This window comes from Bacillus rossius, chromosome 18 (genome assembly GCF_032445375.1).
Source record: "Bacillus rossius redtenbacheri isolate Brsri chromosome 18, Brsri_v3, whole genome shotgun sequence".
Classification (NCBI taxonomy): Eukaryota; Metazoa; Arthropoda; class Insecta; order Phasmatodea; family Bacillidae; genus Bacillus; species Bacillus rossius.
This window is the reverse complement of record NC_086345.1, coordinates 6,850,042-7,081,711: the sequence shown is the minus strand read 5'-3', so window position 1 is coordinate 7,081,711 and position 231,670 is coordinate 6,850,042. Positions and strand designations below refer to the sequence as shown.

Below are 231,670 nucleotides of genomic sequence, written 5' to 3'. Positions count from 1 at the left end.
CCATTTTTAGGATTGTACATGAATGAAGGAGTAGCTTTGAGGTTATGTTTGTAACTTTTTTTTATTTAGTAACATTGCTAACAGTTTAGGTTAGTAAGCTTGAGGGCTAGAGTTTTGAGGTTATGTTTGCAACTTTTTTTATTTAGTAACATTGCTATCAAGTTAGGTTATTAAGCTTGATGGCTAGAGTTTTGAGGTTATGTTTGTAACTTTTTTATTTATTACATTGCTATCAAGTTAGGTTAGAAAGCTTGAGGGCTAGAGTTTTGAGGTTATGTTTGCAACTTTTTTATTTGGTAACATTGCTAGTAGTTTAGGTTAGAAAGCTTGAGGCTAGAGTTTTGAGGATATGTTTGTTTTCATGTAACATCTAGCTACATTGTTTTCTTTATTCTTATGTTATAGTTCTCCGTACGTCGAGCTTCCTTCGCGTGTTCCGTACGTTGAGACCAGTCTACCGATTGTCGAGATGGCATTTACCGCGCAGAAATGCCGTTTCTGCTCTGCTACCTTCACGGCAGCTAAGAACCGCTACCGGCACGAGCGACAGTGTGCCGAGAACCAGCATCGTGACTACCAGCAGTGCCACCTATGTGGCAAGATGGTCGCACGCAGCGACAAGATGCAGCAGCACCTGTCAACATGTACTGGTGCTGTCGCCACGACATCAGGCACCCGGTGTAGCTTCTGCTATAAGGCCTTCGCCCGTGCTGATGTCGCCAGACTACATGAGAAGTCGGCTTGCGGACTAAACCCTAACCGCATAGCACATTCCTGCACGAACTGTGCTAAAGAGTTCGTCAGGGCTGACACTCTTCGCAACCACATTAAGGTGTGCAAGGGGCCTGCTCCGCCTCCAACAAAGAAGCAGAGAATGGCAGCAGTTAAGCCAGCAGTACTGCCTAAACCATCGACCAGCCGAACAAAGGTGGTGACCGGCGCGGGTTTGGCCAATACCCATGGCTTCATCACCGCCGAAGTGGGATTCAAGGGCAACTTGAAGACTTATGTTGCTGTAAATACGTCAAGTTCTGCCAAGGACATTTGTACGTACCTGGACTCCATCAAGGCAAAAATAATAAGCCAACTTGAGGAGGAGATTGAAGAGAATGGACCGCTGAAGTTTAATGTCGTTCTTGAGTGCGACTACGAAAAACCAGTAGATGCCTGTGAAGACAAGAGGGCCTTCAAAACCATGAATGTTCCCCTCTACGCAGTTCATGAGGTGGAGGAGGCAGTTACCGAGTCCATCTCCAAGATCTGCAAGGAGGAGGAAGATTACATGGGTAAGGGGTCCGGATGGACTTTGTCGGCCGTTAAGCGACTTCAACTCCGAATAAACAAGCTTGATCCACTCCGTGCCAGCTCCTACATTGAATTGCCTACTTCCATCAAAGACAAATACGCTGTGATCAATCCGCAAAACCTCGAAGACCACATGTGTTTCAAGTGGTCAATTCTTGTTAAGTACGTGGAAGGTGAGCATCCTGAACGTGTCAACCAGCGCTACCATGACTTGGAGGGGAAGTTCAACTTCAACAACATTGACTCCCCTACTCCAATCAAGCAAATACCGCTGTTTGAAAAACAGAACCCCGGAGTCTCCATCAACATTTACAGTATCGACGAGAATCTGAATGTTGTTCCTGCACGAGTCGCTCCTGAAGAAAAAGAACATCATTTCGATCTTCTGCTCTTGGTCAATGACAATTCGTCCCATTTCGCCTACATCAATAATTTTTCTGCTCTGGTTCGGTCCCAAATCACTACACACACTGAGGCTATTCATGTTTGCAAAAGATGCTTCAAGCATTATGATGATCAGGATAGGGTTAGCGGGCTTACTGGTCTTCAGTGTTTGGAAAAACACAGTGAGCTCTGTAAACAGCATGCTGCTGTTAGGATGGAAATGCCCCAGGTTGATGAAAATGGTTTGCCTCCTGTTTTGAAGTTCAAAAACTTCCATCACAGTGATAAAATGCCCATCGTGGTATATTGCGACTTTGAAGCTATTCTGGAGAAAATCCATACATGTCACCCGAATCCTGATGAAGCATACACACTGCAGTATCAAAAGCATAAAGCGTACAGCTACTGCATTTACGTGAAAGCAGATAACTCCGTGATTCCAGTACACCTCACTTCTTCACTTCCTTCACAGCCTGAAGTGTATCGCGGTTGTGACGCAGACGATAAATTCATATCCCGCATTGTGGAGATTGGACATGACGTGCAGAAAATATTTTCTATGTCTGTTCCTATGACTCCGCTCACACATGCACAAAACACTGCTTTTCTGCAAGCAAGGTGTTGTTGCTACTGTGGAGGAAAGTTTGGAGGGGTCGTAAAGAAAGTTCGTGATCATAATCACTTCACCGGCGAATTTATTGGACCTGCATGTAATGACTGCAACCTTCTCAGGCGCAGACCGAAAAAGATGATTGTGTTCTTCCACAACCTGGCGTACGACCCCTCCAAACTTTCCTCCACAGTAGCAACAACACTAAAGACATCTTCATCATTCCTAATTCGGAAGAGAAGTTGATAACTTTTTCCAAGAAGTTGCATGATAAGTTCAGCATTCAGTTTGTCGATACGTTCCGTTTCATGAGTCGGGGTCTTGCTTCGCTCGCAGAGTTCTTGCCTGCAGACAAGTTTGTCAGTACTGCTGAGTTTTTCGCTCCTGATGAGTTGGAGTTGGTTACTCGCAAGGGAGTCTTCCCCTACGACTTCGTTGATTCTTTTGCTCGACTAGACGATACTAGTCTTCCATCTATCGATGAGTTCTTTAATATTCTGACTGATTCTGGTATTTCCGAGGCGGATTACGCTCACGCACAAAATGTCTGGGACAAGTTTCAGTGTGCTACTTTGGGGGAGTACGCTGACTTGTACCTAAAGACGGATGTCCTGATTTTGGCGGACGTATTCGAGAATTTTCGCAGTCTTTCTTGGAGACGTACAGTCTAGACCCGTCACACTACATTTCCTGTCCTGGGTTCGCTTTCGATGCGATGCTTCGCACCACAGGAGTACAACTCGAGCTTCTGACAGATTACGATATGTATATGTTTGTGGAAGCAGGTATTCGTGGGGGTGTAGCGCAAAGCATCAAACGTCATTGTGTGGGTAACAACAAATACGTTCCTGAGACACATGATGTGTCCAAGCCATCCACATATCTACAGTACATTGATGCAAATAATTTGTACGGGTGGGCGATGTCGCTGTCGCTTCCGATTCGACATTTCAAATGGTCAGACACATCTATTGATGTCATGACTATTCCAGAAAATTCTCCTATCGGGTACATTATCGAATGTGACGTGGAGTACCCTACTGAACTCCACGAAAGTCACAAAGACCTTCCGTTTCTCCCCATCAATCAATGTCCGCCCGGCTCCAAACAATCAAAGCTCATGACAACACTAGAAATTAAGGAACATTACATTGTACACTACAGAAACCTCCAGCAAGCAGTATCACATGGGTTGATAGTTACTAAGGTACACAGAGTCCTCCAGTTTGAGCAGTCGGCGTGGTTGGAGCCATACATTAAGCTCAACACCAATAAGCGCAAGGCTGCAGCCAACGAATTCGAGAAGGAGTTCTTTAAGCTCGCTGTAAACAGTACTTTCGGGAAACTGATGGAGAACAAGAGGCGGAGGCTCAAAATGGAGTTGGTATGTTCCGAGAAGCGGTTCAAGAAACTGGTGTGTCGTCCATCCTTCAAGGACCGCACAATGTATGAACCGAACTTGACTCTAGTCCACCTGAACCATGAGACCATAATTTTCGATAAGCCAATCTATGCCGGACTCGCAGTACTTGATCTCTCAAAAACACTCATGTACGACTTCCATTACAGCACAATGAAACCCAGATATGCAGAAAACATTCATCTGGCATACATGGACACCGATAGTTTCGTATACGAGATACAAACCGATGATTTCTACCATGACCTCAAAGCCGATCCTACACTCATGGAGAAGTTCGACACCAGCTGCTACCCTTCCGACCACCCTTGCTTCTCCCCCATCAACAAAAAGGTTGTCGGAAAGTTTAAGGATGAGTGTGGGGGGAAAGTGATGAGTGAGTTTGTCGGTCTGCGGGCCAAACTGTATGCATACAAGTGTGGTGACAAAGTTGAGAAGAAGGCCAAGGGTATCCAGCGGTGTGTGGTCAAAAACCGCATAACATTCAGTGACTACCTGGATGCCCTGCACGATCACCACACACGACGAGTAGCAGTTAGGGCCATACGCTCGAGGCAGCAGGTGCTCTATAGCGAGAGCACAAATAAGCTGGCCATAACATGGGAGGATGATAAGCGCCAAATATGTGAGGATGGCATCCATACGGTTCCCCACGGCTATGTTGGAGATGAATTATCTGTTGTATAGTTCCAGTCTTTTTGTTGTAAACAGTTTTCATTTTTGTATATAGTTTCTGTTTTTTTTATAGCTTCGTTTGACAAGTATATTTTTCTCTCCTTGAGGGTTTTGTTTTGTACAATATATTTCTTTGATTCAGTAAATATAATTTTACCTACATATCGCTTATTATTTTTTTTAATTAATGCCCTATATTCCTCAAGGTACTTATACTTAATTTGATATCGTAAAATGATCATGTAATTAGACACAAACACCTAAAATATCTGCTTCCATGCAGCTTTTAAACACAGGAACGCAAACACGAACACTAAGAAATGATATTATACACAAACACCTAAATATCTGCTTCCATGCAGTTTTAAACACGAATACACAAACATTAATTTATTTAGTATGTTTACATGTATGATAGGACTATGAAAAATTTCTGGTCAGCTAAGATGGAGTAATAAATGTTTTTTAAATTATCATTACTTTAACTAACGCATCCACAACGACAGTATTGATAACATATATTTTAGTTAAAACCTATAAGTGATAAGACTTTAAGAAAAAATGTCGGTTACAACAACAAAGTGACTGTGGATTTTGTGGATCTTGTGGATTCTGTGGATTTTGGTCTATAAGGTTCATAACAATGTTGGTAGAGAATTGTAACTCGACCTTACATACACTAACATACTTTAGAAACCTACAACCGATGACGACACCCACCAGATGAAATCAAGATGGTAGTCTCCACTAAATAAGATGGCTGCCTCCAGCAGACAACGATGGTATATTTTTTTTCCTGATTTTCTAAGTTAATAATTATGATTTTCCAAGATGGTGGATGTAACGAAAAATTGTAACAGGAATGAGTGGGGTGTTCGAAGACGATGTCATTGTAACAGAGGGGTGGGGGTGCTAGATGATGTATTTGTAATTTAGAGGAGTGGGGTGTTCGATGCGTAGGTTTTTAATTAAAATTTTATTAAATAATATTTTTAATTTTATTTTAAAATTTTGATTATTTAATTTTTTTAAATTTTAAATTTTTTTCATTAAAATCGGATAATAAATAAAGATTTTCAAGATGGCGGACGAAACTCAAAATGGCGGAATGATCTAGAAAACCAAATGGAGGAAAGTTCTAGAAAAACAAAATGGCCTCCGGGTTCAAAGGTCAAGGTCAAATCCAAGATGGCTGCAGGAAGTGATGTAATCCAAGATGGCCGCCGGAAATGACGTATACCAAGATGGCCGCCGGAAATGACGTAATCCAAGATGGTCGCCGGAAGTGACGTAAACCAAGATGGCCGCCGTGGCTCCCCGGCTCCCCCACCACCCACCGGTGTCCCCATACATACTATAATTACCTACTTAAACTGTTATAACATTGAAATTGAGACATTCTTTTACGAACACTCTGGATTATTATAGTGAATAATAATCATTCTTTGGCATTCCCATTAAAAGTATATTACGTTCGATAATTCAGCGTAACTGCTTACCTGTCATGTATCTGGTCTGCCCTGCCGCTGTGAGGATGTAGCAGTCGTCCGGGCGCCACATGCTGTCGCGGGGTGAACCACACCCTGTCCCGAGCCCCTGATGCCTGAACAACCACTGTCGCTACATCCTCTCGGCCAGGCAGAGTGACTCGCCAACTTATACTACTTACCAGCTAAACATATGGAAAATAGCGTTATTGCAAGGGTTGTACGGCCATGTCTGTTATTTTACTGGCTATCCGACTTTTTTACATTGTTTTAATAAATTTGGAAGAGTTTGGTTTTCATATCGACAGAATATCAAGATCAAAAAAAAAAAAATAATCTGTGTCATTTGTTTCTCCGTTGACTGCTACAAGTGACAATCATCTAACAATTTCATGTTCTTGTTTAATTTTTGGGCTCTGACGTTTGGGCATCTGTGTTTGTCTGAAGCCTTTCAGAGAATAAGTGTGCAAAATGTCAGTGTTTTGGTTTGGATAACAATTTTTAAGTTACATAATTCATTGTTTTATTTAGATTGCATAAAAAATTAATGCTTAGTGTTACATGAATAATTATTTAGAGATGCGTGTATGTAGTATTGTAATTACATTTGTTGCAACAGTATGACTATATTAATGTTTACTACATGAGTGGGAAACATGTAGTACTTTCAGGCATGCAGAGCTGTGTATGTGCAAGAGTTTCTCCGAATATTATCAAGTACGATAAAGGTAATACGTATGCTTTCTGCACGGATTGCCATTGTGATAAAAACATTGAACACAGAAAAAAATACATTAAAAATCAAAGTCAAACCACAGAAAACAATAGTAATATGAAAAGTGGTGAAGAAAACAATAAAATGTAGGATAATTTTGTGAAAACTAAAAATGGGGATAGTGCATTTCATTGTAAAACATAACCTGCTAAGAAAGCAATTGAAACATCACCCAAGCATTTCTCTTAAGAAAAAATTACTAGTATAAAAATGTTGTGTGTATATATACGTAGTACACACCTAGATATGAACAGATGAACTGAGTGAAGCTGACGATGGGTGCAATATTGCGTAAAGTACTTTTAGAAGACGTGTGTGAACTAATTTTTCTACTGGATTAGACATTTTGAAAGTTGGCAAGTATGCATATCATAGGGTTACTGCTCAGTGGAGAATATGGAAAACAAGGTTCTAGACTAGATTTCAGTTACCCAAGTGTATCAGTATCTCTTGATTACTTAAAAAAATTTACATTTTAACCACAAATTCATGCACAGTTTACAAACATAATGAAACCTAAGAGATATACAACCATTAAAAACTTTGAACATTGTTGGAAATGAAGACCTCATATTCATTCATCGGTCACAATAACGTATTGTTTCAAAAGTTTTATCCAATACAGTCATTTTATTTTTCATACTTGCAGCATTTGTTGCGTGTTGGAAATGATACAAAAAAGGAGCCACGAGACAGGCAAAACTCAGGGAAATTGGCTGGAATACGAGTGTGAAAAAATGAGTATGTTACGGAAATTGCAGTTAGCTATTCCTGCCACATCTGTAAAATATTTCTTGTAAAAACTCAACTAAGTTTTAACATCACAGTTAAAAAAATATATATATGTGTTTTGATATCATCAAATTTATGTTGGAAGTGTTTGTGGTCAATTTATCACCTTTCTCTGCACTGAAAAGACTCCTTCAAAGAGGATGAATGATAATCGACCTGTGTGCCGCACATTTCCCTCCATGTGCGCGCCGAGGGGTGGGAATGACAGCGCCACTCTTCAAGGCCTGGTCGGGCTTCGTTGCCGAGGACTGCCGAGGACGTCCGCACATCACTAGTCGCCCCGGCAACAGGTCTCCTGACCCAGTGGCAGCCTGGCAGTTTGGAGAGTACACACACACTTCCTCTCCCCCTCCTCATGCCTGCCTGGCAGACAGACGTAGCACACCGCTTCACTCTCACTGTGCTTCGCTCGCACTGGCCAGATACTTTAATTAAACAATCTAGACTTCTGATGTTACTCTGATTAGAAACCAACATGGGGCTATTTATTTCAGCACATAGTCAACCACACAGCGCAATGTTAAATTTTTTTTTTTTTTACCCAAAGTTTAATTGCATAAGGCTCACATTACTAAAAAAAAAAAAACTCATAAGCGGTTGAACTCGGTACTAGTTGGAACATGAATAAAGCTAAAATCACGGTGGTGGAGTGGTCAGATTACATGTACAGTACCTGTAGTTCCGATTCCATTATCAACGGTGTCGAACTCAAATTTATAGCAAGAGGGGAATGTGAAAAACATTTAAGTGTGTCCACACAAACCTGCAATAAAATTAAACTGAAACAAACTGTCAAATTTCCTGTACTATTTTTTAAAAAAATTTAATTCTAAGCCAGCTAAGGGAATGGCAGAGACTGTATTTTTGTTATTTCTTTCAGAAATCACAATCTAGGTAACTTATTTATAAATTTAAAAAAAAAAAAAAAAAAAAAAAAAAATTGCATGCACCTTTTTAACAGTGCATACGACCATGTACTAAAACAGTGTGTAAAAACTAATTCTTTCACAGTCTATGATGACAAAACTGGAGCATGACACTTTCCCCTGGAGGAATTTCCAAGATTTAAAGTAAATCCCCTGACCCATTCCAATGTTCCTGACTTTTCCTTGACTTTCTGAAATATGGACACCCGGGTAGTTTTTCTCCAGGTCCTGCCGTTCCCCCTTCCCTCAGTTCGTGTCATCAATGCTCATTAATCCTCGTCATCTTTATGACTATTCATTCATTTATGGATTAAGTTGCTCTCTCCTTTTCTGCAAAAAAAAACAAAAAAAACATTCAAATGATGCACCATTATTAAAAAAATCGTGTTACTTTATTATTCACAATATGATCAGTTCCACTTTTACAAATTTGCTTGTGTCACAACTGGTAAAACATTTGGCCAGCACTTCAAGTAAAATTTGAATAACCCTGGAATTCGAGGTGAATGCACACAACTCAACAGTACACTATTTGTCTCCTTCGAAAGTGAATGCATCATTGAGTTATGAGTTTATAAATAAAACAACAGTAACACTAAGCAATGTGAATTATCAAGCTTTGCTCACTTTCCTAGCTGCATGAAGCTATCTGTAAAACCAGAAAAGCATTCTTGAGTTACATGCTTACAAGTGATATGACTTAATCAACAAACAAATCAAGAGACAAAAAACTTTATAACAGGTAGTAATAAAAACTGCCACTTTCTTAGCATTAAGTAGGTATTAAAACCACTATGCATTAAAAAATTAATTGTATGCATATGGTTGGTATGTCAAAGAAAATTATACCAATTAATTTGTCAACATCTATATGTGCCTTTAACATTAACAGTATTATTTGTAAAATGGTAAGTTTTTGTTATCTAGAACATTTTCAACTAAGTTAATTGCCATTTAACTAAAGAAAGTTTTGCCTTAGTTTTCAGAAGTTATTAAATGGCTATTGCACATCATACCATCAGGTCATCAGAAATAACTTCTCTTCCACATGCCACGTAAGGAACTCAACAGTTACGTATTACAAAATGAGAACATAATGTAGTGGAGCAACTGAGCAGATCATATAAACGTTTGTAAACATAACTATTTACATCATGCATATCAATATATATATGTATGTATGTACACAAAAATATGCATTAATACATATCAAACAATCTGTAGATTTTTTTTTAACTAAATAAAATATCTATCCATTCAAACAACACTTACAATCAAATGAAAAATTAGATATGAAACATATCAGTGTATAAATATTTTTTGAATACATAAAATTATGTTTCAGATTGACAGTATTTGATAAAACAACTTTCCGCAAAATGTAAAATTGTAATTATTTTTATTTGAGACACAGCAGATAAACATTTCGAAGCCTAACTGAATGTAGATGCTAAAATGTGCCAGTTTCATTATACGCATGGTGATGGCAAATATCTAACCTGAGCACTAGAATATGTAACACTGTTTCTTTAAAATACTGGGAAATATAAGGCATAAGGCTGCTCCGATATCAAGCAATAATGAAAACAAACTCATCAATACGAAAAAATGTAAACTAATAAGTTACATTTTCATTACGAACGTACATGTTTTCCTGTGCAGCAAGAGACTTCTTTGGTATTCCGATGAAAATGTTAAAACGCACGCGCGCACCGAATGTAGATACGGCACACTCATAACCAGGAGTGTCGGTCGAAGGGCTGGCGGATGCTGAGCGCAGGGTGGTAGCCGGCGGGGTAGCCGGCCGCCGGGGGCAGCAGCCCCTGGGGCAGCATCAGGGGGTTGCGGAGCAGCTCCTCCTGCCGACGCTGCAAGTACTGCTGGTAGCCGGCCGAGTCCACCAGCCCCTGCGGGTGGCTCATGAAGGGGTAGGCCGGCGGCTGCGCCTGCGGGTGCCCCAGGAACAGGTACTGCGAGCCGGCCCCCGCCGCCTTGTCCCGGGGAGCCTTGGAGCCCAGGTAGTAGCTGGGCGAGGGCGTGCGGTACTCCTCCAGGTACGCCGGGAAGCCCTCCTTCTCCGCGTACAGCCCCAGCGCGGACGCCGCCGGGCCGAAGTTGAAGGCACTCCCGGGCACGATGCTGCTGGACTTGAGCGCGATGGGCGACGCCTCCGCGCTCGCCTTGCCGCCCACGTACTGCTGGAAGGCCGTCTGGCCCGTCCCCACCGCCGCTTCGCTCGACGCCGCTTGCTTGCTCTTCCTCTTGCGAGCCACCTTGGGATGCGAGGTCACGTCCGATGGGACCGTCTTCGTGGGCACCACAGACAGGTTGGTGGGCGGTTTGCTGTAGCCCTGAGCCACGCTTCCCTTGCTGGCCAGCAGGTCCGCGCTCGGGTGATTGTACGTCTTTTGCATTTCTGTGCTCGGCATATCTTTGACCGGTAGTGCGGAAGTTATTTCCGGCCCGGCGCGGCCGAACGACGTCGGGACGCTCAGCGACGGTGCCTTGTTGGGGATGGACAAGTCCGTGACGTTCCCGCCGTACACGGAAGGTAGGTTCGACGCCGCGGTCGTCTTGGTGGTCAGCATCGGAGCGATGTCTTGCACGGCTCTGGTGAAGGTCGCCTGCATGTCCGACACCTTCCCGGAGAGCAGAGGGTAAGGAGACGAGGAGGCAGGCTGAGAGAACATCCCGAGCGACGTCGAGACGGGGGCCTGCTGCTGAGACTGAGTGAACATGTGGGAAAACTGGGCGCCGGGCAAGATGTGCTCGTCGGCTGCAAACCTATCTGAAATACGTGGAATGTTGGACAAGTTTCCTCTAAGGCCAAGCGAAGAATTCAGTGTCAAGGATGCTGGAAGTTGTGGGGAGAAGGGACTTCTGTGGAAACCAGCGGGATCGTGGCCCGTGGAGTGTCTCTCTGACGAGACACCGGGAGACGTCCCCAAGCCCGCCTGCGGGGAGGTGGCTCTCGCCTGAGGTACCAGCTTGCCAGACGAATGCGTGTCGGGCAGGGTGGACGAGCCCATCTTGCTCGCGCTGCCGTGCTGGGGTGGGTCCAGGGCCTGATGAGCCCTGTCCGAGGTCACGGGCGGGCTGTACACAGCTGATGGAGACGGGTGTATCCTGCTCGATACGGTGATGCTCGGCAAGTTACCGAGGTGCAGCCTCTCTGGCTTCTGAGAGGCATCGAATGGCACGGGAGTGTTTTCGGTCGAATCAACGATCCTCCCACCGGACATGATCGAGCACGAGGTGTAGTGCAGTGGGGGGGAAGAGTGATCTGCTGGACCTGACTGAATGTGTGACACGTGAGCGAGTGGCGAGCCCATGCGTGTTTTACCAACCATGGGAGGGTCTGCCATGTTTATTACGGATGTCTGATTCAATCTTTCCTGCGAATCTTGTTGATGTTTAGGAGATATTCTAAGTGAAGGAGATAGTTTCCCTGCATCATTTCCGGGCTCGATTTCAGTGCACGGTCGTTTCTTCACAGGGAACATCGAGGCTTGCGACTTCTGCACGAGCGTCACGCGAGGAGATGAAACATCAGAAGCCGGCTGGTTTGCGAGACCCGAACTAACAGGAGGGAAATATTCATCAACTGTTTGAGATCTAGCTGCCCTGTACTGCTCCGTCAAAGACTTGGTAGTGTCGTAGTACTGCATGGCGGGGCTCACCCCGTATGGTGACACGCTGTCGTAGCCGGGACTGGGTGCCTGGCTGCGGTACGGCTGGAAGCCTCCGGGGTCGTGGGACGGAGGGTAGGCCCGTGGCGTGTAGCTGGGGAACGGCGACGCAGGGGCACGATCATTCGGAGAGTTGCTATTGCTCTTCTCCGGGCTGTTCTTCTGCAGGTTGGACGAGGTATCCTTGTAGAAGCCTGCGCGGATCGTGCCGTTGACGGGAGGGTACGGCAGGGGTTTGGGCACGTCCTCTCCGCGCGGGGAGGGCAGCGGCGAGGGGTACGGCGGGGCCGGATACCCTCCCAGTCTCTCGTCCAGCGACAGTCGTGGGGACGAACCGTCCAGGGGGTCCATCATGTCCTGGCTGAAGGACGAGCGCTCCGACATGCTGCTGCCCGTGCTGAGCCGCCTCTGGCGCGGCGTGGTCTGGTGCGTGAGGGGCTGCCCCACTGGGCTGCACGGCTCCTCCGTGCCCTGGCGAGACCCTGGGGAGCACGACACTTTCCCCTCCTCCGTCGCTGCCTTGCCAGCCTCGCACGCCTGCCCACCTCTCTCCGGCACATCCCGGGCCTGCCCAGGACACGCCATCTTCTCACACTTCTTGTCCTCCATCTTGGGAGGTTCCGGCTCCGGAGCCACTACTTCCGTCTTCTTCTTGGCGACTGGCGTCGTCTTGGGTATGCCAAATGCTTTGAACCAGACGCTCAAATCAGGCGCAGGTTTGGCTTGCTTTGTTTCCTTGCTCGCCACCTTTTCTGACTTTGAATCTTCTTTCTTTCCTTTCGCAATGAGCAAGTCGAAAGGTTGTGGCTTCGGAGAGACTGCCTTGGGTACAACACCGATAACACCAAACACTTTGTCACTCGATACTTCAGGTTTTATCTTCTCATCCTTTGGCTCATCGTCGAAGTTGTGTCGTTCCACTCCAAACGCCAGTACATCACTGGTTAGGACTGTGCCGAGGCTAAGTTTTGGTGTGGCTTCGTCAGTTTTTGTGATCAGTGAGTTACCCTTATCTTTGCCTTTACCTAAAAGTCCATTTTCATCGGATGCTTTGTTTGCACTTTGAATACTACCAATAAGATTTCCCTTACTTTTGCCAGGTTGGAGTCGCTCGATAGTGCGCTGGATCTCTCGTCTTCGTTGGTGCTTGGCTGGGTCTTTCATCACCCGTCTCTTGTTGACGTCCTTTAGAAACATAAATAATTGTTAGTATGTTTATTTTACCTTTTCAAATTACTTTCTACATAATAACCTAAGTAACCATTTCACTAGAAAAACCCACTCAATTTTTCCATGAATACAAACTAGAAAATTCATCAATTTTATAATTACATGTTAAAGATCTAGGCATTTCACTTTATCAAAAGCTATACCTATTTACATTTTAATACTGAATCTCTTCTGTCTCATTCAAACAAAATACTTGGTTTCATCAAGTTCATTACCTTAAACATTACAAATCTTGATTCCATCCTTTCTCTCTATACAGTTTCAGTTAGATCTAAACTAGAATATGGTTTGATGATTTGGAGTAGCATCAACAAAATTGATATTGAAAACAGAGTACAGTTAAAATTACCTAAATTCATAACCCAAAAAATAAACAATGGCAATATTATTGATCTAAATTCCCATTTACGTTCTCTTTATACTAAAATGAATATTCTATATGAAAATTTTGTTTATAATAATTATAATTAAAACTTTATTGTTCTTCTATATTTGAAGTCACTGCCATTAAAATTCCTTCATTTAATACAGTAGTCACAACCCACCTTTCTTATGTACCTTAAAAAATACTAATGATATTACATAAAGACTTATTGTGCATTTCAATTAATAAGAGAACTTCTAGAACTAATATGAGAACTAGTGATAAGAAACCTGTTGAAAATGTTTTATCCTCTGCACATCCATAATGTTAACTTTATATATATATATATATATATATATATATATATATATATATATATATATATATATATATATATATATAAAGTTAATGTAATCTATTCATAATTTGTTCTATTGTTATGTGTTTATGAGATTTTTTTTCTGTATCGAAGTTGTTACCTTGTGTTGTAGTGTTGCATTGTCTCAGCAGGTGGTGCCTGCATGTTGGTGGTGCCCATAATGTGTGTAGCGACTACATGTAGTGCCCACCTGGCTGTGGTGTAAACCCTGACTGCAGTGCCTAACCCTGACTGCAGTGCCTAACCCTGACTGCAGTGCCTAACACTGACTGCAGTGCCTAACACTGACTGCAGTGCCTAACTCTGACTGCAGTGCCTAACCCTCACTGCAGTGCCTAACCCTCACTGCAGTGCCTAACACTGACTGCAGTGCCTAACCCTGACTGCAGTGCCTAACCCTGACTGCAGTGCCTAACCCTGACTGCAGTGCCTAACACTGACTGCAGTGCCTAACTCTGACTGCAGTGCCTAACCCTGACTGCAGTGCCTAACCCTGACTGCAGTGCCTAACACTGACTGCAGTGCCTAACCCTGACTGCAGTGCCTAACCCTGACTGCAGTGCCTAACCCTGACTGCAGTGCCTAACACTGACTGCAGTGCCTAACTCTGACTGCAGTGCCTAACCCTCACTGCAGTGCCTAACCCTCACTGCAGTGCCTAACCCTCACTGCAGTGCCTAACCCTCACTGCAGTGCCTAACCCTGACTGCAGTGCCTAACCCTGACTGCAGTGCCTAACCCTGACTGCAGTGCCTAACCCTCACTGCAGTGCCTAACACTGACTGCAGTGCCTAACCCTGACTGCAGTGCCTAACCCTGACTGCAGTGCCTAACACTGACTGCAGTGCCTAACCCTGACTGCAGTGCCTAACCCTCACTGCAGTGCCTAACACTGACTGCAGTGCCTAACCCTGACTGCAGTGCCTAACCCTGACTGCAGTGCCTAACCCTGACTGCAGTGCCTAACCCTGACTGCAGTGCCTAACCCTGACTGCAGTGCCTAACCCTGACTGCAGTGCCTAACACTGACTGCAGTGCCTAACACTGACTGCAGTGCCTAACACTGACTGCAGTGCCTAAACCTGACTGCTGTGCCTAACCCTGACTGCAGTGCCTAACACTGAATGCAGTGCCTAACACTGACTGCAGTGCCTAACACTGACTGCAGTGCCTAACCCTGACTGCAGTGCCTAACCCTGACTGCAGTGCCTAACCCTGACTGCAGTGCCTAACCCTGACTGCAGTGCCTAACCCTGACTGCAGTGCCTAACCCTGACTGCAGTGCCTAACCCTGACTGCAGTGCCTAACCCTGACTGCAGTGCCTAACCCTGACTGCAGTGCCTAACCCTGACTGCAGTGCCTAACCCTGACTGCAGTGCCTAACCCTGACTGCAGTGCCTAACCCTGACTGCAGTGCCTAACCCTGACTGCAGTGCCTAACCCTGACTGCAGTGCCTAAACCTGACTGCAGTGCCTAACCCTGACTGCAGTGCCTAACACTGACTGCAGTGCCTAACACTGACTGCAGTGCCTAACACTGACTGCAGTGCCTAAACCTGACTGCAGTGCCTAAACCTGACTGCAGTGCCTAACCCTGACTGCAGTGCCTAACACTGACTGCAGTGCCTAACACTGACTGCAGTGCCTAACCCTGACTGCAGTGCCTAACCCTCACTGCAGTGCCTAACACTGACTGCAGTGCCTAACACTGACTGCAGTGCCTAACACTGACTGCAGTGCCTAACACTGACTGCAGTGCCTAACACTGACTGCAGTGCCTAACCCTGACTGCAGTGCCTAACACTGACTGCAGTGCCTAACACTGACTGCAGTGCCTAACACTGACTGCAGTGCCTAACACTGACTGCAGTGCCTAACCCTGACTGCAGTGCCTAACCCTGACTGCAGTGCCTAACCCTCACTGCAGTGCCTAACACTGACTGCAGTGCCTAACACTGACTGCAGTGCCTAACACTGACTGCAGTGCCTAACACTGACTGCAGTGCCTAACACTGACTGCAGTGCCTAACACTGACTGCAGTGCCTAACCCTCACTGCAGTGCCTAACACTGACTGCAGTGCCTAAACCTGACTGCAAGGCCCACCTCCTGTTTGTTGTCCCGTCCAAACTGTTCATCCATTTTGTATTTGTGCCTGTCCCTAAAGTATATACACTGTTGGAAAAATGTAACAAATTTATAAATATAATAAACAAATATAAATTTTAAAAATTTTTTTCTAAATATTAATACTTAATCAACTAAATAATTTTATCATGACAAACCACAAAACATAATTTTAGTAAAATAAAAATGAATATTTTTTTTTGCATTCAAAAAAGCAATATAACTTGAAGTTACAAGCCTGAAGTAGCTTCTAAGTTCCGAGGAAAAAAATACTACCTACAGTGTGCACAATTTCCCCACAACTTGTTCAACTACAGTAGAATCTCGTTATAGCGAGCACGGTAATAGCGAGAACACAGCTATAACGAGGTATTTTTGAGGAATTTACGGCGTGATCGCTTGAAGCGCGCTTTTGTTATTTGTCTGCTTTATCTCCACCCCTCCCGCTCGCCGCTAGACGTCTTGCCGTAAACGCTGTCACATTATTCAGCCTTGCAGTCGCCACGTAAGTGCGTGGCTTTAAAAATAGAATCCCGTCCTTTCTTTCTTTTATCAAACTTCCGTGAGTTATCTGTGCCGTGTGTTGACAACGTTTGAGATTGGAACAGAAACAACGTAAGAAAGTATTTTTTACAAATTAGAAATATGTATGTTTTTGTTTTTATAATCGCGTATTTTCACGTTTTCTTGGTTATCTTAATAGATAATATTAAAAAGCCACTCTAATGAGATTTAATTGTTTCTTGGTTAACAAAAACTGTTAAATATCAAATACTGTTAATTGTTTATATTCTATTTATTATTATTTAGGCGCAGTCATACCGTACGCGTACGCTATACGACTCGATTCGTTGCTGCATCATAACAAAGCATGTTATGCGGTATCAGAAGTAACGAGTAACGTAACAATACGATAGTAACGAGTACTAATTGTTATAGTAACGAATACATACGGGTACGCATTTTTTCGTTACTTTTACACCTCTAGTAGGCACTACCGTATTTATTTCCGAATCGCTAGGGCAGTTTTCTTGTAACTTTTGTTTTGGTTAGTTGTTGTGGTATCTGTCCGGGAAAGGGGTGGTGATGGTTTGAGTTTAATCCCAAATTTATTTTCTAAAAAAGTTGACAGGTTTCTTTAAATGAAAAAAAGTATAGTTTTCCAGCGACTATTACGTTTGAGGCGTACGTGCGTTGCCGCAACCGCACTACTGCTTTTTTGTAATGAATTGTCGCGCTACACTAGCACCACCTGTTAGCAACATCCCGAACCAACATGGCCGCTAGCAGACAGCCCGCGTCAATAGATAGCAGGACAATGCTGCGTCGGCCGCGGGCTGAGATGCTATACTTACGTGGCGTGGTAGGGTATTCTGGTTATTTTGACGCAATCGGTGATCGCACCCGTACTTATGGGGTATCGTTTTAAAGAGAATTCACACATCTGCTTACAGAAATTAAGATTTCGTTAATATAACCTGTTATTTTCCAATTATACAGGTTTAAACACAATTTTTATGCTATTTTCGGTTAATTTTTATTTTATGGGGGCCAAAATTTGTCCAATTCGGTTATAGCGAGGACACGTTTATAGCGAGGATCAAACCCGGAACCGTGACACCTCGCTATAACGGGACTCTAGTGTATATGTATTAACATAAGAAAGCTACTTTCAAACCCAGTAAATGCCACAATGTAGAGTTACTTGTAATATTTTCAAAGAAATAATGGTCTTGAACCGAAATAGTGAAACACAATAATTTTTATGTAATTTAGCAATTAACTTGTTATATAAAGTTTTGAACCAAATTTTTAGTTAATAGTGTAATTTGTGTTATAGTAGATTCAATTCAAAGCAAATTAAATTCATAATTAATATGCTACTAATAATTCACTTACATTACTATTACATATTTGTAGGCAATAGTTTTTGCTGTTATTAGTATTAGATGCTGCATGGATTTCTGTAGCACATCTGAAACTAACTGTTATTACTAGGGTACAAGATGAGAATTTTAAGCAAGTTTTAAAATCTTAAAGGTTTAACTCATCTTACGTGGCATTACTTATGTAACAGCTGTCAAGTCCTATCTTATCCGAGCATGAGCAAGACAAACAAGCATTCTTTATTCCAGGGCCGGTGCATGATGCCCCCACTCCCCCCCCCCCCCCCCGGCCGGACACCCCAAAAAAAAATTTCCTTGCCTTAAAATACATCACGTAAGCCTAAGATTTTGTCAACAATCAAATGTAACCAGGCTTGTGTTTTTTTTTTTTACTTTTTTACTTATTACAAATCATAAACAGGTCACCGTGGACTTAAAATAATTACTTAGATTCAATATACACATTCCAAACTGTTAACACAAATCCATTTTCATCTAGTTTCAATAATCGTTACACATGTTATATGAGCTGTTATGTGTCGTGCTGCGCCGCCCTAGGCGGTTGCCTGGTTCGCCTGTGTGGACGCGCCGGCCCTGTTTATCGTGAAATGCCACGCGACACGAGTGCCAGCACGCCTGAGACCAGGCAGACCTGGCCTCGTGCCAGTGGCCGGACGAGGGAACACAAGTGCGACGGCGCGTGGTTACCTTCTGCTCCCTGTGGGGCCGGGCCAGCCGCTCCAGCTTCTGGGCGCGCCGGCACTCGCTCTCCACGCGGCCGCCCGCCGCCTCGTACTCCTCGGAGGCGATGAAGTGGGACGGAGAGTTGCTGGCCGACGAGAACTCGGAGAAGCGCGGCGTATCGTCCAGCCACTTGTTGATGTCCTGCCGCACCAGGAACAAACACACGTTACGACCAGACGCCACATTTCAATCAAAAAGTGCAAGGTCAATGGTGATTTTGTAATCAGGGAATTCAGAATCCAATGGTTTTGGAATCAAAGCTGGTTGATTCTTCTCCTATCACAAAATTACAAAAATGTGAGTTTTTTTTTTTTTTTTAAACCTTGAACTATGATTTTTACAAGGTGAGTTTGGATATTTTGAGTAGGTAATTTAAATTTGCTTAAATAATCTTTGTTTTCGTTTAATAGGGTATTTGGCTATTACAGGTACTTATATGTCAACTGCAATTACACTGGTTACAGTGGTAGACATTGTTGACTGGTAAATCCACCCATTCCTAAGAAAGAATGCCCCAATCCACTGTGGAGGGTAAGATAAAAAAAAAACATAAAAACCACTGCTGGCTCTAGTATGATAGGCCAGTCAAACCCTCTTAACCCTAAAATATCATAAAATTTTAATTAATTTTGAAAAGATCTGATATTCAATTTGATGAAAAATATCTAAGGAAGAAGGAACTCAGTAATTCACACACTAATACCTCGACTTGGCAGAAATTATAAAATAATTTTTTCTCTGCCCGCAGCCACAACTCTCAGAATATTAGTTTATCAAATGTGGTAAACTATATATATATTTAAAATCTTTTGAGTTATTAAAAATAATAAATGAGAGAGACATTTTTTTTGCTTTTAAAACTGAAGTTTTTTTTTTTTTGCTTTAATATTGTTAAATATAATATTCCATTTTCAGAGATCTAGGAACTGTTTTTGGAGTGGATTTGAGGCGATCCTTGTGAATAGAATTTGAAATTAAAATGTGAGAGAAATGAAACTTCTTCGAACTGGAAAACCTATCACTGCTTGATCACACATTTGAATGCTGAAACAAGTTGCAACTCATATTGCACCGGGCATGAAATGCCGAAGAATGAAGATGTGTCCTGGGAGGCGTTTTGCCATCCTCCCTGCCCCACCATCATTCAGCACTGGCTTTCCCCCTCCCCTTTTCTGGCTTGGCACATGCCGTGTTCGGCATTCTTCGACCTTCATTTGGATTCAGATTAATGCTAGTTGGTTTCTTGTCTTGTGTGGGTGCCGGCGTCGTGCTGAGGTAAGTCACAGCAGTGTCTCGAGCAGGACTTAGTTTCCAGTTGGGCACGTGGTGGACATGCCTGTAACGTAAGTATTAATGTCTTTTCTAAATTTCTTTTTTTTTTTTTTTTTTACAGCTGTTTGTGCCAGCGTGGCAATTAATGCAACTACTTTCTGTTTTTTTCCGATCAAGGTGATCCTCAGTGTGCCTGTCGAGATGGCTCTCACGTGTTTGAATTGCGGCCTAGTGCTGCCTGGTTCGTTTGAACAGTTACCGAGTTACTATCTGGGTTAACTACTGATCAATGTTTATTCATCCCCACTGTGACAGTCTTTTTTATAGAGTAGCCTTTTTCAAAGAGTATCTTTTCCCTAAATAATGCATGCACGCACATCGTATAATCTTTGCTGTTCACAAATTTTAAGTGCATATTCAATTGTGGTTACGTAATTTGTTAACGCTTCAAGTAGGTAAACCACTCCAAAAATTTTTTGGTGTTTGATGAGCATGTATCCAAATTTTATTTAATCTTTAGGTTATACGCGAGATTCATAACTATCACTGTCATTGTTCTGCTACGCTCATAACATAACGCACATAACTGAAATTGTGGCACATTATTACGTAAAACCTGTGCTTTGAAATGTAGGATATTGTAATTTTTAAGTATTTACACATTAAAATAAAACATATTCTCTTTGTGTCCACCAGAACGTGGTTCCATACCTGCACCTATTACTCTTCTAGTGAATCCGACTCAAGCAGAATTGGTAACCTACTGGGTCCGGAGTAGACCTAGTACGTTGCAACAGCTTACAGCTTAAAAGATGCCTTAAAAATTACACCCACTTATATCAGCAATGTAAAGATTTAATCAGCACAGACTCATTGGATGTAAACAGACTTCTCTTCTGCGCAAAAGAGAACTTTGTCTTAAGATCGGCCAACATAACTGTCAAACTTAGCTGATGTAAACAAAAACAAGTAGATTTGTTTAAGGCCCCTGCCTACCTGGGTACACACGGTGTGCACAGCTTCAGAAAAACCACACAACTTGAAAACTGCTGTGTCAGAGTAGGGTATGTTAACTAAAATCATTTAAGAATATGCTGATGGCTAATGAGTAGTTCTGTTTCTGTATTTTGTTTTAAAACTGTATTTTTACAAAGGTGTAAATGGCAAAAATGCATGTTTTCGAAATATTTGTACATTAAATGCCTGGTAGAGACTATTGAAAGCAGTCAAGGGCTTGCAGTACACCATACAACGTTCTGGTTAATGCTCAAATATCATAGTTGTACATGCATGACAATAAGACTGCGTACCAGTCCAGAGGAGACACCGCACTAGAAGCACTAGCGAGCGTCGAACTTATCCTCCCGCTACACTAAGCCAGACTCCTGACTAGGCAGGCCTCTTAATAACGGTACGCAACACACACAACACACATTGTTAAAATTTCTATGAAAAGTATTTACTTGACACAGATGCACTAGTAACGGAATAGCACACACCTACGGCATGAAACTCAAACACACAACGAGAGACACAAGATTTTATAACCTCAAAGCTACACCAACTGCCTTTCTCAGAATATTTCTAGACAGTTTGCACTGGCAAACAGCAGTTCAACATTCAACTTAGGAAAGTTCTGCAGCGCATACGTCAAGCACAGCGACGGGTCTGCAATCAGACACTCCATGGTTCGGCACATGAAGCCTCCCGGAGCACAGAGTTTCTCGGGAGGAAACCGGCTGTTGTCCTCACCCACAGGGTCGCATCACTGCGCTGCCTGCAGTGGCGTAGCCAGGATTTGTGTATGGGGGGTGGGGGGTGTTAAGAAGCATGTGCCCCCCCCCCCCCGTATTAAATCGGGGGGTCCGGAGGTCCTCCCCGGGGAAAATTTGGGTTTTAAGGTGTTTTAGCAGTTTCCGGTACTTATATTTAAATATTGAAACGATAAAAATTTTATTAATTTTAATATGAAATTTGTTTGAGTGATGAATTAGAAATTAATTAAAGATTTGGTGCTAGGGGGGGGGGGGGGGGGGGGTTGGAACCCCTGACCCCCCCCCCCCCCCCCCCCGGTTCCGCCCCTGGCTGCCTGCATTTTTGTTTACTTGGGAATTTATCTTTGCTGTAGTTGTTAGTTTCAGTGTAATGGTAACTTGTGGTGACGGGGCGGGAAGAACAGGGCGGGCACCTTGAGGGTCTGCTCCGTGGCCAGCTCCAGCGCCTCGATGGCTGCCGCGTTCTCGATGATGCCGTGGCCCATCCGGCGCCGCTTGGCGCCCGCCTCCTCCCCCCCCGCGCCGGGCCGTGCCTCGGGCGTGGGCGTGGGCGCGGGCGCCGGCGCCGGCTCGCTGGGCGCGGAGCGAGGGCTGCCCGGCCGCGACGAGCTCCTGCGACACCCACACTCGCACTTCACGTCTCATAGTTTCATTTGGACGATATTCAGCTTTGCTAAACCCTTTAAACCATTGTACATAGTTTGATATCAGCTTTCAGTATTGATTTCATTTTTGAGAATGACTACCTGCAACTTAAATATAACTGTCAATAGGCACTTTTCTCAAGTGTCAAAAAAATATCCTAATGTGTTATCTCAGCCTTAATGAATAATGATAAACTTTTGTTACGGCCTGTAAACCGTTGATATCATGATGGTGTCCGTCTGTTCCTATCTGCTCTTTAATGAATGAAAGAATGAGGTTTAATGTGCTGAGAGATGACGAGAGGTGAAGCAACATGCGCGGTGCAGTGATTGCACGTGTAGTGGGGAACAGGAGCGCCTCGCAAGCCCACCCGCTGACTGCGACGTCCGCCATGTCTCATGCTCGCTAACAATCCCATCCCGGTTCGACCCCGCTGGGAACGCACACTGATCAGAGGCGAGAGATCTGACCACTCAACTAGGGAGTCGGGTTGGGTCAAGAAGAATCAGGGAAGTCAGAGAGCCAACGAGGAGGGCAAGAGAGTCCGAGCTAGTCGGGAGCGGGGACGACCCACAAGCGTCTCTTTGGTGGCGAGTATGAGGCGATCTGTAGGTTTTGCCTTGGCAGAGAGTGTCAGGAGGAAAACTGATAGATTAGTTGAACTTGGGGCTTATGAACCAGTGGTTTAATCACAGTGAGCAACACCCTTAGTACCAGTTCGCATGGCTGACAGATCAGTACAAATTTGTGGGAGCTATAAATATACTATCGATGTGGTATGTAAGAAAAATACCTACCCACAACCTACCATAACTAAGGCATTTTCCAACTTCGAAGGGAGAAAAGTGTTTACCAAATTGGACTTAGCAGAAGCATACTTACAGGTGGCTGTGGATGAGACTTACAGCAGAAATCTTAAAAGTAAATACCATGAAAGGGTTATTTAAGGTAAAATGATTAGCTTTTGGCATTTGCAATGCACCAAATATTTTTCAATGTTTAATGTCAACCTTGCTGTCAGGAATTCCTGGGATGGTGGTCTTGCTGGATGACATACTAGTTACAGGACCAAATGAAGAACAGCACTGGCTACAGGTGAAACAGGTGCTACAGAGAATTGAGGAAGCAGGGCTGCGGCTTAAGGAACCGTCAAAATTGGAATAAAAAAACATCTCGCGTAAACGTCACATGTTTTTGGTCCCGCTATTAGATGCCGAGCGCTTTGTGTAGGTATCTTTTCCAAAGTTGTCTGACGTGTAAATTTTCTTTTGAAGACGTTTTTAAACGTTATTTCCTTAATCTGATTATCTGCGTCGCTGCTGTGTACCGCTTATAAACATGTAGCCAGCGCTAATTGGCATCATTCATGTTTGGTTATGTTGCTTCCCGTATGGTATAGAGCGCGCGCACGTAGTCGAATATCAATATCTCGCCGATTGAATGCAACGCGCGCTCTCTGTCAAAGAGCCGAGTTAACTACATTAGACGGCCCTCATTCTTTTGTGGCGAGTATGTACTACGACAATTGTTACGCATTAATTCACGTCACAGATTCAAGTGGCTTGCGTTCGCATCACAGTTTTGGTTTTTCTATTTTAAGTTGAAGAAAGGTTTTTGTTGCATGAATTATTAATTTTAATTGTTTGGTGTGCTCTTTTAAACTTCACTTTTTAAATAAACGTACTTTCTACGAAAGGGATTTGTTTCCATGAATAACTTTATCTAACAAAATTTTTTTTTCTTACATAATCGTCGCACCCCTACTTTTCAAACTTAATTTTAAAATAAAATGTGCGACGATTATACGGGAAAACACGGTACACCTGACATATGATTGAAGGCAATCCACATTGTCCCAGCACCTACCACTGAGAAAGAACTACAGGCATTCTTGGGCTTGTTGAACTTCTATGAGAGATTCCTACCTGGCAAAACAAGCATATTGGAACCCTTACATTGAATGCTGGACCACGGAAAAGTGTGGCAAAGGACAGAAGGGCATGATAAGGCTTTCAGGGCAGCTAAAGAACTTCTGCAGTCAGACGCGGTGCTCATGCATTATGATGGTTCAGAACATGTGCTGGGTGCTGTACTGGCACGATGTCACAGAAGATGGATGTGAAGCATCCATTGATTTCGGGTCAAGGATCCTACAGAAAGCTGAAAAGAATTACTCCCAGACCGATAAGAAGCTACATATGGTGGCATAGAATGGATTGAACAGGTTGTGGGGCAGTGTTGTGAATGCCAAAGCTTAAGAGCAAATCCACCTAAGGTAAAGGACTTTACTTGGCCCCTGAAGAAAAGCCATGGACTAGGCTGCACATAGATTTCTTCGGACCCTTTCCAGGAAAGGTGTTTTTGATACTTATAGATTCATGCTCAAAATGGCCTGAGGTGAAGTTAGTATCATCAGTGTCATTGGCTGCAATGATTATGGAGTTAAAAGGAATATTTAGAGTTCATGGCATTCAGCAGAGTATAGTGTCCGACAATAGTACAGGTTTTCAATCACTATAAATGAGGATTTTTTGCAAAACGAAAAGGCATCAGACTTGTTCAATCAACATCATTCCACCCATCAAGTAACAGGCAAGTTAAGCACATGGTGCAGACAGTTAAAGGGAAGTTGAGGAAGCTGTGTAACGGAGATTGGCAGTCAAGGCCAGCCAGGACACTTTGTGCACTTCGCACGAGTGCTGGAACATAGGTGAACCACAGTGCGATCAGTGCTGGATCAGATCCGTCCTTAGACAGGCGAGGCTTCCAGGAGACCAGATCTGCGGCGGTTGCACGGCTCACCTCGGAGAGTCGGGGGCGAGCGAGGGGCTCTTGGTGCGGCGCCGGGCCTGGTGCTTGTGGGGCGGGGTGAGCGTCTCGGAGACCGCGGAGGGGAACTCCACGGCCACCTCCTCGTCCGACGAGGGGTCTGACTCCAGGTAGCGGTCCACGGCGTACTGGAAGGCCTCTTGCAGCTTGCCGACCATCTCCGTGTACTCTGCAGGGCACAAGCATCTCCGTGTACTCTGCAGGGCACAAGCATCTCCGTGCACTCTGCAGGGCACAAGCATCTCCGCGCACTCTGCAGGGCACAAGCATCTCCGCGCACTCTGCAGGGCACAAGCATCTCCGCGCACTCTGCAGGGCACAAGCATCTCCGTGCACTCTGCAGGGCACAAGCATCTCCGCGCACTCTGCAGGGCACAAGCATCTCCGTGTACTCTGCAGGGCACAAGCATCTCCGTGTACTCTGCAGGGCACAAGCATCTCCGCGCACTCTGCAGGGCACAAACATCTCCGTGCACTCTGCAGGGCACAAGCATCTCCACGCACTCTGCAGGGCACAAGCATCTCCGTGCACTCTGCAGGGCACAAGCATCTCCGTGTACTCTGCAGGGCACAAGCATCTCCGCGCACTCTGCAGGGCACAAGCATCTCCACGCACTCTGCAGGGCACAAGCATCTCCGTGCACTCTGCAGGGCACAAGCATCTCCGTGCACTCTGCAGGGCACAAGCATCTCCGTGCACTCTGCAGGGCACAAGCATCTCCGTGCACTCTGCAGGGCACAAGCATCTCCGTGCACTCTGCAGGGCACAAGCATCTCCGTGCACTCTGCAGGGCACAAGCATCTCCGCGCACTCTGCAGGGCACAAGCATCTCTGCGCACTCTGCAGGGCACAAGCATCTCCGTGCACTCTGCAGGGCACAAGCATCTCCGTGCACTCTGCAGGGCACAAGCATCTCCGTGCACTCTGCAGGGCACAAGCATATCCGCACACTCTGCAGGGCACAAGCATCTCCGTGCACTCTGCAGGGCACAAGCATCTCCGTGCACTCTGCAGGGCACAAGCATCTCCGCGCACTCTGCAGGGCACAAGCATCTCCGTGCACTCTGCAGGGCACAAGCATCTGCGTGCACTCTGCAGGGCACAAGCATATCCGCACACTCTGCAGGGCACAAGCATCTCCGTGCACTCTGCAGGGCACAAGCATCTCCGTGCACTCTGCAGGGCACAAGCATCTCCGTGCACTCTGCAGGGCACAAGCATCTCCGTGCACTCTGCAGGGCACAAGCATCTCCGTGCACTCTGCAGGGCACAAGCATCTCCGCGCACTCTGCAGGGCACAAGCATCTCCGCGCACTCTGCAGGGCACAAACATCTCCGTGCACTCTGCAGGGCACAAGCATCTCTACGTACTCTGCAGGGCACAAGCATCTCCGTGCACTCTGCAGGGCACAAGCATCTCCGTGCACTCTGCAGGGCACAAGCATCTCCGCGCACTCTGCCGGGCACAAGCATCTCCGTGCACTCTGCAGGGCACAAGCATCTCCGCGCACTCTGCAGGGCACAAGCATCTCCGCGCACTCTGCAGGGCACAAGCATCTCCGTGCACTCTGCAGGGCACAAGCATCTCCGCGCACTCTGCAGGGCACAAGCATCTCCGTGCACTCTGCAGGGCACAAGCATCTCCGCGCACTCTGCAGGGCACAAGCATCTCCGTGCACTCTGCAGGGCACAAGCATCTCCGTGCACTCTGCAGGGCACAAGCATCTCCGTGCACTCTGCAGGGCACAAGCATCTCCGTGCACTCTGCAGGGCACAAGCATCTCCGTGCACTCTGCAGGGCACAAGCATCTCCGTGCACTCTGCAGGGCACACGCCACGACACATCACTACGGACAAGCTCTTTTTTGTCCTCAAAATAAAGGATTTGCCATGTTATTTGTTTATTTTGTTAATATGTTTTATTTACTTCATTTATGATGATCCCATATATGTAGGGCCTGGAAAATTTCGGTGTTTTCAATATGCAAAAAGCGGTACTTTCAAATTAGAAAAGCGGTGGTTTAAAGTCGGTATTTTCGTTATGCAATGGAAATTTTACCGGTATTTTAAATGTTGACTAAATTGTGCAGTTATTGAATATAATAGTTTACATATTTAATAAACAATCAATGTATACTAGGAATAGGCTAATATGCATAATAACAGCCAATTAAATCCAAAACAGTTACACAAAACAGACACGTTGCTATAGATGTTTGCAACTACAATTTTTTTTTTTTTTTTTTTTTTTTTTTTGCTGCCAATGCCACATGCTTAGCCGACTTTAGGTGTTTGTCAATGAAATCTTTTCTATCCCATGAAACTTTACATTTGCAAAATTTGCACATCACTGTGCTATTGTCAGTACAATAAAACCCATGTTTCTGATACTGATATGCTCGTATTTAATGGAGTGGAGGAACACGGGGTTGCCACTTGAACAAACCCCAGCGCACAAATGAGAAGAAACTTAGTGTGAACTATACCCCAGATCAATTTTGAGCATCAAAACCATACACGAACACGGCTTATGTAAAAATAAGGTAATTATGCTGAAACACAAGACTTGGGTTAAAGGATACTTTAACCTTGTGTGGATCAAGTAGAAAACATTCGGCTATAAACGAAAGAAATAAGAACAATGCTATCCTGAAATGCTGTGACATGTTTTTGGATTAGATAATCACAGCGACAGACCGACAAGATGCGCTCCCGCCCTTGCCGTCAGCGATGTTTATTTTGACAGCTCAAGCAATTATCTTTTCCACGTCCCTTAGCAGCGTAAAAAAAAGAGAAAAAAAAAACACGCTGACAGTTTCTCACGCAGAAGGTTGAAATAAGGGAGGGAATGTGTTGAAATGTTAGTGGATAAGGGGGGGGGGGGGGTTTACATGGTTTGTGGCTCTGCGAGGGATGAGCCTTGAAGAATTAGCAGGGGATGGGAGAGGTAAGCGTCGCGTCACGTCACGTATGACGTCAAGCCGCCGGGCGGGTAAGATAACATGACAGCTGAGACGGCTTTTCGTGCGATAGTGGAGGCGCCGAGCTCGGCTAGACACTGCCGCGTGGCCAGTCTAGAGGGGTGGTATCTATTTTTAGACGTCTTTTGTATGCCTGGCTGCTTACAGTACAGCTCTCGCCAAGATAAACGTGAACGCATAGAGCCCAACAAAGTATAACAGACTTGTTTTTCAGCCGATTTTACTCAAATTTTCGACTTTCTCTGCTTAAATTGTTCATGTTTTCTCAAAAAACGGTCATATAAACGGAATGGACGCATCAGAGGAGGCTCGCATCGGCGGGATTCTACTGTAATGGTACTTTTCGGGGATATATTCGCAGTGTAATATAGAAATGTTGTGGTTTTCGCGAATGTACTTACTTTTCGCGTTTTCATGCAAAATTCGCGCGAATTTTCGCAAAATTCGCGATCGCGAAAAATTCCAGGCCCTACATATATGTATCATGTAACGCAGTAAAATATTTACAAATGTAATTTTCAAGATAACTGTGTCACTATGAGTGTGATACCAGTGCATTTTTAAAATAATAACTTGTCGTATGGATGTCTAACAACCTAAATATTCAGATAAACAAACAGAATGTCTAGCACTTGTTTATTTCAAGTACACATTTAGAATCTATAATGTAAAAATAATGTAATCTTAAGAAGTAGTTATTAATAGGGGAACGAAATTGTCAAAATTCGTACAGTAAACTTAATACTGAACAAAAGAATTAATTAAATTTTATATACAAGTTAATAAAATTTTGTTGATTTGAGTATGTTTTTGTTTAAAAATTATTCACTTCAGGGCTTAACTCTCATTGCGACATTAAAATGGTGTAAAAGAGTGCATTTTGATGTTTATACAGAGTACTGACGCAAATTTTGGAATTAGTTTTTAATTTTTCTTGAAATTCACCGTGAAATCTTGTCCGTATACAGATCCAGTCAATAACTGTATTTTATAGACGTCGTTAAAGATGCCATATGGTTGCAATTCCATTCATAATATTTATAAGAAAATGAATTAAATTAATGTGACCTGTTAATTATGTTTATTTAACAATGAACATGCTGTGGCGGGCCCCATCTGGGCTCAAACACCCACTGCAAGCACTAACTCTTAATGACAAGGTAAACACATGCTTGCCTAGATGGGGCCTAACCTGCATATTAAATGAAAATAAGAGGAAATAACATAAATGCTGAAAACTTTAGAAAATGGCAGAACATTAATAAGACAAAACAAGTAAATTTTATTAAATTTAGTCCAGTGTAAATAACAAACAAATATAGGGAAAAAACAAACTTTCCATAACTATACAAAAATAATCAATCTAATCTCATTAATTTTTCAGGTACAATAAAGTTATTACTTTATTATTAATCACACAAATTTATCTCAATAATATTCTCAACTGTTAAATACATATCTCAAGTTACTTTATAACAGATGTTTTTGAGTGATAAGTTCATAAATCTCTGGAGAAAAAAAAAACAATGTAAAATTACAAATAATTTCAAGGCTTTGGAGAGTTAAGTTTTTTTCACTACTCTAAAACAAATATGGTAGCAAAGTAAACAGATGGTGCAGAAAGTGCAAACAAGTGGAGAGTATTATGAGCAGAAAAATAAAACAAACTAATATTTACTTTACTTTACCAGATGCATCACACACAAAAGACCAAGGGAAAAGGTGACATTAGTGAAATTTACAATTAACCTTGTATATAAGCAAAAGCCAAACATATAAAACTTAAATATTACTGGCCATCAAAGAAAATCATGAACACAAAAATTATATATTCAGCTCTCCAATAATCTCTATATTCTCTATAGTCTGATGTCATTGATTCATGGCGGCGTCATCTTGATAGTCCTTGCTGCTCCATACTGAACTGCCTAGAACCTGAGTATTTATACTTTCTCCATCATATGGTCTCTCAAACTTTCTATGATGACATAGACTGGGACGGTTTCAGAAAGTTGTAGAAGGTTCTTCACTGTAGTGCAAACAATCGATACGCAGGCGAGTCTTCCAGTTGTATTCTTCTTGCTAAGATCTCAGTTGGTACCCCTGAGTTTGAAGCTGTTTTAGAAGGAACCCTAATGATTTTATTTGAAGTGTACTGTCTTACACAGCACACAGTAGTAGCCTAATCTATGACTTGTGATGTCACAAGATGACGATTCAACATGGTAAACAGGTAAATTTATGTTTGTCATGTGTTCTTAAATGTTTTTAATGGAGATAATTAACACGAAACGTCTCGTGACCAATACACATGGTCACAACGCAACCCAAATTTTACAAGTGGTATGGATAGTTCATAATAGAAGCCAGCACTTGTACAGACCACATACAACATAGAAAATTTGTACTTTTATCCTAGTTCATTAAATAACAGAAAATTTATTTTAAGGGTATAATTGTGTGTATTAATAGGTCCAGTGTTAATTTTTTTTAAAGTTATTATGCAGAAAAAAAATTGGTTGTTTGTAAAGTCGGTTTACGGACGATACTTTAACGTGAGGTCATAACATTGATGAAATGATTACATACTTTTATGAATAAAATTGAATCATTTTTATTTTAATAATAAAATAATAATACTTGAAATTATACTAGTAATCAGATTTTTAAAATGCAAGAATAATTAACCTTTATTGCCGAAATTGTTGTTGTAATAAGCAATGAAAACCATGTTAACTTTTCACTTCACATTATAAATAGTCGATGAAACAGTTCACGTGTAGATGTAAGTTGTGTGCTGCCGCTGTCTTTCTTCTCCTCGGACGCATAGGCCAATCGAGTGGAAAAGAGATAGATGCGGCGCAAGCACACAATGAGTGTAACGGGACACAGCGTAAGGGAACAATGTGCATAATGGGACACAGCGCAACGGAACAATGTGCGTAACAGGACACTTTTTGAGCATGCAGCCGACGTTCATCTATTTATTAGACGTTGTCACGTCAAAAAATTCTTCTTAAGGATTTTTTTATGAGGAACAAACTTAAATTATGTGAATTTATGATGGAATTGGAAAAAAGAAAGGAAATTTTCCCAAAGCCCAGTGTTTGTATTTTTTTCTTAGAAAATATTCCAAAATCCATTGCTAACATTCCAATATCACCCCACTTCAATTGCTAGCACTTTAATATTAACTAATAGTGAAAAAAAATTAAGCAAGTGTTTATAATCATGATTACTTGTGTGAGCTGCAACAATTTTAAAATAAATGAGTTCCTGCGAGCAGGCGGTCTCACCGTTGTCGGTGCCGTTGTACTGGCGGCAGTTGTCCACGATGAGCTGGAAGTCTGCGCGGAAGTCGGCGAAGGTGCGGTAGCGGCCGCGGTCCAGCCGGGCCTCCATGCTGCGCAGGTCCATGGGCCGCGAGATGATGGAGTAGTAGCGCGGGGCGTACTCCTCCTCCACGGGCTCCGCGAAGGGCCACGCGTACTTGCGGCTCTTCAGGTGGCCCAGGACCTTGTACAGCCCCGTCTGCAGGTCCTCCACCGTCTGCTGGAACCTGCGGGCCACTCCGGGTTCGACACACGCTTTCCCTCTAGTTTCTCAGCTTTGTCATTTTGCATTATTGTTTCGATAACACCATTATTTTTAGAATCACAAATTACTTAAGCATATTTTCTTAACAAGTGTGACATGTGTTGTGTGTCTTAGTTGTGTCTTTGTCTTGTCCCTTTAGTAGGTGGTGCTTACACGTATGTAGCGCCTGCCTTGTGTGTAGTGTCCACCTGCTGGTAGTGGCTACCTGTATGTGGTGCCTACCCTATATGCAGTGCCCGCCTTTCGCTTAGTTTGTTTATTTTTGGTAGTCTTATTTTTTTTTTAGTGTTCTGTCTGACTTAAGTATGTCTCTTCTGTAAAAGTTATGTAACTGTTTGTTTATGTGTTGCCAATAAAAATTAAATTGATAAAATAAAAGCCCTCACCTCTTAATTTTTACAAAATCAGGGTGTCTAGAAAATGTTTAGTATAATTCTCCCAACCTTACCCTAACCAAAATCTGAAACTACCCTCATTTATAAAAATAATTTACTTGCTTCACAATTATATAAATGAAAGAAAAAAAATATTCCACCTCCACCATCTTTGAACCTGGTCTAGTTCAAACAGATCAGACAGCATGCAATGACGAGTGTGTATTTTTGCAAACACGAATAGTGACGGCCAATTTCTCGTGAGAAGCCTTTTTTGCATAAAAAAAAGGGCACGTGTTTTAAGTCTACAAGCCTACAGCATCAATACTCCTCAGTAACCGAGCTGTGGAGGCATAACTGAGAAGGAGAAGTGATGGATATTTTACATGTCCTACTTCGGAGAACCTAATATGACATGGGTTCTGAAATTCGGGAAATAGATGCGCCATTTCCAATTGCGGCATGGTTACGACAACCGAACAGCTACGGCGAGAGGTTGAGTAGACCCATCCCAACTTCGGAGCCACCGAACAGCCGCCATCCCACCGTATACCCCGAGTCACCAACAGTGCTAGCCCCCCACCGACACGGGCCCATACCTATCACATCCCTGGGACCCCTCGTGATCCAACCGAGGACACCCACCTCTACTAGCTCAGCAGGCTAGTACCCGAACACTTCCACTCGTCAACGGAGCGGGGACTCCTCTGAGTGTGCTCCAAGCTACGGAGCTACCACTGCACCACGAGTCCATGTCCAATTCTGATCCAGGGCCATTAAAGGAAACCTCACAGCAAGGGATCAATCCCGTAGCAGCCTTCATCTTCAGGTAGAGCGCTGTCCCAGGTGGGTAGGGACGAGGCCACCCCGACAGGACCAGGGAAGTCCTAGGTTTGATATCTCGGACCATCTCCCACCCGAAGGTCACAGCTTTGCCAGAGCCCGGGCTGGCCTAGACCAAGGACGTCCTTACAAAAGTCGGATTATCCACCGCCATAGGATAACAACTTTGCCAGAGCCCGGTTAGGCCCTGCCGGAACAACCGCACCCCAAGAAAGCGCGTCTACACTGAGAACCAGATGCCTTGAGACACCACCTAGGGTTTGGGGGTCCAAAACCGCCCAGTAGGTTTTCAAATCGTCCAAGGGCGTAGCCACCCATCCACATCCTACTAGCCTACCAGAATACTCGTTCCGACACACCGAGGATGTCAGAGGAGTGAGCATCCCCGGCATTGCCCATATCTGTCAACAATGCCCAGAAAGGTCTATACACCACATGTTGATTGACTTCATGGAAGAAACCCACCATCAAGTCTGCAAACACGCGAGAGCTGTGCACTGGGGACAAATGGCAGATCCGACTGAAGCAACCTGCCACATATCCCGACAACCCAAAAGGAGCCTAAGTTTGAACTGCGGCACCTTGGGTGTTGCACCAGTGCATTTACGTCTCACTGACAGGCACATGTTCGAGCACTCTTCAGCCAGACAGTGCAGCGGTTCTACAAGTCACGAGGCCACAACCCTGCAGACTTGGAACTGTGGTGTGCGACAATTGTGTTCCAGCTTCAGCCTCATATGTGCAATTGGTTATTTTATCTTCTGTCATTAACATCCAAGGGATATTACTTGTAAGTTTATTCCAACAACTATAATCCCTTTGTTGTCAGGGCACAACTTAATCTTCAGATATTTTACCAAACGTTATTTTTGAGCTGTAAAATGTCATGCTAGTGATAATAATTATGAACAGTTGCATGACTTTTTATTCATCCATATAAATAAAAATGTAAATGTTCATTCGTTCAAAATCTCAATCTCTGAAAGCACTTAGTAAATTACTTTGAAATTTTCACACAACATTGCATTCGAATCAGCATGTGTATTTTTATACCCATGTCACACCTGTGACAGTAAAAATTTAAAAATATGCTTGTGTGTTCATCTTCTGTTTGGCAAAGATAAATATATCAATAGGACGATAAAGATATAGATAGGGAGATAGATCGAGATATTGAGAGAAGCATAGATGTGTGATATGGAGAGAAATGGATAGATATATAGAAATGGAGATATAGAGAGACAGTGTGATTATATAGAAACTACAAATGAAAACACCACTATATTTTCAAGTTGTAGCGATGAATAATAACGGTGTTAAGAAATTAACTATATTTTTATGTGACTATTTGGACATAATAATAAATGTGTAAGTTGGGTGCCATGTTCAACTGTTATCATAAATTAAAACAATTTAATTTACAAATGATTTTATTGAGAATAATGATATTAAAAGAACATAATCACACCGCAACTATGAAAACACCCATGTTAAACTAAACCATTATTTAACCTTTTACACATTAAACGAACAAAATATATACACTTACATTTTAAATTATTCTGATCATGTATATAAGCAACTCTGGCATGAAATAATCCTGATATCATTGCCAATAGGTAGGGCCCATAAAACAACTGTTCAAAATACAAAACAATATATTGATAGATCACAAATGAGTACTAAATAAATATGTTAGTTCTGAATAGTGAAAATGTATTTTAATTTTATGCCACACTAGCCTTGCCGGTAGAACCACCTCTGGGTTGATAACGTATTCATTGATTGGGCTTTACGTAGTAATTTGTCAACAAATCATGCTTACTCTCACGGAGAATCAAATATAGTGGCACAAAATAATGTTTAAAACATAAATACTTACAATTCAGAGTATTCTAGGCATATAAATTGTGTTAAAACTCGCTGTATTCAACATGGACACAAAAACTTTCCATGAATGGCTATTAACATCGTAGCACATGAAATAAATCTATTCTCAACTATTTAAACACGATTTTATTTATAACCATGCTACAGGATGATGTGGGTTCCATATAGGAGTGAATGAACTTATCTTTAACACATACGAAAACTTACTTAAGCAAAATGGCTGTCCATTTTCAGACTCATCAAATCACAAAACTTTTTTTAGTTGCAACAGTGAGGTAGCGGCCAAATCCATCATGGCAACCCAAGATGTTTTGAAAAGATTATACAAACCCAAAACAAATATAGGTACATAATAAATGTATTTTAGCAGTGTTAAACAAACTAACATTTAAATGCTAAAAACAGTAATTAAAAGATTGAAAAGCTAATAATAATAGTCTTATCTCTCTGCAAAGAATGTTTCATTGCAACAGAGAGAGAGATGCTTTGTAAATGTAAAACTACATCAAACAAATTACAAAAAAAAAAAAAAAAAAAAATTGAAAGAAGCGTAGAAATGCATGCTAGGCAGGCATTAGCTAGTATTAGTATATAAAAACTAATAAGTTAATACTTTTAAGTATTTAGTTTAGTTTTCGTCAATGTTACTTCCTTAATAAAATCCAAGAATATGTCTAATAACTAAATAAGAGTGGCTATATAAATACCTCATGAACCAACTTCAGGACTTTAACAAGGATTTTTAAAAAATTTTTAGTCTTTTTTTATAAATATAATAAAGCTAACACCTTTGAAAAGATAATATCCACATGATTTAAGAGAGCAGTCTTTAAATATTTATATTTAACATGTGCTAGAAACTGAAGTGAGGCTTAAGAAACAACAGAAATAAGTTAGCAAATGGGTGCTCATAATAAAACATAGGTGACTTTCAGATCAGTGACTGATCATTTCAGGACTTTTTCATGACCTCCAATACTGGTCCTTCAATTACATGACTTTCCCCACCTGCAGATACCCTGAAAAGTAATAGATGTTTCTAATATATGTGAACTACAATATGTCTATACAAGAATGAACCAGTTATAAAATTTAATAGTATCAATTGTAAGTGTTGTAGTGTGTTGGTTCAAGGTCACAATTAAAGAGTTACTCAAACAGTTTTAGATAAGCGCATGTGTGAATACAGCTTTTTTTTCTCACAGCGCAAAAGGGCCTTTTCCCCAATTACTAAAGGGTGAACTAAACTTTATTTGGCAACATTGGAATCTCTTTGTATCAGAGTGGCTGAATGGCAGTGTTTCTGACCGTTCAAATGGTCGTAATGGTCGAGACGACAGAGCTCTATTTCGCTGGCCTCCACGTTCACCTGACATAACGCCATGCAATTTTTTCCTTCGGGGCTTTATAAAAGATCGTGTCCACGTTCTGCTGTTACCTAATGATTTGCCAGAGTTGAGACACAGAATTAAAGAGGATATTGCTTCCCTTACTCCGGACTTGTTAACCAAAGTGTGGGAAGAATTGGACTTTAGGTTGGATGTGTGCAGTATAACTAAAGGTGCACATATTTTACATCTGTTAACAAAACAAGGTTAGTTTACCTTCAATTTGATGTATAATTTGTTGTAACTAGTCTAAATTAAATTAAATGTACTATTTTCCTTGCAACTAAACACTTATTTACTTACTTATCTTCGGAAAAAAAATTTACATTAAACAAATATATTTTAATTTTTTTAATTATTGAAAAGTAAAGTTTTTAGCTATTGTATAAAATACAGTAATAATAGGTACAAACACTGTTGCCTCATTTACATACAAAATTATAGCTAGTACATTAAACACATGTGCTGAAAACTAAAAAGAGCAACACAATTCTTATATATATATATATATTTTTTTTTTTTCATTTTATATCTTGTTTTTTCTTGATGCAAGCAAATGCTAACTGCATGTTATTGTTTGCACAAAGGTATTACATTGCAGTTCGTGAAGAACGTGAACAAATATTGCACAAAACATAAACAAGCTAACAAATATGAGCTCTAATGTATGGTTTGGTATGACAGTGGTGATAATCAACAAAAATACAATAAAACTCTTGTGAACAATTTAATTATATTTTAAAAAAATTCATAGAACACATTATTAAAAAAAAAAAAAAACTTTATCTCACAATAAATTATAAAGAAACCTTCCATTATAATAAAATGTAGTGAGGCGATTTCGTAATTCATCATGACAACATATTCCACAAAATGAATGCTAATATTATTTTGTTATCAGGTCTAAAATTGGTGTTTTATTAACACTGATAGATCGAAACAGTTAAATACTATTTTGTATAAACCAATATCACCAGTTAGCTGATTGATATTTAAGTCAACTTTAATTCTTAAAGAACAATTAAATCTTCAACTCAAAGAAAAACTAATTGTGTTGAGCACCATAAACCTACACTAATAAAAAAAAAAGTACTTCGAAACTGAATTTGAAAGACTATAAGTGCATATTTTCTATGACAGTAATATTTGGTGTACATTGTACATAGGTATAATTATTTGTTATTAGCTTCAATTGTATAGCAGTTACACCTTTATGACAATGAACCACAAGATATTTACAAGAATTAGCATGAAGTCAGCAATCATGGAATATTAAATACAGTATCTTACTGTATATTCAGCTCAGTAGTAACGAGATTACTTCATTACAAGAAAACAGTTGTAAATATTTCAATAATTAAATGCTATAATAATAATATATTTTTTATTTTGCCAAGCTTAACTAACTTAGAAGGAGTAGCTAGACCTCTGGGATAGAAAAAAAATGTACTACAAGTTGTCGACAAAAAGGAACTTTAGACAACTTTAATACCTTTAAATCAGTTAACATTTAACTTTGGTGAATAGCTGACTTAATACGTAAGTTTCTTATCAATAACATCAGAAGAAAATATAAATTTAGATAAGAAAATATTCACATAAAATAAATCTGAACTAGTAGTGGACTAGGACCATAACGTGAACAGTCAATTTAAATCGTCAGTTTCACTCTAGCTGAATTATTATTCTGATCTCACGAAAGAAAAAGACAAAAAAAAATTGTTACAGGACGAACCAACCTTGAATTAGTTCTCAATACTAAGAACTGTTGCAAGCGAACATCCAGAGACACCTTACGAAAAGTATTATGACATGAGCCGTGGACAGGATCGAGCATATAATTCTCGTACTGGAACTGGGTCGGCGCCTTTCACCGTTGTCGTGTTTGCAGGTCAACGCCGTCAGTAGTATGGACTCCGGTAGATCTGCGGTAACTCTTGTTTTGGAACTCCTCAATCTCCTTAGTCGGTATTTTAGAATAATTACCTAACTTCTTAGTGCTTGAGGTAGGTTGTAGACTTACATATTAGTATACATTCCACCTGAACGGAATGTTATAAATTTGTCGAAGCTAAAGTTCAAAAGTTGCACTTTCAATTTCAACACCAACCATCAATTAGTTTTATAAGAATAAGTCTCCGAAGTATTTAAGAAACTGATCGAACTCAAATCTACACAGTACATACAATTCATTATTCTAACGTTTCCAAAATAAGTTCAGGATGTAGTTAGTTCTCCTTAGTCAAAGTAAAACTTTAAACGAAGAAATCTCCAATTTATATCCTTTTCTGTTATAAATTTCTGGTTTCATAGGAATATTCACGAATCTTCATAAGTCGTAGAACCACTCGTAGAATTGTTGTCGATTAGTTAAACTCGTCGACTGTGGTCAAAATATATTCCAATTTATGGAGTCAGAAATATATGACTGCTTCCTGCAACGTTCAGGAACTAACTAAAAGCATCAAATTTGAACCTACATTTTGATCCGTCCGGCAACGATTATCATATATTTTAAATAAAAACAAAATAATTTTAAGCTGCCCGAAACTAATAAAACATCAGCGACCAATCCTAGCCCACGTAACAAGTAAATATTTGCACAACTGCGTTACTGGAAACAAATTAACTTATACGACATTATTGGTAGATATATAAACACTCATTAGATAAATACTAAAGAAATGTGTTAATTGTCATACTGCTAGAAAGTCATAGAGAATAAATACATATTACAATTCCAAAACAAATTTCATGAATAAAAACATTATTGTTCATTACTCTTAAAATATTAAAGTTGAGAATTTCTACCTTTATATTGTGGAGTTAAAATACGGAGAAAACGTTTACCATCATAGAAGTGTTAGTATGGGCATTAGTTCCTGTATCCAACAAAGACATGATAATATAATTTATAATTGCTAGCTGGTGAGGACGGGGAGGGAGTGGAATGGGCTGGGGGAGGAAATGGTGGAGGTCAGGGATGGGAGGGAGCTGAGGAGAAAGCTGATGGAGGGGGGGGGGGGAGAGGGGAGTGAGTGGGAGTTCTTGCCACCGGGTGAAAGCCCAATTGCAGGTTAATAAGTAATAATAATATGAAAATCTGTTTCAGATTATTCAAAACCATTCTGATGTTTTGAACTCAAGGTGGCGCATTTTTCCATTACAATTTATTAATTTTTTACTTGTGAGAGCCACAAGCTAGTCTGCCCAGCGACCCAACTTGCAGTTTCTGCTACTTGTGCTTTACATTCATGTCACCATTTTACTTGTTGGCTTATAGTAAACTTAGACAATAAATGCACTCGCTATTCCTAGGTTGTTATAAAATGTCTGCATCAAATGAAACTACAGCATTTGCGGCCATTAAGTTGCAAAACCCAATAGAGACACACACAAAACAGTTACCTGAAAGAAGACTTGACAACTGGGTGTTGCAAGTCAAGCACACAGTCAACAGTCCACACACGCAGCTACTGACGTGTTCCACTGCCTGTGGTGTGGTGTGGTGTGGTGCGGTGCGGTGCGGTGCGGTGCGGTGCGGTGCGAAGCTGTGTGGTGTGGTGTGGTGTGGTGTGGTGTGGTGCGGTGCGGTGCGGTACGGTGCGGTGCGGTGCGGTGCTGTGTGGTGTGGTGTGGTGTGGTGTGGTGTGGTGTGGTGTGGTGTGGTGTGGTGTGGTGCGGTGTGGTGTGGTGTGGGAAACGAATCACGCGGAGTATGGGATGTTACGAGAGGTCCGAAGTTACAGGTGTTTTTAAATGTACTAGCGGCTCGACTGTAGAAACCACAGTATGTTAATAAAGTATTTACTAGAGCTTTTCTGATGCCACCTTCCATCAGTATTGCTGAATTTACAAGGCATCTTTTAAAGCAGCAAGTAGCATTTAGTAAAAATTGCAATTTTTCGTCATGGCACAAGCAGTTGTGTATGATGCGGCGACAGGCGAGGGGGAGAGAGAGAGAGAGAAGTGGGAGTGGTTGTGGACTCTCTCTCTCCCTACAATCCCTTTGTGTTATCTGTCTCATATAGTCACGTGTCATGCCCATGCAGGCAATAAACAACGGTCGGAAGTGGCATGAGTGATGCAGTATTGCTGAGACAATGTATGAATACGGGTCTAAACAGCTGGGAGGAGTTGGGGTGGAAAAACACAGCACACCACACTTCAGGCCGTGTGCACATTTGCCAATAAAATTTAAATGATAGGAGATACAAACAATATAGTTGCGCCTTTTTTTTCCACAAATAAATTTACAACAAAATTTGTCCTCTGGATTTTTCCTTATGATGCATCGTTTTTGAGATATGACGTGAAATTTACAACACTTTTGGAAGGAGTGGGAATATAACTTTGGACTAGAACTGCATGATTATTCTGCTGTCACTAAACACTTTGTTAATAGAAAATCTTCTGCTATTGTCAATTCTCGTATCTGAGAGGTTCCTCTACAACTGGCACTAAATTGTGGCTATTTTCAGTAGCTAATTAATCTGTTCCTGATGAAAAGTTATTGCTTTTTACGCAACTCACTGCCCACAAATGCAGAAATTTCATTCCTTTAGATAAAGAGTTGAGAAATAGTCTGTATAATAATTTCAGACATGCAGTGTATTAAAATGAATATTTTGACTAAGCAACAACTCGAGGATTTTTGTTTCACAAAGTTAGACAATTACTACTGTCAAAGCAAATTGCAAATTGCAAATTGCAAAAAAAAAAAAAAAAAACTTTGCAATATTGGACCATAAATTTGACAGCACATCTATCACACAAACTTCAGTTCAACTCTGTAAACAAAAAGCAATAAAAAAATATACACTAAAATTTAAGTCAACAAGCTAAAAAAAAATTAATTTATGTTAAATCACACAGCAAAACCTCTGCAAATATGTAGTTTTTAGGTATAACAAAATTACAAAACCATTTAATCACTAATATTACTGTTAAATAAAACTTCTATTCCAGATAAATTGAGGAGACATGCCCTTTCATAAAACACTGTGATGTTATTGTCAGGAAATTTGCCAGTTAGACATAAACAATTAATAATATCATTTAACTATCATTATGAGTAACAGTTTAATTTTTAACATTATTAATGGAAATATTTCAAATAATTTATCATAACAAATATTGCTTTCTCTATCTTTAGAGCTAAAAATCACAAAGACAATGTAATCCCAAGATACATGGCACAAAAAATTATTGACTTTGTACTACTCATGTTAGAAGCTTCATAAGAAAGTCTGACCACTGCAGTAAGTTACCAAACTTAGCAAAATAACTAAAATAACTACAGGTTTAAAAAAAAAAACTATGTGTCACATTTTTACATGCATTATGTCCTCTTGGGAATAACATATTATTATTATTATTATTATTATTATTATAATACAAAACAAAAAACTATATCTTAAGTAATGCTATCCTGCACTTTATGACACAAGCAACAGCGGTCCTTTCAAAACTAACGAACAAGACGTTTCGCTGTGGCTGCATACAATATTTATAAAACATGACGACCAACATAGGAACATGAAATTCAGCAATGATCGAGTCCAGTGAAGACCATGGTTATGAAACTTCAAGGATCAATCTAACATAAGTAACTACAGTTTTCAGTTTAGCATTTGCCTAGAGCAAAAAAATAGTATGTTAGGAAGAAATACATCTGCTCACATAACATTATACAACCCTATACACAATCATCAGAGTAATTATTTAACCTTTACACAATTGCCTAAAACAGTTTCGATGTAGATCTCTAGACATTTACAGTGTTTTCCATGACTATCACACACTACAAGCATAACACAGAAGTAAATGTAATGGTTAGCAAAAGGTAAGATTTAACTGAATATCATTATTTAAAATACAACAAACATTTTTCTTTTAATTCTTACCTTTACCATTCAACAGGTTTTGTATTTACCTTAAGTTTTCAAAAGCCGGCCAAACAGTTGTTCGCAGCCAAAACAGGCCGACTCTGAACAAACGTACATGCAAAAAAAAAAAAAATGAAAAACATAAATAACAAAATTATTAAAATTAAAATTCAGCAGAACTTTGCTAAAACTGACTGGGTCCAGAGTCGATTTTGGATGACAAAAATCCGGGTTAACAAGAAAATTATGGAAAAATCAATACAACACAACATACTTATAGAACATATATTGGAGGTAAACAACTTTTAAATGGGCACTTTTTCTTCTGTCTGGCAATAAGACAGGACTTACCGTGTCATCATGTACAGTCACACCAAACACACACTTGCTACACATGTAACTGTGTGAACTAAAAAACAGTAAGTCTGCTCATAATACCAACTCTAGCCCAAAATATATTTTTTATATTCTGAAATGTTTATATGTATGATTTAGTTCACTATCTATCACTGAATTCTGTAGAAGTCTTTGTTTTCACATTTAAATATATTTTTTCTTTTGGAGATATTTGTACCTTTACATCTATCTGGGTTGTCTGGAGGTTCTAATGTACCTAACTGGAGCTGATAAACACAAATGTCTGACAACTGACAAGCTGGAAGTAGCAGATGTGTGACTGTTACTGTTTCTCGCAAACACACACCACTCTGTCAAACTCCAATACACAACTACGTAAAACTAACAAGATCTAATTATGTCCACAATAAATTAACTTTTCGTGGTGAAAAGCAGCAGAAAATATGAAAACTGTGTTCATTGAGCTTCAGTGTAATATTGGGCTTACATGTGTACAAGTTGTCAAATATTGAACATCTGCAGTTTTGATTCAAGTACATAGCAGGGAAAAAATTCCTAGTGATTACGAAACATACACTTTATTAAGTTCTTTGCCGTCTTTTTCTGATAATTTCAACAACAAAAAAATTAGGTATTTTTAGTGTCACATTTATTTCACGGAATCATTGGGTAGCAAAGTAGACTCGAAGTACATATTATATACAACTGCCTCACGTTGATTGGACTACAGTGCTCTGATAAGCCTGAGCCAGGTATAAACAAGAAGTGGTAACCCAACCACGGGTTACCCTCCAAGAATGTGACCTAGTTATCAACCAATGAGTACTCTAAAATGACTTTATTACATTTAGGCAAGTCGAGTCAGCAAGGTGTTTAATGAATCCACAAAATAACGGAGGTTCTACAAAAGAGTAAATCCACTACACCAAGTTGTACGTAATCCCACATCACACTGATCCAGTCTACATTTCCTTGAAGTATGCAACATCATTTCCTCATGTCTTGGAAAGTGAAAAATAGGGAGTTTCACTGCTGCATCATGAGGATTACACCTAACTACATTCCAGTAACTTACAATACAGTGCAACAGAGCTACCTTAAGTTGACCGCCTGTAGCTCGGATCCCCAGATAACCCAAACCGATTAAGAGGAACAAATATACAAAAATATATATAAATAAATAAACTACCATGGAACCATAACAGAAAGAGCTAAAAATTACCAATAAGCATTTTACAAAAAATTAAAAAATTTGTGCCAGAAATACATTTCAATTTTATTGCTTTATTTCATGCACCAAAAAGTAACTATACTGGAAATAGAGATTTTAAGACTAAATTGTTTATGAAACTTATCTTGATCAACACAAATGACCTTTTCTGTATGTTCCACTAAGTGTATGAATTTTTCTTAATTTACCATCTTCACCGTGATTTATGTTATCGTGAACCTGACTTCCCTGTCAACTGATCAGAATGACTGATGTTTTACAGCTAAACCATTTAAATAATTTCCAGCAAAGTTATTTAGTTTTCACTGTTAATATATAAGTATACAGTCTGAAGTGTCTTCAACAGCTTCGTAACAAAGTTGCACTCAACTATGAATAAACACATGAATAGTATTTGCATCTTGACAACTGAGATATAAACAGCAAATAGAAAAAGCTTGATTTAACCACAGAATCCACCACATATCGAACAAACAGACATTAAAAAAAAATGCAATTTTTGTCAGCATGATTGTACATGTAAGTGCACATGTTCCATAGTTGTGTTTCAAAATAATCTAATGTCCTTAGTAAAAATGCTTTTATACCCTCACCAATTCATTGTATTGATAAAAAAAGATTACGTACACTGAAATGTTGGACTGACATGATTTTGAACAACTATAATCAATCATCATTGTTTTTGAATGAGATTTCCCACGCTTTCAACTGAACATACCGTGACAAAACTGCAGCCATCGCTGGTGTTTATAAGAGCACCTTTTATACTCCTCTAGCCTAACAGTTTGTGCTAGAAACTGGAGCGGAAGTGGTTCCAGCAACTAGAAGCCTGGATGACGGCGGACGGCAACTAGGCTACGAAGCTGCTCGCTTCGAGGCAAGGGCCTCGCGAGCATTCGGCTGACAGCGAGGGCACACGGGTGACTGCAGAGGTCAGCGACTGCACGGACCGCCCCTCCACGGTAACGCTGATCGCACGTGCTGCTTGGCTTTGTGGCAGAAGGCCATGCCGCTAGCCATCGTGCACGGATGACGGGGAGGACCCTCATCATCACAGTGACAACACCCAGGGCCGGTGCAAGGTACATTGGCGCCCTAGGCGAAAAACCTTAATGCCCCCCCCCCCCCCCCCCCCCCGTCACAACCACCGGACACCCCAAAAAAAATATCCTTGCCTCAAAATACATCACGTAGGCCTAATATTTTGTCAACAATCAAATGTAAGCAGGCTTGTGTTTTTTTTTTACTTTTTTTTTATTAAAAATCATAAACAGGTCACCGTGGACTTTAAATAATTACTCATATCAATATAAACATTCCAAACTGTTAACACAAATCCATTTTCATCTAGTTTCAATAATCGTTAAACATGTTACATCAGCTGTTATGTGTCGTGCTGCGCCGCCCTGGGCGGTTGCCTGGTTCGCCTGTGTGGACGCGCCGGCCCTGACAACACAGTCCGTGCCAGATGTGCTGATCCAGGGTACGCACCAATACGACCAGTCTGTGTACAACCCAGCTTCTTCAAATTAGCGACTGTACGATGAACAGCGACTAGCCACTAAGTGGTTGCCTCTGTCAGTATAAGTTACCACAGACAAGATCACAAGATTTTGAATTTTATTTTCAGGCCTTTTTTGTTTCTTAAACCAGAGATTTTTTTTTGTATTTGTTTTAACATTGTACTAGTCCTGTTTATTCATTAAGATAGCATATTATAAAAAAACATGTAACACTTAAATGTTTAATGATGCTTATTTCACGACAAAATTACATTTGAATGATCCATGATGCACTTTTACAATAATTACAGCAAAATAATTTTTAATTAACATATCTAAAACACAGTACAATGAAAAAAGGTTAATATTTGTGTCTAAAAAAATGTACCAAACCTTATAATGAAAAATTAGTTAGAAATAACACTAGTAAAATAAACAAATTATTAAAATTAATTTTTTCCAATCTATTTGCAGTGAAACCTCATTATAAAGTACCTTGCTACACAGGATTTCTCACTTCAAAGTACCGTATTTACCCGCATATGGGTCAGATATTTTATGCTGATTTTTAATGTAACAAATGTACTGCTCCCATATGTGAATTTTGGATTTATTTTTTATACATATATAATATGCGTGAATGAATAACTTATGTTGGATTTTAATAAATATAACTCCACAAGTAAGTATAAATTGTTTGATCAAAACATCTGAGCAGTTGCGTGAAGCTCTGTGAACAGTGCAGTGTATACCGTCCGACCGGTCGCAAGGCAGCAAGTTACGCATCTGCTGTGCTGTGTGGAAGAGGAAAAGAGAGGAAATTCTAAAAACAAACCAGCCAGAGAGGGAGCAAGAGTGTGTGTGCAAGTGTGTGTGTGTGTGGCCATGTGGCAGTGTTGATGGTTTTCCCTCCAACTATTGTTGAACTGGCACCCACACAATTAACGTGTGTGTCTTGACAGGTGTTTATGTTACAACTGTGATCAATCATCATTCTTTTTGAATGAGATTTCCCACGCCTTTAACTGAACATACCGTGACAAAACTGCAGCCATCGCTGGTGTTTATAAGAGCACCTTTTATACTCCTCTAGCCTCACAGTTTGCGCTAGTTTTTCTAGTCCGAACTGACAAAGAGAAAAGGGCAAAGGAATAGAAAAAAAATGGAGGAAAGATAAAAAGGGTATAAAAAAATAGCAGTTTCTCCTTTGTCATGTAAGTGTGGGAACTGGATTGGTCGTAAATATGGAAAGGGGGGGAGGGAGAAGCTAGGACACCGCACACTGACCAATAAGAGCTGAGGGTCATCACCAGTGTCCCAATGTTGTATTTCTTACGTGCCAATAAGCTGAGAAAAGAAACACTTCACTTGTATCCACAGAACTCTAGCGAAGACAGATATAAAGAGGCCATCCACAAGAAGAATGTGTTAGTTTTTTTTTGCCAAAAATAAAGACTGTGACCTATAGGAAGGGGCAACCCTTCTTGCGGGTAAACACTGTACCTTTTTTTTTTAGGTCCCACCAAGATGTCTTACATATAGTAACAATTCAGTAAAAAGTACTTTCATTATCAAGTACCAAAAAAATTGGGTTTTTTTTTATTTATGTTGTGATGAGATTTCACTGTAGTACATATATTTTGGTACAAATATTCACACTAAATAATTTATATGTATTGAATTTTGTATATTAAAAGATTAGGTTATACAGATTTGAGTTAAGTTTTGATATTAATTTCTAATTAATACTATTTGGTTGCATTTTGGTGCTTTAGAGTGTATTAACTTAACTTTATGTGTTATACAGAGGAGTATGAACATACTTTTCAGTTACGTATGTTTTAGTTTTATTGCAATCCACCCTATAATCTTGTACCTGCCATTTATTGATTAGTTTCATTGAAGTCAACTGATTATTTATACAATTTATTAATTTGAAACTAAAACTATGTAGAACTTGAAGAAAAAATATTCACAAAATCAATGTACACCACGATTATAGAATTACAAATTGTAACTGTTGTAGGGTAGGGCACACTCATGACTTAGAACTTCAGATCTTATCTTATCAGCATGGAATGATAAATTAATACTAATAAATGTAGAGTCGAGGCTAACTTAATACTACAAACTACAACTACTACATTACAAAGATTACAAAAGTATGTGATGTTTTTAACTTACACTAATAGGTAGGAACAAGATTTAATGGTTTTATTTGTAGTACAATATCATTTTTAAAACAGGAGATTTTGGTGCTATTGTTTTTATTTTTTATACTGTCTTTATTCATTAAAAGAAGTGTATTATATACAAATATGTAACTAAAATGTTTTTTTTTTACATATTTCACTGAAATATTCTCATTTCGACTGACACCTCATGCACTAATACAGTTAAAACACAAGTAAAAAATAAGTAAGTCTAGAACTGAACTACTCAGGAAAAAAAGAATGAATTGGCAAATTTTTGCATGTTTGAAACATGTACTATCTTTAATGTAAAAATGTGTTACTAATGTAAGTGAAGCAAGATTTAAAATATAAATATAATTTTTTTTTTACTCTATTTAGGTCTTACATTCAGGTACAATATGCATGCCAAATAAAGTACATTCAATGAATTTACCATGATAAAAAATTAAATTTTTGTAATTTGAATTGAGTTGGTCAAATTGCTGATTGATTTCAAGTTTTTAGTTATTTAACTTGCATTTTGGTTTTACACGTTGTTTTGACTTGCTTTGCGGTGTTATTTTGGTTTTATCGCAATTCACAGTATAATCTCGTCCCTACTAATAGGTAAGCCCTGCACAAAACGCTATTTCGGATCAGTTAAATTCCTTACTTGCTCAGCGACAAGGCGTGCGATTTGCTGGCTCCCCAGACGCGCTACATACAAGTTGCACCATACCTTCTCGCAGCGAATCCTGGTTCCACACTTCACATGCAAGTGACACAGCCCCGCACAGTTACCAACTTAAACACTACTTACCTTAGAACACCAATGACAGGGCAGGAGATTTCATTAGTGTTCGTACTCAAGGAATGAACGCTCAAAACAGCTACAAGAACATACATGTACAGCTCATAACTGACTCACAGCAGTCCGTAGTTTTGGTTACAAACTGAAGAGGCCACAGCTATTAATGTTCCGAATAACTTTGGAAACAAATTATTTTTCTTTTTTTTTCTTTTTGAATCTGCAAGCAATATGTTTCTTTAAGAATAGTAACTTTTGCATAGTTTTTAAACTTACAGGAATTATTTTTTGTGTAATGAACCTAATATTATATTTTGTGTTTTAGTTGAAACATGCTGATCGTATTCAAGTTTTAAGTAACCACTTGTTACATCTATTACGAGGCATTATGATTTTGAAGATTACTACAATTTAGATTCAGCAATTAAATTGGTAATATCACTTTTTACGTTCTTTAAAATATTCATGCAATAGGGAATTTTGATCCAATGAAGTTTTTTTTTGGACATTACCCATTGCAGTTTTGCATTGTTTGTCATGGAAAAATTCTGGAGGAAAAAAAAAACAGTGACCAAAACATGACAAACAGTGCAAAACTGCAATGGCATATGTACAAAAAACTGCATTAAATAATTATTTTCTTTGAAACAGTATGAACTTTAATAACCTTAAAATTTTCAAAATTAAAAAAATATTTTATTTTACTTTGAATACAAATCAAATCAAAATTTTAATTGTATATTCGCACACCCTACCTAAAACATTTCTGGCTGGGCCTTAAAGGCAAGCTAACAGAAGATGTTGCAGGAATCTATTTGAAATGGGGAAAGAAAATAGTTAAAGACAAAATGAACTTAACCATTAAGTTATGTTTAAGCATGACAGTGAAAGAATAACAATTACTTGTGACGTAGTCTATTGGTAATCATGTACACATCACATCACGCATATGGCAAGTGCTCCACCAAAGCTGTAACAGCTGAAGCGATTCTGGGTGAAAATAACCACAATACCGACATTTAATATGCATAAAACATTCATTGTCGAAGTATTCAACCACCTATTCAATTTTTTTAGGAAAATAGATGTTAGATTCTGTTGCTGTAGCTGCTTCTGTTTTATTTGTTTATTTATTTATTTATTTATTTAATATTGTAACATGCCCACCAACAGCCGAGGGCTTTAGCGGTGGGCAGGACACATGTATACAAGGACAACATATAAACAATACAAACAAAATACAAACAAACAAGTAAAGTTAAAATAAGTATAACTATTAAAAATAAACATCAAAATATAAAATGCATAAAAAGAAATACAAAACATAGACATTACAGTATAATGAAATTACTAATTGCAGGCTTATGTAAAAATTAATTAAAAAAAAAAGAAAAGAAAAATACATTATATACCTAGCTACACTTTCACAGATTAAGATGATCAATTTTATTGAAATTACAAATGAGTGGAAAAATTATATCATCCTTTTTATGGTATGTACATAAGGTAGATGTTAAACACAAAAGTAAGTTAACATTCATAGATTCATGCACAAACCAATAGAGTAAAAATGTAGGAACATTGAATCAAATTACAGTAACGGACATGCAATCAAACTGCCTAAAAAAAAGGGACAGTGATTCAAGTTCCTCGGAACGCACGATGCACGACAGGGAAGTGAAAAGGAGCGGGCGGCACTCACACTTGCGAGCTGCGCAGCTTCCGGCGCTGGCCCTGGATCACGATCTGGCCCGTGGCAGAGGACAGGGAGTTGTTGGTCTGGCGGCCGATGAAGGCGCTGCGGTTGGACCGGTCATCCCCCAGCGAGTCCCCCGGGCTGCCCACGCTGCCGCACTCCGAGTCGGTGCGCGAGCGCCTCTCCCGCTCCTCCGCCGGCTGCAGCCTGCCGCTGCACAGCACCGCGCAACACTCGCTCGATGCACCATCGCTTTTAGTTTGACATCTCCGACACTATCATTGATTTAGCACATCATTTAAGATTTCGAAAATGCCTATTTGCAAACAGTATTAGCCGCGCTTTTTTAAGCACGGTAAAAAAAAAAAGAGTAGAATAACAAGGATAACTTTTCTGTGGCTTTAAAACCAATTTTAAAAAAAAAGTTATACATACAATAACTTCATGCTTGAATGCAGACACACATATTTTAACTAAACAAACTCTTTTAATATCTAACATTTATTTCAAAATAACTGTACCATCTTTACACATTTTTATACTAGTCTATATTACTATATAATTATTGTACAGCGGAACTGTAAGTTTTTTTTTGCAAAAAATCAAGTAAAAAATTGCCAGACAAGTTATAAAAATTATATTTCACTTTTATGAAATTACATAATTCATGCTGAACGAACAACGTAAGAACACTAAAAACGCATAAATTTGTTCGTTACCGAGATTAGATGTTACTGCACGTACTGCACGTAGCTGGCGATCGCCCAGCTTGTTCAAGTGGGCAAAGTTACCATTTAAAACATTACTTTGAACATACGCCATCTCATACCCGAAGAACGGACAAAGAACTACCTCATCGTTACTTCTTCAAATGGACAAAGTTATCATTTAAAACATTATTTGAACATACGCCATCTCGTAGAGAAAACCCAATGAACAGGCAAAGAACTGCCTCATTGTTGTTAGCCCACAGTGTTTGCCTGATTATGATACGGCTTCAACTAATTCCTTCACCGGAATTCTCTGCACCATTTTACATTTAGAGTTCGACACTGGCTGATTTCGGCTTGTTTCCTGTGTGTTGAATAATGATTTAAATCAATTTTCCCCATTGCATAGCACAAAGTTAGTTGAGCTGAAAGCAAGGTAACACTCGCCACAGACAAGGGATACTAGGGTCGGGCTATAGAGTCCCCTGAGATTATAAACTGCTGCAGCGACCCTCTGAAGTGTGGGGCGGGAAGTGGACCAGTCTACAGAAGGCGCAGTTTGTGATGTGGTGCCGCGGAAACTGGTTGCAACGTTGCAATGGAAGTAGCAAAGTTTGCATCCACGTTGACAAAGTTTTAAATTCTTCTACGTGCCACCTCACACTAAAGCAAAGTGGACAGGATAGCCTCACAGCTAGGCCTGTGCGAATATTTGAATTTTCGAGTAGTTTTGAATAGTTTATTATTCCTATTCGATTTGATTTTGAAAACTAACACTTTGATAAAACGAATATTCAGTCATTTACAAATAGGGCTGTGCAGAATCCCGAAAATTGGAAAAATATTTCAGAATCAAGGCAGATTTTCTCCTTTTAAATTATTTTTAGATCTACATCCATCATATTACTATAGGTTAAAACTGCTCACTGTACATTCTTTTTAAACCCAGCCTCCAAAACTTTCTTCACACATACTACACTTTCCTTATATTTTCACTTTGCACTGTTTATTAAAATAATTTTTTTTTTTTTGGGAGATCCTGTTTTGATTACCATGAGAAATAATTATATACCTTTTTTCTTTCAAAATTTAAATATTTCAACAAAATTTTTCCTGTAATTATTGTAGCTGACTTAACCTAACGAACCTTTCACTATAGTATTATTTGTCTAATTTCCCGGACAACACTACATTACACATTTAATTTTTCTTTCAATATGTATTTGCTATGTAAAAAAAAATTGTGGTATACTAATTCTCATTTTTACTGTTTGATATTTGTATTCTAGAATAATTTGATATTTCTATTCATAATTGCTCTAAACTAAAAAACTGATATTCGCACCGGCCTACTTGCAGCCTCACTCCTGCTTCTTGCACATGCTAAAAAGTTAAGTCTCGCAGTCACCCAAGGTCATACGGAAACTTTGCTATTTTCTGTGGGGATACGTCAAAAACATTTCGTGCGCTGAGAAGACAAACGAACATTCATCACCTTAAAGAGAGGTTCGCTGCAGCAATCACAAGGGACACAATTCAAAAGAAGTCGCAGGACGATGAGTACCGCCCAGACTTTACAACAGCTAGAAGTACTAAGCAAAGTCTAAAACTTTTATAACTTTTCTGAACTTTTTAAGACAGCACTCTAGTACGTGCATTAAATAAACAAACATTCTCGATGGCCCTGCGACACGGAACCACCACCTAGCCTGGGTGATGACTACGGAACACCTGGAGGACAGATATGCATCTCGATTGGTGACCTGGGTTTGAACAAGGGTTGGGAAAAAAACCTGTTTTTTAGGTTTAAACCAAATTATTTTTGGTTTAAACCAGATTTTTTTTATTACTTTAGTTATTTTGGTTCTCACCATGTTCGAATAAAATCCATACATCATCCCACTTTATGCCACTCATGTTGAATCAGGAAAGTTAAAACATCAAAGAACTGAAGCCGAGCAAATCTGCACATCTGACCGGGACTTAACCACAGGAAGGTTATTTCCCCTGCAATGAAGAAGATTCTCCATAGAATGGGTGTTATCTCAGAGAATAGGGACCTACTGTACAGTCTGGGATTTCCCAAATAATAGGAATTAACTAATAAATATTTTTTTTAATTTTAGAGAAGTATTTAGCTGGGTTGGATTTACAACTTATTCAGATAATTTAAATGATATCATCTTGGTTAGTATATAAATACTGATCATGTCAATTACAAACAATATTAATGACCAAACTTTTGTTGTTATTAAAGTGGAATGCGAACTTTCATATTGTATTTATATAGAATATTTAAAAAACAATTTTTTTTTATGAAAACCACTTGGTTTAAACCATAGTTTAAAAAGTATTTTGAACCACTGTGGTTTAACCAGCCAACCCTGGTTTGAATCTGCGGCCTACTGTTTCACCATTGCACCAACTGCTCCACACACAATGCTCTAAACCAGCGGTTCCCAAACGGTGGGTTGCGACCCACTAGCGGGTCGCAACTCGATCCTAAAACTATCAGAAACCATCGAATAACCCATCAGAAAAGATAAGAAAAATCTAAACAAATTGAATTGTGTGCAAACACATATCTATTGTTAAATAAATAAACATTTTGCTAAAAAGTGTTTATATTTTGTCAACCATTTTCAAATCAGAACACAAATTGTTTATCAATAATAATTTGTATCTTAAAAAAAAGTGTGCGCGCGCGCACGCACGCGCATATTTACAACCCATCGAATTCCCACACTTCCTAACCAGACAAAGGAGAAGACTGCTATTTTTAATACCCTTATTTGTCTTTTATCCATTGTATTTTATTTTTTTTTACCCCTCCCATTGCCACAGAGAGAAGAGGGGACAGGCTACTATAAAAACTAGCACGAAGTTTACTCAGTTTACAGTGAGGCTGGAGGAGTATAAAAGGTGCTCTTATATAAACACCAGCCATGGCTGCAGTTTTGTCACATAATAATTGGGCGCAGTTGTGTCACAAACACATGTCAAGACACACACGTTAATTGTGTGGGTGGCAGTTCATGGAACATGCAGGAAGAAGAGTTGGAGGGAGAACCATCAACACTGCCACATGGCTTCCTCCCTGGCTGGTCCCTCCCCTCCTCTCCCTCACATCCTAGCAGACACGGCATCACTCGCCGGAGCCAGGACAGGTTGGGTGCACACACTTCACAAGTACAATAACTGAGCTGTTCACAAAACTTCATGCCACTGCTGAGATATTTTGATCAAACAATCTATGCTTACTCGTCGAGTTATATTTATTAAAAAACCAACATAGGTTAGTTAATTATGAACATATTCAACCACACAGTATAATATTTGTTTTCAACCCAAAATTTGCATATGGGTCGTAGTACATTTTATTCAACTAAAAACCGCCATGAAATATGCAACCCATACTCAGGTAAAAACAAAATGAGGCATTTAAAAAAACGTAATGTTAAAATAAATTCAAACAAAAATAATCACGACACAGAATCCAAACGATACATTAGCATGAACACTTTCCACTAATTTAACATAGTTTTTTCTCAACTTCAGTGTTTCGATATATTGAATACTATGTGTTGTACATGTTGCATACTGTCTACAATAATCTATGGTCAAGCGCACAAATGTTTTGTTTTCAGGGTTTTTTTTTTTTTTTAGAGTTTAGAAGTTACATTGCAGTGGTATAAATGGTTACTATTTGTTTGTTCAACAATATTTATGATTTAGCTGGATATATAGGTATTTAACAGTTTAAGTAAATTCTGAAGTAACAATACCACGCTACCAGTGAAATTCATACATTATAGTGACAATTACGATACTAGTTCACTGAAACAATTTTGCTTAGTAAATACTATATGATTTTCAGCTGCGACTAAAAAAAAAAGTTAAAGTGAAAAATACGTTATAATGATGTACGTTGTACCGGTATTATACCGTACAAGTTCCTAACAAAACTCTTTTCTTTTGGATAATATTAATGAGTATAATTTGGGAATTTTGATCGTGATTAAAATATCTACTGCTACAAGGGTGCTGTTCATCAAAGAAACGAGACTTTATGTTATGTGTTTGTTAAGCTATTTAAAATAAGAAAACCCAGAAGATAACGAATTACTTATTTGTGATACCAGCATTTCTAATACAACCCTGAGCCGCTAAAATCAGCCTTGGTACTAAAAAGTGTGATTAAGAAGATCAAAGCATCACGCCTGAGAAGAATTTAACTCTAAAAGCAGTTAAAATATCTAACCTCTTGTCCTGTCGAACATTATCTTCTCGCTCCTTAGGCAGTTGTATCTTTCCTTCCTTCTCTCCTTCCCCTCTCTGCTGCTTCAGTTTCTCCAAGCGACTGGACTGCCGTCGCGGCTGGCACTCGAGCAGACGCTTCCTGAAGCAAACACCACAGCAGTGGTTCCCAGCCCGGGCAACTCGCATTCTTGTGCACTCTCGCATACGTGTGCACTTGCACACTTTCACACTCCCATACATACTTGTACTCTTACATACTTTTACACTTACACACAGGGTCGCAACAACTAAATTTCCAAAGGGGGGGCAATATACCTTTTTATAAAGAATCATCGATCCCCCCCATTGAAGCGTGGGTCCGGGGGTCCTCCTCCGGGAAAATTTGTATTTCAAGGTGAAAAATGGTCTATTTAAGCAGTTTTATTATCTAAAAATTTATTACACAGCACTTTCTTTGCCACCGTTTGCCCCCACTTCAAGGTTTCAGAGGGGGGGCAAAATACCCTTGCCCCCCCCCCCCTGTTGTTGTGCCCCTGCCTTACACACACATATACTTTTGCACTAACATACTTGCACACTTACATACTCACATACTTACATACTCACATACTTATGCACTCGCATTCTTGCACACATACATACCTACTCGTATACTTGTGCACTCACAAATTTGCACACTTACAATCCTGCATACTTGTGCTTTCGCATACTTGCACACTCACATACTTACACATTCACATACTTGACATAATCAATCATGCAATCCACATGCTTGCTTACTTGTGCACTGCAAATTTTTCACACTTACATACTCACATATTTTAATTCTCACATTCTTGCATTCTAGTGCACTAGCATACTTGTACATTTGCGCACTTCTATACCGGACCACTTACGGTCAGTTTTATAGAGCAATTTATTTTGATAAATTTTAGTGATCTATCGTGAATTAATTTAACGGAATTAAAAATTTTTTTGTGGCAATACAAATGAATTTTCTCCAGGCCATTCTTGTGCTGCCTCTCGGCACGGCCACCACAAGCAGGCACCTGCTACTGCTGAGTGCTATCATCCCCTGGCTTGCACGGCAGGCGGGGTTATCGTCGTTACCGTCGTTATCGTGGTTCACTGGTCTGACTGTGCCATGCAGCTGGCATCAAGGTCTGCCTGCAGGTGTGTCAGTGTTCCCAACCACTCTGGCATTCTCTTCCCCTCCTCTTCAGCCAGGGATGCCTATCCACCTGCTGCACTGTTAGTCCCAGCCGTGCTGCCTCCTCCTTCCTCTCCGACCCTGATGCTCCGAAGTAGCGCCCTGAGCACCCTCACCCTACCCAGCTCGCTACCGAGTCCCAACTGCACACCGTCCTCTTCTGCCGAAAGCAATCCGTCTCTAGACGGCCATTCATGAACATCATCAGTGAAACTTCGGCAAGACAGACTGTGAACATTTTGTAATGCATTTTGTTCCTTGAGCTTCTTTTCGCAAAAAAAAAAAAATAGGTTCATTGCTGCGAGCAACTTCTTCATCATGCTCCGACGCAACATGAACTCTTTAACCAATGTATTTTTTTTTTTTTTTTTTCTGCGGGGTAAAATTCTGTGTGTTGTTGCTAACCTGAACTTAATCTTTTGCACAGTTAGGTACAACTCCTGGGTCCACATGCATGCATCCGGTCCAGCCTCTTGTGTCTACTGAAGCTTCATCACGTGGTTTCACACTGATCTGCGACTCTGCTGTCCGGCGAACTGCACAGTTCAGCCATCACAGCTAACCATAAGTTCATTTGATTTAAAATATTTACTAATATCTAAGGTATTTATACAAAAGGAAATTTATATATTTTTAAAGCCTACATGTCAAGACCGGTCTACTTTCCTTCAATAGTAATTAAACATCAAAAGTAACCACTTGTCTTGTCAACTTGTCTTTGTTACTAGGCTTTTGAATTTTTTCTTCTTTTTTTTTGGGTAAAAAAAGTCATATGCATACAGAATTTTTCATTTCCGTAAATCCTGTCAATTTAACAGCTCCACGCTAGTAAACATTTAAGTTTTTTTTAAACTTCAAAATGAGAGTATCACAGTCAGCACCTCCCCCTCTTCAGTATAGACAGAAAACCATGCGTGGATGATGAAAACGTATTAAATGTTAATAAATAAAAGAGGTGGTAACATAGAATAATTCCTGCCCCCCTGCTACTTATAACAATTAACTGACGATGTATGTTGCTGATGTTTTTTTATTGTTTCATAATTAATTCACGTTCATGTTTCTTCTATTATGCATAGGCATTTGATGTATTTTTTTTTTGTGATTGAATATTAATTATTATTAATTTGGATTAGGTTTTACATAAAGCTGATTATAGTGTGTTTTATTTTTATTTTTTCACTCTAATTTGTTTGGTCATATAAAATTAATATGTCTATTAATTACATTTTTACCATAACAAAGCATATTGTGGTTAGTGAGGCAATAAAGTTAGAGAAGGTTTAAAAAGAAAGACACGGGCGAGACACTTTGTCGCCAGTAAGTTATTTTTCATGCCTCAAGTTAGTGCGTTGTTGGGAAAACCCAGTGCGTAAGCACATGGTTGCTCAGTAATGGACTAGAACTTTCGCTGGGTGCTGTCTCGCCAGCCAATCAGGGCGAGCCATGCGGTGGTGTGATGCATCTTTCCAGACTTTCAAAAAAAAAAAAAAATTTTCCAGGATTATTCCTTATTTGGTCATGTAACTGGTTCTGAATTGTGATTGGTCAGTTGACAAGGGGTTTCCACCCCTTTGTTTTCATCTTTGTAAGGAATACATCTTCATCGTTCAACTAGTTGTTGCTCGATTGTCGCCGTATTTGGTCGTGTTGTCGACAGCTCACATAAAAAAGGAGCTGAGATTATGTAAATAGAGAATTTCACGTCTGCTAGTTGGGGCCAGGCCGAAACTTAAACATTTTTTTATTAGTTTTTGGACTTTAAACTATAAATTACAACCCCAGGCGTCGGCATCGGCCCAGGGTGACTGTTGTCACTTTTACGGGTTTATTGGTCCCTTTTGTTCAAAATAACACAAAGGGACATAATGTTTTCTTTTTTATCGAGCAACATATTAAGTCTACAGTGAATGTGTGGAAAATCATCTCGACAAGTAAGAAGTGATTTTTTTAGTATTAAAAAAAGTCTACCTTAAAAAACTCTTATTGTTAATACAACTAAATGAAACTTAGAATTCATCCTCAATGTTGCTTAGCCAGGCCAACCTGGAATGTAAAAAAAAGTACCTCTCAATACTCACATATTTGTGATCTAGCATACTTATGCACTTAAATACTAACACGGATGCGCAACTGCATGCTTGTACTCTCCCATACTCGCTCACTCTAAACGTAGTTTTATTTCTAGCACGCATGCCAACCACACAGTTTTGCCACCTGTTTCAATAAGCGTGTGGAGACAAATGCAATGACGAGAGAACTGAGTTGACAGTAAAAGAGACTTATGTAACGCCCCGAGCTTCTGACACCGACTGTAATGGCCTGATTCTTATGGGGGCTACTTCATTATCTGACACCAGGGTTTCCACTGGCAGGAAACGGATAGGGTGGGAGTTGGGAGTTGGTAGCGGAGGGTTCGAAGTTGGAATGGGCTGATTCTCACACTTGCCGTTTGAGTAATGCAGTGTTTATTGGGGCTGCTTGACTTCTGGGTTGTGGCAGGCCAGAAGCCAAGCAAGCCCGGGCCGTGAAAGCGTGCGATCTTTACCAATGCGTTTATTCTCTGAACACATTTCTGCCCTGTACATGGATAGGTCGCTGGGTGCGCCTCCTCTAGCAGAGACTTGAACATAGGCCCTCTTGTCTTGACGTTTTACTTATTTGGCATAGTAAAAAACTAACCTTAATTTGGTATGCATATAAATAATAAAAATAAAATAATAATAGGACTTTGGTGATGATATAAACACGGTTGATAAAGTATAAAATATAATCAAATTAAAAAAAAAATTAATGATTTCTCAGTATTCATATAAACAATGTATAAAATTATTATTTTATTTAGTAAAATAATGGAGATAAATTTTAATGAGTAATGAAAATTATTAAATATACTGACTGTTAATTCTAATTTGAAAATTTAATTATTTATTAAATAATAATTAAATAATTTATATTGCAAATAAATTATACATATGAAAACATAACCTCACAAACACTCCAATGTAAACTGCCAGGAGACTACCAGATATTCCACAGTCACTCCCTGTCATCAGTTCAGCAATGGAATCTTACAAGCAACCTTACATTAGAAAAAGATTTTCTTTACATGCCTCTTTTTGACAGCTCTTTACTTAGGGGCCGGCCACAAACCAGTCAAAAAAAATTATAACATACATCCACGCATGTATGGTATTCATTTAAACTGCAATATGCAGGTGGTGTAAAAAGCACGCATAGTTAATGCTAACATTGATATGCCTTTAGCAACGAAAGAGATGCGAGCCTTGCATTGTTGTTGTAACTCCGGATACAAGAATGATTTTGCTGTTCAGAAAAATGAAATACATACTAACGTTCAAACCACAGTATGTTACTTATTCGAGTCAGTAGACGTGGGAGCAAATTGCAATCTTGCTGTATGCGTCTTACACGCCTCAGCGCAGCGCTGCCTTTCCCCCCTGCGGACTAGCTGCCTCTCCCTCCCTCCTGCCGCGTCGCTGCCTCCCCCACCCTCCCTCATTAGAACAAAGACGCACGACCTGCTAGTCATTCCGCCAGCTGTTTCATTTAATCAAAATTTAATTGGCGTTTAAATAAGATGTGGCAGTATTTCATTTTGCTTTTATTAAATGTTAGTTTTTTAAACCTGAAAAAAAAAATCTATTTTTTCCTCCAAATTCGCGTATAGGCCCCCTCCCCTTTTTTGGAGTCGAAAATTTGGAGAAAAAAGGGGGGGGGGGGGCTTTACGCGAGGAAATACGGTACAAACATCATTTTAAAACTACTTGAATAAAGCTGTTGGACCTGTTTCATTGTAGCACGAGAGACGAGCTGAAGAACTCCAAGCAGTGAGCCATTCGAAGGAAATGCATTAATTTTATAAGCCAGGCTACTGAGAGAAGATTTTGGTGAAATATCTTAACAGTAGTCTCGTTTAAAGTATCTCAACAATGTCTTCTTTATTGTACACATGGATAAATAGGCCTCTTGGGGAAACTCACCATGTATTAAAAAAAGAGTTAACTGACTGAACTCTCTACCTCCAAAGGACATCCTCCAAGACAATTTGGAAACCAGCGTAATATACAAGATACTAGGATTATGGAGGATGGTCCAATACCAATGTGACGAGGTACGTATTTAAGGGTAAAATACACCACAAATTTAGGACGTGGCGCTAAATGTTAATTTTAAAACTGAACATACTTTCTTAACTTGAAATACATATTGCATTACAGGCGATGAAAACTGATGTAAAGACTAAAACGAGCGACATGTGGGTCTTATCTGGTGTCTTATTTGTGAGGGCTGATGTTCATTGGTGTTCAGTTCAAATATGGCAGCCACAAACGTTCAGCTTGAGGCGGCCTTTAGACAGCTCGGACGGCTAGCGCTACGTTGAGTGGCTCATAATTCCCTGTGCTTTATGCACTCCGTTACCTCATTTTTATTACTGTTTGAATAATAACTTAAAGTATATTTTCTCTAGTACAAACTTTGGTTCTCTTTTAAAATTTCACAAAAACAGTTTTATCACTTAAGATATTGCCTTCACACATTGTCTTGTAATGACAAAACAACATTAAGTATTACTGAGTACCGTTAAAGTTTCAAGTATATTAACGAGCACTTTTTACAGCACACATGTCACTATTATGAGACGTGTGGTTTTCTTTCATTAAAATAAATGTAATTAAAATTGCTTTTTTTTAACTGAAAGATATCAGCATAGACAATGTAAATGCAATCACACACCAATTAGAATTAAATTTCTTTTTTAATAGTGAACATGACATGTAGATATATCTGTACGGTAATTATTTTAATAGCGCTGTGATGAAAATGGAAAATTGAACAATTTTTCTGTTTTCAACTATAAAAATTTTTCTAATCACCGTTATTACATTTTTGTCGAAATTTCCAGTTCATTTAAGTGGACAGCTTCCAGCCAATTTTCATCCGACGTGCAGACACAAACTGAAGCAAGGCAAAAAAAAAAAATTTTAAATTAGCGAAAAGCTGCTTGAAAATAAATATTTGTGAGTTCCAGCACGTGACGTCATAAAAAAACATTGATGAAATGATTGCATACTTTTATGAATAAAATTGAATCATTTTTTATTGAATAATCACTATTTTGTATGGATACAAAGAAGGAGTGAAATGAAATCTACAATGTAATTGACGAATTTACTTATATTTGCACTTATTAACTGTTGATTTCGTAATTTTTGGGATCTGAAGAAACCCGCCCCGCTAATCATGTCGCCGCTCAATGACGGTTGGACGCAAGGTCTTGTTTCCGAGCCGCAGACGTACCTCTGCAGGCGCTCCTTCTCGGCGAAGAGGCGCGGTATCTCGGGCAGGAAGTCCTCGGCCAGCGTGTGGTACAGCGAGCGCTCGCACTTGGCCGCCGAGTCCTTGAAGCCGCCGGTGACCTGGTCCCAGTCGTCCTGGGTGAAGCAGACCACCTGCCAGGCGCCGCCCGCCCCGGGGCCCGCCCCATCCTCCGCCTCCGAGTCGTGCCTGCGGCGCCGCCTCTCATCGCGCCCCTTCCTGCGCTTGTCCTTGTCCTTGTCCTTGTCCTTGGCCCTCTTCTGCTGCGGCAAGACACACCCCGCTCTTCTCCCGCTCCCACACTCTCCCGACATTTACACACTGATTACACCCCGCTCCCACACTCTCCCGACATTTACACACTGATTACACCCCGCTCCCACACTCTCCCGGCATTTACACACTGATTATACCCCGCTCCCACACTCTCCCGACATTTACACACTGATTACACCCCGCTCACACACTCTCCCGACATTTACACACTGATTACACCCCGCTCCCACACTCTCCCGACATTTACACACTGATTACACCCCGCTCCCACACTCTCCCGACATTTACACACTGATTACACCCCGCTCCCACACTCTCCCGACATTTACACACTGATTACACCCCGCTCACACACTCTCCCGACATTTACACACTGATTACACCCCGCTCCCACACTCTCCCGACATTTACACACTGATTACACCCCGCTCCCACACTCTCCCGACATTTACACACTGATTACACCCCGCTCCCACACTCTCCCGACATTTACACACTGATTACACCCCGCTCCCACACTCTCCCGACATTTACACACTGATTACACCCCGCTCCCACACTCTCCCGACATTTACACACTGATTACACCCCGCTCCCACACTCTCCCGACATTTACACACTGATTACACCCCGCTCCCACACTCTCCCGACATTTACACACTGATTATACCCCGCTCCCTCAATCTCCCGACATTTACACACTGATTACACCCCGCTCCCACACTCTCCCGACATTTACACACTGATTACACCCCGCTCCCACACTCTCCCGACATTTACACACTGATTACACCCCGCTCACTCACTCTCCCGACATTTACACACTCATTACACCCCACTCTCACACTCTCCCGACATTTACACACTAATTATACATTCCCGAAAAAATAATTATTTTTCTCTGGTTTTCCTAATATCAAAGACACTGTTTAAAGAATAAAATACATTATGCAGTGGCGTAGCCAGGATTTGTGTATGGGGGGGTGTTAAGAAGCATGCCCACCCCCCTCCCCCCCCTTCCTGTATTAAAGGGGGGGGTCCGGGGGTCCTCCCCCGGGAAAATTTGGATTTTAAGGTGTAAAATAGTGCTATTTTAGCAGTTTTCGGTACTTAAATTTAAATATTGTAATGGTAAAAATTTTATTAATTTTAATATGAAATTTGTTTGAGTTATGAATAAGAAATTAATAAAAGATTTGGTTCTGGGGGGAGGGGGAGGTTGAACCCCTAAACCCCCCCCCCCCTGGCTACGCCCCTGACATTATGTCTATAACATACAAAATACACATAACCTAAATCATAAAATAATAACAAATAACATAAATAATACAAATATATATTACGTACATAACATATATTAGGAGACTGCTCCAGATAGTGACTCTCATTTGGAATTTTTTTACACCAAAAAATTTAAAACTAAAATTGGAAAAAAAAATTAATACATAAAGTTTGGTACAAATCCAGTAAAAGCATCATCCTGATGAAAACATAACACAGCATTTAAAATTTGTACTTACGTTTTTGGGTAAGTCTTCCCTGTACAGTCGAGTGCCGTAGAAGTACCAATAGGCAGAGTCATTCTCGTCGTGTCCTAAGGGTTCGACCCGTAAGCTATCCGACTCCAGATTCTACAGAAACACAACAATCAGTTCAGAGGTATTAACTATGCTGTCCTTAATAAATTTTGTAAGAAGTAAAGCCTAAAAATACTGGACTGTGTTAAAGCTACATTATTTTAGATGGACATAGGCTAAGTTAAATTTTTAAAAAATGATGTTTCTTGTAATATTAAGTACTATTTGTAACTAAAATCAGGAAAAAAAAAATTAAATTAATTGCTTTTTTGTCTTATGTTAAGTAGACTGTTACAAAAATAACAATTATGTTTTAATGTCTTTCAGTGTACACGGGCTGTGATGGCAATTGGGTTAGCCTACTGCCCTATTTTTAAAGATTCAATAATTATATATATATATATATATATATATATATATATATATATATATATATATATACACACACACACACACATATATATATACGAGGGTTATTTTTTTTTCAACCTCCGATCGGCTGTAATAAAAAAACGGGAATGAATTGGGAAATTATTTTAATGTCAAAAGAAACGTACATCTTTACTCTATTTTTCCACATAATCACCGTGCAGATTGAGGCATTTGTCGTACCGATGCACCAGCTTTCCAATACCCTCTGCATAAAATGATGCCTCCTGCCTATTTAGCCACGTTTTAACAGTGCTCTGCAGTTCATCATTGGTGTTGAAGCGTCGTCCTCCAAGCCACTTTTTCAACGTGAGGAAAAGGTGATAGTCACTCAGTGCCAAATCCGGACTGTAAGGAGGGTGATCAAACACTTCCCATCAAAATCTTGCAAGGAGTTGTTGTGTTACGGCGGCACTATGCGGTCGGGCGTTGTCATGAAGCAAGACAACACCAGATGTCAGCATTCCTCTCCGCGTGTTGCGTATCGACTGTCTTAGCCGTCGTAGTGTCGCGCAGTATGCAGCAGCATTGATTGTTGTCCCTGGCTCCATGAAATCAACCAGTAGCACACCTTGGTGATCCCAGAACACTGTAGCCATCTGTTTCTTGGTGCTGAATGTCCGTTTGAACTTTTTTGGCTTGTTTGGAAAATAGGTGTGCATCCACTGTTGTGATTGAAGTTTTGTTTCTTCATTATCGAAATGAATCCATGTTTCATCACCTGTCACAATTTGAGTCAAAAAGTGTTCACCATCGTCTGCGTAACGCAGCAAAAACGACAAGGCTGATGCCATTCGCCGCTCCTTGTTGATGTCAGTCAACATCTTGGGTACCCATCGGGCACAGATTTTCCTGTATCCGAGATTGTCTGTAACAATGGCGTATAGGGCTGACCTTGAAATGAGCGGAAATTGTTCAGACAGTTCTGAAATCGTGAAATGACGTCTCTCACAAACAACTGCATCAACTCTCTGAACTGTTTCATCTGTTGCTACCGACTTCCTTCCTTGGCCACCTTCATCATGAACATCAATACGGCCTTCGCGGAATTCCCGACACCACTCTCGCACAATGCCATTGCTCATAAAGTTTTCACCGTACATAACACTCATTCGGCGATGGATTTCTGCTGCAGTGTGCCCTTCTGCCTGTAAGGAACGGATGACTCCACGCAGCTCGCATTTCGCCGTACAGTTTATCGTTGCAGCCATGTTGACATTCCCATAACCAAGCTTCAACTGAGGTGTGAGTTGGCCGCTCCACATGGTTGGTGGAAGGGGGTAAACACTACGAGACGTGTCGAATCGTGTACGAGCAATTAGGGTATTGATTAATGGGCATGCCATAGAGAAATGAAACTGTAATCACACTGCAGGGCACTGTTAAAACGTGGCTGAATAGGCAGGAGGCATCATTTTATGCAGAGGGTATTGGAAAGCTGGTGCATCGGTACGACAAATGCCTCAATCTGCACGGTGATTATGTGGAAAAATAGAGTAAAGATGTACGTTTCTTTTGACGTTAAAATAATTTCCCAATTCATTCCCGTTTTTTTATTACAGACGATCGGAGGTTGAAAAAAAAAAAACCCTCGTGTGTGTATGTGTGTGTGTGTGTGTGTGTGTGTGTGTGTGTGTGTGTGTGTGTGTGTGTGTATATATATATATATATATATATATATATATATATATATATATATATATGAGATACATTTTCAAAAAGATGTAGATGAATCTGAGTACCTCAGAGCGCTTTGTGACGAAGGGAAAATCCCTGCAGACCATGGGTATCGATAGTATTAGATAAAAACAGTGAAAATTAACCTGGTAACTGTTTGCTGCTGAAATACTGAAAAGAGTGACTCAGTTGCAATACAACTGTTTGTTGACTGCCACATCTTTCTCCTGTGACTTCCAGTGCTAGGTCAGAGTTCTCACGCTTTTTCTCATTTGCAAGATAATATAAACATATTAAACTAAAAATTTGCATCCGAACACATTTAATTTACACCTAACATGTCAAACTAACCATAAAATCTTTTCCCACACAAGACACAGTTTGCAATGTTATCATTTCCATCAATGTTATGCAACCAATAAACACTAACAGTATGTAGCATAAAACCACTAAATGGGATCAAACTTTGAAAGAAAGAAAAAAACACATTATTATCGGTAAGCATTAGAATGACTATTGACTTACCATAGTTAAAATCATTAAATTAATACACAGTTACGTATTTCATTAGCTGTTTCCCTTACATCTAATTAATGAAGAATGCAAATGCATATGAATTTGTAATCAAAACACCAGCTAATTTTAAGAGACTAGAGGAACACACTAGTGTTAAAATTACTAATCCAGTTTGGTGACAGATATTTGGAAATTTCCCTGTGTTTCCAGGTTTTGAAGATACAGTTTCAATTCCCTGAGTCTTCTGTGTCTGTGGGAACCACGTGGGTGATGTCTGCCAATGTCTAATAAAACAATAATATCTGCTGCAAATGCCCAAGAGTTTCACCTGGCCAGGATGACCGCTAACGTCTCGTCAGCGGTGGAACATGGCTGGGAGTGTTGTTCCTGCAGCCTACCTCCACCTTCATTCTCTAAACACTTCAGCATTCACGAGTTCATTACGTACAGCCAGCAAGAACTGAGGTTTGCTGATCCGCTGACTCTAAAGCACTTCCATCTTCTGTTTCGTTGCCTTCTGCACCTCAGTGAACCAATACCGGTTGAATAAGATATTCCTTTCTTTAATGAGTAAGAGCTGTAGCAATGCGTTGCTATCGCACTGGGTTGCTGAATTATAAAGATGTTATGTTGTGGGCGCCACCACGTGGTTCGTGGGCACGTGGACCCGGCGAGACTCTTTCTCCTGGTCGTGACGTCGCCCGTGTGGGGCGAGACACGCAACCCTATTCACCTACGGTGGCCCTAACACCCGCTCTCAGCGTCGTGTACGCTATCACCATGAAACAATTATCCCAAGTGGGCTCTAGGCGTCCCACACGCCATACACTCCTTAAGGACACACGTGGTTAGAATGAAAAGATGGAGACTTCAAGGCGCCCGAGTTTTATTCACTCCTTCCTCTTACATATTTACTTATTAAGCGGTTAAAAAGCCAACGGCATGAATCAGCTTAGAGGAGGGCCAGGTCACCTTGTGGCCTGACCTACGATTCGCAACGCAGTCGATTTCAAAAGTCCGTCTGAGCGGAAAAAATATTTATGTTAAAGAGTCTTCCACCCGGAGTAGGCCTCGAAGCGGTTAAAAGCGATTCAGAAAAATTATTACACGGCCGGATGCTAAATGATCAGTTCTTACCAAGTATTGAAGGCGACGAGGTACAGCACGCGTCCTACTCCGGGCGGTTCCAAGATTAGACTACCTGGCTAGGGGATGTCATGGCGCCTCCTTCCGCTCCCGTTACCGTTAGCTGTTCAATTTACGTTTTTACTTACAATGAAATATGAATAAACATTTAGTAAACCAGTATTAATTAAGTTACTGCCTCTGCTCCTTCCACCTAATTAACAAAGCTAAATAAAAGAATTACAATAATGAAAAGTTAATTTGGTAGTTCTCTTAGCGGTCGCTTGTGGCGCTGTAACGTCTGTTTAGAAAAATGGACCTGCAAACATACGACCCTTGGGAATTAAAAGATAAAATAAAGGTTGACAATTCTTATTTAATAATTAGGATTTACGGGGAAGCCGCACCGACTCTAATTACTGGCCTCTTGTATGGCCGCAACACACACACTCACCTACACACGCTCGCCGTCGGCGGGATGTTTGAAATAGAGGGTGCTGGTGGGGGGAGAGGGGTGCTGCCGTGGACGGGTCACATCGGGCTTAGGAGGGGCGTAGCCCTGGACGACGTCAGCGTAACTGGTAGTGCTGGGATGGGTTTTTCGTGAGACTTCAAAGCTGGCTGTCATACACGATAATGTGCAAATGTCCCTTCTTTTATCCTTGAGAAAACAGACAAGAGCCACGTTGACGGGAGGAGTTCATTGACTCTGCTGGAGGCGGCGTTGACCATTCGCAGTGTCTCGGCGTGCAGACATAGGTAGGAAGAACTCCTTCAGTTTCGAGAAGAGGTCAAGATGATGTCTAGTAGTAATGTGTCAAATAGCAAGAAAACTGGTTATGGAGTAAATGCTAGTGTACTTTTGGCCAAGATGGCAACGTTGGCTTTGAAAGATTAAGGTATCTTCAAATTAAATGGTATGGAGAGAGTGTCGCTAGGACATTAGTGGTAAATTAACTTTTTCAAATGCAGGCACAGGGTTTTGATGCCAAACACCATCTCCAATGCTGCAATAGGGCTAACCACAGCTGCTGATTGGATGAACTACAGTTCCCTGATGTGACAACGATCATACCACCGGACCTTGGTACAGCAAGTCTGTTTAGATCTGACAAACAATAAGTATAATTTCCTCAGCATGGAACATTGGACTCTTCATTCCCGCATTCATCACTTTTAGAAGTTTCCCAACCTACTCCACCACATATTTGATAAGATCCTTCAAACAAAAATTCTTGTTCTACAATTGCTGTTCAGAGAGGATCCCTGGCAGCCCGCGGGTTGAACATTGTTTCCTTCACCCCGCATCAGTAATACTAAACCAGGAAATATTAGTTTTACAGTTGTGTATTAGCATGATCATTTCAAATGAAAATAAGATTCAGCAGACACCGCTATGAAGCCATAATATTAACACCAAAAATGGAAATTTAAAATATTATTATTGTTTAATAAAAACCAGAATGAGTACAAATTATCAGTAAGACAATGACACTGGTGAAAACAATATTGTTACCCTTCTGATTAGTAAAATAGGCATGGCTTAATGCTGTAAAAATAACATTCGAAACAAGGTTGCAGTGTTATCTAAAAAGTTTGCAAATGCACACCCAGTGACAGGCTTCTATCCTCTGCCCACCCAAGGTTCTCGCGCCAAGTCGCACCAATTTTCCCTTCTCTTCCCTGCAGTACACCCCAGTTCAATATGCACCTGCCATGCACAATACTAGTCCCATCCTGAGGCTATTTCATATCACTCCGCTGGCCAGCTCAAGTTCTTTCCCTTCTGCAGATAGCACGCCTGTGCCATCTACAGACCAGACCCTGGTACTTTTGTTTCCCCCTCACACTGCCCTCACGCAGTGCCGGCAATTCTTCGAAACATCATCAGTGCAACATCCTGATGACATGGTGAAGTGTAAATGTGCATTATTCTTTGTGATGATTATTTACAATTATAGAATGGTAAAATCACACACTCTAACTTTTTTTTACTGCCTCATCATCAGTCTATCTGGCAAGATAACATATTTTACAACAATAATTATTATTATTAAAACTCATTCCAACAAACATACATAGCATGCACAAATCTACAATAAAATGTTATCCAACACCACATACAGTTTGCACTGTAAAGTAACAAAAAACTGCCAGTACTAAAAACTAAACAAATAAATTTGTTCACTCAAACTTTGAAATGATAAATTATTGATTGGGATCGTGCAATTGAGTATACACTTTTGATTATTCTTCAAACTGACACACCTTGTTTGTATTCTTTATGTTTAGGTAACAGTAAAAACCAGATACAGATTATTAAGAGCATACAATTTTATGATTAAAATTAATTCTAGTTTAAGATATTATTATTTTACATATAAATAAAAAATTTCTGGTACAGTTTTGGATACTGAACATTTCCCTGTGTTTTCCAGGGTTTGAAAGACACCTTTCCAATTCCCTGAGTTTTCCCTGTTTCCTTATTTTCCCTGTGTGTGGTCTCCGCAGCAGACAACACATTCAGAGAGTATTCACACAAACCTTCAAGAGATCTTGAACGTCGTCTCCGTCAAGCCTGAAGTCGCACAGCGCATGCAGGATTTCTACTTTCGTTCTCAGCGGGAGGAACTGGAAGTCCATGTCTGTGTTGAACGGGTTATCGCGTTTGTACTCCTGCAACAGCCGCAGCACAAGCACAAACGTAAACAATCGAGCATACTTTCTGCAACATGAGGACCACGGGGTGGTGTCACAGTGAGGGTCACCTCTAGCCGCTTGCATTCAAACTGTTTCAAGTGGACTATGGCTGTCATATTGCTGTGCTGCCTGCCTTTTAAGTTTGCTCACAGTTTATCTCCACTGTCAGGTTAATTTCATGTTTTAACACTTAGTACTCCCGATGAAACTATACCGACATTTGGTAATCTTGCAAAACTGCTAACACAACACAGCTGTCACGAACTTGTCAGGTAAAGACATTTCACTGGACTAACATTTGTAGTTACTAATTACAACATCCTTTAAATTTCTATACTTGCAACACTAAAGAAAAAAAAAATTTGAGAGTCTAATTTCTGTAAGTGTTTGCGAGGTACATTTCTTACACACAAAACTGAAACCTCCCCATCTAAAATTTGCCATCGACTGCCAAAATAAATTAGTTTTTGAGTTCACATTTAAATAGAACATATTTTTTACTTTGCATCATTATTGTTCCAGTTTAGCAAGAGCTCACACAATTCTTACTCATAGATCACAATACCTTACGAATTGCAAATTTTAATGGTGACTACACATAAATTATGAGAATACAATATTTCGCAGATGAAAACGATGTTCACCAACTGAAACTAAGTAGCATGTGGCTGAGAGGAGCTCAGTGGATCTGAACAGCATCCAGTGTCTGCACCAAGCAGCTATGCACAGCGCTGGCACGGACTGCGCTCCTGTAGGCACGCAGCCGGCGAGTGTCTCTCCCTCCCAGCACAGAAAAAAAAAGTAAGGACAATATAACAAAATTACAGTAACTTAGCTTCATCAGGTTACAAAGAAATTGTTTTGGTACGGATAGTAATTGTAATCCTTAGCAATGATGTCTTCCTCCCCATCACAGCCGAACATGCCTCTTGCACACAAGCGGCAGGACCTGTGTGTTTTTCAAATAGTCTGTATTTAGTTTTCACACACGTGTTTCATTCATTTCATTGCTATCGTACTGGATTTGAAAGAGTCGCGCGGTGTGTGAGCGTTGACCCGACTATCCTCTCTCAGGGTCATCACGTCGCCCAAGTGCGACGAGGCTCACAACCCCCTAACTACTCAAATCTAGCCTAACCGCCCGCTCCTTGGCTCACGAGAAGAAACCAGAGTGGTCTCCAGGTGTCCCCACATGCCAGAGGACAGGAAGCAATCATAAGTGGTCGCCACGCCCTGCTCCGGGTGGCGATCCAGATAGACTCGCAGTCGTCTAGGTGTCAAGGCGGCAGGAAGCAGTTTAATTACCGTTAGGCCGTTCTTATTTACGTGACGAAACAGAAAACACAACAGAACCTCTCGAGCACTGAATAATAAATTACAACCACTTATTACAAAATAATAACATTTACTCGTATTGGCAGTTATTAATTAAGTTCAAAACATAAACTGCCCGCGTCTGGGTACGTTCTGAAAGGGTTTGCACATTGAGCTGCTTAGTCCCTACTTAAGCTGAAAGAAAACAAAACACTCAGGGAATAACACATGAGTAAAACTACAAAAAATATTTCAGTTAAAGTATTATTTTAGGAGTGCGTGGCACAGACTCCAGTCGCCTCTTGCATGGCGGACATGGCGGGCGGTCTGAAACAGGGAGATGGTGGGAGGAGAGGGGTCGGGCGAGACGTGAGGCACATCAGGCTAAGGAGGGAGCAGCCCCGGTCGACGTCTACATAGTGACATTAATGTATATGTATTTAAGTATGACTTGTTTTAATGAAATTACACAACTGACAAGAACACAGTGTTATAAACAATGAAATAAAAACCAAAATTTAAATATTTAGTTTTATGTTTCCAAGTAAAATTACTACTTAAATTTCTACGTGTAAATGTTGGAGTTCTAAAAGGCTACTTTTACCTGAGGTGTTAGTGTGACAAATCAATTTTCTTTTAAAATTCAAATATTGTGGCCCCTCGGCCACTTGTTAACTTTAACTGAATTTTTATGCAATCTTAATAACTATTATAACTTGTTTTTATTTGAATATTTACAGTTAATAATTTGTTGTTTCATGGGGCGGCCACTAGATGCGCAATGAGAGTGACGTCACGCACAGCACAGCACTGCCGAGCAACGAATTCGCGATGTACGCTTGAATGGTATCAGACGTGTTTGGTAGCCGGGCTGTGGATGTCTTGGAGAAGGACTGCAAAACATTCTACGGCCCGTTTTCACACTGGGCTTGCAATGTTGGCTCGTGGCACTGAGTTGATGGTGCACGTCACTCCCGCATCGAACAAGGTGACGAGTCGTCCTGATGACTTATTTGGTCCCCTGGCGAAACATCATTTACTGCAAGTCAGTGTGAAACTTTTGTCAGTTTGAAAACTGAATTTTTTTTCTGAATGCAAATTTTTTACCCACGGTCAGAACAACATTTAAACTTATGCAGCAAACGCCCCTAGAAGTACGGTTTACATGGACCCAAATTTTTTTGCTGCCGTATTTATCTATTGTGCTCAGTTAAGGTCTATAAACTGGTGTTCTTTGGTGTATAAACATCACTATTAATTTTACGTTTTTTCTAGTAATACGTTGCAGAGAACTGCAGTGTTATACACCTACGTAGTGCTACGTCATGCCCAACTCAACTGATCGCACACCAGCACAATGTTAACTGATGATATTGCTGAAGAAACTGTGGTGATATAAAACTGTGTGAACCAGATTTTAAAAACCCTGTGGACGTTGAGTCGCCCCCAGCCAGACTCTAGTGAAAGGAACTTAAACACATTGTTACTAGGCTGTGGTGGCTTCGTGTCCCACAACAAGGGAAGAGACTTGCACCTGAAGTGACTGTGACCAGTACTTGTATGGCGGGTGTTCCAACTCACAGGCGCACCACTTAAAGAAGTGCGTGCGGGACCCACCCAGAGCCGCGCAGTGGAGGGGGTAACCACGTGACTGGGAAGTGCAACATCGGCGAAGACGGTGAGAGACGCCCCCTCAAAAGTGGCGTGACGCGGAGCGATGGGATCGAGAGAGTGCGACAGAGTGGCACGAGACTGTGTGTAAACAGACACGAGGTAAGGGGCGAGCCACTGCTGAGCCTAGCTCCAGTGAGGAGTGCGAACTGTAGAACTTGACATTGAGTGACTTGCGAATAAACATTTTTAAGTGTTAGTGATTGGTGATCAGACATTTTTAAGTACAATCATTTATGTAAAAATTAGTAACTAATAAAACTGTGATAAAACTTAATTGGGCTATCTCCCCATATAAGTCGTAACATTTTGGTGTCAGAAGTGAGATAGCCCTAATTAAATAAATTACTAATAGTTAATAAACAATTAAAAATAATTAAGATTTAGATTTTTGTTATTAATATTAGTGTTAGTAACTGTAATTAGTTTTAAATGTAGTAATAGTAAAGTTTTAATTTTCAGTAGAAGTTTAGGTTAGGTTGTAGGTCAAATTACACTATAGATCATAGGACAGTTGTGATAATGGTAGTGTATGTGGACAAGAAAGATGGCTGCTGGCGAACTTAAAACCACAATGGGTTTCTTGGCTGAAATAAATAATAAAATCGAGAGGGGCCAGGAAGAAATGAAAATGGAACAGGAGGAAATGAAGAATGGCCAAGAAGAGATGAAAAATGAAATGAACTAACAAGAAAAGATGAAGAATGAAATGAATAACTGCCAAGAGGGGATGACGAATGCTATGCAGACAGATTGAATACATGAAGAAGAACCAAAGAGAAATGAAGAAGAGAATGGATGAAAAAGAAATTCAGTTCGAGGGTAAAGTCAAGTGTTTGGAGCTGCATCTTGCACAACAGGAACAACAGATGATTCAGCTCCAACAGGACACTGAACAGCATGCAGAAGCTGTAACCGAGGAGTGCCGACAGATGATCAAAGAAGCCTCTGCTGCTACAAACCATAAGATTTTCTCCAAGAATGTTTGATGGAAGGCACTTCCAACAGCCACTCAAATTTCAAGCCACCCACCTTTGATGGTCAAACTTCATAGACAATTCGAGGCAGCTGCAGAAGTAAATGGTTAGTAAATGGTTCGGGTAAGGAAGAAAAGGCTACGGAACTTGTCTTGGCCCTGAGAGGATCTCCACTAGAGCTGCTTTAGACCATACCAGTTCCAGACCAGAAAGACTATGCCAGCAGCTAGCCGCCAGTGTGTGTTTTTTAGACGGACTCAGAGATGTGGAGGTTCAGCAAACTCTTCGTCTGGCCCGGCACAAGAAGAGTTGCGAGGCCTTGGTCCATGCCCTGGAAATCGAGGCAGCATGCAGTGCCTCAAGCAACACAAGCATAAGGACAAGGAGAGCTGGACTGGAGACCTACAATGGAGAAAACGCTAGAAACACCACTAATGAAGTAGATATTCTCAGGACATTGAAGAAGCTGCTGAATGATACTCCAGGTAAACAGATCAGGAGAGCAGGCAAACTCCCGCGGTGCTTCGTCTGCAATGAACCAGGACACTTCTAGTGGGACTGTACGACATGCAGACAGACATAGTAACAGGAAGAGAAACAGGAATATCAACAGGGAAACAAGCAGTAGCTGGTGTGAGGGGGTGCATGCCAGCTCTACAGGAGATGGTAGCCCCAGGGGTTCTTCCTGTATCCGTACTTAGTAGAGGCTATGACAGTTTGTTGCTCAATGGATGGATCAATAGCAGTCAGGGTTTACTTATTGTTGACACAGGGGCATCAGCATCTATAGTTCGCAGACACATTGTAAGTAGAAAAAAGCTGAAGAGAACACCCATCCCATACAGACTCAATACAGACACCAGAGACACTTCACCTGTGCATGGACAGCTGGATTTGGAGGTAAGGATTGGAACTTGGACATTAACAAAGACCTTTTCTTGTTGCTGATATCACCGATAAGGTAATTCTAGGGGTGGACATCATGAATCGATACAGATTTTTTATTGACATAAAAGGGCCAGCACTGCGTATTAAAAATGAAGAGGTGGCCTTGTTTACCCCGACCAATTAGAAATTCCTGTAATGCAAGTGTTAGTTAGTGAATCGGTTTCAATTCCAGCAAACCATGAGCAGATAATAGCAGCTAGGATTATGGGAGACCCTAGGGGCAACATGAGCTACCTGATATATTCCAAATATGACAGGATTGAAGACACTCCTAGCTGCTCGAAGCATTGCAAGCTTTGGCGAGGTTGTGTAGCTAGCTGCGAACCAGTCTCTTAAGTAGGCCAGTGTGAGTCTTTCTCACCTATTAGACATGCCATGCAAACACTGAACCCAAATCTAGATCATTTACAAGGGTGATGCCGAAATAATCTAACAGATGAAGAAATAGAAGTCACAGCTTTTCTGGTAAGCAACCAGGATGTATTATCCTTAGGGGATACCGACATTGGGAGAACAAGCCTGGTCTAACATCGCATCAACGTACGTTTTACGGAGCCAATCCTACAAGCACCCCGGTGGCTGCCTCTAGCAAAACAGGAAGAAGCTGAGAAGTTGATTGTGGGTATGCTGGAGGGTGGTGTAATAGAACCATCAACGAGCCATTGGGGCTCCCCAATGTGGCAAAGAAGGATGGCCACCTGAGGTTCTGTGTGGACTACCGGAAGGTGAATGACGTCACCAAATAGAACAGCAAGCCCCACCCATGTATCGATGACACACTGGATACACTCTCTGGCACCGGATGGTTCTCTACACTGGACCTGAAGAGTGGTTACTGGCAAGTGGAGCTGCACCCCGAGGATAAGGAGAAGACTGCTTTCATGACAGGTAGTGGGTTGTTCCAGTTCACTGTGTTACCATTCGGGTTATGTAATGCTCCTGCAACTTTTGAGAGATTGATAGAACTTGTCCTACATGGCTTGACTTGGAAAACATGCCTAGTATACCTGGACGACATTATTGTGGTGGGAATTACAATGAAGGAACATTTTCGAAATTTCCAGGTTGTATTCGACAGGCTTCGCCATGCCCAACTTAAGTTAAGCTTCTTGTTCCAGCATGAGGTAACATTACTGGGGCATATTGAATCACAGGATGGGGTGCGAAGAGATCCTGAGAAGATCCATTCTTTTAAGGAGTGGCCTCAAATTAAGGATAATCATGAAGTAAGGAATTTCTTGGGATTCTGTACCTACTACAGGAGGTTTATGCCTGTGTTCTCGACAATCGCAAACCATTTGTTTAGCTGACAGAGGACAAGAGACAATTTTTATGGACTTCAGCTGCCTTTCAAAACCTCACTGAATCCCTGTGCACTAGCCCCATACTTGCCTACCCCCCGTCAACATGGATAATTTATCCTCGACACAAATGCAAGCGGAGATGGTTTAGGTGCTGTACTTTCCCAGGTTCAAGATGGAAATGAACAAGTAATAGCATACAACAGCAAAGTGTTTTTAAGCCCGAATGCAACTATTGCATCACAAGACGAGAACTCTTGGCTGTAGTGAAGTGTCTGCAACATTTCCACAAATATTTATATGGGAGAAAATTCCTTTTACGCACTGACCATGCAGCACTTAAGTAGCCAATACAAATTAAGAATCCAGATGGACTAAATGCTAGGTGGATTGAACAGATACAGCAATATAATAGTTGGATTGAACACAGGAAAGGCTGAATTCACAGCACTGCAGATGCCCTCTACCAAAGTCCTTGCAAGGTAAACAGCAAACCATTGCAATAGGGCAGAGAAAAATGAAGGAATCATAGATGTTCGGCAAACAACAATAACAAACCGCGAAGATAAATGGGATAATACTTGCTTGAAAGCAGTGCAGTGACAAGATCCTGAGCTGGCACCCATTATAAGCTGGCTAGAGAATGGTACTAGACGTCCAATATGGCATGAGATCTCCAGTGACTGAGGGCTGTGAAAGCTTACTGGGCACATTGGGATTCCTTGAAGATAGTGAATTGGCTGCTATTGAGGGCATGGGGAATTCCAAATGGAAAAGTAGTTACAATGCAACTACTGCTTCCAAAGCGTCTAGTGTAGTGACAAAGGGGTTTAAAGAAATCCATGATCTAGCAAAGATCCGTCAATGCTACTATTGGTTGAGGTGTCTCCAGCATGTGGAAATTTGGTGTAAACAATGCGAAGCATACTCTGCTAAAACAGGGCCACAACACCGGAGTCATGGGAAAATGAGGACCTGCAATTTAGTTGCCCCCTTTGAGAGGATAGCCATCAACATAACTGGACTATTTCCCAAGACTAAAAATGGTAACTTGTATAGTCTGGCAGCAATGGATTACTTCAGTAAGTGGCCAGAGGCTTATGCACTTCCTAACCAAGAAGACACTACCTTTGCAGATGCAATAGTCAACAACTTCATTTGCAGATTTGGGTTACCAATGAAGCACCACTCAGACCAAGGCCGTAATTTTGAGACGACAGTATCTCAGGAGGTGTGTCGGTTGCTGGGAATAAATGAAACCAGGACTACTGCCCTACTTCCTCAGTCTGATGGCATAGTGGAGAGGTTCAACAGAACTCTCGAGGAACATCCATCCATGACTCCATTGGGCAGACCCCTGCGAGTATTGTGTTTGGACAGGACTTGAGGCTGCTATGAGGTCAAGTTCGGTTGTCCTCTCAGAGAGCCGCCCAGCATCACTGATTATGTAAATAGTCTAGTGAAGCGAATGGCATGTAATCATGAAGAAGCCTGCAAAAATCTTTGATTAGCGACGAATCAAATGAAGACACGGTGCGATCTGAAGGCTAACTCAACTGGATTCCAGGAGGGTGAATTGGTGTGGCTGTACAACCCGCAACGAAGGAAGGGAAGCTTCAAGCAGTGTGGGAAGGCCTGTATGAAGTCTTGAAGCGCTTAAATGATGTGGTCTACCACATTCAGAGAGAAAAGAGGGGATGGATTAAGGTGGTACATTTGGACCGGTGAGGAAATATGCCGGAAAGGATCTGTTCAGGAAGAACAGATTTAAGGAGGAGCCAATTTAACGAATGCAGATAGAACCGCGACATGCGCCAGGTTCGGAGCTGGCTGGCGACCCTGCACGACCACTGACGTCACGCGCCTATTCACATGCCGTACATTGATGTACTAGCCGGATTACAAGGGTCGTCGCTACCCCACTCCGCTCCCCGCGCATCGTCCTTCTTCAGCGGTGTTATCTATATCTGAGCGGCCTTGGTAATTCCACGGGGCTTCGCACAGAGTGGTATGAATTGGCATGAATGAGGACCACCTTTCTGGACTTTTCGGGCATCGGGTCTGCCCGGGATGACGCAACTCGTCACAGACGCTCTCGTCTTTTTGGAAAGACAACTCACTAGTATAAAAGGGCGACGCCGGCCTTTACAGGAGTGAGTTCCGGGCGAGTTTGGGGAGTTCCATGAGTGAAGGGAAGTGCGACATCTGGGAATAGGGCGAGAGACCTCCTCGAGAGTGGCGCAACACGGAGCAACGGGATCTAGAGAGTGCGACTGAGTGGCGCGAGACTGTGTGTGGACAGACGCGAGGTAAGGTGCGAACCACTGTTGAGCCTAGCTGCAGTGAAGAGTGTAAACTGTGGTAACTTGACCGACATGCAAATAAACATTTTTAAGTGCTAGTGATTAGTGATCGGACATTTTTAAGTACAATTACGCATTCCAACAATAGTTTTAGTGCTGGGGTATTTGGGGCTGATTTCATATGAATTTGGTACCCTGAATTCAAATATGGCATTAGTTTTTGCCTAGTAGGTCAAATTTCTAAGATATAACATTTTAGTGAAACGTACATTTTACTTTGTTTTAGGTTAAATCTATGAATCAAATCTAAAAATTAAACATGAAATTCTTATTATTAAATTACACAAATATTATTATATTATGCAAAGCTTTTACCAAGTCATCGATGGAACCAACTAGTCACTCAACACTTCGGAAACTTCTTTTTTGTGATCTTCTTGAATATATCTTGGAACAGTCCCTTTTTAAACTCCAGCAATAATCTACCATAATAAGCGTATCCCATCTTCCTTGATAGCGGTATTCCATAAATTTCAGGAAAACGGTCCAGGTGGCTGTGTAAATAGTGCACCTTTATAATGCTCCACCCAAGGGATTTTAAATTTGTAAGCATATCATTTACCAGTTCAACATGGTTTTCTGTTTTCATTGGCAAAGAAAATTTCCGATAATTGCAACAAATAAAGTCCAGGATTTTTGTCCAGCCTCTTATATGGAATTTACGAAGGCTTTGTCCTTAATGAATTTTCTTATTTCTGAGCCGTAGTAAATATTCTTATTTTAATTGTTTCCTTACTCAAGTAAGGCATTTTTTCCACTATAAATGCAAAGCATGATCTGTCCTTATCAAGAGCCTTTACAAACTGCTTCATATAGCCCAGCTTGATATGAAGTGGAGGAAAGATGATTTTCTTTCGTTCAACTAAGGGTCGTTAATAAGATTTTTTTCTCCAACGACCATGTCTTTTCTCTTAACCCAGTGGTGTTTTTTGTCTCTGCTATCCCAGAGGCACAAGAAAAAAGAATAATTGGTGTGGCTACTCTGCTGTCTCAGGAGAATTTTTTTTTCCATTTTTAAGTCCACACAAATCACCCATTAATGTTCATGATACCTTATCTTCTCCAAGACCAAAGCTATGGTGTTATATTTTTCTATAAATGTCAATGAGTGAGCAATTGGTATTGAACCATATTTGTTTTTATTGTGTAGAAAAATACTTTTCAAGCTTTGCTCTGAGCTATCAACAAATAGGCGCCAATCATCTGGAAAATATTCAGGGAGACTCATTTTTTTTTCCAGGAGTCCTCTAATAACGTGAACAAATACAAGATTTTCATCTTGAAAGAAGAATGGTAGCAGACCCTTTTCTCTTGTACGGTAAAAAGTAATTTTAAATCCTTGTTCCAGTAAATTATTTTCCTTCAACCTGGAAGCCTGTAATTCAGTAGCTTCTTTTGACAGGTTAAGATCTCTGATGAGATCATTTAACTCATCCTAGTTGAAACAATGACGAATCTTTGACATCCCCTCATAATCACTGTCACCTTCATTATTCGTTAGTATCAGAAGGTTGGTTAAAGGGACAACACTCGTCCTCAGAAAGCTCTGGGAGCTGGTGAAATGCTGGGATCAGTAGTTCCTTTGAGTGAGGGACTGGGCATCTTGCTGAGAATAAATCAGGATAATTTATGGTTGCTTCGATTGATTCCAGTAATATTTACTAGACAGAAATAACAGTAATTGATGTGGTTTTTGGGTGCTCTCCAAACCACTGGTACACCGAATCTCAAACTTTTTGTTTTTCCCGTGCCAAGGATTTATCCTGATCACCAAACTTAACACCAAAGTATCCATGATACGCTCTTCTTTACAAGGTCACTAACAGTCTTTATGTTATCTTTTAATGTGTATTCTCCACATATGTAGCAAACACATCAGGATGATTTACACAACTTATTCTACTGGAACTCATTTTTTATTAACTTCCATCTATCCTGCACATCTAAAACTCACAAACTGACCAGAAATTTAGTTGAAGCGTAGAAATGAAGGATGTGATTCCCAGCCTGGGGAATCCCTGTGAGGAAGTGGCTTGAGTCAAGCAGGCAGTTTTACTTTTTTTTTCTTACTTACCTAAAAAAGTAGCCTCAACTGATCCAAAAGCTTAGAGCACAACTAAGAGCATTGCCATATTGTTAGTAGATAATTTGCTTCCATAAGTTTTGTTGAATCACAAGGGTTTAAAGATTTGATATTGAAATGACATGTTGCTCCTCTATCAGCTTCCCAGTCGAACAACTTTTTCCATGCATTACATTCCTCAACTTTATGATGAGTGCAGTTCTAAAATGTAGTCCATTATAGCTGATGATCTGCCATCACTTCAATCCTTCAGTGTAACTACTGATGGGTGGACATTTAGAACTACGGATAGTTATGTCAGTGTAACCTGCCACTATCTCACTAGTGACTTTCATACAAATCTCTGACACTGGAACTTATTCGTATGAATGAATTTCATACATCTCAGAATCTCAGTGATGCCCTATTAAAAATAGTTGAAAATTGGGGTATTCCTGTTGTGGACTGCTTACTGTGTTACTGATAATAGGCCAAATTTCACTGCATGTGTTTCCAAACATTTTATTGGAAGTGGCTGTTTTGCACATACACTGCAGCTAGCTGTAAATGAAGTGAAAAAAGATGTTGAGGCGTAACTTCATTGCTGAGCAAATTCCAAAGTATTATGGGGCCTTACATAAGGGGCAGCTCTGCACGAAAATTGCTGCACACACTCCAACAGCAACTGAACTTGACTTGCAGGAACTTCAAGTCATTCAGTATGCATACACTAGATGGTCTTGCAAATACTCAATGTTAGTGCTCTTGATGGAAATAGATGCTGTCAATGCTGAGCTTGCTAGCTCACTAAATAACAGTGAAATCAGCTTGCTCAAAGCAAATGAGTGGAGGCACGTTCATGGACTAGTTGAAATTCTTCAACCGCTCAAAGAAGCGCCTGAAGAGTTGAGTGGTGTCAAGTATCCAACCTGTTCAACAATAATTCCAGTACTGAACTGCATTCACAATTGCATTTGCAACAAATTACTGGAAAGGAAAAACAAAACATTAATGCAAACTATTATGGAAAAGTTCCCTAGGCACTCTGAATATCGTGTTTATCAGGTAGCAACAATAATAGATCCTAGTTTTCACAATGTTCTGTCAATTAAAGTGTTGGCTTTGACCACACTGTCTGCTGAAACTAAGAAATTGCAAACCGAATGTATGCCTCAGTCTGAACCTGAACCACAGTGCACAAGTACCAACACATCAAGTTTCTGGAATGCACTAGATAGTGTACCAAATTAAACAACAGCTACTGAGGATTCACAAATACAACTGTATTTAAATGAACCAAGACTTAAACTGAAAAGAAAATCCATACGACTGGTGGATAGTGATAGAACACAGTAGATATCCAAAACATTCTCTACTAGTTCGAAAATATTTGCCCATTCCTGCAATGCAAGTCAACAGTGAACGTATATATTTCTGCTGCTGGAAACATCGTCACAGAAAAACGTCGGCGGCTTCCGCCGGAGCTTTCACAAGAAATGGTTTTCCTACATTCAAATACAAACATTTTCTTCTCCGGTCAGGATAAACTGTAAATAATCAAAAAATAGTAATATCAAACTCTTGTGTTTGATTTTTCGTAAATACCGTTAACATTTGAATAAAAATAAACCAGTTCCATAAATTTTTACTACACCATTGTGTTACTAATAAAGAGATGTTTGTATAAAAACATTCTTGTTTGAAATAAAAGTACAAATATCAGACTTAAAAAAATGCAATTATTTTGTTGAAAAGTTAAACTACGACTTCGAACTTCGGAAGATTGTAGATTCAGAATTTGACTTCGACCCTAAATAAGTGAACTTTGAACACCCCTACTTCTTTTCAAATTGTGAATACCATATAATAATTTTTGCTGGTTGCTTTAATTTCCTACTTACTCCATGTAAAAAAATTGAATATATTAATTAAAATATTTTTGGATGATTCAAACAAAATACTTTAAATAAACCATGCTGAATTTTTACGAAGGTAACATGTTCTATTTAAAATGGACGATAATGTTTTATTCTTGTTATATGACAAAGTATTGAACTCTCTAGCCTTCAAAGTGTTTAAACAGTTCATCCCTTTGCCTACGCTACCCTGCCAACAACTAGTAGCGAGCGGTGATAATCCCCTTATTCAATGTTTCTCTAATATCAGGCTACACATAGCTATTCCTGAATACATGCAGTAAGGCCTGTTTGCGCAGAATTTTACCTTGTCTGTCTGCTAACGTTCTCGAATCAGGCCTTATGTGCTTTCTCTCCAGTAAATCATCTTTGTGATTCTTTTTCCATTGTGTTCTGGCTTATATCTTATGTTCCATAATCACTATAGAAGAGGAATGCTGTGTCGCTGTATAAACCTGTGTCGGCAATACTGTCGTTGAAGGGGAAAATAAATATAAAATCACTGAGAATTTTGGACTTTTACCATGCTGGTCTTCTTACCTGGAAACAAAGCTAAACACGTAAATTTAAAAGGAAAGGATATTAACAAAACAAGACAACCAGAATATACGGGTAATCATAGTGTGAACAAGATGACAAGAACAAGTGGCAATCATAACAAAATTATATTGTGACAGTAAACAAGGAACGGAGTTGTAAACATAATTTCCTTTTCTTTAGGGTTGACTATGTGATGTGTGGTCATATAACCATGTCACACAGCTGTTAACCGAATGCAGCCATCTGATTGGCCTGACAGGAAGCACATGTGAGCTGGACAGCAAGAAGTTAAATATTTGTGATTTCTTCCCCAAGCATCTTCCATTGGCCCACCATTAACTGTGCAGTGGTGTGGCAGTCAGCCTGGTTTTACGTTTTAAGGCATGTGGTGCTGTTCCCGGGGTGTTCGTAACGTGGACGTAGGAGTACTTTTTTAAGTGTACACCAGACCAAATGCTAACTTTCAAATACAAGCACTGCAGTGTCAGAAAGTTTATCAGGATTAAGTATCACTTTCGGCACAAGTAAATATGGAATTGGTGTAGTTGACAAGATTCCCGAGCCTCTTCATGTTGGAACCAAACGAGTTTGAATGTCTACGAGCTGCTGGGATTATAAAGTGGAGAATGGTTGACGCTACCTGACATTTCTTCCTGAACAGCCGTCGCAGGTACATCTGGTAGTTGAAAGTGGAGATGTCATTGTTCCCCAGACAGCCGCATAGCAGTCGGACTATCAGCTCCTGAAGGAGCGAGCTGCCGCAATCCTCTGTGCCATCAGTCAGCAACGCTTCCTCGAGTTCCTGCCGACAACGACCACCTCCGCTCAGTTCCCCCGAGTTTGCCCACTCTTCCCTTCACCGCCTACACTGTCTTCCGCGTCTTCTCAACCGATCTGGCAAGCTAACAGATTCACACAAACTTACATAAACATACATAACGAGCAGAATATTCCCACACAATACAGTAGGCTGTATGTGCCACAATCGTTTTCATCAACGTTCAATAGCCAACTATGCCAGAGTGAAAAAAAAAAAAAAATTGTGTATTTGTTTGAAAAAACTTTAAACCAATACATTATTGATTGAAATCAGGTGAAAGAATATAGATATTTGACTTTACTTCATATTAATACACAGTTGTGTATGCCTTCATAGTTAGTTAATTAATGTTATTATAAATCAGATAAGGAATATTAATGCCATACAAATTTATTTTAAAAAATACAACTGGTTTTAAGACATAAGGACACTACATAGTGTGATAAATAACTGATATTGTTTTGTAAAACATAGATCATAGATATGGTAACTTTCCTTGTATTTTCCAGTTTTTTAAGACACTGTGGGGGAACTTTTGAAGCTAAGTTTTGTAATAAATAGGCCCCACTTGGAGTGCCAAATAAATATGTGGGGGAACTTTCTAGTAGTTTAGGCCCCACACACACACTAAAACGTTGGGCTGAATAAAACTGTGTAATAAATTAGATTTCTTAAATTGTGTGGCTCTTCACTGGTAATGTTGACATAAAGTAAGTCACAGTTAGGTGTTATTTGATTGATTTGGAACATACATAAATATACACTGGAGTAGGTGGAATTACAAATAACACAACACAACACTTTGAAAGATAAATATAGAATTATTTTATTACCAAAGTAAAACTATTTCAAAATTTCAATCTTATTAATATATTTAATTATTATTCATATCCAAAACAACAACCTAACTTAACGGTGACATCATAGTAATTCAATAAAAGTTCAATTACCAGGAGTTATGTTGCGCACATTTAAATATTTTCAAAAGTCTTAATTCGGGTTCGTTGACACTACACAGTTTTTAATTAATGTTTTTTTTTTAGGGAACTTAAATCAATTTACCTCGGCTAGATAGGTTCAAAATCATCGGCAGAGCTCAGAGCCTCTCATCTATAGGACCACTGAGTCTGTTAATTAATGTGTAAATTCGTAAAATTTATGTCCAAGTATTATTTAAATCCTCTATAAAGTCAATTTAATTCATGAAATCAATGTTTATAATAAGTTTCGGCGACGATGTGACGTAAAAACGGGAGTTTCGTGATTCGTGCATAAGATTAGGGCACAAAAAATCTGGGCACTTTTATTACTCACGTTAATCACTCCTATGATATTTATCTTTTTAGATAAATCCTATTTAAATGTTCTGAACTCCCTAATGGTTCATAATTATCATCCACTATCCGGGATGCCTGATGCTAGATAGCTAATTTTCAGGATTTAAATTCGCCGACGTCACGAAGTTGCCGCTCATTCAGCTGGCCATTGTAGAACTCCCTTTCTTACTAGTTTCCTCAAAATAACCAGTAAGACTCACTTTTAAATGGTGGCCCGTGATTGGCCAAAAGGACCGTTTCAGTTACCTAATTTCTTACCGAAAACGTAAACTCCGAACGCAACAATTGCGCGGATAACAAAACTTCACTTAAAATTCAAATACATAAATATTAAAATTAATAATTTACATAATAAAATTACGGCGTTAATTTTACCGTTTACAGTTTTCAAGTCCATTAGTCCTTAGAGGGGTATCAACAATACCTCGTTCAAATAGTCCGGTAAAAATCCAAAGAATCACTTTTCCATAGACATACATAACCAAATATTGCCGTTTCTGAAAATAAATGATATTATACATAGAGCAAACAAAAATAAAATAAATCGTAAATAATAATAAATAATTAAACTGTCAAAACAAACATGTTGCAGTACAGATTTTGCCGCCCTTGTCAATTACATTGAACAGTGCTCTTTGACCTGTTCAAAACGGTGCAATGTGATTGGCACTTCTCTTTCTCCGTCGCACAATACACAACACTCTTCGTTGCCTAGCAACGCGCGCACCAAACGACAAACAAAAAAAACAACTTGAGAGATACTACCTCTCCTCCTTGATTCGTTTTTTACCGTTGCGCGCCTGAAAATCGCGCCTTTTTAAACACTTTTTATCGGGTCGTCGCTGCTAACAGACCTGCGCGAAGAAGTTCACGGATTTTGCAGTGCAAAATCTTCGAAGGCTGGAACTGCTGCTGCTCTCCGACAGCTTCTGCCTTGAGCCGCTCCTGTTGAGAAGGACTCGGGAGGACTTACTTACTGTGAGTATGATTCACTAAAAGGATTCGAAGGGGTGCAATGTACACGTGAGTCAACAATAGGACGTTCTCCAGGTCACGTCACGGCAATGGGTCAACGTCCATCTGCGGTGATGACTGCATCCTTGCTGCGACTCCTTCTTCCTGCAGCGGACAGCGGCGTCGAGACGGCGCCTGTCCTCAAAACGACCAACAAACCTGGCCTGGTTCACCACGCGTCGACGGGGTCTGGCGTGGGGCGATGATGCTGTACCAGACAGCACGGCATCTGGCACTGCAGCTGACGTCATCAACTGCTGATGTGGCGGCGTCCAGCCGCCCTGCCTCACGACTACGCGCGAGACGGCGTCGTGGCGTCTGCGGTGCTGATTGCGTGGGGCGAGGTCACCACTTCCCACAAGGAAGCACTCGTCTATTCCCATCACTGTTAGGTACACAATCGTTGCGAACCGCACTACGTCTAGCTCACTCTGGTGTAACCTTCGCACCTGACTTAAGTATAGGTGTCCGGGTCTTAATCGATACCTTAATCACTATGTGCGTACTTGTACTCTTGCAAATACAAGTGTCTGCAGGCAATACAACTTGTGTACTTGTCGCGGAACACTATGACGTCACCGTTAAAACAAAAATATCTTAAATTAACCTTAAAATTCCTAGCTTAACATATAACATTCACATTATTAACATCATTGTTAGAAAAAAAAAAAAAAAAATACAATTAATTATTAAATCTCAATTCTTGCATAACAATGCCTGGTTATCAATATCCATTAAATTCAATATTAGTACTTTGCTTGCTACTAACATATCACATTGTTAGTTCGTACTTGATTAGTATGCATCACAGTGCATTTGCTTGTTTGTGTTCTCATTTCATGAGATTTCATACATTTCACCACAACATTTCATTATAGCGTATCATTATTGAATATCAAACATCACATGTTTTGCTTTTCATTATAACATATTGATAGCTAACATAATTTATATTCATTACTCAATGTTTGTAACTTACATGTTTACATTTCATTATTAAAAATATTTGCATTTAACTATAGCATATTTAGCTTGCTATTTACATTTGCATTTCATCACACTTGTTAACATTTCATCCAAGAATATATATCAGATCATGTACATACTGACAATTAATAGTTCATTGTTATGTTTGCATAGTACATATTAGCAATTGATCATAAAATATAACATTTATATATAACTATATATATAATAACATTTACATATCATAACATTTACATTTCATTATGTTTACAGGTTGTATAATCAAAATTTCATAGTGTATTTACACATTGTTTCCATTTTCTTCTCCTATACAGAGAAGTCGTTGGTTTACACAATTACCAACTTAGTAACTTTTCAATTTCAGTCTGCTGTGCTCCGATCAACAGCTGTAGAGGCTTTATCTTCCTCTTCTCATCTTTCATTAATGTTGTTTTCATCCCGTAGCGGTCTCGCTGGGTTGAATAATGTTCACATTTCATCTCATCTTGGTTACTATCAGTAACATAAGTCTTGTAATCTACTGAGGCTCCTGGCTTCAGTGTAGCTAAGGTTACTTTTACCAATCAGCTGTTTCACAAACATGCTGTATCAGGATAGCTTTCAACACATGGTATCACATGTTCAGTATTTTTTTTTATTTCCTTTTAAGAAAATTTTCTTGCTTTTTCAAGTTTATAACTTCTGTTAGGCGAAGTTGATTGTGGACACTTGTTTGCCGGATTACCTTCGCTTCTCGCGACAAAGGGCTTAGATCCTGAGTTTTTCAGATCCACATCCTCCGCTATTCTTCACATCATTCGAAGAATACTACTCAAGCAACTATGACAGTGCTGCGAGTGAATACTGTTGAAGTGACGTAATTTCCTTGTATAGGGGCTTCTCCCAATAAATCCTTAAAAATCATCGATTTCAAATTTTCGTGTTTTCATTTCATAAAATGTCAATACCTTGACATCCAAAGTTTAATAAACTAAATGTTTCAACTAAATCTGATTGGATTTGTATGCGAAATGAGTGCATACTTTTCTAATCTGCATTCTGGGTAGAATGCAATCCTAAAGATCATTATTTTCCCTAAATTCATCCCAGAAATGGTAATAAAATAGTGAAGTTTTAAAATCTTAGTGAGTTCTTCTATAAATATTAGAAAATTTAGTGATTTTCTATTTTTCATCATCAACATAACGACGCCTATTGGATTACTCAGCATCATCATTAAATCAAGGTAACCTGCATAATATTACTCTGCTTGTAGTTGCAAAGGGTTATGTGCTTTTAGAGATGCTTTGCATGCCAGTGTTTATATATGTCTACACAGCAGGATGGGGTATCATACCACCTAGTTACATCGACACTAAATAAGCTTAATTTCTTCTCGTTTGTTAGTACACAGTACATACAGCTTCACATAGGTATAGGCTAGTCTAATGTTGTATATATATGTCTTAGTGACATTTGAGTTCATACTCATACGAGGAATTGTGCAAGCCAACTGATACATAAATACAATACACATTGTACACAGGTAGCTTCACAGGCTACAATAACATCTGTATGGGTGGCATTTCACTTCACCTCAAATACAGCAATATAGCGGGAATTACACTTCCGCATAACCACAGGGTAAATATCTGCATAGGTGGCATTTTACTTCACCTTTACACAGAAACAAGCGGGAATTACACCTCCGCTTAACATTACAAATTACAGTGGCTGCACTACGCCTCACATGGCGTACTAGATCACATAATCACAGTGACATACACTTACTCCTCTGTACAGTTCAGATCCTTGGTCTGAAACTTACACTTAGACTGCTCTCAGCTGTTTATGGTACTACACCTTGTACCATCACGAGGCATTCACAGCTTAGGTCGGTACTGCTTACATAGTAGTAGGGCTCTTGTATTCCCTTAACTGCGTTATATTATAACGGCCTACTGGTCGGCCTGTTGCTGGCTCTGCTAGTGCATAGCAATTCTCTTGTACTATGTCTGTGATGACATAAGGACCTTCAAATAACAAAAACAATTTCTTGGTTACATGTTCCCAGGCCTTGCTTACTGGAGTTGTTTTCTTCAGTACCTGGTCTCCAATTTTAAATTTTGCTAATTTTGATGCTGGTTTCCTCTTGCGTCTGATGTCAGCTTCTGCTGTCAACTTCCTCTTCACTAGAGCTTCTACCTCTTCTCCTGTAGGTAGTTTTTCTTCATTAGGGGTTTGTTCACATCGGGGTAAATACTTCGGGTTGATCGCCACCGATCTATTCAGGCTCATGGCTTCTCCAGGGGTAACTCCAATAGAACCATGTACAGTATGGTTAATAATGCACTCTACATATGGCAACTTATCTCGCCATGATTGCTGCGAGTTATGGCATAGCGTACGTAAAAGACTCCCTATTGACTTCATGAGTCTTTCCACAGGGTTACTTTGTGGATGCCGTACACTGATGGTTGTAGGTATTGCACCTAATTTCCTGACTCCTGTTTGCCACAAATCACTGGTAAACTGGGTACCGCTGTCTGACAATACCACTTTAGGTAAACCAATTTCTTCAACGAAAGTTTTTAATTTTTGCATAACTGCTTTTGCAGTTGGGTTCACAATTGCATATAATTTGGTGAATTTTGTGAAAACATCTTGCATCACAAAAACATACTTAACACCTCCCTTTGACTGTGGTAGGGGGCCAAATAAATCAACTGATAATAATTCCAATGGTGCTGTTGGAATGATTGGCTGCAATTCTCCATGCAGGTGTTGTCCAGGTGGTTTCACCTTCTGACATAGGTCACAGGCACTTGTGACCTTACTTACATAGCGTGACATGTTAGGCCAATACACTTGCCTCTTTAATGCTTCAATGAGCTTCTTGCTCCCTACATGTCCCAAGGCTACATGTAGTTCCCAGGTGATTGGTTGCCTCAAATCAGCTGGTATCACTGGTTTCCAGTGATCTTCGAAAATGCCTCTCTTCCTTGACTGGGCAAACAAAACATTTTCTGCTGATAAACAGAAATGCTGGTGAATTTTATTATCAGCTGACTGCTTCTGCAGCTGGTTGATGGTGTTTTTGCAGTACTCATCTGCTTGTTGTTTACATTTTATATCCTTCAGGATATCTCGGAGTTTAGGGTTGGTTTTGAATATCTCTGTGGATGCTGATGCCACTAGATACTGGAGTTTTTTAGTTTTGTACCCCTGAGCCTGAATAGTGGGTTTCTGTTCGGGCGATCCAACTGAAACCCGTTCTAGTTTAACGTGCCCTGGTTGGCACGTCCACCTGGAACACGTTGTTGTTGTTCGTTGTGGTTCCAATTACTGGGTCCTGCGACGCTGGACACTGCAGCCTTGAACTCGGCTGCTACCGGGTTCACTTCCCCTCTCTGGTAGTATGCAGCTTGATGTCCTGGATGCTGCGCCTGGAATGGTGGTGGAAATGTCGCGTTCTGGTAGCGTTGCTTGTTTCCAGAGAACTGGCTATTATGGGCTTGGCCGCCATGATTCTCTGTCGTCTGGGGGGAATAATGGTGGGGTGGCATTCGGGTTTCTTCGTGCCGGCCCTGGTATCGAGGTTCCTCCGTCTTGCGGTACTTCCTCGCGTACTCTCTCTCGTCTTCAGACGAGGATCTTGGGCGTCGGTCACGGGACTCCCTGGGAGGCCGTACTTCAGGCGAGTAGGAGCGGCGGCGGTTGTCGTTGCGGTCGTCCTTCCTCTTGCGCTGGTACATCTCTTCGTCGCTATGATAGTTCCTCGTATTTGACCACCAGGTCTTCCTCTTGTTGTAGGGGCCTTTGCGTTGGCTCATAGCGTACCGGCCATACGAGCTTTGCTCCCTGCCCTTGGGTTGCCACGTCATAGTGTGGACAGCTGCTTGACGGTTGTCCCTTGGCTTGTTGTCCCTGTTTTGCCAGTAATTATTCAGGGGTGGCTGGCGGTTTTGCTGAGGCACCCTCTCGTGGTCCTCCTTAGGTGCTGGCGTCCTGTCCATTTTCTCCAGCTTGTCGTAGTTCAGGAGCCTCTCTCTGAACTCTGTGACGTCTCGGTACGTCAGGCCGGACAACTGCTTTTGGTAGCGCAGCGGCAACTGAGTTAGTATTGCCGCTACGAACTCCTCGTCCGTCATGGGCAAATCGAGATACCTAGTCTTTTCAAACATTGTGGAGAGGTGGGCCTCCAGCGTTGTGCCCTTCCTGGGGTCATACCTCTCAGTATGGAGCTGGGCACGCAGATTGCTCTGAATCCGCAGACTCCAATACTGCTGGCGGAACATGGCCTGGAAGTGGTTGTAGCTACTGGTGGTTGCACTAAGCATTTCCCACCAGTAGAAAGCCTGCCCTTTCAAAGCACTGTTGAGGCACTTTAGTACCTCAGCCTCGCTGAGATTGAATGTGGCCGCATATTCCTCAAAGCGCTTCAGGAACCGTATAGGGTTCTCGGTAACCCTTCCTGAAAACGTGGGCATGGCCTCTGCCCAATGCTTGGCTGGGTGGTGGATCAGAGTAGCAGGGTCCATACTCGACGTGTTTACAAACGTCCTGCTACTTGGCCGATGAGTGTTGGGGGTGACACGTGACGGTTCCTGGGGCAGGTGCTCAGTGTAGCACTCGGTGCCGCCCTGTCGCTTGCCTGCGGTGGGCAGTGTGGGAACAGTAGGTCCGTGGCACTCACTTGCCTGGGCCTGGCCTACACTACCAGCTGATTCAGCAGTAGGACTTGGTTGAACAGACAGATTTTCAAACCTGTCTCTCAGTGTAGCTGTGGCCACCTCGATGTCACCAAGCCTACTCTCTAGGTGCTGGATGTGCTCGCGCACCTCTTCCCTGGCGTTGGCCTGCCCTCGGTGCTCGTTGGCCATCATGTTCCTTAGGGACGTGACATGGGACTCCAACCCATCTACCCTGCAGTTGTACTGGGAGACCTGTTCGGCTATCTGTTGGATCTCCTCGTGTTGTTGTGCGAGTCTGACCTCGATGCTGTGCTCGAGGTTCCTTATACTGGTGCTGGCCTCATCTAATTTTGCAGTGAGCACAGAGTTGTTCAGCTCCATGGCAGCACTGTTCTGTTCTAGTCCAGCCCTCAACTCAGCTGTGAGATTGGTGTTGTTCTGCTCCAATTTAGAGTCGGTCTGCTTCATCTGAGCGTTTGTCTGCAGCAAGATTTGCATCAGTGCTTCAAGTGTCACTGGCGGTGGAGTAGGAGTACTGTCCTGGGGTGCAGCTGTGTGAATGACAGTGTCACTTAAGTTTTCCTGCTCCATGATTAGGGGAGATGTGGGCCGCCCTAACCTTTCCTCACAGGTGACTACAGGCGAATTCCCTGCAGATGATGAAGGATTCGACTCACTGCTTGAGGTTTGTGCAGTAGCATACTCCTCTCCTACACTTCGTGATCTTTCTCTAAGGAAGTATTTGTTTTGCTCATCTGCCATAGTGGTGTGCAATGAAACAATTGACCAGATAATATTTTACACAAATAGTGCACTTGCACACAGTACTTGGCTGGTACAGAATTTACACAAAAAAAATGTTGAGGTGTCCCTTAACCTCAAAATCGGCCCCACCGTATGGGCTCCAATTTAAATATGTGGGGGAACTTTTGAAGCTAAGTTTTGTAATAAATAGGCCCCACTTGGAGTGCCAAATAAATATGTGGGGGAACTTTCTAGTAGTTTAGGCCCCACACACACACTAAAACGTTGGGCTGAATAAAACTGTGTAATAAATTAGATTTCTTAAATTGTGTGGCTCTTCACTGGTAATGTTGACATAAAGTAAGTCACAGTTAGGTGTTATTTGATTGATTTGGAACATACATAAATATACACTGGAGTAGGTGGAATTACAAATAACACAACACAACACTTTGAAAGATAAATATAGAATTATTTTATTACCAAAGTAAAACTATTTCAAAATTTCAATCTTATTAATATATTTAATTATTATTCATATCCAAAACAACAACCTAACTTAACGGTGACATCATAGTAATTCAATAAAAGTTCAATTACCAGGAGTTATGTTGCGCACATTTAAATATTTTCAAAAGTCTTAATTCGGGTTCGTTGACACTACACAGTTTTTAATTAATGTTTTTTTTTTAGGGAACTTAAATCAATTTACCTCGGCTAGATAGGTTCAAAATCATCGGCAGAGCTCAGAGCCTCTCATCTATAGGACCACTGAGTCTGTTAATTAATGTGTAAATTCGTAAAATTTATGTCCAAGTATTATTTAAATCCTCTATAAAGTCAATTTAATTCATGAAATCAATGTTTATAATAAGTTTCGGCGACGATGTGACGTAAAAACGGGAGTTTCGTGATTCGTGCATAAGATTAGGGCACAAAAAATCTGGGCACTTTTATTACTCACGTTAATCACTCCTATGATATTTATCTTTTTAGATAAATCCTATTTAAATGTTCTGAACTCCCTAATGGTTCATAATTATCATCCACTATCCGGGATGCCTGATGCTAGATAGCTAATTTTCAGGATTTAAATTCGCCGACGTCACGAAGTTGCCGCTCATTCAGCTGGCCATTGTAGAACTCCCTTTCTTACTAGTTTCCTCAAAATAACCAGTAAGACTCACTTTTAAATGGTGGCCCGTGATTGGCCAAAAGGACCGTTTCAGTTACCTAATTTCTTACCGAAAACGTAAACTCCGAACGCAACAATTGCGCGGATAACAAAACTTCACTTAAAATTCAAATACATAAATATTAAAATTAATAATTTACATAATAAAATTACGGCGTTAATTTTACCGTTTACAGTTTTCAAGTCCATTAGTCCTTAGAGGGGTATCAACAATACCTCGTTCAAATAGTCCGGTAAAAATCCAAAGAATCACTTTTCCATAGACATACATAACCAAATATTGCCGTTTCTGAAAATAAATGATATTATACATAGAGCAAACAAAAATAAAATAAATCGTAAATAATAATAAATAATTAAACTGTCAAAACAAACATGTTGCAGTACAACACATTTTGAATTTCCATGAGTTTCTCATGTTCTAACGATTTTCTGTTTGCAGGAACCTCTCCAGACGTGAGACACAACGAGAGAAGATTCAGAAATAGTGTTCCATGTTTGCGTGGCACAACTATGAACACATTTACACCATGAATGAATGAATAGCTTTGAAAGCTAACCTTTACATAATTACAGACTAATTCGAGGTTAACAGGAGCACTCGGAGAAAAGCCGCCAACTCGCAGCTACATGTCATGTTTTTTCACTTGGAAAGATCTGGTTTTGATATTGCCAGGATATAAGCTCAGATCATTCACGTGGAAGATGAGTGATAAACTCAACATGATTCCTTATCACCATGGAGAGCATTAGTTTTTGTCAGTTTGTTACGGTCGTAATTCTACGTCGTAACATTCTCGTTTGGGTAGCCGGTAACTTGACTTTGGTGTTGGCCCCTGGTGGCGTACCACACGCTCCATTCCCTGAAAGGTCAGGCACCTCGCCTATCTCCACGTCACAGCCGTGTGGCCGTACGTCGACCACTCCGCCGAGTGCACAGGAGCAGACTACGAGCAACCATCGAGGCATCATCACCACTACCCTGACCGCTGCTGCCCTGCCACCCGTCTGTGTGCTGCCCAGGCACTACGGACCCGATTAGGTCGCAGCTGAGGAGACAAGTAATCCGGAAAAAATTTGAGGAACATTAAAATTACGTAAAATTAAAACTTTGGCCTGAAGGCGTGGTAATTTATATTGAGTATTTATTTTGATAGTTCAAGCTGTATGCCAACATGATAATATTCTTTATTGCGGGCAAGTTTCTACTTGTATATTTTAGTATTGTTTGTTGTCATGGCTATCAGGCTTTGAAGCTATCCCAGTATTTAATGAATTATGATAGCAGTTAAAATTCAATTAAATTGTAATTGTTTTATGTTCAGTAAAAATGTGAAGTTATTGTGGCATAGTATTGTAATGTCCTGTAAATTGGAGAAGTTGCTATTTGAACGAGGCCTTTTAAATTCATATTTGTGTACTGCTTCTGAGAATTAATGTGTGGCCTCAGAGGTGTGATAATTTTCTTGTCGTTAAAAGTTTGAAATTTTTTTTTTGTTCTCACCAGGTTGGAATCAAATGAGTACGCCTGTATTAATTAAAGAGTGAATTATGTTGCCGAGGGAGCATTGCCATTTCAGTGTGGAGATAAAATAAATTCACATTACTCGTTCTGTGAACAAAAACTATTCCCTTGTTGCTCCTCCTGGGACACGACACGTTGAGAGTTACGAAGATACCGAGGCGAGGCCAGGGGAGACCCACCTCCCAGACAGGCAGTGCCCGTCCTTCTGCGGGAATACATCTCTCGAGAGTTCAGCTCGTTCCCAGAGCCCCGTCTGCATGTATGCCACTGTCCTTGGAGCTTCGAGTGTTAAGTCTGGGATTGTGATGGCGCAACACTTCGGAGGGCTACGAGACCTCCCCGGAGCCGGGCCTGCCAGGCATGCAGCACAAGGTCAACCTCCGAGGGGAAACTGGTGAGCGAGTGTGGGACCGGCGGGAGCAGTGAAGCGAAGAGGGCGAGCGGCACGACTGAGTGGTGCGAGGCAGTGTGTTGGGACAGAGGTGCACGGTAAGAGACGAGCAGTAGCGAGCCACCGTCGAACCGAGCTCCGGTGGGGAGAGTGAATAGTGAATTTAGGGAAGTGTGATTACTTTGTGGACACACCATTAAATTGTTATAATCTAATTAATAGTGTAAATATTAGTTATTAAATAAAACTGCAGTTATTAATTAGGCTAACCTTTCGTAACACCATTTCGGTTTTTCAGGTGGTAGATTGTACCAAAGTTACACTCTGCATTGTGGCAGGCATCATCAGAGTTGAAAAGTTAACCGCCATTCATCATCAAAGTGAAATTCCTTAGCGCGGGGGAAGTACAAGCCTTTTCAGGGGCTCTTGTCTTCCTATTTGGTAATTATTGAATATCGAGGGCAAAAGGAGGAAACCCCCCCCCCCCCGGGCCCTCTTGTCCTTAATTGATTAACCTGGGCTCAGTGCAACGCACCGTGAAGTGTAAGTGTGTTGGCACATTTGTCCCTGGTTAACGTTTATTCCCCCCCCCCCCTTCTCATAGTCTACAGAGGGAACGAGTGAAGGCAGGATTACCCACCTGCCCCTGTCCCTGAATGCCGGAATTTGGAACACTGTAGGTCTTTGACGCTGGTAGTAAAAGAAAGGTTTCAGTTGAAAACGTGTTTGTGGTCAAGATAGAGCGACCTGAGCTTTAAAAGGGGGCTTTGATTTTATCAACAAGTGAAATTAGGTTTAGTTTATAATGAGCGGTTGTTTGAAACTTATAATTTTTTCAGATTTGCAGATGGGTCCGCATGTGCGACCAATTAGGTGCTTCGCTCTGATTGGTTGTGGGTGTTGGCTATGGCCAATCACATCTTAGCCCGGGCGGGGGACGTTTGCAGATGTAGTTTTTTATTATTTATTATAAAAATGTAAGAGTTAGTTGTTAAATAGTGTTATACCTGTTTTGTGTTAAGTAAAGATTTATAAAAGTTTTAAATATGGGCTTGGAGCAGCTGTTCAGTGGTGAAGTCAGTGCTTTGCTCTGATTGGCTGGAGGGGGTATTAGCTCCAGCCAATCACGGCTCAGTCCTTGGCAGGAGACATCACTGCATTTTCATTAGGAGTAAGGAATTCTGTGATTTTTTCCATCAAAGTGCATCTATCATCCTGCAATTTCATCATGGTCCGAAAGTTTAAACAAAGAGCTAACAAAAAATGTTTTGCATAAACTTTGGAAATCAACCACAGCAACATTAGGCATGCTTTGGCAAGATAACAGCAATGCTGCAACGAAGCGTGCACAATGTTTCCTGCTCGGTGAAAAGGCTCAGTACTCACGCAGTTGCCCCATTTTACTGCAGACGGGTAGGTTGTCTGGTTAGCCACATTTCAAATAGCCTATGTTGATAGAATTGTTTCGTTACTGAATGTCTCACAAAAGTGTATTTTTAAATCTGATTTTATTCATAAAAACTAGCTAGTTATAAAGGGACTATGAAAGGAAGGAAAAATGCGCAGTTTGATGTATAAAAAATGATTAATCTGAGTACCGATTGCATGATTCTTATAATGATAATAGTAATAATTTAATTTGAACCTGTTGCAGTTGGGCATATCCCTGTTAGCTGAAATTATAAGTCAACAAAATACCATTTATGTAGTAAAAGGAATTTTAAAAAAATTATTTTTACAGAGCAGTACAAAGAATCAATAATCCAAGAAAGGTACACAAAAAATTAAATAAAAATCTGAACAAGAGTTATTTTTAATTCCTGACATTTCCATCAAAATTCTGTTAAATGGCAAAGCTATTATTGCATAATTTCATCACCTGAGACACAATTATTTTCCAGTAGAATGATCATTGAAGGATATTATTTCCATTATGTTAAATATTTCAAACAAGACGTTTGCATCTTGTGAACGTTTGTAAGTCATTGTGAAGGTGAGTTATTAAATGTTTCTCAGTATTTTGTAGTATTGGTAATGGTTCTATTTCATCAATGTATTTCTCCAAGAGAAAAAACTGATTCTTGCAAAAACGAAAGTTTTGTTGGGTTAGGTCAGATACACTAATATAACTTATTTAATATGCAATGAGTACATAATAAGAAATAAGTGCATCTGACTTTACCTAACCAACCATTTACATGTATTTACAGAATTTTTTGTGTAGCTAACCTAACTAACTTTCATACTAATATACAGTATTTTTAATGCACTTAACATAATCCAACCAACCATTAAAACTGTAAATTGCAATTAAACTACCTGAAATATTGCAATGCCATTTTACAAAATTTTAAGAAAAATGTCAGGAAGTTTCCCTCTCCTAGATACCTAAACTATTAAACTATTAACTATTAAAAGCAGTGTTATCATTATATGTTAACTTACTTCCCACGGAACAAGCTTTAAGCAAACCCACCTACCTGCAGCAACTTTAAGACTGCAATTAGCATCCTATCCTTTATTTATGATTTTTTTTTCATTGGAATAATTTATTTGTGTCAGGTATCCATAATAGTAATAATTAGCATTTTTTCACTTATATTATTTCCTTTTAAATGATATCCAGTCCAAGGTCACACATAACCCTCCCCACTATTGAATTTCTTAGAATCCAGTGGAAACTGGAAAATGACCCTTTGTGGGCTAGTAAAAATAACGCAAAATTAAAGCATGTCTCAACCTTAGATTGCAGTGTGAATTTTAATGAACATTTACTCTCTCTTTCCAATGCACAATATCTGCTTTTATGGCTGTTTGTGTTTCAGTGAGCTCTTATGCTTGATATACCCAAAGAGCACAAAAGTTTTAGACATAACTTTAAAATGTAATGAAACTTTTAAAATTTCACAATAAAAAAATGTATTTTTATAACAAACATTTGGAATGAAAAATTTTGTAAAAACATTTTCTTGTATTTCATCAAGGGCATCATTTGATAATATTCAATTCTTACTTTCAAGAAAATGTATATGAAAGACACCATCTTGGTTTCAACAGCTTTTGTCAACAATTTTTTATATCTCTTTTATTTATAAAAATTTTGGCTCTCTCTTGACCACGCTACATAATTAATTAATTGAAAGTTTTGTAATTGTAAGTGACCAAATGCTGCAAATAGTTTCTCCTGTGATATAATAACTGGATTAGCATTTATATTTTTTCTATCAAAATGTATACATCTGAAATAATACTGTTAAAAGGGACTACTTCCTGGTGTTAATAAATACAGTAGTTATTATTACAAATATACAGTTATTATTAGAATAGCAGATTATTATTTGATATAAATAATTGAGTTGAGAAAAAAAAATTGGTTGTCTGTAAAGTCGGTTTACGGACGATAGTTTACCGTGAGAACGTCATAACAAAACATTGATGAAATGATTGCATACTTTATGAATAAAATTGAATCATTTTTATTTTAATAATAAAAGAATAAATACTTGAAATTATACTAGTAATCAGATTTTTAAAATGCAAGAATAATTAACCTTTATTGCCGAAATTGCTGTTGTAATAAGCAATGAAAACCACATTAACTTTTCACTTCACTTTATAAACAGTCGAGTGGAAGAGAGATAGATGCGGCTCAAGTGTACAATGAGCGTAACGGGACACAGAATAACGGGACAATTTGCGTAACGGGACACTTTTTCATGCGTGCAGCCGGCGTTCATCGATTTATTAGACGTTGTCATGTCAAAAATCAATACTTTCTATAATTGATTATACACAAAATAAGAATTTTAATGTAGACCGGTATAGAGCAGCTAAAACCCACAATGAAAGACTCTTGGTTATTTGAAAACAAGAAAGGTGGCAAGCCAAGAACCTGTCAGAGGACACCAAACTCCAGCCAACAGATTTACCTGCTCTCCAAACTACTGCTTGGGATGAAATGAAACACGAGCGTCGCTTGAATCTCCTGAGAGCATTTTTACTTCACCAATCCAAAACAGTTATCATTTTACTGCTTCTGGTAAACTCAACGTGAAGACAAGTAGTGACAAATAAAATAAAGGTGAACTCAAACTAAGCTTTCAGCATTATTGTAGCTGAAAACGTACTGAAGATAGTTTGGTTGATGAAAATGATTCTCAATCATTTATTTTGCAGCTTCTGTATTATTATTATTATTATTTTAGTTTATTACTAATTCTAAACAATGTTGTCACATAAAGTGCTATGAAAAATGTTTTCACGCAATCTTAGCAAATTTCTTACCCTATTTCCACTTCAAAATTTCTGAGCAGATATGATAATAAGTTATAGCCTGGACCCAATCAACATTAGCAATTCATTAACACAATACAGTATTACATATACAACAGTTTAAATTCATGTAATACAATCAGAATAGCCATAAGAATTAACACAAGTTAATTAATAGTACTATTAAGTAAAGTTCACTCTAAGTTTAACTCTTGCTTAATACTACATTTGTGCTAAAACATGATACATTTTCAGCCAATCGTAAGTTCTGAATACTTCCTTCATAGTCATTTCAGCACTTAATTAAATACATAAGAAAATGTGCATGTTGAAAAGATTGTGCCAAATATTTCATTTTATTTATTATATTTGCATGATAAAGTGTTAAGCTACAAAATAACTATGCACTTACCAAAGTAAAGAAACTTTAGTTTGGCATTTAATTTAGAGATTGTTGTGATTTCATTCTTTAAAACTATTTTTTTTTTTTTCACTTATTGTTACATACTACCAGCTAAAGCAGCATTAATTTCCATTGCAGCACGGCATCTGTAATAGTTGTGTGTTGTGCAAACACTTATTGCTTTAACTATTCATGTAATATTATGTTGATAGGGTCCGGGCCCTTACCCACTGATGAACGCTACAGAAAAATTATAACTTTCTCCCTATTTACTTAATAAGTAATATGATTTTATGTAGGCCTAGTTCTTGTTACCCCCCAACTGACCCTTGATAGCTGGTAACTACAGGCTCATTTGTAGCAACCAGTACTGTACTAACCTCAATGTCAAAATCAAGGAGATTAAAAGCTGCTCGAAAGAGGGAACAAAAATGGGCAATGCTTGGAACTTCCCACCACGACTGGATATCTGAAAAACAACAATCATCGGTACAGTTCTGTTACAATATAGTAACTAATTGATTCACGAGTCTTCTGCTCACTAATCTAGCACACAAAACAACGTTCGCAAATACAGTTTAACTTAACAATATTTAAACAAGTAGCGTCCCTTTCATTCATTTTTACGTTTACCAAACATTTATAACGGTACAGACTATTATTTGCTGCTGAAAGTACATTAGAAATAAAGCCTTACAAACTATAACCTAAAATAAACTTAGCAATCCCATACATATCGGTTTACATGATTACTTAAGTATTCATGAAAGTTTAAGCTACAGAAATAAGATATTATTGAACTTTTGATTTTAACCAAGCTTTAATATAACACTTACCGTCCATTTAACGCGGCGTATAAAATAAAGGACAATATTTATCCGACAGTACAAAAACAATAATAATATCCCTCCAGCCAGTGTTTTGCTGTTTTGAATCGCCGGAAGTCAACTTGTCCTAAGAAATTAAAAACTCCCTACTGCGAAATCTGCGAAGAAGTTGAATTTCTTTTGTTGGTATAAGCAGCACATAAATGGAAAATAAGTTTTTTATTTGTTTTAAAAAAATAAACAATTTGTGAATACTAGGGCGCGTGACCGGTGAGTTGTCATGTTTACTTTACGAGATTTGGTTTGGTTCCTGAATCATTTTTCGTCTATTACCGCACGCGTGGAATACAAGTGACCCATAAATTTTTCACGTCATTGTATGATTGTCCGTTTTCGTTCAATATAAATGCCTGAAGCGTAATTAATTTAGGCGTGTGCAGCTGTTGATCTGATATATCAATTTATTGTATTATTATCTGGGCAGTAGGTAGCCACAATTTCATTAAAATATAGTCTGGTTTATAAACCTAAACTATTTTCACCAATTAAAGAATTACAAGTAACATGAAATTTTTACACATTTTATATTTGAGTTGGCCTTTATTATCCATATTTTATTTATTTTATTTATTTATAGTTACGTTCCGTCGACCATGAATGAGCAAATGCTCAATGGTGTAGAACATGTCAGTATATACAATACAATACAAAATAAAAAATAAATCTATAACATAGTAAGATAAAAGTTATAAACAATATCATGATTATATACACATATCACAATTAAAGGGATAGAGCATACATGTATTGTACACATATAATATTAAAATGTCCGTACACAAAGATATTTTATACATAAACACACGAATATACACATAACATAACTATTATATATATATATATATATATATATATATATATATATATATATATATACATATATATATACAATTCAGATGTTAACACACAAGTTATGATTATCAATACAATTTAAAAATTCATCAACAGAATAAAATGTTTTTGAGATAAGATATTCTTTTAATTTATATTTAAAATTTTTACTTTTACTTTTACATAGTTGTTTTAAAGTTAATTATGTTAAACTATGAGATTAAAAGTAGTTTAATTCAAAATACAATAGTAACTAAAATTGTAACATTAGTAGCGATATTAAAAAACTGTCATTAATTAACATGTAATTAAGCGGTATTTTAACAATGAAAATCAAATGTAATTATAATCCAGTTGTTTATTATATTTTAATATGATTATAACTTGGGCATCTTAAAGTAGACGTGGGCTCTACCTATTTTAGTATAGAACACGGTACCAAAGACATAACTATTACTTTCAGTTAGGTACCTAATGTATTTTCCTCAAGTAACATATCTTGTGCTGAAGAACCATTTTAATGTTCCCCATCCAGAATGCTATATGCCCATGCTTGTACCACAGCAATGTACAAGTCTTGATTACTTGAGCACAGCTTTGATGATGACTTATTATCCATACCATATTGCTGTGTAAAATTATAAAAAAAATTTATTTAGCTGACCTATCCCCATCAAACATTTAGCTTTGTTATTATATCAACATGAGTAAAACTAACCTACCAAAGGAAACAAACATTTCTCCTTACTTCGCTACCTAATAATAATCAACACACCTCTCATCTAACACAGGAAACAAAATTTACACAAATAACTACAAATCAATAAAACACCTAAAATCCATAAAAACCCACTTACCTTTCCAGGCTTTATGGAATTATTCATTTTCTGTCAATATTACTCTTGTATATATTGTCGCGGTTCGAAATTTTGCAGGGTTGTTGAAATCAAATTTAGGGACTTAACTGACGGGACTCTGGGCTGGCTGCTCTGTTCACTCGTCAGCGCAAGTGGCGTGACCATGTAATTGGGGCACGGGGCCGGCGCGGCGCGCTGCGGGCTTGCAGATTTTTGTTTGTTTGTTTGTTCGGCCGCGCGCTGGCGCAGCCACGGGCCGCAGTTACTGGGGCGCGCTGTCGTAACAAGCCGCGCGGTGTGGCCTGCACGTCGGGGAAGAGGGGGGTAGCCTTCCCAGATGTTCTAGTTAGTTGTTTAGTAAATTTGGCTTCAATAACGAGGGTTTGTTATTGCTAGGCGCGGCAGGGCGCGCGAATTTAAGCGCAAGTGAGTGGTAGCTCGGGGCTCACTCAGGCGGAGGCTATGGTCGCCGTCTGAGGCAACGAGTAGTTTAGTTCGTAATGTAGTTTAAGTTTAGATCGTCATGTAATCGTCTTCAAGCTGACTGGCGGGAGCTAGGTCTCTCGTCAGAGGTCACGATTAGTTAGAGTCCTAGTTTTTAAAATGTAATTGTCGTTCGGGGTTTTAAGGGCAGGAGAGACCCCTACATTAGTTTTAAGTAATCGATCAAGAAAGGCTTTTTGGAAAATGTGAGTATGGAATTATCTTTGTTTTAATGTTAAGTAGAAATTATGATTTGAGGTATTCGGAAGGATTAGGGAAGAGTTTAGTGAAGTTCTCTCTTTCTCTCTTGTAAAGGCGTTCAGTATCAGTAGTTCAGGAAGTAATGAAGAGATCGGTGTTATAAATTTTAATCCTGCTGTGTCAATGTTCGTCAAGACTGATTTTACTTTATTTGACTTTAAGAATAAAATCATTTTAATTTAGTATTATGTTATTTTGCAAAATCTCCTTAGTTCAGCTCTCACCAGACATCCTGTACGGGATGACGAACCTATGATCCTAGGTACAGTAAAGTATTTTATGAAGTTAAGAGCAGTTGAAGCCAGCAAGCGAGTTGTTTCTATGTAAAGAGCTACGACTTTCTCCCCCCCGTAAGTTTTGATGCTTACGATTTATTTACGACTTATTTACGATTTATTCTTACTTACGATATATTTTTTTTTCCCCTTTGACAATATTAATTCTGTGCCAAAAATATCAGCCATTCCACCATTTAATTCATTCAATATCACAAAAAACAACAGTTTCATTCACTTCCCCTGTCACTACTACAATCGCAGTACCATATTTACCTACTATCTGCACCGTACCATTAAATTAATTCAGTATGAGGTCTGGGCTAGAGTGCTTTAAACAGTTAAAAAGCTCGAAGCACGAACCAGTTTATGTTGCGGTGGGGTCCCCACACGAAGTCCCACAAGAATTACGTAAGGGTGATCAAATACCCGCGGAGAGTAACAAGAATAATTATTTAAACAGCCCGTCGGCCGAGAGTAGCCCCGAGGAGAAACGTGAAAATATTTAAATACTTAAGAACATGAATGGATCACTACTTATGGTTAAATCCTAGCGGTGAGTTTCCCGGGGTGCTGGCGCGTCTGCTCTCGGCCGGTCATGATTGAGGACTGGGGTGAGCGAATGCTCTGCACGGGCCATGTGGCATCTCTCCCACCGAACCAAACTACCATTACGTTTTTATGATGGCATGCCAAGGGTTATTAATAGAGACCTGAAAAATTTGCGGATTCATTTCGTGAAACGCTACAGTTCAAATAATTATACCATAGTGCTGATTCTGACATTGGTTCACTGTTAATCTGGAGTAATGAGGGCCAATTAGAGACCCTCACTCATAGAAGTGTCGAATCACAGGCTTCCCAGTCGAGACGACTCACAAGTCAACAGCCAATGAACAGTTGGCATTTTCCCGAGTGTGTAGAGGATAGTGGAGTCTATCCTGGAGGTCATTGAACCCGCGAATTTTTCCGGTCTCTAGTTATTAAAAACGAAACACAAAACACTTGTACAATTATTGGGCACTTTCTCGCGGCTAGAATGATTAAAACTTATAGTAATTTAAGAATTAATATTCAAACACGGCCAGTTTCGACCGGACTCGGGTCTGCCTCAGGAATGTCCGGCGCCATCTTTATTTCATGCAAAATTAAATATAAGATTTATTAAACAAAACCCTCTCTGCCGATTTGCAGTGCCACGAAATGCTTAGGATAAAAAATAAAGGTTTATAGTTTAATTCATAATTATGTAAGGGGTCGTGGGAGTCTGTGGAGCGCCATTCAAACACACGTCACGCGGCACTCGTACACTTGCGTGTCAGTGTTGCAGGTGCCAGGAGGAGTGGTTAGGGATGCCACGGGACCGCAGTGGGAGCGGAGTCGGCCAGGCTTGAAGGGGCAAAACCCCGGTCGACGTCAAGTGTAAACAAACACAAACTTTAATTTCTCTTGTGACTACTACTCTCATTACCACATTTCCAATAAATTTCTTACTACTTACTAAATACTTGGTGTATCCTAGTTGGAGGTTAAAAGTACTTGTTGTAGGTCTACATATTAGTAGGGACAAGATTATAATTGCAAAAAAACCAAATTTATTTATTTATTTATTTTCTTAGCACCCAATAGACTCATTTGATGAGCAGTGGCTCTCTGAATATAGGGCTTGTCAACATGGTTACAAAATTTATGAAATACATGTAGGTTATGATTACATACACTATTTCTAATATATGTACAATATAAGATCTAGGTGTTTTACATTAGCTAGCATTAAAGTTATATTACAAATTTCTAATAATGGATATTATGTTAAACCATTAAAATAAGTATTAATGAGCAGAGTTTGTTGAACATTAGAACAATTAGATCAATCTGTCTATTTCTAGTCCTATTCACATTAATCACCGTAGTTAACACAATAAAGCCTGTCAACACACACTATATAACACGAAAGTCAAGTTAACACACCATAAAGCACCGAAGTGCTATTAAAATTATGAAACTAATCAGCAGTTCCAATCAAAACTTATCTTCAAAGACAAATACCTAAACTTTTAAATATTAAATTCATTGAAAGTACATTTTTCAACATGATGTTTGTACCACAGTTTAATAAAAAAAAAAATTATTATTCTTAAACTTGCAACTGTTATTGGTTACTCATTTTTACATTATGACTTTAGAACTTTTTCCAAACATAGAAATATTTAACATATTTATTTTAAGTTTAGTAATATACTATCTCTATAATAAACAGATTTCATTAAAAATCTGAAAATAAAACCACAAAATCTTGTCTCCGCTCATAAGTACTTAGCGACAGAAGAGGTCTCAGGCCAGAATATGCGGAAAATTTATCAATGATGGCATTTCAATAAAAACGTCAAAATAGTTGCTTTTGCAGGTGTTTGAATTTGTGATTCTGTAGTGTATATAGTTGTAATTACACTATGACTTTTTAATGGTTATTAAAGTGTTTTCTAAATTTATTTGTCATGCAAAAGTAATTATAAAAATTTTGCAGTGGTTTTTCTTTTTAGTAAAAAAATAAAACCCGATAGTTGATCAAGAATAGGCATACAGGGAGAGATATTTTCTGCATAAACATGTGCATGTCACCAACAGCTTAGAGCTGCCCTCTGTTTCATTACCTGTGAGGTGCCATACAAAACTGCAGCTTTGGACATTACATATTTTTTTTTTTTTTTTTTTTTTTTTTTTTTTATGATTTAAGTATATGCTGTAAAATGTGCCCTATTGGTTGAAAGAGTTTCTCCACTTTAATCAATATGCTGAGTAAATATCCAGCGAGGGGATATGTAAAAATATGAAAAAAAATCCCATAATTAATTATGTTGGAATCAGGGTTGGCTGATTTAAACCACGGTTTAAATCAAGTGGTTAAAAAAAAAATATTTTTAACGTGTTTTTAAAAAGAATATCTTTATGACTCTAATAACAGCAGTAATTTGCTCATTAATGTGTTTCTTGTGATATATGGGAACAAATAATTATATACTAATCAAGATCTTATCGTTGAAATTATCAGAATAAGTTGTAAATTATACCTAGCTAAACAGTCCTTTAAAATTAAATAGATTAGTATATTGTAGTCAGAAGTGTAAAAAGAGGAGGAAATAAATAAACTAATTATTTTTTAAAAATTCCTATTTTGTGGGAAATCCCTAACTACTGTAAATCCCCTTTCTGTGCAGGGTGTCTACTGACCCTGGAAAACCTGGAAAACCTGGAAATATCAGGGAATATTGTAATCAGAGAAAAATCAGGGAATTTTTTTTTAAATTCAGTGAATTTTTGTTTGGTAGGTTGTAGTTGGCAATACGTTTTTTGTTTATTAATCAGCTTGCATTGACGTAGCATCATGTGTATCCCCTCCCATTTTTATTTTTGAATGGCAAATAACGAACAGTTCCCACGTCCATTTTCTTTTATTTACCATCGGATTTGGAAGGGGCAACAAATCACTTGATACAAACTGGTTCAAGCTGGTCTGTTATCCTGCTGACGTGACATGCTGCAGCATGTGCTTTCCACGTTCAGATTATTCCGACAGGTGCATTTAATTTTAAGTATCTATGGATGCCCTCAACGTAAACTGGACATTTTTGTTAGCTTTGAAAATACATATCACAGACACTTTTGGTGAAGATTCGCCATCGTTGCTAGAAATTGGTAGCTGTGGGCTTCATACGGTCCATGGTGCTTTCAAAACTGGAATTTCTGCTACACAATGGGACGTTGTTAGTTTTTTGAGGCACAGTTACTATTTGTTTAAGCATGTACCTGCAAGGAGGGCAGATTACATTAGAATAACTGGATCAGAGCTTTTTCCCAAAAAATTTTGTGCAATCAGATGGAATACTGCAGTTGCTGAGCGTGCCATGAAAACGTTACCCCACCTAAAGAAATTTGTTAGTGAAGTTTCTATTTCATCTCTCTCTTTCAGTGTATTGAAAAGTGCTCTTGAAGATAATCTTCTAGAAGTAAAATTGACATTCTTCCACTTTTTGGCATCAGAGCTGGAATTGTTTCTCACAATGTTCCAAAGTGAAGCACCCATGGCACCTTTTCTCTATAATTCACTGGTAGACATTTTATTAGCTTTGGCAGGAAAATTTTTGAAACCAGAGGTACTGAAGAGCTTTAGGGAGAAACGCAATGTATCTCAATTGGATGTAGATAACCAGGAAAATCTATTGACTGCTAACAATATCAAGTTGGGTTATGCAGTACGCCATGCCATCAACAAAAAGAAAGTACCAGAAAAGTCTGTCCTGTTACAGAAAAATGATAGGACTTGTCTAAAGATTATGGTAAAAAAACTTCAAGACAAAAGTCCCCTGAAGTACAATCTTACCAAGGGAATTTCCTGCTGATGTCCATCTGTGGCTTTAAATTCGGGTGTGAGGAAACAGCGTGTGAAGTACAGTTTAGAATGTTGTCTTCAAAACAGGTGGCTATCAGGACAAGAAGCTGATAACATTGAGCAATCATATGAGTTGGTATGTTCCTCGCAAGATTCTGAAGCACTGTTCTCGTCTTTTTCTTGAGAAGATGGGCGCCTTGATCACTTGTGGATGCTCATTCATAAGGCACATACAGTAGCTGCCAAAACAGGCCTTCTAAAGTTTGTGAGGATGGTGTTGGTACTTTTCCATGGAAATGCATCATTGGAAAGAGGATTTTCAGTGAATTCTAATCTGCTGACTGAAAACTTGCAGGAAGAAATACTGATCGCACAAAGACAGATGTATGACTTTGTTCAACGTTCTGGAGGTGTAGAGCATTTTGATATCACCAAGTCCATGTTACAGTATGTAATAAATGCTAGTTGTAGGCGTAAGGAAGCCCTGCAAACAAAACAAAAAGAAAAGGAAGCTACAGACAAGAAGAAGGCAGAAAAAAGAAGAGTTGAAGAGGAGATCAAGGCATTGCAGTTGAAGAAGGCTCGAATGTTGGATTTGGCTCGTTCTGAAGTAAGTGCAATAGACGCAAAAGTTGAGTCACTGCAAAATTGATGGGAGCTTCCTTTTACTAATGTTTTTTGCAAAAGGAAGTGTGTGAAATATTTGTAGCAGCATGTTTTATTTGCCATCAATTGAGTCACTTTGGCCACGTCTGGAAGAAGGTAATTTTTTTTACTAATTTAAGTAAGTTGAAATACTTTGAAACCTGTCAGTGTAATATGATGCAGTTTTTTCAGTTTCTTGGAATGTCGTAATTGTGTTAAAGAAAACCTGGAAAAATTCCGATTTAGACCTGGAAAACCTGGAAAAATCAGGGAATTTAATTTACTAGATCTAGTAGACACCCTGTCTGTGGTAAAGTCTCAGTCAGATGTGCAGATTTGCTGGACTTCAGTTCTTTGATGTTATAACTTTTTTGGTTCAAATTGAGTGTAAGAAAGTGGAATGTTGTATGGCTTTCATTTGTATGTGCTGAGAACCGTGGTTTGAAGGAGGCTTGATGCCTCGAGAGAGCAGTTTCCTGTATGGCCTGTGCAGCTTGTGCATTTCATTGGCAGAACTGTAGACGACATCAGGGGCGTAGCCGTGGGGAGGGGGTGTTAGGGGTTTAAACACCCCCCCCCCCTAGCACCAAATCTTTAATTAATTGCTTATTCATCACTCAAACAAATTTCATATTAAAATTAATAAAAATTTTACCATTACAATATTTAAATTTAAGTACCAAAAACTGCTAAAATAGCACTATTTTACACCTCAAAATCCATATTTACCCGGGGGAGGACCCCCGGATCCCCCACTTTAATAGGGGGGGGGGGGGGGGGGGGCAATCCTGGCTACGCCACTGGATGACATGACCGCTGGTCCCATCCTAGGTTAGTTTGGTTGAGTCGTGCCTATCTATGTATGTAATGGCTTTGTGACTGTACATGGAGTGTGTTTCTAAAAATAACGGTAGCTTCGCTAGTGAGAAGTGGTACAGATCAAATGATTAATGTTAACTTTATTACTGAAGTGTTTCCAACCTAACAGTTGACTTCACAAAAACTCTGAAAGCTTGTAGAAAGATGAGTTACGTTTACTACAAATGTTAGGTTTTTTGTAATGCAACTGACAGTTCACTTGTTAGATAATGCTTCTGAATCAATTGTTCAATATTTGTTTTGATTTGTAAATTTCGCTTGCAATTTTATGAAACAAAATAAAATGGATATTCATAAGTATTGTCAATGTCTCACTTTCATGTGATTGTGCTTTTGGATGTGTAAAAAAATAAAATAAGCAAATTCACTTATATCTTGCGAACCCCATTAAGGGTCAGGCCACAGATTTGTTTTGTCATAGAAGGACGGTATGTTTACAATTCAATCGTAATAAATTTCCTGAGTATTATAAATATTGAATAGAAAAATGTTTTGAAAAAAAAAATGTGGGTATATAGGAATGGTTGTAACATCAGGTTTGCTTTTTAATTTATGTAGAATTAATTTATAAAAATTATAATGTATAATGTCACAGAAGGACAGGAAAAAGACATACTGTTCTCTATTCAAGGTGATATTTTTACCTCTGAATAAAACATTAATTTAACAATGCTCTGCATGCTTAATATTCCAGGTATGTACATAATTTCACATACAACAAAAAAAAAAAATTATTTATTTTCTTTACTTACATATTTCAGTTATGAAAACACTTCAATTACCATCACAAAAGGAAATTTTGTCCCATTAGTGTTTAAAAATTTAAGGGCGTAATAAATGGTTAATATTACAACGCAAAATGATCAAAATCATTTTAGAAGCAGATTAAGCTTTATTTAGATCAGTAGTATAGTTAAACTTGTGAATAACCTTATCGCTAGGTACCAATTCAACATTCCATTAGTGGATCAGGGAGTAAAAGCAACACATCACTTCTTGAAACTGTAAATATGTCACTTTCATCATATTCCTTTGTTGTCTATTCCAAATATATTCCGTTGTTGTCTATTGCCTTCAATCCCAATACTCGAAAATCACTTTGAGACAAATAATTCTATAATTTTACACTACTAACAAAGCATGGAGTTCTTCTCAAAAAAACTTTGCAAGAGCTCAAATTTTCCTTGGCATAGTTTAGAGCTTTCAACTTCCAAACTAATACTTTCTTGTGACAATTTTTCTGGAGAAGTTTTCAGTGTTTCCTGGTAATATAGTGTTAACATCCTTAATAATTTCGAGACATACGTCATTACTCTCCCGTCCAGAAAACACTGGATTTATTAATAGCAAAGCTGGCACCAGAGTCTGAGCACTAGGTGACAACTTCTCCAACGATGCTGTAGCTTACAATCAAGATCTGGTATTTTAGTTTCAGGAACATACAATGTAATAATAAATTTTACTCATTTGGCAGCAGCATTTGTAAAATCTTGAGCTCCATTTACTACAATTTTTTTTTTTGAAGCTCGGATCTTTACTTCTCCGCCAACGCCATAATGGGGCCCTTTTCCATGGGACGTCTCAAAGTGACTGTGGTCAGCTGGGAAGCCAAAGTCTTTTTACCGCAAAAGAAGATCACATACTTTATATCTGCCTTTGAATTGGCTTGCTGCACCATCAGAAAAGTAGTGGAAAAAAAATCAAAATGAAACAGGAGCCTTGTCTTCAAGTTATTGAAAATGGTTTCATTGAATGCATACAAACTTGTCTTTATTATGGTTCAATGAATCTTTTACGTTTGCATAGCAAATATGTTGTAATTGACCAAATTTCTAGTTTACTACTGCAATGAAAATTGTAACACTTTATGAACGCCAGTGAGTCTGCATGATTTCAGACTGATGCTTCATTAAATAATTTTCTGTGAAGTCTTCCAGTATGTTTGGAGTTGTATCATTTTCATTCCAAAGAAATATACATGAGTGCTGTAATTTTGTGATTCTTGCATTTGTTCCATGGCAAGTTAATAAAAGTGGCGCCCTTAGTTCTTACACGTAATTGAGTTATTTAGATAGTTTGCTTCAAAGTTTTGAAGTCACTTAATTTACTGGTTAGGATAGCCACTATTTTGAGACAGTTCCACATATTATTAAACAATTTCATTTCAGAACAAAATTCTTTTATTTTATGCACATTTAATAAATGGACTTACCCCCAAGTTATTTGTTCAGATACTAATGACAATCAATATCATCTATTTGGGGTATCTTGTACAGTTGGTGCTCTTGTCTTTAATCTGACATCCTGTGGTTCAGTGCAATCGTTAATAGGTCGCCAGTCGAGCCGATTGTGTCCAGGGGCTTTCAACTGGATTGGGGCGTGAGTTGACCTTGACCACTAGGTAATTCATTTTTAAATTCCAGTTTCAGTTTCATTTTTACTATTGACAACAAATCACACATCAAATTGAAGGTTAACTTACCTAGTTTTTCTTACAGTTGTTCAGTATGTGCACCTTTAGTTTTACGGCACACATCCAACATAAAGTCCAATTCTTCCCACACTTTGGTTAACACGTCCGGAGTAATGGAAGCAATAGCCTCTTCAGTTCTGTGTCTCAACTCGGGCATATTACTAGGTAGCGGTAGAACGTAGATACTATCTTTTATAAAGCCCCAAAGGAAAATTGTTGCATGGTGTTATGTCAGGTGAACGTGGAGGCCAGCGAAATAGAGCTCTGTCGTCTCGACCATTACGACCAATACAACGGTCAGGGACTTCGACGTTCAACCACTCTCGTACAAAGAGATTCCAATGTGGAGGGGCTCCATCCTGTTGCCAAATAAAGTTTACAGGTTCACCCTCTACTAATAGGCGAAACAAGCCATTTTTTCATGCTGCAAGCAAGAAAACAACAAAGCAGAATTTGTGCATGTGCTTATCTAAAATGGTTTGAATTATTCTTTGAGACCTTGAACTAACACTACAATACTTACAGTTGATACTATTAAAGTTTATAACTGGTACATTTTTTTATGGACATACTGTATTTGGTTTATGAACTTGAATTACCTATATTGAAACTATTTTAATATACTTTTTAGACGAGATCTTAGTCACTGCTGCAGCGTGTGTGCATTTGCATGTTTATTTGGATGTTTTTGTGTTTGTATGTTTTTGTGTTATCATGTTAGTTTGTATGTGTTTTTTGTGTTTGTGTGTGTCTGTGTGTATATATATATATGCTTGCTACAGAGAAGCTTATTCCAAAACTAGTTTTATATGTGGTTTTATCTTTATTCATTTTTATGTTACTATTGCTGTTAATAAACAGGAACAATCTGGAGAACGTATAAAACTCAGAAATATTGACTTTATCTTATGTATGTATCAGTGATTTTTCATCCTATTTAGTATCTTAATGTCTTAAGTGGAATGTATTTTAGTAATAAATTTTTTGCAGTTTATAATCATTATCTGATCGTTGGTAATATTAAATAAGCGCAAGGGATACAAGAAACTGTGAATCACAATGATAATATCTTTCGCCTGATCACAATCACTAATTTATTGTTGCAAAGTTTGAACCGACAACTATATTTATTATTAAAGATAGCAAAGCTTTCATGGCCATTGTCTGAAGTTGCTTGGCTTCTGTGTTGTAGCTGCGTTCAAGGTGAAGATATCATAGATGTTTCGGTCGACGTTACAGTCGCCATTGCCAGGTATCTAACTGCTCCCTGATGATGGGGACTGCAACGTCGACCGAAACATCAGTGATATCTTTGCCTTCGATGCGTCTACAACCCAGAAGCCAAGAAATCCTACATTTATTTTTTTTAAGACTGGCATTGTAGGTTTCGCAGTGTGTTAGAATGGCAACAGTGCAAACTGTATTTTGTACAGGAAAACATGTTATAGTCATTTGTGCACATATGTATGTTGGTTGCAATGTGTTTTGATCAAGAAGTGTATTTTAGTACATCTTTTACCTTGCCAGATACAGGTGTAACAGGGAGAACAGGGAGAATGGCTTAAATACGAGTGTAAGAACTCTGGCTGTCGCTTCACCCATGGTCGTTCTTCACCAAGTTTAAGTCGTATAATTGTAGCATTTCTTAGGCTGTCAGATTAAAAACAGATTAAATTAAACATTAAATACTATAAACCTATGGTGGACAATTTAATAAATTTTCGCTTCGCCCCTGGCGACATTTATGTGAATTTGTGAAAATCTGAGAAATGTAATTTGTAGTCTCTACGTAGTTATCAGGTCATGTAAAATCTTATTTTAATTTGTATAAAATAAAAAAATAACCGTTTTTTTACTTTCATCACGTCAGTCATTACATTAAAAAAAATTGGTCTCCTTAGGGCTCTTATTAATTTATTTTTTTTTACAGTGAGTATATCAGAGATGTACACACACAGCAAAACAATACAGGATAGTTAGGGAAGGGCTCAGGGGAACCACGAGAACTGAGCTCAGGAACCTGCGGAGCGCCAGTCCAGTGCATCACCACTGCGCCAGTCCAGTGCATCACCACTGCGCCAGTCCAGTGCATCACCACTGCGCCAGTCCAGTGCATCACCACTGCGCCAGTCCAGTGCATCACCACTGCGCCAGTCCAGTGCATCACCACTGCGCCAGTCCAGTGCATCACCACTGTGCCAGTCCAGTGCATCACCACTGCGCCAGTCCAGTGCATCACCACTGCGCCAGTCCAGTGCATCACCACTGCGCCAGTCCAGTGCATCACCACTGCGCCAGTCCAGTGCATCACCACTGCGCCAGTCCAGTGCATCACCACTGCGCCAGTCCAGTGCATCACCACTGCGCCAGTCCAGTGCATCACCACTGCGCCAGTCCAGTGCATCACCACTGCGCCAGTTTGCTCTGTCGTTGCAGAGCATCGTTGACATTTGCCGTCTGCTAACTGTGTGTGAATAATCATCCATTGCACACTAGGCATACAGCTCTGTGCAGTCAACACAAGCAAAGGTGTAGCAAATAACCAGCTGGCATGTAGACACACACTGTACAGTAATTTCTGATTACTTGATAGTAAAATATTGTAGGGTCTCCAGTAATCGAGCGGAGGTTCCGTATCACCAGAGCCAGTCAACAGCGCCATTACTGGCAGACTCTTCAAACCTTTGCTTGAGGACCTAGGAAATGATCTAACTGTTGTCGAAACCCTAAAAAAAAATATAAAAAAAAATAAAATATCTGGAGATGTAATTTACTGACTGGGCGAATAATGGATGACGAGAAAGAAAACACACAGAATAAAAGTTGTGGGAAAACTTAACCTCAAAACATGATACCGCAGGGCCTACTGCAAACACAATTTACTTATTCTTTCTGTGTTATCTCATATTTTGCTTATTTGAGGTTGCAGTGATCCACATTAACTCTTTAATCGAAACTCTACTGAAATTAATTTTTATTTTAAATTTGTGTTACAATAAGAAGAGTTTTTTCTAAGAGAAAATAAATCTTTTTCTTTACTGTCATAATGTTTTCATCAAATTTTAAACACTGCATGTCTTTTCTGTTATCTTTCTGACTGGTAATATCAAGACCAGATTTGTCGCAGAAAAAATCATGAAGGTGCCCTGTAATGATTCTTAGTTTGACTGCACTCTGTTCATGCATAGTTTAGGCCAGTGGTTCCCAAACTTTTTCAGCTGGCGACCCACCTTTCCTTATAGAAATATCTCCACGGTCTATCGGTCCATGGTGGAGTAAAAACCCTTCCTTATGTATATATAATCTACTATCAAATATATATGCTTTTTTTAAAATACCGATTGATTATTGATAAACAATTTGTGCACTGATTGGAAAATGGTTGACAAAATATAAGCACTTTGTAGCAAAACAGTTATTTATTTAACAATAGATATGTATTTCCACACAATTCGATTTATTTCGATTTTTTTTATATTTTCTGATGGTTTATTCGATGGTTTCTGATAGTTTTGGGATCGAGTCGCGACCCACCTGTAACCCTTCCGCGACCCACTGGTGGGTCGCGACCCACCGTTTGGGAACCACTGGTTTAGGCATTTCTTTCAGCCTTTTCCATCACTTCAGCTTTTGGCCCAGTCGTCACTGGCTGCTCTGCAGTCTTATCTCACCAGCGTGTCTGCTGTTGCTGTGTACTGATCCCGCCCTATCACGGGAGATAACAGTCAGGCAATCACAAGTCCCGGGATCACGTGCGTACCACCGCGACTGTGTGTCACTTCGCCAGGGTGATCGATTGGCGCTGGTGATCGCTTCAAAGCCTGCAGAGGATTGCCAAGTTAATCTTTAAAGAGCTGCCATTGACACTATAAAGATTCTGTAATACGTTTGTATGCTTGCAGATAACTTCTTATCATCATGTCTTTGCCAGATGCTCTGAAGAAAGTTTTCAGGTAATTCTTTTCTTGGATGTATTGATTTATTATTTTATGTTTACACTTTATAGTTAATGGGGTTGTAGTTTAAATGTATTTGGTTAAGGAAATTGAATTTTATTGAAAGTTCTCTTTTGTACATTGAAAACACATTCCCCTTTATAATATTTTCCTGTTTAATAGTTCATTGTAATAGTTCGCTAAAACATAATCTCAGTTTTATCCTGGTGTAAAGCTTTCACTCATACAAGGTTGAAATTCCTTGGTCCCTTTATAAAAATGATACAAGGGCTCCACAGTGAAGGCAGAGCTGAGATCGTCAGTGGGACTCTGCTTTCTGATTTGTGCTCTTGGTCCCTTGATCGCTTGTCGCACGGCAGAAGAAGAATGTAAGAACTAAAAGAAAATGTATGAGTTGTGCAAAAGTTAAAATGAAAGAACCCACACGAGCTATAATTAAGGGCCTCACCATCTTAGGTTTCCACATATTGGCTACAGCCTGCGACCTTTGCTGTGAGCTCGTTTTGAAGACAACACTCAAACAGTGTGATTATTATGACAGTTATAGTGTCTGTGTGAAAAAGTCAGTTATTTTCTCCCGTACATATGCAGACACCGTGCTATAACACAAAATGTCCTAAAGAAAATATCATTTATGCATTGACATGCAAGAAATTAGATTAAATAACTAAAAATGTAACTATAGAAATAAAATTATAAATTTCAAGATTTTTGTTATTAATTCCTCTTAGAAGGAGAGGGTGTGAACTTCAGGATGCCTTTTAGACGTCCATTTGTGAGAGTAAAGTAATTCTCAATGGCAATCTACCCTGTAAAGGAAAAAACCCAACTCTAAGTTGTTCTTGAGAAATAGCCAATCAGTAAAGAGGCGCAACTTACGAGGGTTGGGGGGGGAGGGGGGGGACCCCAAAAAAACTGGATTTTTGTCATAAAAAATTTATTTAAAACCTTTTTTACAAAGTTCCTTCAGTCGCCTTCAAATTACTCTCCATTAGATGCGATGCACTTGTCAAGTCTTTTTTCCCACTGTTTGAACACTTCTGGAGCTCTTCAACTTTGTGATTGCCCTTTGTGAAACTGTTTTTACTACCTCCTTGTCATAAAAACACTTCCCTTTTAGATTTTTCTTCATTCTCGGGAACAGGAATCAGTCGCACGGGGCTAGGTCTGGTGAGTACGGAGGGTGGGGAACGACAGACTACCCCTGAGAGGCCAAATAGCGGTTCACTCGTAAGGCCGTGTGTGCGGGGGCGTAGTCGCGATGAAGGACCCAGTCACCTGATCAGCAACGTTCCGGGCCTTTCCTCCGCACATCCTCTTGCAAACTTCTTAAAACTTCCAAATAAAAGTGCTGGTTAACAGTCTGGCCAGGGGGAACAAATCCCGGTACGCAATTCCACGAACATCAAAAGAGACAGTGATCATCATCTTAACATTCGACCCCACTTGTCTTGCTTTTTTTTGTCTGGTGGAGTTGGGAGTCTTCCACTGGTGTGACGCTTGCTTGGTTTCTTGGTCATACCCATAACACCAACTCTCGTCACCTGTAATGACTATGGTCAAAAAGTTTGGATCACTTTCAATTTCTTTTATCAAGTCCTGGCTCAAATTCAGTCGAATGTTTTTGATCCTGTTTGAGAAGGCGAGGAACAAATTTAGTGGCAACGTGTCTCATTTGCAAATCCTCAGTCAAAATCCGCTGGCACAAGCTCCAACTCACTCCTGTCGCTTCTGAAATTTCGCCGATCGTGAAACGATGATTCTTGTTAAATTTTTGGTGGATTTTTTCAACGTTTCCATAATTTCAAGATGTATAAGGACGCCCAGAACAAGCATGGTCTTCAACACTCTTTTCACCACGGTTAAAGCACCCAAACCACTTGGAAACTTATGTGTGGCTTGTAGCATCCTCCTTGAAAGCCTGTTGAACCATTTGGTAAGCTTCCGTTGCAGATTTTTCAAGCAGTAAACAAAATTTCAAACACACTCTTTGTTCTTTTAAATCTGCCATAACGACTTCGCAAGCGGAACACGAGAACAGTAAGAGAAAAACAATATTACGATCAAAGGTTAAGTACACACTGATGCCGTCTGGGCAGCTGTTTAGTGAAAGTATCAACCAACCCCATCTAGCAGGCGTTCTCTCTACTACGTCTACAAATGGCAGCACGTTCCCAGTCTGGTTTTGTTTGTGTCCCCCCCTCATATACATGTAACATTACATTCAGAATCGCTAAGGCAGTGTGGGCCAGTGGTTAGAGCTACCATGCTGGCGACTTGGCTTCAATACTAGGATGGGTACTTTTTTTCCCTTCCTACAATCTGAACGTTCATGTTTGTTTATTTATTTATTTATTTAACAATATAATTTCTTACTACAAACATTGAGTGTTAGGGTGAAGGTAAATTTAAATAAGAAAATGCTGTTATTAAATGCACAGTATTATTTAATTTTTAAACACATCGCTGTCACAGTCATTTTCTACAGATTTGGCGGAAACTTGTGAATGATACTTGTGAAAACACGTTATACATATGTTCTGTTTGCACCACATGCAGAGTATGAAAGCGACAGTGTTGCATGAACGATTGTTTTAATTATTTTTAATAAAGATAGAGGGAAACATATTTCTTCAACATTTTGGAATGTGACTCGTGGTTCTATCGGTTCTGCAGCATACCAAACACATTTCAACATGTACCTAAGTAAACTTTAGCGCACTCAATTGATGAAGAACTAATTAATGTATTTTGACAGCATCTTCGTGCTGTGTTATTTTCCATTCTTGAAATATAGTGAGGGAATTGACGCACAAAAACTTTGAACATTTTAAATACAATTTTAGAAAAATAAATTGCACGGTGTAAAATTTTATAGGATAGTCCATACTGTGGAATTTATTAATTTTTTTTCTTCTCATATTTTCAATAAATAATCATGAATATTTAAGTTATCAACAAATAATCAATGAAAAATTAAGGGAAAAAGTAACCAAAGGGGAATTGAACCTGAATCGCCCGCCCGCACAATAGACGGTCTAACGGCTGGGCCACTCTGCCTTAATGACTGAATTACAACGTTGTGTTTTATTTTTCTATTGCATGTTTCAATAGAACGTTTGAGAGCTGGGTTTTCTCCTCGACAGGTAGATTGCTTTCGGGAAATGCTTTATTCTCGCAAAGGGACGTCATAATTGGCGGCTCGATGTTCATGCCCTCTCCTCGATACCAAAGATTTAACCTTTTGGTAATGTGCAACTTTTAGAATAATGATAAACTAATAGTTATTTCAATTGCTGTTTCTTGTGCTTACTGAATACTTGTACAAGCATGAACATGTTCTTATTTACAATATTAACAAGGAGAGGGCAGTAGCCGGGTCTCGGACCATCTGAATTCTGGGCCAGGAGAAGGTCGCCTCTCGACTGTTAGGTGCACAATGTCATGAGCTAGATAGCGAAGTATACTCGAGAAAGAAGCCTTTTTGAAATTTTAAGCGACATCAGGAGACAGAGCGTTATCCCCTAGCTCACCTACCTATAAGTTATAAGATTTATCTGTATTCTATTGACATTGTGTGTTCACGCACTGTAGAATCTCTCTGTAGCCTGGAACGGCGGTAGACGATTGTTCAAACCCCCAGTTGATCATCAATATGTTTTCGTGGTAGGAGTGATTTTTGATGCATAGCACACACAGTGTACCAGAAGAAGAAAAAATCATCATGTTGTAATATACACCCGTTGATATGACCGACCCTTCAGAAGTACAGGAAAAAGGACAAGAGTAAGAAATGATGGTAGCCCTTGTAATAAAGTTTAACATTTCTGCTTGAAAGATGCCAATGATTACTACCAACATCTCCTGTAAAGAAATAATTTGTTTTCTTTGCAGTTTTTCAGGAAAATCAGTGAATATCTATGCTGTTTGCAGAAGATGTTTATTCTTACCATCAGGTACAAAATTTGAGTAAGCATTTGCAAAATTGTGAATTCTCAGTTGAACTAGAACCGGATATCAATTCAAGGAGAAGATTGTATAAAAATTCAATTATTCAATCTGCAATATGCTTCGTGCACTTCGAAATTGTGTGATAAGTAAGAAATATTTATGAATGTGAATTGAGTTTTGCTTTTTCCATGGAAACTTAAAAAAAACCTTGTAACATCAAGAACTCTGCATTTATAAAACATGCTGTAATTAATATAAATAATTGTTTTCTGTATTTTTATGATGATTCCGGTCCAGGTGCTTGTAATATTCCGATCTCTGATTAATTTTATATTTAGGGTAAACTAAGGTGGATGCCTTTATTTTTTAATATTAAATCATATGTGTATATTTCCTTTTAAATTTATGTATATATAGACACACATACATACAGTATTTTTCCTGCCAAAATATATATTGTTTTCACCCAAATTTTCATTTTTATACACACACACACACACACACACACACACACACACACACATAGGAAGCAAAGAAAAAGAAGAAGAAAAAGCATGCAGCAAGATTTTATCCAGTGACTAGACTAGCTATGGGTTTGCTTGAGTATGGAATAACGTTTAGTATACGTACTTATGTCGCTTAAAGTTTCAAAAATTAAGCTTGTATCTCGGGTATGCTTCACTATCTAGCCCAATGGTATTTGTGTACTTAACAGTCGAGAGGCGACCTTCCCCTGGTCAAGAATGAGACAATACGAGACCTTGCTACCTGCCCTTGTAAGATAAAATTACCCTTAAATCTTTCAAAACAGTGTAGCCTGGGGTGAATTAAAAAATGTGACGTGCAAATAAACACAATTCAGTCAAACAAGTGAAGAAAGAAATGCCTGAAATGACATTTAGTGTTCACAGCTCTCTGGTGGTGGTTTTTGAAACATACAGGTAGGGACAGGTCAACACACTGTGCCCTGGTGACATCGGAGGGGAGGGGAGAGACACACCAGAGACTGAGGGACTCACCATTCGTAGCGTAGCGTCGCTGCACATAAAGAACCTCAGAAGTTATGTCCATTTTTGGTGAATTTTACAACCTTTACATACAAAAATCAGCAAATATTTCCTGTACTAGTTACAGTAATCAAGTATAGTAGAAGCTGAGTTTTGTAGTACTATCAACAAAAAAAATAAATAAAGATTAGTTGATGCAGTTTTTTCAATCTCCTGAAGAACCTGCAAAATTTGTCATATGAGGTTTTTCATCTGCAGTGAAGATAGGCTTAAGGCTTATTCCCTCATGCTACATAAACTTTTAGTTCATTTTATATTATTATTATTTATGGGTTATCCATGTAAATTTACCATAATAGCTCTCTTGTATCTTATGTATCGTTAGAAATGTGTTGATTAGGTTTTTGCCAAGAGTTACTTAATACCGGTAAAACATTATGCAAGTGTTCATAATTGTTATCCAGGACGTCCACATTCCAGAAATTCAGGGAGAAAGTCAGGAAGTTGGAATTGGTCAGGGAATTTACTTGAAATCCTGGGAAAATTATGGAAACTCCCAAGAGTGATTTTCACGGAAAATTTTGCGGTCCAGTTTGCTGTTGTCCAGATTGAATTAATCTTTTTTTTCATACAGTGTTTTAGTGCACATTATAACGTAAAGCATACAAGTTTCTGTTCGAATTTCCATTTTTGCTATGTAATTTTAGGCCAGCTATCGGAATGGTGGGGGGCAGTATTTCGTCGTATCTTTCAGAAAGTGATAAAATAGGTAAATCATTTTTTTTTAAATGTGATCAAGGAAATTTTACTGCATATTTGTGTGGCCAGCCTTGAGCACTTGCGATACATGACAGCTGGCAGATGGAAACAGATGCAGGATGCTTTTTGTTACACTCCAACTGTTTCTGATTCTGTTTACCTATGCCAAATGAAACCTAATAGTAATATTCTAATTAGGGCCGGCCCATACTTTAAATGTTGTAGTTAATTTATTTGTCAACCTATACTTTAAATACTTACAATTTTAATAGCTTTGGCAATACACATTATGTAAATTAAGCTACTTTTTTTTTTTGAACCTGTTTGTTGAAATCATGTTTTGTTGATTTATGTTTACTTAATTAATAGTATAAATAAATATAGAGGAACTTATATATTGACGAAATCTCTTTGGTTTTTCTTTCACATTCGAAACTAAAAGATCCAACAGCCTCCCAAAGCTATGTTAAGGGGACATTTGCGTTACAACAATGAAGAGCCGTGGTTGTGGTTGCCCTGACGTCCAGCCACGTGGACGCCAGCAAGGCCAAGTACGTGGCCGCGCTGAAGGAGGCGGTCGCCATCCAGTCGGTGTCGGCGTGGCCCGCCAAGCGGGACGAGATCGTGAGGATGGTCCAGTGGACGGAGCAGAGGCTGCGGGCCCTGGGCGCCGAGGTGGAGCTGTGCGACGTGGGCACGCAGGTCAGCCCTCGCGCCCCACGTACAGGTGTAACAATACGTCATGTCGAGCGCAGCCGCACGTTACAAAATTGGTAGCAGAGCGTGGATTTGATCTTTGCTTGCAAGTTGGTAGCATAGAGCAATACAAGATATAGATACCGGCCTACGTATGGATATAAGCTTCTGCAAATACCTACTGTTTCGTTTATTTGGATCAAATATAAATCGTTCAAACAATTTTTCTAATCAAATCTTAACATTGTCAAAACATTTTTTTTACCAATCTTCAGAGGAATCAAGGAAAAATTGATCTTATTTACATAAAAATGAAAAACTGTGTGTGTGGGGTTGTGTGTGTGCGTAGTTTTGTGTGTATGTCTTTGTGTTGTTTTTTTTGTGTGTGTGTTGGTGTGAGTTTGAGTGTGTGTGTGGGAGGGTTTGTGCCAGCAACTCCAATCCCTACAGTTGGGCCGGGCTGGGATGTCGGAGCGGCTACCCCTGTGTCACTGGTGCAGGTGTTGAGGAGACAGTGTCGGCAGGCGCGGGTGCCGGGTGCTGTGCGCAGACGCTGGCCGGCGGGGAGGTGCTGCCGCTGCCTCCCGTGCTGCTGGGCTCGCTGGGCCGAGACCCCCGGAAGAAGACGGTGTGCGTGTACGGCCACCTGGACGTCCAGCCGGCGGCGCGGCAGGACGGCTGGCACACGGACCCCTTCACGCTGACGGAGCTGGACGGCAAGCTGTACGGCCGCGGCTCCAGCGACGACAAGGGCCCCGTGCTGGGCTGGCTGCACGCCGTCGAGGCCTTCCAGGCGACACAGCAGGAGCTCCCGGTCAATGTCAAGGTGGGCCCCACCCTCTGACCTTGTCTCACAACGATGACTAGCGACAGGAAACATTCGCGGGTTCAACGACCTGTAGGATGAACTCCACGGTTCTACGTACACTCCGTCAAATGCCACCAACTATTGGCTGCTTGCTGTCTTGTGGGACGTTCCAGCGTAGCAGCCTGTGATTCGATTAAGCTTTGGTCGGGTGTTTCTCATTGGCCCAGAGTCATCCAGGTGGGTTGTGAGCCAATAGCAGAGGCAGCACTCACTAAGGTATAACGATTTGTATTTTAGCCTATCGCGAAATGAATTCGCGAATTTTTTCCCGTCTCTAATAATGACCCACAAACATATGTAATGAATGTACTATGGCGGGATGTGCAGAAATTTCACAGAATAATTTGTTTGCAAGCCTTCATACTCACGCACTGTGTTCACGATAGAACCACAGTTATTTGGACACATAAGCATCCGACGCTCAGCTAGGAGAGAAGCGAATCAGGCAGGGCCAATTTACAACTACAAAAAAAAAGGTTCTCGAGATATCGTCCAGTGGAAAAGTAACCTTGGAAGAGCAGATACGCGGCAGCCTGACGACAGAGGAATTTGCTCTATTTCCGGGTGGCTGATTATGGTATAAGACATCTCGTCAGCTCTGAGAGATGAGAGTTGAGTATTGAGGAAACAAGTGGTGGGGGATCGAGAAGGAACCCCGGGAAACCCCACAATCTCACTGAGCACTGGTCACGGTTCCGCCTTGTAGGAGATCCGAGTGTGACCCTGGCGGTAGTCGAACCCTGTTTGCGTCGATGATTTGACGACTGCACTACCATCATCCTGCTAGTGCGATAGATTATTAATAATTGGATGTTGATGATGATGGATGATCAGCCTGTGGCCATCGTCACAGAGAGATGACCATGGTGTGACTGGGACAGACTGGACAAGGTGATCCGGTGATGGTTGGCTGTTTCCTTCTGCAGTGTGGAGTTGAAAGGACAACACACACTTCTGGATCCAGGAATGGTTTCTCCCGCTAATGGAAAATCCCCAACCTGGCTGGGAATCAAACCTGGGACCTTTGATCCATCCACCAGTAGCCACTGAGTCAACATGTTAGACATCCATATTTATACTGCAATATTTAAAATAATATAAAATGACATTTTTATCATGACTGTGCTCCACATACTGTCCAGACGATGTTTACACTTGTGTCCCACCACTTCTTGCGTCCAGTGAAGGTGTGGTGTGCATCATTAAGGCTAAGATCCTGAGTTTCTCGCTAGCGGGCAAAGACACGCGTAGTTATCTTTGTCCTCAACAGAGCGCACTAGCAGTACGGTTGAACGATGTAGCGACGCGCGGAAAAAAGAGGGGGGTGGGCAAGAGGACGCTGTTCTCAGAATTCTTATCGCCCAGCGGGGTGTCATGTTTACGACCGGTCAGGCAGAGGGGGGTGGGGAAGGGTGTACTCTTCCTCGGCGAGCATTATATTTCCAATCCGTTTGCCTCTCTGTCCCTTTCCCATACACCCATCCAAGACTACTCGATCCTCAACAAAGCGTACATTTCAGTTAGAAACCCGTACGTAACCGAGTGCAACCCAAGGTAATTATAATAAATATTAATTTGGTGCACTATACATATACGATATACAAATTGTATGTTTTACTGCGGTGATTATGTGGCCAAAACTATCAAGATTTGGTCTCTTTTCCAAGAACGCTTGTTCACAGCTAACCGCTACATTCAAATAAGTTGGCCAGTAATGTAGTTTTCCTGCCCCCGTAAAAAAAAATAATAATAATTTTTAACTGTGTACTACAAAGGTTTTGCGCTCCTACAAATTTTATTTCTTTACACATTTTGTCACAGGTGTGTGCGTATGTGTATTACACAAACAGTTGAACGTTGACCATCTAATAGCATGACGTTATGTTGCAAAGCGGTATTATTTGCTATATTTAATATCTCATTAGGACTGTATTTTTCTTTGCAACTATATATACAGGTGAACTTTTTATACTATCGGAGAATATTTTGTAGCTGAATATCTGTCTTCAAAATATTGCAGGTTATTGCATTAATTTTAGTGTTTTAAATGTATTATGTTTTTAAGCATATATACATGAGGCTAGAGCTAGAAAAATGTTTGGTTTCCGTTTTTAGCTGACCTGCAGCTTATGGCTTTTGATTACACTTCCTTTTTTTATATGTGATGTTTAAAAACGATGTTATTTGTAAATGTCCTGGCATTCGTACTTGTAAAAAAACATAATCATATTTTCGAAAAATAAGCTATCATTTAGTAATTTATTATTGCAATATAAATACGTGTGTATGCCAGTCGCGTCTGGCGAAATGAGGAGCTCCTTCACGCTATCCCTACTGGTGACGTCAAGCATCACTGGTAGTTCGTCTTTTATGTATGAACTGGAAGTCAAAGAGGCTCGAAATAAACATAAGTTGTAACTAATAATAATAATTTAATTCTGAAAGGGCCACATACTCGAAGAATCGCCTTCTCTACGCAATCAAACGTGTTGGAAGTAAAATATCTAAGGAGTAGGCTACACGTCATAGGTTGTATAAGAATATTTCGGAGGGAGCTAACCAAAGGATATTTTATCAAGCATACAGATAAAGTGATATTTTAAGAGTAGTAATCCCCCCCCCCCCCCCAACACCGCCCACAAACTGACGGGTTTATTGACACATCCGTACATAAAAAAACACTGCTCCACAATCTGCACCTGAATCGTCTTAGTGGGGAAAAGGTGTACATAAATTACGATCACTGACTGAGGTTATACAGAAGGTAATCAACCAGAGTAAGTGATTAGGAGCAAGGAATACTAATCCAATAAATATGCCATTGATATAATTTTATGATAATTTTTACTCACGTTTTAGAATTTGATATTGCTGAATAGCAAATTTACATTTTAAAATATTGTAACAATGAAAAATTGCGAACCAATAAATATTTTTTGCTGAGTGTATAATTTGATTATGTCTTAAGACAAATAGAAACTAGATAATATGAGTACAAAATATTTGTAAGTAATAAAAATTTATATAATAAAATACTTACATTCATACAAAATACAAATATTTTTTCTTGGACATACAAGTATAACTTCAATTCATTTTCGGCCAACGAACATAAAGTTATGCTTTGGGCCCTGATAATAAATAATACCTACATAATTACATTTTCACTTTTCACCAAAAGTACATGAGGTACAAAAGTCAACAAACCTTAAAACACAATAAAAATATACCCGGTATACATTATATTTTAATACAAACACCAATACAATACTAATTTTAACTGAACATTTTTTGGAGGTATGCATAATTTTATTAAAATTAATCAGAAAGTAATGCAGTTACATGTTTACAACCTTGCATACTTCACTTGCCTTTGACGAATCCGGATATGTTCAATGTTTAGCCAGCCGAAAAGGATGTTTGGATTTTATTTTTAAACACATGTGAAATTAGTCCTTTCTTTTAACACTTCATCGCTGTCACGTGAATTTAAGGCATCTTACATTATTATTGTACTTTTGTTTTGTAGTAACGATCGGTAGGCTAAATATATACATGTGTTTGTTGAAACTTCGTTTTAAACATCCATGAATTAATTTTGTCAATTTATTTATTGATACCAGTAAAATACAAAATAAATGATATTTATTTTATGACCTCTTAAATTATTTAAATGATAAATAAAATATGACCAAATTTTTTTTCAAATGAAGACGTATTTTCAACTGGAAGTACGCGAGAATTACACAGATTCATTTACTTGCGTATTGCATAGCATACTTCACGTCCATTTCTGACAGCCTTGCGAAGTAACTTCCAAAGTATCTACAAGTATATTCTTCAGGCGAATTCGGACACGGCATTATAATCTTCCATTATATCTAGAAGACGTGTTCTTACATTTGCTTGGAGTTTTCAATTATTTTTTTGAAATAATAAAGGCAATTTTAAAGTTTAACTCCATTTCAGAAACACTTACGCAATATATTTGGTGGTTCTCTGCAAGTGTATTTTGTGTTTTATTCTATTTCAATAATGAAGTCAATCTGAATTTATTGCCTTCTTTTTCAGATTTGTTTATACATTAGATGTATTTAAATATAAAAATGTATGTAACAGGATGAATCTTAAATGGTTTGAACAGTTATCTATAATGACTTAGTTGGTTTGTTCATTAAAAGCCTTTCTTTTTTACTGTTCAAGTTGGATTCCTTTATAACTCAAAATAAATTATCACGTAACTAAAAAAATGAATAAAAGAGCAAACTTCTGTTAGTATAAAGGTGTTAATTTTATGAACATAATGTAATACAATTTGTTCTCTAGATAAGTAGATTTAGAAGTAAGACTTCATATATCAGTCGTTACCGTGGTACGACTTCCGGAAAAGTTTTACATATATATATATATATATATTTATTTTACAGAAGGTACCGGAGCTTGCAGGTTGCGCAGTAAGTAATTGTATTGTTTGCGAGAGTTCTCTGTTGGCAGTAACACCTATGATATATGTTTGATGTTCTGTTTCCAACTCATCGTTAAAACTAAATTTTACAGACTGAATATTATCCTTTGATTTAAAATCTAAGTTATTTACAGTGTTTAAAATATGCTTTCTAGCGTTTAAGAATATTTCGTATTGTTTGTATGATGTTTGAGTTACCCGCAAAGATAATGAGATAGTTATTTTATACTGATTCTTTCGCGGTTTTTTTTTTAAATTTTAGTCTTGACAATAGGGAATGAATTATTCAGGCTGTGCTAAATAGATAGCTTATGCTTTATGTCATTAAGATCAAACTCTTCTGTTTTTGTGCATTGTATAGTATTCCTAGTTTAGTTAATTTATCCAACAATATATTTATACAGTCAAGGGCTTAGATGCTTTATAAAAAAAACTCAAGTGATTCATAATCAGTTGCCGTGTATAGATATAATTTGTAGAAAATAAGCAGTATATGTTTTACTGCTTAGAGTTTATATAAAACCATGTCTAAAATTTGAAAGTATTTTGTACTTTTCATACTTAAAATTATCATGCAATGTTCAAATATTTTTCGATATAAGTAAGGACACATGTATAAAGCGAATACATGTCGTGTCAGGCTATTTCACACATAACTGTAGTTTTTTTCTTAGAGGTTTGGCGAATTGCGGGCGTGCAGCAGTACGGTAACTACGTCCTCATTGGCCCCGTCAAGTGCGGGAAAACAGCCTTCACCGACCACAGCCAATAATTACAAGAAAAATCTACAGTGTTTTGTAAAATACCTTGACACGAAATGTATTCGCGAAATACAGGTTTCCCTAGATATAAGACGTAATTGCTCTCTGACGATAATTTTCTTTACTGGTATTTGGCAGGAGAATAGTTTTTGTAGTCTTGTGATATCCATTTTGAAAGAATTCCAATAATGGAATATATGTTCATTATAATTAATGGAGAAGTGTATATACTATTAGCAAATGGATCATTAAAAATGTGAAAATAAATTATAAAAAATTACAATTTAGTCTACTGCACATAAATCACAGATTTTAAAAAACCAAATTTACTATAACATTCAAAATATTACAGAACGTACCATGTAGAAAACACGGACGCATGTTGTTGTCTAAATGAAATAAATAAAATACAAGTCTGCGGCTTTAAATATCAAAGAAATAAAATGTTTCATAAATATTCAACGCTTGTAAGGGTACAACCATACATTACACTGATAGGACTATTTTTTCTAGTACATCATACTGATTCCTAACCAGACACACATATATAAATAATTTGTGTTACACTTCAATTAATTTGGCCATGAATTAAACCTGATAAATAAATAATGCAAACAAGCGAAACTCTACAGAGTATCGTCAAATAAAACCTGGGCCAAAAGTAAATCAATATTTTAGTGCTCAATACAATTCGAAGGAAATGGAAGATTTTTTGTAGTATTATAAATGATCATACAAGGATTGCTGATTTGGTTTTGTACTAATTTTGAGCGTAAAACTAACCCGAAAATATTGAATAAATTTTTCAGTTAAGCTGCATATAAACTGAACTGGTTTGCTAGCTGTCTTGCCATCGTAAACATGACTACGAGTCTGATTGGCCATGTTGGTGATAGACACGATTTTCAAGGCAGTCTCCCGATATCTCCCGATATTATATGAAATGTGTTTTATTTTTATACAAAATGAAGCACGAATATGTTTTATATTTCTTGTGTGAGATACCAGTTGCAAAGACTTTGCAGTTTGATTTTATGGGTAGTGAATCAATGGTATAAAATAACTTCATTTATTTTTTTCCCGATAACATCTTTTTGACATTAGTATAATTGAATCACTCGCCAAGCAGAGAACCTTATTTTTTGTAGTCACGAAAAAAATTGTTTGTATTCAATATCAGCTAATAACTTACTATTGCTTATATCAAATACATTTACAGTACTGTTCAATTTGTACAATCATGAGAAGTAAACAATAATTTCTGCAACAACGTTCTTCCGAAAGAAGGTATAAACCGATTTTAAAGGTGCGTCCCTATTTCTTAATTTTATTTTTTTAGTAATTAGAAAATAAAAATCGGTACTTTTCCGAATTTACTCATTGAGGCTGCGACCCAAGTTTCAAGTTTCCAGCCCTTTTGGTAGTGGGTTGGAATTTTTATAGGCCAGTGTGTGAGCGAGTGAATTACTTTTTGCATATTCAAGCAATTCAAAACTTAGGCAATAAAGTTTAATTATAACAATTTCACGTAAGCTAGAAAGCTCAAAGGCTGGTAAAACAATAGAATTTGATTTCATATAATTCTAGATCAATTTCATCTAAGTATAACACACCCATTTAAACACATTTTATATACATAATAATTTTACTTCAGCAAGGTCTTCGGTTTCTTGTAACACAAATAAAATTACCTAAAAAAATTACTGGACATACTTACAAAAGTTTTTAGATTGTAATATTTGCAAAATAATTTAAATAAATCTAACTGAAAATGTAAGAACACAATATAAAGGTCTTTAAAATTGTATTTTGGAAAATTACCTGAATGTTTATTTGCTAAAACTCCTCATTTCACTTGTTCAAAAGTATTTACATGTATACATATGCGTGCGTGTGTGCGCGCACTTGGAACTTATGTTTCTTTGATAATTTATAGTTGCAAATAATGTAGCGGAAGTTAAATTGAAATATATATAATTCTTTCTGGCCAATATTTGTTTACAAACATAATTTTACATGACCCCAGAAGAAAAAAAAAAAGAATCGCCACTGCTTTGTAATTGTGTTTCTAACGAACTTGTGTAACTAACGAAAATGTTTAACTGCTCAAGGTTAGTGGTACAATAAATGCTTGGGTAGTGAAAAATCTATTGTTAAAAACCAAAGGTAATTTTAAACGACTTTTAGTTAACCATTGTTCGACAGCATCGAGAGATTGGCCCTTATTTTTGTATCGTTATATACATAACTAAATCATTACGGAAGGAAGTTGCCATAGTCGGCTGGTCCTTCAGTTACTATTTTTTTTAAACATTTCTATAGAGTTGCAATAGTAACTATTAATATTTTGATCATAACTCATTTATGTAACATTACACCCAGAGCTATAGCCCATTCTACTAGAGCTAAAGTCGAGGTACAAATATAATTAAAGAAACACAATTAAATAAATATAACTAAAGAAATATAATTAAATAAATTTATAGAAAATCATTGTCATTTTGCAAATAATTTTTTTTACAATAATTGAAATATTCTAATAAAATCTTAAACATTATTTATTTGTCTTGAATGTACGATTCCTGAATAGAAGTATAAATAATAATTTAATAATTTAAATTGATTTTGGAAGTTATATTATTATATGAAACCATTTTGCTATTATTGTAATACACCGTGATTGCAGGATTCATTCATGTGTTAAGGTAAAGAGTCATATCAAAATACATAATGAAGTCACTAAGATAATATGTGAAATAATGTTGTAATAAAATGTAATGTGCGACGTTCACGTAGATGCCCGTAAACGAAACAGGTTAGATATTATAATCATATTTAGCACTTTAGTATTTCCAAAATAAGTTTTTTTTTAAGACGCCCAACTATTATAATAAATCTCTATCTACTAAAACAATTCAGTAATTGTAGTTAGATGATTTTAAATAAAAAATATTCTATGAATAAATTTGTCACGACAAGTGAAGCATATTAATAATAATTTACATCGCTGAAAAGCTGACAAATATATCTATAGAAATTGTCGACAACGTGAGACGGTTTTCAATTCATTGATTACTATTGCTGATACTAGTGTTGTGTTTTGACCGTTTCGAAGCGATAATATTCCCGCCTGAACTCCTGCGATATTAGAGCCATCTAGTGAGTAAACTCGGAACTAATCGGAGCTCTAGCGGCAAACTGTTGAACTCGTTCCTTTCATCAGCAGCAAGTGACAGTTAAATCACAGTATTTAATACTCAGATTATTTAAATTCTGTACGTTGTATTAAAAAAATTACTAGACAGAATTGTTCATTGTACCTCCTTTAAGTTGTGTGCAAAGTAACAGCCGTGTACCGTTAAAAATATACCTAATATTTAGTTTTGAAAATTTCAAAATTAAAATTAAATAAGAAAGCATTTTTTGAAAAAAATTTTATCGTCATATTTACAAAATTCAAAGTTTTATTTACAATTCTGTCTAGTATGTATTTTTTATCTACTACGATATTCATGGGAGAAATAATTTTCTTGGAGGCTGCAAAACTAAGGATCTTAGCCTTAACATAACATTTAACCAATGATTAGAGACCTGAAAAATTGGCGGGTTCATTTCGTGTTTTGCTAAAAATCATATAATTATACCTTAGTGCTGCTTCTGCAATTGGTTTACTGTTAATCTGGAGGACTCAGGGCCAATTAGAGACCCACACTCATAGAAGTGTCGAATCACAGGCCACCCAGTCGAGACGTCTCACAAATCAGCAGCCAATGAACAGTTGGCATTTGCCCGAGTGTCTAGAGGATATTGGAGTCTATCCTGAAGGTCATTGAACCTGCGAATTTTTCCGGTCTCTAGAAATGATTAGATGAGTGAATGTGTGCTGGAAAAAAGTCCATCACCATGGTCCCCGAAGTACTGGTCCATTGATCACTGTTCACCGTTGTTTGTGTCATGAAGACGTCTTAAACACTGTGTTTTTTTTTTTTTTTTTTTTTGTGACTAGTAAATAGTTGTAGATACATAAGTATTTGCTCAATGATGAGAAAATAATTGATTTTCTTAAATATATTATGTGTAAAACTTCCACAAGGAATATGCTCTGCAATTTTCTTCTTTAATGCCTTATGTGTTCAGGTTTAAATACATCTGGTGTACTGCAACATGTTTGTTTTGACAGTTTAATTATTTATTATTATTTACGATATATTTTATTTTTGATTGCTCTATGTATAATATTATTTATTTTCAGAAACGGCAATATTTGGTTATGTATGTCTATGAAAAAGTGATTCTTTGGATTTTTACCGGACTATTTGAACGAGGTATTGTTGATACCCCTCTAAGGACTAATGGACTTGAAAACTGTAAACGGTAAAATTAACGCCGTTTATTTATTATGTAAATTATTATTTTTATATTTATTTATTTAAATTTTAAGTGAAATTTTGTTATCCGCGCAATTGTTGCGTTCGGAGTTTACGTTTTCGGTAAGAAATTAGGTAACTGAAACGGTACTTTTGGCCAATCACGGGCCACCATTTAAAAGTGAGTCTTACTGGTTATTTTGAGGAAACTAGTAAGAAAGGGAGTTCTACAATGGCCAGCTGAATGAGCGGCAACTTCGTGACGTCGGCGATTTAAAATCCTGAAAATTAGCTATCTAGCATCAGGCATCCCGGATAGTGGATGATAATTATGAACCATTAGGGAGTTCAGAACATTTAAATAGGATTTATCTAAAAAGATAAATATTATAGGAGTGATTAACGTGAGTAATAAAAGTGCCCAGATTTTTTGTGCCCTAATCTTATGCACGAATCACGAAACTCCCGTTTTTACGTCACATCGTCGCCGAAACTTATTATAAACATTGATTTCACGAATTAAATTGACTTTATAGCTGATTTAAATTATACTTGGACATAAATTTTACGAATTTACACATTTAATTAACAGACTCAGTGGTCCTATAGATGAGAGGCTCTGAGCTCTGCCGATGATTTTGAACCTATCTAGCCGAGGTAAATTGATTTAAGTTCCCTAAAAACATTAATTAAAAACTGTGTAGTGTCAACGAACCCGAATTAAGACTTTTGAAAATATTTAAATGTGCGCAACATAACTCATGGTAATTGAACTTTTATTGAATTACTATGATGTCACCGTTAGGTTAGGTTGTTGTTTTGGATATGAATAATAATTAAATATATTAATAAGATTGAAATCTTTTAAATCGTTTTTACATTGGAAATAAAATAATTCTATATTTAATATTCAAAGTGTTGTGTTGTGTCATTTGTAATTTCACCTACTCCAGTGTGTATTTATGTATGTTCCAAATCAATCAAGTAACACCTAACTGTGACTTACCATATATCAACATTACCAGTGAAGAGTCACACAATTAAGAAATCTAATTTATTACACAGTTTTATTCAGCCCAACGTTTTAGTGTGTGTGTGGGGCCTAAACTACTAGAAAGTTCCCGCACATATTTATTTGGCTACCCTAGTGGGGCCTATTTATTACAAAATAAAGCTTCAAAAGTTCCCCCACACATACTAATTTGGCGCCCAACGTGGTGGGGCCGATTTTGAGGTTAAGGGACACCTCAACATTTTTTTGTGTGAAAATTCTGTACCATCCAAGTACTGTGTGCAAGTGTGTTATTTGTGTAACACATTATTTTTTTCAATTACTTCCTTGCACACCACTATGGCCGACGAACAAAACAAATACTTTCTTAGAGAAAGATCACGAAGTGTAGGCGAGGAGTATGCTACTGCACAAACCTCAAGCAGTGAGTCGAATCCTTCATCATCTGCAGGGAATTCGCCTGTAGTCACCTGTGAGGAAAGGTTAGGGCGGCCCACATCTCCCCTAATCATGGAGCAGGAAAACTTAAGTGACACTGTCATTCACACAACTGCACCACAGGACAGCACTCCTACTCCACCACCAGTGACACTAGAGTCACTGATGCAGATCTTGCTGCAGACAAATGCTCAGATGAAGCAGACCGACTCTAAATTGGAACGAAACAACACCTTTCTCAGTGAGAAACTGGAGCAGAACAGTACTGCCATGGAGCTGAACAACTCTGTGCTCACTGCAAAGTTAGATGAGGCCAGTAATAGCATAAAGAATCTCGAACACAGCATCGAGGTCAGACTCGCACAACAACACGAGGAGATCCAACAGATAGCCGAACAGGTCTCCCAGTACAACAGCAGGGTAGATGGGTTGGAGTCCCATGTCACTTCCCTAAGAAACATGATGGCCAACGAGCACCGAGGGCAGGCCAATGCCAGGGAAGAGGTGCGTGAGCACATCCAACACCTAGAGAGCAGGCTCAGCGATATTGAGGTGGCCACAGCTACACTGAGGGACAGGTTTGAAAATCTGTCTGTTCAACCAAGTCCTACAGCTGAATCAGCTGTTAGTATAGGCCAGGCCCAGGCAAGCGAGTGCCATGGCCCCACTGTTCCCACACTACCCTCCACAAGCAAGCGACAGGGCGGCACCGAGTGCTACACTGAGCACCAGCCCCAGGAACAGCCACACGTGACCCCCATCACTCACCGACCAGGTAGCAGGACGTTTGTGAACACGTCGAGTATGGACCCTGCTACTCTGATCCACCACCCGGCCAAGCATTGGGCAGAGGCCATGCCCACGTTTTCAGGAAGGGTTACTGAGAACCCTATACGGTTCCTGAAACGTTTTGAGGAATATGCGGCCACGTTCAATCTCAGCGAGGCTGAGGTACTAAAGTGCCTCAACAGTGCTTTGAAAGGGCAGGCTTTCTACTGGTGGGAAATGCTGAGTGCAACCACCAGTAGCTACAATCACTTCCAGGCCATGTTCCGCCAGCAGTATTGGAGTCTGCGGATTCAGAGCAATCTGCGTGCCCAGCTCCATACTGAGAGGTATGACCCCAGGAAGGGCACAACGCTGGAGGCCCACCTCTCAACAATGTTTGAGAAAACTAGATACCTCGACTTGCCCATGACGGACGAGGAGTTCGTAGCGGCTATACTGACTCAGTTGCCGCTGCGCTACCAAAAGCAATTGTCCGGCCTGACGTACCGAGACGTCACAGAGTTCAGAGAGAGGCTCCTGAACTACGACAAGCTGGAGAAAATGGACAGGACGCCAGCACCTAAGGAGGACCACGAGAGGGTGCCTCAGCAGAACCGCCAGCCACCCCTGAATAACTATTGGCAAAACAGGGACAACAAGCCAAGGGACAACCGTCAGGCAGCTGTCCACACTATGACGTGGCAACCCAAGGGCAGGGAGCAAAGCTCATATGGCCGTTACGCTGCGAGCCAACGCAAAGGCCCCTACAACAAGAGGAAGACCTGGTGGTCGAACGCGAGGAACTATCATAGCGACGAAGAGATGTACCAGCGCAAGAGAAAGGACGACCGCAACGACAACCGCCGCCGCTCCTACTCGCCTGAAGTACGGCCTCCCAGGGAGTCCCGTGACCGACGCCCAAGATCCTCGTCTGAAGACGAGAGAGAGTACGCGAGGAAGTACCGCAAGACGGAAGAACCTCGATACCAGGGCCGGCACGAAGAAACCCGAATGCCACCCCACCATTATCCCCCCCAGACGACAGAGAATCATGGCGGCAATGCCCAGAATAGCCAGTTCTCTGGAAACAAACGCTACCAGAACGCAACGTTTCCGCCACCATTCCAGGCGCAGCATTCAGGACATCAGGCTGCATACTACCAGAGAGGGGAAGTGAACCCGGTAGCAGCCGAGTTCAAGGCTGCAGTGTCCAGCGTCGCAGGACCCAGTAATTGGAACCACAATGAACAACAACAACGTGTTCCAGGTGGACGTGCCAACCAGGGCACGTTAAACTAGAACGGGTTTCAGTTGGATCGCCCCGAACAGAAACCCACTATTCAGGCTCAGGGGTACAAAACGACAAATCTCCAATCTACAGCTGCATCAGCTACGATAAATTTATATGCACTGTTATGCTAAGAGAAAGTGAAAGAGACTTTCTCTATAATGAAAATGATGAAAATAGTGTTCATCAAGTTTGTACAGTTTGTCCACATGTGACATTAAAAATTGAAGAATGCAACGTGGATGCATTAATTGACAGTGGCGCTGAAGTCACGTGTATTAGTGAGGAGTTGGTGAACTACCTCGAACACCAGGGCATCATACTACCCAAGATACCAGTACCAGCACTCAAGATAATTGGAGTGACATCAAGGGCAAGCCCTATTGTAAACAGACAGGTACTGATAACAGTACACGGCCTAGGCAGACCAAAAGACATGACTGCACTAGTTGTGAAAGGCCTAGCAAAACCGCTAATAATAGGCACCGACTTTCTATCACAATTTGGTATAGTGATAGATTTTAAACTATGTGAAATTCATTCAAATGACTGTGAAACTCCAGTCACACTCACAGGCAAGTGGCATGTGAGAGAAAATTTTGTAGGAATATTGTACAGTGAACCTATGCACAGGCACATATACAATGCACAAGCAAGTGAGCAACTTCAGGCATCACTTGAAGACATAAGACAGTCACTACAGGAGGTGAAGAGTGTATCACCCAGTCAGCTGCAACAACTGTTTGGTGTACTGGCTAATTTTCAGTCAGTATTTTCTGACAAGCCAGGCAGAAACAGATTCTACCAAGCTAAAATCAAGATAAATGAGGAGGCACCGTACCACCGCAAATGCTATCCCATTCCGGTGAAGTACGTTCAGGAAGCCACAGCCTACCTACAACTTATGATCGATTGGAATGTAATCAGGAGAGAAGCAAGCCCCTATGCCAACCCCATAGTTTGTGTGAGTAAACGAGACGGGACAGTAAGACTGTGTCTCGATGCTAGGGAGCTCAACAAAATTACAGTCAAGGACAGGGAAAGTCCCATACAAACGGCAGAAATTTTAAGATTGTATCAAGGTGTGAAGTATCTCACAACCATGGATCTGTCGTCAGGCTATTGGCAGATACCATTAGAACCTAATTCCTGCCAATATACATCATTTCTGTTCAGGAATCAACAGTACGTATTTACAGTTATGCCATTTGGACTGTGTAACGCAGTGGCTGACTTTACGAGATGTCTAGACGCAACCTTAGGACCCGAGTGTCAGGGATTTGCAAGGGCGTATGTCGATGACATATTGATAACATCATCAAATTTTGAAGAGCACATGCAGCATGTTGCCACTGTACTGCACAAACTGCAAGAGGCAGGCATGACTGTGAAAATTAGAAAATCGGTTTTCTGCAGAGAGGAATTACCCTTTCTAGGTCACATCCTCACACCTGAAGGCATCAAGACAGCTCCAGACAAGCTGCAGAACATTCAGGAATTTCCTACACCGAGGAACGTGAAACAGCTGAGAGCGTTTCTTGGAGTAATTGGGTTTTACAGGATATACTCCAACCAAGTTGCACAGAGTGCAGTTCCGCTGTTCAGCCTATTGAAGAAAGGTCAGGCATGGATGTGGAGTGAAGAGCACGAGCAAGCCTTCCTCAGCCTGAAGAACTTGTTCCTGACTGAACACGTCATCTATCATCCAACCCAAGGGAAGGAATTTCTGTTATACACAGATGCCTCTGACACAGCCCTAGGATGCAAGCTTGCACAGGAGGAAAACGGAGTTGAAAAGACTGTAGCAATGGCTAGTCGTACTCTCAACCAAGCAGAGAGAAATTACACTGTTACAGAGCGAGAGGCTCTGGCCATTATATGGGCACTCCAGAAGTACAGGGATCTGCTACTTGGAGAAACAGTGAAATTGTTAACAGATCACCAGGCGTTAACATGCCTTAAGGCAGGCAAGTTATTTGGTAGCCGCCTTACGAGATGGTTTTTGCTACTGCAGGAATATGATATTCATATACATCATATCAAGGGATCTGCCAACACCACTGCAGATTATCTAAGTCGCCTGCATGAACTACAAGAAAGTTCACCATCTACATCAAAACGACAGAAGGAATTTTTAGTGGCACCAGTATCCACAGAGATATTTAAAATCAATCCTAAACTCCGAGATATCCTGAAGGATATAAAATGTAAACAACAAGCAGATGAGTACTGCAAAAACATCATCAACCAGCTGCAGAAGCAGTCAGCTGAAAATAAAATTCACCAACATTTTTGTTTATCAGCAGAAAATGTTTTGTTTGCCCAGTCAAGAAAGAGAGGCATTTTCGAAGATCACTGGAAACCAGTGATACCAGCTGATTTGAGGCAACCAATCACCTGGGAACTACATGTAGCCTTGGGACATGTAGGTAGCAAGAAGCTCATTGAAGCGTTAAAGAGGCAAGTGTATTGGCCTAACATGTCACGCTATGTAAGTAAGGTCACAAGTGCCTGTGACCTATGTCAGAAGGTGAAACCACCTGGACAACACCTGCATGGAGAATTGCAGCCAATCATTCCAACAGCACCATTGGAATTATTATCAGTTGATTTATTTGGCCCCCTACCCCAGTCAAAGGGAGGTGTTAAGTATGTTTTTGTGATGCAAGATGTTTTCACAAAATTCACAAAATTGTATGCAATTGTGAACCCAACTGCAAAAGCAGTTATGCAAAAATTAAAAACTTTCGTTGAAGAAATTGGTTTACCTAAAGTGATATTGTCAGACAGAGGGACCCAGTTTACCAGTGATTTGTGGCAAACAGGAGTCAGGAAATTAGGTGCAATACCTACAACCATCAGTGTACGACATCCACAAAGTAACCCTGTGGAGAGACTCATGAAGTCAATAGGGAGTCTGTTACGTACGCTATGCCATAACTCGCAGCAATCATGGCGAGATAAGTTGCCATATGTAGAGTGCATTATTAACCATACTGTACATGGTTCTATTGGAGTTACCCCTGGAGAAGCCATGAGCCTGAATAGATCGGTGGCGATCAACCCGAAATATTTACCCCGATGTGAACAAACCCCTAATGGAGAAGAAAAACTACCTACAGGAGAAGAGGTAGAAGCTCTAGTGAAGAGGAAGTTGACAGCAGAAGCTGACATCAGACGCAAGAGGAAACCAGCATCAAAATTAGCAAAATTTAAAATTGGAGACCAGGTACTGAAGAAAACAACTCCAGTAAGCAAGGCCTGGGAACATGTAACCAAGAAATTGTTTTTATTATTTGAAGGTCCTTATGTCATCACAGACATAGTACAAGAGAATTGCTATGCACTAGCAGAGCCAGCAACAGGCCGACCAGTAGGCCGTTATAATATAACGCAGTTAAGGGAATACAAGAGCCCTACTACTATGTAAGCAGTACCGGCCTAAGCTGTGAATGCCTCGTGATGGTACAAGGTGTAGTACCATAAACAGCTGAGAGCAGTCTAAGTGTAAGTTTCAGACCAAGGATCTGAACTGTACAGAGGAGTAAGTGTATGTCACTGTGATTATGTGATCTAGTACGCCATGTGAGGCGTAGTGCAGCCACTGTAATTTGTAATGTTTAGCGGAGGTGTAATTCCCGCTTGTTTCTGTGTAAAGGTGAAGTGAAATGCCACCTATGCAGATATTTACCCTGTGGTTATGCGGAAGTGTAATTCCCGCTATATTGCTGTATTTGAGGTGAAGTGAAATGCCACCCATACAGATGTTATTGTAGCCTGTGAAGCTACCAGTGTACAATGTGTATTGTATTTATGTATCAGTTGGCTTGCACAATTCCTCGTATGAGTATGAACTCAAATGTCATGGAGACATATATTTAACGCTAGACTAGCCTATACCTATGTGAAGCTGTATGTACTGTGTACTAACAAACGAGAAGAAATTAAGCTTATTTAGTGTCAATGTAACTATGTGGTATGATACCCCATCCTGCTGTGTAGACATATGTAAACACTGGCATGCAAAGCATCTCTAAAAGCACATAACACTTCGCAACTACAAGCAGAATAATATTATGCAGGTTACCTTGATTTATTGATGATGCTGAGTAATCCAATAGGCGTCGTTATGTTGATGATGAGAAATAGAAAATCACTGAATTTTCTAATATTTATAGAAGATATCACTAAGATTTTTAAAACTTCACTATTTTTTTTACCATTTCTGGGATGAATTTAGGGAAAAGAATGATCTTTAGGATTGCATTCTACCCAGAATGCAGATTAGAAAAGTATGCACTCATTTCGCATACAAATCCAATCAGATTTAGCTGAAACATTTAGTTTATTAAACTTTGGGTGTCAAGGTATTGATATTTTATGAAACGAAAACACGAAAATTTGAAATCGATGATTTTTAAGGATTTATTGGGAGAAGCCCCTATACAAGGAAATTACGTCGTCTCAACACTATTCACTCGCAGCACTGTCATAGTTGCTTGAGTAGTATTCTTCGAATGATGTGAAGAATAGCGGAGGATGTGGATCTGAAAAACTCAGGATCTAAGCCCTTTGTCGCGAGAAGTGAAGGTACTCCGGCAAACAAGTGTCCACAAGCAACTTCGCCTAACAGAAGTTATAAGATTGAAAAAGCAAGAAAACTTCCTTAAAAAGAAATGAAAAAAATATTGAACGCGTGATACCAGATGTTAAAAGCTATCCTGATACAGCATGTTTGTGAAACAGCTGATTGGTAAAAGGAACCTTAGCTACACTGAAGCCAGGAGCCTCAGTAGATTACAAGACTCATGTTACTGATAGTAACCAAGATGAGATGAAATGTCAACACTTATTCAACCCAGCGAGACCGCTACGGGATGAAAACACAGTAATGAAAGATGAGAAGAGGAAGATAAAGCCTCTACAGCTGTTGATCCGAGCACAGCAGACTGAAGTTGAAAAGTTACTAAGTTGGTAATTGTGTAAACCAACGATTTCTCTGTATGTGAGATGATAATGTAAACAATGAGTAAAGACACTATGAAATTTTGATTGTGCAACCTGTAAACATAATGAAATGTAAATGTTATGATATGTAAATGTTATTATATATATAGTTATATGTAAATGATATGTTTTATGATCAATTGCTAATATGTACTATGTAAACATAACAATGAGCTATTAATTGTCAGTATGTACGTGATCTGATATATATTCTTTGATGAAATGTTAACAGGTGTGATGAAATGCAAATGTAAATAGCAAGCTAAATATGCTATAATTAAATGCAAATATTTGTAATAATGAAATGTAAACATGTAAGTTACAAACATTGAGTAATGAATAGCAATTATGTTAGCTATCAATATGTTATAATGAAAAGCAAAACATGTGATGTTTGATATCCAATAATGATATGCTATAATGAAATGTTTTGTGAAATGTATGAAATCTCATGAAATGAGAACACAAACAAGCAAATGCACTGTAATGCATATTAATCAAGTACGAACTAACAATGTGATATGTTAGTAGCAAGCAAAGTACTAATATTGAATTTATTGGTTATTGATAACCATGCATTGTTATGCAAGAAGTGAGATTTAATAATTAATGGTATTTATTTATTTTTTTTCTAACAATGACGTTAATAATGAGAATGTTATATGTTAAGCTAGGAATTTTAAGGTTAATTTAAGATATTTTTGTTTTAACGGTGACGTCATAGTGTTCCGCGACAAGTACACAAGTTGTATTGCCTGCAGACACTTGTATTTGCAAGAGTACAAGTACGCACATAGTGATTAAGTTATTCGGTTAAGACCCGGACACCTATACTTAAGTCAGGTGCGAAGGTTACACCAGAGTGAGCTAGACGTAGTGCGGTTCGCAACGATTGTGTACCTAACAGTGATGGGAATAGACGAGTGCTTCCTTGTGGGAAGTGGTGACCTCGCTCCACGCAATCAGCACCGCAGACGCCACGACGCCGTCTCGCGCGTAGTCGTGAGGCAGGGCGGCTGGATGCTGCCACATCAGCAGTTGATGACGTCAGCTGCAGTGCCAGATGCCGTGCTGTCTGGTACAGCATCATCGCCCCACGCCAGACCCCGTCGACGCGTGGTGAACCAGGCCAGGTTTGTTGGTCGTTTTGAGGACAGGCGCCGTCTCGACGCCGCTGTCCGCTGCAGGAAGGAGGAGTCGCAGCAAGGATGCAGTCATCACCGCAGGTGGACGTTGACCCACTGCCGTGACGTGACCTGGAGAACGTCCTATTGTTGACCCACGTGTACATTGCACCCCTTCGAATCCCTTTAGTGAATCATACTCACAGTAAGTAAGTCCTCCCGAGTCCTTCTCAACAGGAGCGGCTCAAGGCAGAAGCTGTCGGAGAGCAGCAGCAGTTCCAGCCTTCGAAGATTTTGCACTGCAAAATCCGTGAACTTCTTCGCGCAGGTCTGTTAGCAGCGACGACCCGACAACAAGTGTTTAAAAAGGCGCGATTTTCAGGCGCGCAACGGTAAAAAAAACGAATCGAGGAGGAGAGGTAGTCTCTCTCAAGTTGTTTTTTTTGTTTGTCGTTTCGTGCGCGCGTTGCTAGGCAACGAAGAGTGTTGTGTATTGTGCGACGGAGAAAGGGAAGTGCCAATCACATTGCACCGTTTTGAACAGGTCAAAGAGCACTGTTCAATGTAATTGACAAGGGCGGCAAAATCTGTACTGCAACATGTTTGTTTTGACAGTTTAATTATTTATTATTATTTACGATATATTTTATTTTTGATTGCTCTATGTATAATATTATTTATTTTCAGAAACGGCAATATTTGGTTATGTATGTCTATGAAAAAGTGATTCTTTGGATTTTTACCGGACTATTTGAACGAGGTATTGTTGATACCCCTCTAAGGACTAATGGACTTGAAAACTGTAAACGGTAAAATTAACGCCGTTTATTTATTATGTAAATTATTATTTTTATATTTATTTATTTAAATTTTAAGTGAAATTTTGTTATCCGCGCAATTGTTGCGTTCGGAGTTTACGTTTTCGGTAAGAAATTAGGTAACTGAAACGGTACTTTTGGCCAATCACGGGCCACCATTTAAAAGTGAGTCTTACTGGTTATTTTGAGGAAACTAGTAAGAAAGGGAGTTCTACAATGGCCAGCTGAATGAGCGGCAACTTCGTGACGTCGGCGATTTAAAATCCTGAAAATTAGCTATCTAGCATCAGGCATCCCGGATAGTGGATGATAATTATGAACCATTAGGGAGTTCAGAACATTTAAATAGGATTTATCTAAAAAGATAAATATTATAGGAGTGATTAACGTGAGTAATAAAAGTGCCCAGATTTTTTGTGCCCTAATCTTATGCACGAATCACGAAACTCCCGTTTTTACGTCACATCGTCGCCGAAACTTATTATAAACATTGATTTCACGAATTAAATTGACTTTATAGCTGATTTAAATTATACTTGGACATAAATTTTACGAATTTACACATTTAATTAACAGACTCAGTGGTCCTATAGATGAGAGGCTCTGAGCTCTGCCGATGATTTTGAACCTATCTAGCCGAGGTAAATTGATTTAAGTTCCCTAAAAACATTAATTAAAAACTGTGTAGTGTCAACGAACCCGAATTAAGACTTTTGAAAATATTTAAATGTGCGCAACATAACTCATGGTAATTGAACTTTTATTGAATTACTATGATGTCACCGTTAGGTTAGGTTGTTGTTTTGGATATGAATAATAATTAAATATATTAATAAGATTGAAATCTTTTAAATCGTTTTTACATTGGAAATAAAATAATTCTATATTTAATATTCAAAGTGTTGTGTTGTGTCATTTGTAATTTCACCTACTCCAGTGTGTATTTATGTATGTTCCAAATCAATCAAGTAACACCTAACTGTGACTTACCATATATCAACATTACCAGTGAAGAGTCACACAATTAAGAAATCTAATTTATTACACAGTTTTATTCAGCCCAACGTTTTAGTGTGTGTGTGGGGCCTAAACTACTAGAAAGTTCCCGCACATATTTATTTGGCTACCCTAGTGGGGCCTATTTATTACAAAATAAAGCTTCAAAAGTTCCCCCACACATACTAATTTGGCGCCCAACGTGGTGGGGCCGATTTTGAGGTTAAGGGACACCTCAACATTTTTTTGTGTGAAAATTCTGTACCATCCAAGTACTGTGTGCAAGTGTGTTATTTGTGTAACACATTATTTTTTTCAATTACTTCCTTGCACACCACTATGGCCGACGAACAAAACAAATACTTTCTTAGAGAAAGATCACGAAGTGTAGGCGAGGAGTATGCTACTGCACAAACCTCAAGCAGTGAGTCGAATCCTTCATCATCTGCAGGGAATTCGCCTGTAGTCACCTGTGAGGAAAGGTTAGGGCGGCCCACATCTCCCCTAATCATGGAGCAGGAAAACTTAAGTGACACTGTCATTCACACAACTGCACCACAGGACAGCACTCCTACTCCACCACCAGTTTTTTTTTTTTTTTTTTTTGTGACTAGTAAATAGTTGTAGATACATAAGTATTTGCTCAATGATGAGAAAATAATTGATTTTCTTAAATATATTATGTGTAAAACTTCCACAAGGAATATGCTCTGCAATTTTCTTCTTTAATGCCTTATGTGTTCAGGTTTAAATATATCTGGATTCTTTCAAATATCCTCACAATGTGTATATAGCTTTACTTTAATACATTAACAAAGTATATCGTAGGTTGCCAGGCAAGTATTTCTAAGTGGAAAATGGACGTGAAGGCAAGTACAAGTGTGTGTGTACATGGTGCCAGTGGGTGTCCAGGGCAAAAGCAGAAACGAGCTGAGCTGCGATCAGAAACTTTATGTTGTAAATAATTCTCACGAACTATATTTAAAAATAAAAAAATAATCTTAATAAAGGATGTTTTTCCTTTTGTTATTGTTTATTAATCCATGACAACATGTGAATATATCCTCAAAACTTCACCCCCCCCCCCCTTCTATTTTGTGTTTAATATGCCATCGCTTGGCATCCTGTCTCTTTTATTAATTTTTTTTCACCCAAATAGTTTAGTATTCCTTAACGACTGCAGGGCTAATGCAAGGCATCACACGTGGAGCGAGATGGCGCGCTGGAGAAACCTAGCCTGCGGTCAGAAGCCCCGGGGGAGAATAGCAGTTCTGCCTAGTCACTCCCGGCAAATGCCAGAGTTCTTCCCCAGTTTCCCTGGCTGTCTTGGCGGGCAGGCACTCTGCACTGGGGGACCTCCTGTGCTGGTAGACACTCCGCGCAAGTAGTAGTTGCAACAAACAAGCAGCGACCATGTTACATATACATTAACATCTACGTCACAAACATGTAAAAACATACGATTGTAAGGTCTTTGGTGCACCTAGTGGGTCATCCGTGTAGTTCCACCCGGTAGCTCCCTGCACGCCATTGGCTAGTGGTCGCCGCGCGACTCAAAACTGTGGCGTCGGCGAGGTGCGGGGGGAGTCGGGAGGAGGCAGCCACTGGGAGAGGACGGACTTGCGCTCATGAGGCCTCGCTCGCGCGTGGACCCACAGTCGCGCGACACGCGGTGTTTGTGTGCAGGAGTAATCCTGAAGGGTTCAAAAGCACGTTATGCGCATTATTATTAACTCGCCTTCAGTAATTCCCGATAAACGGCACACCCCCCACTCCTTGTCTGTTGGGGGCGGGCGGTACACCAGGGGCGGTAGCACTGTGCCGAGGCACAGTGACCAGGACCCGTCAACGGCAGCACAGATCAGCTGTTACACAAGACAAATTCTACAAATTTAACATAACTAAGACTAACATAAACTATTAAATAATTATTCAACATTATAGACAATGAGCAATGTTTTAAGCACCGTATTCTCCCTTTTCAAATTAATCCACTTTTCGTAAAAAGTGATTATACTTTTTTAAGGGCATCCATCTCTGCATTGGTTTTTTTCACTTACCGCTTCCTTAGGTTCTGTCTTTTCTAGAGGTGATTTAAAAACGTTGTAGCCATCATATCGCACCCTGAGTACAAGACTATCGTAACTCAAAAATCATTGCAATACTATCACAACTCATTTGCCATAGTCTTGCACATATTCTTATATAATGTTTTCCAGAGTGCAACACTACATTATTTGCCATAAGTCCCGTAAAAGTAAATATAATATTGCGATAGTCTTGCAGTGCCTAGATAATGATATTTTCCTGCTTGTGGTAAAAAAAAATATCTCACAAACTCAATTTTTTGAGTTACGAATAGATAGTCTTGTACTCAGGGTGCGATATGTGAGATCTTGTATAATTTCATTGTTCCGGGGACTTGAAAACTCAAGTATTTGCAATACGATAAAAAAAATAATGGTAAGAGTTTAAGCATAGCGTGATGTGAAGCATGCTTGCTTGCCGCCGCTACTCGGATGTACAGAATGTGGCGGTGTGCAACTGCCGCAGTTCTGCCTGGAGGGGATGGAGGAGTCGGGCAGCGAGGGCCTGGACGAGCTGCTGTACCGCCGCAAGGACTCCTTCTTCCCCGACGTGGACTACGTGTGCATCTCCGACAACTACTGGCTGGGCACGGAGAAGCCGTGCGTCACCTACGGCCTGCGCGGCGTCTGCTACTTCTGCGTGGAGGTGGAGTGCTCGTGCAAGGACCTGCACAGCGGCGTGTTCGGGGGCACGGTGTGAGTGGCCCAGCAAACCAACCCGCTTCATTCACAGCGCGAGTCTCCACGAATTATCCATTTTTTTTAAATTGTACAATTGAACAGCTGAGTGAAAAAAAAGGATAACATTCCACAAATTGGCGAAATGAACCTGAGATAGCCATTTTGTAGTATTTCTTATACGCTATCCATTTAGTGTAAGAATGATAATATTCCAGTGGTAGGCCATTGTTTAAAATGATGCTGAATTTTCCATTGAATAGTTTCCAGGTCCATTTTCTTTTTTCAAATAGTGTTCGTTTCTCTTTATTATGTGTGCCAGTATTTTGTTAAGTGTAATACGTTATAATAAAATAATATGTTGCCTTGAAGAAAGTTTTTCTTGCTGCATCACAGCTGTCAAAATATTATATATGACTATTAATTGCCTCAAATGTGTGCAAAAATAAATTTATTATGTTTAGTGCAATAATATCTTGTCTTTAATGCATTATTTCTTATGCTTTTGGGTTGCAAACATTATTATTACTTTTTTTTTTTGTTTTTTGTTGATTAGTGGGAAAAGGATAACATTCCGGCACTTTCAATTATTCGTATTTCTTTACTTACTTTAACTATGGAATCGGAAATTGTGTACTTTTGCTGTATACTACTACACCTACAGTTCCTCAATAGTGAAGTTTTTGATGCAAACTAGTTTTTGTACAAATCTGTTTTTCCTATTTTTTCAAAACATGTATATATGGAATATTAACCTTTTTCCACTCAGCTGTTCAATTATTTAGCATACAGATTTTTGGTACACAACAAATAAAGTACTTTACCCCATAAAATTTTGTGCATAGCCCCAATACACATTATGCCTTGGACTAATTTAAGCACACAATAATTCAATTCTATAAATGCAAAATGAACCAATTTTACTATTCTTTGTTTTCTTACTACGAAAAGCGTCTTTAAGTTTATAATTGGTAGAGATAAAAAAAAAATTAGCTCCTCAATATTAATAACAAAATAAAACAGAATTCCAAAAAAATTCTGGAACTATGTACACATTACGAGAAATGGCTATGAGAAATAATCATCTCTGAAGGTTAGTAATTCTGTCGCAAATGACTTGGTTATTATTGCTTTGCTAGTGTTTTTGTAACCTCCACACACAAAAATAATTTTCTATATTTACTAATTTTTATATTCCTATGCCAAATATTATAGAGGGTCTGGTTCTGTGGGGTATTAAAACCCTAAAGTCAACCCTACCAACAGTTCGCGATGACATTCCAAATTTCATTTTAAAAGTCGGCTCACACCCCCTGATTCCTGTTTTACAGCATATTTTTAATAAAAGTATTAATAGTGGCATCTACCCCTGCAAAGGCCATTCCCATACATATCACGGCCACTAACATCACGCGCCATCCACTGACGTAAGGAATGCTACGCATGCCTGGCCAGATTACAAGGGTCGTCACTGCCCCCTTCCCCCCTGTGCTCCCCGCGCATCATCCTGTCTCGGTGCTGTCATCTATCGCTGAACGGCATTGGGGATTCCGCGGGCTGCCGCACGGAGTAGTGAGAATAAACACAGCCTTGCTCAGTGTTTCGGGCGTCGGGTCGGCCCGGGATGGCGCGACTCGTCACAGCCGCTCTCGTCGGTTCGAGAAGGGCGGCCCTGAGGTACTAGAGCAGCGATGCCGGCCCCCGCGAGGAGTGCCGAGTTCTGAGAGTGAAGGGAAGAACGTCATCGGCGGAGTGGCGCGACGTGGAGGGACAAGATATAGTGGCACAATACTGTGTATGGACCCTCGCGAGGTGAGGGGCGAACCACTGTTGAGCCTTGCTACAGTGAGGAGTGTGAACTTGACAGACATTGAGCGACTTGAGAATAAACATTTTTAAATGTCTGTGATTCGTGATCAAACATTTATAAGTACATTTATGTAATATTAATTCTAAATATTAATAATCAATAAAACTTAATTCTGCTATCCCTTACGAACCCAGTATGTGTGAGTGTGGGAGGGGATGCTAATGGTGTACCTTCATTGGCAGCTTGCAGGGAAGTTAAAGACATGTGACTGTCACCAGTGGCAAACTACCTCTTCTATGCACATGTTGCTGGATGGCTTATTATTTTTACCAGGAATCGCTGGCTGGAAAATTGTTTGTATTTCTGGGATGATATTTGCGGTTCCGAGTGCCGGTTAAATTGCAGCAAAGCAGAACCAATACATCGCTAGTTAGTTCTTTATAGACCTTCTGTCAAACTTCAATATTTACACTTTCTGTTTTATTTGTGTGCATCTGAGTTATCTGTATGAACCAGTACACTCCCTTCTTTGATGCATGAGAATATTTGTCCACATGGACAAGCTGTCTGTACAACACAGGTGCTGTAAAATATTGGTTTGACTGTATGTTTACACACACGTCAGTGGTTAATTGCTCGTCCCATGTGCAGACATGAAGCCATGAGTGACCTGATCTACCTCATGAACACGCTGGTGGACAAGGATGGCAAAATCCTGGTCACTGGGATGTACGATGACGTGGAGAAGCTTACGCCGGAGGAGGTCAGTTTGTACAAGGATATCGAGTTTGACGTGGAAGCGTACAAGAAAGATATCAAATGCAACAAACTGCCTCATGGAGAGGACAAGGTGAGTTTGCAGGTTTCTCAACTGTGTAACTGTGATGTCCTGTATTTCAGTGTTGGTAGATTTCACTACATTTAGATTTTCGTAACGCTCGAAAATTGATACCCCCTCAGCAAAGACGTTTCACTTAAAAAAAAATAAAAAAAATACTAACCTTAAGTTAAGAAATACTATTTATTATTTATTATTATTCCCATTGTGGTTTCTTAAAAAAGCCTAATATTAAGTTAAGGTACCTTATAGTATTTCTTAACTTAAGGTTTGTATTTATTTTGTTTTAAGTGAAACGTCTTTACTGAGGGGGTAGCAATTTTCGAGCGTTACGATAATTCCGATCGCATGAGGGGAAATAGCTAAGTATGTGGTGGGGGAACCAGGAGAGGAGGGGAATAGTTAGGTACGTGGTGGGAACCGATAAAAGACACGGCAGGGAAAGGTGGAAATGACGCAGCGTACTTGCTCTCTTGCTCTCTTATGCTCTTGCATTCTCTGCACTTGAGCGGTTATTTCTTGGGGGGTGCTTTTTTATTTCATAATCAAACCAATTTGATCTCAGATCAAAAAAATTTACTTTCTATGCACATAATTCAAAGTATGTTGTATTAATTTTAGCATGAAATTTGTATCAAAATGTGTGGACCAAATGAATTGCAAAACATTAACTTTTTTGATTGCGTATCCATTATTCATGTTGGTTTATTTTCAAAAAATGCTTTCACATGTTTTCCTATTTATTTGTATTATTCTTAGCGATTCTTTCTTAGGCCTTCTCGCACAGATTCTACCTAAGGCAAATGTAATTATTGTTCCGTTTAATTTTTAACCTGCAAAGTTTTTGCTTAGATTTCTTTACGTGATTGCTAGCAAGCCATAGACATGCTTTTCACAAATTATATTTTATTTTTAAAATTCAGCACCTATCAAAGAAATACTAAACTACTGTTTTCAAATAAGGCTGAACCCATTTTACTTGATGTGTATTGATTAACAATGTCTGTGTCATATAAACAGAGAATATAAAACTAAAACTCAATAACACCGGCAGGCAAGTCATTCTAACTGTTGCCGCAGGTTTATTTAATTTATTTATTTATTTATTTGATTTGTTACATGCCACACCAACAGCACAAGGCTCCAACGGTGGGCACAACATGTAAGACATGTAAAAAAAACAAATACAGTAACAGAACAAAAATAAGAACAAAACAATAAATTATAAGAACAACAAATAGTAGGACAAAAACAAAGACAAGACAACATAACATACAAATATCCATATGAGTGCTTAACTTCTGAAAAGTACTTAAAATAACAAAAATGTTTCATGAGAGTAATAAATGTATAAGTACAGAACATATAATATTATGTGGATAAATACAGTTGGTATCCTTAAATTAATACATCTGGTATTAAATAATTTAGGTAATAACATTAGAGCATAAAGATAATTAATCTTTGGATGCCGAAAGAATAATTTTTTTAACAAGTTTTTTCTCTCTGGTAGGTTGTAAGTGATTAACATACATATTAAAATTGTTAACAAGTCTATATATAATATCATTTGTATTTAAAAGTGTGCACAAAAAAGGTGGGTTACGGCTATTAAAAGAAGGAATTTTAATGCCAGTAACATCAAATATATGAGGACATATAAGATTACTATAATAACAATGGAAGACAAAAATGGCATCTAAGATCTTTCTTCTAGTTGATAATGAACCAAGGAGGGAATTTAAATCTATGTTATTGATGGTATTTAATTTTTTGTTAATATAGTCAGATACTTTAGATTGAATCCTGTCAAGCTTTTCAATATCAGTGTTATTGATGCTATTCCATATAATAGAACCATACTCAAGTTTTGATCTTATTAGAGCTGTATAGAGGGAGAGAATAGAGTCAATATTGGAGGTGTTAAAGGTGATAAATTTAATTAGACCAAGTATTTTGTTAGATACCGAGATAATGTTTTCAATGTGAAGATGAAAAAATAGTTTTTGATCCAGTAAAATTCCTAGGTCTTTGACATGTTGAGATTTTTTAATAAGTGAGTTATCAAGTTTGTATTCATATTGCAATGGGTAGGTTTTTCTAGAGAAGGTAATGATAGCAGTTTTTTCCATGTTTAGATTGACCAAATTATTTGTGCACCAATTTGCAATAGACGTTGACGTTTGCTCGGCCACAGATCAAGTTGCTGCAGCACCGCTTCCGCTACCCGAGCCTGTCGCTGCACGGCATCGAGGGGGCGTTCAGCGAGCCGGGCGCCAAGACGGTCATCCCGGGCAAGGTGACGGGCAAGTTCTCGGTGCGGATCGTGCCCCGCCAGACCCCGGACCGGGTGGAGAGGCTGGTGGTGGACTACGTGAAGGCGCGCTGGGCCGAGAGGAGCAGCCCCAACTCCATGAAGGTACGTTGTACGCAGGGACTAAACAACACCTAAATCAAAGTGATGTTAAGGGGCCCGCCTCGTCAGAGGTGTATCTGTGTTAGTGATGATAAGCACGACGCTCGCTGGTGCTTCTAGCGCGGTGTCTCCTCTGGACTGGCGTGCACATGAGCGGTGACCGTAACATTATACGGCGGAGAAATTAAGATAAAGGTGTGATACAAGTCCCTTAAGTGCTTTCAAGAATCTGTACCGGATGTTTTACGCCTAAAAATTACTCTGAAAACATGCGTTTTAGCCATTTTAACTAGTGGTGCACCGATGCGGATACCGATGAATCGTAATCGGCGATTATGGGTACTTACCGATTAATCGTAATCAGCGATTATCTTAACGATTACTTTGCCGATTATTTATGTCCCGGCGTAATTAAGTAGGTTTTTACCGTGTAATATTTTGTTACACATTTTAGGGCGAAATACGGTAATATTTGTATATATTACAAAATTCATCTAACTGCGTCATATCATAATTACAGATATTTCGTTAAGTTTAATAAATCTCATTGCCTCAAACGATAAAAAATGCATTTTTTCTACACGTTTATTTACGTTTCGTCTTTTGTTTAGTGGCCTTGTACATTACGTATAGCCAGAGAAGTAAAATAGATGGCACGCAATCAAAATACCACAAACAGTTGCAGTGGATTCTATGACAATCGATCTTTTCGAGTCGTAGTAGCGGTTCAAAATCGTGGTCCCGATACCTTCTAGTTTTTATCACTGCGTTTTACAAACTCGTTATGGGTGTCTTTGGTAACATTATCCGTTTGTTATTTGTATGTGACGTGAAAAGTGAAAAAGTATTTATAATTTTATATATTCAGTCAACATAAATAAAATCACATGTGCTAGAATTGGTTTTTAGTCATTTTTATATAATTATAGCGAGATGGCGAGTAGGGAGAAAAAAAGTGAAGTGTGGAAACATTTTTCTATAAACTCAAGTGAACAAAATAAAGCAGCATGTTTACATTGTTAAACGGTAATTTCTTGATGCAACCTTATGTGATAGTTGATAATAATGCTAGTTTTCCGCAACAAAAACTTACCCATTGTAAATTACAATTATTAGACTGTAGTTCAAGTTGTTTACAATAACAAATATTTAAATAGAAGTTAATTTAATTTCCCCTTTCAATGACTTAATAGTGTATTTTTTATATTTTTTTATACTGTTATTATAACTGTATTCTCAATTTTACCTAATCTTGTTATTAAATTTACATGGGAATAAAAAATTTTGTGTGCATTATTACACTTAAAAAACTTTGTTCATTATAATCGGTAACTGAATCGGTATCTGCCGATTATTGCTCTCATAATCGGTAATCGAATCGGTAATCGGTAAAGTCATATCGGTGCACCACTAATTTTAACTCTTCTAAAAATATAGTTTAAAAACTTAATCCAAAATCAAAATTACTTTTCGGTCCTCAGCGAACTCTTAAATGCTTTTCATAAGCAGACTCCACACGGATATCTTGAGTAGTTTTCAAATCGCGTTGTTTTTCCTGAAGCTCTGCACACCGTGTGTGTGCCCGGGTAGGCGGAGCCCTTAAGAAAGATACAAAAAAACTCCACTAATTACAAAAGTAACAGTGCTGGAAGTCAAAAGATTTTTATTTCCACTCACCTTTTCCTAACTTGCATTTTTTTTTTTGACGCCTTCATTAATTTTTTAGTCGTGTATTAAAAAATAAACAATTAGAGACTGCCCATGTGGAAGTCATCAGTAAAAAAAAAAGTTTAAAATTTGTTATGTAAAAATTAACTTGTTCCTGCATCGCTTGATCCAGATCTTTGTATTGACGTTTCTTTAATTTATTAGCAAATTTTCCATCCTCCTCTGCTTGCAAAATTTTTTCTTTGGTTTTCCATATTATAGACACGGTAGAGCGGCTAAAACAAAAGTGTCTTCCAACATCACTGATCTTTTCTCCCACCTGTATTGAGCGTATTAATAAAACTTTTTCCTCAATGTACAAAGATTTTCTTTACTCGGCATGTTTACAGTTCGAAAGTCTGTAAGCTACTGCGATAATGATAACATGTAACAACTTGACAAAAGTTTAGTGACCGAGGTAAACATGTGCAAGTTCATCATACAAAAACAAAAGACAACATTTCTTAGAATCTCCGGAACGTCAGTCAAAGTAAACACGTGCTAGATAATACAACAACAAAACAGCAAACAAAAGAACGTACACAGCTGCAGTTCTTATCAACTTCGATATCGTAGAAAGTACTGCTAAATTATTTATATTGCCGTATTTTTGTCGTTAAATAGAGTGAGCGTGACGCTATATAGAGTATCAGTATATTATTGTATAGAAAACAAGGTAAACCAACCAAATTCAAGCAATTTCGATGTTTTAAGGAGTTTGTTGTTAAATCGAGTGATGTTATAAAGAGTTTACACTGTATTTGGAAATTGAGAATGGTACAACATCAGGAATGCACAGGCATGCAATACAACATCCTAAAGCTCTATAAATGAGTTAGTCATTCTTTAAGAAGAAGAAAACTAGCAACAGGATGCCAGTGAAGATGTTTTCTCATGTGCTGGCTCTATTGTCAATAACAAAAATTTACAGTAGAGTAGGGAATAAGATGTTGGTTTTTATTTACATTATGTGGTACTTATTATTAGAGTCCCGATTTTATGGTGTTATTTTTTGATCAATTTCGTTTTAAAAATATGAGATTTCGGTGTTATTGGTTTTATTTTTAGTAAAAGTTAAAAACCGTCGTTTATTTACAAAACTAAATAAAACCAGCATTTTATAACTTACAAGAAACAGCAATATACGACAATACTCAATACAAAAACAGCAACTCAAAAAGATGTATTTTAAAATGTGTGAAAACTCTATGGCTAGACGCTGGAGTACTGTTTCAGTGTCGCAAAGTACTAGCATCCTTATTGGAACATGCTCCGAGATTTTTTTCGCCTAATCTAGGTTTCACGTCTTTGCATTGTATCTATGGACTCTATGAAGTGAAGAATCAAAACAAAGCAGGACATTGTACATATAACCTGTATTTCATTTTCTAGTGGCCTAGAATGGAATTCAAAACATGCCGAGTTGATTCCATACATAATGATGCTACGGAAACCAGAAGTTTATGTTAAATAAATTATAATAGCTACTGAAAGTTGCCTATTTTCGTGTTTTGTCGTGTGTTGACATGTTTTTCGGTGTTTTGTCGCACGTTAATGTGTTTTTCGATGTTATTTCGTTTTATCGTGATTCACCATATAATCGGGACTCTACTTATTATGTATTGGTTCTTATGTAACAGTATTATTTACTAATGGTTTATGGGATGGATGAGATGGTTTTGAGAGTCATATTTATGGTAAATATATTTTTCTGTATACCAAGTTAAGTGACATAATTTCAATGTATTGCTCACGATCACAAGACCAGAAAATCCATCTTTCCTGATTTAATCCCGTCCCAAAGTAAAAATGCCATTCCCGTCCACCTCCAACTTTAATAACAATTATAATCTTTGTACTTTTCCTGTTTAATGATGCACTATCTTCATAAATAAAGATGGTTAGTAAAAAAATTAAAAATTAGCACCAAAATATTCTGTTTTAAAACAAAATTGACGGATTATCTTAGACAAGGAAATTTGAGAATTATGGAAAATTCAGTGAATTGAAAAGATATCTTAAAAACCTGGAAAACATATGGAAATTCACAATACAGTTTTTGAAGCACAGTACCAGCAATAATTACATATTAAGTAGTACTTAATGTTCGTATTTTAATTATATGTAATGATTACAAGCAACTGTGTGATTGTTTGAAGCTCAAACAAATATTAGTTGTTTGTTGTTGTTGTTGTTGTTGGTGGGGGTTTTTTTTTCCAGACTGGCAAAGTTGGTTACGTATAATATTAATATAATGATAACAATGCAATGGATTTAAGTATTTTGTAGGAAAATAATTTATAGTTTTTTTTCTGCTTCTTTGGATGTTTTTTTTGATAACAATGTTGTGTAGATAATGTTTCTGTTATCTTGCCAGATGGTTCCTTGAGAGAGGGGGGAGTGTTAGGGGGGAGGGCAAAGTGTCCACATTCAGGAAAGTCAGGGAAGTTAGAACGTGTAAGTAAAAGTCAAGAAATTAACTGTAAAAACCGGGAAACGTCATGTAAATTCCTCAGTGATAGTAACTTCAGAGGGGGAGAGGTCATGCTCCAGTCTGCCATCACCCGGACTTTAAACACTTTTTTTTTCCCCCAGATGGTGTCTTAGTGCATAAGTCATGCACACTGTAAAATGGTGTATGCAGGGTTCTGTTTGAACTAGTGCAGCTATATAGCCAGGGCCAGCGCGTCCATATAGGCGAACTAGGCAACTGCCTAGGGCGGCGCAGCACGATACGTAACAGCTGATATAATATGTTTAACGATTATTGAAACTAGATGAAAGTGGATTTTTGTAACAGTTTGGAATGTTTATATTGATATAAGTAATTATTTAAAGTCCACGGTGACCTGTTTATGATTTGTAATAAGTAAAAAAAGTATAAAAAAAACACAAGCTTGCTTACATTTGATTGTTGACAAAATATTAGGCTTACGTGATGTATTTTGAGGCAAGGAAAATTTTTTTGGGGTGTCCGGCAGGGGAAGGGGGGGGGGGGGGCATTAAGGTTTTTCGTCTAGGGCGGCAATTTACCTTGTACCGACCCTGTATATAGCCTATTGTCTTTATGCATTTCAGGAAATTGCAATGTAGGAAAATTATTTTAAATAATTTGCGAGGGGAAACGTGCAGTTGAGGTTGCGGAAGGTGATGACCGACTGGAGTGGTGGTGTGCGCGAGGGACGTGACAGTGCCTGGAGGTGTGGTGTGGTGTGCACGCAGGTGTACCTGGGACACGGGGGCCCGTCCTGGGTGTCGGACCCCAACAGCCCCAACTACGTGGCTGCCCGCAAGGCCACCAAGCAGGTGTACGGGGTGGAGCCGGACCTCACGCGGGAAGGAGGCTCCATTCCCGTCACGCTCACCCTGCAGGTGTGTACACACCTCCACACCACACAGGACAATATTGTTCAAGTATCTCAAAATTATCTTTTTTTAAGAAAAATATAGAATGATAATTTAGTAAAATAAAAAAAAATTTGGTTCATTCATCAAGGAGCATCATCTGATATTAAAATTTTTTCTTCTAAGGACACATAACTGAAAGACGCCCTCTTGTTTGCAGCCATTTTTTTTTTTTTTTTTTTTAAATCTTTATATTTTTGAATTTTTAATAATCTTGGCTATGTTTGAGTTCAGCACATAATTTAATGGAATGCCTTGAACTGAATTGTAGATGTAGTTTCTCCTGTGAAGTAATAATTAGTTTTTAGTAGTAAGAGGGTGGATCTGAATCTTGAATTTGAATCCCAAAGAGTATTTCAAACATACCCGTTGAGTCCGAATCTAGTTCTCAAGGGTTGAAAATAAAATAATGTACGAGGAATGAAAAAGAATTGATGTATCGACCCTTTAAATGTTTGTTTCACAAACTAAGTTTATTGAATCAACACATTTTGTGCTGTTGGAGGATCAAGAAATAAAACATATTTATAGTATACTTTCATTGTAATGTTCTAGGATTGTCAGTACATATGCTGTAGGGGTGTGGGAAGACCTTAGCTTGATTCTAATCAAAGTTGAAGACCTAAGTTTTCGCCAAAAACAAAGCAGCAAATTATTTACATGATCTTCGACTTCAAGGAAAATCTATTGATACAATTTGAATGAATTGTTTTTTTTTATGATTGTTTTATAGTTACATTAGTTTATTTTGCACTTGTGGTTTAATTCTTTTTTCCTTTTGCCCATTTAGTTAACTTAGATTTTTAACTTTAAAATGTTAAATTCATAATTTATTTTTGTAATCAGCAAATTTTTTTGAAAACATGCCTAAAGGAAATGACTGTTAAGTTGGTAATACCTAAAATGGTCTAGAAGGTCAGAGAACATTTAAGTTTACTGTCATTTATATTGTATTTAAGATGTTTTGATTATTTTTAGAGGATTTATTATATTAATTTCTAGTTAGGTATTTTTATAGCATAATATTTTAATATGGCTACCTTAGTAATGAGTTATAAACTGTAGACGTGTGCTAGAACTATTTTCTTTCGTGTGTCGTGGCCGGAAGATGGTCACGTGAACTTGCGCACGAGATGTCGGAAGAGGGGATGTGACTTGGAGGGGGCAGTCTGCTGATAACCCGAGCCCACACTCCGCCTGGGGTTACGCGAATGTGACGTGTTTTCTAATTAGTATGTTGCACGTACCGCGAATTAACGGTGGATGTATGTTTTCGAACGACGACTGCATAAAGTCATTTGTGGTGTTCAAGTCCTGAGAGTTCTTGGTTTTGTGCCCTAAATACCCAGTACACAGCTTTATTTTAATGCATTATTCATTAAAGTAAGGGGAGAGATAGCAAAATAACTTAATTTTTACGTAGTCACCAAAGGTTGGATTCATGGTCATATAGGTTCACCGTGGCAAGTGGCACAAAAAAAGGTTGTTTACAAAGGAAAACTAAGCTGCCGTGATCGCAAGCACACGCAGTAACGTACATAATAAATAAACTTAAGAACTATTCGCTTTCAACTTGTTCCGTTTAAACTTTTATGATTTTTTGCTATTGAATGCATCACTGTTGCAATGTAATTTGCAGGAAATACTTTTGCATAAAGTAAAAAAGCCATGCATTAATAGGTATTATAGAGAAGAGTGAATAACCAAGGAAAGTAACAACGTTAAATAGTAAATGCAAAAAAAAATATATGTTCTTGAAGGACTTTGTGTTATTCCAAATATAATAGTTTTCTATGTCTCGCTAGTGGCGAATGCGATGAAGTAAAAGAGGGCCTCGAAAAACTCCCTAATTTCTAATGGGTTCGTTCGGTAGTGACGTGTGGTCTCGTGGACTTCTCGGGTGGCGAAGTAGAGGCAACACAGTGTCCTCGAAGCCCCTGAGCCTGTTGTAAATGAGGAGAAGGCAACGGCAACCCACCGCAGTATCGACTTGGGGCTGTTGTGCCGAGGATTAGGGATTTAGGCACGTTTTATTTAAAATTTTGTTATCTTAAATATTTTTGGAAATTTGTTTTTTTTTTTTTACTCCTCCTATGTCTTTACGACCAGGCCCTCAGCCTCTGTTCTCAGAGGCGAGCTGATTTTTTCCCCCAGCCTAATGCTAGGTTAGCAGTCCCCGCCTCCAGGCACGTCGGAGGCCGGCAGCATGCAGCAGCTTGTGGAGCAGTGCTGAGCCCTGCTGACTGTGTGGGTGTAACGCTGTGTCGCAGGAGGTGACGGGCAAGAGCGTGCTGCTGCTGCCCATGGGGGCCGGCGACGACGGAGCGCACTCGCAGAACGAGAAGCTCAACGTGCGCAACTACATCGAGGGGGTGAGTGGCCGCCCCGCTCCCGCCAAGAGGCTGCCGCTTGATCGGATCATGTACGGACGTAGTTACGCAAAAAGGAACCAACCCACATGAAACCTATTCTGAGTATTTTGAAGTTAAAGTTAATTATAAATTGTATTTCTCCTATTAATAATATAATGTGGGTATGATTTTAATGGTCTAGTATAAATACTGATATAATAATAGCAACGACGGTATGATCAACCATAATTTATTTTCAATTAAAATATAATAAAATTGTGGGTTGGTTCCTTTTTGCATAACTACGTCCATATATCCTATATAATATTGATTGATTTAATATAGTTTCTTGAACATACGCTATTGCAGTTTTGCACTGTTTGTCATGGAAAAAAAAAAATTCAAGAACACAAATTAAGAAATAAAATGAAAACAAAACACCCGCAGAGAACAAGGCTAAATCAGCTATGTCAAACAGATAAACCCAACAATGTGCCTGATGACAGGAACAGAAGCCAGTACCCAAAATATCACAACTGTTTTGTCATACTGTGTTAGTCTGTGCTGTCATCATTGTGTTGTCCATAATATCTGTTTTGGTTTTCAGTCAAATATCCAATTAATTTAATAAAATTAACTTTTGAATGTTTATAGGTTGTTAATAATTCAGAACTAGCAGATTTGGCCAATGTCTAGATCAGTGTGAATGGAGCCATGATATAATCTAAAACATGGCTCTTGTGCATCCTTAACATCCGTAAAGAGCAGTTAAGAACGCTTATGCGATAAAATTTATGTATTAAATGACCTTAAATTTCTCTGTGGGCTCCGTAGTAACTCCTTAATAAAATTGTTATGCCAGCACAGTACTATAACCTTGGCCAAGGTCACTGGAAGAACCTGAACGCGAGTGACTTGTTCGGTGTCAGCATGTGCCAAGCCAGTAGTGACGGCATGCGAGACTGAAGCGTGTAGCTTCAGTAAATATAGTGTGTCCGTAAAATAATGTTCCAGTTTCAATGGTAGATTATAACAGTTTAATTTAGACTATTTACAACCCACCTTACATAAAATTGAAGGTAAACTAACCAAGTTTTTTTAAACAGATGTAAAATTTGTGCACCTTTAGTTATACGGCACACATCCAACCTAACGTCCAATTCTTCCCACGCTGTAGACAACATGTCCGGAGTGTTAGAAACACTAACCTCTTCAATTCTGTGTCTCAACTCTGGCAAACCATCAGGTAGTGGCGGAATGTAGACACGATCTTTTACAAAGCCTCTAAGGAAAAAAAAAATTGCATGGCGTTATGTCAGGCGTAAAAGAGCTCTCTCACCTCGACCATTACGACCAATCCAACGGTCAGGGACTTCGACGTTCAGCCATCGGATGTTTTTCCACATGGGGGATCACAATTAAACTTTAAATGTTTAAATGAAATGCATGTTGAGTCGTCGACCTGAAATTGCAGATTCACTCTTAGCAAATTCATGGTTGCTACAGGACTAGAAAACCGGGAAAACCGGGAAATGTCAGGGAAATTAAAATGGTCAGGGAATTCCGGGAAATGTCAGGGAAAATTCTACGAATTCTGGAAATTTTAAAGTTTCGTATAATTAAAACAAAGCTTTGTTTTGATGCGCTCGTACCGCTACCGAACGACTCCGCTAAAAGGCTGCTGCTTACGGCACACGGCAACTGCAACTTTTTTTTTACTTGGTCTACGATTGTCTGTTGCAATAGGCTGTTACAACCACCCACCATAACTTCTGGCCAATCCAGGCTCTCGTTAGTTCACTAGCGAACCCGGCCTTCATTTGTTCGTGTTTTGATCCTTTTTAATTTGCCCTTGAGACTTTGTGTTTTGTTCCGTTCCATGCAGTGAACTACAGAACGGGCATGGCGTCGTTTATCATTTGAAGGCTATTTTCACGTGGAATAAGATGAGTACAAAGCTTATTACGTGAATTTAAAGGCGTTGTTTCAGGAGAAGTTAGTTTTTGATGCGATCATAAGAAAATAAAGTGCATTTTGATAAAGAAGCAATACCAATTCTCATTTTGAAAACTACCAAGCTGATACGAAAACACGTGGCTTTTGTGTGCGGTTATGTTTTTGCAATTTTTTAAACTATTTTTGTAATTACTTTTTTTTTCAACCATTTAATCCTTGAGTTCTGTTGCGTGACACTTACATTGTGTATAACTGAACATGTTTTTCCCTAGAATCGTTAGTTAACATTAGGGATGGGACGAATCCACATTTTGGTCGAATCCGAATCCTTGTTCGAATCCTCAGTGTTTGTCATCGAATCTCGAATCCCGAATCCCAGTCCCACACTAAACTTCCCATGTTATTAAAAAAAACATATGTATTTATAAAATTATAAAATAAGTGCATAGTGTATACACCTGATATAAAATAGAGACAAATAACCTCAAAAACCACACACGTAAGTTTGCATCTGTCCAATTCTCTGTTAAATTAATCCTTCCTATGTTTTCAATAAAATACGTTTGTATAACAGACACCATTTAAAAAAAGTTACATTTTTTCTGCAATGTTATATTATTGAAGGTTGGAAATGATCAAGTAGTTATACTAATTGACAAAATGCAGCGTAGTTTATCTTATGTTTGTGCTATTTCCGTTACCTGTATAATATAGTTTAGGTATACAATTTTCTAGAGCTGGACGAACCTCAGTTCTCTGGTTTCGAGCCGAGCCGAGCCGAGCCGAACCTCATACAGAAATAATTGTTTTGAATTAAAATGAACCAATGACCAGCATTTTGGTCTTTAACTGAGTGGTGAGAAAGAAAGGTTCTCCAGCCATATGTAAAATTAAAACATTATATAGCTTAGCTTATATATATACCAACTTTTAATTCATGAAGAAGTTACATCTAAATTTCAAAAAGACTATCTTCCTTTTTCAGTGTACACTAACCTTCATTTAAAAAAAAATATTATAAAGATGACGAACATTCAGCATAAGGCCACATAACATATTTTTGTGGTAGACATAACCTAACATTTTTAATAAGTAAAACTTTTTAATAGGACATCAAAAAAAAGGCGAATGTGAATTAAGTTACCTATCTACATTACAAAACCCGCTGACTGCAGTTGCTGTTTTCTTGGAAGAATGCTGCTCGTCAGAAGAAACTTTAGACTTTTTTTTTTTTTTTTGGGTGGTTCTGGGTCATCCGGATCGTCATTATCTTTTCTCCATTTGGAAAACTTAAACGACGTTAGCCTGCTCATCGCAAATCACCTCTAGAACAATAATATTGTAAACGTAACGTAAAAAGTGTGGTTATAGAAATTTGCGTCGGAAAAAAGAAAACACGAGAAATAATGATGGCTGCCGCGACTACGCTAGTCAACTTAGTACCGTACTGTAAAATTTACTGGACCAGTACTTTTAATACACAAGATTAAATAAATACTTTCATTACCTGACTGTTATAACCAAAAAGGCCAAAGAAAATAAATACATCCCAGTAATTTAAAATACGTACCTAATATACGTAATCATTTCCTACCGCATTTGTCTTGTGTTAACTTGATCACGTTAGTTTTGCCGAAATACGAGAGTTCTCGTACATGCGCTTTAGTTTAACGCATGGGGTACGCAATCTTTGGTGATTGTACAACACTTCTCGTACACGCACTATAGTTAAAGGTATAGTATACAATACCTTTGGCATTTGTACGATAGTTTATTTTACGTAGTACGACAAATGCATACAAAATTCTCTAAAGTAAACAAAAAACAAAGCGCGCCTATATGAAAAAATGCTATGCGAGTTATGCGACGATTAATAATTTTTTTTTTTAATTTTGTCTGCGCTTGAAACTGTTAAGGCGACGATTATGCGATAAAAGTCGGAATATTACAAGCAATAGAATTTTGTTGAGCTGTTTTGTGAATGGTCTCAAATGGGGGTTAGAAAATTAGAAAAACGTATTATTTTTTTTTAACGAACGTTCGGTTTTTCGAATATATAAGAGGTTTCGAACTGAACCGAACGTAAGGGTTCGGTTCGGTTCGAAATTTTCAAACTTCGCCCAGCACTACAATTTTCAATTACTACCTAAAACTCTTAAAAACCCACCTCGAATCCCACCTCGAATCCATAGGATTCGGTATATTCGACGAATCCAAGATTCGAAAATCCCATCCCTAGTTAACATTGTAAGAATGTAAGAGTATTGCATGTTGTAATGCTGCTATTGTAATTCTCTAAGTTGGCCCGTTATATTGCTAGGTGTGAATTTGTAATAGTTTTTGTATTTGTGTAATAATATTTTTTTAAGAATTCATAAACAATAATTTTTTAACCTAACCTGAAAATATTATGTACGTAGGTACTTTTTTTTAGCTTAGAGATGTCGAAGAAAATTACTTTTAAGGAGAATTGGCTCAAGGAGTCAGTTTCAGCATATCAAACCCTCTGCTAAAAACATAAATTCTGCGTACTGCTTTTTGTGCTACAAAGTATTCAACTCAGCAATATGGGCCGAAGAGCTCTCACCAGCCATGTCGAAGGAAAAAAAACACAATCACAATTCTGCCGTCAAAATAACACAATAAGAAAATCTTATTTTACCTCATGTTGAAATTTTTATATAACATTTAATCATATGCACGTAAATATTAATGGTATGTACTTCATAAGAAAGTCAGGGAATTTTTCTCTTAAATTTCTGGAAAACAGGGAAATGTCAGGGAATTCTAAGATTCTATTTCTGTAGCAACCATGAAATTGCAGAACACAAAATTCTTTACGCTCAGGAATTTCCGTTTTGCGTAGGTGACGCTGCAAGCGAGAAAACATAAAAGCAGCACTAGCGCATGCACTTATCTAAAACTGTAGTTACTCTTTAATGTTGCCTTGAACCAACACACTACAATGTTTATAGTTGCTACTTGTAAAATTTATTACTGGGATATTCGTTTATGAACAAACTGTATTAAGGGGCCCGCCTAGTCAGGGGTGTATGTGTGTTAGTGAGGCGGGATGATAAGCGCGACGCTCGCTGGTGCTTCCAGCGCGGTATAGCCTCTAAGCGCAAGTCTCTGAACTGGCGCGCATTCGTCTCGTCGTCACAGGATAACTGTGAAATTTGAGCGGTGACCGTAACATTATATGGCGGAGAAATGAAGATAAAGGTGTTATGCAAGCCCCTTAAGTGCTTTCAAGAATCTGTACTGATTGTTTTATGCCAAAAAATTACTTTGAAAACACACGTTTTAGGCATTTTAACGCTTCTAAAAATACAGTTTAAAAACTTAATCCGAAATTAAAAGTACTTTTCGGTCCTCAGCAAACTCTTAAATGCTATTCGTAAATAGGCCCCACTCGGATATCTTGAGTAGTTTTGAAATCGCGTTGTTTTTTCTGAAGCTCTGCACACCGTATGTGTGCCCAGGTAGGCGGGCCCCTTAATTTGCTTCAACTTATACAGTAAGCAATTTTGGTATATGCTTATATGTGTGTGTGTGTGTGTGTGTGTGTGTGTGTGTGTGTGTGTATTTTTTTTGTATTAGAGTATGATTTGTTCACTTTTGTTGCAGACTAAACTGCTTGCAGCGTACCTGTATGAAGTGTCCATGCTGTGAGGTTATGTGGATCTGTGATCAAGCAACCTAATTTATACTTTGCTACAAAATAAAGGCCACGTAGAAAAATGGGTTATATTAATATTAATTGATATATATCATTGTTTAATTGAAATAAGAGTCCTCAGAGAGTAAACAGAATAAATGCATTATATATGGAACTATAGTTTTCTTTAATGGAATCTAGAAGTTCCAATTGTACCTATAAGTTTGTCTTTTAAAATGTGATTTTGATGTTTTCTGCTGAAGTTATGTTGTTTTTTTTTAATTATGTTTTATAATTTTTATCCATTGGGAGTATTACATATGTTCTGCACATCAAAATATTTTCAAAGAATGTTACGTAATAGTATTGCTTATGAAAGTTACTGTTCTGTGATTTTTTTTGTAATAATTGTTATATAGCTTATAGAACACACTGTTTTGTTATGCATACATAGCATTTATTTACTTATTTGACTATGTTTTTAATTTTTGTAATTTTTTTTATTTTACAAAAATGAATATAATAGGTACATTTGAAAAATATTTTTTTTTTATATTTTTTTTTAAGTTTAAAACTTGTTTATTTACCATATATGGTAAATATAGAGTAAATTATACTCCTAATCCCTTAACAGTTCTCTGTACTTTACACTCATTTTATTTTTGCACACATTAAATGTTTATTAATTACAAAATTTAAAATATTTGTATTTTACCTGTTGCATCGTCCACTCAGGTTCTTTAGAACACTTTCTTGGAGCTACTCTCTCCACGTTTATAAATTTAAAATACCAAACCAGGAGTGGGGGCACGACTCAAACAACATAATTAATGAAGTTAAGACATGGTGAACTGTATCCCCAGACACTATCGTGTAAAAATTTTCTTGTTGTTCCATTTTGAGAGCAGTAACAATGTTGGCAGCCACGATGTACCTCAGATTCTTGGGGCAGCATGAGTCTGCGATGATTTCCCAGTGCCTTCGTAGTGTGGAGGTGAAGCGGCAATAAACACACTGCCCAGTTCTGAACTGGAGAATGAAAATTTGTCATAACTAAGCCTACTTTGCAGGTCAATCTGCACCATGGTGGTTATAGTGTTACTAGTCCAGACAATGACAGGTTGTAGAGGGAAATGGAAGGAACACAAAGCATCTTTTGAACAGTTTCTCACGCAGAAGGTTGTATACAAAGGTAGGGCAGTTGGAATGTTATAAAGAGTAGGGGGGGGGAGAGAGAGAGAGAGAGAGAGAGAGAGAGAGAGACAAGATGGTTTGTATCTCTAGGAGAGAGTAACATTAGCCTTGAAGAACAATAACAAGGGGAGGAAGATGTAAGCCATAGGCCATGCCGGCAAGTGCTAACCAAACGGAGCTACCATTGCTGCATTTTTAAACGGTCTCCCTTATATTTTTTTTTGTGTGTGTTTTCTTAGAGAAACATAATTGAGAGTGTTAAAGGCCACACAAAATATGCTGCACTTTAAAAAAATAACAGATTTTAATATGTTTTCATTGTGATTTTTTCAATTTTTTTCTGATTATTTACATTTTGTCAAAATTTCTGATTTTTCATTCGTTCTTGAGAATGTATTAGTAAAGATCGGGTTCTAGTGAATCTGTATCCTTCTAACCTTATGCAGGTAACTGAAAAAACATTAATACATCAATGCACATAAATTTTAATTGGCAAGCAAAAAAAATTTGTAAAAAAACATGAACCAATGTGAAATTAGAACACACAAAGCCAATGCTAACACACAATAACCTCTGAAAAAAGCAAATAGCATTTAGAGCCTGTGCATAATGTTTCCAGTTACAGTATTATTAATATTTATTACTGTATAACATCTGTAAATAGACTTACAACAATCAGTTTTTTTTTTTAAGTAGAACAAAAATCATTCTTATTCAATATTTTATCATTTCTTACCTCTATAGAACTACGCTGGCCACAAACTTGCACGTGTAAACTGGTCTGTGACTGTGCCAACGGAAGCTCTTCAGACACGGACGAGCAGGTGTTGGTAAACCTGCACTGCTGTGAACTCATGTGACAGCGTAACCAATGTACGGATACAGGGAAATGTAGGCTACCTTAATAAAGAAACCACATTTGCAAAAATAACCAATTTAATTTTGAACTGTACAAACCAGGAGTAAAGAAAGTATAAACCCAAAACCAACAGACAGCCGAGATGCGTGTCAGTTCTTGACCTGCAGCATCTTGATGACCCACGCCCAGCTGGTCTGCACCGAGGTGCGCGGAGGGAACTGCACCTGGATGCCGCCGGCCGTCTCGCTCCACTGGACAAAACACAACAACACTCACGTCCCACATCCCTCCCAACACCTGCTGTTGACAAGTTATTATGGGTGTTTACCCGTATATACCCGTATTATGGGTGTTTACCCGTATATACCCGTGTTATGGGTGTTTACTCGTATCATGGATGTTTACCCGTATTATGGGTATTTACCTGTATTATGGGTTTACCCATATTATGGATGTTTACCCGTACATACCTGTATTATGGGTGTTTACCTGTATATACCCGTGTTATGGATGTTTACCCGTATATACCCGTATTATTATGATGGGTGTTTACCCGTATATACCCGTATTAATATGGGTGTTTACCCGTACCTACAAATGTACAAATTGTATGTACCGTATTCACCCAAAAATAATGTGATCCTGAATATAATGTGACCCCAAAGTTTTTGAGATTATGAGTTTATGAAAAAGACTTTCAAGACAATTATTCAAGTACATAGCACTTAATTTAATAGTTTAAATAATTTTCTATTCCATATTTACTAGACCCTTTCTGGCTCCACTTTCGTCCGTAGAGTGATTTACAAGCTGCAGTTACAAAAGCATTTGTGTGTTATGACTGTAGTTGTAGAAAACTAAGGATGTGGTGACTACAAGGGGTGCCTTCCCCAGCAGCCACAGGGAAGAGAAGCAACGAGAACCATGTGACATCTCTCACTTGTAATGCCTGAGCTGAGGTCCAGCAAGCATCGGACTAAAGTGGCATAACTGATCTAGTTTACAGGCAGAGTGCGTAATTTTTCAACTAAGTTGTTCCCAATGGCAAGATATCGAATACTTTATGTTCTAACCTCACTTTTGTTTCTATTAACACGCATGGTTTCAATTACTATTTTTCAGTTTATTTCTACTATAGTATAGTACACGTATTTCTGTGATGTATATAACTCATTTTTGGAGAAACACAAGTGAAACGGTGTATTATAAATAAAAAATCATGTCTAAAGTGTGGAAACATTTTACAATCTACACGTTCAATGACAAATTTGCAATATGCAATTATTGTAACACGAAAATATCTCGTGGGCCAACAAAGACCACAACCAACCTATTAAAACATTTTCGGACTGATAAGTAGGACCTATTTTGCTTTGGGGGACTCCAGTGAAATTCATAAAGTACCATAAGATTTTATTTTTGATTTATATACTGTTTTAATATTTCAGTTTGTTTTGTAAATATACCTGAATTCTCATTTCTAGAAATTGATGAAATTATAACCTTGTATTGCTTATGAATTAATTAGCATAATACAAGCAACTGAGTTCTCATTAGAATTGCATTAAAAACTTTGTCTTGAAATTAGGGATGGGGCGAATCCTGATTTCCTCGAATCCGAATCCTAACTCAAATCCTCGACTGGAATTGCCGAATCTCGAACCCAAACCCGAATCTTTTAACAGATGATGTCCACATATATAATGTGAGATGTATTCTGCTTGCCCTAAAAGTCCCTTGACTTTATCACGTGTAGTTTGGTACATTTCTGGTATAAGTGTATATAAAGACAAAAATTTTTTCTTGAGAAATTTCAGTTTTAGTACAGATTAGCGGTTAGGATTTTTTGTATAAATAAGCTAGAGGTCTGCGAGCCTAAGAATTTTACTTCGAGCCGACTCGAGCTTTTGTGGTACAGTTACACTTTTGGGAAATTATTTTTATCTTAAACTTGGTATAATGTTTGAATAAAGTATTAAAATGAAGTGGGCTTATTAATTTTGGGTAACTATTTACAGAGTGTGTTTACATTTTGCACTGCTAGAAAAAAATAACATTTTTTTCCATTGAATCTTACCTGTTTCCATTGGTTCATTAGTAACTGATATCATCCAACTAACATAACCAAGTATATGTTTGTGTAAATGTAACATATCTTTGGGAAAATTTCATCCTTGTCAATTTTTCTGGAGTCATTACTGAGCTTCAACAAACTTAGCACCAAAAATCATGTTGTTTGAAAAGTACATTCACATTGTTTCAACATTTCCACTTTTCAGCACAATAATTCTGAGAGAGATTGTCACAGAGTATTAAATTCTGTTCTTTAATCTATCATGCAGAACAATAATTTGTTCTGCACGTTCAGGAGTTAAATTAGCTCTACGATTGGAGATAGTGTTTCCAGCAGAAGAGAAGCGTCTCTCGCTGGCAACTTGCTTGGCTGGAATGCTTTAGTAAAATTGCTTAACCTCAAAGTTAGTGTCATAAATATCTGTAACTGGTCATTAAAGTTTAATCAATTGAAAGTAATAAAATAAAAGCATTTTACTTCATTCAATTTACACTTGCAAAAAAAACATACACACATAAATCTACATGGAAATTAAAGTCTTTTTCAATATCCTGAAGTCTGAAATATGTTTACTCATGTCATTAAATGTAGAGCTGTATTGAAGAAGCCGATTTTGCCAATATATAGTTGAATCGGCATTTCTGCCGACTTCCGATACAGTACGCTTGTTAATTTTCGGCCGATATTACTGAAAAACTAAAGAGACTGCCATAACCTAAAAATCCTTGAGTACCATTTTCACTTTTCGTAGTAGTTCTGCATTCTTTCACATCGCATTATTTCTTAGCCAAATGTGCCAACCGTACACATATTAAAGTTTAACATCCTTTTTTTTTTTTTTTTCAACAATGTTCTTTAATTTAATATGTCATAAATAAATAATACATTACTATCACAGTAAATATACATCTCGGTTGTTACGGTAACTATAGTGCAAATATGGTATCTATCATGCTTCTGTAGTAATTATGGTATTCAACAAAGAATCTTTAGTTCTTTTTATGGTAATTATCTTAAAATATCTATTGGGTTTGTACTGTAGTTATGGTACATCATCCATATTTCTTCGTATGTTGTTGTTCATTTGTCTTTTCTTCATATTTACGTGTGCCATTATTTGAGACAGGAAGTTTCAGAAAAAAATTTAACGGACTTTATATCACACATTTAATGGCGTAAATGATGAGACCTCGGGCGATTTAAACGCTTTATACGGAAAAACCTACCATGCGGGACCTCGTAAGCGAGTTTTACTGTATTTTTTTTCCGTAAATAGTAAAAAACCGAATCCTTTGACGAATCCTATATCAGACCCGCCGAATCTACGAATCCCTAGGATTCGGCGGATTCGGCGGATATTGGATTCGGTCGCCCCATCCCTACTTGAAATAGAAGTTTGTTTGGAATCATGGTACATATATTGTATTTTTCCTTTAAGTTCTTTAATGATTAGGTACATGGCAATTTTTTGGGTGGAATCGGAACCGAACCTGGAATCGAAGCATTTTTGGAATCGGAATCGGGAAAATATGGAATTGACCCATCTCTATTTTTTTGTGAAATGGATTGAATCTCGCTGTATTTTGCAGTTAACGAAAATGTTCTGGATCAATATGTGTAGTAGCTTGATTGAGAAATAAGGTGATTCAGAACTAAAGTGGAGTTGTTCCAGGTAAGGTTAGCTGCATGAAAGCATTCCCCTTCTCCCTTCTCCCATTTATTTCCCTACTTACTTGTTACACAATGTAGAAAACATTTTTTAGCAGGGCTCCATTCTTACTATTGAAATTTTATATTTGAGTTCAAGACCAATTTTCTATTCGTATTCGGACTGAAAAACTGATATTCGCAGGCTTTCAAGTGACGTGACATTGCTAGTTTAAAACTTACTTAAACTAAGTGAAAAGAAAACATTTAGGCCACTGCAATGTAACTTCTAACCTCTCAAAACATTAAAACAAAGACTTGTGAATACCACCATAAATTAATACATACAAAAGGCAATGTGTATACAAAACACATTTGACGTTCAAGAGAAAAGTACACAATTTAGTTGTAAGTGATACCAGATGATAGATACAATGTCGTAACTGTTGTTTCAAAATTGTTTAATGACACGTTATTTTTTTACACTTCTTTGCAATAATGTTTACGATCTAAAAGAGAAAATAACCAGAGCAGGAAATGGTATGGTGGTAGATCATTTGAGACTATAGATTTATACTTCATTGCAACTATAGCGTTCACTACTTTTAATGGTCATCACAAAGGAATGCCTGGGGTCTGTGTTAAAATCAATGTTTGTTGACGTTCATTTATTTTTTCTTACTACTGGCACATGTGACGAAACTAAATATAAATAATAGTTGGCTTTCAAGTTTAAAATCTCGCAAGTAGTCAAGTAGCAGGAAAAGTTGGAAGTTCTCACAGAAATCGACAAAGTTAGAAACCATGTTAAAATAGTATTCTGGTGATGACACTACATAAAAATTTTAATTTTTTTAAATTTTTCTCTTCTTGAATTGAAAATATGTATGGAATGTTCTGTTGTATCAGTTAGTCTATGGCGAGTGTGTAAGAGAGGAGGTTGTTTTGTACTGAATGTAAACAAGTTGAAATACAAGATTACACAGAAGAATGTACGGGTGTATTAAATAGCAATTAGTTTAGACGAACCCACACAACATGTTCAGTACTGAGTACAAAAACACGAGGTGAGGAATGAGTTCCTGCTGTGACGGCACACAAGGGAGAGCATGAAGGAACGCGAGTACCTTGAGGTTCCCCTCCGTGCCCAGGAGCGTGATGTTGGCTCCCGGACTCAGCTGCGGAGACCCCAGCAGCAGTCGCTCGTCGGCCGGCCAGTTGAGGACCACCGCGAACACCGGGTACCCCTCGTCCGCCTCACTGCTCTTCGTGTACCTGCGTGTCCCACATCGCGTCCCACTTGCAACTGCAATTACTCTACATCCGCAGATATGCACAGGCTTTCAACAGGTTTTTGTTCCTTTTTACTTTATAATTTTATTTATTTTTTTAATTCAAAAACTTTACTTAGTATCTACCAAAGTAAGCTATTAATTTTTTTGTCTTTTTTCTATCTCTCTCTCTCTGTGTCTGTGTGTGTGTTAGTGTGTGTGTGTGTGTAATATTAAAAATATATATATATATATATATATATATATATAAATATAAAAGAAACTCTGTAGTTGATTCACAATCTGATATAAAATAACATTACTTGGATAATATTCTCAGAGTGTAAGCCTATTCAAGCATACATTTTTTGCAGAAAAGATGACTACCATATGCTACTAGTTGCATAAAACAACATATAAATACCTATAACATTAAGTTTGAAGATTGTTTTGGACTTTAAAAAAAAAATTTTTTAAAGCATAATTATACAGAAAATCTTCTTAAAATATTTTATAGGTGTAAGTTCAAATAATTTGTCCCCAACATATTAACACACATGATTTGACCATGCAAGACGTTATTCCTGATTCGAGACACTCTTTGAGTATTACATATGAAAATCAGATAAAAGAAAAAGAGATTATGAACCATTAATAAAACTTTTCGTATTCCTCATTGTTAAAATAAAAACTATAAGAAATGTACAACTGAAGCTTCAGTGCAGACTGTACTTAAGAATGTCTCAAATGCTACTTTGTTTGTTTCATATTCCTATTTGTTGTTTTGTCACTAATTTTCTCACAAATACCTATTCAATAAATGTAAATTGCTAGTTGTAAATTATTACATGAGCTTACATAATTATGAATATCAGTTTTTTTTTCTACCACTAGTAGATAACTGATAGTGAAATTAGTGATAAAATTTAAAATGAAAGACAGCTATCATGATGAATTTACAGGAATAGCCTTTAGTAGCAGAAATGACAAGAAAATGAAACAATCAACACAATGTGTGTAACTGAGCCTTAATGTTGATCAACAGAATCAAAAACCAAAATACCTCCAACAAATGCTAACACAGTGTGTGTGAGTATTCGCAATAAAGAGACAAAATCAGAACCTTCACAAAAGCTGAACAATAATTAAGGGTGAACACAAACGTAAGGCAGTGAATCTATTTATTTCCCGATATAATGTACAACACCTTCTGACTAACTTGGATTTTATAAAATATTGCTTTGCCAATAAGGCAATAACAGATGAAATACACATTTGGTGAATAACACAGTCTGGATATGGATGTGAAATTGCATAGAATTAAGTGAAATGCAATTTTAGAGTACACTAACAACATTAAGGTACAGATACATATTCATATATTTACATAAATCTAAAATTAATTAAATATCAGCTCTCTACAATGTACTGGTCTGGTTCAAGTATTACAGCTTGTTCTTTCACACCATGTATGTAACTTCATTTTTATAGCATTACTTTGCTCTAAGGGATACTTTTTCTGTACATTTTAACACAATACCTCTCTTGCATTTGTTGTTCCGTCACTAATAGATGTAATCTCATGTTTACTTCACAGAAATGGGCCTTAACTAAAAGTGATGATGAGGAAATGAAAGAAATCAACATAGCGTGTGAGACAGAGCCTTAAAGCTATATCAAAAAAAAAATTATTTCCACAATTTTAAAAACAATATTTTGAAAACGAGACAGCGTAAGTTAAGTTGTGAGCATTACTCCGCTGTAGAAACACACAAAATTAAAAATTAACTATTGAGTGACAGAGATGCAATTAGTAGTTAAATAAAATGGCTTGATTATTAATACATGCCACCTGATTTTTATTAGAAAAAGTAAGTGTTTGGGAGTATTCGGAAAATATTTGACATTTGTGAAAATTTTGATATTCGATTCAACATTTTAAACTGAACAGTTTTTTTAATTATTCGTTACCATGTCACGTCACAATGTTTTGGTGTAAATTTACAAAGAAATAAGGTAATTAATAACCATTAACTCTAATTACAAAGTATTACTTACATATTAAAATTGTATTATTAATATGGCTAACTTAACCCAACCTTACTTAAGTTATAATTGTTATAGTAGCATTATTTCCCAGAAACTGTTTCTGTACAAAATTATTATATTATGAATCTATCTTAAGTGCTTGTGAACCAACTTAGCTTTGTACTCAGTGTCACCCATCTACTAATCGTAACTAAATGCTTAGTCCCTATAAGTTCATCAACGAATACTCAGTTCTTCATTATGGCTAGGTTTATTTTAGTTTCCGTTTGATATCAAATTATTCAGTCTTGGAAATAGGGTATGAATTAACTATGTGGTATAGAATTTGTGTTATACACGTAACTTTCCTGTTTTATTGTGGAAAAAAATTTCTAAAGATGGTTTTGCTTGGTGTATGTACAGTTTTCAATAGATTTATTGTAAGAATGATTTTATTTCACACCAAAATCTACATAATTGAATATAAGGAAAGGAAAAACCAATAATATTTAATAATAAACAATTTTTAATCATTGGGTTACTCTTGCAGTATGTACTAGCCCACTTTGTGAAACTACAGTGATGAAATTATTAGGATTCAAAGGACTATACGAGAATAGGTGACCAGATATAACCATATCAATGCCCGATTATACAAGGTCAATGTATACTTCGATATTATTTATTCCTATTGTACTTTGTGATAAAAACTACCTGTAAAAATATTTTATGAAAATCACACAATCCTAGAGCACAGACATCTCACAACTGTGTGACAAGATTGGAATATCTTAAAATCGTATCAATAAAACATTTTTGCAGGAAATAAAGTCAAAATATTTGAAAAACTTTTGCATAAAAAAACTTATATTTTGTCTTGTGTTGAATTATTATGGCCGAATTTGGCGTCTTAAGTTATGAAGAAAGGTCGTAATATCAAGGCGTCATAAGAGATTGGTAATCATACTTTGCTGTTGGGACATCTGAACTACAATGCGTTATCGTTGTCATGACGGGGCGAAATGAGATCCGTGATCGACCCGACTGAGGAGTACCACTTGAACTGCTGTGCCGACACCTACCACACCCCAGAGGTCTTGCTGTCGTTCTGGTGCGTCCAGGGCACCGCGGGGTACATGGCTTCCGCGTTGACGTTCAACCACGTGCCCAGGTCTCGCAGCAACTGCTGGAAGATCGGTGTGATGGTGCCTTCCTTCGTCGGCCCCACGTTGATCAGTATGTTGCCTGCGCACACACGCAACACACGCTCAGCTTCGCTGTTCAGGTGCTGAGTTGTTGCCTACATGTCACCTGGCACAGGTATCCACATTTAACTTGAGTCTTGCTGAACAATATAAATGTGTTGCACACAGTGAAAATGAGTGATGGGTCAGATAAACTTTTTTTTTAATCCACGTCTCAAATTCTAATCTTAAAGTGTACCTCGAATCTACCTCTCAAATCCATATATCGGTCTTCAAGGGTCAAAAATAAAACAATGTCCATTAAATAAAAAAATATTAACTATGGTGTTAAAACATTCATTTCTTTACATGTTTATTTCATGAACTGAGTTTCTAGAATAAATACATTATCATAACTGTGTTACAATAATTACAAATTAAAAGAACAATATTTTGGGGACAGGATCCGTATGAAGAAAAACACAAATACGTACATACACCCACAGTAAAACCAGTTGTTAATCCCTTCAATACAACACCTCTCTATTATGACCTTGTTCCCGGGAACAGTGACGGACGATGGTACATAGTAACAATGGGGTTTTACTGTACTAAACTTCAAAGTTGTCAGTGTTGCATTTTTGAATTTACAGCTTTTCCACCAATCTTTTTCTGAAATTCTTTCCCTTGAATATTAAAATTTTCAAATAATAAAGTGTCTATGGTATTCGAGAGGTTCAAGGAATTTAACTGCCCATTTCTAATTTGATGTTTAAAAAAAATATATTATTTGGCAATGAGATAGTAATATTTTAACAAGTTGATAGGAAATGAATTAAGGAGTAACTGCAGAAAATTTTCAAGGCAATGATGTTAAAACAAATTAGTCCAAAAACACAACACAACATGAGGTTATGATGCAAACCGAATGTTCACAATCTGTTTACATAAAGATAAGCACTATCTGACAACACCGTCTCCCTGATATCAACGAGTTTGTTGACTCTGTCTAAAATCGCAGGCACAAGCAGAACAGGCCACTTTTAATCGATGCTCTTGCCAATACGTAAACAAATATCTCAAACACACTCAATAAATACATATTTGTGAAGATCATGCCACATGTGCTCACAATGGCTCAAAGTAGGGCAGGGGTGTACCTAACTGACTACAATTGGCACTTTTTAATCCTTGATTCTGTGATCCAGAACTGATCCAGCTGCTCGCGTCCAGATTTGTTCCATGATTCATGTTTTGTGGTGGATTAAATGTTAGGCGGTCAGAAGTAAAAATATAAGAGAAATGAGGCCAGTTTGGAGGCTTTCAGGCTTGTTTTCTATTTTTAAAAAAATTGTTAAGTCATTTACCATAACGTGCTACATTGCAGCAGAAATTTTAGAGTACACATGTATATCTTTGGGACCAAACAAATTTCCTTTGCTAACAAACAGCTTCATAATATGATTTATATTATAAACATTTAAATAAAGACTATGTTGTGTCACTTACACCGCTATTATTGTAACCGCTTCATATCACGTTTGCACAATCTTATAACTGTGAAATGTGTACAACAAAAGAGCAGCTAATAACAATTTGTTTTGAATTTAATTGTGAGTATATAATTTTTTTTTTACATTTCCCCTGATACTGTATTTTTGATCATCCAGCACTGCCATGTTTAAATAGTTACTACTGTACAAATGTTTGCAATATGCTGGGAGTGGGCCTGGCTTGTTGCTCGACGTGTCGCAGCTGTTGCCGGCTCTAGTATCCGAGGCAGACACCCACACGCCCCTCGACACTCGTGGCTCCGGCGGTGTCTACCAGAGAGGACCATGCCGGGCGTCACCCCGCCCAGGCATCCTCTGTTGTACCGGGTACCGTAAATGGTGAAAGGGCTGAACCTGCAGGCAACGGCAGATGAGGGTTAGACTACCGAGCCGTCATGACCGGCAGGTCCCAAAGGCCCTTCAGCATGAAGAGCCAATAGCTCACGGTCAAAGAAGAAGAGTGGGCTACGTCGCTCGTGCCGATGGCATGCGAACCAGGTGAACCCAGGACCTTCGGGCACTGGGAGTCTGTGGGAATCCGAGGAGCCCGAGGTGGCAACACAGTCTCTAACCTACAAGAGTCACGGGAGGTGGCAGTAGTGAGGTGAATGGATCAGACTGTGTCTCTCGGAGGCACTCTGGCCCGAGCTGCGACACAGCTCCGGTGCCTGGTGGCCTCCACTGGGAGGCTGAGGAGTCCCAGCAGTCAACTATCTGGTTAGCCGAGCGGTGGTGACAACGCTGAGATGGGTTGCCACAACCTCCTTGGATGTGATCAAATGGCTTATCGATTGCCCACATCTACGGGGGGCCCAGGGCAGTAAAGGCAAAAGCCTAGGAGCTCTGGAGTACATGTGTATGTATGCAAGCATGCCTATGAAAGGGTCAGACCTGTCTTTTTTAACGTACAATATTATTTGTACTCAGCGCGTCAGCAGCCACAGCGAGGCTGTAAGAGACGGCAAACACTCGGCTACACGGGACAGGTGCACCAAGAAAAGAACGGGCCTAAATCAATCAAAACTCAATAATTCAAACCTGAAGGGAACTCAATTTTAACACTCTGTAGGAACAAGGTACGGATTAAAATTGCCAAATAAACTAAACCTTTAAATTTATATAATTTCTACAGTAAATTTCAATTAAATTACAAAGAGTTTTTCTCAATTCAGGCACAACAGGCCTAAATGTCCTTCAGAAAATAGGAAACTTGTATATAATATATACAGTTCCAAATGCCATCCTTTTATTTAGTGGTGGTAAAAAGCCACTTTAAAAGAAAGGTTTTCATTTTATTTACTGTGCTATCTACATCATTTGGAATCTATGTTTATTTTCATACCTTTTTTTTTCCCATCCTACACTGAAATAGATGGCATCAACATTATTATATTTGTAACTTCACAGTGTTTATTTTTACCTACCTGTAATGTTTATAAAAAATAATAATATTCAAAAATGCATGTAATTGCTTACCAGTGGGATTAAAACAACTTTTTGTTACGTAACTACCCTATTTTGTATACACAAACTGATTAGCATTGATTATTGTAATGCCTATGTAACTTACAGATACTGGGAAAACACTTTGTGCATTAACAAGGTTTTTATTAATGAGGTTTCACTATACTTCCAGTTTATTGTTGTTCTGCCACTCCGAACATTCTTGTCAACACGCTCTTTGAAACAGCATACTCTCAAAGGCTTATGGAAACAAAATTAACCATGGAAAAAAATTTATAAACATTTAAATGCTTATTTCATTAGAATTATTTAGTAATATAAGTAGCTAATGAAAAATGTAAGTTGATAAGTAATGATTCAAGTGTTACACTTAGTGCCGGTATCAGTTCATTGCACTGATGAAAGTTCAAGTGATAGTTAAAACATTTTTTTTATATAAAAAAAATTGAGATAACAGCATTATCAACAGAAGATAACTTTTTTTTAAGCCATCATGTTTAGTACCACTGAATATCTGTTATTCTACAGGGTGTTATTAGTTTTTAGCATTCATGGCTTTATAAGACCTTGTTTCACGCCCATGCGGTGTTCACAGCCGGGTCTTACCTCACTTCCTTGTCATGACTAATGAGTAGAGACCTGCAAAATTCACGGATTCATTGTCCTCTAGGATAGACTCCACAGTCCATTAAATACTCGTGGAAATGACACCTGTTCATTGGCTACTGACGCGTGAGGCGTCTCAACTAGACTGTCCGTAATTCGGCACTTTCTTGGTTTAGTGTTTCCCATTGGCTCACAGTTCCCTGGATAAAATGTGGGCCAATCACAGACATGGTACGAAGGTATAGTTGTTTTTAAGCTAGCCTATCGCGAAATGAATCCGCGAATTTTGCATGTCTCTACTAGTGAGCATCGAACAAGCAAGGAGGAGGAGGAGGTATGGCCATGTCTAGAGAATAGGGAATGACAGGATGCCTAGGAAAATGATAAGAGCCGACAGTTAAAAGGGTGTAGGAGAGAAAGAGGAGACTGGAACAGAGTGAATAATGAGAAATGGGGAAGGGATGGAGAGAGATGGAGGCTTTGCTGACACGGCCACAGGCTGGAAGCAGTTCGTGAATTTAATAACTGGTAATTCAGGGATTCCCCCTGTAAATTTATTTCAATAGCATCATGCATTTCTCGTTGGATCACAAATTTTCTCACCACATATTTAATAAATACTGTTTCTGAGCTGTAAAAAATCACACAAGTGATCATAATAATTAACTTTTATGTGACATTTCACCACTAACTGGTTGAGAAAATTTTGACTAAACATAAAATGCAAGAGAGCTATAAGCATAAATTTACAGGAAAGTTTTTATCATAACGGTAATGGACAATAAAATGAAATTATCAACATGATGCAAACCTGAGCTAGGGCCCGCCTACCCGTACACACACAGTGCGCGTATCTTCAGAAAAAACCACGTGATTTAAAAATCGCTCAAGATATCAGAGTGGGTCTTTTTAACAAAAAAAAAAATTAAGAATATGATGAGGGTAAATGAGTAGTTGTTTTAAAACAGTATTTTAGGAGAGTGAAAGTGGCTAAACCACATGTTTTCAGAATAATGTTTTATTATATATGAAATGCCTGGTACAGATTCTTGAAAGCACTCGCTGAACTTGCATTACACCTTTATCTTAATTTCTCCACCATCTAACATTATGGTCACCGCTCAAATCTCACAGTTACCCTAAGCACGACGAGAAGACTGCGCGCCAGTCCAGAGGAGACACCGCGCTAAAAGCACCAGCGAGCGTCACGCTTATCATCCCGCCTCGCCGACACACATACAACCCTGATGAGGTGGGCCCCTTAAGAAGCTCAGCTCAATCTAGTTCTCCAGCTCTAGTGTCCTTTTTTGCAACCAAAATTGGTGTATGATTTCACCATTTGGTACAATGTTACGCTGAAAGACTCGAAAATGTGCAAAATATACTTTTTTGATATATTGCTCCAATATTTTCAAATTATTCCATTGGAGACCGGTGTTGTTGGTAAATTTTTATTTAAGAAACTAGACCTGAAAATTTGGCAATGATTACTGTAAATACTCATAAACACAGTACAAATTTCAAAAACGACATATACAAATTTTTTTTTTAAATATTTAAGCATCAAAATTCTTTTGACTCTGGGCAGAAAATGTCTTAACTTAAAGCTTTACAAGTCAAAATTACAGTAACTGCTTTGTAACTTCCACTTGTCAGGTCAATGTCAGCGTCTGTGTATTATCACCTATTAGTGTCAAAAGCAGCTCATGCATTAGCGAGAGTAGTGGTAACTAAAATTCTACTGACACGTGAATATACAAGTATTGTCTAGTTACAGACACCATTAAAACCTTTTAATTATAAAAAAATTATGGGGATGTTTTTTTAAATAAAAATCTCTCAATATACATATTTAACTTTTCTGAAAATACATCTGTGGCATAAAAGTAACTAAACCACAAGTTAAAAAAGAATTGTAAGTGCTAATTAGATGTAAAAAAAAAAGTGTAAGTAGGGAGGTACACTTAGTGTACTGACAGGCCAATAAACCAAATAACACCAAAATTCAAGTTAATAAACCATAAAGCACCGACATAAATAAAATAATGACACTAAAAATCTTATTCAACTAAAAATTAACTGTAATGACAAATAAGTAATCTTTTAAAAATTAAATTTAATGAAATTTTAGCATGAAGTTTGTACCACAATTTATGTAAAATTTTCATAAAATAGTTTGTAAAGGTTACTTTTTTAATCTTGCAACTGTAACTACTGTAGTAGTTAACTCATTTTTACATTACAACATTATAACAAATAAAAACAATAACACCGAAATTCCCCATTTTAAAAATGAGATTGGCCTGGAAATAAAACCCTAAATCTTGTCTCTAGCTATAAATCATGCAAATCAATATTCAGTGATGTTTCTGCACCTTAAATAATGATAAATAAATGTTTGACAGGAATTCACGTGCACAAAGGCTTCAGGTTACAATGGGTTCCGGTCCACTCGGGGGCCGAATGACGCTCGCTGCTGCAAGCCCCCTCCCCTTTCCCCAGCTTGGTTCACGAGCACCTCGTCTGTCTGGAGACTCCTTGGAGCCGGCAAGAATCCCAGAGCTGCCTTCCCTTCGAGTGTACGGGCACAATCACACGAGTAACACAATGCAGCTTCAACAAGTCGAGAAACAATGATGTACTAATGTCCGCGCATAGGCGTACCCAGGGGGGGTGTTTTGGGGGTTCAAACTCCCCCCCCCCTCCCCAAAGTCTTGGCGACCCTTCCCATCTCAACGGCAACTCCGGACCTTTTCTTGCTTAAGAAGATTAAAATCCTATTATCTGCGGAACACCATATCTCAGGACAGACTGAATGGATTGGCCTTACTGAATGTCCACTACAACATCCACATCGACCCAGAGAATGTGGTTACTGAATTTGCCAAAAAAAATAGAAGAATTCTTCTGTAAAAAGTTTGTAAGCTTAAAAAAGTTTATTATAAACAATTATTTTTTGGTGTTTATGGAGTTTTTCTTCAAAAATCAGAAGCCTATCTGGAAGAACCCCCACCCCCCCCACCCCCCGAAAAAAAAAAACCTGGGTACGCCTATCTATGTGTCCGTGAAGTATATGAACACACACCGAAATGTCTGCCAACTCCGAGTGAATCATTTTCTCAACTTCCTAGTTTCATTAACAATCAATTTCCCACAATTTTTTAAATACCACAGGGTCATTTCTTTATACAGATTACATAATAAAAAAATAGGTCGACTAAACACAAGAGCAAACTGTTTTTTATGGTAAAAAGCGAAAATCCTTTTCAGAGATAATTTACGTATTTAATTGCATAATGTCCGCAATCGCATAATGTCCGCACAATTCTTTTTAAATACTTTAAATGTAATTTTTTTTTAAATCCGCACTAGACAAAGCAACCTTGGCCACCCCTGAAAGGCACAGTAACGGGATGGAAATTTACCGACGCAGTCAACAATGCTTTGACCTTGAGTTGTTCATTCCTCCGGAGCGGTCGCTGAGAGGGTAATGTAGCGTGGTGAAACCGTCCGCACTCAGAAACTCGCACTCTACTGCGCAGCTGCCTGCGACATCACGCGAGTGAGAGAAGAAAGAAAAAATTAGTGCCGTCCTCCACTAATCGCCGGCACCCAATTATCTCGACACCTGTCACATTTCTCACATTCGCTGCGGAGGGTCGCTAGTCACTAGTGCTTTGCGAAGTAGTGTGCCGCCGTTAATATCTTTCAACTGGGCCGAGGGAAGGGTGCCAATTTTACGAAGCAGCAATTTTACTAATGCAATCAGTGTAACCGTGAGCATACGTAAAATCAGGGTACTAGTAAACTAATTATGAGAGAACAATTTTTTTACTCTACAGAAAACGTAAAATTTTGAGGAAAAATTTTTTTTTTCGGACTTCACCTCATAATGTCCGCACCCCATTTTTTTGTCAAAAAAGTAGCCATATTACTGCGGACAATATGCGAGTAAATACGGTATATTTAATGTGTGACCATAAACTTGAAACAGGCAGGTGCGGAGGATTCCAACGGCTAGAACTGGTGGCCTGATCACGAACACTCACCGCCGCAGCTGACGGTCTCTACCACGGTCGTGATGAGCTCGTGCGTGGTGAGGTAGTCCGACAGCTTGGCGTTGCGCCGGTACCCCCACGAGTGCTTGTCCAGCGTCATGCAGTTCTCCCACTTGTGCTTCACCAGCACGCCTGCCAACCACCGACACTCGCACTGCACCACTCTGCTCAGCTCCGCTCCGCCACGCGGCTGCAGTGACACCGCAGGAACAACACCACTCTCACGTACAAGAGAAACTCATTTCAGACCGAGGAAACAACATAAAAAATCAAAATTTGCTATTAAGCACATATTTAAATAATTTTTACGTTGTATTAAAGTTTTCATCATCATTTGAGACTTCCATCTAAAAAATTTTTCTACGTGACTAGGAAATGATTTTTCATTTCTCTTATAAAAGTGATTTTGTTATTGTCATTTATTTAAATTATGAGATTCTAACGCACAATCATAGAATGATTTACACACTATCTTAATAAAAAACATTCATTATCAAAAATATATTGATCACACTAACATGTAGCGCTATGTCGTAAAAGAATTTAGCATCAAAACAAAATTAAAATCATTATAAAAATCCAGCAACAAGCAAAACTAGTCATTTTTTTCTCGGTCAGAAATGATGAAAAATTAACATAACAATAGATGATTTATTAATTTAGTCACACATGATTTTGTACTTATCTTCACCCACCAATCAAGAAATTAACTGTTCTGCATAAAAATACTGGAAAAAAAAATCTTATCAATAGCTACTAAAAAAATAATTTGTTCCCAGGGTACACAATAAAGAGGGTTTTTTTTTGTTTTTTTTTTAATTTTATGGAAATATAATGTTGCACACTCAAAACCAAAAATTTGAACTTTGAGCATGTTTATATATTTTAGTATTGTGTCTCACAAGCTACAACTACAAACTGTGGTGATATAAACCAGAACAGAAGTGATGCCCATGTTACAGAGATGTAGGCATGAAGTGATTGTTTATTGTTAAAAATAAGCGAGGTTAAAACTACAGAAATCACCCACACCACAGTGGGCGAACTATTGGACAGGAGAGATGTACAGTGCTCATGATGACAGAAACACTTGTTTGATACTCCTTAACTAGAACCACTGACAAACGATCAAAAACAATCTGACAAACAATAACATGGCAGAAATGAAAAAGTGTCAGATAAACCAAATGCAATAGGAGACAAAGCAATAACTACCTAGATTTTGAAGGCATTCTTATCTTAAGTTATAAACTATGTCCCACGGACATACGTCATTACTGGTCCACACTGTACGTCACAGAAAAACCACAAGAATGAACAAGAAAGAAACACAGTTCCTGAAACATCGCAAAAATGTACTGTGTTCGTTTGTGTCATCGTTGTTGTTCAGAATATTTGTTTGGTTTCATCGCTGGTTTTTTCCCCTATGCGTCGCTGTGCTGTCATCATGTCCAGACATCTGTTTTGCACTATCACTGCATTCATCTGTTTCTCATTGTGTTGTCCTAGGTTGTCGTTTAACTCTAAATGTCACTTATTGTCGTGAGCCTACTGTTTGTCTGTGGTGCGATATTTTTTTCCAACTAATTCCATCCACTGAATTCCTTCTGATGCTGTCACATTGGCAGATTTTGGCTTGTTTATTCATCATTCTTGTTCATTCCTGTGGTTTCTCTACGACACAGTTGGAACCAGTAATGGTCACGACTGTTGGTTCACACCCAGTGCTGACGACGTGCGGATAGAGGGGAATAACGCACCCGGGTTGTAGCGGTCCGTGCAGGTGTAGAAGTCGCCGTGCTTGCAGGGCACGTCCTTGCCCCAGCGGTCGTTCACCACCACCGTGTCCCGCACGGGACTCTCGTTGTAGAGCCAGGCGACGAACTCGGTGGAGTTCCAGTAGCTGTCGGGGGCCTCCCAGTCCCCGTCCGACCAGATCACCTCCGGCTGGTACGTGTTCACCTGCGCGACCCCACACCGCGCCACCCTCTCACTCCACTGCTTCTATACTACCTGCAGCGGCTGTACTGAATCAGGGTGGCTAGTGTAATGCTTCGGGATCATTCAAGTCGAGCCTTGGGTTGGTGATGTTCTTTGTTTCAGCCCGACCGCAAACGCAAACAAAGAAACATTTGTGATTCCTAGCATCGCTATAGTACCAGCTCCTTGACGCCGTTTTCCTTTTCCTCCTTTTTGTTATTTCGTTGCTCGTAGTAACACCTTACGATACCACTCACAAATGACAAAATGCTCAGGTTTTAAGTTCCAAAGACCTTTTTTTATTTTTATTCACAACGGAACACAAACCCAAGCTTCTTCATCACTCTCCACCACCATTGTTATCTCTCTCTCTTTTTTTTTTTAAAAAAAAACAAACAAAACAAACCAAAAACACGTCTGGCCACACCAACCTTCTCAATCTAAATTCTCTTGCACCACATCTTACTCCACCAAATTTCCCAACAAATAAAAACACCTTCCAGGTACAAAAAAAACACATAAAGAAAACCCTTAGTCCGGGAGTGCAAACACTTCACACTAGCAAGTTTGTGATGGAAAATTCCCTGACCGTACCAGGTTTGGTAAAAAATATTCCCTGGCAACTGATATCACTTAATCGCAAACAACCATCAAAAATTCAAAATTCAAAATAGCAACTTGTCTGCTCACCACACTTCACTGTTGCAGCAGGCCGCTATAAATTATTTCATCGCAGTACTGTCCGTACCACTGGAGTCAATGTGTGTGGTCGAAGTGATTGTGTGGGTACTGGTACAGGTATCCAACATATTTAAAATGCAAGATTAATACACCAATAATGACCACTGTGATTATAACATATGAAATCAGGAAAAAAATAATATAAAACTATAACATGTAGATAACCAAATAGTATGTACCCATTACCATCAAATCACATGAATACAACCACTAGGCAAACTCTTGAATTTTAGATTAGTACCTTAATTTTTCTAAAGTAAACTTCAGTAACTAAGACTTCAACTTCAAAGCAAAATTGTAATCCCAGTACAACAAACTAATATCTAGCTAGCCACTGTAAGAAGCTATGTAGAACTACGGCCAAGAAAGCAGTGAACTCACCAGTTCGTAGAGTTCGGGCATTGTCTTGTCTTTGGCGAAAATTTGCGACAAAAAGCCAGACGCCTTATCCTGCAAGTAGAGGGGATTGTACCACTCGTACAGTGAGTGATACAAACCAAACTTCAAACTTGTTTTATAACGAATTGATTTCATAAGGTCTCCTGAAAAGAAAAAATCAAATGTTATATTATTGTGGTCAACTAACAAAATTTATAACTCTACTTCAAGAGTAAGGTTTGTACACTGTAGGTAAAGAACACTTATGCCCAATTTTACTAAACAATTTTAAGGTACAACTGCTATCTAAATAAAACAGTATTAGTGTCAAATAAAGAAAACCAAATATGTGTAAATAAACCTGAAAATCTTGTCTTCCCTTACAAAGTTGAAAACAAAGGGAAGCAAACCCGCGGATCAACTAACCAATCACATAACAGAACCAGAAATATGACCATTAACGTAATAATGTTGGAAAAAACATTGTTCTCTGAAAGTCTGGAAAGACACATCAGACCACCTCAAGGTTGGTTCTAATGGGTTGGTAAGGTTGCGCCCAGCTAAGTTCTAGTTCATTGCTGCGCCTACGCACTGGGTTTTCCCAACAACGCACTAACTCACTGGCGACAGTGTGTCGCACCCATGTCCCGTCTCTCTTTTCCTTTCTTTTTAACCTTTTAAAATGTACAGCCTCACTAACCAGAATATGCTTCAAAATTGTACAATGTTATTAATATATTAAGTTAATCTTAACGGTCCAAGCAAAATAGAGAAAATAATAAAAAATTAACATTAAACTTTGTGTAAAACCAAACCAAAAATAATAATTGATATTTAAGCACAAACAAAATACCTTAAATTCCTATGCACAACAGAAGAAACCTGAGTATAAATTAATTATGAAACATGAAGAAAACATCAGTGACATACCACACTCTCAGGTACAGTGTTATTAGTAGCAGTGGGGTGGGAATTATGCTAAGATGTTACAAAATAAACTTTAAACAAAACAAAATTTGCTCTCCGAAAAATTTTCAACTTATTAATAAATGAAATATTTTCTTTCCTATAAAACTTACCTAAAAGATCACGTTTTGGCCCAACATCCATTGCATTCCAACTGAAGGAAAAAGCTGAAGGCCATAATGTATAGCCTTCATGATGCTTACTTGTCAGGACCACATATCTGCAACACAATTTCAAATATATAAATCACTGTTTCATAAATACTACAAGACAGTTTGATACACGTATTAAAAATAACATGTAGATCTTATGACCACAATTAAAGGGGCATTTATGTATGCATTTAAGCCTGTCTACTGAGAAAAAGTGCTAAGCAAAGTAGTAAAACTATAGGAATCTTCTCTAGGGAAGGAAGAACAGCTGTCACTGTTTTGTGTTTATATCTGCTCACTAAAGAACCCTCAAATGATTCATATAAACCTGTTACGAAATACACACATTTTATTTTGTCCACACATCTGTCATAAATTTCATGACATGCTGGTACAATGGCAATATAAAGCATTTGGAACTTGATTACAAAGTGAATATAGGACAAAAACTAATGCTTAAAGTTAAGTTAAATTCTAGAAGACCACTTTCTCAATACTTAAACGGTATACGAGCATAAACAAAAAAAAGTGTTTACAAAAAAATCTAAGGGCTTTGAAAGCCACTTCAAATGACCTGCCAAGAAGTCACATGCAACTTTCCATAATACACATATGATTGAGCAACATTCAAACAATTTCCTTGCTACAGAAAAAAAATATTACAATAGAGAGATAATATTTGCTCATGAGCTACACGACAGTAACAAGCAAACACTAGACAGGGACAATCAAATGCTCCTACTAAACACAATGAACAAGGGGCCTTAGAAACCAGTCGCCCTTACACTGGACGGAACGCAAATTGCCTTCAAGGCAAAAACAAGGAATGATCGCCCACAAAAGAGTGGTAGAAAATTTCTATGACTAAGCAAAATACACAATGCAAACAGGAGATCAAGAATGAGTTCCACACACCTGCGTGCGTAAACTAATGATAGCTTAAAAGTACACCCATCCCTCACTTAGCAAGTCTTCAAATTACGCAAATTCACTTAGTGCAACGTTAATTTTACTGCCCCAGTCTTGAAAAGCACGTCTGTAAATTTCAGTTAGCACGAAATCGCCACGTTAAGTCTGCTTCAACTCTATAAACAACAGATGTACTGAGGCCTTCAGTTAGCCATACAAGGGGGGAAGAAACGCGCACAGGTCTGACTAGGCTATCGACTGTTGTACAAACATCAGCTATGACAAGTTAAGTTGTGGCTATGGAGAGTAATGGACCAAATGTTTTTACATCCACGCGTATGCTGCCAGAGCCATACAGTTGTCGCCCGACCACAAACCGGGCCGTGATGAACTTCAGTCTAGCCGGTGACAGGGAACCCCCACGCACAATACAAATTGGAAAAAGGCTGCTATGAATTAACGTTTTGTGGCTTCCTGCACTGTTGTTTTTTCAGGGCTTTTTCATGACCAGTCCTTCAATTTCATTAATTTTCGCCACCTTCGTGACCTTTGGACACCATATTTCAAAAGTACACATTGGCATGGCTTAGTTACACACTGGCAAGATTAGGATCATAAGGAAAACATTAGGATCATAAGGAAAGCATTAGGATCATAAGGAAAGCGTCATGTGACCGTAATGGTGTAATCAGCAATTAAAGTCGTATTTTTTCTGACATCAATTAAGTTTTGGTTTTGTTGATGACACTTTTAAATAGCATTTTAACAAGTAAATGTTTGTAACATAAGTAATTTAAACATTTGATTTAGTCCCAGAACATTAAGACTGCAGTTGTCATCTTAAGTAGATACTCTTAAAATATATCAATAAGATAATAACCAAATTGACACGATTGTATAAAGGGTACATGTATTGATAGTTTTGGGTTGTCAACTAATATTAATTAGAGGTGTCAATCATTTGTGATAATCTTGTATTGAAGTTGTTAAGGATAGTTACTTAAAGATTATTGGCAAAAAAACACTTCATCATTATCACATAACAAGACTTTGTTTTAAATTATATTATCTGGTTATTAAAAGTTATTGTTGATTTCCTATTATAGTTTATTAAGTAAACCTGGCACATACATTCAGTCAGATTTATTTCATTAAATAACTAAATATTTAGATAATTAAAATAATATATTATGTCTTCATAAAGTGAAGCCTTTAAAACACCACATGGTATTCCTTATCTTCGGCAATGTTGAGTGCAGCTACAAATTAAAGCTTATCTTTGCAAAAGTTGCAGACTGATAAGATTTATCAATGCAAAGATGATTATGTGTTTATATAAAAGTATAGCAAACAAAAACAATTAAGCAAAAAAAATAACAATAATAATTTGTGTTTTTGTCTTTTAGGTTTTTTTGTAGTTTTCTTCTACAGACATATGTGTGCTTTGCAATGGCGTATGTCCAAAAGCTTACATCAAGTCATGCACTCCCATTGCACAAATCTTTCAAAGATAATCCCAGTGGTCCTGTTTCCACATACTATTTTAACATTCTATTTTTGGGAGAGTGAAACAGGCTAAAATGTGTGCTTTCAGAATTTTTTGGCATGAAACATCTGGTACCGATATTGGAAAAAAACTCAAGGGACTTGCATGACACTATTAGCTTTGTTTCTCCGCCAAATAATGTTATGGTTGTTGCTCAAATCTCATTGCTGCCCTATGCATGAAGCGAAGACATAGCCTTGCGCTTAGAGACAATACTACGCAAGAAGCACCAGCGAGCATCCAGCTTATCCTGCCTTGTTAACACAAACATACTCTGCCTTTTACCCGATCCAGAACCTTCGAATCAAAGCTTGTTTGTTGCCGGTGCACTGTGTACCTTATCTCAAAGGCAAAGATAAACTGTCACTCTATCAGTGAGCATCAAAGTGGAAAGTTTTTTCTATGAGCACAAACATTTGTGACATTAATTACTAAACTCTGTGCTAGAGATCATGATATCTCCATGAGCTCATATATATATATACATATATATATAGACACACACACATACACACACACCGTTTTAGGTAATCTGTTAGTATAAAAAGTACTGAGATAATTATTCCTATTCTGCATATCTATTTGAAGAATTAACAAACACAAAATTAACAGATATAGGTATTACAAAAAAAAATTGTATCATTGAATGAAAGTGCACTGAAAAACTTTTTCATACAGAATACTTTTATAATCCAATGAACTATTCAAAAAAGGAGGTTCTCAATTCATCTGTGTGTGTGTGTGCACGTGCGTGTGTGTGTATATATATATATGTTTTATTTATGTATGTTTGAGCATAACTTCTTTGTTTATAAACCGATTTTAATTATTCTTTTTGTGTTGGGTTCAATATAGCTTCAAGGTGGTCCCATTTTAATGTATATGTTTTTGGACCTTGTACTTCAAAGATACACCAGGGAACTCCTCAAAATCAAATATAAATGTATAGTGATTGACATTTGTTAGGTTTATGACAATCCCAAAACAAGGTGGGTACCTAACTATGGTCAAGGAGATGATGGACTAGACTTTTGAAGGTTAACGACAAACAGCACGAATGTGTAGACTGAGTTATTATGGATATTATGACAATACTATAGGTACCTTAACATAAAACTAATAAGAACACATCGGAACTCTTAAGCATAAATAACAGCATTGATTAATTGTGTGTGGATTATGTAAATTTAATATATGTTATAAGTAAAAAGGGTAACATTTTATAATTATATAATGTCAATTATAGGTCAAAGTTAGACTTTGCAATGGTATCGTTCCTGACAATGCTCTTTCGTAGTGAGGCCTACTAATAATTTATTTGATTCTAAATCAGATAATTCTAGTTCTTCCAAGGTTTTCACGTCTTTGACAGGAGGCAGTTGCGTAATGTCACCAAAGAGTAAGAAGTTAACTCCGGCAAACTTTTTTTTATTTTTTTTTAATTCTTGTAGGTACATAAATGGATAATTCTCAAATTCTTGTAGGAAACCATTGAAATTTCGTAAATAACTAGCCAATTTATATGGTGCCAATTGTATCTCTCTTGTTGAAGCTTCTGTCCAGTCAAACATATAAATGTCATAGTGTTGTCGTTTTAGATAGGAAGTAAAAATATAGAATGCAGTCTTGCCAAATATATTTTGGGCAGGTTAAGGATGTAACTTCCATAAATTTTGGTTTGAGTAATACATGTGGCTAATTCGTGTGGTACAGTAACAACTCCCATCTTATTCCAATAAGATTGAGGCAGAACTTTACGTTTTTAATAGTATTTGAGTATCGAGAACACGTCACTATTCTATCGACCAAAATTCTAATTTTTACGCAAATTAACACGCTGTTGCAGATTATGTAGATCCTAACATATTTCAGAACGGTGTGCAGCTTGTCTTAAATTATTTAATTAACCGTCCCTTTCTTCTTAAGTTTCACTAAGCACCCTCTGTGAGGAATAATTACGTAATGGTCTTAATTGTTATGATGGCTGCTCATTAGATTCATGGGCGAGCCAATAATGAATCAAATTTTAACAATGAGCACGTTCTTGTTAGTAATTTACTTGTTTGTATTCGAAGAATTTATTTAGTAAATTTTATGTTTGTTAAAGAACTTGTATTTTATTTCTCGAACCTGTCACATTTGTGTTATTTATAATTTAATTACCTTTTTTGCAGTGACCAAGTACTGAACCAAGACAGGAACCGATTGAATCTATCATTATTTTAATAAGTGTTTTTGTAAGTTTTTTTTTTTTTTAATTTTTTCCAATATATATGATAATAAGTACGAATTTCCAAGATAGCGCCCAAATTTCAAGATGGCGGGTGCAACAGTAATAATAAATTATTATTGTACTCTAGCAAGTAAAACTTAAACTAATATGATGGTATCGCACTCTTGCAGACAAAAACAAATGGTGGCCTCCAGCAGACGAAAACAAGATCGGGAGGTCAATCTGCCAGCAGCTTCCGTGGAAGAAGGTTGTGTCGTCATTTTTTTTTTTGCCCTTTCCAGGTTCGAACCACAGACTTCATTACGTAAGTGCGTTTTTTAAATAATATTTTATTAAATTTTAATTAATGAAATTATTTATAAATTTTACATTTTTTCCCCATTAAAATTTGATAATAATTATGGATTTTCAAAATGGCGGTCATGAGGTCATAAACCAAGATGGCGAAGTGTTTTATATGATTTTTTTTATTAATTTTAATATTTTTTTCCGACTATCTAGCATAAAAATCATGGATTAGCAAGATGGCGACTGTAATGGAAATTGCAGCGGTTAGGTCAAAATTGAAAATGGCAGGTGTGATGTAAGAAATTTTTATTTTTTTTTAAATTTTTATTAAGTCTCTTTTTAATATTTTTTATTTAATCAATTACATTTTTACTCTTGCCGGCAATCAAACTGAGGACCGAAATTGATTAAGTAATTAAACATTTGAAGTAAGCAATTTTTTTAAAATATTTTTTGGAATTTTTTCAAAATTTTTTGGTCAAAAATTAAAGAAATTTAATTCTATCATCAAGGTCATCCAAGATAGCCAACAGACACTTGGTGCAACTTTTTGTTGGGTAATTTAAGCCTCTTTGAGGAATTTCGGTTCTTTCTAAGGTAAAAGTATTTTGAAGTTTTTTGAATTCTGAATTTTTGATGATTAAACCAGGAAATTTTCCCTCAAAAATTGGAATTTTTCCCTTAAAATAGGGAGATTTTTTTTTAGGAATTATTAATCATTTTTGAGGAATTTTGAAGGTCAATGTCATCCAAGATGGCTGCCATGACGTCACAATCCAAGATGGCGGTCAGCAACTGGCACCTCAGCCAGAAGCCACACACAGGAGCCCCCTAATCATACTACTACCACATTTCTCCTTGCGGTGCTGGCAGTGTGTCACATACAGAGCTGTTGGCCTGTGCACGCGTCGTAGTGTCCGTAATCCCGCGCCTTGGTCACGCCCGGTTGACACAGGCATTGTGTTCCGAGACAGTTCCTGCCTACACACGCATATCTGCTCCCGCTCCCAGTGCATGCTCTCCTCCCCTTTCCCCCTGTCTCTCTTGTCCTTCCGCCTCCACTTGGGCCCCTGGGGATATGTCCTCAGTTCACGACACCTCTGTGCTTGATCCAGGCACAACATCACAACTAGTTCAGTATCGCAAAGAAAAGTGCATGTCACACTACGCTGTGCTGTACTTGGTATTCTGACCACTGTACTCTAACAGGGACACTGCTTGCCTCGTGTGAACCAGCCTTTACAATATGTGAAGTTAAATTAATATGAAACAATCTACCTATACGTTGGAAAAATATGTAAATAAAACACAAATTCTAATTTTTGTTTAGTGCGAATAAATATTAAATTTGAAGCACTGAAATAAGAACTTAAAGAGTATTTTGTAATTATAAAATCTTCATGCTAACAATTTGCTTGAACTTTTTTTTTCAGGTGCCTCATCATTTTACAAATTGCTTCATAATTGGTACAAAATAATCAGTTGCATCCGATAAAGCTGCACTAACAATCCTGCTAACAGTAATTAGTACCTAGTATTTACATATCAGTGTATCAATTACAATTTTTTCTATGTAAAAATTTGCAGGACTCACACATGTCTAGAACATGAGACCCATGTCAATGTTTGTTTCGATACATGAGCGAGAAGCGAAAAGGAGACATTGAGGAGACCTTCCGAATGAGACATTCCAAAAGCGAACCAATTACAGCTAGCCTACCTCGCCCCAGAATTCTCGAATATCTCCGCCCACTCGTCAGGATCGAAGAACTCCGCGGTGAACTGAGGGGCAAAGTCCTGGTACGTGAATCCTGGAGGATAGTTCCTCTCCATGAACTCCACGTAAGCACTCGTATTGTCTGAAAGCACACCACATGACATCACTCTCAACAAAGTACAGTAAAAGTTTTATTAACCTTCGCGTCCGGACCAGGGGTATTGAGATAAAGTAATCTGCTGTCGCTTCGATATTTTGGGAGTTATATTAGAGAAAAAGGCCTTTAGTAATTTGAGTATTCTTGGTTGCTCATCCCTAGCGGGTTTTAGCACACAGTTGAATGCAGACTGCATAGTACGTTTAATGTGCACATGCAACATTTTTTTATAATGATGTGGTCCTGATTTTCAATTGGTATGTAAAGGTTTGAGATGGCGATTGAAGAGTGAGATGATGATTACATTTACTTTAAGAATTTTGGAAGTAAAATTTTGGAAGTAAACATGGCTCAGTTAATATCATACGTAGCGATGTGGAGATTGTTGCAAAAGATGTTCAGTGTAGAATGGTCGCAAAGAGTCTAGGAACACAATGACAAACTTGAGTGGCATACTGCTTGTTGTTTAATTTGTCAGGGTACGGTTGTCCTCAGGAATTTGTAATATTGTTACGTGTTCTAAATTTTCATGTTCTGTATAAAAGACAGTAATAAGGTTCACACAAAGGGAGGAGTATTGCAGGATGATGGTTTCAATCAAATAGATACAATCGGTTTTGATTGCAACAAAAATGTTTATAACGTAAAGAAAAACAGCAATGTTGATGGTTCATAACTGTATTATTAGTGTTTGTACGTAACTATTGTTTGCTGTTTTTTTTTTTCATAAGCTTGTGATTACTTCAAGTTCCTTATATAAAGCCAGGAGCTTGATATAAAAGTATATGTTGTAAAATACATTTTGCTGTTTGATAAGAAGAGATATTTTCAAGAATATTAAACTGAAACGAAAGTTAATGGTTGTTGGTCAGTTACTACTACACTGATAATCTTGTTCATCCTTTAAAACAAACATTCCAGAATTTCTAGCATTTCTTCTAACCTTCTTTTAATTTGTAATCAGTACGTGACCCCCCGATTATGTATTGAGTATTGGGTACAGCACTTAGCTTTTTCAGGCCAAAATTTTTTATTTGACAGCCAAAAAGTCAAACAACTGATAGGTGGACGAATGTTCATCAGCAGGGCATCAGCACCTTCATTGGGGCACGGAAATCAGTGTGGATCAGTATGGTAGCCAGCAGGCACGTCGGTGAATTGGAGCAGTGTCTTGGTAATGTTATCTAGGACAGGAGTGCGTCCAATAACAAGCAGATGAAAATTTAAAACAGCATATTTCTACTTCCTTGCACTGTTTCAAATTATTCTGTTAAATGGTACAGCCATAATAGGACATCAGGATCAGGGATGTCTCTCATTGAAAACAGTCTCGGCTACGGTATTCAAGCACAAAACACATTTTGGTCAGTACATTTACACTACAGATAATAATAACTTTATACCATCCTTTAAGCTGAAAATAACATCAAATATTCATCTGGGCTGTGTCACTGCAGAGGCGAACATAAAATGGTTAGTTACACAAGAAGTTCTTGAAAATATCTAACGGAGCTCTATATTATAGTTAGAAATAAACTAAAGACCTAAATAAATCCATTTGCAGGTGTTCGTCTTTAATTTGGAATTGCGCCCATACTGCAGACAATTACCAAAATGTGAAAGTTTCTGAGCGGTTGTAATTTATTAGGAAGGTGACTTATTTAATGTGTCTCCACATTCCGCAAATTGGTGATTTATTTTATAAATATATGTCCCCGAGGTTTGATTTTCTCACGTTTTACTGATTCTGGAAAAAAAAAATAATAATTTTGTTTGTTTTAAAAAGTTACTTTAATTAAATGTAATAAATATTTAATAAATAATTTATATAGCTGACCTGACATAACCTTCTGTTCATACATTACAATATTTTTAATGTAGCCAACCCGACTGGCCGTATTTGTAGTATTTCAAATGTAATTAAACTAAACTCAGGACTGGGCTACAGTTGCTACAGCGAAGCACAGCGTACATGCACGAAAGTTAAATATACACAAACAGATAGTAGCTGTGAGACGTATTGGAAAACGGCACATTTGTGTTTAAAAAAAACCATACACAGTGCGGACAATTGTGGAACTTCTAACTTTGTGCTGTGTGCTGTGCAAAGATTTCTGTTCATGGCCAATCAGCAGACACTATGTCAGCCGCATAGTAGCTAAGAATTGATTGATGATTGTTACACTTGCCATCTATGAATTTCAATGATATTAAGTGAAATTAATTTTAATTTTATTTGAGAGGCAATGCTATGTAGTTAATCATTCATTGTGATTAAAAACTAAATATTGTGATTAAAAACTAAATGGAGACATTAAATGATTTCGTTAAACAACGGCATAATAAAGTAACAGATCACAAAATTCAAACATCTAAAACTTAAAATTTTTCCAGGAGCAAATGAGAGGAAACACCAGTTTAATGTTTCCAACTTCCGTACTGTGTACAAATGTAGATTCAACTTAAAGCCTATGCGTGTGCAATTGTAATATCTAAATGCTATTCACCTACTATTCCAAATCAAGCCTAGGCTTAACTTAACCTAACTTAACCTACCATTAAAACATTAAATACTTGAAATATCGCACTGCCCTTTTACTGAATGATTAGAAAATATAGAACAAAAAAATACAAATTTTAATTTTTATGACGCTTACCTTTCCAATTTTTCCAGAACCATTCCGATCCAAAACTTGGAACAGAAAATACACCCCAATGAACAAAAATTCCTATTTTGGCATTTTGATACCAATCAGGAAGAGGCCTCGAGTCCAAACTTTCCCAAGTAGGTTCATATTTTGTTCCGATGGCATTTATGGTTACGTAATTATCATTCGATAAACACAAGGCTATATAAATGTTGCTGAATATGAAAGCTAATACGTAGCTCAATTGCACAATATACATTTCGTGAATCCAAAGATCCGAAGAAGATGGGTTTTCAGAGAACCCACGTTTACCGGAGCCAAAATTATGCATTTGGACAGCAACAGCAACATACACACACATACATTGTGGCCATGACAGTTTTCACGTTTCAAAAACATTTACCCAAAAATAAAATAGACAAAATGTAAGCCAAAATACAACTACGAAGTCATAAAGGCAAAACGTAAGGCTAGTTAATAATATTTTTAAAAAATGCATTTTTAAACGTAATGTTAAAATTATTTAAAAGTCAAACATGATATATATTTCAAAAACTGGCATTATATTATAACAACTCCAGGACCAATACCAAGTATTGGCCGAACATCAGCCATGTACCAAATGAAAGCTGTAACATTTCTTAACAAAATATACTGTTCAGAATTTTTGTCTGGGCCGACACTTTTAATGCCGACGGACAGCAACAAGATCGCGCGCCCTGTTTTCCTTGCAGGCAATAACTTCACCCGCCCATTACAGGACCTGAAAAAAACCATTTTATTTCTCCGTTTAAAACTGAAATATATAAATCCAACTACAAGGTCCTAAACGCAAGATAAGATGCTGTGTATTTAACTAAAAAAAATAGTATTTATTAATAGTATTCTTTAAATTATATAAGATCAAAGAAGGTACATATTTCAAAAACCTGCATTTTATAAAAACGACTCCAGGACTCATACCAAGTATTGGCCGAACATCAGCCATGTACCAAATGAAAGCTGTCACCTTACTTAACAAAATATACTGTTCAGAATTTTTGTCTGGGCCGACAGTTTTAATGCCGACGGACAGCAACAAGTTCGCGCGCTTAGTTTTACTTGCAGGCAATAGCTTCACCCGCCCATTACAGGACCTGAAAAAACCATTTTATTTCTCTGTTTAAAACTGAAATATAAAATTCGACCTACAAGGTCCAAAACGCAAGATATGGCGCTTTGTATTTAATTTAAAAACTTAGTATTTGTTAATAATATTATTAAAATTATTTAAGGTCAAATAAGTTACATATTTCAAAAAACTTGCATTATATTAAAATGACTCCAGAACTCATACCAAGTATTGGCCGAACATCAGCCATATACCAAATGAAAGCTGTCACCTTACTTAACAAAATATACTGTTCAGAATTTTTGTCTGGGCCGACACTTTTAATGCCGACGGACAGCAACAAGATCGCGCGCCCAGTTTTACTTGCAGGCAATAACTTCACCCGCCCATTACAGGACCTGAAAAAACCATTTTATTTATCTGTTTAAAACTGAAATTTAAAAATCCACCTACAATATACTAAACGAAAGATATGGCGCTTTGTATTTAATTTAAAAACTTAGTATTTGTTAATAGTATTATTAAAATTATTTAAGGTCGAAAAAGGTACATATTTCAAAAACTTACTTTATATTAAAACGACTCCAGGACTCATACCAAGTATTGGCCGAACATCAGCCATGTACCAAATGAAAGCTGTCACCTTACTTAACAAAATATACTGTTCAGAATTTTTGTCTGGGCCGACAGTTTTAATGCCGACGGACAGCAACAAGTTCGCGCGCTTAGTTTTACTTGCAGGCAATAGCTTCACCCGCCCATTACAGGACCTGAAAAAACCATTTTATTTCTCTGTTTAAAACTGAAATATAAAATTCGACCTACAAGGTCCAAAACGCAAGATATGGCGCTTTGTATTTAATTTAAAAACTTAGTATTTGTTAATAATATTATTAAAATTATTTAAGGTCAAATAAGTTACATATTTCAAAAAACTTGCATTATATTAAAATGACTCCAGAACTCATACCAAGTATTGGCCGAACATCAGCCATATACCAAATGAAAGCTGTCACCTTACTTAACAAAATATACTGTTCAGAATTTTTGTCTGGGCCGACACTTTTAATGCCGACGGACAGCAACAAGATCGCGCGCCCAGTTTTACTTGCAGGCAATAACTTCACCCGCCCATTACAGGACCTGAAAAAACCATTTTATTTATCTGTTTTAAACTGAAATTTAAAAATCCACCTACAATATACTAAACGAAAGATATGGCGCTTTGTATTTAATTTAAAAACTTAGTATTTGTTAATAGTATTATTAAAATTATTTAAGGTCGAAAAAGGTACATATTTCAAAAACTTACTTTATATTAAAACGACTCCAGGACTCATACCAAGTATTGGCCGAACATCAGCCATGTACCAAATGAAAGCTGTCACCTTACTTAACAAAATATACCGTTCAGAATTTTTTTCTGGGCCAACACTTTTAATGCCGACGGACAGCAACAAGTTCGCGCGCCCAGTTTTACTTACAGGCAATAGCTTCACCCGCCCATTACAGGACCTAAAAAAAACCATTTTATTTCTCCGTTTAAAACTGAAATATATAAATACAACTACAAGGTCCTAAACGAAAGATAATATGCTTTGTATTTAACTAAAAAAATAGTATTTATCAATAGTATTCTTTAATTTATATAAGGTCAAAGAAGGTACATATTTCAAAAATTTGCATTTTATAAAAACGACTCCAGGACTCATACCAAGTATTGGCCGAATATCAGCCATATACCAAATGAAAGCTGTAACATTTCTTAACAAAATATACTGTTCAGAATTTTTGTCTGGGCCGACACTTTTAATGCCGACGGACAGCAACAAGTTCGCGCGCCCAGTTTTACTTACAGGCAATAGCTTCACCCGCCCATTACAGGACCTAAAAAAACCATTTTATTTCTCCGTTTAAAACTGAAATATATAAATACAACTACAAGGTCCTAAACGAAAGATAATATGCTTTGTATTTAACTAAAAAAATAGTATTTATCAATAGTATTCTTTAATTTATATAAGGTCAAAGAAGGTACATATTTCAAAAATTTGCATTTTATAAAAACGACTCCAGGACTCATACCAAGTATTGGCCGAATATCAGCCATATACCAAATGAAAGCTGTAACATTTCTTAACAAAATATACTGTTCAGAATTTTTGTCTGGGCCGACACTTTTAATTCCGACGGACAGCAACAAGATCGCGCGCCCTGTTTTCCTTGCAGGCAATAACTTCACCCGCCCATTACAGGACCTGAAAAAAACCATTTTATTTCTCCGTTTAAAACTGAAATATATAAATCCAACTACAAGGTCCGAAACGCAAGATAAGATGCTTTGTATTTAACTAAAAAAAATAGTATTTATTAATAGTATTCTTTAAATTATATAAGATCAAAGAAGGTACATATTTCAAAAACCTGCATTTTATAAAAACGACTCCAGGACTCATACCAAGTATTGGCCGAACATCAGCCATGTACCAAATAAAAGCTGTCACCTTACTTAACAAAATATACTGTTCAGAATTTTTGTCTGGGCCGACACTTTTAATGCCGACGGACAGCAACAAGTTCGCGCGCCCAGTTTTACTTACAGGCAATAGCTTCACCCGCCCATTAGAGGACCTAAAAAAAACCATTTTATTTCTCCGTTTAAAACTGAAATATATAAATACAACTACAAGGTCCTAAACGAAAGATACTATGCTTTGTATTTAACTAAAAAAAATAGTATTTATCAATAGTATTCTTTAATTTATATAAGGTCAAAGAAGGTACATATTTCAAAAATTTGCATTTTATAAAAACGACTCCAGGACTCATACCAAGTATTGGCCGAATATCAGCCATATACCAAATGAAAGCTGTAACATTTCTTAACAAAATATACTGTTCAGAATTTTTGTCTGGGCCGACAGTTTTAATACCGACGGACAGCAACAAGTTCGCGCGCTTAGATTTACTTGCAGGCAATAGCTTCACCCGCCCATTACAGGACCTGAAAAAACCATTTTATTTCTCTGTTTAAAACTGAAATATAAAATTCGACCTACAAGGTCCAAAACGCAAGATAAGATGCTTTGTATTTAACTAAAAAAAATAGTATTTATTAATAGTATTCTTTAAATTATATAAGGTCAAAGAAGGTACATATTTCAAAAACCTGCATTTTATAAAAACGACTCCAGGACTCATACCAAGTATTGGCCGAACATCAGCCATGTACCAAATAAAAGCTGTCACCTTACTTAACAAAATATACTGTTCAGAATTTTTGTCTGGGCCGACACTTTTAATGCCGACGGACAGCAACAAGTTCGCGCGCTTAGATTTACTTGCAGGCAATAGCTTCACCCGCCCATTACAGGACCTGAAAAACCATTTTATTTCTCTGTTTAAAACTGAAATATAAAATTCGACCTACAAGGTCCTAAACGCAAGATAAGATGCTTTGTATTTAACTAAAAAAAATAGTATTTATTAATAGTATTCTTTAAATTATATAAGGTCAAAGAAGGTACATATTTCAAAAACCTGCATTTTATAAAAACGACTCCAGGACTCATACCAAGTATTGGCCGAACATCAGCCATGTACCAAATGAAAGCTGTCACCTTACTTAACAAAATATACTGTTCAGAATTTTTGTCTGTGCCGACAGTTTTAATGCCGACGGACAGCAACAAGTTCGCGCGCTTAGATTTACTTGCAGGCAATAACTTCACCCGCCCATTACAGGACCTGAAAAAATTATTTTATTTATCTGTTTAAAACTGAAATTTAAAAATCCACCTACAAGATACTAAAAGAAAGATATGGCGCTTTGTATTTAATTAAAAAACTTAGTATTTGTTAATAGTATTATTAAAATTATTTAAGGTCGAAAAAGGTACATATTTCAAAAACTTACTTTATATTAAAACGACTCCAGGACTCATACCAAGTATTGGCCGAACATCAGCCATGTACCAAATGAAAGCTGTCACCTTACTTAACAAAATATACTGTTCAGAATTTTTGTCTGGGCCAACACTTTTAATGCCGACGGACAGCAACAAGTTCGCGCGCCCAGTTTTACTTACAGGCAATAGCTTCACCCGCCCATTACAGGACCTAAAAAAAAACATTTTATTTCTCCGTTTAAAACTGAAATATATAAATACAACTACAAGGTCCTAAACGAAAGATAATATGCTTTGTATTTAACTAAAAAAATAGTATTTATCAATAGTATTCTTTAATTTATATAAGGTCAAAGAAGGTACATATTTCAAAAATTTGCATTTTATAAAAACGACTCCAGGACTCATACCAAGTATTGGCCGAATATCAGCCATATACCAAATGAAAGCTGTAACATTTCTTAACAAAATATACTGTTCAGAATTTTTGTCTGGGCCGACACTTTTAATGCCGACGGACAGCAACAAGTTCGCGCGCCCAGTTTTACTTACAGGCAATAGCTTCACCCGCCCATTACAGGACCTAAAAAAAACCATTTTATTTCTCCGTTTAAAACTGAAATATATAAATACAACTACAAGGTCCTAAACGAAAAAAATATGCTTTGTATTTAACTAAAAAAAATAGTATTTATCAATAGTATTCTTTAATTTATATAAGGTCAAAGAAGGTACATATTTCAAAAATTTGCATTTTATAAAAACGACTCCAGGACTCATACCAAGTATTGGCCGAATATCAGCCATATACCAAATGAAAGCTGTAACATTTCTTAACAAAATATACTGTTCAGAATTTTTGTCTGGGCCGACAGTTTTAATGCCGACGGACAGCAACAAGTTCGCGCGCTTAGATTTACTTGCAGGCAATAGCTTCACCCGCCCATTACAGGACCTGAAAAACCATTTTATTTCTCTGTTTAAAACTGAAATATAAAATTCGACCTACAAGGTCCTAAACGCAAGATAAAATGCTTTGTATTTAACTAAAAAAAATAGTATTTATTAATAGTATTCTTTAAATTATATAAGGTCAAAGATGGTACATATTTCAAAAACCTGCATTTTATAAAAACGACTCCAGGACTCATACCAAGTATTGGCCGAACATCAGCCATGTACCAAATGAAAGCTGTCACCTTACTTAACAAATATACTGTTCAGAATTTTTGTCTGGGCCAACACTTTTAATGCCGACGGACAGCAACAAGTTCGCGCGCCCAGTTTTACTTACAGGCAATAGCTTCACCCGCCCATTACAGGACCTAAAAAAAACCATTTTATTTCTCCGTTTAAAACTGAAATATATAAATACAACTACAAGGTCCTAAACGAAAGATAATATGCTTTGTATTTAACTAAAAAAATAGTATTTATCAATAGTATTCTTTAATTTATATAAGGTCAAAGAAGGTACATATTTCAAAAATTTGCATTTTATAAAAACGACTCCAGGACTCATACCAAGTATTGGCCGAATATCAGCCATATACCAAATGAAAGCTGTAACATTTCTTAACAAAATATACTGTTCAGAATTTTTGTCTGGGCCGACACTTTTAATGCCGACGGACAGCAACAAGTTCGCGCGCCCAGTTTTACTTACAGGCAATAGCTTCACCCGCCCATTACAGGACCTAAAAAAAACCATTTTATTTCTCCGTTTAAAACTGAAATATATAAATACAACTACAAGGTCCTAAACGAAAGATAATATGCTTTGTATTTAACTAAAAAAAATAGTATTTATCAATAGTATTCTTTAATTTATATAAGGTCAAAGAAGGAACATATTTCAAAAATTTGCATTTTATAAAAACGACTCCAGGACTCATACTAAGTATTGGCCGAATATCAGCCATATACCAAATGAAAGCTGTAACATTTCTTAACAAAATATACTGTTCAGAATTTTTGTCTGGGCCGACAGTTTTAATGCCGACGGACAGCAACAAGTTCGCGCGCTTAGATTTACTTGCAGGCAATAGCTTCACCCGCCCATTACAGGACCTGAAAAACCATTTTATTTCTCTGTTTAAAACTGAAATATAAAATTCGACCTACAAGGTCCTAAACGCAAGATAAGATGCTTTGTATTTAACTAAAAAAAATAGTATTTATTAATAGTATTCTTTAAATTATATAAGGTCAAAGAAGGTACATATTTCAAAAACCTGCATTTTATAAAAACGACTCCAGGACTCATACCAAGTATTGGCCGAACATCAGCCATGTACCAAATGAAAGCTGTCACCTTACTTAACAAAATATACTGTTCAGAATTTTTGTCTGTGCCGACAGTTTCAATGCCGAAGGACAGCAACAAGTTCGCGCGCTTAGATTTACTTGCAGGCAATAACTTCACCCGCCCATTACAGGACCTGAAAAAATTATTTTATTTATCTGTTTAAAACTGAAATTTAAAAATCCACCTACAAGATACTAAAAGAAAGATATGGCGCTTTGTATTTAATTTAAAAACTTAGTATTTGTTAATAGTATTATTAAAATTATTTAAGGTCGAAAAAGGTACATATTTCAAAAACTTACTTTATATTAAAACGACTCCAGGACTCATACCAAGTATTGGCCGAACATCAGCCATATACCAAATGAAAGCTGTAACATTTCTTAACAAAATATACTGTTCAGAATTTTTGTCTGGGCCGACACTTTTAATTCCGACGGACAGCAACAAGATCGCGCGCCCTGTTTTCCTTGCAGGCAATAACTTCACCCGCCCATTACAGGACCTGAAAAAAACCATTTTATTTCTCCGTTTAAAACTGAAATATATAAATCCAACTACAAGGTCCTAAACGCAAGATAAGATGCTGTGTATTTAACTAAAAAAAATAGTATTTATTAATAGTATTCTTTAAATTATATAAGATCAAAGAAGGTACATATTTCAAAAACCTGCATTTTATAAAAACGACTCCAGGACTCATACCAAGTATTGGCCGAACATCAGCCATGTACCAAATGAAAGCTGTCACTTTACTTAACAAAATATACTGTTCAGAATTTTTGTCTGGGCCGACAGTTTTAATGCCGACGGACAGCAACAAGTTCGCGCGCTTAGTTTTACTTGCAGGCAATAGCTTCACCCGCCCATTACAGGACCTGAAAAAACCATTTTATTTCTCTGTTTAAAACTGAAATATAAAATTCGACCTACAAGGTCCAAAACGCAAGATATGGCGCTTTGTATTTAATTTAAAAACTTAGTATTTGTTAATAATATTATTAAAATTATTTAAGGTCAAATAAGTTACATATTTCAAAAAACTTGCATTATATTAAAATGACTCCAGAACTCATACCAAGTATTGGCCGAACATCAGCCATATACCAAATGAAAGCTGTCACCTTACTTAACAAAATATACTGTTCAGAATTTTTGTCTGGGCCGACACTTTTAATGCCGACGGACAGCAACAAGATCGCGCGCCCAGTTTTACTTGCAGGCAATAACTTCACCCGCCCATTACAGGACCTGAAAAAACCATTTTATTTATCTGTTTAAAACTGAAATTTAAAAATCCACCTACAATATACTAAACGAAAGATATGGCGCTTTGTATTTAATTTAAAAACTTAGTATTTGTTAATAGTATTATTAAAATTATTTAAGGTCGAAAAAGGTACATATTTCAAAAACTTACTTTATATTAAAACGACTCCAGGACTCATACCAAGTATTGGCCGAACATCAGCCATGTACCAAATGAAAGCTGTCACCTTACTTAACAAAATATACTGTTCAGAATTTTTGTCTGGGCCGACAGTTTTAATGCCGACGGACAGCAACAAGTTCGCGCGCTTAGTTTTACTTGCAGGCAATAGCTTCACCCGCCCATTACAGGACCTGAAAAAACCATTTTATTTCTCTGTTTAAAACTGAAATATAAAATTCGACCTACAAGGTCCAAAACGCAAGATATGGCGCTTTGTATTTAATTTAAAAACTTAGTATTTGTTAATAATATTATTAAAATTATTTAAGGTCAAATAAGTTACATATTTCAAAAAACTTGCATTATATTAAAATGACTCCAGAACTCATACCAAGTATTGGCCGAACATCAGCCATATACCAAATGAAAGCTGTCACCTTACTTAACAAAATATACTGTTCAGAATTTTTGTCTGGGCCGACACTTTTAATTCCGACGGACAGCAACAAGATCGCGCGCCCAGTTTTACTTGCAGGCAATAACTTCACCCGCCCATTACAGGACCTGAAAAAACCATTTTATTTATCTGTTTAAAACTGAAATTTAAAAATCCACCTACAATATACTAAACGAAAGATATGGCGCTTTGTATTTAATTTAAAAACTTAGTATTTGTTAATAGTATTATTAAAATTATTTAAGGTCGAAAAAGGTACATATTTCAAAAACTTACTTTATATTAAAACGACTCCAGGACTCATACCAAGTATTGGCCGAACATCAGCCATGTACCAAATGAAAGCTGTCACCTTACTTAACAAAATATACTGTTCAGAATTTTTATCTGGGCCAACACTTTTAATGCCGACGGACAGCAACAAGTTCGCGCGCCCAGTTTTACTTACAGGCAATAGCTTCACCCGCCCATTACAGGACCTAAAAAAAACCATTTTATTTCTCCGTTTAAAACTGAAATATATAAATACAACTACAAGGTCCTAAACGAAAGATAATATGCTTTGTATTTAACTAAAAAAATAGTATTTATCAATAGTATTCTTTAATTTATATAAGGTCAAAGAAGGTACATATTTCAAAAATTTGCATTTTATAAAAACGACTCCAGGACTCATACCAAGTATTGGCCGAATATCAGCCATATACCAAATGAAAGCTGTAACATTTCTTAACAAAATATACTGTTCAGAATTTTTGTCTGGGCCGACACTTTTAATGCCGACGGACAGCAACAAGTTCGCGCGCCCAGTTTTACTTACAGGCAATAGCTTCACCCGCCCATTACAGGACCTAAAAAAACCATTTTATTTCTCCGTTTAAAACTGAAATATATAAATACAACTACAAGGTCCTAAACGAAAGATAATATGCTTTGTATTTAACTAAAAAAATAGTATTTATCAATAGTATTCTTTAATTTATATAAGGTCAAAGAAGGTACATATTTCAAAAATTTGCATTTTATAAAAATGACTCCAGGACTCATACCAAGTATTGGCCGAATATCAGCCATATACCAAATGAAAGCTGTAACATTTCTTAACAAAATATACTGTTCAGAATTTTTGTCTGGGCCGACACTTTTAATTCCGACGGACAGCAACAAGATCGCGCGCCCTGTTTTCCTTGCAGGCAATAACTTCACCCGCCCATTACAGGACCTGAAAAAAACCATTTTATTTCTCCGTTTAAAACTAAAATATATAAATCCAACTACAAGGTCCGAAACGCAAGATAAGATGCTTTGTATTTAATTTAAAAAAATAGTATTTATTAATAGTATTCTTTAAATTATATAAGATCAAAGAAGGTACATATTTCAAAAACCTGCATTTTATAAAAACGACTCCAGGACTCATACCAAGTATTGGCCGAACATCAGCCATGTACCAAATAAAAGCTGTCACCTTACTTAACAAAATATACTGTTCAGAATTTTTGTCTGGGCCGACACTTTTAATGCCGACGGACAGCAACAAGTTCGCGCGCCCAGTTTTACTTACAGGCAATAGCTTCACCCGCCCATTACAGGACCTAAAAAAAACCATTTTATTTCTCCGTTTAAAACTGAAATATATAAATACAACTACAAGGTCCTAAACGAAAGATACTATGCTTTGTATTTAACTAAAAAAAATAGTATTTATCAATAGTATTCTTTAATTTATATAAGGTCAAAGAAGGTACATATTTCAAAAATTTGCATTTTATAAAAACGACTCCAGGACTCATACCAAGTATTGGCCGAATATCAGCCATATACCAAATGAAAGCTGTAACATTTCTTAACAAAATATACTGTTCAGAATTTTTGTCTGGGCCGACAGTTTTAATACCGACGGACAGCAACAAGTTCGCGCGCTTAGATTTACTTGCAGGCAATAGCTTCACCCGCCCATTACAGGACCTGAAAAAACCATTTTATTTCTCTGTTTAAAACTGAAATATAAAATTCGACCTACAAGGTCCAAAACGCAAGATAAGATGCTTTGTATTTAACTAAAAAAAATAGTATTTATTAATAGTATTCTTTAAATTATATAAGGTCAAAGAAGGTACATATTTCAAAAACCTGCATTTTATAAAAACGACTCCAGGACTCATACCAAGTATTGGCCGAACATCAGCCATGTACCAAATAAAAGCTGTCACCTTACTTAACAAAATATACTGTTCAGAATTTTTGTCTGGGCCGACACTTTTAATGCCGACGGACAGCAACAAGTTCGCGCGCTTAGATTTACTTGCAGGCAATAGCTTCACTCGCCCATTACAGGCCCTGAAAAAACCATTTTATTTCTCCGTTTAAAACTGAAATATAAAAATCCAACTACAAGGTCCTAAACGCAATATATGGCGCTTTGTATTTAACTTAAATAATTGGTATTTATTCTAGTGTATAGGGTTTGCCCTGAGACACGCCTAGGTCCTACCTTAAATTGGCCCCTTTCCCACACACTTTAGCTTAGTTTAATTTAAGTTAGGAAAACATTTCAATTGTCATTCGAGTCAGGCTTTTCAGGGGGGGTTTTCCACGCTCCTGACTGTCTTTAGACACACGTAGAAAAGGGATGATAGTCGAAGTTCTGTCATTTATACTCGATCCTAAAACCGGACGATTCGACGGCCGGCCTGGAAATAACTTCTCATACACTCCAGAGTTCACACATTTTTTAAGCATATTACCATGGTGTTCGCAATAATTGGGGTTAATTGTTTCAAAATAAAACAATAATATACCATGTCATGCACTTTTTTAATACACAGTATTTGAATAAATTTTCCCTAACACATAAACCATACACGCTGACGTCATGAGTTTCTCAAGGTAACCTAATTTGGTACGTCTCTGGAGTTATACTTAATTTATAACCCATTTGCAAGAAGTCAAATGAATCGGAAACACATTGTCGAATAAAATTAGTAAGTATTAAATATTATATCTGTGACATCTTAATTATGTTACTTAGATACAGTGTGCTATCGGTACAAGAGTAAAATTTAACATTAGAGGTATGACAATTCATAATATTGTAAGTTTAATTGTACTTTTTTAATAACTACCAAAATACATACAAATTATGCAGATTTTCCTAGTTATATCCACTAAGAACACGGATATTTAATCATATAGGTAATTCATTTATTATTTATAGGGGAGACATTGAAGCAAACATTTTCTTTCAATTATTATACATATATGTGTAAGTATGCATGTGTATATATATATATATATAAAGTCCACATTCGGCATTATCAATATGTATGTAATTGGGAAATTCATACATTGGAAGAATTTTTATAACTTGCAGGGTTATGCGGGATTGTGTAAAAAAATATGTACCTAACAATGAAAGGTGAGTATGTTAACATTTTCTAAATGAGGCTCAAAGATAAAGTTACGACACATTTTAAATTTACCTTTTTTGATTCAGGACCGTAGCTTATCAACTGTTCTGGTTCAGAAACTATCTTAATTATTACAAAGTACATCAGAATCCAGTGACGACCGGTGTATGAGCTGCAGCAGGGGAGTCAGTTTGCAAGCGCACTGACATTCACGACAAGCTTGATTCACCAATGCCCACAATGTCACAGAGGAGCCAGCGATTATCAACCAGTCGCAGCCACGCAGTGCGACGCTGCGTCTACTGGAAACAATTCTGAAGAGTTGGAATCTGCTGCATTCATTCGCTAGTCACCACAATAACAATACATTAGAATAATGTTGTTTATATACTATTGAGACCTTGCATGTGATGGTAACGGGCCAGCATCTCGTTACCTGTATTTAAGGGGCGAGAACATATCAATTAGTTCTGGAAAAAAAATTCCCAAGAATTATTAAAATAAAGTACATGAAAGATGCTGTTAATTGTACATCATACAATACACCATACAAAGTACATGCTGCATTTCAACAAATGTGCTTGCATGGTTAACGTAACGTTATATCAATGAGTAAATAGAAAATTTTATTCGAAATTTAGTCATTAGCCAACCCCAAGTGTGAAAGATATTCAAGCAATTATTTGCAATGTTGCAAATATGTTTTAAAATGGTGCAATTTATGGCTTACTTTTTCAATTTTTCTTTGTAATGAAACAAGAAACAACTTGCAACGTCACAAAAGGCTCGCTCAGGAAGGAGGGTGCAACCTCTCTTTGGAACGATCCTCTTGTTCAATGTCAAATGAGCTACTTGTCACTTGCATTTGTTATTTTCCTAGTGTTAACTAAGAGGTTTCTTATATTTCAATGGTGGTATACACCACAACACTTTATATTTGTTCGGTACATTCGTATAAGGGAAACTGTAATTACATAATCCAGAGAACATAACATCACTTGGAAACCACACGTACTAAGTGTAAGGTTCTATCATATAGTTAAACAATTTTGGCTGGCAACAAACACAACAAATTATAATCGGCATTAAACGCAACATTCCCAGTCCATTGACCATAGTTCGAGTGCTTATAGAAGTTCTATATGAAACCAAATAAAAATAATTCTGTAATACTACTGTTATTATTCTCAAATGTATAGAAATATGGTTGTTCCTTCTTGTAATGGTACAGAACACAAAGGTTTACAGAAATATTGTGTCACTTAACAAACATTTGTATTTTTACATATGAACCCCTAATTCGGTTCCAATTACAATTTATCTTAATCTGTTTTAGCACAATATTGAGCTTAAAATTTCTTATCCTAATTACACTTCTCAACTACCTATGCGGAAATCGGATCAAATTGTTTTCTAATAAATAAAAAATCGAATAAATAGATACTTCAGCCTACATAACACCATACAGTTTCTGCGAGAATATTTATTACGTACTCATAACACTTAAGAAAATGTTACACAAATCATTGCTTGATATTCATTCGTTCTTCTGTTCTGTCAACTGTGAACATAACGGGTGAATCATCGTGAAGTTATATATGTATCCTTTTGCGCACCTTTCTCTTTCACTGGCTAGCAATTTGTGACGTCACTCTGGAGATATTTTGCTAAAGTAGGCTATGTATACGGAAATATACGTTAATCTGAGTTTTACATTTTGTTAGAACGGCGGTTATCAACAAATGATGATTCTAATGGCAAATTTATTTTCATTCAAGTAAATAAATTAAGAAATTAGATACCTATAACTAATTTTATTGCCTCATTTATTACAAAATAAGTTTTTTTCTGTATTTTGTTTTGTCTCCGCCCAATTTAGGTTTCGAATGGACGAAAGCTACGATATCATTTAATTTTGACAATCTTTTTTTTTATATAGCCTGAAGTGATTTTATTATTTATTTCAGTGTAATACATTCACAACACAAGTTTGGCTAAATAATGTTAAACTTTTGTAGCAGTGACACCAGTTAACTGTTGTTTGCCACAACCGTAATAAATTATTTTGTGCACTATATATTGTACTAACAAAATACTAGGCAGGAAAATAATAACGCGGTAGTTTAGATACGGAAAAAAAATCATTTCGCTGGTTAGTACAACCTCATCCGAAAAAAAAAGCATTTATTTCAAAAATCAAGATTATATAATTAAAAATATGTCACTCTTGTAATATTAATATTGATTATTTAAAAATGTTGCATGGTTATTAATCGTTTCACAAAGCTTAAATATTTAAATTTTTCAAAAATTCGTACTTTTTATTCTGCAGTTTTAAATGCTAAATCTGCCACTCCTCTTCCCGGAACTTACCTAACACAATCTTTACTTCTCTACCTGCAGATTGTTATCCCTATTTCAAGTAATGCTAATTTTCTAGAGAAGGTTCTCCATTAAGAACATTTAATGGTTTTTTGAATAACACCTATCCCGAAGAACGCCGTTAAGTATTTTTAATGTGGCTAACGTAACTTACCCAAACATTTACACCAATATACAGTATTTTAAATGAATATTGTATACAACCAATCATTCAAATAATTGAACAGTGTTCGAAATTAAATTACCTTATCCCTCCAGCCATTCACACGATTAAACAATGTTTTAAATTAAGCTAACAAAACTTAACCAACCATCCAAATGACTTAAAAGTATTTTAAAAGTAGCTAACGTAATACAAAATACAAAACCAATGGTAAAATACCGGTAATCTACCTCAATTATCTCAACAAATATTAGCAGAATCATCACACATAATTAAAGAATCTCAAAAAACATTTATAAGAATTTTATGTAAATATTTTCATAAGTGCTTAAACTATGAAAAATTGCCAAAATAAATAGCCAAACAATAAAGCACGAATATCAAAAATTTGAATTTATATTTCGCCGTTTTTTGTTAGTTCTATCAACATAACATGACATCAATTAATAATATAATTAAATGAAAATATTTGGTTTGCGTTTACAACCGAAAATTTGGGACACGTTACAATTGTTCCGAAGTTAATGCAAGTTATTTTAATAACGCAAGTAAGCGTATCAGATATATTAATTCATGTAACAATATGAGCTAAATTTATTTTCTAAATGAAACGTATAAACATTAATACTAATAGTTCAGTTTATAATAAACTTGCATCTGTATGTATCCTACATAAAAATTTGTGACAAGGTTATAATTCAGAAATTCATTAAAAAATAAAACACTTATTGAAATGCTGTGCCTTTGTTTAAATAAACTTTACTCAGCTGTCAAAGTTGAGGCCTACACAAACAAAAAAATCATTTTCTCAAGATCAGTTGCTATAAAAACTTATTTTGACCATTCATATAACCCTACCTCCCTTACTTCGTGCAATAATCTTTGCTAAAATTAGTCTTTGTTTGCACAATAACACTCAGTTCTGACACGTTATAGTTTTAAAAGAGATGGTTATTTATTATTTAATTCATTTTTGTTGTTTTAGTGTTATTTGGGTAACTATATTACACACAGTCTAGCAGTTTGTCAATTCATATCATCAAACTACCATTCAAACCCGCGCTCGTAGGCAGTATCACCAACGAAAAGTATGCGCGCAGAACGTGAAAATATTCGTCCGCGGATCGGGCAGGCCTGTACACTTAGGCCATTCGATTTTTCGCAGTAATCACTTGACAGTGCACCAACTCATACGCCTCACTGAAGAGATAACAAGCGCCTTCAACGTAAAAGATTATGTAGTTGCGTCGTTTTTAGACGTAGAAAAAGCCTTCGACAGAGTTTATAACGCGGGGCTAATCTATACAAACTATATCAAACAAATTTCCTGGTCTGCTATACCAAGCTAGTCGCGTCCTACCTAGAAGACAGAACGTTTACAGTATCAACTTAAAGAACTATGTCTGACATCAAACAAATAAGAGCAGGCGTACCACAGGGCAGTATTCTAGGCCCTGTTCTATTTAACATATATAGCCTTCTAGAGATTTGCCACGCCCCGAACACCGCCTAGTGAAGTTAGGCTGCTATGTGCTATGCAAACGACACGTTTCTGTATAGCAGATCATACACACTTCACCTAGCCACTACCAGACTGCATTAGCTTAGATTAAATTAGGCTAGGAAAAAAAACGGATGCATTAGCTGTGTGCTAGCAATGGTGTACGACCTGGCTTAGCAAAGTGAACACAACGATGTCCGAAGCTATTGTGTTTACTCGCGGAAATCTTCCACCTGTAGAACACAGGCCATAAATACGTTTGTTTGGCGAACAAATCCCACACAAGGACGTCGTAAAATATCTAGGCGTCCACATGGACAGGAAGCTTCTCTGGCACCATCATATAGATGCCTAGAGAATTCAAGCTGAGGTTAGACTAAGCTCACTATATCCAGTAATGAGCAGGCGATGTGGAGGCACAGTAACGAACGGTTTACTGTGCTCTACAAAACACTGATTCACCCTATTATTACGTACGCAGCCCCAGTCTGGGCAACCACTGCGAAAACACATTTATTAAAGCTGCAGCGAATTCAGAATAAATGTATTCGAATAGCTACAGACGCTCCAATGTATTACCCTACAGAAGCCTTGCATTGTGAAACGGACACGGAAACTTTGCAAGACTTTTACATTCGAACCCCAGAAACATTTTACGATAAATGCGTAAATAGTTAAAACCCACATGTTTTATCGCTCGGAAATTTTGATCCGGACGTAAGACAAAAATATAAGCGGCCGAAATCGCTCCTTGCCCACCGGCCGCCATAGTCGCGCGTGATTGGCCGCGCAGACTGCCAGCCAATGCGCGCGGAGCGAAAAAGCACAGTTCTTGCAATCCTAAGCTGGCAGCTCATAGTATTAAGTATTATTAAGTATAATATGGTTCTAATTGACATACAACGCCCAACACCGACGCAGCCCTCCCTGTAGGTCCTTCCGTGTAGGCGAAAAATACTGTCGTGTTTCGGCCCAGCAGGGCTCGAATTATCGTCTGATTTTCCACTTTTTTGGTCTCCTGAGACCTTGAATGGCGAAGCGCCCAAGAATAATCCCATACACATGTACACATTCATACTGATATTTCTAGTTTAAGAATGTGTGCTGGCTGGCATCATGGCGGGAACACGGACCAAACAGTCCAAGCTCACCACCTTCGCTTAGTAGTGCTTTTTTACTCTGTCCAACTCTTCTTCCAGAACAACCCTTCTGTTCCCGTAACCAACCTGCTTGTTAATTAATACATTAATTTTGCATCCAGCATGAATGAACCCAGGGTTTTCCCTCTGTCAATAGAGGCTTCACCTGGGCCCACCTTATCTAGTGTTAGTCTAGAGTAGTCAGTGAGGGGAGTTTGTCATGGCACTAATGGTGGCCATGGCTGACCAATTCCCTCCTAGCACATGATGCATGCGACCTCTCCTGCATGGCTAACCCCTGCATGATTAGAGCGTATAGGCTTCGGCCTGAGACGGACCTAGGTCTCTCCCTAACCCAGACCCCTCCCAAATACATTTGGTTTTAGTTAGGTTAAGAAAAAAAAGGAAACGCACAAAGCATCTAAGTAATCCATAAAACTTCTTTTACTCTTAGCAGTATTTATACTTATTTCACTTAAAAATTTTAATTTTGTCATCACATGTATTCACCAAAATAAAGAAAATAATTATTTCCTCATTAATGGAGCACTATGATCCAATTGTATCTGTAGGAGACTTTAGGGATAATACTTTAGAAAAACAATGAAACTACATATTTTGATTATCATGTATGAATAAAATGTTAGGTATCTGTTACGTAACAACACTGATTGACAGCATTTTGACTCATACTCTAGCTCCTATTTTTAGAGTTAAAAGTTATTTTATCTAATTATCGTTAGCTTTAATTGCAATAGCAAAGTTAAGTCTTCGAATAGGCAGCAATAGAAGTTTTCCCGTTTTCAAATAGAATAACAGTGAACTATCGCAATGGCAGAAAATGTATTATACACCTGAACCGCGTCCTTAAGGATGGCACCTTGGCGCTACGACTCTCGTCTTACCAGCAACAAAGCGTGTTGCATGTTTTGTTCTCACCACGTAGAACAATACCAAGTTGTCATAAATAAGAGCACAACGCTTTGGTAGTGTAACATTTTACACGCAACTTTTTGTCAAATTTGTATTATTATAATATTCTCGTTCCTTTCCCATTATCGACTTGAAAAATCGGCTTCCACTGATCTTCTCAGGGCCGACGATACAACAGCGACTTCCGCCGAATTGTCCGCGAGTTGGTATTCACTATATTCCCAACAAAGAGCTCCTGTATTGGAAACCTCCAGGGCGTGACTGACTGCCTCTACGCCCTCCCCGCAGGCACACAGCCCGGGCGGGCGCCCCGGCTCCAGAGTGCCTGCAGCTGTCGCCCCCGGTTCTTGTTGCGAGGCGAGCACCCCGAGTCGTCCACGAAACAAAGCTTTCAATCTGTGAAAAATTTGCCCAAAGCTGAATTTTTGCACAGTGGTAGAGCCTACTATGCTTAATAACATACCGAAAGTTTACTGCTGTAGACCTTGTACGTATCACCGAAAACGTGCAGTTAAGTCCTAGATGGCAGCGACTTACAGCAGTTCATTAAAATGATTCGCGTATACGCAGTTATTAACGTAGACTCTCCGTAAATGCATCCAAATAATCTAGAAACACCATTTTACACATTTATGTTAAAACATTTTCAAAATGTTAATACCAAAGGTACGATATTAATCGATGAAGTAATAAGAAGTGTCTTTTATTCACAACGAAAGAATTAAAAACACGATTAACATAAAGATATATGGTCCGCCGTAATAATCACTTTTACAAACGTTGTTGCATATTTTTAAAGCTTTAAAATGGTATATTGGTTAATTCTCTGACTCAACTGACCGGGCCTCTGAAAGGTTCAGAGCGTCGTAGTGTGTATCCTACCGTGTGGGTACTTAAGTCGCTCGGGTTGGAACAAATTTTGGTCTTAGGAAACTAAGTTTTTTAACATATGGAAAATTACATAAAACCTGAAATTTTGTACAGCAGCAGTATCAATATTTCTTAGTAACATATCAAAAGTTTACCGCTGCAAACCCTGTGCGTTGTACCAAAATCGTGCAGTTAAGGCCTAAGTTACAATTTCTTGCATTGACCCACAAAAATAAATTTTGTAAATGCAATTTCTATAGTATAATCTCATAATGAAGCCCAAAATGTTCTAGGAACTTAACTTCAATTGTTAAAAACAAACACATTTATAAAGATTAAATATATTTTCATTAAATAGGTAGTAGATTTCATTTCACTCCTTCTTTGTATCAATACAAAATAGTGATAATTCAATAAAATTGATTCAATTTTATTCATAAAAGTATGCAATCATTTCATCAATATTTTGTTATGACGTCACGTTAAACTATCGTCCATAAACCGACTTTACAGACAACCAATTTTTTTTTAATTTAAGAAAATAAAAATACAATTACATAAACATGAAAGGCCCCACGTAAAATTCATTTAAACCAACGAAGTTGCATATTTTTTAAGCTTTAACAAATGGTATATTGCTTAAGAGTGTGACTCCATTGATCTGCCCGCTGGCGCTGAAGCGTTCCGAGCGGCGTAATGTGTAGGCCTATTCTACTGCGGGAGGTGCTGAAGTCACTTGGGCTGCGGTGAATTTAGCTCTTAGGAAACTAACACTTTTAATATAAAAAAAACATAAACGCTGAATTTATTTAGTAGAGTTAGAATCAACGTTCTGTAGTAACATATCAACAGTTTATCGCCCCATACCTTGTGCATCACTCAGAAAACTAGCGGTTATGTCCTAAATCTTAGCTCCTTGTTGCGCTCTACAAATATGAATTCTACAAACGTTTTTATTATTGTATCTTCTCAGTTATCACATAAAATTAGTTTTCAAAATCTTTTATACTTTTGAAAGTTTAGAACTGTGTGTGTGTATATATATATATATACACAAATTTTTACAAAATCGCAGGAATTAATATATATATATATATATATAATGCAAAATAAGACAGTTGTATCAACAAAATTTTGCGAAATGTTTTTTTTTTTACAAAATCGCAGGAATTTATATATATATATATATATAAACTACAGGAACTTGAAAGTCTTTTAAATTAAGTTTCTTGATATTTATTAGTTTTTAAATGGTATATATTTAGTTGTCTACAATAACCTATTGGGTCGCTAGAGCCGTTAGAGCGTCGCAATGTGTACTGCTCTAGGCTTCATGCTAAAGTCGTTTGTGTTGGAGTGTTTTAGTCACAGGCAACAAAGATATTAAAAATAAAGATAAAAATCGCTAGTAAATTCCTCCAATTAACTAATGTAAGTAGATGCAAAAGTTTATTTGATTTTATTACAATACATCAGAATGAAAATATTTACCTAAGATAAAAACCACAAACCTTTATGGGCGCTATGAAAACTGTAAATGTTTTGTTTCTAATAGACCATGAAGCCTGGATAAAAAATAGATTACGTTACTGAAGTAATAGAATAAGACAATAACTATCATATATTTATTTGTTGATTAGTATTGGTATTAATTTTGAATTCTTTACTTAGTTTTTCTAATCTGGTTTTTCAGTCTTTACTAAAGCATTTTTTTTTAAGTTTACGAACTGAAAACATGCTCTCAAATATTGATATTGTGCCTCATCTCAAATGTGACGTCATGCGTCCGATGCCTAGAGTTATTACTTTAAAGTTCATTAGTGTTTCGATTTTCCCATTTCAAACAGATTTAGTCAAATAAAAAATAAAAGCTTAAATCGTTCTTTATGAGAAGGAAAGCTTTCCCAATTTTTTTTAGATATTTGTATACATAATTGTTAAACTTGGTATTTTTGGGTGTTCCTGTTGACAAGTTCTAACAAAATTGTTTATTGCAACTTTATGGAGCCATCATAACTTAAGAAAAAATATTAGATTATTATCTTATTTGCGATAATTTAACTGATTTTTTGTTAAATCGAATAAACGTAACATATCTGCAGCAATCCCTAAACTAAATCTTCGGAACTTTGAAACTTGGCCATGAAGGTCGCGTGCAACGCTCGTCGCGCCGGCTTGCTGCGACCAAAGCACCGCCGCAGGACGGCACACACGCCGACCCTTGTTTTGTATGTAAATCATACTTTTATTTCAATGAATGTTTAAAAAAAAAACATAATCAATAACGTTATCGACTTTGTTTCAACTTTTTATTCAACATTGAATTTTTTTAACGTGATCGTGTTGAATAGTGTATCTGGATTATTTTTATGCACTTACAGAGAGTCTACGTTATTAACTGCGTAAACGGGAATCATTTTAATGGACTGCTGTAAGACTCTAACTTCTAGGACTTAACTGCACGTTTTCGGTGATACGCATAAGGTCTACAACGGTAAACTTCAGGTATGTTATTAAGCATAGTCAACTCTAACAATTGGCAGAAATTCAGCTATGGACAAATTTTTCACAGATTTGTGATTCTTTTTGTATTTCCTAGACAAGGGCCTGGGCAGGGCGACACACCCCGCGCATGCCGTGAGTAAACGCTACGGTTCCCGCATCAACTCCCCTTCGGTGAACTGCACGCCTTAGGTGATTCCCAAAGGACGCAGGGCACTCCCGGCCGACAGCACGCGCGAGCGGAGCTAGCGAATGTACGCCCGACGACAAGAAGGCTATAGGGATGTTAGCTTCCCGGGTGTAGCCAAGTCGGGTGACTATAAGTTTATAGATGAGTTGACACTTTTATAGCCTGAGCGTCTTAGCAGAAAGGAAACCTTTCTTTATACTTTGAAAGGTCGGGTCGTTGCGCTCGTCATAAACCCTTGGAGCAGCTCCACAACACGTCCTCTTCCGATGGCAGCGCAGATTGAAAATTTTCCACCCCTTGCAGTATTAGTAAGACTTATCAAAAACTTATATACAATAATTAAGTATGCAATAAATAATAAAATCTATAATAGTGGTTCAAATATAATGAAATAAATAAAAATATCAACATATTTGTCGGGTGAAGCTATTGCCTGCAAGGAAAACAGGGCGTAAGAACTTGTTGAGGACCGTCGGCATTAAAAGTGTCGGCCAAGTAAAAAATTATGATAGGAATATTTTGTTAAGAAAGATTTCAGCATTCATTTGATACATGGCTGATGTTCGACCAATACTTGCTATCAGTCCTAGACTCGTTATCATATAATGCCAGTTTTTGAAATATGTACCTTGTTAGACCTTAAATATATAAAAAAATACTGTTAAGGATACTAATACAATTAGTTAAATAACAAGCCTTACACATTTAGTTTAGGATCCCGTAGTTGGAATTTTTTATTTCAGTTTCTGAACGGAGAAAAAAATGGTTTTTTCAGGTCCTGTAATGGGCGGGTGAAGCTATTGCCTGCAAGTAAAACTGGGCGCGCGATCTTGTTGCTGTCCGTCGGCATTAAAACTGTCGGCCCAGACAAAAATTCTGAACAGTATATTTTGTTAAGTAAGGTGACAGCTTTCATTTGGTATATGGCTGATGTTCGGCCAATACTTGGTATGAGTACTGGAGTCGTTTTAATATAATGCAAGTATTTGAAATATGTACCTTATTTGACCTTAAATAATTTTAATAATACTATTAACAAATACTAAGTTTTTAAATTAAATACAAAGCGCCATATCTTGCGTTTAGGACCTTGTAGGTGGATTTTTATATTTCAGTTTAAAACAGAGAAATAAAATGGTTTTTTCAGGTCCTGTAATGGGCGCATGAAGCTATTGCCTGCAAGTAAAACTGGGCGCGCGATCTTGTTGCTGTACATCGGCATTAAAACTGTCGGCCCAGACAAAAATTCTGAACAGTATATTTTGTTAAGTAAGGTGACAGCTTTCAGTTGGTATATGGCTGATGTTCGGCCAATACATGGTATGAGTCCTGGAGTCGTTATAATATAATGCCATTTTCTGAAATATGTACTTTGTTTTACCTTAAATAACTTTAAATAATGTTTTTAAAAATACAAATTTTTTAGTTTAATAAAAAGCCTCACATCTTGCGTTTAGGACCTTGTAGGTGGATTTTTATATTTCAGTTTAAAACAGAGAAATAAAATGGTTTTTTCAGGTCCTGTAATGGGCGCATGAAGCTATTGCCTGCAAGTAAAACTGGGCGCGCGATCTTGTTGCTGTCCGTCGGCATTAAAAGTGTCGACCCAGACAAAAATTCTGAACAGTATATTTTGTTAAGTAAGGTGACAGCTTTCATTTGGTATATGGCTGATGTTCGGCCAATACTTGGTACGAGTACTGGAGTCGTTTTAATATAATGCAAGTTTTTGAAATATGTACTTTGTTTTACCTTAAATAACTTTAAATAATGTTTTTAAAAATACAAATTTTTTAGTTTAAATAAAAAGCCTCACATATTGTGTTTAGGACCTCGTTGTTGGATTTTCATTTTTCACATTTTAACAGAGAAGTAAACTGGTTTTTTCAAGGCCTGTAATGGGCGGGTGAAGCTATTGCCTGCAAATAAAACTGGGCGCGCAATCTTGTTGCTGTCCGTCGGCATTAAAAGTGTCGACCCAGACAAAAATTCTGAACAGTATATTTTGTTAAGTAAGGTGACAGCTTTCATTTGGTATATGGCTGATGTTCGGCCAATACTTGGTATGAGTACTGGAGTCGTTTTAATATAATGCAAGTTTTTGAAATATGTACCTTTTTGACCTTAAATAATTTTAATAATACTATTAACAAATACTAAGTTTTTAAATTAAATACAATGCGCCATATCTTGCGTTTAGAACCTTGTAGGTGGATTTTTATAATTCAGTTTAAAACAGAGAAATAAAATGGTTTTTTCAGGTCCTGTAATGGGCGCATGAAGCTATTGCCTGCAAGTAAAACTGGGCGCGCGATCTTGTTGCTGTCCGTCGGCATTAAAAGTGTCGACCCAGACAAAACTTCTGAACAGTATATTTTGTTAAGTAAGGTGACAGCTTTCATTTGGTATATGGCTGATGTTCGGCCAATACTTGGTACGAGTACTGGAGTCGTTTTAATATAATGCAAGTTTTTGAAATATGTACTTTGTTTTACCTTAAATAACTTTAAATAATGTTTTTAAAAATACAAATTTTTTAGTTTAAATAAAAAGCCTCACATATTGTGTTTAGGACCTCGTTGTTGGATTTTCATTTTTCACATTTTAACAGAGAAGTAAACTGGTTTTTTCAAGGCCTGTAATGGGCGGGTGAAGCTATTGCCTGCAAATAAAACTGGGCGCGCAATCTTGTTGCTGTCCGTCGGCATTAAAAGTGTCGACCCAGACAAAAATTCTGAACAGTATATTTTGTTAAGTAAGGTGACAGCTTTCATTTGGTATATGGCTGATGTTCGGCCAATACTTGGTATGAGTACTGGAGTCGTTTTAATATAATGCAAGTTTTTGAAATATGTACCTTTTTTGACCTTAAATAATTTTAATAATACTATTAACAAATACTAAGTTTTTAAATTAAATACAATGCGCCATATCTTGCGTTTAGGACCTTGTAGGTGGATTTTTATAATTCAGTTTAAAACAGAGAAATAAAATGGTTTTTTCAGGTCCTGTAATGGGCGGGTGAAGCTATTGCCTGCAAGTAAAACTGGGCGCGCGATCTTGTTGCTGTCCATCAGCATTAAAAGTGTCGGCCCAGACTAAAATTCTGAACAGTATATTTTGTTAAGTAAGGTGACAGCTTTCATTTGGTATATGGCTGATGTTCGGCCAATACTTGGTATGAGTCCTGGAGTCGTTATAATATAACGCCATTTTCTGAAATATGAACTTTGTTTGACCTATAATAATTTTAAAAAATGTTTTTAAATTACAAATTTTTTAGGTTAAATAAAAAGCCTTATATTTTGTGTTTAGGACCTCGTTGTTTAATTTTCATATTTCACTTTTTAACGGAGAAGTAAAATGGTTTTTTAGAGGCCTGTAATGGGCGGGTGAAGCTATTGCCTGCAAGTGAAACTGGGCGCGCGATCTTGTTGCTGTCCGTCGGCATTAAAAGTGTCGGCCCAGACAAAAATTCTGAACAGTATATTTTGTTAAGTAAGGTGACAGCTTTCATTTGGTATATGGCTGATGTTCGGCCAATACTTGGTACGAGTCCTGGAGTCGTTTTAATATAATGCAAGTTTTTGAAATATGTACTTTGTTTTACCTTAAATAACTTTAAATAATGTTTTTAAAAATACAAATTTTTTAGTTTAAATAAAAAGCCTCACATCTTGTGTTTAGGATCTCGTTGTTGGATTTTCATTTTTCACATTTTAACAGAGAAGTAAAATGGTTTTTACAAGGCCTGTAATGGGCGGGTGAAGCTATTGCCTGCAAGTAAAACTGGGCGCGCGATCTTGTTGCTGTCCGTCGGCATTAAAAGTGTCGGCCCAGACAAAAATTCTGAACATTATATTTTGTTAAGTAAGGTGACAGCTTTCATTTGGTATATGGCTGATGTTCGGCCAATACTTGGTATGAGTACTGGAGTCGTTTTAATATAATGCAAGTATTTGAAATATGTACCTTATTTGACCTTAAATAATTTTAATAATACTATTAACAAATACTAAGTTTTTAAATTAAATACAAAGCGCCATATCTTGCGTTTAGGACCTTGTAGGTGGATTTTTATATTTCAGTTTAAAACAGAGAAATAAAATGTTTTTTTTTCAGGTCCTGTAATGGGCGCATGAAGCTATTGCCTGCAAGTAAATCTGGGCCCGCGATCTTGTTGCTGTCCGTCGTCATTAAAAGTGTCGGCCCAGACAAAAATTCTGAACAGTATATTTTGTTAAGTAAGGTGACAGCTTTCATTTGGTATACGGCTGATGTTCGGCCAATACTTGGTACGAGTACTGGAGTCGTTTTAATATAATGCAAGTTTTTGAAATATGTACTTTGTTTTACCTTAAATAACTTTAAATAATGTTTTTAAAAATACAAATTTTTTAGTTTAAATAAAAAGCATCACATATTGTGTTTAGGACCTCGTTGTTGGATTTTCATTTTTCACATTTTAACAGAGAAGTAAACTGGTTTTTTCAAGGCCTGTAATGGGCGGGTGAAGCTATTGCCTGCAAGTAAAACTGGGCGCGCGATCTTGTTGCTGTCCGTCGGCATTAAAAGTGTCGGCCCAGACAAAAATTCTGAACAGTATATTTTGTTAAGTAAGGTGACAGCTTTCAGTTGGTATATGGCTGATGTTCGGCCAATACATGGAATGAGTCCTGGAGTCGTTATAATATAATGCCATTTTCTGAAATATGAACTTTGTTTGACCTTAAATAATTTTAAAAAATGTTTTTAAATTACAAATTTTTTAGGTTAAATAAAAAGCCTTATATCTTGTGTTTAGGACCTCGTTGTTGGATTTTCATATTTCACATTTTAACAGAGAAGTAAAATGGGTTTTTCAAGGCCTGTAATGGGCGGGTGAAGCTATTGCCTGCAAGTAAAACTGGGCGCGCGATCTTGTTGCTGTCCGTCGGCATTAAAAGTGTCGGCCCAGACAAAAATTCTGAACAGTATATTTTGTTAAGTAAGGTGACAGCTTTCAGTTGGTATATGGCTGATGTTCGGCCAATACATGGAATGAGTCCTGGAGTCGTTATAATATAATGCCATTTTCTGAAATATGAACTTTGTTTGACCTTAAATAATTTTAAAAAATGTTTTTAAATTACAAATTTTTTAGGTTAAATAAAAAGCCTTATATCTTGTGTTTAGGACCTCGTTGTTGAATTTTCATATTTCACTTTTTAACGGAGAAGTAAAATGGTTTTTTCAAGGCCTGTAATGGGCGGGTGAAGCTATTGCCTGCAACTGAAACTGGGCGCGCGATCTTGTTGCTGTCCGTCGGCATTAAAAGTGTCGGCCCAGACTAAAATTCTGATGAGTATATTTTGTTAAGTAAGGTGACAGCTTTCATTTGGTACATGGCTGATGTTCGGCCAATACATGGCATGAGTCCTGGAGTCGTTATAATATAATGCTATTTTCTGAAATATGAACTTTGTTTGACCTTAAATAATTTTAAAAAAATGTTTTTAAATTACAAATTTTTTAGGTTAAATAAAAAGCCTTATATCTTGTGTTTAGGACCTCGTTGTTGGATTTTCATTTTTCACATTTTAACAGAGAAGTAAAATGGGTTTTTCAAGGCCTGTAATGGGCGGGTGAAGCTATTGCCTGCAAGTAAAACTGGGCGCGCGATCTTGTTGCTGTCCGTCGGCATTAAAAGTGTCGGCCCAGACAAAAATTCTGAACAATATATTTTGTTAAGTAAGGTGACAGCTTTCAGTTGGTATATGGCTGATGTTCGGCCAATACATGGAATGAGTCCTGGAGTCGTTATAATATAATGCCATTTTCTGAAATATGAACTTTGTTTGACCTTAAATAATTTTAAAAAATGTTTTTAAATTACAAATTTTTTAGGTTAAATAAAAAGCCTTATATCTTGTGTTTAGGACCTCGTTGTTGAATTTTCATATTTCACTTTTTAACGGAGAAGTAAAATGGTTTTTTCAAGGCCTGTAATGGGCGGGTGAAGCTATTGCCTGCAAGTGAAACTGGGCGCGCGATCTTGTTGCTGTCCGTCGGCATTAAAAGTGTCGGCCCAGACAAAAATTCTGAACTGTATATTTTGTTAAGTAAGGTGACAGCTTTCATTTGGTATATGGCTGATGTTCGGCCAATACTTGGTACGAGTCCTGGAGTCGTTTTAATATAATGCAAGTTTTTGAAATATGTACTTTGTTTTACCTTAAATAACTTTAAATAATGTTTTTAAAAATACAAATTTTTTAGTTTAAATAAAATGCCTCACATCTTGTGTTTAAGACCTCGTTGTTGGATTTTCATTTTTCACATTTTAACAGAGAAGTAAAATGGTTTTTTCAAGGCCTGTAATGGGCGGGTGAAGCTATTGCCTGCAAGTAAAACTGGGCGCGCGATCTTGTTGCTGTCCGTCGGCATTAAAAGTGTCGGCCCAGACAAAAATTCTGAACAGTATATTTTGTTAAGTAAGGTGAAAGCATTCATTTGGTATATGGCTGATGTTCGGCCAATACTTGGTATGAGTCCTGGAGTCGTTTTAATATAATGCAAGTTTTTGAAATATGTACTTTGTTTTACCTTAAATAACTTTAAATAATGTTTTTAAAAATACAAATTTTTTAGTTTAAATAAAAAGCCTCACATCTTGTGTTTAGGATCTCGTTGTTGGATTTTCATTTTTCACATTTTAACAGAGAAGTAAAATGGTTTTTACAAGGCCTGTAATGGGCGGGTGAAGCTATTGCCTGCAAGTAAAACTGGGCGCGCGATCTTGTTGCTGTCCGTCGGCATTAAAAGTGTCGGCCCAGACAAAAATTCTGAACAGTATATTTTGTTAAGTAAGGTGACAGCTTTCAGTTGGTATATGGCTGATGTTCGGCTAATACATGGTATGAGTCCTGGAGTCGTTATAATATAATGCCATTTTCTGAAATATGAACTTTGTTTGACCTTAAATAATTTTAAAAAATGTTTTTAAATTACAACTTTTTAGGTTAAATAACCTTATATCTTGTGTTTAGGACCTCGTTGTTGAATTTTCATATTTCACTTTTTAACGGAGAAGTAAAATGGTTTTTTCAAGGCCTGTAATGGGTGGGTGAAGCTATTGCCTGCAAGTGAAACTGGGCGCGCGATCTTGTTGCTGTCCGTCGGCATTAAAAGTGTCGGCCCAGACAAAAATTCTGAACAGTATATTTTGTTAAGTAAGGTGACAGCTTTCAGTTGGTATATGGCTGATGTTCGGCCAATACTTGGTATGAGTACTGGAGTCGTTTTAATATAATGCAAGTATTTGAAATATGTACCTTATTTGACCTTAAATAATTTTAATAATACTATTAACAAATACTAAGTTTTTAAATTAAATACAAAGCGCCATATCTTGCGTTTAGGACCTTGTAGGTGGATGTTTATATTTCAGTTTAAAACAGAGAAATAAAATGGTTTTTTCAGGTCCTGTAATGGGCGCATGAAGCTATTGCTTGCAAGTAAAACTGGGCGCGCGATCTTGTTGCTGTCCGTCGGCATTAAAACTGTCGGCCCAGACAAAAATTCTGAACAGTATATTTTGTTAAGTAAGGTGACAGCTTTCATTTGGTATATGGCTGATGTTCGGCCAATACTTGGTATGAGTACTGGAGTCGTTTTAATATAATGCAAGTATTTGAAATATGTACCTTATTTGACCTTAAATAATTTTAATAATACTATTAACAAATACTAAGTTTTTAAATTAAATACAAAGCGCCATATCTTGCGTTTAGGACCTTGTAGGTGGATTTTTATATTTCAGTTTAAAACAGAGAAATAAAATGTTTTTTTTTCAGGTCCTGTAATGGGCGCATGAAGCTATTGCCTGCAAGTAAATCTGGGCGCGCGATCTTGTTGCTGTCCGTCGTCATTAAAAGTGTCGGCCCAGACAAAAATTCTGAACAGTATATTTTGTTAAGTAAGGTGACAGCTTTCATTTGGTATATGGCTGATGTTCGGCCAATACTTGGTACGAGTACTGGAGTCGTTTTAATATAATGCAAGTTTTTGAAATATGTACTTTGTTTTACCTTAAATAACTTTAAATAATGTTTTTAAAAATACAAATTTTTTAGTTTAAATAAAAAGCATCACATATTGTGTTTAGGACCTCGTTGTTGGATTTTCATTTTTCACATTTTAACAGAGAAGTAAACTGGTTTTTTCAAGGCCTGTAATGGGCGGGTGAAGCTATTGCCTGCAAGTAAAACTGGGCGCGCGATCTTGTTGCTGTCCGTCGGCATTAAAAGTGTCGGCCCAGACAAAAATTCTGAACAGTATATTTTGTTAAGTAAGGTGACAGCTTTCAGTTGGTATATGGCTGATGTTCGGCCAATACATGGAATGAGTCCTGGAGTCGTTATAATATAATGCCATTTTCTGAAATATGAACTTTGTTTGACCTTAAATAATTTTAAAAAATGTTTTTAAATTACAAATTTTTTAGGTTAAATAAAAAGCCTTATATCTTGTGTTTAGGACCTCGTTGTTGGATTTTCATTTTTCACATTTTAACAGAGAAGTAAAATGGGTTTTTCAAGGCCTGTAATGGGCGGGTGAAGCTATTGCCTGCAAGTAAAACTGGGCGCGCGATCTTGTTGCTGTCCGTCGGCATTAAAAGTGTCGGCCCAGACAAAAATTCTGAACAGTATATTTTGTTAAGTAAGGTGACAGCTTTCAGTTGGTATATGGCTGATGTTCGGCCAATACATGGAATGAGTCCTGGAGTCGTTATAATATAATGCCATTTTCTGAAATATGAACTTTGTTTGACCTTAAATAATTTTAAAAAATGTTTTTAAATTACAAATTTTTTAGGTTAAATAAAAAGCCTTATATCTTGTGTTTAGGACCTCGTTGTTGAATTTTCATATTTCACTTTTTAACGGAGAAGTAAAATGGTTTTTTCAAGGCCTGTAATGGGCGGGTGAAGCTATTGCCTGCAAGTGAAACTGGGCGCGCGATCTTGTTGCTGTCCGTCGGCATTAAAAGTGTCGGCCCAGACAAAAATTCTGAACAGTATATTTTGTTAAGTAAGGTGACAGCTTTCATTTGGTATATGGCTGATGTTCGGCCAATACTTGGTACGAGTCCTGGAGTCGTTTTAATATAATGCAAGTTTATGAAATATGTACTTTGTTTTACCTTAAATAACTTTAAATAATGTTTTTAAAAATACAAATTTTTTAGTTTAAATAAAAAGCCTCACATCTTGTGTTTAGGACCTCGTTGTTGGATTTTCATTTTTCACATTTTAACAGAGAAGTAAAATGGTTTTTTCAAGGCCTGTAATGGGCGGGTGAAGCTATTGCCTGCAAGTAAAACTGGGCGCGCGATCTTGTTGCTGTCCGTCGGCATTAAAAGTGTCGGCCCAGACAAAAATTCTGAACAGTATATTTTGTTAAGTAAGGTGATAGCTTTCAGTTGGTATATGGCTGATGTTCGGCCAATACATGGTATGAGTCCTGGAGTCGTTATAATATAATGCCATTTTCTGAAATATGAACTTTGTTTGACCTTAAATAATTTTAAAAAATGTTTTTAAATGACAAATTTTTTAGGTTAAATAAAAAGCCTTATATCTTGTGCTTAGGACCTCGTTGTTGAATTTTCATATTTCACTTTTTAACGGAGAAGTAAAATGGTTTTTTCAAGGCCTGTAATGGGCGGGTGAAGCTATTGCCTGCAAGTGAAACTGGGCGCGCGATCTTGTTGCTGTCCGTCGGCATTAAAAGTGTCGGCCCAGACTAAAATTCTGATGAGTATATTTTGTTAAGTAAGGTGACAGCTTTCATTTGGTACATGGCTGATGTTCGGCCAATACATGGCATGAGTCCTGGAGACGTTTAAATATAAAGAAATTTGTAAAATATATGGGCTGTGTTTATCTTGATATTTCAACAATTTAAGTTTTTTATTGTTTAAAACTTTTTTTGTTTATATTATGGTACATATATTTTGTTATGTTGTATATTTCATACATTTTTCTTTCTTTTATATGTTTTTATTTTCGTTAAATTATGTTAAAATAGGGATGTTTTCAGCGTGTGTAGTAGAATTCCCTCCCATACAGAATGGCGCCATGTTTTGCTGTTGCTGTCCAGCGCATTTACTTGACCACGGTCCCACGTTTTGGTTTTGCACTGCGCGCTTATGAAACCAACGACCATATATCATAAAGACCGGAAACTCAACGCTGTTTTTCTGTACCTACAAACAATCGCCGATTACGCTGCCATCTATGAATCTACAAATGAAATACCGTGATCGAAAGTGCGTTAACGATATAAATCGATATGTATAATACAAATCGATTAGCAACGTGTTTCGAGCTATCGAACTGGCTATTTTCCGTCGTATAATAATAATATTAATAATAATAATAGCCTTTTGAATTTGTTTCATAATCTTATTTGCAGGATGCTCGATACAATTTCAATGTGCTGAAAGTGATCCTGTGTTAAAAAAACTGTTCATTTTTTTTTTTAAATTTAAACTTTGGACTAAATGAGATCTGCTAATTAAAATTCTCCTTAGTTATCACAGACACGATCAGGTGGTAACTCAATTCTTTCAAGTCACGTTTGGGCACTACATTTTTCTTTTTCAAATGGAAAATCATTAAAAACCCATTTAACCTAGCGGGATGAATAAACAAAAAGAGTCAAAGTTACAAACATAACCCAAGAAAAAAAAAAGGAACATGAATATAACATTTGATGATTTCACAATTTAAATAAACTAAAAAACTAAGTTTTGTGTACATAGTGCATCTCACACAACTATGTAAACCATAATATGGCAAGGTTGAAACAACACTAAAAAGGCTATTTTTAAAGTTCAATACATCCATCCTTCACTGTCCACAGAATTTTGTTCTTTCGACTCAAGTAGCGACTTGAGTGGTGCAGTCCGCTGGGGAATCGGTGGCGGGAGAATGGGGAGGAGATACCTAGGCATGCACAAGTGTTCCATTGGGCCATAAGTTTTGAAAGTGGGAAATCGATGCCACATATTGCATCCGGCAACCAGCATCAATGAAGGCAATATTCAGGCTGTATGTTTGGTCCACTGAAAGAGGCATTAGGAGGGTAATGATTTGAAGACAATGCTGCAGTCAAACAGTACATGTGCAGTTGGCTGCTGGAGCACCAGTCTTCTTTTCATGAAGGGATCAAAAATGGGAGGGGGGGGGGGGGAAGTATATATGCTTAAGGAAACTATGTAGAAAAAAAAGGCATTCCACTTGTAGTTTTCGTATATCACCAATAAATCTGTATAAAAATATTCCGGTTTATATTTGAATGACCCTATTATCTAATTCACTTTTAAGAATAATATTGTATATTGTTGCATTCAAAATTTACATTAAAAAAATGACATTGTGACTTACAAAAAGTCAACAGTAAATACAATATTAAAGTTTACTAGTCAAGCCTTGAAATTTTGAGTTAAAATTCAGCATGAATTATTTTTGTGTTAAGTCTAAACCTTTAGACCTCATAAATCATAAATATTTTCTTCAAAAGTTGTTATTTCAAGATCAAAAGTAAAGTAAAAGACCTAGTAATTGTATCTCACTTACACAACTTTAAAGTGTACAAATAAAATCATATATAGTTCTCAGAATGAGTTTCCTTGGCCCACTCGTGTTTCAAGTATACCAGCTTTCTCACATTACACAAGGTAGCACACCACACTTTTCTGATGGTTCATAAATTTTTGTGAAGGAAAATAGTATAAATAATGCTGTAAAGACCTAATATAATTTCTGGTTTGAAGCTAACTACTGCTAAATAAATCTAAAACCAACTGTATAGCTCTTAGAAACATATGTACTATGGAGTAGATGAAAGAATTGGACTGAGGATACCTTCTTTCTCTTCACCCACAAGATGAAACAATTTATATTTAAACACAATGTGGGTAAATGTTCCGCACAGCGTATCCAAGCCTATCCCTTGATCCTAATGGCATGATCCTGAATATATTGATCCTGTGGTACATGATGCTTGCTGTTTTAATTTAGTACATAGAAAGATCCTGGATACAATAATGGGGTGATGTAACAATGAATTCTGATGGTATTATCACATCAAATAAAAATCTGAAAGTAATTTTTTTTTTACTTCCTAAAATTATTTTTATTGTAATATTTTTGTTATGTCCAGGATCTTTGATGTAC

General features: G+C 38.0%; 3 protein-coding genes across 7 annotated transcripts; 1 reads left to right on the top strand and 2 right to left on the bottom strand.

Annotated features, from left to right (window-relative positions):
• Positions 1-8,747: 8,747 nt before the first annotated feature.
• On the bottom strand, positions 8,748-101,293 carry LOC134541412 (uncharacterized). 2 transcript variants are annotated; one of them, XM_063384844.1, is made up of 13 exons: positions 101,154-101,293; positions 100,698-100,786; positions 83,597-83,758; positions 69,709-69,840; positions 63,361-63,471; positions 61,547-61,824; positions 55,016-55,153; positions 50,051-50,257; positions 31,593-31,855; positions 25,288-25,483; positions 22,254-22,452; positions 18,758-18,934; positions 8,748-13,248 (listed from the first exon to the last, which is right to left on the bottom strand). In XM_063384844.1, exons 1-13 carry the CDS (start codon positions 101,158-101,160, stop codon positions 10,108-10,110), a joined length of 5,100 nt encoding a protein of 1,699 aa, XP_063240914.1. In that variant the 5' UTR covers positions 101,161-101,293; the 3' UTR covers positions 8,748-10,107. The 2 variants fall into 2 exon arrangements, with proteins under 2 accessions (XP_063240914.1, XP_063240913.1); XM_063384843.1 differs by having other exon boundaries at positions 61,547-61,827; positions 101,154-101,292.
• LOC134541416 (cytosolic non-specific dipeptidase) lies at positions 101,201-165,571 on the top strand. 4 transcript variants are annotated; one of them, XM_063384859.1, is made up of 10 exons: positions 101,201-101,414; positions 116,201-116,251; positions 122,499-122,673; positions 123,218-123,493; positions 147,133-147,362; positions 149,806-150,004; positions 152,190-152,411; positions 157,338-157,487; positions 159,791-159,892; positions 165,458-165,571. In XM_063384859.1, exons 2-10 carry the CDS (start codon positions 116,217-116,219, stop codon positions 165,500-165,502), a joined length of 1,434 nt encoding a protein of 477 aa, XP_063240929.1. In that variant the 5' UTR covers positions 101,201-101,414; positions 116,201-116,216; the 3' UTR covers positions 165,503-165,571. The 4 variants fall into 4 exon arrangements, with proteins under 4 accessions (XP_063240929.1, XP_063240930.1, XP_063240928.1 ...); XM_063384860.1 differs by having other exon boundaries at positions 101,414-101,627; XM_063384858.1 differs by lacking the exon at positions 101,201-101,414 and adding an exon at positions 104,841-105,333.
• Positions 165,572-167,600: 2,029 nt separating this feature from the next.
• On the bottom strand, positions 167,601-197,538 carry LOC134541415 (alpha-L-fucosidase-like). Its single transcript, XM_063384855.1, has 9 exons — positions 197,151-197,538; positions 194,340-194,478; positions 187,605-187,711; positions 186,529-186,689; positions 185,187-185,388; positions 183,418-183,558; positions 175,644-175,806; positions 172,390-172,537; positions 167,601-167,792 (listed from the first exon to the last, which is right to left on the bottom strand). The coding sequence occupies exons 1-9, from the start codon at positions 197,500-197,502 to the stop codon at positions 167,691-167,693; spliced, it is 1,515 nt and encodes a 504-aa protein (XP_063240925.1). The 5' UTR covers positions 197,503-197,538; the 3' UTR covers positions 167,601-167,690.
• Between the last annotated feature and the right edge of the window lie 34,132 nt (positions 197,539-231,670).

What these genes read in the sequence shown, in the direction of transcription:
- LOC134541415 (XM_063384855.1), bottom strand. Translation starts at nt 197,502, where the DNA reads ATGTGTGTGTATGTTGCTGTTGCTGTCCAAATGCATAATTTTGGCTCC. An exon ending in GCCAAAACGTGATCTTTTAG is followed by an intron (nt 186,690 to 187,604) that starts GTAAGTTTTATA and finishes TTTTCTTTTCAG; the next exon opens with GAGACCTTATGAAATCAATT. An exon ending in AGCAAGACCTCTGGGGTGTG is followed by an intron (nt 172,538 to 175,643) that starts GTAGGTGTCGGC and finishes TGGGACACGCAG; the next exon opens with GTACACGAAGAGCAGTGAGG.
- LOC134541412 (XM_063384843.1), bottom strand. An exon ending in TCCTTGATTTTGACATTGAG is followed by an intron (nt 83,759 to 100,697) that starts GTTAGTACAGTA and finishes CGTTGTCGGCAG; the next exon opens with GAACTCGAGGAAGCGTTGCT. An exon ending in ACGTTCAAGATCTCTTGAAG is followed by an intron (nt 63,472 to 69,708) that starts GTTTGTGTGAAT and finishes GTGTTTCTGTAG; the next exon opens with AATCTGGAGTCGGATAGCTT.
- LOC134541416 (XM_063384859.1), top strand. Translation starts at nt 116,217, where the DNA reads ATGTCTTTGCCAGATGCTCTGAAGAAAGTTTTCAG. An exon ending in GCTCTGAAGAAAGTTTTCAG is followed by an intron (nt 116,252 to 122,498) that starts GTAATTCTTTTC and finishes CCTGACGTCCAG; the next exon opens with CCACGTGGACGCCAGCAAGG. An exon ending in CCGTCACGCTCACCCTGCAG is followed by an intron (nt 157,488 to 159,790) that starts GTGTGTACACAC and finishes GCTGTGTCGCAG; the next exon opens with GAGGTGACGGGCAAGAGCGT.